The sequence below is a fragment of the Schistocerca serialis genome, chromosome 10, assembly GCF_023864345.2.
Source record: "Schistocerca serialis cubense isolate TAMUIC-IGC-003099 chromosome 10, iqSchSeri2.2, whole genome shotgun sequence".
NCBI lineage: Eukaryota > Metazoa > Arthropoda > Insecta > Orthoptera > Acrididae > Schistocerca > Schistocerca serialis.
Window position 1 is genome coordinate 63,043,345 of NC_064647.1, and position 285,304 is coordinate 63,328,648.

General features: G+C 41.5%; 3 protein-coding genes across 3 annotated transcripts in view; 2 read left to right on the forward strand and 1 right to left on the reverse strand.

The window, feature by feature from the left end:
- The first annotated feature begins 43,023 nt into the window (after positions 1 to 43,023).
- LOC126425067 (uncharacterized) lies at positions 43,024 to 143,802 on the forward strand. Its single transcript, XM_050087977.1, has 7 exons — positions 43,024 to 43,102; positions 77,716 to 77,779; positions 88,784 to 88,836; positions 95,473 to 95,508; positions 120,880 to 121,006; positions 134,828 to 134,910; positions 143,665 to 143,802. Exons 1-7 carry the CDS (start codon positions 43,046 to 43,048, stop codon positions 143,710 to 143,712), a joined length of 468 nt encoding a protein of 155 aa, XP_049943934.1. The 5' UTR covers positions 43,024 to 43,045; the 3' UTR covers positions 143,713 to 143,802.
- Positions 143,803 to 153,753: 9,951 nt separating this feature from the next.
- Positions 153,754 to 155,175, reverse strand: LOC126425255 (uncharacterized). The gene has a single exon (XM_050088226.1). The coding sequence runs from the start codon at positions 155,173 to 155,175 to the stop codon at positions 153,754 to 153,756; it is 1,422 nt and encodes a 473-aa protein (XP_049944183.1).
- A 107,190-nt stretch (positions 155,176 to 262,365) lies between these two features.
- LOC126425261 (arylalkylamine N-acetyltransferase 1-like) overlaps positions 262,366 to 285,304 on the forward strand; it is a 70,058-nt gene continuing 47,119 nt past the window's right edge. The window contains exon 1 of the mRNA XM_050088231.1: positions 262,366 to 262,498. The gene's annotated coding sequence lies outside the window, so the exon portion shown is untranslated. The remainder of the gene's footprint in view (positions 262,499 to 285,304) is intronic.

Here is a 285,304-nt window from a genome sequence, read left to right on the forward strand (position 1 = left end):
TGAAATGAACATTCCCAAGCGCATATTTAGATTTCTGTGATGACTCACGAAGAATTCCTCTCTCTCAGCTTCAACATACGTTGTGCTCTTTATGATTTTTAATATCCTACCACACAGAAATTAGCAATAACCGTTCCTTATACTTCACAATATGTATTCTCGATTACTCTTCCCCACATCATAATACATACGTCATCTCTTACTCTACTTCACTTCATCACACGTACCTCATCTTTTTACATGTATAAATACACCGAAACTCTTGCCTCATTTCTTCCGAAACAAAACATTCCAGCATCCTTAGCATTTTGACAATCAACTAGCATATTGAATAGATATGTAGCTTGAACTGGTGCTGTATATGTGGTGCACGGACTCTTTTTTGAAACAGCATCAAAAGTTTAGCACAAATTCCAAGGATAAATATCCATTACAAATCAAGATATTTTATATCTTGTACTGTAACACAAAATTAACAAATGATTTTAGAAGGGAAATATTGCAGCATAAGCATATTTTAATGACATTAACGTAAGAAAATCTAAAGTCACTAAACATTAAAAACTACTCACCATCACCAAACCCTTCTTTACTAAACATGTCTTATCTCTCTACAGGTTAGCATTACTATTTATTAAGCTTTACCTCATTTACATATACAAAGAACATCTTCGGAGGTGCTCCTGGTTGTGCCGAGTCTTGCCGGCCATACAACAGGGAGGAATTCTCAGCAGCTGAAACATCCGGTTGCGAAAGCCTTCATTGTATCACTATATTCTTTTTCCAGAGGTCTATATAACTTATTTCACATTTAGTTACTGTGTCTCGAGGAAATCATCCAAATGGTTTTACAAGCTGACTATCACAATTACCTTTATCTACAGATAGGAAAGAAGACGAGACTAGCAGGGTTTGAAATGAGAAATAAAATTGCACTCACTTGAGAGTGTACCATGTGCCATTATGATATAAAAACAAAAGAGCTATTGGATCCCCACGCCAAAGAGTGCAGCCTTTATTTTCACAAGCTGAGCACTACTTCCATGTGATACGAAATTTTATTTTCCTTAAAATTTACTTATTTCAGTAATTTGTAATCACCAATTTAATAAGATAGACTATTCACACTGCTGAACACAATGATCTGTCATCATTCCTGTACATGAAAGTCTACTCTCAAACTTGTTGTAAGCCTGACTCATTAACTCTCTAAACATATCCTCACTATGTTCATCGTTCAAGAGCAAAAAATGAAATTATAGCATGTAGTACTTTACATATCTACAGTCAGTACATTTTTTAAAATTATGACACAGTTGTACCAAGTTGGTAACTACTATCTGTAGCATTAGCTCTTTCTTATTTACTGTTTGATTGTCAGAAAAGTCCTCAAGAAACTGTGCTTGACATCTTAATTCCTAAATCACTGAATCTAGCTGATCCTCCTTTTCAAATAATAACACGTTATTGGTTTTCACAACAATGTCTATGACAGGATTAAACACATATTGCTACTTGTGGAAACACCAATTTATTACACTCTTTGGTTTCATCACGCACACACCATACACACACCCACACACACACACACACACACACACACACACACACACACACACACACACACACACACACACACACACACATAGCTTTCAAATGTAGATAGCCACTCTTCTTCATCACCCTACGACAAACTCCATCACCAGGCGGTAAAATTTTGAAAATACATGCTTTTTGTATGCTGTGAATTCCACAAATATGGAAACTGAGGGGGAAAATAACGAAATACGGAGAGTATGTGAAAAATCTTGGCACAAAATAGGAATACAGAATGTCTGTATTTGCTAAAGAAGAATGGCCATATGATGACATACCTGCAAAAAAAAAAAAAAAAAAAAAAGGTGGTTTCGAAGGTGTTTACTACAAGCACATGATACTTCAGACACGTGTTTTGGATATTCTCTATGATTGACGCTGCATTACAGATCCTATGGCTGACTTAGAAAAAATTTCATATAATTATGTATTCAGCCAATGAATGGGGCTGTATTATTTCTTAAAGTGACACATCACGCATCTACATTCTATATAGCGATAGATAATATCTAGATAGGCCAATTATTCATATGATTACATCATTATCTTAACACTACTTCTACGAAACGGGTCACCTTTAAGGAATAATGATTTTAGCGCTGTTGTTGTTGTTGTGGTCTTCAGTCCTGAGACTGGTTTGATGCAGCCCTCCATGCTACTCTATCCTGCGCAAGCTTTTTCATCTCCCAGTATCTACTGCAGCCTACATCCTTCTCAATCTGTTTAGTGTATTCATCTCTTGGTCTCCCTCTACGATTTTTATCCTCCACGCTGCCCTCCAATACTACATTGGTGATCCCTTGATGCCTCAGAACATGTCCTACCAACCGATCACTTCTAGTCAAATTGTGCCACAAACTCCTCTTCTCCCCAATTCTATTCAATACCTCCTCATTAGTTATATGATCTACCCGTCTAATCTTCAGCATTCTTCTGTAGCACCACATTTCGAAACCTTCTATTCGCTTCTTGTCCAAACTAGTTATCGTCCATGTTTCACTTTCATACATCGGTACACTCTATACGAATACTTTCAGAACCCACTTCCTGACACTTTATACTCGATGTTAACAAATTTCTCTTCTTCAGAAATGCTTTCCTTGCCATTGCCAGTCTACGTTTTATAGCCTCTCTACTTCAACCATCATCAGTTATTTTCCTCCCCAAATAGCAAAACTCCTTTACTACTTTAAGTGTCTCATTTCCTAATCTAATTCCTTCAGCATCACCCGACTTAATTCGACTACATTCCATTATCCTCGTTTTGCTTTTGTTGATGTTCATCTTATACCCTCCTTTCAAGACACTGTCCATTCCGTTCAACTGCTCTTCCAAGTCCTTTGCTGTCTCTTGACAGAATTACAATGTCATCGGCAAACCTCAAAGTTTTTATTTCTTCTCCATGGATTTTAATACGTACTCCGAATTTTTCTTTTGTTTCCTTCACTGCTTGCTCATTATACAGATTGAATAGCATCGGGGAGAGGCTACAACCCTGTCTCACGCCCTTCCCAACCACTGCTTCCCTTTCATATCCCTCGACTCTTATAACTGCCATCTGGTTTCTGTACAAATTGTAAATAGCTTTTCGCTCCCTATATTTTACCCCTGCCACCTTCAGAATTTGAAAGAGAGTATTCCAGTCAACATTGTCAAAAGCTTTCTCTAAGTCTACAAATGCTACAAACGTAGCTTTGCCTTTCCTTAATCTAGCTTCTAAGATAAGTCGTAGGGTCAGTATCGCCTCACGTGTTCCAACATTTCTACGGAATCCAAACTGATCTTCCCCGAGGTCGGCTTCTACTAGTTTTTCCATTCGTCTGTAAAGAATGCGCGTTAGTATTTTGCTGCCGTGACTTATTAAACTGATAGTTCGGGTATTTTCATATCTGTCAACACCTGCTTTCTTTGGGATTGGAACTATTATATTCTTCTTGAAGTCTGAGGGTATTTCGCCTGTCTCATACATCTTGCTCACCAGGTTGTAGAGTTTTGTCAGGACTGGCTCTCCCAAGGCCGTCAGTAGTTCTAATGGAATGTTGTCTACTCCCGGGGCCTTGTTTCGACTCAGGTCTTTCAGTGCTTTGTCAAACTCTTCACGCAGTATCATATCCCCCAGTTCATCTTCATCTACATCCTATTCCATTTCCATAATATTGTCCTCAAGTACATCGACCTTCTGTAGACCCTCTATATACTCCTTCCACCCTTCTGCTTCCCCTTCTTTGCTTAGAACTGTGTTTCCATCTGAGCTCTTGATATTCATACAAGTGGTTCTCTTTTCTCCAAAGGTCTCTTTAAGTTTCCTGTAGGCAGTATCTATCTTACCCCTAGTGAGATAAGCCTCTATATCCTTACATTTGTCCTCTAGCCATCCCTGCTTTGCCATTTTGCACTTCCTGTTGACCTCATTTTTGAGACGTTTGTATTCGTTTTTGCGTGCTTCATTTACTGCATTTTTATATTTTCTCCTTTCATCAATTAAATTCACTATATCTTCTGTTAACCAAGGATTTCTACTAGCCCTCGTCTTTTTTCCTACTTGATCCTCTGCTGCCTTCACTACTTCATCCCCCAAAGCTACCCATTCTTCTTCTACTGTATTTCTTTCCCCCCTCATTGTCAATTGTTCCCTTATGCTCTCCCTGAAGCTCTGTACAACCTCTGCTTTAGTCGGTTTATCCAGGTTCCATCTCCTTAAATTACCACCTTTTTGTAGTTTCTTCAGTTTTAATCTACAGTTCATAACCAATAGATTGTGGTCAGAATCCACATCTCCCCCTGGAAATGTCTTACAATTTAAAACCTGGTTCCTAAATCTCTGCCTTACCATTACATAATCCATCTGAAACCTGTCAGCCTGGAGATACTGGAGATAGTGACAGGAGTTTAGCGCTAAAACGTACAACTGACAGACAGTACCACTGTTTGTCAACATGGACGTCCTTCTGCATTTTATTCCTCACAGAGCGCTATCGGTAAAACGTACAGATCTGTGTCATTTGTCTGGAGTGATGTGGAGGGGGTGGGCGAAGCTATCATCTTGAGAACTTTCAGCCCAGGGTGGATCAGTTGGATGAATGGAGTGGCTGTGGGTAGTGCTTATAATGTCCTAGATGTGGTGCCTATTGCAGGAGAACATGAAAGAACTACTTTTATAAACAAGGGAGACTTTTGGATGGTGGCAATACTATGCAAATTCTTGTAGGGAAAGGACACACATTTCTTGTCATAATACACGCCACAGTTGGATTCAGCATCTATAGGAAGAATATAGTAGTGCTAGCAGATTGTAGTGAATTACAGACAGACTTGGTGTTGATGCTGGATGTAGCATATAAAGGGGAAGGAATCCAGCACCGTCCTACTACAGTGTTGACAGAAAGAGTACTTACCATAAAATACGTAGGAATAACCTATGTTAAGTGGAGAGAGTACATTTAGCACAAGTAGACGCTGGGCTGAGATAAATGTAATCTATCCACGAAATATGTGGCTTCCAAAACACAACTATTCATTAACATCATATTACATGATTGGTTGTGGTGACCAGGATTGTATCATGTAGATATACTCCAGTCTCTCTCCTGATTTATAGCTCTATGGTGATGGTAGTATGCATTTTCCACGCCAATAATAAGTATTGTGTGCCATGTTCTGTAATGCGCACAGAATACCGTATTATGCATCTAGAGGCTGGTGTAATGTATCCCGATCAAAAGGCAAAGATTTTGAAATTTAGACTGAAATGCTGATGTTGCATTCTTCCGCAGTCTGATTGTTCGGAGCCGGCCAGAGTGGCCGAGCAGTTCTAGGTGCTACAGTCTGGAACCGCGCGACCGCTACGGTCGCACGTTAGAATCCTGCCTCGGGCATGGATGTGTGTGATGTCCTTGCTTTAGTTAGGTTTAAGTAGTTCAAAGTTCTAGGGGACTGATGACCTCAGAAGTTGAGTCTCATAGTGCTCAGAGCCATTTGAACCTTTTTTTTTTTATTGTTCGGAAATATGGACAAAATTCCAACACCAACGTAGAAACAGAATATAGAATGCATAATTATAAAGTAATATCAGTATTGAATCATCTCTACTGTGAATAGTCACCTTAAGTTACTTGCGCCCACAGTTGTCAGTCCCAGAACCTTTTTGGCAAGCAGGTGATTTGATGCTGGCCGACCATATTTGTATGAAATATAACGCAGCAAAATAATTTTCGTCACAGTAGAAAACGTGAATCAGAAATTTAGAAACAGCAGGTATTGCCTGTTAGGAGAGCGACTGTTAAAATTAAGTTTTTCAAAACAGCCACAATACACTTTGTATTTTTCATTTGATCGGTTTAGCACTTGAGATGAATAATCTTAAGAACTGTCAGTCAAATTTAAAGACAGTATAATGCTGTCAGACAATTGTAAATTGCATTTTCTGATGACGCTCTTGTTCATTGGTAGAGCTATACGGGTCAACAAAAAATACGAAGTGGGACTTGTGGCCGATTTCAAAAACTTTGTGAATCAGAAATTCAGGCTGCAAGGTTCGACTTTTTCTGTGTCTTGCAAACCAGCACATAATGGCACGCGGATGACGCGGAGATCGACACATTACGATATTGATCCCCTTCCAACTTAATTAACTCTAAAATACAACAAAACTCTACATGTCACTTATGGAAGAGAGGTCGTAGTATTATTTCTCATAAATGAGACTTAGACTAAACCACAATTTCCAGTTATTATTTTCAATTTACTGCGAACAAGTAACATGAGATGCCTACACTCAAGAAAGCAGAAGAAGACAGATAGCCTCTCTTATATTTCAAGGTGTGCACTGAAAATAAGTAGCGACGATGACTGTAAGAATATAGGGTTGTGGTATTATACAATTCTATCTTCTGAAAGAGCGAAGTAATTAATTACAATTCCCTCTTTAAAGACTGTGAAACTATTGTTAACAATGTTAACAATGCTGGAAGAGCCATTCAGTTATTGCCTTTTGGGGTTTCTTTGACATGATTTGCTACACAATGGCATTTACACCATTACATTAGTTTAGATGAAAAGTCACATATTCGCTTTTGTTAGTCACGTTTCCGGAATAATTAATACAGATAATACGATATTCTTTCTGACACTTGTGCTCCAAGAAATGTATACAGTTAAGCATTTCGTCAACAACATATCGCGTGTCACGTATTTGCCTGAATTTCTGGAAATTCAATTATGCCCTGCACAGTTTAAGTGCACGTTCTCCTCTGGGCGTAATCGACAGGAAAATAGAGAAGGTTACGAGAGACTCTTCAATCGTTCATAGTGTATATTATAAGATTATATTATATCAGATATTATAAGAGTTTTTACCATGAGAGACTGAACTAACATAATATTTTCAAAACAGTTACTAAAAAAACATTTTAAATGGCTCTGAGCACTATGGGACTTAACATCTATGGTCATCAGTCCCCGAGAACTTAGAACTACTTAAACCTAACTAACCTAAGGAAAAACATTTTAACTCTTCTCGTAAATATTGAATCATCACGTTGTCACTACATATAAAAGGTTGCAATGACTAAATTTCGTTCTTGCTTCACAAGATTGAAGAGAGATTGTGTTACGTAAGTGGTTGAAGGTTGCAGCAGATGATGACCACGTGCGATGGACCGAAGGATCTCGTTCAGACGACGTCGTCAGCTGAGGTAGGACCGATGTCAAAGATCAGGTTCTCGACAGAAAAGATCATCATACGGGCAGTAGGTAAGGTATCTGCCCAGACATCTTTGTTTCTCAAGATTGTCTCATACCCAATCGCATCGTCAGATGACGTGAAGCAATGGTACAACTGAATTACTACTACGTACAGTGTGACCTACGCAGGTTATACTAAAATATATTTTTCTTAGGAAAAATTTGTGCCACACATTTTTTCTCTGCCAATTTCGGTTGAAAATACACCAAACTCTCGTTAATACGGCCCTAAGTAGTCCGGCCTCTCAGTAATCCTGCACACTTCCAGCTTCTAGTCGTTCAACCTGAAATGACGCCTCCAATAATGAAATTTCGTCTGCAACAATGTTGTTAGTTAACTATAATGTTCAACATTCCTGTAAACTTTGAAATTTCCTTACGAATCATTATCATGGCTTCTAAAGGGAAACACGTTATGTTAGGCATTAAGCAGAAACTCGAAATTAGATATAAACTGAAGTGAGGTTCTTCGCAGAAAACCATTGTTGCTGGCAGCAAAGTTGGACGAGCAATTATTTGTGACCAAACTTCAGCAGAAATGACATAATCATAAGCTCACAGGAAAGTTACGATGAAACTGATAAAGAAGAGGACGTAGGAGGAGAGAACGTGAGGATATCTTATCTCAGACTGCTCGTGCTGGAGCTGGAGACGTGTTCCTAGAGTACATTATGCAACAATTAGAAACATGGCAGGGCCTATGAAATGCTTGTAAAGCCGTTGTGTGATAAAGCATACTCCTGTCGTATATCATCGTGGAGACAACTACATCTTTGGGAGTAACGTAGAAGTAAATATCTTCGGAGTAGTGAAGCAACTGAAATCACTTAATAAAAGCAACCCTTCTGGTACAAAAATGGTTCTGAGCACTATGCGACTTAACTTCTGAGGTCATCAGTCGCCTAGAACTTAGAACTAATTAAACCTAACTAACGTAAGGGCATCACACACATCCATGTCCGAGGCAGGATTCGAACCTGCGACCGAAGCGGTCGCTCGGCTCCAGACTGTAGCGCCTAGAACCGCACGGCCACTCCGGCCGGCAACTCTTCTGGTCCAGACTGTATACCAATTAGGTTCCTTTCGGAGTATGCTGCTGCACTAGCTCCGTACTTAACAATCACATACAACCGTTCGCTCGACGAAAGATCCGTACCCAAAGACTGGAAAGTTTCACAGGTCACATCAATATTCAGGAAAGGTAGTACGAGTAATCCACTTAATTACAGACCCATATCGTTATCGTCGATATGCAGCAGGATTTTGGAACATATATTGTGTTCAAACAATATGGATTACCTAGAAGAAAACTGTCTATTGACACACAGTCAACATGAGTTTAGAAAACAATCGTTCCTGTGAAACACAACTGGCTCTTTATTCACTTGAAGTGTTGAGTACTATTGACAAGGGATTTCAGATCGATTCCGTATTTCTGGATTTCCGGAAGGCTTTTGACACTGTACCACACAAGTGACTTGTAGTGAAATGACGTGCTTGTGGAATATCGTCTCAGTTATATGACTGGATTTGTGGTTTCCTGCCAGAGAGGTCACAGTTCGTAGTAATTGACGGAAAGTCATCAAGTAAAACAGAAGTGATTTCTGGTATTACCCAAGGTAGTGTCATAGGCCCTTTGCTGTTCCTTATCTATATAAAAGATTTGGGAGACAGCCTGAGCAGCCGTCTTAGGTTGTTTGCAGATGACGCTGTCGTTTATCGACCAATAAAGTCATCAGAAGATCAAAAGAAACGGCAAAACTATTTAGAAAAGATATCTGAATGTTGCGAAAAGTGACAGTTGAACCTAAATAACGAAATGTGTGAGGTCATCCACATGAGTGCTAAAAGGAACTCAAACTTCGGTTACACGATAAATCAATCTAATCTAGAAGCCGTAAATTCAACTAAATACCTATTGTTGTTGTTGTTGTGGTCTTCAGTCCTGAGACTGGTTTGATGCAGCTCTCCATGCTACTCTATCCTGTGCAAGCTTCTTCATCTCCCAGTGCCTACTGCAACCTACATCCTTCTGAATCTGCTTAGTGTATTCATCTCTTGGTTTCCCTCTATGATTTTTACCCACCACGCTGTCCTCCAGTACTAAATTGGTGATTCCTTGATGCCTCAGAACATGTCCTACCAACCGACCCCTTCTTCTAGTCAAGTTGTGCCACAAACTCTTCTTCTCCCCTATTCTATTCAATACCTCCTCATTAGTTATGTGATCTACCCATCTAATCTTCAGCATTCTTCTGTAGCACCACATTTCGAAAGCTTCTATTCTCTTTGTGTCCAAACTATTTATCGCCCATAGTTAATAACTGGACATAACAAGGAATAAAGCATGTGTTAATATCAACTAGGCCTATACTGTTCATGTCACATAAATTTTTGAATGCCACTATCCCACAGTTATGTGAACTATCAGCTTCAAGGTGATCGAGAAGATCTGCTGCAAAGGACCAGCTACAAATTACAGCTCAGTTCCATTACAAAGTCCACAATGTTGTAATTAAGAAAAGCAAAAGCATATTAACATTTGCAGTGTAAATATTCTTAACAGCAACACACTGATTTCAGCAGATTATTAAGAGCACATTTGCAATGCATATACTGACAAGACAAAACATGTAGTAATTTTTGTTGTTGTGTTCTTCAGTCCAGAGACTGGTTTGATGCAGCTCTCCATGCTACTCTATCCTGTGCAAGTTTCTTAATCTCCCAGTATCTACTGCTACCTACATCGTCCTGAATCTGCATATTGTATTCATCTCTTGGTCTCCCTCTACGATTTTTACCCTCCATGCTGCCCTCCAATACTAAATTGGTGATCCCTTGATGCCTCAGAACATGTCCTACCAACCAATCCCTTCTTCTAGTCAAGGTGTGCCACAAACTTCTCTTCTCCCCAATCCTATTCAACACCTCCTCATTAGTTATGTGATTTACCCATCTAATCTTCAGCATTCTTCTGTAGCACCACATTTCGAATGCTTCTGTTCTCACTAAATACCTAGGTATTACAATTACGAACAACTTAAATTGGAAGGAACACATAAAAATGTTGTGGGGAAGGCTAACCAAAGATTGCGTTTTATTGGCAGGACAGAAAAGTAACACATCTACTAAAGAGACTGCCTACGCCACGCTTGTCCGTCCTCTTTTAGAATACAGCTGCGCAGTGTAGGATCCTTACCAGATAGGACTGACGGAGTACATCGAAAAAATTCAAAGAAAGGCAGCACGTTTTGTATTATCGCGAAATATGGGAGAGAGTGTCACAGAAATGATGCAGGATTTGAGCTGGACATCATTAAAAGAAAGTCGTTTTTCGTTGCGACGGATACTTCTCACGACGTTCCAATCACCAACTTTCTCCTCCGAATGCGAAAATATTTTGTTGACATCGACCTACGTAGGGAGGAACTATCACTATGATAAAGCAAGGGAAATCAGGGCTCGTACGTAAAGATATATGTGTTCTTTTTTTCCACGCGCTATACGATATTGGAATAATAGAGAATTGTGAAGGTGGTTCGATGAATCCTCTGCCAGGCACTTGAATGTGATTTACAGAGTATCCATGTAGATGTAGATGTAGATGGGACATGTTTCATAGAGAATGTCGAATGATACTAATATGCATGACACAGTCAAGGACTAAATTTTCTGTAAAAATCAATGTATCTTTTGATTTGATGAAATACAATCCCTAGATGTGTACACTAAATTTTAAACACTCTCAAAAATCCGGCACTTCCGCTAATCCAGCACCCATATGCGCTAGGAATGGCCGGTTTAGCAAGAGTCTAGTGTATGTGAAATTTGTTTTTGAACATTGTGGAACATTCCTGCTTCAGTCCCTATAGTATCTTCAAGTTCCGATGGATGAAGGCGTTAATACGTAGCCTTCACAATGGCGCCTGTAACTGAGGTACGTTTCAAGCAGAGACCTGCCATTGTGTTTGTTTCGGCGGACAAGCAGAAAGTTGCAGATATTCACAGACGCTTGCAGAATGATTACGGAGACCTGCCAGTGAACAAAAGCACGGTGAGTCGTTGGGCAAGGCGTGTGTCACAACTGAAACGAGGTCGCGCAAACCTTTTCGATCTCCCCCGCTTGACGGCCAGCCACACACTGCTGTGACTTCTGCATAGTATAACGATTCTCTTTTCTTTAACGTTACTACTGTTACCATAAAAAATGTGCCTCTGTGTAAGTTTCCGATCATATTAAAGAACATACTGCAACCGAAGGAAAAAAATAATGAAATATCATGTAGAACAGTCTTGATCGCATAAAAGCACTTTTGATCATAACTGGTGACTGGTTTCGACGCGGTGTGGATCATCTTCGTACTATACTTCAGTGATTAGTGTGAACATAATGGCATGGAACAGGAACTGTGGGTACCACACACTGATGAATAAAAGTGTTTTTACGTGATCAGAACCGATCTGTATAATACTTTATTACTGTTCATTATAAACACTGTTGTGACCAACATGTTTACAAAGATTAAAAGTGATGTTAAAAATGAATATATGCTGTGTCTCTGACATAGTAATCAAGAAAAAAATATTCTACAAAGAAAATGTCACCAAAGGGAATATTATGAATAAATGAAGATTTCTTTCTCTATTTCCCTGCTATTATTTGCAAAAAATAAAATTCAATATGTACCTGCATTCCTAAAAACCCGACCACGTTGGTAGTTGCAGCTGTACATAAATGTTAAAAGAAAGGAGTTGTATTGCATGTAAAGCAAGTTGTATGAAAAAAGATTGATAGATTTGAGACACAACATAAATGACGAGATGGTCTGATGGACCAAGGGACTGGTGTGGGAAAATCATTATTTTTGGGTAATAAATCACTATACGTAGCTATTAAATAATGGTGATAAAAGTGATAGGTTATTAGTAGTTATCATCAAAGTGACATGCCATTAATAATGGTGATAAAAGTGATGTGTCATAAATTAACCAATAAATAATGGTGATAAAAGCGATGATAGACTTTCCTGTGGGATAAGGAGATTAGGCCAAGCGGCTGACTTGTAAGGAATATTGGACCCCTGGTCCCAGGAGGATTTTGGCCAAGGAGGACTTTGACCTGTGATGTTGAAGGACAACTGCTTCAGGATGGTGACCTCTGACCTAGACCTTAGGTCGAAACAGATACAGCCCCCCCCCCCCCTTTCCAACACGCTCTCTTGCTGTATGGACTTCATTATCAATATCTTTCATAAGCTGTTTATCCTTCTATGATATCTAACTAGCAAATCCAACAGCAAACTGTTCTCTTTGTGATACAAATTGCTCGTTAACTATCTTCTCTTGCTCCAGAGATAAATCATTTACACGTTCGGACACCTTTCTAACTGTTTCAGATAGAGGCTCTTGCGTAATTCGTATTTCAGATACCTCGTCTGTCAGTTTACCCGTCGACTCAGGCAAGCCAGCATGAGTCTGTCTTAACTTATCTCATTAGCAATTTCCTTCGTCAGATTATTCGTTAACTCAGAAAAGTGCTTTGCTATCGTCTCCTTGACATCGGTAGTTCCCTTGGCTAAATTTCTTTGCGCCTCAGACACTTCTTTCAGCAATTTGGCTTGTATTAGGGAGATTTCCCCTTTTGTAGCCACAAACTCTGCTAACATATCCTTTCTGGGGATTATTTCTGGTAATGTATCTTTCGATTCACTACTTTGCACAGTTTGCTCCACATTTTCAGAATATGGTTGAATATTGCCGTGTTCGTTTACATCCATTTTATTTTTTTTTTATTCTTGACCATGACCTACAAAATTTCCCAAAAACTTTCAAAATTCCCTTATACTCTGTTACAACAACAATAATCAACCTTATTACACTCTTACATATACCGGGTGATCAAAAAGTCAGTATAAATTTGAAAACTGAATAAATCACGGAATAATGTAGATAGACAGGTACAAATTGACACACAGTCTTGGAATGACATGGGGTTTTATTAGACCCAAAAAAATACAAAAGCTCAAAAAGTCTCCGACAGATGGCGCTTTATCTGATCAGAATAGCAATAATGACCATAACAAAGTAAAACAAAGCAAAGATGATGTTCTTTACAGGAAATGCTCAAAATGTCCACCATCATTCCTCGACAATAGCTGTCGTCGAGGAATAATGTTGTGAACAGCACTGTAAAGCATGTCCGGAGTTATGGTGAGGCATTGGCGTCGGATGTTGTCTTTCAGCATCCCTAGAGATGTCGGTCGATCACGATACACTTGCGACTTCAGGTAACCCCAAAGCCAATAATCGCACGGACTGAGGTCTGGGGACCTGAGAGGCCAAGCATGACGAAAGTGGCGGCTGAGCACACGATCATCACCAAACGACGCATGCAAGAGTTTTTTTTTTTTTTTTGTTCTAATAAAACCCCATGTCATTCCAAGCATGTGTGTGTCAATTTTTACCTCTCTATCTACATTATTCCGTGGTTTATTAAGTTTTCAAATTTATACTGACTTTTTGATCACCAGGTACTTGAAATTAGCAGAATTAAGCTTCAATGCCACAAAAAAATTCTTGCAGCGCCTCGCGTTCTAGCTTACGTGACACGAAACTACTACGAAAATATTCTGTTTCTACAGTACCAAAGCAAATTGTTACTATACAAAAAAATTTCAAAAGTTCTTCAAGATAATCCTAATAAATCGTTAAAAAAAATTACTGAAAATGAATCAAAATTTATTGGGGGCGTCTTAGCTGTATAGAGGATACGACAACAGAGACATAGAACGAACTGTGAGGAACAGTGAAGACAAAACATACAAAGGAGCAGAAGAACCTCTTCCGGTAGCTCGCCTACCTGATGTGAGAGGCGTCAGAGACGGTGAGGGCAAGTTTGTGGCCCGCGCGGGAGCCAAGCCCGTATTTCAAAGTGGCTGTGAGACATGAGATCTTTGAAGCCCACTAAGGATCCAGTGACAGAGCACTGAAAGACCTGAGTCGAAACAAGGCCCCGGGAGTAGACAACATTCCATTAGAACTACTGACGGCCTTGGGAGAGCCAGCCCTGACAAAACTCTACCATCTGGTGAGCAAGATGTATGAGACAGGTGAAATTCCCTCAGACTTCAAGAAGAATATAATAATTCCAATCCCAAAGAAAACAGCTGTTGACAGATTTGAAAATTACCGAACTATCAGTTTAATAAGTCACAGCTGCAAAATACTAAAGCGAATTCTTTACAGACGAATGGAAAAACTGGTACAAGCCGACTTCAGGGAAGATCAGTTTGGATTCTGTAGAAATGTTGGAACACGTGGGGCAATACTGACCCTAAGACTTATCTTAGAAGAAAGATTAAGGAAAGGCAAACCTACGTTTCTAGCATTTGTAGACTTAGAGAAAGCTTTTGACAATGCTGACTGGAATACTCTCTTTCAAATTCTGAAGGTGGCAGGGGTAAAATACAGAGAGCGAAAGGCTATTTACAATTTGTACAGAAACCAGATGGCAGTTATATGAGTCGAGGGACATGAAAGGGAAGTAGCGGTTGGGAAGGGAGTGAGACAGGATTGTAGCCTCTCCCCGATGTTATTCAATCTGTATAATGGGTCAGCAGTAAAAGAAACCAAAGAAAAATTCGGAGTAGGAATAAAAATCCATGAAGAAGAAATAAAAACTCTGAGGTTCCCCGATGACATTGTAATTCTGTCAGAGACAGCAAAGGACTTGGAAGAGGAGCTGAACGGATTGGCTAGTGTCTTGAAAGGAGGATATAAGATGAACATCAACAAAAGCAAAACGAGGATAATGGAATGTAGTCGAATTAAGTCGGGTGGTGCTGAGGGAATTAGATTAGGATATGAGACACTTAAAGTAGTAAAGGGGTTTTCCTATTTGGGGAGCAAAATAACTAATGATGGTCGAAGTAGAGAGGATATAAAATGTAGACTGGCAATGGCAAGGAAAGCGTTTCTGAAGAAGAGGAATTTGTTAATGTCGAGTATAGATTTAAGTGTCAGGAAGTGGTTTCTGAAAGTATTTGTATGGAGTGTAGCCATGTATGGAAGTGAAACATGGACGATAAATAGTTTGGACACAAAGAGAATAGAAGCTTTCGAAATGTGGTGCTACAGAAGAATGCTGAAGATTAGATGGGTAGATCACATAACTAACGAGGAGGTATTGAATAGGATTGGGGCGAAGAGGAGTTTGTGGCACAACTTGACAAGAAGAAGGGACCGGTTGGTAGGACATGTTCTGAGGCATCAAGGGATCGCAAATTTAGCATTGGAGGGCAGCGCGGAGTGTAAAAATCGTAGAGGGAGACCAAGAGATGAATACACTAAGCAGATTCAGAAGGATGTGGGTTGCAGTAAGTACTGGGAGATGAAGAAGCTTGCACAGGATAGAGTAGCATGGAGAGCTGCATGAAACCAGTCTCAGGACTGAAGGCAACAACAACAACAAGGATCCAGTTGATGCTTACCACACCGCAGGCGTCAGCGAACTTGGACATGAAGGCGGTGAAGTCTATGTTGATGGAACTGAGAATCCATTAGAACTCGCGCCTCGAACCATGAACGCTACTCATGACTGGGACAGAACACCACAAAGAATGCCGCCGTTCTATCAGTTTTGTAAAACCTCGTGTGCTTGCTTGGCTGCCGTGAATGCAGCAGCGAGAAACAGACAAGCTATAGAAGTAATCAAACAGCCTAACAGGATGAACAGGGAGGATGGCTGCAAGGTACTTAAGGCCTGGCTGCCGGCGATTCCATACCACGTGTGTTCGCCAGCCAGCAGCACCACTCGACCCGGATTTAACAGCACAAACAGCGGCCGCGAGAGAACTGCCGTGCGGCCGTAGCACTTCACTGCAGGAGAACACTACTCCAGGTACGCAATCTTTCGATTTACTATTGCCTACCAGGCACCAACGAGAGTTGTCTACCAATCACTTATTACAGTGGTACAGACAATACCCTACCAGTCACCTACCAGAGTTGCCTTCCAGTCAGCCACCAGCGTAGAACAGTCAACAGCCCACCATACAGCCATTCCCCCTCCATAGCAACCTCTCTTCGAATTGGACAGTGTTTGAAGTGATCTCTATCTCAATCAGAAATCTATGGATACCACTCATTGAATAGACAGATATTCAGCGGTCATAGCCCTGCAGACCACGCGCTGCTTCCACAAACTGCCTCCATTCCTTCCTGTTTTGTGCCCGGTTCCTCCAGGTGTCTTCAATTCCCAGGGCTGCTAGGTCCTTCGCCAGGTCGTCCATCCAGCGCTGCCTTCGTCGTCCAATGGGGCGTTTGGTGTTTGGTTTCCCAGCTAGTGCCATCTTCGCCTGGCATACTGGTTACATGGCCCACCCATTGTATTCTTTCGCTCTTTATCTTCTGCAGGATAGTTGGTTGTCGCATCAGAAGGTAGATTTCCTCGTTTTTCCTCCTCCTCCATTTTCCGTTATCTAAAATTGGTCCCCATATCTTCCTCATTACTCTTCTTTCAAATACTGAAGCCTTCCCGTCTTCTCTATACCTCTTTTGTTAATGGTAACCTTCCCTTTTACAATAAACTATGAAACCTTTTCTTAGGATTTCTATCTCTTGCTTAATAATAGCAAATGAAATCTTCCCTTTGAAATTTATCCTCTTTCTCTATCTTCGCATACAAATTTAATTGCTGCTTATTAAAAGTGATTTTCTGATTATTTCGACGAAACATAGAATGTGTCGTCGTCGTGGCCCTCAGTCGTTATCTGCAATAACCCAAAACTGTTCCTTATCTTTTTACTGTTACTGGATCGCCATCTGACTGCTACATCTAACTGCGACATGAATATACTTACTCTGGTTTACTATACTCTATTAACTGCTGATGGGCTGTCATAATAAGTGGCTGTATTTATTACCAAAGCTGACGTTATTCTTTAATAGCAAAGCTGACGTTATTCTTTAATTAATTTCACTGAAGTTACGTAATTAATAGTTACACTTTTTCTTTACAACAATAATATTTTTGCAAAGTTTTATGTTGATGGTTTTTGGGATGGATTATAATCAGTAATGCAACATTGCTGGCAATAATTAATTATATTCTGAAAGCGCTCCAAGTATTTACTGTTGGTAATGAAATGATTTTACAAACGTTCAAATGGGACTTACTTTTTACAATAATCTTACAACTAGCATTGCGCAAACACACCTTCAGTTCTCTTGAGTTTCGCAAAGAAAATAATTCAATAATATTAGTTCCTCTTATGATAATAGTTAGTTGATGTCTCTGTACATGCGTTTCTAATCTCTTGTAAATCACAGCTGGTGGCTGGCAGGCATACTACTACTCTCAACCTCTCGCTTCAGACCTGCTACCAACTCGCTTCACATCTCGCTTACTACTGACTTCCTACGAACGCTAAAGAGCGGTCTCTCTGCCAACAATGCTTTCTGGTGCAGACAATCCCTGCTACCATTACAAAATGTATCAATGCGCGGTCTTTTCCACTCTTTCCTTAAAATGTATCCATAGGCGGTCTCTCCCGCCCTTTTTAAAATTGTATCAATGTGCAGTCTCTCTTGCCAACAATACTTTGGTGCAGACATTCCCTGCTACCACAATTATTTCCAACGTGACAAATATTAATTATTCCTACTTAATCCTATTAATAAAATATAAACATCTTTCATAAATTGTGATTTGACAATAAACAATAGAAATATACACGTCTTACAATATTAATAGTTATTCCCTTTCTCGCTTAGTCATGCTCCATGTTTCTGAACCTTACATTAGTGTTGGGCATATCACAGTGTTGTAGCTTTTCATCTTAGTGTTCACTGAGATCTATTTAGAGCCAAACGTCTCTCTAAGGAAATGCATGCATTTCGTTCCCTCTGCTATTCTTTCCTTGTTGTCCATTTTTATGTTGTTGTCCGCGGTAAACAAAGATCCTTTGACCCTTCCATACAATCTTGCACGTCTCACTAGCTTCTCAGGGATTCTGAAGTCCCACATTGCATTGTATAGGCTATTCCTGTGTATGCTGTCACATTCACGTTGAAAATCGACGAACAGGCTGTAGATATCTTTATCATATTCCCAATGTTTTCCAAACAATTGTCTTAGTGTGAAAATGTGATCTATTGTCGATCGGTTTAGTCGAAAGCCAGCTTTGTACTTTCTGAGGATAATGATGGACAGCACCTTATACGTTACAGTCAACAAGCTGATTCCTCTGCAGTTACCGCATTCCATTTTGCTTCCCTTCTTGCATATTGGGCCAATTTCCATTCATCTGGCAGTGTCTCCTTCTCCCATATCAAGTGGATCAGTTTATATATCTCTAAGTGTAAGCTCTCACCTCCCTCCTTGATTAATTCTGATGTTATTCTGTCCTTCCCTGGGGCTTTGTTATTTCTGAGTCCTTTGATTGCGATTTTCACGTCTTCTTCACCAACTTCCCATTCTTCTTCATCTTTCTTTTCCTCCGTAGAGTTTGCAGGTAATATCCCATCTTGGTCTGGGCGATTCAACATTTCTGAGAAGTATTCTTTCCATCTTTCTGCAGTTCTTTCCTTGTCATTTATCAAGTTGCCGTTCTTATCTCTAATGAAAAAAGTTGGGCTCTGAAATCCACGGTTGCGATTTTTTATGTATTGGAAGAACTGCCTTGAGTTCTTGTTTTGGCTCTCTGCCTCAACTTGTTCTAGCAAACTGGTTAGTCTCTGCTCTTAGGATTCGCTTTGTCTCCCTTCTGATGTTGATAAAATGTTCCCTTTTCTGCTCATTCTGCCTGTCAGCTAGCCACTTCTCTCTCATCTTCCTTCTCTTCTCTGTAGACTTCTGGCATGTCTCGTTGAACCACATCCTCTTCTTCATTATCTTCTTTCTTTCCAATATATCCTCTGGTACACTTACTACCGTGGACTTTATTTCTTTCCACCTTTCCTCCGCGTTCTCTCTTGGTTCTAGTGCCTCTAGGACCTCGGAACGGTTTTTGATTTCTATAGCATATTGTTTTTTAATGGCACTTTCTCGTAGTTTCTCAACATTCATAGCAGGTTCTAGTGTCCCCTTCTTCTTATATACACACCTGGAAATTGAAATAAGAACACCGTGAATTCATTGTCCCAGGAAGGGGAAACTTTATTGACACATTCCTGGGGTCAGATACATCACATGATCACACTGACAGAACCACAGGCACATAGACACAGGCAACAGAGCATGCACAATGTCGGCACTAGTACAGTGTATATCCACCTTTCGCAGCAATGCAGGCTGCTATTCTCCCATGGAGACGATCGTAGAGATGCTGGATGTAGTCCTGTGGAAAGGCTTGCCATGCCATTTCCACCTGGCGCCTCAGCTGGACCAGCGTTCGTGCTGGACGTGCAGACCGCGTGAGACGACGCTTCATCCAGTCCCAAACATGCTCAGTGTGGGACAGATCCGGAGATCTTGCTGGCCAGGGTAGTTGACTTACACCTTCTAGAGCACGTTGGGTGGCACGGGATACATGCGGACGTGCATTGTCCTGTTGGAACAGCAAGTTCCCTTGCCGGTCTAGGAATGGTAGAACGATGGGTTCGATGACGGTTTGGATGTACCGTGCACTATTCAGTGTCCCCTTGACGATCACCAGTGGTGTACGGCCAGTGTAGGAGATCCCTCCCCACACCATGATGCCGGGTGTTGGCCCTGTGTGCCTCGGTCGTATGCAGTCCTGATTGTGGCGCTCACTTGCACGGCGCCAAACACGCATACGACCATCATTGGCACAAAGGCAGAAGCGACTCTCATCGCTGAAGACGACACGTCTCCATTCGTCCCTCCATTCACGCCTGTCGCCACACCACTGGAGGCGGGCTGCACGATGTTGGGGCGAGAGCGGAAGACGGCCTAACGGTGTGCGGGACCGTAGCCCAGCTTCATGGAGACGGTTGCGAATGGTCCTCGCCGATACCCCAGGAGCAACAGTGTCCCTAATTTGCTGGGAAGTGGCGGTACGGTCCCCTACGGCACTGCGTAGGATCCTACGGTCTTGGCGTTCATCCGTGCGTCGCTGCGGTCCGGTCCCAGGTCGACGGGCACGTGCACCTTCCGCCGACCACTGGCGACAACATCGATGTACTGTGGAGACCTCACGCCCCACGTGTTGAGCAATTCGGTGGTACGTCCACCCGGCCTCTCGCATGCCCACTATACGCCCTCGCTCAAAGTCCGTCTACTGCACATACGGTTCACGTCCACGCTGTCGCGGCATGCTACCAGTGTTAAAGACTGCGATGGAGCTCCGTATGCCACGGCAAACTGGCTGACACTGACGGCGGCGGCGCACAAATGCTGCGCAGCTAGCGCCATTCGACGGCCAACACCGCGGTTCCTGGTGTGTCCGCTGTACCGTGCATGTGATCATTGCTTGTACAGCCCTCTCGCAGTGTCCGGAGCAAGTATGGTGGGTCTGACACACCGGTGTCAATGTGTTCTTTTTTCCATTTCCAGGAGTGTATGTAGGTGAACATGAGTTTAAGCCTGCACACAATGAGGAAGTGGTCTGACGTACAGTCGGCTCCTCTATACGATCTGACGTCCATGGCTCTATGGCTACGGCGCTGGTCCACCAAGATGTGATCTATGTGGTTGGTGGTTCTTCCATCTGGTGAACACCATGTTCCCTTATGTATTCTCTTGTGTTCGAAGTAAGTCGAACTTACTCTCAGGTTCTTTGAGATAGCTAAGTTGATCATCCTCTGACCATTCTCATTGGTCTCATCATGCAAACTGTGTCTTCCTATAGTTGGTATGTAGAATTCGTCTTTTCCTGCTTTCCCATTAAAATCTCCCAGCACTATCATCATATTTCTAGTTGGTGTGCTCTCAATTGTTTGTTCTAGTTAGTCATAGAACTCTTCCTTTTTCTCATCTGTTTTATCTTCAGTTGGGGCATGAACGTTGATGAATGCTGGCACCTATTTTGACTTGACCAATCTTCCTGGAAATCTTCCTACACGTCGACAAGGGAGTCTGCAGAAAGCGTAATAGATCGCCGAAACTGGTGGCCCAATAAATTAACAATCTGTAAACTTAGACAGCTAAAAGGTGTCTGGTTTGACATTCTGTACTGAACACCCAAGATTCTGCAACCATTTGTGACAAGATAGACATACAGAGTCTCTTCAAACGGTCCAATGACATCTCAGATATGTGACGTCGGCAGCCACCAGATAACTCAGATAGACAGTATATAAGGGAAGACATTCGACAGTCTCCAGCAGTTAACCGCCCTGAAGAGAATCGCAGCAAGTCAATCGAAACGTCGGCAATGTAGTTACTTTAGTATTTTGTTCAAAAAACATATATCTTTTGAATTCGCTGAACTAATTAGGAACCAATGCTTTAGATGGGGCTTTTTCTCCAGATACGAGACGATCTTCACATTGTTTAGATGTTAATAGCAATCTAAAATCGTAAAAAAAATCGTACCTCGACGATGTTCTCTAGCGAAATTCATTTATCGTCCACGCGAAATCTTTAAATGTTGATAACTACACTATATTGGAGGAAATCGAACAAACCACACACCAAACAACTAGCACAACACTGCAAAGTGACACATGAACAAATTTCATTTGTTTTTAGAACAATAACATTCCAAAAGTTTTCAAAGTGTCTCTCGTAAAATGCTTTCCGGAAGTCTAGTACCGTAGTAGCAATTGGTTGGCCGTTCTTTCCGGCACTCTGGGTATTACAGCTGAACAGAGTGAGATGATGGAAATCTTCTCGTATTTTTGGGTCACAATCGTGTGATAATGTTTGAATGATATTTCTGCCATTTCACTGTAAAAACTTCTATATTTTGTATTACTATAACACTTTCGGCCTTAAGGCATTATGAAGCAGAACAATGAAATAATATTTGTACAAATGCATGCACTAAAATTTAACATCTTTATACCATTCCAATGCCAGATTAAAAGCTATCGAAATAATTCTACTTACCTGTTGGGTATAATTAAACTTTGTTAAGTGAAGTAATCTTCAAGATCTATTTAACTGGATGTTTCACCATGAAGACAAGTATAAAATCACAAAGCTATATGAGAGACAGGTAGCAAACACGTTTTCCAACTATAGAACAATTGAGTCACAGAATAAACATTAATATAGACGTTACATGTGCAGTGACATTCTCCGAAAATAAACAATCAATGCTGCTCGTGTTCAGAGATGAATAGCGTAGGTCGTTACGTAAAGATCATAGGTACATAAAATGGAAACACATTTACACTTCTTTGAAAGAATAGCGTTATCTGTGAATGCATCCTTTGAAGGCCAGTGTTATCTGTGCATTCAAGGTGTTAACAATATGCTTGTAGTACGAAAATATGACATCATTCCTAAAGTAATACCGTACATCATATACTGATTTAGATGGGAAACACCCACACATCAGTGAACTGTAGAACAATTATAACTATGACAGAACAAAACAATCTACTGAATCTTATTACAAAGATGGTCTACGAGTCAATCATAAACATGGTACACAAAATTATGGAAGTTTGCCATAAACATATCATGTGATGTAACCAAAATGTTGCAGAAGAGATATAATGCACAAAATATAATCTATTAAATATACAATTCACATAGTGATCGAATAATTGTAAATATGGTTGTGATGAGGGGGGGGGGGGAGGGGGTGGAATGGAATAGGGAATAAAGCTTATGCATATGGTGCTAGTGGGAAAGTTGTCACTGAGGTGTACTATGAAAAGGGAAAGTTAAAGGTGGTGCGAATGTGGTGCCAATGACTTGGAACTAGGAATGAAATGGGTGGAGAAGATGGTAAGTGGTGAGAAAGATTTCAAGGAAATGGAAATGGGGGAGGTAGGTGGAAGGGTGTGTGTGATGAATGAGGGACAAAAGCACCGATTACAGAATTGTAAAGGGAAGTAGTAATTACAAGAGTTGAAACTATTTAAGTGCAACAGTCTGTTAGGAATTTAGAGTTAAAAGTCATTGTATAATGTAACAATAGAGATTGTGCCCTCTGCCACGTGGCAGTTGGTATATATTTGTTTGTACATAAGCACATTTGATACAGTCCTATGTTCCCTCCTTTACGTTTCTGCCGCCCTCCCCCACTTTCTTCCACCCACTTACATTGGCTGTTACTAATTGTACATCCCATTAGTTTCAGCTATTCTAATTACTACTTCTCTTTATAATCTTGTTGGCTCTCATTCATCACACACACCACTCCATCTTCCTCCCCCAGTAGTTAGTTTCCATTTCATTGACATTTTTCCACCACTTATGTGATCTCTTCCCCATCCATTTCGTCTCTGATTCCATGTCGTCCTCCTTCCTCCACTCCCTCTCAGACTTCCTCTTTCTCTTTTAATAGGTCTATCTTTATCTCATTGACAACGTCCCTACGACCTCCCTAGCACAATTCGCACACGTTTTATTCCCTATTCCATTCCACCTCCCCCGCATCCATCCCCCCCCCCCCAACATCTATATTTGGAAACATTCGATCATTGTATGAACTGTACATTTAATACCTTATATTTTGCGCATTATATCTCTTCTACAACATATTGGTAATAACATGAAAAGTACAAGCTTAGCGCCTGCTGCTTCGCTCGCATAGACTTTATGGCCTACAGGTTTTTTTTTTTTTAATTTTTATTTGATAGAATTTTTACGTTGTTCACAAATTACAACACCCTCTAAGCTTTTCATGCTAATTAAGGCCTTACAAGCATGGTCTTTTTCGGATGTACTTCTGACCAAAAAGCTATTCTGGTAGCTGGAGTCCGAAGTTTTTGTTAATCATGCCTTTTACGTTCGTGTGGAGATATGTCCACAGCACCTTTCGTACCCTAAAAAATATTTCTTTATATCTAATAGAAAAGTGAAATACCAATTTTCATAAATTTAGCTTAAAATTTTTTTTCATGTAACGAAATGTTTTCTTAAAAATTTTCATCCCCTAATGCACTGCGTTAGGCCTTGAATTTCCAAAACCACTGGACATTAATTTTTTGTTTCTATCTAGAAGTCAAATACCAATTGTCGTAGATTTAACTTTAAAAATCTTAGTAGTGAAAGGTGGCTACACTGAGTCACAGCGCCAGAGATTGCGGCAAAGAGTATTATTCAGCCGCCTCCACTGGCAGTGCTTGCTGAGAAGTCGTAGTGGAGAGTACCTGTCGAGAAGCCGTGGTGGAGAGTGCTTATTGAGAAGTGGGCAGTAGGAGTTCCGATGTAGCCGTGACTAATTGTGAGCATGTTGTATGCAGTTGTTCTGATGGGTTAAACAGCCGATGCTGTTCGATTGCGGATGTTGTAATGATCAGAGTGTATGTTTCGTCAATATATATGAAGGTAATAATTTTTTTTATTTTTATTTCAAATGTCTTAAACAATAATGCCTCTTGGTCACAGGTTCAGTCAACAAAGCATCTGGCTTGTGTTCATGTATTAGAGTGTAATTCTGGTTTCTATGTGCAAGTACAGTATTTCAGTTTTATTTAATTAATTCAGTGTAAATGGTATTTAAAATATCTTGTCTTTTTGAGGAAGAACCGTGCCAGATGTGTACGTTGAATCACACTTCCACACACAGAACAGCTACACTTGTGCCTTGTTGCTTCGTAGCTCTCATAGTTGCTGGGGACTTACTTAATTAATTGTGTTAACGGAAGTTTTCTTTCGTTCTTTGTTGTTATTCTATGCAGTCAGATTGCGTACTAATACCAGTCAGGGCCAACCGGTTACGAGACTTCGTAGCCGGACATACAACGACAAAACTTAAAATTATTTGAATTCTATATTTAATTAAGCCCCCATGCACGTGGCGACCGCTGCTTCGGATCGTCCTTTGGAATTCTTTTGATAGTAAAAATAGCAGACAGTAGTATTGTTAATTTGTAGGTTAGTAATTGTAGTCTATATTGCATGTGTAGATTTGGTAATTGAACATTTGTAGTTGTCTTGTCTTTCTTCTAATGGTATTTTTGCAGAATTTAATTTTTGATATCTTGTATACGGGTTTGACAATTTTGTGCAATTGTGAAGGTTTTAATTGTTCGTTAGGCGTGTTTGTCGGGAAGCATTTCGTGTGAATAGTATTGTTGGTGATAAAGTGTTATATTGTGTGTAATTTTGGTATAGTGACGAGTTTTGTACGTTTTTTAAATGATTACGCGATCGATGAAAAAGGCAAAAATGATGAATAGTGAGAATGACGAAATTGTTAACATGGAGAACTCGCCAACACAGGAGAATAGTATGATGAATAATGAAGTAGAAAGCAATTTAGTGAGTCGGGAAAATAGTCCGGAACCACTTCAAAATTTTTCACAATCAAAAAATTTTCAGAATATGAGATTAACGACAGAAGATTCTGGAATAGTATCGAACACAGATAGCTTTACAGCGATGACGAAGGAAGCTGGTTTTGCGGGAAATGTTAGGGGCGAAAAGAATTTCGAACCAGTTAATATGCAGCAGTTGATGGGTGCTATATTAAATTTGGGATCACAAATAGGAACAATTAAAGCAGAAATAGGAACAATTAAAACCAAGATGAAAGCAATGGCAACACTGTTAGGCTCACAAATAGGAACAATTAAAACCGAGATGGAAACAATGGAAACACAGTTGGGCTCACAAATAGGGACATGTTTCAAAAACATGAAAGATGAATCAAAGAAAGAAATTAGAGAAGAAGTACAACCGATTTTGAATGCTCACATATAATAGTTTAATTTCAATAGAAATTAGACAAGAGGAACAGGACAGAGAACAGGAAGAAAGAGATCGCGTGATAGTACAAAAATTTTCAGAGTTAAATTTACAACGTGCCCATGATAAGGAAGAAATATTTGAGAGAATCGACTCATCATACAAATGCCTAGGTGCACACTTATTTCAAGAGATAGAAGAAAACGGCGTTGTAGTACAGAAAACTGTTGCATTTGGAAGTCGTGTTCTCTCTAAATTAGAAAAGAATTATTCGATTACGGAACTTGAAGCCTTGGCTGTTGTATGGGCTTTCACAATATTTCGCATATTTTTGTTTGGCAGACATGTTAAGGTTTACACCGATCATCGAGCTCTGGAATTTCTTATGTCAACAAAATTAACACATGGAAGATTGTCACGATGGGCGCTGTATCTACAGGAATTTGACTTTAGTATTGTTTACATACAGGGTTCTTCAATTATTATTGCTGATGCTTTATCACATGCACCTATGGGTTTGAAACAAAGTGCTGAGGAGGACTGCAAGGAAAACAATTATTGTTTGATGTATATTCAAGGTGTTGCGTTTGAGAATTTTATTTCGTCTTCGCTCCAGGACATCGCTAAGGAGCAAAATAAGGATCCAATCTGGAAGGACATTAAGGAGAAGTGGAGGAGAAAGGAAAGCGTAGCGATTAGACAGTATTATTTACTTCGCAATGATATTCTTTTTAAACGAAAATCGGTCGACAACTCTGTTTGGTTAGTTTGTATTCCTGATGAGTGGGTTAATAAATTGATTTGGTATACACATTTCAGTTATGCACACTTTGGTCCCAGAAAATGCTTTCATAAATTACGAGAAAATTGCTACTTCAGTAATATGGAAAAACGTATTCGATCTGTTCTTGCCAAATGCAAATTATGTCAAAAGGCTAAGCCGCCAACTATTTCTCACAGAGCACCGTTGTTTCCTATCATTCCAGCAAAATTAAAGGACATGGCTGCAGTCGATTTGTTCGGTCCAGTGGTTCGTTCTACTAATGGTTTTGCGTACATTTTGGTAGCAGTGGAATTGACATCAAAATATGTGTGTTTTACACCTTTACGCAAAGCAACAGCTCGTTCAGTATCTAATACAGTCATCAAACATTTTCTTAAAGAAGTGGGTCGTGTTGATAAGGTTATATCAGATAATGGATCACAGTTTCGCTCTAAAATTTGGCTTCGTACTCTATGGCGTCATAAGATTAAACCAATTTTATTTCACTTTTTCACCCTCAATCTAACGCTTCAGAGAGATGGATGAAGGAAATCAATAAATTGTGTCCACTTTATTGTCATCAGAATCACAGAACTTGGGATCAGTATCTTCATATTTTTCAAAACATTCTGAATGAACACCCCAATGATTCAACTTCTTTACCGCCTATATCGATATTAAAAAATAAAGCACCGACAAATCGCATTTCTGAAATCGTTCCTTTTCCGCCTTCACGGAAACTGCGGCATTCTGAAGTTGTCAACCTGGCTCTACAAAATATTGCATCTGCGGCTGCTGGAAGAGAGAAATCAGCTAAACGTCCTGGTCGTTTAAAAACTTTGTCAGTTGGTCAAAAGGTGTTAATTAGGTCTCATCGTTTGTCTCACAAAGGAAAAGACTTGTGTCGCAAATTTTTTTTGCTTTATAACGGTCCATATAGAGTTCGCAAAATTATTCATGATAACACTGTCGAAGTAGAAACTCTTAAATCTCGGCGCTCTAAGGGAATACATCATATATCGAACGTTAAAATTTTTGTGAAATGACATACTTTTGAGAAACTAACAGTTATACGTAAACACACGGAGAGTACAAGGATACCGGGCCGTGTTCTGGCGGCGGCACACACTCAAAGCAACAGTCAAGTCCGCGCGCCGCACAAGGCAGTCGTTGACCGCGAACAATTACTTCCTACGTCACGTTCCTACAGCTGATCGAGCGCTCAGTGCGAATGCACTCACATCCGTAAACAAATACACAGTGTAATTTCTCCGAATAAATTCAGTATAAAGCTATAGTGATTTGATAAATTATGTTATTAACGTTCAGTATTTTTCAGGATACGGTTGTATAAAATATTTAAGAACTGCAGGTAAATGCTGTGTGTGTCCGACGTTAAGAGGACTTGCTATCGAGAAAATTTCAGGAAGAATGTCATTTCGAAGAAGAAAGTAATAAACTAAAAAGGTAACTATTAATTGAGTTTATTTTTCAGGTAACATATTTCCACTTAGGTACGTACTTTAGACGTAATTTGCTGCTCGCGATTACGTGATTTATACTTTGTGCTAAATTTCATGTTCTATGAATTTACTTGTGAAGCGACGTGCTTGCGTACATTTGCTGATTTTGACAATGTTTTATTAATGAACAGGGTTGTTACTTGTGTATATTATGCATCGCTTGGCTGCTATGCTTTTTCACTGATGTCACATTTTCTTTTTTTTATTATGTGCCTGCTGTGCTTATTTATTTAAATTATAATTGTCACCTGATTAATTGTGCTGACTGTGGTTATGTATGTAAGTTATACTTCGTGATTTATCTGCTTGCGCCTTCGTGTTTACTTATTAAGATTACATATGAACATTTATTTGCTTATGCTGATATGATGCTAATGACCTGTTTATTGTGTAAGATATATATTTGATGCTTTGCGTATGGATTGCATATTTATACATTTCTGTTTTGTTGTCATAACTACTCTTTAATTTGGTATATAGAAATGCTGATATGCGGTGTACGAACATGGAATTTGGGTCACACTATGGTATTAATTATAGATTGTTCGCTTGGCAGAGCCTCGTTGTAGGGATTGTGCTTGACATTCAGTTCTCTACTGGTATATTTACTCGCTATTGCATGTTTTACTTACGCTCAGTGCCTTATATTTTAAGATACGAAAATGAACTGCTATAATTCTACGAACGACATTGGTACAAGAAACTTCATTGAAGTCACATGAGCTGGAGGTTCTATGGAAGGTGTATACATTTATGCTAATAGGAAGGAAGCTAACGACATGACATACCAACACTAGGTTTAGACCATTGACAGTTATTACACTGCATTCTTCGTGAGCAATTGAAATAGCAAGTGACACTTGACGCAAGAAATACTCCACATGTTTGCTTCTGTTTTGCCATGATTCTTGAAGTGGTGTACATACTGTGAAATATTACGATCATTAAAACTCCGTACTCGTACTTACTTACTGAAAGTTATTCGAACTAAAGGCTGTTAGAGGTCATGTATGCATTTCTTTTATTTAATGATAGACAAGGTAACCAAAATGTATTTTACGATTCATAATGAGTAGTAGATTTGGCTCAGGTGGACTACACAGAGGTTGTGTGTGGACATTGTGTCTTCGGATTGTATGGGATGATGAATTGAAGTTTGCACTAGGATTTTATCTTTACTTGTTCGAGGAGACTGACTAGAGGAAAGGGTTGTTATGGAAGTGAAATGATATTGGTGATAAGGTTTATATGTATCAACGTATTGAAGAGGTATTATTGAGGTATTGAAATTGTGTGAAGTTGATGATTATTGGAGTTTTGGTGGACAAGAGGTAAGGTAAATGATATTGATGATAAGGTTTATATGTATCGACGTAAGAGGTATTATTGAAGTATTAAGATTATGTGATGCTGATGATTATTGGAGTTTTGGTGGATAAGAGGTAAAGTAAGTGAGGAGCATATTTTTTTTGTTGGTTTATATGGAACAAGGTGGATGAAGATGGTAGACTAGAACACTCAAGTGGAAAGAAGATTGTCTACACACACACTTTGTTAAATCAGTAAGCAGTATATACTTTTTTTTTTGGAGAGAGGAAGCATTTACATATCTTGGCACACTGACAGTTGTTCAGAAACCGTACATTTTAATTTGGCTTGGCAAACATTGGTCTTGACATGATGACTACGACGTTGACTAACTATTATTGACTGTTATACATTGCTGCCACTACTACTTGATACACAAATTGAACATAAAATTTTGGACAGAATTGCATTTACACAGTTAACACTATTCAATTACACAGTAGTACTTAAATGTGGATGAAAGATGAGTGAGTGTGTTTTGTGTGTTTTCCTTTCCTAATCCCAAATAATTGGTACCGACCTATCTCCTAAATATTATTTTACTTGTTTGTTGTGGCTTGCACTGACACCAATAATTATTATAGGTTTACTGGTATTTGTGTATTTGTAATAGTTAATATGACAATTATCTAATATCAATTGTGTGTTTATTATAATTTGTATGTTTAGTGTAAGAGCATTGATAATAATTTTGTAAAAGCAAGTGTGTGTGCATTCAAACTGTTGTTCGTGCTTGCACATGTTCAACATTGCTGGGTGCCACTAGGACATGTTTAATTTCTGCTGATGAACTCTGATGAACTGTCTGATTAGTGATAGTGAATATTATGGACTGTTACCTGCACCTGTCAACATTACTGGGTGCCACTGATGGAACTGCTTCTACTGAAATAATGTCACTTGTTGGTGTCTGCATCTGCTCAACATTGCTAGGTGCCACTGATGGACTGCTTCTACTGAAATGATGTCACTTGTTGATGTCTGCACATGTTCAACATTACTGGGTGCCACTGATGGACTGTTTCTACTAAAATGATGTCACTTGTTGGTGTCTGCACCTGTTCAACATTACTGGGTGCCACTGATGGACTGCTTCTACTGAAATAATGTCACTTGTTGGTGTCTGCACCTGCTCAACATTACTGGGTGCCACTGATGGACTGCTTCTACTGAAATGATGTCACTTGTTGATGTCTACACCTGCTCAAAATTACTGGGTGCCACTGATGGACTGCTTCTACTGAGATAATGTCACTTGTTGGTGTCTGCACCTATTCAACAATGCTGGGTGCCACTGGTGGAACTGCTTCTACTGAAATGATGTCACTTGTTGGTGTCTGCACCTGTTCAACATTACTGGGTGCCACTAATGGACTGTTTCTACTGAGATAATGTCACTTGTTGGTGTCTGCGCCTGCTCGCCATTTTTGGGTGCCACTGTTGAAGCTGTTTAAATACTGCTGATGAAATGTTATGAGACTGCTATTTGCACCTGTTGATCATTGCTGGGTGCTACTGTTGGAACTGTCAACTACTCTGAGGAGTTCTACTTGTTTATTGAACTATTGAAAGGATTTTATGTGAATATTTGTATAAACTGATTTTTTGTGTGTTTACTGTTTATGAGATGTTATGAGACTCTTACCTGCACCTATTCGTCATTGATGGTGCCATTGATTGAATTATACTTGTGTAAACTATTGTGTAAAATCACATGTATGAAAGCATTTGTATTCCCTATTGTATTTTATATATTAGGTTATTGAAGGGTCAGTGCAAAGCCAAAATTTATTTAGTTATGTGATATTTACTTATTAATATTACTTTTTAATTTTTGTCTGTATTTTTTGGACGAATTTGGTGGTATTTTCACCACCAATGCTGGCAAAAATACCATCAAATTCTAGCCCGTGGAGGAGGGGCATATGAAAGGTGGCTACACTGAGTCACAACGCCAGAGATTGCGGCAAAGAGTATTATTCAGCCGCCTCCACTGGCAGTGCTTGCTGAGATGTCGTAGTGGAGAGTACCTGTCGAGAAGTCGTGGTGGAGAGTGCTTATTGAGAAGTGGGCAGTAGGAGTTCCGATGTAGCCGTGACTAGTTGTGAGCATGTTGTATGCAGTTGTTCTGATGGGTTAAACAGCCGATGCTGTTCGATTGCGGATGTTGTAATGATCAGAGTGTATGTTTCGTCAATATATATTATGGTAATACATTTCTTTTATTTTTATTTCAAATGTCTTAAACAATAATGCCTCTTGGTCACAGGTTCAGTCAACAAAGCATCTGGCTTGTGTTCATGTATTAGAGTGTAATTCTGGTTTCTATGTGCAAGTACAGTATTTCAGTTTTATTTAATTAATTCAGTGTAAATGGTATTTAAAATATCTTGTCTTTTTGAGGAAGAACCGTGCCAGATGTGTACGTTGAATCACACTTCCACACACAGAACAGCTACACTTGTGCCTTGTTGCTTCGTAGCTTTCATAGCTGCTGGGGACGTAATTAATTGTGTTAACGGAAGTTTTCTTTCGTTCTTTGTTGTTATTCTATGCAGTCAGATTGCGTACTAATACCAGTCAGGGCCAACCGGTTACGAGACTTCGTAGCCGGACATACAACGACAAAAAATAAAATTATTTGCATTATATATAATTAAGCCCCCATGCAGTAGTTCTTTAGTAACTTTAGTAACTTTCACCTCCTGTTTTTCCCCTTAGTGGTTGAATTTCCAAAACCGCTGCAACACGTACTTTTTATTTTCTGTTTAAGAAGCCAAATACCAGTTTTCGTAGTTCCAGCTTCATAGTTGTCTTAATAGCGACATACTTTCCAGAAGTCTTTAATCCCATGTTTCTCCCCTTTACGAATGGAATTTCGGAAAATCCTTCCTTAAACGATTCCTACAGTATAAGATCCACATCCTCTCCAAACTTCAAGTTTCTATCCTTAGCGGTTTGTGCTGGGTGATGATCAGTCATCCAGGACACTGCCTTTTATCTATAGAGATTAATGGCAAGCTTCCGCAATTTTGCGTACCATGTTTATGTATGACACATAGGCCAACATCATAAGGCACACCGATTTTGATACAATGGAAGAAAGCTTGACATGCGATCTGTCTGCTCTGGCAGCATACTTCCGTAAATGGAGGCTTATGCCTAAAGCCACGAAGACAGAAGTAACTTGCTTCCACCTCAGTAACAGAGAAGCCGACAGAGCTCTGGAAGTATACCTTGACGTCACACACCTCAACCACAACAAGGAGCCAATGTACCTGGGGGTCACGTTAGACAGAACCTTGTGACTTAAATCACACCTTGCAAAAGCAGCTGCCAAGGTGAGAACAAGAAACGACCTCTTCCATAAACTCTGCGGAACTACCTGGGGATCAACGGCAGCATCTCTCGGGACGTCTGCGCTGAGCCTGGTATACTCTGCGGTGGAGCACTGTGCACCAGTATGGCTAAACAGTAGCCGTGTGAACAAAATCAATGTCGAACTTAACAACACGATGCGCATTATTTCAGAAACTGTTAGGTCTACACCTAACATATGGCTACCTGTCCTCAGTTATATACCACCCCCAAAAATATGACGAGAACCAGCCTTGGTCAGGGAATACAACAAGATCGAAGCAAACCCTGAACTACCGGTATACATCGACATACCTGATCTGTGCATCAAGAGGCTTCGTTCAAGACATCCTTCTCTTGATCTCGACAGCCTCACTGGGGTGACATCAACTCTTGGAGAAGAGAATGGCTCCAAAATGCCCCAACAACTTGCCACTAATACCTTGTATTACTGAGGCAGCTCCAGGGTTTGATCAGGCCCGCAAGATCTGGTCAACTCTGAACCCACTAAGAACTCGCCATGGAAGATGTGCTGACTCACTCTTAAAATGGGGACTGCTGTTGTCGCCAGCATGTGACTGTGGCGCGCCTAAGCAGACCATACAACATATCAGAGGAGAACGCAGTGCCAGAGCGTCCAGCCGGGACTTCGAAGAATTCCTCATGGCATCCGAAAAAATTCATTGAATATATACAAGGAATAGATGTTTGTCTGTGAATATATATAATGTTATGTAATGTAGAATAACATGATCCAATACTGAAATGTACTTAAATGCCATACGCTAAATAATAAATAAAAAGAGAATAACAAGGTTCGACAGACGGTTGTGTTTTGTCGCTGTTATAATTGTGCTACTCTGCACTGATGTATGGGTGTTTCTCATTTAAACCAATATATGAAATGGGCTATTCTTTTCGGATTAATGTCATATTTTCGTGTTATAAGCATACTGTTTACACCTTTTATGCACAGATAACATTCGTGTTCCAAATATGAATTCAAAAATAACACTGTTGCTCCAAATAAGTGCGAATGCATATCAATTTTATCTATGGTCTTTGCGTAAACATGGAATATGCAACACAGACTTACGATCGTGGAGATAAAAGGAGAAGCGAGATGGCGCTACAGACTTCGATTGTACATTGTTTTGAAGCCCGAGTGGGTGGCGCCTGCCGCCATTTTAAGTAACCTAAAACATTAGGAGACCACTGTTTACGATTGCTTCTTGCTAATTATTTCTGTCGTGTGTATGCAAGAGCTGTTTTAAATACCAAGAATTACAGTTCTTACATAAATAATATAGTGTCAGCAAAGAATTGCGAACGTTTTTCTGCTCCTGAATGCGTATTTGCTCTAGTGATACGACATATTTTGCCTCGTTAGCGTAACTCGTTTTTTGCTGCTATATTTTGGAACGAGAAGGAAGCTATGTGAAAAGCATGCTTTCGTAATCTATTTAATTCCACTTTTACTGTGCTTATATCGACAGCAAATGAAACTGGAACTCCAAAACAGAAGCTTGTTTGTTTACTGGTATCAGTATTGCTTCTTGTACGTCACATTTTCATCTTTCAAGTCATATGCACAACATTTTTAGCGTTCACATTTTCAAAAGACTTACATACTTGCTCTCTGCCGGCCCATGAACGTGAGCAACGAGAAGAGAAGCAAGGCCATGAAAAACGCAGCAAAGAAGAGAGAGAACGGACACTGAGTAACGTGAGACAAAACCTCAAGTCAAATGACAGAAATAAAACCACTACAGTAAAAGTAAAGAATACAACAATAATTCATGTATAGAAAAGAAAATATTGCTTGGACGGCTCCACTTCCGAATTAAATGTGATTGCTTTAAACTTTAGATTACGATCAGATCGATTAGTGCACCCGTAAACAACGAAAGCTGACATTTTTGGTGAAACGAGTATGTCTCTACACAACTAAAGCACCGCACACAGTCGAAACTGGGCACGAGCGTCTCAGAGTGTGTGAACCTAATATTTTGGACTATTTGAGATGGCGGACATCGGCTTCAAGTCTGTGACGTAATGACACCTCCCTTGTTTTTTCACCTTCATGCTTACGACCTGCCGGCCGAAGTGGCCGTGCGGTTAAAGACGCTGCAGTCTGGAACCGCAAGACCGCTACGGTCGCAGGTTCGAATCCTGCCTCGGGCATGGATGTTTGTGATGTCCTTAGGTTAGTTAGGTTTAACTAGTTCTAAGTTCTAGGGGACTAATGACCTCAGCAGTTGAGTCCCATAGTGCTCAGAGCCATTTGAACCATTTGAGCTTACGACCTTACATCTTTGACCATCAGTCAACCAGTAACTTCGACAATATATTTTCAGGCCATGTTCACTGCACACGTAACGACTGTATTGAAGTTTATTCTGTCGCTCAACTATCCTATATTTGGAAAATACACTGAAGAGCGAAAGAAACTGCTGGAGGGAAATGACACCATGAATACTGCAGGGCTGTTCATCCGCAAGAGTACGAGGGGGTGTAGATCTCTTCTGAACAACACTTTGCAAGGTATCGCAGATATGCTCGATAATGGTCGTGTCTGCGGAGTTTGGTGGCCATCGGAAGTGTTTAATCTCAGACAAGTGTCCTGGAGCCACACCGTAGCAATTCTGGACGTGTGGGGTATAGCATTGTCCTGCTGGATTTGCCCAACTCAATGAACATGAATGGATGCAGGTGATCAGACAGGACGCTTACGTACGTGTCACCTGTCAGAGCCGTATCTAGACATGTCAGCGGTCCTATATCACTCAAACTGGACACGCCCCACACCTTTACAGAGCCTCCACCAGCTTGAACAGTCCCCGGCTGACATTCAGGGTCCATGGATTTATGTCTCCATACCCATACACGTCCATCCGCTCGATACAATTTGAAACGAGACTCGTCCGACCAGGCAACATGTTTCCATTTATCAATAGTCTTGTGTCACTGTTGATGGGTCCAGGCGAGGCGTGATGCTTTGTTTCGCGCAGTCAGGGTACACGAGTGGGCCTTCGGCTCCGAAAGCCTATATCCATGATGTTTCGTTGAATGGTTCGCATGCAGACGCTTGTTGATGGCCCAGCATTGAAATCTGCAGCAGTTTGTGGAAGAGTTGAACTTCTGTCACGTTAAACGACTCTCTTCAGTCGTCGTCGGTCCCGTTCTTGCAGATTCTTTTTCCGGTCGCAGCGATGTGGGAGATTTGATGTTTCACCGGATTCCTGATGTTTCTCGGTACACTTGGTCGTACGAGAAAACCCCCACTTCAGCGCTACCTCGGAGTTGTTGGGCCCCATCGCTCGCGCGCCGACTATAACACCACGTTCAAACTCACTTGAGTGTTGATAGCCTCCTATTGTAGCAGCAGTAACCGATCTAACAACTGTTGTCTTATATAGGCGTTGCCGACCGCAGCGGCGTTTTCTGCCCGTTTAAATATCCCTGTATTTGATTACACATGCCTGTACCATTTCTTTGGTGCATCAGTGTACGTTTGCTACGTGTCTGCGATATATTTCGGTGACTTTGTACTTATGTACACGCTATAACGATATGTTTACGTAATGTGTATACATAAACATACAGTTATAAATCTCCCCGTTCGTAGTCGCTAATTATAACAAAAATGGTTCAAATGGCTCTGAGCACTATGGGACTTAACATCTGTGGTTATCAGTCCCCTAGAACTTAGAACTACTTAAACCTAACTAACCTAAGGACATCACACACATCCATGCCCGAAGCAGGATTCGAACCTGCGACCGTAGCGGTGACGCGGTTCCAGACTGTAGCGCCTAGAACACCGGCCGGCAATTATAATTATATGTTTACTTTTGTGTTGTAACATATAGCTATAATGAGCGGTGGAAATATATTTGCGAACGCTGACCGTGTGCGGCTGTTTCTTGTTGGATCGTCTGATTAGTCGGAAGTTGCATTGGAGAGGAGAGTAAATGCCTATTGCCGGCCGAAGTGGCCGTGCGGTTAAAGGCGCTGCAGTCTGGAACCGCAAGACCGCTACGGTCGCAGGTTCGAATCCTGCCTCGGGCATGGATGTTTGTGATGTCCTTAGGTTAGTTAGGTTTAACTAGTTCTAAGTTCTAGGGGACTAATGACCTCAGCAGTTGAGTCCCATAGTGCTCAGAGCCATTAAGTAAATGCCTATTCAAAATATAATTGTTTTTGGATAGCTCAACATGAATTTCCTAAGGGACCGTAGTTTATCATGCATTTACCAGTAGAATATGGCGCGGAGAAAATATTTCGCCACATGCAACTTCCGTCCGATTTCGACGAAAGAATTCGTGACTATGAGCTCTCTACTTGGCAGAAACATAAAGAAAATTAAATAACTTCATGAAGGAGTGAGACATAGATTCTATACTAAATAAATAGTCCATACACCAGTTCCATTTAACTCTGAATTTGTGGCAATTAATAGATGAACTTACACTGCAATGAAGGATTTAACATGGGTGCCGTTTAGACTGGCATTTCTCTTCTCGTCATGAAAATAATTCCTTTGACGTTTTCACATACACGTCGCACAATAAATCTACTGATATGCAGTATTGCATTTTTAGTACTGCACTTTAACTTTACACTGAAATAACATTATTTTTAACAATAATAATACGTCGGCAAGACAATCGCGTCCGACACAAGTTACAAGAGACAAGAGAAAATGAGTAACTGAGTAACTGTTCATCGAGAATATCTCGTACATCAAAAGAATGTGTAAAAGTGTTCTCCTCAGAATGAGATTTTCACTCTGCAGCGGAGTGTGCGTTGATATGAAACTTCCTGGTGGATTAAAACTGTGTGTCGGACCGAGACTCGAACTCGGGACCTTTGCCTTTCGCGGGCAAGTGCTCTACAAACCTTTTTCTTTTTTTCTTTTCTTTTTTTTAATTTTATTTTTTTGTCTTTCATTCTTTTTTGTTTTTTCTTTTTTAAATTTTTTCCCTTTTCTTAAAGCCCCTTAGGAAAATGGAACTAAAAAAACCATAAGTGCCACCGCCACTTTTCATCCTATAACAAAAAAATCTGGTCCACTTCAGGCGTTGGCTCCTTACTAAACCTACCCCAGAGAGCTGCCTGTATACCAGGGCAAATATGGGAAATCAAGGTTAGGGCTATCCTTACAAACAGAACTAAATCTTGCTTTTTCTGGATTTTTTTTTAGTTTTGTTGTGTACTTGATCAGAGGCCTTCTGTGCCCCGCTGGTAATATGTTGAGTCACGTCTTCTCGAAATTGATGTGTTCCGTTCAATAGTTCAGAAATGTTCATTGGTTCAAACAGGAAACCTTCTTCTCTCTTGGCTTAACACATTCCAGCTGCGAGGCGGGTCGTGGAAAGTACTCCCTAGGAATTTCGAGAAAAATTGTCTGTATTTTTGGTGACGGACAACGACATAATGACGGTCATTGAGGTATGTCCAAAAATCGAGTACAGAGTCTACAGTTTGTCCAAATAGGTAGTGAATGGCATGTCCGCGAATCCAATTCACAGCATTGGTCTTCGTCCGAGGAAAATAGTCACGTTCCGGAAATAATAATGAAAGGGGAATAATCCGATCCGAAATATTCCGCTTTAGGAAAGCCACAATACGTCGAACCAAGTGCCAAACCTCCGCCGCCGGTCCGCAAACAAACCGATGTTCGTCATTGTCTGGCACTCCACACGTGGAACATAGAGGCGATTGGGCGAGGTGGATACGATGAAGACGAAGTTGGTTGATTTGCTTACCATTGACAGTTAGGTACCAGACAGATTGAACTTTCGTGTCAAGGTAACAGGCGAACACCGCGCGCCATACATGACGCCAGTCAACCTGGGGAACTTTTGTTCAATCGGGTTAGGTGGACGACCTAATTGGAGTACATTGTATACTGCCTTTGTCTTGAGTAAAAGCTGTATTGGTAAGGTGAGGCATAGATAACTGAGTTCAAGAAAGAAGTATCGTATATAATGGAACTAGGCCCGGAACATCCGATATCATCACTGGGGCTGACAGTGAGACCGGCGAATATGCCGACTGGAGCAGACCAGTGAGGCTCGTCGGGCAACGGCTCCATACCGTCATCTGGGAGCTGACAAAAACCAGCTGAGCTACCCAAGCACGACTCACGCCCCGTCCTCACAGCTTTACTTCTGCCAGTATCTCGTCTCCTACCTTCCAAACTGCATACAAGCTCTCCTTCTTCTGTCTGTTTTTCGCTTCTGACGGCGCTTCGACAATAAACACGTTACGTCACAGGACGTTCGCCTTTTACATTCTCGCAACATTATTTGCTAACTGTAGCTGTTGCCGAGCGACTGCTCGATTAGTGAATGATTTAAAATGATAAGGCAATCACATAATGTTACAACGCTGAGACGCTCAGTTTAATAGATCTTAACGATTACTTCTCTTAACAAACTCTTATTATAACCAATATGTAAGTAGCATTACTTCGATAATTTTTACTGTGATACTGGAATGACTTAATAATCTACGGCCCTTCTCACTACTGAACATTTGTAGAATCGTGATAGTTATATAAAATAAAGTCATATGCACAGTAAAATGGCGGAAATATACTTCAAAGTGGGCTGAGTTTGACAAGACCTCTGCTCCATGTTGATTCCTGCAGAGGGGACGTTACTTTCTCCAAAATATTTCTGTTAGTTTCATGACTTTTCAGGGTCAATTCTAGTGCACGATACCACACGTCGGCTTTGACCAATGACGTAAGGTGTGATGTAAATTTTGTTTGTGCCGCAGATTGCTGTCGCTGAACGTTAAATTATTTCTATGGATTTACTCGTTACACGCGTATATTAAAAAATCGATGTAGATTGTTTTGTTTTCATCTCGTAATTTGTTTTCGACATCTTTTGTTAACGAATGTGGTCGTGATTTATAAGTAGTCGTGATTTATAAGGTCTTGATTTCTGACGCTGTTCCTTATGGATGAGTCAGTTGTTTTTACTGCGAAAATTCTGCTTCAGAAAATGAGTGACCGTAAATCAACTATAAAATTTTTGCAACCATTGGGCGTCATTGCTGAATTTTGCAAGTGTTGTGTCTGTGTAAATTTATGGTTTTGACGAAGGTTGCGTCATCACGAACTTCCGACGAATTCATGAGCAAAAAAATAACATATGGAGATCCATACGCAGGGGGACGTGTTTCGAAAGATCGAGGCTGAATTTAGAAGTAATTGTCATGCTAACCTACTATTTTTGCTATGAATATTCTTGCAAATATGTCATGCACGAAGCAGGGGTTTCGTGTGGCACTGTAGTCGACTGGTCTGCGGGGAATTTATAAAGTATTGGAGGGGGTTGGGGGGGGGGGGGGTGGTGGCAGGGGTTATAGTTGAAGTAGATGAGTCACATTTTGGAAAGAGAAAGTACGAAAGGGGTTACGAGGTTGTTGGGCTTTGGGTTTTTGGAGCAGTAGTTTCTGGAGGAGATTATGCTGATGTATTTAGGTTAGTACCAAATCGGACAAACGAAGTCTTGACATCTTTAATAGAAGAATATGTGGAAGAAGCTTCTGTAGTCATGTCGGATGGGTTTGCTTCGTACAAGGGGTTGGGTGAAAGGGGTTATCATAATTTGGTCGTGAATCACAATATTCAGTTTAAAGATTGCAAGACGGGGGCATGTACTAATACTATCGAGGGGTATTGGGGGGCTGTAAAATCTGTTGTCGGGCAGGGAAAGAGAAGTATTTCTGTGTTGCAAGGCCATTTAGATGAATACTGTTGAAGGAAGAGTATTCCTAAAGGTTATTGTTTATTTCTTGCATTTGTGAAAGTAGTCAGCAAAATGTACAAGCCTCGTTTTGTTAGTTAGGTATTGGTAGGTCTGATACTTTTTTCTTGTTTTACGTTGCGTTTTTTTATGTTACTATATTGTGCCAGTGCTACATTTTTGGTTTCTCTGCAGGGAGGTTTTTCTGTAGTTTTAATATTTTCTGGTTACAATGGTGGGCCGAGGGGTATTGTTGTGTCTTTGCCGGAGGGTTTATGTTACTGACTCGTCTTTTCATTTTTTTACTATTTTAAAATTTTGCGTCTGATTGAGGGCGGGTGTTAGGGAAGACCTGATTTGGGTGGTACCTCATTCGTGCTTGGCAGTTTGCGTTTCTTATTATTTTTTTCATTAGTTATTCTGGATTTTACTTCTTTCGTTACAGTTTGACCTTCTAACATTATTATTTCTTGTTACGTCCTTATCTCGTTCTTGTCAACCTCGATCGTTGACTCCTTTAGAAGTTCATATCCGGTAAGTTTCTTTTTATGTAGCCAGTTTTATCTACATCTACATTTATACTCCGCAAGCCACCCAACGGTGTGTGGCAGAGGGCACTTAACGTGTCACTGTCATTACCTCCCTTTCCTGTTCCAGTCGCATATGGTTCGCGGGAAAAACGACTGCCGGAAAGCCTCTGTGCGCGCTCGAATCTCTCTAATTTCACACTCGTGATCTCCTCGGGAGCTATAAGTAGGGGGAAACATATTCGATATCTCGTCCAGCAACGCACCCTCTCGAAACCTGGACAGCAAGCTACACCGCGATGCAGAGCGCCTCTTTTGCAGGGTCTGCCACTTGAGTTTGCTAAACATCTCCATAACGCTATCACTCTTACCATATAACCCTGTGAGGAAACACGCCTTATCGATGTTTCTGCTACACTTCTCTTATTTTTACTGTGAATAATGGCTCTGAGCACTATGGGGCTTAACATCTATGGTCATCAGTCCCCTAGAACTTAGAACTACTTAAACATAACTAACCTAAGGACAGCACACAACACCCAGCCATCACGAGGCAGAGAAAATCCCTGACCCCGCCGGGAATCGAACCCGGGAACCCGGGCGTGGGAAGCGAGAACACTACCGCACGACCACGAGATGCGGGCATTTTTACTGTGACTCCTGGTGCACGGATTTTACTGAGCGTTATTTGGAGCTACTGTATCTGGTGTGACTTTCGTGTAGCATAGTTATCGGTTGCAAGGTTTGGTCATTTTTGCGTTTTATTTCTTTACGTGTGCAGTAATGTGTGTAAAGATTTTCATTTCTTGAAAGTCTATTCGTATTCTGTAGTTCACTAGCAAGATCATTTTTTTAAGCACGTTTCTGATATGTTATAAGATTTTTGCGCAACAAACAGTAACACCAGAATCGGTAACTAGAAATGAGCTCCTACTTAGATTGTTTGTAGTTACCGATTCCAACTATTCGACGGTTCATTATTTAGATCGTTTTTGCAGTACGTGTGGAAAATATAATAATGCACTTGTAATTGCTCTCCTGTTATTATTTATTTCAGTCATCTTCAACTCTTTTAAATGAAATTCGCGAGTAAATAATAGCCGCGTTAAATGTATTATTTTATGGCATGTTGCATTCGTTTGTTTAAGAATATGATCCGTTCGACTCATAGATTGTCCATTGCACCATCTTTGCCTTACGTATCACGTCATTGGTCAAAGCCGACGGGTGGTATCGGACACTAGAATTTATCCACTTTTCAGGAAGGCACGCTCCGTTCACGTGATTTCATCTCAACAATAGCAAGCAGAGTGTGTAATTTTCTTTTTCGTTGCTGACCAGAGCCACTGACAGGCTGACAGCTCCGGAAACAACTTACTGCGACCGTCCCACAACAGGCGGTGAAAATAATAAAAAAATATGTGTCCAGACTGTCACGTCAGCTCGACAGCAGGAAGTGTACTGAACAAACTTTTGCGACAGGTGAGGGAACCGACTCGCTCCGCTCGTGCCAGCTGACAGTAATTTCTGTTTTGCCGCCACGTCACGCGGAATGAGACGGCGCGGGGACGGGGTATAAGTGAGGCTGCGTCCGCGCAGCCCGGCGTCACAGCCTCCCTCCGCCAGCCGCCATGAGGACGCTCCTGATCGCCGCAGTAAGCGCGCTGCTCTTCTCCGCCGCCTCTAAGGTAAGCCAGCGAGCTGCTCCTCCAGCTACAACTGCTGGAGGCTCCAAGCACCGTTTCCTTACTGCCTGGAGCCTTTCGCAAATACTTTACGAGTAAAGTCCGCGTATTCGTGTGCCGTCAGTTGTTGTTGTGGTCTTCGGTCCTATGGTTTGATGCAGCTCTCCATGCTACTCTATCCTGTGCAAGCTTTTTCATCTCCCAATACCTACTGCAAACTACATCCTTCTGAATCTGCTTGCTGTATTCATCTCTTGGTCTCCCCCTACGATTTTTACCCTCCACGCTGCCCTCCAATACTAACTTGGTGATCCCTTGATGCCTCAGAACATGTCCTACCAACCGATCCCTTCTTCTAGTTGTGCCACAAACTTCTCTTCTCCCCAATCCTATTCAACACCTCCTCATTAGTTATGTGATTTACCCATCTAATCTTCAGCATTCTTTTGTAGCACAACATTTCGAAAGCTTCTATTGCCTTCTTGTCTAAACTATTTATTGTCCATGTTTCACTTCCATACATGGCTACACTCCATACAAATACTTTCAGAAACGACTTCCTGACACTTTAATCTATACTCAATGTTAACAAATTTCTCTTCTTCAGAAACGCTTTCCTTGCCATTGCCAGTCTACATTTTATATCCTCTCTACTACGACCATCATCAGTTATTTTGCTCCCCAAATAGCAAAACTCTGTCTCTGACAGAATTACAATGTCATCGGCGAACCTCAAAGTTTTTATTTCTTCTCCATGGATTTTAATACCCACACCGAATTTTTCTTTTGTTTCCTTCACTGCTTGCTCAATATACAGATTGAATAACATCGGGGATAGGCTACAACCCGGTCTCACTCCTTTCCCAACCACTGCTTCCCTTTCATGCCCCTCAACTCTTATAACTGCCATTTCCTTTCTATACAAATTGTAAATAGCCTTTCGCTCCCTGTATTTTACCCTTCCAACCTTCAGAATTTGAAAGAGAGTATTCCAGTTAACATTGCAAAAAGCTTTCTCTAAGTCTACAAATGCTAGAAACGTAGGTTTGCCTTTCCTTAATCTAGCTTCTAAGATAAGCCGTAGGATCAGTATTGCCTCACGTGTTCCAATATTTCTACGGAATCCAAACTGATCTTCCCCAAGGTGCCTAAAGACAAACACACAGTTTCTAGTTAGTGAATGACGCAACCAGCCTCAGATACTTTCAGAATGTTTTATTTTAGTGCCATAACCGGGGTCAGGCTACTATGCTCATCTTCAGGTGGATAATATTTTTCGTTGCACAGATGTTTCGACTAACAGCATGTCGTCTGCTCCACACTGTACAAGAATATACACTACTGGCCATTAAAATGCAGATGATAAACTGGTATTCATTGGACAAACATATTATACTAGAACTGACATTTGATTACATTTTCACGCAACTTGGGTGCATACATCCTGAGAAATCAGTACCCGGAACAACCACCTCTGGCCGAAATAACGGCCTCGATACGCCTGGGCATTGAGTCAAACAGAGCTTGGACGGTATGTACAGGTACAGCTGCCCGTGCAGCTTCAACACGATATCACAGTTCAACAAGTGTAGTGGCTGGCGTATTGTGACGAGGCAGTTGCTCGGCCACCATTGACCAGACGTTTTCAATTGGTGAGAGATTTGGAGAATGTGGTAGCCAGGGCAGCAGTCGAACCTTTTCTGTATCCAGAAAGGCCCGTACAGGACTTGCAACGTGCGGTCGTGCATTATCCTGCTGACATGTAGGGTTTCGCAGGGATCGAACGAAGGGTAGAGCCACGGGTCGTAACACATATGAAATGTAACGTCCACTGTTCAAAGTGCAGTCAATGCGGTGACCTACACATGTAACCAATGGCACCCCATACCATCACGCCGGGTGATACGCCCGTATGGCGATGACGAATACACGCTTCCAGTGAGCGTCCACCGCGATGTCGCCAAAAACGGATGCGACCATTATGATGCTGTAAACAGAACCTAGAGTCATCCGAAAAATGACGTTTAGCAGGTTCGTCGTTGAGTGCACCATCGCAGGCGCTCCTGTCAAGGGTAACCGCAGCCGTGGTCTCCGAGCTGATAGTCCATGCTGCTCCAAACGTCGTCGAACTGTTCGTGCATATGGTTGTTCTCTTGCAAACGTCTCCATCTGTTGACTCACGGTTCGAGGCGTGTCTGCACGATCCGTTACAGCCATGCGGATAAGATGCCTTTCATCTCGACTGCTAGTGATACGAGGTCATTGGGATATGGCATGGCTCTCCGTTTTACCCTCCTGAACCCACCGATTTCATATTCTGCCAACAGTCATTGGATCTCGACCTACGCGAGCAGCAATGTCGCGATACGATAAACCCCAACCGCGATAGGCTACAATCCGACCTTTATCAAAGTCGGAAACGTGATAGTACGCATTTCTCCTCCTTACATCAGGCATCACAACAACGTTTCACCAGGCAACGCCGGTCAACTGCTGTTTGTGTATGACAAATCGGTTGGAAACTTTCCTCACGTTACCACGTTGTAAGTGTCGCAACCGGCGCAAACCTTGTGTGAATTCTCTGAAAAGCTACTCATTTGCATATCACAGCATCTTCTTCGTGGTGTAGCAAATTTAATGGCCAATAGTGTATATACACTATGTGATCAAAAACATCCGGACGCCCCCAAAATATATGATTTTCATATTAGGTGCATTGTGCTGCCAGCTACTGCCAGCTATTCCATATCAGCGTCCTCAGTAGTCATTAGACATCGTGAGAGGACAGAATGTGGCACTCCGCGGAATTCACGGACTTCGAACGTGGTTAAACACCCTCTTGCTTCCCACTGTTGAGGACAATTCGGGGATGACGATTGTATCTTCCAACACGATCGAGCTCCTGTTCATAACGCACGGCCTGTGGCGGAGTGGTTGTACGACAATGGCATTCCTGTAATGGACTGGCCGGCACAGAGTCCTGACGTGAATCCTGTAGAACACTTTTGGGATGTTTTGGAACGCCAAGTTGGTTCCCTGCTTTAGCGACCGATTTCGATATCTATCCTCAGTGCAGCACTCCGGAAAGAATGGACTGCCATTCCCCTTCCAGCACCTGATTGAACGTATGCCTCCGAGAGTGGAAGCTGTCACCAAGGCTAACGGTGGGCAAACACCATACTGAACTGCATTCCAGCATTACCGATGTAGGGCGCCACGAACGTGTACGTCATTTTCAGCCAGCTGTCCGGATACTTTTGATTATATATATATATATATATATATATATATATATATATATATATATATATATATTGAACTATATGAAATAAAATTACCATAACCTCTGAATGATTTCCATTGGGACACTCAAACTACACGGTTGGCCACGGGGCATGGCTGGAATTTGTATGCGCATGGGCGTAATTTGCTTTGACGACGAAGCCACTTTCATTTGTATGAGTTCGTCAGTAAACAAAATTGGTGTATTTGGGAGACTGAGAATCCGCATTTCGCTATCGAGAAGTCGTTTCGCCCTCAACAGGTGACTGTGTGGTGTGCAGTGTCCAATCACGGAACAATCGGTGCGATATTCCTTGATGGCACGGTGACTACCGAACGGTGCGTGAAGATTTTGGAAAATAATTTAATCGCCATTGTCCAAAGCGACCCTGATTTCCACAATAGGTGGCCCATGCAGGACGGAGCTCAACTCCATTGAAGCAGGAGAGTGTTTGATGTCCTGGAGGAGCGCTTTGGGGGCCGCATTCTGGCTCTGGGGTACCCAGAGGCCTCGAATGGCCGCCATATTCTCCGGATCTGAATTTGGTGTCATATTCTCTGAACACATGCGAGTTCTTTCTGTGGGGCTGTCATAAAGACAAGGTGTACAACAATAACCCCAAAACAATCGCTGAGCCTTTCAAGAGGTCATCGACTTCATCGATGTTCCGACACTTCAGCGGGTGATGCAGAAGTTCGCTGTTCGTCTGCGCCACATCATCGCCAATGATGACAGACATATCGAACATGTCATAATCATACAGTCTTTTCAATTTAAAGGAAAAAAATCAAGTGTATAATGCACGTGCGAGGCTCGACATGCATTTTAAGAATATTACGAAGTGAGCCACAGTGATTTATTTACAATACGTGTGCTATGGCGGAATTCAGGAACATATATATCGAGCTACAAAACCACATGTTCCACACCGATACAGATCGCCATCTCCTGGAACGTATTGTGGGCAGACTACATGCTGTTGATCAAAACATCTCCGTAATGAAAACTATTAACCGTCTGAAACTGGACATGGTAGCCCAAAATCGGTTATGGCGCTAAAATGAAACACTTGAAAAGTATTTGAGGCTGGTTGTGTCGTTCACCAACCATCATTAATGGGCGCGGAGTCCACAAGATCAAAAATGGTTCAAATGGTCCTCAGCACTATGGGACTTAACATCTGAGGCCATCAATCCCCTAGAAATTAGAACTACTTAAACCTAACTAACCTAAGAACAGCACATAAAGCCATGCCCGAGGCGTGAAGCGCCTAGAACCGCTCGGCCACAGCGGCCAGCTCATGAGTGTTTGAGGTTGTCGACATCACATAGTGGTGGTCACCAGGACATCTGTCTCTTTCGTATCAATGTATTTTTGAAGGGGAAAATGTAATGTTCTCGGCATTTTCAGATTGTTTTCACGTGTTATATAATTTTCTTAAATACGTCTTGGAAACTCCTCATATCACATTGTTCCGCACTCTGGAAAAATCATCTTAACCGATCAACTGTGTAAGATACTGAAGACACAGGAACAACTCATCGAGAAAGTAGAACCCTGTATAGAGTAACAACGTAAAAACGATTGGTTGTGTGAGGGAAAAATTTTAGCAGCAAAAATGTAGTTCAATGAACCAATTAGCGAATGTTCGGGGTGTTAGGGGTGTAAATGCAGACGTTTTTCTTAGTGACTGAGGACAGTGTACTGAACAACATTACATCAGTATTTACTTCATCTGCAGACTAATAATTGTAGCTATGTTTTAGGTTGGTTACTACCTCCAAGAATATGCAGCAAGAGGAAGCTATTAATTTTAATTTTCCTCTGGGTAGCTAGTCAGGTGGATACAGAACGGTTAGCCTATACAGAGAGGGGTAGTCTACTTAGTGGCGCAGTTAAGAACATATAGAAAACATCATATACTAAATTATTTGACATGCTTGTGGAAAAACTGTTAGACGCAGAGAAAAAACAGCATATTGAAACGTCCCCTTTGAACAATTATACACGACTGTGCTTAAACTGACACACAATATTTTGTTAGCGCAACGCAATCTGACTTTCAAAATTCCCTACAAAAGAATGGCCCTGACTAACATTAAACTATACCTTTCACAAATCACTTACCTCACAAAAATCTTTGCTGCTCAAGCTACTGCAATACAGCGAGCGCCACTACTGCCAGCTAAATAAAAGATTCAAACTATGGAAGGCACTAACTACTGATAGGGATAGTTAGCAAATGAAAGATATTAATAGAGAACAAACAATGTATTTACCTTGATATCATCATATATAAATATAGCGGTTCATGACAAATTTCAAAAATCCGCCATCTCTCTCCCCACATCCACCACTGCTGGCGGCTCACCTCCAACTGCGCAACGCTATGCGCTGTTCACAGCCAGCTGCCTAACACTACAATGGCGAGTATTACAACAATGCAAAGCAGCCACAGACTGCACACAGCACAGCCAGTGATTTTCATACAGAGGTGGCGTTACCAATAAAAAAACCTAAACAGCCTACTTACATAGAGAAAACATAAACAGCCTACTTACATAGAGAAAACATAAACAGCCTACTTACATAGAAACATAAACAGCCTCCTTACATAGAGAAAACATAAACAGCCTACTTACATAGAGAAAACATAAACAGCCTACTTACATAGAAACATAAACAGCCTACTTACATAGCCCCCATGCTCCCCACAAAAAATTTTACAAATTTTTTTTTGGGCAGTGGCCAATAATGATTTGATAAAATTTTTCATAATTACAATAACAAAGAAATCAAATGCACACACTTATTGATACAATGTTGGTCAAAAGCTAAAATTTTCTCACAGTCCATAAAGATAGTCCTGATCATTCATCATAACAGTAATTACAGGTTTTTTTTCACAAAGTCTCATTAGTAAAAGAAATTGCACACAGAAGTAGTGGATTTCCATGCAGTCTTGAAGAAGTAGTGTTGTCCTTCCAACGGAAAGACAGTGCTGACTCTTGACATGCATACAGGTAATGGGCCACAACAGAGCAAACCCACAGCAGAGTCATTCAAAGTTTGGAAGAATATTGGTAGGTAGGTCATCACAGAGCAGACCCACTGTAGTCCTGGTAGAGAGTATGGTATTGGTGGGCCACCAGAGGTGCAGACCCACTGCAGTCCTTGTAGAAATAATGGTATTGGTGAGTCATCAAAGGTGTAGACTCACTGTAGTCCTTGTAGAGACGGCCAGCAGCCATCCGTTGCGACTGTGCAGGTGCACAATCACCATCGAAGATTCTTGTGGAGAATATAGCAAGTCCATAAACCACCACTTGTGCACTCAGAAAGTTTTTCTTTTAATTGTCCTTAGAACCAGCAATGCTGTTATCCAGTCCCTTGCTGAATTACCAACACACGTGCAAACACTATCAGTCCCTACTTCTCACATATTGTCCATATACTATGACCAACAGAAACGTGTGCAGTGAAATGGAACTTACAAGTTACTTAATTTGATGAACTGGTGTCAAGTACAATTTTATAACGTGAGAATACAATAACAAAGGTACAAAATACATCATTAAAAACATAATAATACAGATAACATTTGCAGATAATAGGGGCTTTACAAAAGAATAGAAATAAACATATACATCAATGTTACAGGAATTATGACATGAGTACATACATAAAAGATCACAATAACCTTTGAAACATCAACTTCACGCATGAGCATTAAACAGAGCAGAATTAATAATGTCTAAACATCTTTACAAAGTAAATAACATATTATTAATGCCAATTATATTCGAGGATAACAGTATTCCTCATCATAGTGAATGTAGCTTAATATTAAAAGAAGAAAAAATTCTATGAAACTACACAGAGACAGGAAGAAAACAAATACACAAGGGTACACACACACATAGTGGGATAACACCAATAGGAAAGGACAGGGTTCGTTTTCAGTGTAACATTTGGTACTGCAGTCCAACCCAAAACTTCATATATCTTTCCTCTTATTTCATCCTTTGTTTCCACCAAAAAAAATTTTAACTAAGCATGCTTTCTGTGTTTATATGTTCACACATTTCTTACCTCAACATTTATTTCCAAGAAAATTCTACCTAAACCTGTTTTCTGTACTTTTTTTTGTATAACTTCTGAATGCATTTCTTCCTATTCATCGCAACTCATTCTCTTAGAGGCTACCCCCTCTTAAGCTAACTTAAATCTACTGAGCTCAGATGCTAAACTAAGGGACGAGGCAATGCAGCATCACATAACAAATTATCACAAACAGCAATGACAAAAAAATGCCAATTTGCAAAGCAAGCAGCAGCAAATCTAAATTAACAGATAAAATGCAAAATTACAACTAATATGAGCCAATGTGCAGCAACATGAAAAATAAATGGGTAGTAAAATTGGCTTAGCAGAGTAACACAAATTAAAGTTCAGTAGCACTATGCCTGGCAAACAGCAGCTTATATCTAAACATGACATAGCTCAAGAAGAAAAAATATTACAGTAAAAACAACAATGCAGATAAGGGAAATGTATATTCACATCTTAATATCTATGTAATTAAAGTGGTGCACCACAACAACTGATTGTAAAAAGAAATATTACCATGTACTTGAAAAGAAAATTACGTGTTACTGTTACTAGTTCCTTCTTATTGTTCTTTCCTTTCCAAGTGCACCTTTTTTGAAGAATGTGGATCACAAAATTATTATTTAATAGATCTGTTGACAGAAAGTGTTCACATTAGCAAATGCATTTAATTTTATTTTATGAAACCAATGCTGCAACACAGCTGGAAAACAGATGTCAAATGAAATAAGCAATTACGCAAACCAAAGCATAAAAATAACATTCAATAGTCATGTGACATTTCATAAGTTAGTAGAAATTCTCTCAACTCTCGTAGAAAGACGCTTGTCGTAATCAGGTGTGCAGATGTAAAAATATTTCTCGTCATTTCATTAGGCATTTCAGTAAATATCAGAAAGTACGATATGTTTCCAAGTAATCAGCGTGTCGGATTTGCGATGCTTTCTCTAAAGGAATGACAATGCCCAGGATAATGGCCTCCCTTTTTTTTTTCTTCCTGTGCTCTGAAAGGCATGCGCTAATGGCTTTTTCTCCAGGCGTCTGACACAGCTGGGTGCCCACGACGCATTACGTGCAGGTGGTCACTCAACTTTCTTACGGAAATATTTACCGCTACAGTGACAGTCTCATATAAAAATTTCACAGGTCGAAAATTTGCGTTACAAATGTGTAGAAACAAAATGCTATAGATATAACAGTGTCCAAAAAATTTTTTGTCGGCATTGTAATACATTCACACATGTACACACATTTCATAATTCTAAAGTACGATTCTTGGTTTCCAACATCCTGTTTCACAAGTCAAGAGTCCCTATCCACTATTCATTACTCCTTACCTTATTACACATATACGTATCCATCGACACTCGTCAATATTTCGTCATGATAAATATGAAGTATAATCAAATAACTCATATAGCCTCAGCCTATTAATCATAAACATACCTCAGCAGCATAATACACATCATCGTCGTAACAATAACATCATAACACCTCAGTCAAATCTCAAAATCGTAGTAGCTTCCTCCAATAATTAAAAAAATTCTCTGCTCATGTCAAAAGTGTCATCTGCCACAAACGTACTTTAAAATCATGCTCCCTTACCAAATACATCATTCAAAGCTCTCATAGTATCACAATGATTCCGAAAAAATATGAACAGTTTACAAAGTACAGACAAAATACAGTTTCATAAGTGTGAAGTTATCCAACGGTGTAATTACGTAAACATGTGTCACTGACGTAGTAAAAAAAATGTTTATCTCTCAGTTAAATGATCAGGTAGCTGTGTAATTCTGTGTTAGAGAAATATGGTACCGATGTGTAAAGTTGTATAAGCAAATACCATATTAGCTAGGGTTCCTTGTGGTTGCCACGCACATGGTACACAAAGTAACCGTGTACCCCCCTGAGGATTAATGTAATTATACCCTCAGGTGTTACAGATTACAGCAATGGAATGAAATGTATCACGGAAAACCTTTGTATTATTGTACTCCAAATATCTTTAAAAATAAATGTTTTAAGTACAAAATTAATCACTCAAATATGTGTCCTGTAGCGCTAAATGTGCGTCTTGTTGCAACATAATCTCTGTGGAAGTGTCGTAGTTATCGTCCTCCGAAAGCTAAGTTCTGCAGAAGTCAATGTACTTACCTCATAATACACAAAAGTGAAATGCTTTGCGTATAAATGTCTTAGTTATTACGCTTATTGCCGTGATGAGGAAAGTACTGTGCTGTAACGTATTGTTGTGCTACGGAAAAGGCAGTCTCATTGTAGCTATACCACAAAAGTTACTACTAAAACCTGTTTTACTTTCCAGAATAATTCAGAAAAACTGTGCAGATATAAAACAGATACACCGCAAAAGCAACATTGTAAATTGTCACTCATTAGTAGCGTCGTGATAAAAATCGTGTTGCTGTCACATAACTAACCTCTGTGTCATCTGGTATCTCTCAGAAAGCACATTAAATTCAGAATGTATTTTCAAATAAACCAAAATGTTGCATTAAAATCTCATTAGCAGTACTGGTAAATGTTCTAATCGTGCAACTAACAAGCAAGAATGTACACACACAATTACACTGTGACGTCTGTTCACTATAACAATGCATTCGTAATTTCTGTTTAAAAATGTTCCCTAGGTTCTAGACTGGATATTTAACTTCAAACATTGTTGCATGTTAACAGTTTCTTAAGTCTGACAAAGCATACTAGAAATGTGAAGTGAAAAGTTATATGGCAAAGACAAAGTTAAAAAGCAGATTATCTTTCAATAAACGGTTTTACATGTGAAATGTGGTGTAAACCTTTACTCTTCCTAGTGCACAGAGTTTCAACTTCAAAGAATTATCATGTTGTATACATCGGTAAAGAATGCTAAAATGTTTCTCAAGGCTAGTGTCTTATGTTATTTTTCTCGGAGCCAGCGGGCGCACGCGGCTGCCTGCTGTGCGAGTCATTGTCTGTCTCTTTGTTGGCGCGCGTTGTTATTGGGATTAGGAGACCTAACTTCTACGAATTCCCCTTGCCGAGAGGGCCCAGCTCTGTTAGAATCCCGCCAGTTCTGATGAAATTCACGTCTGTCGTTTTGTCGGTAGTTTACATAGTTTCTTTCTTGTCGGTTAAGTGGTGGAGAATTTCTCCCTGAATCGTAACTGCGCGCTGAACTGTTGCGTCTGAAGTTATTCTGTCTCCCTTGATAATAATTGTTTTGGTTCCCATATAGTCTGTTTCTCTGATTGTCTCTGCGATAGTCATTACTGCGGAGAGGTGATCTTTCCCTGTAATTATTACTACTCTGCCAACGGTTGTCATACGGGTGGTGTCTATTTTGGTCACGATTTGTGTGGTGAGAATAGCCTTGTCGCGTCCAGTTATCGTTTCTGTCGTCACGGAATTGTGACGGATGTGACCTGTAGTGATTGTTTTCCTGTTTTCGCATCCCGCGACTGTCTGTGTCAATTTCTAATTCTTGTAACAGTCCCTGAAAAGCTTCAATGTCGTCTTTGCAACGTCCTGCTAAAATAATATGTCGTAAATGTTCAGGCAGTTTGATTAAGCAAATGCGGATGAGTTCTGAGGGGCTGTATGGGTTTGACAGGTATTGATTCTTGTGCAACATGTCTTCAAAATATTTCACAAGACTGGAAAATTCAGATTGTTCGAAGTGTTTCATCATTATGATGTTATGTTTTACACGGTCTTGTGTAGCTTGAGACCAATACGCTGAGAGGAAGGCATGATAAAAATTTCCTTCACTGTGACAATCGTGAATGACCGATCGCATTCTTACACCTGGTTCATTCTCTAAGTAGCCACACATAAATTCTAACCTGTGCTCCAATGACCAGTTGGGAGGAAAACAATGCGAGAATTGATGGAGCCATGCTTGTGGATGAATGTCGTTGCCAGAATTTTTAAATGTTTTGAATTTACGTGTAGTAATGAACAGCTTATAGTCAAAATCATCATGTCGGCGAGTCGCATGTCGGTCATTGTTAGGTCGTGTCGGCCGTTCCATCTCAAAATTCGGTGCACATTGCCAATTTCTTTCATAACTTCCGAAATGCCCTGTGTTATTATTTTGCGGCTTTTCCGTATTTCTAAGTCCCTCTTCCCGTGTTGGAGCGCGAGTGTCCTCTGAAATACGTAATTCTTGTATTACCTGTGTCAGCTGATCTTGTACTTCCCGGATTTCTCTTTGGTGTTGCGTATTAATTTGATTCTGATTTTGTTTGAATTTCCTAATTTGTTCATACTCTTCTGTGTCAGTGAAGGCTACAGGTGTTGTGTCATTCAGATCATCATCTACCTTTGTAGATAAGTTAGTGAACTGATCTGAAAGTTCGGCTACTTTATCCGATAGTGTATTTATTTCCTCAGTGTGTTTTTCTGAACCAAGTTTCAGAGTATCTACTGTGTCCTTTAAGTTTTCCTGAGTTTTTGCAAGTTGCGTAACCGAATCGGTAGATGCAACTGAGTCAAATTTAGCTTGCAAGGTCTCATGATTTTCATGAACAATAGTTTGCAGTTCTTTTATGGCTGCTTCGTGATTCCGTAATGCATTTTCATGCCGCGAAAAAATAGGTTGAAAATGCTCACAAATTTGAGTTTTTACGTCATTACAGACTTTTTGACATTTCGATTCAATGTGATGTAACTCAGTAGTTAAATCCTCACGTGTTTGTTCAAGAGTTTGCTCCAATGAGACTAACTTTTGAAGATTTTGTTCCATTGCGTCAAACTTTTTAAGATTTTGTTCCATTGTGTCTAACTTTTGAAGCTTTTGCTGTGTTTGTCTCTGATTTTGTTCCATTGTGTCCAACTTTTGAAGCTTTTGCTGTGTTTGTCCCATTTGTTGTATTAATTGTAATAACAATGCATTGGTGTCTGAAACATGTTCCTCAGTGCTTTTCGGCAGTGAATTTGCACCGGAAACATTCACATTTTGACAAGCAGAAAATGTGTCTTGACTTATTTGAGAAAACGGTGAGGATCCAAATCCTGAATCTACAGTATTTGCGAGATCGTGTCGTGTCATTTCGGCTTCCTGAGGCGAGCTATTGCCGACTGATCGATCGATAATGCTTCCCTCTTCACTAATTGTTTCACTGTCCACGCCATTGTTTGACGCCTGCTCCATTTCCCTGTGCACAGTTACCAAATTACTACTTTGAACATCAGTTAATTCATTACTCGGTGGCGCTAACACACTGCTTTCATTTTCACTGTCATTTCTCAGTTTACTTTGGAGCCTAGTATTACGTTTTTCACACGCCATTATTGTCAAAATATTTCACACGACAACACAGAAAAACACAATTTGAAGATCAAAAATAAGAGAACACATTAAAATAGCACTGAAAATAATATCTAGTTAACTGCAGCTGCGAAATACTTGGTGCAAATCTACACGCATGCCACAACTGTTTTACTGTACAACAATGAAAGACTGCAACTACAAAGGAGATTTTCTCTACAATTACGAGCTAGCAATAAACAAAATCTACACTAATTACACAAACTACAACAAAAATCAGAAGATTCCAGTGAGGTATCCTCGGCTAAGGGTCGACATATGAAACGTCCCCTTTGAACAATTATACACGACTGTGCTTAAACTGACACACAATATTTTGTTAGCGCAACGCAATCTGACTTTCAAAATTCCCTACAAAAGAATGGCCCTGACTAACATTAAACTATACCTTTCACAAATCACTTACCTCACAAAAATCTTCGCTGCTCAAGCTACTGCAATACAGCGAGCGCCACTACTGCCAGCTAAATAAAAGATTCAAACTATGGAAGGCACTAACTACTGATAGGGATAGTTAGCAAATGAAAGATATTAATAGAGAACAAACAATGTATTTACCTTGATATCATCATATATAAATATAGCGGTTCATGACAAATTTCAAAAATCCGCCATCTCTCTCCCCACATCCACCACTGCTGGCGGCTCACCTCCAACTGCGCAACGCTACGCGCTGTTCACAGCCAGCTGCCTAACACTACAATGGCGAGTATTACAACAATGCAAAGCAGCCACAGACTGCACACAGCACAGCCAGTGATTTTCATACAGAGGTGGCGTTACCAATAAAAAAACCTAAACAGCCTACTTACATAGAGAAAACATAAACAGCCTACTTACATAGAGAAAACATAAACAGCCTACTTACATAGAAACATAAACAGCCTCCTTACATAGAGAAAACATAAACAGCCTACTTACATAGAGAAAACATAAACAGCCTACTTACATAGAAACATAAACAGCCTACTTACAATATTAAGGGAGGTTTACTATCTTTGGTCCGAAAAAAGACGTTCTTTGAGAGTTTTTTCCTCGAGATGTGTTATGGCTATCAATTTCAATTTGGTCAAAATGTTTATTGATATTTCCTCTACAAACTGGAATTTTTTCGACCGGAAATGTCGAAGAGCAAAGGCGAAAATGCCGTCGGAACGAAACAAAATTTCGATGTAGACTTGCACGCACAGTATGTGAAAGGTCAGCCGGCTGGTCTCAAATCAAAATTGAGTTGACGTTCGCGAAGTATATAAGATTCTTTAGGAGTTGTACTTCGCTTAAGTTATTTGGACCATAGGAAACAAAATGGCGGTCATTTGAAAAAATAGGGTTTTTTTCATCGATTTTTCGACTTCGTCGGCCAAGTAAAAATATTTATAGTTGATGGATCGGAATAAAAGTGGAAAAACTCCTAGACAATTTAGTTAGCTTCGTCGGAAACAAAGAATCATGTCAATCGGTTCAGTAAATTTGAAGTTACCATACCGCGCGATCAAAAAAAGTCCTTTCGAGAAAAACGCGTTTGAAGTTTTGACTACATATAAAAGCAATATTACGCAGCGTACGTTTAATCTGCTCTTCGGGGTCCATAAACTAGTTCTTCCGCTTTCTCCTAGAGGGCGTTCTGCTCGATCTGGGCCATCCTGCGCTACTCCAGAGCCGCTCGCACTGCTGGTGACAAGCTGTTTTCGGCCGCTTGAATCCGGTGGCCGTCCGAATGCTTGGCGAACTGCGTCGAATAGAGTCCCAGGGTGACGTCCATCGTTGTCATTGTCTTCAGAATTGCTGAATACCCTTGGTTGAAGCTGCTCACTGCCAGGAAAGTGGTAATCTCCACAGTCTTTGCACCAGAGTGCAAATGCTTCGGGGCTAACTTCCAAACACACGCGTTCAAACTTTCATTTGAATTTTGTGTGTTTCCTCCCAAGCACTGGTACAATAAGTCGTCCTCCGAAATAAAAAAAAAAACTGGTGCGTGAAAAATGCCGATTTCAGGGAGGTGCACTTTTTTTTCAACCGCGAATAACAAACATTTCCGTTCCGTTTACGGAAAAACCGTTTCAGGGGTTCAAAAATGTAATTTTAAAAAATCGAGTTTTGAAGCAAAAGGTAGTAAACCTTTCCTTAAGGCACCAGTGATCACAAAATCAGTACCTACACTGAAGTCTCTAAAATCATAGGGTACTTCCTAATATGGTGTCGGACCTGCTTTTGCCCGGTGTAATGCAGCAGTTCGACGTTGCATGGACTCAACAAGTCGCTGGAAGTCCCATGCAGAAATAATGAGCCATGCTGCCCCTATAGCCGTCCATAATTACGAATGTGTTCCCAGTACAAGAATTTGTGCACGAACTGACATATCGATTATGTCCCATAAATGTTCCATGGGATTCATGATGGGCGATCTGGGTGGCTAGATCATTCTGTCGACTTGTCCAGAATGTTCTCCAAACCAGTCCAAAAAGTTGGGGCCCGATGACATGGCGCGTTGCCATCCACAAAAATTGTATCATTGTTTGGGAACATTATTTCCATGAATGGATGCAGATGATCTCTAACTAACCGATCGTAACCATCTCCGGCCAGTGATCGGTTCACTTGGACCAGAGGACCCAGTACATTCCTCGTAAACACAGTCCTCACCATTATGGAGCCACCACCACTTTGCACAGTGCCTTGTTGACAACTTGGGTACATTGTTTCGTGAGGTCTGTGCTGTACTGGAATCCTATCAATCGGGACTCACTTGCCCAGACCACGGTTTTCCAGTTTTATAGAGCAGGGGTCTCCAAACCTTTTCGTCCGCGGGCCACATTGACTCCTCCACGAAGTCATAAGGGCCAAGATCTACCTAGTGGGATTGAAGCACCCTAGAACTCCACGATCACCGTAATGTAAGGCTAAAGGAAAGATAAAATCGTAAAAATCAAAGGTTGTGGGAATAGCTAGCACTGAAACGAACTACGATTTTTATTTAATTACATAATTTTGATTGGTGGACGTATCTGACCGCAATTCTGGCGTATTTTATTCTGGCGAATTTCACCGACGAAAAAGTATGTCACTGCACATTCTTCACGAAAGCGCCCTGCAAAGTTAACGAAATCCCAAAATCATTGTTAGCAACACAATTACAGCAAGACGTAATAACGGAGGTAGAGTATGTCAACGCATTGTTATTTCAAGCGGCGCAACAATAAGTGTAGTTATGTAGTCTTGTAGCGAATAGCAGAGCCAATGTCGCGGTGTATTGGTCGCGATAGGCCTCGAAACTCAGTTTTCGGCAGTACAGGCACCACCTCAAATATTTGGCGGGCCGCATACCGGGGGTGTCCGGCCAGCTAACGCGGGCCGGTTTGCCGGCTCCCGCGGGCCGTAGTTTAGAGACCCCTGGCCTAGAGTCCAACCAAAATGGTCACGAACCAAAGGCTCGCGCTGCAGGTGATATCGAGCTGTTAAGAAAGGCACTCGCGTCGGTCGTCTGCTGCCACGCCTATTAACGTCATGTTTCGGTCCGCTGTCCTAACGGATACATTCGTCATACATCCCACACCGATGTCTGCAGTTGTTTCGCGCATTGCTGCTTGACTATTAGCACTGACAACTCTATGCAAACGCCGCTGCGTTAAGTACAGGCCGTCGGCCACTGCTTTGCCGGTGGTGATATACCGGGTGATCAAAAAGTCAGTATAAATTTGAAAACTTAATAAACCATGGAATAATGTAGACAGAGAGGTAAAAATTGACACACATGCTTGGAATGACATGGGGTCTTATTAGAAACCAAAAAAAAAAAACAACGAAGTATTGCTAGACGCGTGAAAGATCTCTTGCGCGCGTCGTTTGGTGATGATCGTATGTTCAGCCGCTACTTTCGTCATGTTTGGTCTCCCAGGTCCCCAGACATCAGTCCGTGCGATTATTGGCTTTGGGGTTACCTGAAGTCGCAAGTGTATCGTGATCGACCGACATCTCTAGGGATGCTGAAAGACAGCATCCGACGCCAATGCCTCACCATGCTTTATAGTGCTGTTCACAACATTATTCCTCGACTACAGCTATGATGGTGGACATATTGAGCATTTCCTGTCTTACTTTGTTATGCTAATTATAGCTATTCTGATCAGATGAAGCACCATCTGTGGGTCATTTTTTGAACTTTTGTATTTTTTTGGTTCTAATGAAACCCCATGTCATTCCAAGCATGTGTGTCAGTTTGTACCTCTCTATCTACATTATTCCGTAATTTATTCAGTTTTCAAATTTATACGGACTTTTTGATAACCCTGTATAATGCCTGAAATTTGGTATTCTCGGCACACGCTTGACACTGGGGTGGTACTGGGAGTGGTGAATTCCCTAACGATTTCCGAAATGTGACGTCCTACGTGTCAAATTACAACCACCACTCCACTTTCAAATTCTGTTAATTTCCGTCGTGTGGAAACCTTTTCATACGAAGCACCCGAGTAGAAATAATAGCTCTGCCCCTGCACTGCCCCTTTACACCTCGTGGATGCGATACTGCAGGTATCTGCGTACGTTCAAATCTGTATCCCATGACTTTTGTCATCCCAATGTATACACCTAATACCATGTAGCATAAGGTGCGAGGTGAAAAAATATTTAAATCCATTGGTACAATGGTGAAGCAAGGAGAATGCGTAAACTTCCCAAAAGAATTCATAAATTCGTTGAATGGCCTTGGTATGCCATAGCAATAAAGCGTCTGAACAACGCCGTAGAAGCGGAAGAAAAAAGAAAGTCAATAATCATGCCACAAATTCCAATCAAGTCAATTAACTTAACATTCAGCCTTTAAGGCTCCAATTTCCGGTAAGGTTACCATATAGTATAGCTAACAATAAGGTACAAAGGGAGAGAATCCAATGTAGCCGAGTGAATTTAAAATAATCGTGTTTCTCGGACGGACAGTTATACGAGATGTGATTGGAAAGTTTTAAGAATGGGCTTATAATTGTACAATGGTGGCACTTAAATGGTACTGTGATGCATCTCCTTCAAAATACTCTACTGGCCATTAAAACTCCAACACCAAGAAGAAATGCAGATGATAAACGGGTATTCATTGGACAATTATATTATAAGAGAACTGACATTTGATTACATTTTCACGCAGTTTGGGTGCATAGATCCTGAGAAATCAGTAGCCAGACCAATCACCTCTGGCCGCAATAACGGCCTTGATACGCCTGGGCATTCAGTCAAACAGAGCTTGGATGACGTGTACAGGTACAGCTGCCCATGCAGCTTCAACACGATGCCACAGTTCATCAAGAGTAGTGACTGGCGTATTGTGACGAGCCAGTTGCTCGGTCACCATTGACCAGATGTTTTCAATTGGTGAGAGATCTGGAGAATGTGCTGGCCAGGGCAGCAGTCGAACATTTTCTGTATCCAGAAAGGCCCCTACAGGACCTGCAACATGCGGTCGTGCATTATCCTGCTGAAATGTGGGGTTTCGCAGGGATCGAATGAAGGGTAGAGCCACATCTGAAATGTAACGTCCGCTGTTCAAAAATGCCGTCAATGGGAACAAGAGGTGGCCGAGACGTGTAACCAATCGCACCCCATACCATCACGCCGGGTGATACGCCAGTATGGCGATAACGAATACACGCTTCCAATGTGCGTTACCGCGATGTCGCCAAATACGGATGCGACCATCATGATGCTGTAAACAGAACCTGGATTCATCCGAAAAAATGACGCTTTGCACCCAGGTTCGTTGTTGAGTACACCGTCGCAGGCGCTGTCTGCCTGTGATGCAGCGTCAAGGGTAACCGCAGCCATGGTCTCCGAGCTGATAGTCCATGCTGCTGCAAACGTCGTCGAACTGTTCGTGCAGATGGTTGTTGTCTTGCAAACGTCCCCATCTGTTGACTCAGGGATCGAGACGTGGCTGCACGATCCGTTACAGCCATGCTGATAAGATGCCTGTCATCTCGACTGCTAGTGGTACGAGGCCGTTGGTATCCAGCACGGCGTTCTTTATTGCCCTCCTGAACCCACCGTTTCCATATTCTGCTAACAGTCATTGGATATGGACCAATGCGAGCAGCAATGTCGCGATACGATAAACCGCAATCACTATAGGCTACAATCCGACCTTTATCAAAGTCGGAAACGTGATGGTACGCATTTCTCCTCTTTACATGAGGCATCACAACAACATTTCACCAGGCAACGCCGGTCAACTGCTGTTTGTGTTGAGAAATCGGTTGGAAACTTTCCTCATGTCAGGACGTTGTAGGTGTCGCCACCGGCGCCAACCTTGTGTGAATGCTCTGAAGAGCTAATCATTTGCATACCACAGCATCTTCTTCCTGTGGGTTAAATTTCGCGTCTGTAGCACGTCATCTTTGTGGTGCAGCAATTTTCATGGCCAGTAGTGTAGTCCCCTTCCGATTGAACACACCGACTCCAACGGTGTTTCCATTTTTGGAAACATTCCTGCAAATTTTTTTCCCGAAGTGTGTTAAGGATGCTCCCGGTATTTGCCTGGATGTCTCCAATCGTGTTAAATCGCTTCCTTTTCTGTGAAAATTTTAGTTTAGGAAACAGGTAGAAGTCCGCAGGGGTCAAATCAGGGGAATATGGCGGTTGTGGAAGCACAGGAATTTTGATTTTGGTCAAAAATTAAACGATGTAGAAGGCACGATGAGCCGGAGCATTGCCATGGTGTAGCACCCGACTCCTGTCTTCCCACAGTGCAGGCCTTCTCTTCCGCACCTTTTCGCGCAAACGCCCAAGGACACATTTGTAATATTCCTGGTTAATTGCCAGTTCTCCAGGGGTAAATTCATGATGAAGAATACCGGTAGAACGTAAAAGAAATCACCAACATTGTCTTCAGCTTCGACCGACTTTGCCGTGCTTTTTTCGGTCGTGGTGAACCTGGAGTCTTCCACTGTGAATACTGCACTTTGGTTTCAGGGTCATATCCACATGCCCACGATTCTTCACCTGCAATTACCCTATTTATCAAATCTGGGTCATTTGTAGTCGGATTAATCAGTTCTTGGCACACTTCAAGTCGGTATTGTCTCTGGTCGCTTGACAAGTTTCAGAAGCTGTTCTCCTGGTTTTAAAACAAAATTTCACACAAACTCGTTGCTCCATTTTTACGCCCATTTTCACGCAGACAGAATCCGGCAACAAGCCCTAAAAGACCCGCACTGATCCAGTTGCCGCAACAAATTGAATAAATGAAACACAGTTTCCTGTCAGAGGGCGTTTAAGGACAAGGCAATGACTCTCTCCCCACCCTCAGTGTACCCGCCCGCAAAACAACTAAGCAATAGCGGATCCATTCTTAAAATTTTCCAATCACACGACGTACAAAGCGCGTTCACGTGTCTTACAATCACAGAGCTTGTTCGTCTTTGCACCCAAAAGCAAAAAACCAAATGTTGGTTATAACAATAAACTGAGAATAAGTTAGGTGTTTGTGCTGGTCCGTGATCGATTGTCAAAGATCTGGAGCCACGCTACCAGAGTGGAGACTCGGCAGATATGGAGGAGCACGCACAGCCCAGCTCAGGGTCTGTGGTTCCCGCCTGCAAGCAGTGCTCTACGTGTCGCCGGATAAGTTGGCAGACCTGCAGCGACCAGTTTTCGTCCAAAGCGCGGGGTGAGTTCTTTCGTTTGTTCGGAAGGGGAGGCCGTCAAGAGTTTTCCACCTTTCGGCCGGTCAGTGATGATAGAATCGAGGCGCACGCCCTACAATCTTCCTCAAACGATTTTACAGAAATTATTAAGTAAAAGAAATGTCATTTTTGCTTTACTAAAAGCTTTATACCTCAGGTTCATGATGACGTCCCCATCATCACGTCAATGGTCATAGTTAATGTGAATTTACGTGGAAGTAAGACACTGCGCGAAATTCGGAAAAGTCTGCAATGAAAAATAGAGGTCGCTGTGATGTTGTGTTTGACGTATATTACACTACTGGCCATTAAAATTGCTACACCACGAAGATGACGTGCTACAGACGCGAAATTTAACCCACAGAAAGAAGATGCTGTGATATGCAAATGATTAGCTTTCGAGAGCATTCACACAAGGTTGGCGCCGGTGACAACACCTACAACACGCTGACATGAGGAAAGTTTCCAACCGATTTCTCATACACAAACAGCAGTTGTCCGACGTTTGCTGGTGAAACGTTGTTGTGATGCCTCGTGTAAGAAGGAGAAATGCGTACCATCACGTTTCCGACTTTGATCAACGTCGGATTGTAGCCTATCACGATTGCGGTTATTCGTATCGCGACATTGCTGCACTCGTTGGTCGAGATCCAATGACTGTTAGCAGAATATGGAATCGGTGCGTTCAGGAGGGTAATACGGGACTCCGTGCTGGATCCCAAGGGCCTCGTATCAGTAGCAGTCGAGATGACAGGCGTCTTATCCGCATGGCTGTGGTAACGGATCGTGCAGCTACGTCTCGAACCCTGGGGACGTTTGCAAGACATCAACCATCTGCACGAACAGTTCGACGACGTTTGCAGCAGCATGGACTATCAGCTCGGAGGCCGTGGCTGCGGTTACCCTTGACGCTGCATCACAGACAGGAGTGCCTGCGATGGTGTCATCGCCATACTGGCGTATAACCCGGCGTGATGGAATGGGGTGCCATTGGTTACACGCCTCGGTCACCTATTGTTCGCATTGACAGCACTTTGAACAGTGGGCGTTACATTTCAGATGTGTTACGACCCGTGGCTCTACCCTTCATTCGATCCCTGCGAAACCCTACATTTCAGCAGGATAATGCACGACCGCATGTTGCAGGTGCTCTACGGGCCTTTCTGGCTATAGAAAATGTTCGACTGCTGCCCTGGCCAGCAAATTCTTCAGATCTCTGACCAATTGAACACGTCTGGCCAATGGTGACCGAGCAACTGGCTCGTAACAATACGCCAGTCGCTACTCTTGATGAACCGTGGTATCGTGTTGATGCTGCGTGGGCAGATGTACCTGTACACGCCATCCAAGCTCTGTTTTACTCAATGCCCAGGCGTACCAACACCGTTATTACGGCCAGGGGTGGTTGTTCTGGGTACTGATTTTCCAGGATCCACGCACCCAAATTGCGTGAAAATGTAATCACGTATCGATTGTAGTATAATATATTTGTCCAATTAATACCCGTTTATCATCCGCATTTCTTCTTGCTGTAGCAATTTTAATGGCCAGTAGTGTACATAATGTTTTTGCGTGTGAAATTTATCTAACATATCGAATTCTTAAAAAAAATGGCTCTGAGCAGTACGGGACTCAACTTCCGAGGTCATTAATCCCCTAGAACTTAGAACTAACCTAAGGACATGACACACATCCATGCCCGAGGCAGGATTCGAACCTGCGACCGTAGCGGTCTCGCAGTTCCAGACTGCAGCGCCTAGAACCGCACGGCCACTTCGGCCGGCTTGAATTCTTCTTTAGACGGGTAGAGGCAGTGTTTTTTTTAAAAAAAAAAAGTTTGAGGGTTTTCCGACATTGGATATAATGCCGCGAAAATTACTTATAACTGAAGCATGGGACACCATCCGTCTGCTTTTAGCCATGACGTCATCAACATGTCGAACTTTAAAAAAAAAAAAAAAAAAAAAAAAAAAAAAAAAAAAAAAAAAAAAAGGAAGGAAGGTATCGGAGTCTTCAGTTGACTTAGCTCAAATGAAGCAGCCGATACCGAGAAACACCAAAACATAAAAGAGAATGTGGTATCGAACACTTCAGTTTACATCACCTCAAATGAAGCACGGTTTGTTAGTTTTCTGCTCATCTCTCACGTCCAACTTAATTTACAAGTTACAACGAAAGACAGGACACACTGTAAAACTTCGCACAACCGCCAAGAACGGAACGGCAAGCGCAAACGAGTAAAGAACAACAAAACAAAGACGGCAATGAATCGTGAAGGATCATGGTAGCGGGACCGTAGAGACATCTATCGCTAGCTCGACGTTTGAACGTACGCATATTCGTTTAGCACTACCATCGCCCACTACTAGCGGGCGAGGGCACTACACGCTTGTCGAACTGGCTGCCAGCGATTCAGTTATCGAGAACGGTTGCCGCAGCTCCGAAATGCTTGAAACAGTCAATGACATTGTTTTTCACACAAAAAACTGCACTGGTATCGTTCCGTGTTGCAATTACCAACACGAAAAAATGAAATAAAAAATTCACGTCCGTGAAATAAATCTTTGGCACCCTTCCAAGTTCTCAACATCGTAAAAACGTTTAGGGGTACGCATCCGCCAGCGTTCCCAGAAAAACAGCGCTGGGTAGAGGTATCTGTCTCGAGAAATTTGCTGCGCGGTTTGTGGCGCCATGTCACGGATTCTGCGGACCCTCCCACCGGAGCTTCAAGCCCTCCCTTGCGCGTGGGTGTGTGTGATGTTCTTAGCATAAGTTAGTTTAAGTTAGTCTAAGTAGTGTGTAAGTCTAGCGACCGATGACCTCAGCGGTATGGTCCCTTAGGAATTCACACATTTTTTTTCCTCGAGAAATTTGATCTTACGTAGCACACTCATTTGCGATAGCTGCGATAAAGCTATAGTGAAATATCCACAACATTCCTGATTATTCGTAAACGGTGTCAGATATGAAAATGAGATTTTGGCAAATGACAGCACTCAAACAGGAGAGTATTCTGACGTATCGTTATTACGTAAAACTTCATTATGTACTATGTTATTCCACTAATTAAAGACTTTTTCGATGAAACAATGTAATTTTTTAGGGGCGTCGATAGCTGGTGAATCGGGAAATGCTATATATTTTGGAACAGCTTTGAGTGAAGACATTACGCGTTTGTTTGTACCAAGGATGTGTTATTTCATAAGCTGCTGACTCTAGTTTTCTTTAGTTCCTCACTTAATAAACTCAATAAACCACTGTTTCAGAATTCTCTCACAATTGTGTCTGCACAAATGTTAGTGATGTGAGACCGTGTAAACTCCTCTATGTTTCGGCAAAAGACACAAAGTTTAACATGGTAACCAGGAAAATATGTAGGTTTTACACAATATTCGCCACTCATGATGCTTCTCAGAAAGTTACAAATGGTTAACATGTGAGTTGGAAATAAACTGCTACATTTTCGGCGGAATTCTTTTTACATACTAATCAAAGCAGAGGTGACAACAGTTCTAAAAAAAACTGATAAAAATGCTCTTAACGCCTTTTTAAGAGACAGTCTATACTCCTTCCGATCTGATCACGTAAGTGCAGAAAAGTTGTGGAATGTTTTCAAAGAGGTAGTATCAACAGCAATTGAGAGATATAGACCACATAAATTAATAAGTGTTGGTACTGATACCCCATGGTACACAAAACGGGTCAGATCGTTGTTGCAGAAGCAACGAAAAAAGCTTGCCAAATTTAAAAGAATGCAAAATCACTAAGATTTCCAAAGTTTTACAGAAGTTCGAAATATGGTGCGTACTTCAATGCTAGATCCTTTTAATAATTTCCACAACGAAATTCTGTCTCGAAATCTGGCAGAAAACCCAAAGACATTCTGGTCATAAAGCACACCAATGGCAAGACACAATCAATACCTTCACTGCGCGATAACAACTGTGAAGTCACTGATGCCACTAAAGCAGAGTTATTAAACACGGTCTTCCGAAATTCCTTCACCAAAGAAGACGAAGTAAATATTCCTGAATTCCAATCAAGAACAACTGCCAAGCTGAGAAACATAGCAGTAGATATCCTCGGTGTAACAAAGCAGCTTAATCACTTAATAAAGGCAAGCCATCCGGTCCAGATTGTGTACCAGTCAGGTTCCTCTCAGAGTATGCTGATAAAATAGCTCCATATTTAGCAGTTATATACAACCACTCGCTCACAGAAAGATCCGCACCTAAAGACTGGAAAATTGCTCAAGTTGCACCAATACCCAAAAAGAGGAATAGAAGTAATCCACTGAATTACAGACCAATATCACTAACGTCGATTTGCATTAGGGGTTTAGAACATATACTGTATTCGAACATTATGAAGCACCTTGAAGAAAACGATTTATTGACATCTAGTCAGCAAGGATTCAGAAAATATCATTCTTGTGAAACACAACTAGCTCTTTATACTCATGAAGTAATAAGTGCTATCGACAGGGGATGTCAAATTGATTCCATATTTTTAGATTTCCAGAAGGCTTTCGACACCGTTCCTCACAAGTGTCTTCTAATCAAACTGCATGCCTACTGACTATCGCCTCAGTTCTGGGACTGGATTCGTGATTTCCTGTCAGAAAGGTCACAGTTCGTAGTAATAGACGGAAAGTGATCGAGTAAAACAGAAGTAATATCCGGTGTTCCCCAAGGAAGTGTTATAGGCCCTCTATTGTTCCCGATCTATATCAACGACTTAGGAGACAATTTGAGTAGCCGTCTTGGATTGTTTGGAGATGATTCTGTCATTTACCGTCTTGCACAGTCATCATATGATCAAAATGACTTGCAAAATGATTTAGATAAAATATCTGTATGGTGCGAAAAGTGCCAATTGACCCTGAATAAAGAAAAGTGCGAAGTTATTCACATGAGTAATAAGAGAAATCAGCTAAATTTCGATTACACGATAAGTCACACAAATCTGAGGGCTGTAAATTCAACTAAATACTTAGGGATTACAATTACAAATAACCTAAATTGGAACGATCACATAAATAATACTGTGGGTACAGCAAACCAAAGACTGCGATTCACTGGCAGAACACTTAGAAGGTGGAACAGACCTTCCAAAGAGACTGCTTGCACTACGCTTGTCCGCCATATTCTTGAATACTGCTGTGCGGTGTGGGATCCGCATCAGGTGGGACTGACGGATGACATCGAAAAAGTACAAAGAAGGGCAGATCGTTTTGTATTATCGCGAAGTAAGGGAGAGAGTGCCACAGTCATGATACGTGAATTGCAGTGGCAATTGCGACCTTGTCTTCTCATGAAATTTCAATCAACAGTTTTCTCCTCCGATTGAGAAAACATTCTGTTGGCAACCACCTACATAGGGAGAAATGATCATCACGGTAAAATAAAAGAAATCAGGGCTCGCACGGAAAAATTTAAGTGCTCGTTTTTCCCGCGTGCCGTTCGAGAGTGGAACGGTAGAGAGACAGCATGAAGGTGGTTCATTGAACCCTATGTCAGGCACTTTATTGTGAATAGCAGAGTAACAATGTAGATGTAGATGTAGAGGTACATGTACATGTCTTTCCGAATGGTCACCATGCAAGTGTGGGCACTAAAGTTCCCCAGTTAACATTTACAGGGCAGTTTAGAACGGCACTTGCCATCCAGCGCTCGACATTTCTCCTACAACGCCTGCACATAAACCCCTCCACTACCGCTCTCCCTAAGTGTGCCTTACCGTCTGTTCCTCTGAGGTCCACAGCATTCTGTGCAGGCTACAGTGGCGGCACGCTGTGAGTTGCGAAATGAGCCTGAGAGCCCTTGTGCGAAGGCCTTCTGGTATTTGGATGCGTATTGTCGTTCCTTGGGCGACTTACTGCACTTTGCGGTGGAGTAACCGTGGTAGCCATAGGAGACTGTTACCAGATACGGCCTATTAATAGATGTGCTACACATCAGTGACCAGAAACACCAGACAGAGTTGTCAGCCACTCCACATATTAGTCGCCTGATATGGATGCTTCCCGAAACATGTTTGCTGTTGGAGTACAAAGCAGTACTTCAGATCATGGTGAGCATTACGTCTGGACTCAAATAGTGTTCTTGCTGTAATTACGACAAAAGCGTCACTTGTTTTCTGAAAGTTCGGGTGTAAGTCTGGGCTTTGATGTCCCTGAATTTGACTGGCCGTAAAGCTGTTGTTGGTTTAAGAATAGAGGTTAAACTGTTTAAAATTCATTATGTGTTTGTTGAGACAATACCTTTTAAATATTCTTATAATGTTTGCTCACTTAATTTAGTGCTTTTAAACGTTCTGTAGTTCATTTTGAATTGGAATGGTTATGACGCTTGAGGGGAGTTGTACTGATTGTATTGAACTGAAACTGAGTTTACACAAGTTAGACGCGTTGAAATTATAGCTTAAGATGTATTTTGTGCAAACATTTTTTTGCACTACTGGGCATAATCTTTGTAACGAATATTAAGTTTGATTTCTGTTTCTTAAACTCACCTAATTTAATTTGATTTCCACCCAAAGTCTGCCTACACAAGTGTCAAGCTGGTTTCCTTTTAATTATGTAGAATGAATATTCGTCAGTATATGTTTTGTAATTTTTTGACATAGGTGTGTCATTCTTTGAAGCCAGAGGTCAGCAAGCCAAAGTGGCTGTTTGTTTGGAAGGCTATGTATTCGATGTGTGCCAATGTCACTGTCAATCAAAAATTTTGTAAACTCTTCTGACTGTTATATGTCAGTAGTTTGTCGTGGAATAAATGTATGCAATTTATGCGTGTTTCTCTGGGTTTGTGCCCACGGTCCGTCCAAGACAAGATTGAGCGAGCTTATGTTTTTGTGTCATGTACTACGACTAGGACTGCTCAGTGTTGTGCAAATGAGATAACTAATTACACCGTTTTTTCAATTCAGAAATCAAATAACAACAGGTTCAACCAAAACAGGCCCTTTTAAGCTAGCTGAGTAATAATACACTGAAGCGCCAAAGAAACTGGTACAGACATGCGTTTTCAGATACAGATATACGAGGGTTGTCCAGAAAGTAAGTTCCAATCGGTCGCGAAATGGACACTACAGTGAAAACTCGATGAAGGTTTGCACAGATGTGTTGGGTAGCGTCTCTAGCATGACCATCGATCGCATCAAGAGGCTGTTTTCAGTTGTGAGTGCACTGTGAGAGAGTAAAGGTGCCTGGAACAACGGTGTCTCCCGCCGAGTAGGGGGGCCCGCTGAGAGGCTTCGCCTTAGTGAATGCAGCCCGCCTAAAGGCCGGTTCCCACTAGGGCTGCCGCGCGTCAAAACCGCGCGTCAGCGGCAAGGCGCGGCGGGCTCTGCGTCGCGGTTTGACCATGTCGAACCGCTTCCGCTGCCGCGTGCCGCGCTCCAGGTGCGCGCCGCCAATCACAGAACGCGCTGAGCGTGACGTCAGGTACGGCACCCCGGGCCACACGAACTTCCGCCGAAGCGCTGGCGCGGACGCGGCGGCAGCTATGAAATACTTATCATCCGATTCCAAGGAAACTATTCGGTAGAAAAATTTGATTCTTGGGCACGTTACAGCCTGATATCTTCTCTCGATAAAGGACCGAATTTCTTTTCGTTATTCGTCGTGGTTACTTGCTGTATCGCATTTACATAAACCTTTACACGAAATTTTAATGAGTGTGCAGAGGTAAAAACGCATTGCGTGGACTTTGCGTACAGTTCATTTTAGGTAATACATTATTGCGTATGAAATTTAGTCAACATATCGAAATTGTTTTTAAAGCTGAGAGCAGAACGATAGCTATCACCGTTCTCGAGATATTGAATGATATATCGGCGGACGGCCTATGCGGTGACCGCGCGCGGGTCGCTCGTGACGAGACCGATACTTCGTCTGCTCGTCGTAAACCATTTGGTTGTATCAACCGCAAATTTCGTAAACGGTTCAAGAAATCGAAACGCGTTTTTTTGCAAACGATAACTTGTAAAAAGTCATGTATTTCGTCACATGACAAATATCCAAAATCTGTTTATCTACCAAGATATGAAAGTAACCACAGTTTTTCAGAAGGGATAGATGAATTTTTTAAACAGCATTTAATAGCATGTGGAATGAGAAGTTAAACCGAGACTAATTTGCTGATATGTCATAAGATATAATTTACTAAGTATCCACAGCTATTGATTATTTCCTTTGGAAGTAGCAAACGTTTTTTTCTATATCCAGTGTACTTTATTGCTTCAAGATGCGTTTTGCCTTTTACTTTAAGGCATCTTCGGTGGAATCTAGAATGATTGTTTTGTTTTGATATGTGATGCTTGCAGATTATAAAACAGTTCACTTTTTTTTTTTTTACGTGAATAACTGATTACTTACAGTAAATCGAGTTTTTGGCGGACATCTACATTTCTCCTCACCTGGTCACATGCTGGGGGTTGAACTAAAACTTAGTTTGTGGAACATAAGCACATTTTCATGTTCTCTCTTTTTTCTTCTGTCACTAGCTGTAGACATTTTACCGAAAACACTGAATTGAAATCGTAACTAGTGTGTTCACCTTATGTCCGTTCCTGTTTGGTTTGTTTATGTACATGTTGCCAGCCTAAAGAATTATATGCTGAAAACTAATATTTGTTTATTTCTGTTCTCCTTATATCTGTATGTGTGTGTGGCTAGCCAGTGATAGTTATAGAAAGTTGAAAGTGAATGCAGTAGTTGTCAGACAGTGGTTGAAAGATATGGTGTTCAGCTGATTTCAGTTTTGGTTTAAATGTTTTGTGGAGGAGTGCATGGAAGAGTAAACTCACTGCTTACATTAATAGATAAAATAGTAGAATAGCATTTCAACAGATGATTATTAGCAGAATACTATCACCCAACCCCTTTGTCCCCATTCGTTGACGCCTCATAATATGTCCTGTCAACTTACCCCTCTTGTAGTCAAACTTGTGCCGTAATTTCCTCTTCCTCCTCTATTTAATTCCGTTCCTCTTCTTTAATTACACGATCCTCATATCTAATCTTCAGCATTCTTATTGATCATCACGTTTTGAAAGTGTCCATTGTCTTCTTGACAGAACTGTTCATCGCCCACATTTCACTTACATACAAGGCTGCATACCACACAAATACCTTTGTAAAATAGTACCCAATCATTAGAATTTATATTCGATGTGAACAAATTTTCTTTTTTAGAACGCTTTTCTTGCTATTCACTGACTTCATTTTATATCCTCTCTACTTCTGCCTTCTCAATTACTGCTTCCCTTTCACGTCATTGAAGTCTTAGAAATGCAGTTTGGTTTCAGTACAAGTTGTAGATAATCTTGTGGCCCTGTGTTTTATCGATGACATCTCCAGAGCTTCAAACAATGTTTTAATGAAGATTGTCAAAATCTCTCTCTTAACATGCAAACGCTATAAACACAGTTTCGCACTTCTTCAGTGTGTCTACTTAGCTAAGTGGTAGGATCAGTATTGCCTTGCGTGTTCAGACATCTCACAGGAATCTAACATTGTGCTTATGTTAGTTTGTACAACCTCTCCCCCTCTCCTCTCTGCATATTCCTTCCACTTTCTAGCCTTCTCTTATTTGCTTAGTTCTGACTTGCCAAATGAGTTCTTGACAGTTGCTTCTCCTTTGAGCAAAGTTTTCTTTGTTCTTTTTCAGTTTCACTCCCTTATGTTTTCCAAGTGCAAAATCGCGTTGCAATTTTGGACTTTCTGTCAACGCAATGTTTAGGCATTTCTATTTCCTATGGCCTACTTTATTTGCTGCATTTTTATATTTTTCCCTTGTATCAAATTTAATATATCACGTTTTATCTAACGATTTCTACTGTACCTTCTTCCCATTCACATACTCTGCTGCACTGACCACTTCTTCTCTCAAAGATATCCATTCGTATTCTAGCGGATTCCTTCCTCTGTTTCAGTCAGTCGTTGCATTACGGTAACTTTAAGATTATCGAATAACTGTGGGTCTTGACTTATTCAAGTTCCGTTTCCTTAATTTGCCACCGTTTACTGTCTCTTTAGTTGTAAACCACAGCTCGTAACCAATAAATAATTGTAGGTTTGCGTCTGCAGCAGGAAATGTCTTATAATTTAAAATCTGGTTTTTAAAACTTTGTTGCAAATATGTATTATTCTTTCATGATTCTTAAGCAAGGTGCTGGCGATGATTACATTATGCTCTGTGCGAAATTCTATCTGGTGGCTGCCACTTTCATCCCTTCCCCCCAAGCCTTTGTGTTCTTACTGTTTCCCTGTACCTGCTACCGTATCACATTTTAAATTTTTGTCTCGCTTAACTATCTGAATAATCTCTTTTGTCGTACATTGTTTCAATGTGTTAGGAGATAGTGAACAATCATGAACGGTAGTTATCAAATCTGTTTATGGTGAAATGAGAAAACATGAATAATGAAATATGTGAAAGAGTACATTTGTACAGAAAGTGAAAACATGGTATGTCTTCACCCAACTTCGTCTTTCCTTCATGTAGGTGTAAGATATAGTTAATCAAACGCACCGGGCGTTTCGGTGGGTCTCGCCCCGTACCTCAGTGGCTGCCCGTCATTGGCTACCGCTAGCATCTGCCGCTTCCAGATGGGAACGCCAATTCCGCGAGCCAGTCCGCAGCTCGTGGTCGTGCGGTAGCGTTCTCGCTTCCCGCGCCCGGGTTCCCGGGTTCGATTCCCGGCGGGGTCAGGGATTTTCTCTGCCTCGTGATGACTGGGTGTTGTGTGCTGTCCTTAGGTTAGTTAGGTTTAAGTAGTTCTACGTTCTAGGGGACTGATGACCATAGATGTTAAGTCCCATAGTGCTCAGAGCCATTTCAATTCCGCGAGCCGCCGCGTCAAAGCGGGAAACGCTTGCCGCTGCCGTTGCCGCACGACGCGCTGCCGCGCTCTAGTGGGAACCGGCCTTAACACAACTGCCACGCACTTCCTTCTTCATGGCAATTCTCAGCTGCACTCTGCAGGGGCAGTGAAGACGCTCCTGCAGCCTTTTTGATGGGAAGTGTTGGATCACCCACAACACAGCCCTAGCTGGCTCGTCCTGAGTATCACCTCTGTTCACATGAAACTCTGGATACGAAGACAACACTTGGGTGCAGGCTACGCGCTATAGACCAGCGCAGAGAATTATCGGGAAGCACACGTGGTTGTCTTCTATGACGATGGTGTTGGAAATTTGGTATAACGCTCCGTGGAGTGGCGACTATGTAAAGAAGTATCTGGAAAATGTAGCTAACTATTTCAAATAAAATGTTCCTTATTTTCACTGTGGTTTCCATTTAGCGACCGATCGAAACTTACTTTGTGGAAAACCCTCGTACGTAAACAGGCGGACTATGGCACTGCGGTCGGCAATGCTTATACAAGACAACAAGTGTCTGCTTCAGTTATTAGATCGATTACTGCTGCTACAATGCGAGGTTATCAAGATTTAAGTCAGTTTGAACGTGGCGTTATAGTTGGCGCAAGAGCGATGGGACACAGCATCTTCGAGGTAGCCATGAAATGGGGATTTTTCCACACGAGTATTTCACCAGTGTACCGTGAATATCATAAATCCGGTAAAATATCAAATCTCCGATATCTCTGAGGCCGGATAAAGATCCTGCAAGAACGGGACCAACGACGACTGAAGAGAATCGTTCAATGCGACAGAAGTGCAACCCTTCTGCAAATAACTGCAGATTTCAATGCTGGGTCATCAACAAGTGTCAGCATGTTAACCATTGAACCAAACATTATCGATATGGGCTTTAGGAGCTGAAGGACCACTCGTGCACTCGTGCACAAAGCTTTACGCCTCGCCTGGACCCCTCAACACTGACATTGAACTGTTGATGACTGGAAACATGTTGCCTGGTGGCACGAGTCTCATTTAAAATTATATCTAGTGGATGGACGTGTACGAGTATGGAGACAACCTCATCACGAACCCTGCATTTCGGCAGGGAACTGTTCGAGTTGGTGGAGGCTCTGTAATGGTATGGGCCATGTGAAAATGGTTCAAATGGCTCTGAGAACTATGAGATTTAACTTCTGAGGTCATCAGTCCCCTAGAACTACTTAAACATAGCTAACCAAAGGATATCACACAGCCATGCCCGAAACAGGATTCGAACCTGCAACCGTAGCGGTCTCGCGGTTCCAGACTGTAGCGCCTAGAACCGCTCAACCACACAGGCCGGCGGGGCCATGTGCAGCTGGAATAATATGGGACCCCTTATACGTCCGGTTACGACTCCGATAAGTGACACGTACGTAAACTTCCTGTCGATCACTTGCATCCATTGTGCCGGACTTGGCCAATTTCAGCAGGACAATGCGACACCTCACACGTCCAGAATTGCTACAGGGTGGCTCCAGCAAGTAGGAACACTCTTCTGAGATGAAGCACTTTCGCTGGCCATCATACCTTGCAACGTGCAGCTCAGAAGCGGTCTCCTCCCCCTCTTACTCATGGATTTACGGACAGCCCTGCAGGATTCAAGGTGTCAGTTCCCTCTAGCACTACTTCAGGCATTAGTCGGTCCAAGCCACGTGGTGTGGCAGCATTTCTGCATGCTTGCGGCGGCCCTACACGATGTTAGGCAGGTGTACCAGTTTCTTAGTTCTTCAGGGTAAATACACTCCTGGAAATGGAAAAAATAACACATTGACACCGGTGTGTCAGACCCACCATACTTGCTCCGGACACTGCGAGAGGGCTGTACAAGCAATGATCACACGCACGGCACAGCGGACACACCAGGAACCGCGGTGTTGGCCGTCGAATGGCGCTAGCTGCGCAGCATTTGTGCACCGCCGCCATCAGTGTCAGCCAGTTTGCCGTGACATACGGAGCTCCATCGCAGTCTTTAACACTGGTAGCATGCCGCGACAGCGTGGACGTGAACCGTATGTGCAGTTGACGGACTTTGAGCGAGGGCGTATAGTGGGCATGCGGGAGGCCGGGTGGACGTACCGCCGAATTGCTCAACACGTGGGGCGTGAGGTCTCCACAGTACATCGATGTTGTCGCCAGTGGTCGGCGGAAGGTGCACGTGCCCGTCGACCTGGGACCGGACCGCAGCGACGCACGGATGCACGCCAAGACCGTAGGATCCTACGCAGTGCCGTAGGGACCGCACCGCCACTTCCCAGCAAATTAGGGACACTGTTGCTCCTGGGGTATCGGCGAGGACCATTCGCAACCGTCTCCATGAAGCTGGGCTACTGTCCCGCACACCGTTAGGCCGTCTTCCGCTCACGCCCCAACAGCGTGCAGCCCGCCTCCAGTGGTGTCGCGACAGGCGTGAATGGAGGGACGAATGGAGACGTGTCGTCTTCAGCGATGAGAGTCCCTTCTGCCTTGGTGCCAATGATGGTCGTATGCGTGTTTGGCGCCGTGCAGGTGAGCGCCACAATCAGGACTGCATACGACCGAGGCACACAGGGCCAACACCCGGCATCATGGTGTGGGGAGCGATCTCCTACACTGGCCGTACACCACTGGTGATCGTCGAGGGGACACTGAATAGTGCACGGTACATCCAAACCGTCATCGAACCCATCGTTCTACCATTCCTAGACCGGCAAGGGAACTTGCTGTTCCAACAGGACAGTACACGTCCGCATGTATCCCGTGCCACCCAACGTGCTCTAGAAGGTGTAAGTCAACTACCCTGGCCAGCAAGATCTCCGGATCTGTCCCCCATTGAGCATGTTTGGGACTGGATGAAGCGTCGTCTCACGCGGTCTGCACGTCCAGCACGAACGCTGGTCCAACTGAGGCGCCAGGTGGAAATGGCATGGCAAGCCGTTCCACAGGACTACATCCAGCATCTCTACGATCGTCTCCATGGGAGAATAGCAGCCTGCATTGCTGCGAAAGGTGGATATACACTGTACTAGTGCCGACATTGTGCATGCTCTGTTGCCTGTGTCTATGTGCCTGTGGTTCTGTCAGTGTGATCATGTGATGTATCTGACCCCAGGAATGTGTCAATAAAGTTTCCCCTTCCTGGGACAATGAATTCACGGTGTTCTTATTTCAATTTCCAGGAGTGTAGTATAAGGCTGTTAAAGGTTCCAGCGGAGCCTTTTCCCTGATAACTTACACTCGCCTCCCCTGTTTCTTTCTGGTAAAACGGGATACCACTGCTTTACATTCAACCCATGGCAGCTCTCATACTAACGCTGTGTTTCTTTTCTTTTCTAGGCAGATGGCAACGACGCAAAAGTAATGAGCGAAATAAAAGCTTGCATGGCCTCCGAGAATCTAGGTAAGTCTAAATCTCATCCCATCGCACTGTTCGTGTGTTACGATGGCCAGAAAAGTCTCTGCATTCTTGAGGTGCAAGAGTGTGCAAGCATTTTGCAAATGCGTAAACAAATAGGAAACAAGACAAAATACATTATATGTCGAACTCTGAGTGTAGAAGAACCCAAGCTGACCAAGCCTGCGCTATTCTCACATTTCGTGAAAGCCATGGAACAGGCAGTCAGGTAACTGCAATGTTTCTTGACTTCCAAACAGTATTCGACTCGGTACTACACCTACATTTATTAACAAAGGTAAATTATACGGCCCATCAAGCAAAATTTGCGACTGAGTTGAGGATTTCTTGGTAGACAGGATGCATCACGTTATGTTGAATGCAGAGCTACCGACAAAAGTTGAAGGGCCTTCCCCAGGAAAACACTTGGGACTATTGTTGTTCATGTTGTACGGGGTGTTCCATAATGAAACAAAATGTGAAAAATTCAATTAGCCACTAATGCGTCTACGTCATGGGCTCGGACAATGGGCAGGAATGTACAGTCCACAAATGTAAATAAATTCACTTTCTAGACAAAGTTACATTAGTTTTTAATGGCACATGTAGAAAATATACCGAAATGAAAACTAGAGGCAGCATTAGTATTGGGAGATTTGGTTCCACTGCTCTGAGCCTTATACATTCTGGAATCCTTAGAATGTAAACAACGGAATCAGTGCCACATTTTGTGACATAATACTGCTATGTCAAAATGGCGGTTTGCTGCACTATCCTGAAGCCTGATATAGGAAAATCTTACTCCACGCATTACGGCAGAAGCTGTGGCGCCTTTTCTATCCACTCAGGTCTACGTACTTCGGGAGGCATGGTGTTTAAAGCCGTGAAAACAAGTGTGCCGTTAATAACTGTACCGTAATTTTACATTTCTGCAGAAAATAAGTAGATGTGCCATTTAAGAAAAACGTGACTTTTTGTTGAAAGTGATGTTTGTTTACATATATTGATTGCATATTCCTGCCCACCGTGTGAGCCCCTGACATACACTATGAGATCAAAAGTATCCGAACACCTGGCTGAAAACGACTTACGTGCAAGCCCCTTCCATGAAAAACACTACCACAACATAACACCACCGCCTACAAATTTTACTGTTGGCACTACACTCGCTGGGAGATGACGTTCATCGGGCATTCGACATACCCACACCCTGCCATCGGATCGCCACATTTTGTACCGTGATTCGTCACTCCACACAACGTTTTTCTACTGTTCAGTCGTCCAATGTTTACCCTCTTACACCAAGCGAGACGTCGTTTGGCATTTACCGGCGTGATGTGTGGCTTATGAGCAGCCGCTCAACCATGAAATCCAAGTTTTCTGACCTCCCGCCTATCTGTCATAGTACTTGCAGTGGATCCTGATGCAGTGTGGAATTCCTGTGTGGTGGTCTGGATATATGTCTGCCTCTTACACATTACGACCCTCTTCAACTGTCGGCGGTCTCTGTCAGTCAACAGACGAGGTCGGCCTCTACGCTTTTGTGCTCTACGTGTCCCTTCACGTTTACACTTCACTATCACATCGGAATCAGTGGACATAGGGATGTTCAGGAGTGTGGAAATCTCGCGTACAGACGTATGACACAAGTGACACCCAGTCACCTGACCACGGTCTAAGTACGTGAATTCCGCGGAGCGCCCCATTATGCTCTCTCACGATGTCTAATTGCTACTGAGGTCGCTGATATGGAGTACCTGGCAGTAGGTGGCAGCACAGTGCACGTAGTATGAAAAACGTATGTTTTTGTGTGTGTCCGGATACTTTCCATCATATAGCGTATCATGGTACCACATGTAATTCAGGACATATGACGAGATAAACGCTGAGATGCGTCAAAAACTGCCACATTGTCACTGATGTTTAAATTTGTTACTTCTTTGCTATCAATTCTGTTCACAACACATTCTGAAGTCAGTATCTACATATGCCGCTGAATGGATCTACACAAACATTTCGTTGTACGACACACAGTTCAAAAGATGATAAACACTATGATGTGAGAGAAAATATCGCATCATGCACGAAGTTTTAATACATTTGTTCTTTGCTAATAAGACACTCCTGCAGCCCAGTCCATTTACAGAAATCCCTGACACCTGGCACTGCATTTGGTAGCTTTCATCTGCGAAGCGCAAACGGCTACAGGCGAAAACAACTGCCGTGTATAGAATTACGAAAAGCGGCTGTCACAGAGAGGTTTACAAAATCGTGCTGTAGAGACTCGAAGCATCGCCCCTAGCATAGGAGAAACTTTAGTTTTCTGTTAGAAAATTGACATACTGAATGCCCGGGCAAAGCCGGATTTGTCAGCTAATTGTTCTATATTGTGCCTTATTCTGTATATGTTAAGAATAATTTCTATTAGAATATTCAAGCCCTACATAAGTATTTGGGCTACAGAGAATTATATTGTTGTACTCTTATTGATTTGGCACTTGTTACTTAAAAGTTTTTGTCTGCGCAACCCAGCCCGACTCCACTACACGTAAATCGCACGCTACACCAAGTCACTGATACTGTAGTCATGGCACGTTTTGTGTTGTCGTTTTCCGAAGCGCGTAATGTTTATTTGTCTAAATTTGATGCACATTGAAATCTTATCAACATCTAGTTAAATATTTCTGCAGCTTCATTCAGACGGAATTTCGTTACATGAAACTGTCTAGTCTGTGAAAAGTTTAAGGTTGATGTCAAGATTGTCTGCCATATCATTAAGATATAGGCTCTCCTATCTAACTCTGCCACCTCACATATTTCTGAAACGAAACAAAATGTGAAAAATGCAACTGGCCAGGAATGCAACTACACTATGTGATCAAACGTATCCGGACACACCCAAAAACCTACGTTTTTCATATTAGGTGCATTGTGCTGCCACCTACTTCCAGGTACTCCATATCAGCGACCTCAGTAGGAACGGGGCGCTCTGTGGAACTCACGGACTTCGAACGTGGTGAGGTGACTGGGTGTCACTTGTGTCATACATCTGTAAGCGAGATTTCTACACTCGTAACTGTTCCTAGGTCCACTATTTCCGATGTGATAGTGAAGCGGAAACGTGGAGGGACACGTACAGCACAAAAGCGCATAAGCCGAACTCGTCTGTTGACTGACAGAGACCGCAGACGGTTGAAGAGGGTCGTAATGTGTAACAGGCAGACATCTATCCAGACCATCACACAGGAATTCCACACTGCATCAGGATCCACTGCAAGTATTGTGACAGTTAGGCGGGAGGTGAGAAAACTAGGATTACATGGTCGAGCGGCTGCTCTTAAGCCACATATAAATGCCAAATGACGCCTCGCTTGTTGTAAGGAGAGTAAACATTGGAAGATTGAGCAGTGGATAAACGTTGTGTGGAGTGACGAATCACGGTACATGATGTTGCGATCCGATGGCAGGCTGTGCGTATGGCGAGTGCCCGATGAAAGTCATCTGCTAGCGTATGTAGTGTCAACGGCAAAATTCTGAGGCGGTGGTGTTACGGTATGGTCGTGTTTTTCATGGAGGGGGACTTGCAGCCCTTGTTGTTTTGGGTGGCACTATCACAGCACCGGCCTACGTTGATTTTTTAAGCACCATCTTGCTTCCCATTGTTGAGCAATTTGGGGGTTGGCGATTGCATGTATCAACACGATCGAGCACCTGTTCATAATGCACGGCCAGTGGTGGAGTGGTTACATGTCAATAACATCCCTGTAATGGACTGGCCTGCACACAGTCCTGACCTGAATTTTATAGAACACATTTGGGATGTTTTGGAAAGCCGACTTCGTGGCAGGCCTCACCGACCGACATCGATACCTCTCGTCAGTGCAGCACTCCGTGGAGAATGGGCTGCCACTCCCCAAGAAACCTTCCAGCACCTGGATGAACGTATGCCTGCGAGAGTAGAAGCTCTCCACAAGGCTAAGGGTGGGCCAACACCAAACTGAATTCCAGCATTACCGATGGATGGTGCCACGATCTTGTAAGTCATTTTCAGCCAGTTGTGCGGATACTTTTGATCACATAGGGCATAATTTGGCACGTGCATTTAACGTCATATGTGCATACGATCTGCGAAATTGATTGAGAATAGAGTTAGTTGCACGGAAGTAATAATTCTAAATGTCGCCCATGATGAGGCAGTTTTTCACGCATCTCATTGTTTATGACGTCTTATCGTCCGAACCGAGACGGACACGTGGTTCTTCCCCCAGCAGTGATTGTTGCTCAAAAGGAAAATGTGTACCAAGTTAGGTTGAAATTGGTCCAGTAATTTGGGAGGAGATGTGGAACGTACACATATAAACATACATATATACATACACTGATAAGCCAGAACATTATGACCACGGCCTACCGCAACGCTGGATACCGCCGGGAGGCGCGGCAACAAAAGTAGGCAAGTGGAGGAGACACGGACGGGACATCGCGCTCGCGAAGATGTGGGCTGAAAACGGCGAAATCCATTGAGATACACGACTCTGACGAGGGGCGGATTATTGCTACGCAGGGCTTGTGAACGAGTATGTTGAAAACGGCGGATGTGGTCGGCTGTCCACGTGCTGCTGTCGTGAGCATCTACAGAAAGAGGTGTAAGAGCGGTGAAACTACTACTAGACGCAAAATCGCTGAACGTCCACGACTCTACATAGAACGTGGGGTTCGAGGACTTGTCTGTTATGTGAAGTAGGATGGATGTGATCCGTCGCATCTCTGCCGAGAGAGTACTATGCTGGTGCACGCACAAGTGGTTCGGAGCACACGTTCGTCGTACATTGTTCAACATGGCGATCTGCAGCAGACAACGCCTACATGTTCACGTGTTGACCCAACCACATCATCAGTTACGATTGCAGTGATCACGGGTCCATCTGGATCCGAGCGTTAATCAACGGAAACGTGTCGGCTTTTGCGGGTGAATCACGTTTCCGCTACACTAGGTCTCCACAAATGCCGTCATCGAGGGGAATGGCGTCTCGAAACAAGCAGCGTATCACGGACGCAGGGTGGTGGGAGCAGTATAATGCTATGGGAGACATTCTGCTGCACTTGCATGGGATCTGTAGTAGTAATGCTATGAGAGACATTCTGCTGCACTTGCATGGGATCTGTAGTAGTAGTAATTGAAGACACACTGACAGATGCGAACGACCTGAATCCCTTCACGCTTGATGTCTTCCCGGACGACGATGTCATCTTTCAGCAGAATAATTATCCGTGTCTCGGAGCCAGAACCACGCTACAGTGATTTGAGAAGCATTGTAGTGAACCCGTGTTGATCACTCGGCTATCAAATTCGCCTGATGTATATCCTATGGAACCCATCTGGGTCCCTATCTGGCGTCATCACGGCTACGCAAATCACCGACCGGATATTTACGCGAATTACATGTACTACGTGTAGACACCTAATGCCACTTACCTCCACAAACTTGCCAACAAATTTGGATCCCGTATTCGCAAAACCTGTGATGTATTTCGTACTAAAGGCGGACAAAGACGCTATTAAGCACGTGGTCATAATGTTTTGGTTCATCAGTGTACATATATTATTATAACATATTAAATATGACGGAACGTGGGGTATCTAGGCAACAGCATAACAACTCAAAACATTACATTGTCCTCATAAGACAACTGTAAACCTACAAAGCCACATAATATTTATGGTTGGTTGGTTGGTTGTTTGGGGAAGGACACCAGACAGCGTGGTCATCGGTCTCTAATATTTATGATAATAACTATAACCTAGGCCGCCCAGAGTGGACCAGCGGTTCTAGGCGCTACAGTCTGGAACCGCGCGACCGCTACGGTCCCAGGTTCGAATCCTGCCTCGGGCATGGATGTGTGTGATGTCCTTAGATTAGTTAGGTGTAAGTAGTTCTAAGTTTTAAGGGACTGATGACTTCAGATGTTAATTCCCATAGGGCTCAGAGCCATTTGAACCATTTTTTTATAACCTCTAACTACACCTTGTTCTTCAAACACCAACAAATTGGATACCGTCTACCATCCATACCAGCAAGCTACCCACGCTAGCGTCTAAATAAATAGTTATCCAGTTACATGCATGACAATTCTTTCGTATAAGGCAATACATAACGAATCTTACTGCAGCTGAGTGAATCACAGGTCAACACATAAGAAAATAGCACAGGCTCAATTCTGAAAATCACTGACAATGTCTGATTCACTGTGACAGTGAAAAACACACATTTGGGGAACCAATATAGAATCAATACTAAAAATCACTGACAACAGTTTGACAGTCGTCGCAAAAGAATGTTATATGAGCGGAGTTCAATAATTAATGCAGCACTTATTTTTCTCGTAGAATTTTGGCTGAAAAGACGTCATTTTTGTGGCACATCGTGGAATACTCTCTCTTCAGCCCGTACAGTTTCATAAAGTTCCCATGGGTGGCAGCACTATACATAGCCTTCAAAATGCAAACGAAATTCTCCTTCTGCAGGACACCGCTAGAGCTTACGCAAGTTTTCACACCCGAGAGCAGCTAGCAAAACTTCAGTGAACTGTTCTTCCTCATCCACCCTACACCCTTGTTCTCGTACCTTTCGACTTCCACATGTTTGGCCCAAAGAAGGATGCACTGCGCGGGAAGCTTGGATGATGGGGCGATTACACAGTCCAACGAAAAATTTTTTTTGAAAAACTTCTGTACTTTGATAGCTGATCTTTATAGATTTTTAAGAGCTGAATCCAAATTTAGCCTAAGTTGTTTTGTATCACACATAGTTTTTGAGCAATATGCTTTTTATTATATAGTATAAAAATCCTATGCTATACGGTAAATGGGGAAATTAAAGAAACACTTCGTTACAACATAACCATGGTTTGTATTTACAGTAAGCTACTTAAAACAATGATAAGTGTTAATAGAGGTTTCAGTTGTCAGCTGGAATTGGTTTGTATTTTCTTTCTCTTTTTTCTCTGAACCTTCTTGTGTAGCTTACTCTACGGTGAGTCGCTTGCTGAACTTCTCGGTGAAGTGACCAACAGTAGTCCCCCATCATGCTGGTGTTACAGCGGTTTTGGTAGCATTTTTCCCTCATGTCCTGGTGAAAACTTCTTTAACATTGTAGCCGTAACAGAAACATATTCTGGGTCTTTTTCATGTCCTAAGAGCTTTGTGACGACGTACGTGAATGACACCCATTCTTCTTTTTGATTTAAGGTCATTGTGCATTCAAAGTTAACATCAAACATCAATTTTCTAACGTCAGGTCCGACAAAGCCGCCTTCTTTTAGTTTAGCTTCTGAAAGGTGTGGAAACTTTTGGCAGAGATACTTAAAACATGGTCCATCTTTCGGCAAAGCCTTTACAAACTGTTTCACTAGGCCTAACTTTACATGTAGAGGTGGTAGGAGTACGTTTTTTGGATCTACAATGTTTTTGCGTAGAATGTTCTTCTCACCAAGTTTTAGAGACACCCTCACAGGCCAGTTCTTTCTGCACCAGTATTGATCCCTAGTCCTACTGTCCCATTCACACAAGAAACGTGCAAATTTCGTAAAGCCACTTGCCGACCAAGGAACATGCATGTTACTTTTAGATCGCCACATATCATCCAACCATGAGCAGAACAGCATATTTTATTTAGCAATATTCCTAGGTTTTCCTAGCTTTCTTTCATATGTACAGCACATCCAAGAGGTATAGATGCATACATGTTACCGTTGTGTAATAAAACAACCTTCAAACTAATTTTGGATGAAACAATAAACAGCCTCCAGTCTTCCTTTTTGTCTTCAATACCAAACTCATTCATCAGACTAGGAATGTCTGAGCAGTACACTAAATCATCTTCTTGTTGAAAAACCTTGGAAAATTGCTACTCTGTCTTTCTATACTTGCATATGCTGCTTCCAACTGCCAATAAGTTCTTTTCTTTTAATATAGAGCCAAGTATTCAGCTTTTTCTTTCGTTAAACCAGATGCCTAACCAAATCGTTAAGCTCGGTTTGAGTAAACGATTTGGCCTCTAGGCTTTCTGTTGGAATTCATCATCATCTGCTTCATCTAAATCACACTGTAAATCAGAAAATACTTCTGTTGGAATAGAATTTAAATCATCTGGTAGTTCAGAAACCGAGAATCTACACCATGCCATACTGGTCAGATGGTGGATGGAAGACTAGGGTAGCTTATTACCTTCTTTTTTTGGAATTATGACCAGTAATATCAACACTGCAAAAGTACCAATCATCGGAATCATTTCTTCGCTCCCTCCATATCATAGGCTATTTTCTCCTTTTAGGATCATTTTCTCAGATGTTCAACACCCACACATAACATACCTTATGCGTCGCCCAAGATTTATCTTTATCTCCAAGTTTAGATTCAAAGTATGATAGATAAACCCATTTCACAAAGTCTGTAATGTTTCTTTGGTGTTTTTTAATCACAAATTCACTACAAATATAACAGGATCTCTCAGCAGAATTTTTACATCCATGATTAGACATTGTACTGATCACACGTACAGGAAACGGGAAATTGAGGTTAGGTTGACAGTAAACAAAACACAATCGGTTAACACAAAAATAGAATCGACCTTTTTTGCCAGCAAATGTTTTTCAGCAGTGCTACCAACATCATCTACATTCATTACACGTCATTTTTAAATTATTTTAACTATATAAAAGCCGTTAAATTCTTTAAAACGTCGCTTAAATTAATAAATTTAACTGTAAAATGCGAATAAATGGTGGGTATACAGTTTTTTAAGTATCGTATTTGAATTTACCACCATAAAAAACGTAAGAATAAGGTATTTACAGCAAAAAAAGTGTTTCCATCGTTGGCCTGCGTTATTGACGCAGCAAGACGTTGACTCTGGTGTCAACCAGTGGAGTGGTATAATGCGGTCAGCAGGCCCTCCCGTTAAGGTGGCGTAAGGCCGTCGTACTGAACGGAGATTATTTTGAAAAATACCCCCCATGAATCATGGACCTTGCCGTTGTGTAGGGGGACTTGCATGCCTCAGCCATACAGATAGCCGTACCGTAGGTACAACCACACAGGAGGGGTATCTGTTGAGAGGCCATACAAATGTGTGGTTCCTGAAGAGGGGCAGCAGCCTTTCCAGTAGTTGCAGGGGCAACAGTCTGGATGATTGACTGATCTGGCCTTGTAACACTAACAGCCTTGCTGTGCTGCTACTGCGAACGGCTGAAAGCAAGGGCAAACTACAGCCATAATTTTTCCCGAGGGCATGCAGCTTTACTGTATGGTTAAAGATAGGATACTGCGTGCAGAGTCTGACAGAGCATTGAAAGTCCCAAGTCGAAACAAGGCCCCGGGAATAGACAACATTCCATTAGAACTACTGACAGCCTTGGGAGAGCCAGGCCTAACAAAACTCTACCATCTGGTGAGCAAGATATATGAGACAGGCGAAATACCCTCAGACTTGAAGAAGAATGTAATAACTCCAATCGCAAAGAAAGCAGGTGTTGACAGATGTGAAAATCACCGAACTATCAGTTTAATAAGCCATAGCTGCAAAATACTAACACTAACTATGTACAGACGAATGGAAAAACTGGTAGAAGCCGACCTTGGGGAAGATCAGTTTGGATTCCGTAGAAATGTTGGAACACGTGAGGCAATACTGACCCTAGACTTATTTTAGAAGAAAGATTAAGGAAAGGTAAACCTACATTTCTAGCACTTGTAGACTTAGAGAAAGCTTTTGACAATGTTGACTGGAATACTCTCTTTCAAATTCTGAAGGTCGCAGGGGTAAAATACAGGGAACGAAAGGCTATTTGCAATTTGTACCGAAACCAGATGGCAGTTATAGGAGTCGAGGGGCATGAAAGGGAAGCATTGGTTGGGGAGGGAGTGAGACAGGGTTGTAGCCTATCCCCGATGATATTCAATCTGTATATTGAGCAAGCAGTAAAGGAAACAAAAGAAAAGTTCGGAGTGGGTATTGAAATCGACGGAGAAGAAGTAAAAACTTTGAGCTTCCCCGATGACATTGTAACTCTGTCAGACAGCAAAGGATCTGGAAGAGCAGCTGAACGGAATGGACAGTGTCTTGAAAGGAGGATATAAGATGAACATCAACAAAAGCAAGATGAGGATAATGGAATGTAGTCGAATTAAGTCGGGTGATGCTTCGGGAATTAGATTAGGAAATGAGACGCTTGAAGTTCTAAATCAGTTTTGCTATTTGGGGAGCAAAATAACTGATTATGGTCGAAGCAGAGAGGATATAAAATGTAGACTGGCAATGGCAAGGAAAGCGTTTCTGAAGAAGAGAAATTTGTTAACATAGAGTATAGATTTAAGTGTCAGGAAGTCGTTTCTGAAAGTATTTGTATGGAGTGTAGCCACCTATGGAAGTGAAACATGGACAATAAATAGTTTGGACAAGAAGAGAATAGAAGCTTTCGAAATGTGGTGCTACAGAAGAATGCTGAAGATTAGATGGATAGATCACATAACTAATGAAGAGGTATTGAATTGGGGAGAAGAGGAGCTTGTGGCACAACTTGACAAGAAGAAGGGACCGGTTGGTAGGCATCAGGGGATCACAAATTTAGCATTGTAGGCCAGCGTGGAGGGTAAAAATCGTAGGGGGAGACCAAGAGATGAATACACTAAACAGATTCAGAAGGATGTAGGGTGCAGTATGTACTGGGAGATGAAGAAGCTTGCATAGGATAGAGTAGCATGGAGAGGTGCATCAAACCAGTCTCTGGACTGAAGACCACAACAACAACAGGGTTTTGTAGCCTAGGGAATGGGGTGTTTTGTGGTGTACTGCAATTCTGAATAAAACCAACCTGTTTTCAGAAAAGAAAGTGTTGCATTGCAAAGCGAACGCCTCGCGCACTTGTTGCTCCTGAAACAACTGGGAGCTGTGTGGTGATGATTATTGGGAGATATCTGATGTCTCTGATTGGCGCCTTTCCTGTTCGCAGATAGTCTGGCTGCGCTCAGAACCAACAAGGAGGCCAGGACTGCAGAGGAGAAGGTGAGTCAGCTTCAACTATCAGGTTCAGGCTATCGGTATAACTGACTGATGATGATTGTGCGTTTAAAGGGGCTAAACTACTGGGAACTGACTGATGATACCGCTGCCTGTGTCTATATAGTGTGTCCCAGAAGGAATGGTCAGTATTCAGTTATATGAAAGGAACCATCGTTCGAAACAAAAAAGTCTAGTAAATAAGGGGCCTAAAATGCATACCTGTAGAGCTATCAGCATTACTTCATCTTCGATACTGTGAAACACATCCTCCCTCTACCGCAATCTGTTGGCTTTCCCTGTCGTGGGATGCGGTAATGTGAAGCAAAACAAAAAAAAAGTCGTATAAACATGGGCTCTAGAATACATAGAGTAAGAGCAATGAGCACTTGTTCATATTCGCTAGTGCAAAACACGTATCTTGTACAGCACAAGACATCGTAGCTCTGAAGGTATTCATTTTGGGGCCCGTGTTTACTAGAATTTGTATTTGTTTTTGTCCAGACTACCAGCTACCAAAATATTGAAAGCAGAGAGCATACAGTATCGAAGATAGACAAGTGCTGAAGGTTCTGAAGTTACGCATTTTAGACTCCATGTTTCCTAGATGTCTTTGCTCTGAATGATCGTCCTTCTCGTATCCCTGAATATTAAAAATTCCTCCCCGGGACACCTTGTATATCTACTTCCACACTCCATAAGCAAGCTTGTGATCTGTGGCAGGAGATACTTTGTGTTCCACTATCACTCCCCCACCCCCTTGTACTGGTGCCTTAATGTACTGGTTTTTGGGGCACCTATCTTAAAGAGGGAAAAATTATACAGAAAAGTACTGTAGTAAAATATGTGCCAGAGAAAAGGATATAATTCAAGTTAAAACGTGGGTCAATATATTGAAATCTGGAAATCTGCTATGATTCTTTAGATAAAATACTATTGTTTTAAATAACGGCACACAGCCTCGCTACGTATGCGTGGCGTGAGGCGTCTTGAAATAGTACACGTAAAATGTTTACGTGATGTGTCGAAAAGCTAAACATCACAGAGTATCCGTGATAAACTTAAACCTGAGAAAATATTCTTGGGTGTCGCGTGGTGGAATATTGTTTTCTCTTCGAAAGGAAACGTAAACTATTTATTACTTTTTACCTCAAAATATTGTCTTCGAAGTGGTAATCGATCGTCGTCAAGCGGCCAATTTGAATCTCTGAACTAATAATCCACAAATTACGATAAATACTGCAAATGGTTTAAGTTACTAATATATTCATGCAGGCCCTGTCAAAGAGAAATTATTTATACAGCTGTGAAAATATGCAAAACAAATGTTACGGCCGGTAATGGCGGCCAACAATGACTGTCATTAGCGCTAACTTCCTGCGTTGCTACAGTCACTGAAAATTATAAAAGTCACTACAACTTGCATGGGATAGGGCTGTCTACTTAAATGAAACAGTAATAACTCTCTATAACATATTTTAACAATTGTTAAGTTATTACAGACGTACTATATTCAATGGCCCACCGTTGCGCGCATTCCGGAAAAAGAGAACCGTAACAGTGAATTCCTTGTCATTGTGCAATAATTAACAAATAAAATCTTTTCATTCTATTTACAAAGAACAAAGAGTTTCTTTATTATTACACAATTGCTCCGCCAAATTTATAGACATTATTCTCAAATTAATTTTAGTTCCTTTTATCTTTAGCACGCCTCCATACAAATCTTTGCGTATGATCAAACATATTTCAGCACATAAAAATGTTCGCTTTATTTAATGTCATCAACAAGTATCGGTACAACCTATCCTGTTCCAGTTTCGAATGGTTCGCAGGAGAACAATTGCTGGTAAGCGTCCATGCAAGCTCGAATCTCTCTACCTTCACGGTCTTTTCGAGAAATAGGAGAAAGCAATGTATTGGTTGACTCATCTATATAAGTACATCCTAGGGAACAAAGAACCTCATCTTGATGCACAACACCTCTCTTTTTTTTAGCGTCTGCCACCGGAGTTGGATGAGCATATCCGTGAGGATTTGGCACTTACTAACCTACAACGAAATGTACTATTCTTCTTTGGCTCTTCTCTGTTTGCTTTATCAACACTGTCTTTGAGTACTTGCTAAATCTGAACGGTCTTGGAGATGAATATAATAGACTAAAGGAGGCAGAAGTACACTCTGCAGGGAACGCAACGAAAACATTCTCCGGACCGTAACCCTCCCCCCCTGTTTACCTTCAGACGTTTCACGCCGTGCACGCCAATGGTCTTCTGTCCATTGAAGCGTGAAACGTGATGGATGTGAGAAGGACACCTCTCGCCACTCAGTGGACCTCCGCTATGCAAATTCCAGCCTTCGTCGCCTGTGAGCAGCAGTCAGAATGGAAGGTGAACCGTAGTCTGGTGCGGAGGCCCATACGCAGCAACGCTCGCTGAATGGTCGTCGAGGAGAAACCGTTGGTGTCGGCAGCCCCTTGGTTCTTCTGGGCGTCAGTTTGTAACCTCCCCCTTGCCAATCGGCCTAGCTGCTTACGATATAAAATATGACCGTGGATCGCGTGTATGCTTAACGGATTTTTACTAATTGGATAAGGCTATCTTTGCCGAAGAAATAATACCGATAACTAGGAGGAAAGTATACAACAGACCCTTCAGATGGTAAAGTCTACTAAAAATAAAAAAGTAATTAAACCGAACAGTGCTATAATTTGGAAAAAATGGAAGTTATTTAGCGTATTCACTCACGAACAGCACTGGACAGAAAAGGGGTATCACTGATCATGAATCCAAAAGTTACACTAATGAACGAAAAGGAAATAATTAACGGTCACCAGCCCACTAGGGCAATTTACATCCTAAATCCTGTACAAGGTGATGGGGAAGAAAAACATGTAATATTAAACACTGATGTGGCAACTGAAGATTATCACGTTTTTTGACACTAATTTTAAGTGAGTATGTAATGATAAAAAACTGAGAAGTCACTCTTATGTTATGTTTGTCACTAAATTTTGAAAAAAAAAAAAACGAGAAATGATTTGAAAATATGCAAATTAAACTGTATGTTGGTACTGAACTTTGTTACATGAACAATGACTTTCAGTGACCTCAACGTAACTACATGAAAGACTTTTTTTTTAAATAAAAAGCAAGCACTTTTACTTTGCAGTTATTTATTTTGCAAATTGGATTTCAAGTTATTGACTGAACAACTGACTTGAACAAAAATAAATAACAGAATACGTACCAAACCAAACAGCGATGTGCTCCAAACCATATGTACAACAAATAAAACTTCCGCACTCTTAATTTGTGCATTTCTTTAGATTTGGATTCTTTCCAGTGATTGATTCTCAAACTTGAGAAATGAAATTGCATTAGTTTACACATATACTGAAGCCTCTGTTGTACAACAGTTAATTGAAAGTGGACTGAGGCTAAAATTCTTAAAAGTGAAATTATTCATTAATAAACTGGCTGTGACAATTCAATTAGTGTCTTATGACATTCGATTAGCTTACAAGAAAAAAAGGAACGAAGACCCTGCTTGGTAACAATGTCTCAGGACAATGAGGACACAATCGTCCTGAGTTTAACTGATTATTATTTAAATAAATTTTATCAATCAAATCACATTCAGTTGTGATGCTGTGTTAGCCGTTAATACACTCCTGGAAATGGAAAAAAGAACACATTGACACCGGTGTGTCAGACCCACCATACTGGCTCTGGACACTGCGAGAGGGCTGTACAAGCAATGATCACACGCACGGCACAGAGGACACACCAGGAACCGCGGTGTTGGCCGTCGAATGGCGCTAGCTGCGCAGCATTTGTGCACCGCCGCCGTCAGTGTCAACCAGTTTGCCGTGGCATACGGAGCTCCATCGCAGTCTTTAACACTGGTAGCATGCCGCGACAGCGTGGACGTGAACCGTATGTGCAGTTGACGGACTTTGAGCGAGGGCGCATACTGGGCATGCGGGAGGCCGGGTGGACGTACCGCCGAATTGCTCAACACGTGGGGCGTGAGGTCTCCACAGTACATCGATGTTGTCGCCAGTGGTCGGCGGAAGGTGCACGTGCCCGTCGACCTGGGACCGGACGGCAGCGACGCACGGATGCACGCCAAGACCGTAGGATCCTGCGCAGTGCCGTAGGGGACCGCACCGCCACTTCCCAGCAAATTAGGGACACTGTTGCTCCTGGGGTATCGGCGAGGACCATTCGCAACCGTCTCCATGAAGCTGGGCTACGGTCCCGCACACCGTTAGGCCGTCTTCCGCTCACGCCCCAACATCGTGCAGCCCGCCTCCAGTGGTGTCGCGACAGGCGTGAATGGAGGGACGAATGGAGACGTGTCGTCTTCAGCGATGAGAGTCGCTTCTGCCTTGGTGCCAATGATGGTCGTATGCGTGTTTGGCGCCGTGCAGGTGAGCGCCACAATCAGGACTGCATACGACCGAGGCACACAGGTCCAACACCCGGCATCATGGTGTGGGGAGCGATCTCCTACACTGGCCGTACACCACTAGTGATCGTCGAGGGGACACTGAATAGTGCACGGTACATCCAAACCGTCATCGAACCCATCGTTCTACCATTCCTAGACCGGCAAGGGAACTTGCCGTTCCAACAGGACAATGCACGTCCGCATGTATCCCGTGCCACCCAACGTGCTCTAGAAGGTGTAAGTCAATTACCCTGGCCAGCAAGATCTCCGGATCTGTCCCCCATTGAGCATGTTTGGGACTGGATGAAGCGTCGTCTCACGCGGTCTGCACGTCCAGCACGAACGCTGGTCCAACTGAGGCGCCAGGTGGAAATGGCATGGCAAGCCGTTCCACAGGACTACATCCAGCATCTCTACGATCGTCTCCATGGGAGAATAGCAGCCTGCATTGCTGTGAAAGGTGGATATACAATGTACTAGTGCCGACATTGTGCATGCTCTGTTGCCTGTGTCTATGTGCCTGTGGTTCTGTCAGTGTGATCATGTGATGTATCTGACCCCAGGAATGTGTCAATAAAGTTTCCCCTTTCTGGGACAATGAATTCACGGTGTTCTTATTTCAATTTCCAGGAGTGTACTTTCTACCAATGAACAGTCGTACTTCAGTGCTGTGCATACGACGAAACTCGGAGCCGACGACGAAACTGTGTTGCTGTAACTGCTGCTGTTGTTGAAGACGGTAGGATATTGTGGAGCACGGCTAATTATAGGAACGGGCAGTCGTAATTAATTAAGCCTCTTCCGCCCGTCCACTGTCCGTACTCCTGCTCTAGACATCTAGCCGGCGCGCGTATATTATGCCGCCGAAATTGGTACTCTCTACTGTGAGAGCGTTAACACCACACTTCCGCACACTACAAGCGCGGGAACCCGTCTACCCCTCCCCGCCCCCCCCCCCCCCGCCCCCCACCACAGCGCTCCGCGCAACAGCTGCCTATCCTACCCAAAGATTTTACAACGCACAAGCACTGCCGTTATCGTTGCTAGTCGATGCGAATAACAATTCTTTTGGCTTTTCCCCAGAGCTTAGACACAGATAAATACAATGAAATGTCAACAGACTTCTACCTAAATGTACACATACATTAAAGCAATGTTCTTACTTATTAAAAGAAAGCATTTAAATTACAAATATTTACATACAATTCAGCAAACAATTTTATATATCGGTGGCAGGTGCCATGCATCCTGCATTTTCGGTGTTACAAGTTGCTCAACAGTTACACGTCAATTCGCCTGCTCACATCTCTGCAGCCGTCATTCACCCCAGTGCTGCACCACGGTTGCCTCAGCACCTGTTTTGGAGAGCGCCGTTTAGCCACGCACGGTATACTTTAATCACAGTAGCATGCGAACAGTTTACACACTTAGCCGTTTCGGAAGTGTTTCCACCCTTAGTCCAAAAGTCAATGATCATGCTTGTTCTGGATGTTTCCCTAGTGCCCCCGACACTTTATATACCCCTCCACTGTCAGTGCTGCCATCTGCCATCTGTGACTGGTTATTACACGTCGACGTCGAACATAGGCAGTGATCACACCAATGTGACTGCACCGTGTATTTATCCCAACTACTGCAGTATGTCACACTGCAGTCATTGGCATTTCGTAACTCCACATGCGCATTAACTTGACGGGGAAGTTTCGATGTATTACGGAATGCTTTCCTCCACGTCAGTTTTCGCTATTATGATTCGACTACATTCCATTACTTTTGTTTTAATTCTGTAGATGAGCCTCTTATAGTCGTTCTTAAAGACACTATCCGTCCAGTTCAACTGGTCTTCAAGATCATTTGGCTTCCCTGACACACTCACAATGTCAGCAGGGAACATACGTAACTCGAAAGACAAGCATTCCGGAAAATATGTCCATGAATCGTATTTTGCCTCCCCAAGTCTGGAGGCTCCATCCGTTGAAAATTATCCTTGTGCATTATTGCATTATTTATTTCTTCTGTACTAAATATTTTGCGTAATATCTACGATCTACATTTTTTGCAAAACATTGATAGTATCACTATTAGTCGTAGAAATTCTGTAACAATGATACAGCATTTTTGTAGTTCGTAAGCTTGTAACTCTCTTGCGCAGTCAGTGTTAACTCTTATCGATGTTTTTGATTTCAGTGTTTCGTCGGCTGCATGATGAAGAACCTCCATGTGGTAAGTCATGCTGCAGTGCCCGCGGCAGGGACGGTAACGATTAAGTGCCGCACGCTGGGTTTAGTCAGTTAACTGGTTAGTTTAGCTCGCTGGCACTTTGAAACTGCTTCGTTGCAGCGTTAGTCACACAGTGCGGTGTGACGTGTAGTTCTGTTTGACGCATGCCAATTATTTTAGTACGTTGACAACTCGCAAGCATAGTTTGTCTTTTAATTCTTTGTTTCTCCCGCTGATTTTGACGATGGTTTTATCCTGTCATACCTGGATTGTCATGTGATGCCCAGGCTAGTCTTGTGACTGTGCTTTGGTGATGTATTGGTGATCATGCATTATTTGGATCGGATGCCCATCTGCCGTTTCATCCAAGGTTTTACCGAGCAGTGACATATTCTACGCCCAATTGTATCTTGGAATTCGTGGCACATTAAGTATTAGTTTCATGTGACCTGAAGATAGCAATGGAGATACTATCGAAGACACTGCTGCCAAAGCAGAGTTACTAAACACACCCTTCCGAAATGCCTTAACAAAAGAAGACGAAGCAAATATTCCAGAATTCGAATCGAGAACAGATGCCGACATGAGTAACGTAGAAATAAATATCCTCGGAGTAGTGAAGCAACTTAAATCACTTAATAAAAGCAAGTCTTCTGGTCCACACTGTATACCAATTAGGTTCCTTTCGGAGTAAGCTGATGTATTATCTCCATACTTAACAATCACATACAACCGTTAGCTCGACGAAAGATCCGTACCCAAAGAATGGAAAGTTACACAGGTCACACCAATATTTAAGAAAGGTAGTACGAGTAATCCACTAAATTACAGGCGCCTATCGTTAACGTCGATTTGCAGCAGGAGTTTTGCATATACATTGTGTTCAAACATTATGAATTACCTCGAAGAAAACTCTCTATTGACACACTGTCAACATGGGTTTAGAAAACATCGTTCCTGTGAAACACAACAGCTCTTTATTCACACAAAGTGTTGAGTGCTATTGACAAGATATTTCAAATCGATTCTGTATTTCTGCATTTCCGGAAGGCTTTTGACACTGTACCACACAAGCAGCCTGTAGCGAAATTGCGTGCTTGTGAAATATCGTCTCAGTTATGTGACTGGATTTGTGATTTCCTGTCAGAGAGGTCACAGTTCGTAGTAATTGACGTAAAGTCATCGAGTAAAACAGAAGTGATTTCAGGTGTTCCCCAAGGTAGTGTTATGGGCTCTTTGGTGTTCATTATCTCTCTAAACGATTTGGGAGACAATCTCAGCAACCGCCTTAGGTTGTTTGCAGATGACGCTGTCGTTTATCGACCAATGAAGTCATCAGAAGATAAAAACAAATTGCAAAACGGTTTAGAAAGGATATCTGAATGGTGCCAATATTGGCAATTGACCCTAAATAACGAAAAGTGTGAGGTCATCCACATGAGTGGTAAAAGGAATTCGTTAAACTTCCGTTACAGGATAAATCAGTCTAATCTAAAAACCGTAAATTCCACTAAATACCTAGGTATTACAACTACGAACAACTTAAATTGCAAGGAACACATAGAAAATGTTGTGGGGAAGGCTAACCAAAGACTGCGTTTTATTGTCAGGACACTTTGGAAATGTAACAGATCTACTAAGGAGACTCCCTACACTATTATTGTCCATCGTCTTTTAGAACACTGCTGCGCGGTATGGGATCTTTACCAGATAGGACTGACGGAGTACATCGAAAAAGTTCAAAGAAGGGCAGCACGTTTTGTATTGTCGCGAAATATGAGAGAGAGTGTCACAGAAATGATACAGGATTTGGGCTGGAAATCATTAAAAGGAAGGCGTTTTTCACTGCGACGGAACTTTGTGCTCCGAATGCGAAAATATTTTGTTGACGCCGACCTACACAGGGAGAAACGACCACCACGATACAATAATGGAAATCAGAGCTCGTACGGAGAGATATAGGTGTTCGTTCTTTCCGCGCGCTATACGACATTGTAATGACAGAGAATTCTGAAGGTGGGTCGATGAACCCTCTTCCAGGCACTTAAATGTGATTTGCAGAGTATCCATGTAGATGTAAATATAGATACACCTCCGAGATATGAAAGCGGTCGTCGTACAGTAAAAGCACAACAAACAGCTGTTGCGGATTTGGACTTCCAATTTTAATCTGTACTATTTTACTATCTCTTATTTCAAATTGTTTGATTGTCCTTCACATTATGTAAAAGTCTTTTAGCTGTGTCTTCCCAACCTATAAGGTTACTCGTATTTATTTGTATAGTTTGTAATGTATGTACGTTTCTTCTTTTGGTTTAATAATGCCGACAAAATGTTTCAGGTGTGAAAAGAAATAGTATTGCACTGAATGTGTGTTAAAGTAGCCAGCAACTCTACAAAATGAAATTTCATAACAGTGGTTAGAAAAACAAACAAAAAAAGGAAATTACACAGAGTGTTTAAAATTATTTGCGAGAAACACCTAGAGGTGACAGATCACGTCATGAGGAACAACTTTCCCAGCAAAGCCACTCGTTGTTTAAGACTGGTGATATCCCTGGGATGTGGTTCTGAGGGGTTCCTATGCCATATGTGTGACAAACGATTACAATATCAGGAAAACTGGGTGATTTATTCAAAAGAAAGAACTTCACGAACTGAGCAAGTCAATGACTTGTTGGTCCGCGTCTGGTCCTTATGTAAGTTGTTATTCAGCCTGGTATTGATTGAGAGAGTTGTTGGATGTGCTACTGAGGGGAACCGCGCCAAATTCTGCTCAGTTGGCGCATTAGACTATCAAATCCCGAGCTGGTTGGCGGGCCTTGTCTCTAACTCTCCAAACGTTGTCAATTGCGGTGAGATCAGGAGACCTTGCTGGTGAAGGTAGTGTTTGTCGAATACGAAGACAAGCGGCAGAAACTCTCCCGTGTGCAGGCGGGCATTATCTTGTTGAAATGTAAGTCCACGATGGCTTGCCATGATGAGCAACATAACGGAGCGAGGAACAGCGTCGAAATACCGCTGTCCTGGAAGGGTGATGCGGGTAACAACCAAAGGAATCCTGCTATGATACGAAATGGCACCCTAGACCATAACTCCTGGTTGTCAGGCCATGTGGAGGGCGACACACAGGATGTCATGAGCGTCTCCAGACGCGTCTTTGTCCTGGACTCTCACTGACTGGAGTAGAATTGTCTTCAGTGACGCTTGGAACTGAGCCCCAAATACCAGAGATGCAGAGATAATCCACAATGGCCTGGTCATGTTTGCGTTTCCCTGAGCTCAGACTGTGTATCCTCGGTGACAAATTCATCTGCACCCTGTTTGTAGGGAGATGCGACTGGTGTCCTGTAACAGGTCAGATGCAGAATGCAATTTGATCAGGTCTAACGGGAGTTAAAAGGTGGAAGAAATACACAGAGGAGCTATACGAGAAATCGTAACAATACTACTGTTTTTTGCACTTCTCTTCTCCAAAGAGCAGAGCGGACTTTTTTAGATACAGCCGAATTAAGTGTGGCTTTTCTTTCCAGTCAATTGTCCCAAAAGGATGGGAATGGCGCAGGGGGAATCCCAGTTCTAAATTAATGGGAGAGAATTTCCAGGTCCAGCATTTACCTATTAACCAAGGAAAACATGCTGAAAATCTAGGTCAGACTCGGAGACTGGGAAAATTTTACTTTATTTCTGTCCCAGACAAAGACTGAATTATTTTGATTGCGTGTGTGTGTATGTGTGTGTGTGTGTGTGTGTGTGTGTGTGTGTCAGCGAGATTGCGAGTGTCTGCACACGGAGTTGATTGACCAAAATGTAAATATCATTATGGAAGAGAAAGATAAAGTAGATGAAGATGGGATAGGCTATATGGCATTGCAGGAAGAGTTAGTCAGAACAGTAAAGACGTAATACATGGCCTCTGGGGCAGACGACAAGGTTCCACACCATTACTGAGATCCTTGTGAGGGCATACCAAGACAAAACTGTTCCACCTGGTATGCAAGAGGCGTGAGACTGGCGAAATACCATCAGACTTCAAGAAGAATGTGATGAATCCATTCCCGAAGCAGGTAGATGCTAACGGATTTGAATATTACCAAACCATTAGTTCGAACCATCAGTTTATTCAGTCATGTCTTAAAACTACTAGCACAAATTATTTACATAAAATTGGAAGAAATGATAAAAAATTACCTCGAGCAAGATCAGGTTAGGTCTCAGTGAAATGTGGGAACATGTGAGGGAACACTAATCCTACATCATATCTCAGATGATAGATTGAAGGAAAGATAAACTTAAGTTTGTAGCCTCTATTAGACAGGGGGCGACCAAGAATTCGGTTCACGGACTGTGCCCTAACTCTCATGCAGTAGCACTCAATCTGGCTGCACACTTTTCTGCCACGCCATACTGTTTGAGTGGGAGGAGGACTAAACTGCCAATGCGACGTACTTAGGTGGCAATGCAGTCACGCTGCAGATAACTTGCTTTCATATTTCTCAACAACATAGATCACAAACGAAACAAATTTTCAGTATCATTTAATTATTTTTGGCACACTTAAGACATTGTAATTTTTATCTCATGTAAATTTACCGACGGATGCGGGAAATTTCACAGATTTTTGTATCCACGTTGTTACGTAATCGTAAATTGTTTAGTTTTATAATCGTAAAAAGGTTACCTTCCATTAGGAATGTGGGTGCAAACAACGGCTGTGATATGACTTTCAAATGATATAACACAGCAATCAGTTGTCCTTTTCTTTCAGGTTTTATTATGCAGATCTAGATTTGTAGTCTTGAACGAACTGAAACAGGAGCCCGAACAACAGGAGACTGACGTAGTAGGACATGCATTGATACTATGAAATAGTCCTTTTATAATGGCTAGGCACTAGCCGAAATCTAGATTTGCCTAACAGAATCTGAAAGAAAAGGACGACCGATTGCTGTGCGCTGGCATTTGAAAACTGTATAAAGGCCTTTCACACATATATGTTCATCGAAATATTTTAGCACTTTTGCAAGCACATTATGGAGACGTGTAAACCCTACCTGAGGAGAACTACAGTTTTAACGTGAAAGAATTTGTCTGTAAGATGGGAAGTACAAAGCAGATCAGTCAGTTCCATCTGAATACGCACAGTGGCACTTTGAACTGAATCAGCAAATAGTCTTGAAAACAGCCTGACAACAGATTTGAAATTAGCAGCTTCTACAAAACGTTTAGAAAACTATCCTTGTGATTCTTTCAAGGCCACAATGAATTCTTAGGACTTCCCGTTTTATTTAACAATAGTGAGCTTGGGCAACTAGACTGTGTTCTTCCTCTCAATTTGTCCCTTCTACTATGTTCAAATGTGTGTGAATTCCTAAGGGACCAAACTGCTGAAGTCATCGGTCCCTACACTTACACACTACGTAAAGTAAGTTAAACTAACCTTTGCTAAGAACAACACACACTCCCATGCCCGAGGGAGGATTCCAACCTCCGGTGGGAGGGATCGCGCAATCCGTGACATGGCGCCTCAAATCACGCGGCCACTCCCCGCGGCTTTCTATAATGTGATTTTCTTTTTAAATAAATCCCCATCAGATCAGTGGTTCTCGTCTTGCAGTGTCTTACTGTGGACAGTAGACAGTCTGGTCCACTCAAGATGCAAGGGGTGCAACGCATTACGGATTTTCTAATTTTCGTTCCTGTACTCGATTCTGTATTCGATTTTAAGTATCTTGGAAGCTTGATAGACACCGACTGGAAGTGCACCACAGAAATTAAAACAAGGATAGCAATGGCAAAAGAGGCGTTTTATAAGAAAAGGAGAATCTTCTGCAGCGGTCTGGACAGAGAATTCAGAAAGAGACTCATAAAATGTTTTGTATGGAGTGTTCTTCTATATGGCGCTGAAACATGGACTATGAGGAAAAAAGACAGAGAAAGGCTGGAGGCTTTTGAGATCTGGACATGGCGGAAGATGGAAAGAATAAGCTGGATGGACAGAGTAAAAAATGAAGAGGTACTGAGAAGAGTAGGAGAGAAAAGACAGTTACTAGATGTAATAAAGAGAAGAAAAAGAAATTGGATTGGGCATACATTAAGAAAGAATGACGGACTGATAAAAACAGTTTTAGAAGGTTATGTAGAAGGGAAAAGGAAGCGAGGAAGGAAGAGATTCCAGATACTGAATGACATGATGGACGGTACAACATACAGCAGCCTTAAGAAGTAAGCAATGGATCGCAGAAAATGGAGAGGGAAAGGACCTGCTAATATAGCAGATAACTGATGAAGATGACTCGATTTTCCTTCATAAAATCGAGAATAGCGGATATTAAATCAAAAAATCGTTCCAGACATTAACCAACGTACTTTGCAGTAATACGAGTCCTGTCTAAAAAGTGTCCAACCTTTGGCCAGAAAAAATATTTCGAATACCTGGCGGGGCTGGGACCCTTAATCCCCTTCAAAGTAGGCCCCTTTTGCTTGCACACACAATTAGGTCACCGATCCTTCCACTGCGGGAAACACCTCTGGAAGTTCTAGTATGAAAGTTTAGCACAGCTTTGCCACAGAAACAGGAAAGCGGTCGAAGACGTTCGTCTTCTGGTCGGCTCCTGATCGTTGTCAGAAGGAGGCTAATTTTTTGACTACGCAAAGGCTTCTATTATTCGGAAAAGAACAACCCGGATTTCTTTACGTAATCAGTGTGAATTTTATAATTACCTAAGGGATCTTTAACAATGAACAATAAAAATTGCATTTGCACATGAAATCATTAATGAATGAGTTGTATAGAAGACAAGGAGCGGCCTTCTGTCTCCGACCAGGAAGCTGCAGTATTCCCTGCTGTAGTAAAGGCTGTTTGACATTTATAAAAATAATATGACAGGGAGGTAAAAAAAAATAAAGGAAAAGAATAGAATAAGAAATCTGGTAAACACTAAATATATTCAAACAATTCTCACATGCAATTAGGGCTTATTTATAAACAGCATAACTTAAATAAATACTTTTCTAACTGTATGGTGCGATCAGATTTCAGCCTGTCCTGTGCTAGCTCCTTGGTTCACGTTTTTATCACAAATTACAGTCATTACTTTTCTCCTTTCTTCAAGACAATTCTTGCACCGTTCAACACCTTCACAACAATAACTCGACGGTTTACAGTTTCGAACATAAATTAGTCGAATTTTATTAATTAATAATGTTGTCTGCACGCTGGCAAGACCGCTCACTTTTATGGCTTAAAGACGACCTTCTTTACGCTTTCACATTACAAGCAGAAGTACCATAAAATCTTGAAACGTCCCTTTAGAAAAATTATTGAATTACTGTGCTGATAAATCTCTTACATTATTTGATTTTCAAACAGCTGAGCAGAACTGAACGTAATCAGACATTTTGCTCTTTACCTATTCTGATCAACACTAAACTGACAGTCCGGAACCGCGCGACTGCTACGGTCGCAGGTTCGAATCCTGCCTCGGCCATGGATGTGTGTGATGTCCTTAGGTTAGTTAGGTTTAAGTAGTTCTAAGTTCTAGGGGACTGATGACCACAGATGTTAAGTCCCACAGTGCTCAGAGCCATTTTAACCATTTTTTTTAATAAAAAACAAATGTCTTTCAAAGAATAAGTCTCATCTCATAAGTTTATCATTTAATATAGAGATAGATGAATGCCTTTCCAAGGGTACTCACAGCTTTCATACGACGGAAATCCCAATAATATTACAAAGTCTTCTTTTGGAGTCGTGTTCAGCTCCGTCATCATGTTTCGCATTCTCTCTTCTGTGCTTTCAAAACGGGATCCTTTCAGTAGCGTCTTCAATTTTGGAAACAACCATAAGTTGCAAGAAGCCATGTCTGGAGAGTAGGGAGGTTGGTGAACGGCTGTAATTCCATGTTTGGCCAATAAATTTTGGATCAAGTGCTATGAATGTGCGGGGGCGTTGTCCTGCTGCAGTTGCCAGTTTTTCGCCGTCCACGTGTCTCGTCTTTTGCGCCGAACTGCGTCACGGAGTCGCCGGAGAACATCTTGTTAGTAGTCCTTTGTCAATGTTTGCCCTTACGGTGCGTATTCGTGATGCACAATTCCACAGACGTCAAAGAAGACAGTCAGCATCACCTTGAGTTTGCTTCGCACCTGCCACACTTTCTTCGGCCTTGTAGACTCGGGATGTTTCCATTGCGACGACTGTCTTTTTGTTTCTGAGTCGTACCCGTACACCCGTGACTCATCTCCAGTTATGACGGTGTTCAGAAACCCAGGATCAGTGTTCGTGGTGGCCAGAAGGTCATGTGCAACGTCAAAACTGAGGTCTTTTTGTTTCGGCGATAACAACCTGGGCACGAATTTTTCAGCCACTCGGTGCATGTTCAAATCATCACGCAAAATTGCATGTGCAGAATCTTTACTCACTCCAACCTCTCGGGCAATCTCCCAAATGGTCAAACGACGATCTGCCAGTACCAAATTTTGCACCCTCTCAACAACAACTGCACTCCGAGCAGTTTGGGCCCCCCATAACGCTGGTTACTTTCCGCTGATATGGGGCCATTTTCGAAACAGTTGAACCACACTTTAATTTGTGTTACACCCATCGCATCTTCTCCAAACACCTGCTGAATCTTACGAATTGTTTCGCTTTGAGAATCACCAAACTTCTGGCAAAATGTGATTCAGTACCTTTGCTCAACACGTTCAGTCATCTTGAAGGAACCGGTAATCCGACGAACGCGTTGTGTAGCACCCCACGCAGCGGCCGACAGACAGTGACGGACGCGCTGGAAGGCGAGGACAAAATTCATGCATGCGCACAAAGGTCTCTTCCTTTACTGAGGTACAGTGGCGCAGCGCTATCGTCTTTATTTTGCGCGGGAATATCAAAGGTCGGATACTTTTTAGGCAGGCCTCGTATATATAGTCAAAATTTCAAACTCAAAAGTTTGGTTCCGTTACAAGTGGCAGTAGGATAATGCTTGCGAATCCACGTTATTCCAGAATGAGATTTTCACTCTGCAGCGGAGTGTGCGCTGATATGAAACTTCCTGGCAGATTAAAACTGTGTGCCCGACCGAGACTCGAACTCGGGACCTTTGCTTTCGCGGCCAAGTGCTCTACCATCTTTTTTTTTTTTTTTTTTTTGTTTATTTTTTTTTAGGGCCTCCCATCTCCCCTTCTAGCCCTTCCATTCGCTCTCCATCATGCGCCTTCTTCGGCGAGCTTCAGTGCCCCACTTTTGATGTTGTTGTTGTTTTTAATGGTTTATGAAACTAAATTGCCTCTTGAAGACAATGTAAGAAAATTGTAAATAGTAATCCGAATTGATTACGGTGAAAATAACTCTCTCTATAATACTATTGACTGCATTAACAGAACGGAAAATATTCTTCCATTAGAATTTAAACAAAAGTGAGAGAGAAGCAAAAATAAAAAGTAAGATAGGAAATTAAACTTCTTCAGTGATGCACGTCTTTTGCATGAGAATAGTTTTTCCTTACTATTCTTGTGCTGTGGCATGACTCCTGTTACTTCGTGGGAAAACATGCTTTTTCGGGGTTCTGTTGAGGCCTTCACGGCTACCGTATCGGTCCCGGGGCACACGAAGTCCCCACCGTACTTCACCCTCAACAGCAATCCCCTACTTTCGCAGTCTGTCTTGTTCGGTCGATTTCATATTATTTAGGTATTAACCGATGCCTTGTTTCTGAAACAAAATTTGCATCATATTTCCGAACTTCTTTTTATGGTCTTTGTTCCGGTATATTTTGAAGTATTCGTCTTTCATATATTCTCGATATTCTCGTAGATTATCATTGCCTTTGTTGTTAACAACATAATTGACAAAATTTCCGAATAGCCACAAGATGACATTGTTTTTTTGTGGTGGAAAGGAAATTTCTTCTGGGAAGAGTATATCGTTTAATGTGATTTCTCTTCCATCGGTCCGTTTGAGAAAAGCGACTTGCAATACAATGTCATTCCAAATATTCTTGTATCCATTACAGATGAAGCGATGCTTTAAGGAGTCCAAATTGTGACATTTTGGGCACACATTGGTTGTTTGTAGTCCTATTGAATACAGTTTTTCATTGGTACTAATAATGTCGTTGACAACTTTGTACCATGACGCTTGCACTTCCGTAGTCAGTGTTTTGTTATTTATATTTGCCCATATTTTTTCCCAGTTTTTGTTTGGATACTTCAGCTCCATTTTATTTTGGTTTTCGCGTGATCGTAACTTCTCTACTATATATTTACTTGTCCTCTTATTTTTGTCTGTTAAAATGCATGTCAAGTAGCTTAATTCTACATAAAAATCCTTAATATGCCTCAGGTTGTAATTTATGTTGTGAACATCTACTGGCGGCTGCATGCTTCCGGGTTTGAGAAGGTCAAATAGAGCGGCAGTTATGCTGTTCGGCTGTGTTTCTATAAGTTTCAGCGTTCTTTTAATGAAGAGGGCAGTGTTTTTCCTCCGAAGGTCTGTCAGCCCTAGGCCTCCGTTTTCGGGTCTCGATGTAGTCGTTCCTACTGCTACTCTAAAAATATGGCCCTTCCATACGTATCGACAGATTGTGCTCATTATAGATTTCACTATGTCTGGAGGTGTGGGTAAGATCTGAGCGACATATGCAGCTTTCGAAAGAACTGCACAGTTGATTAGTTTAATTCTTTGCTTGATATTTAAGTCTCTCGTTTCATGCAGTATTAAGCTGCCTCTGATTTTTCCTAACACCTGTTTCCAATTAGCTGCCGTCGTTCTTAATGGGCAACTGTAAAAAGTTATGCCCAAAGCAGTGTGACGGTCCACCCTGCTTGCCCACGGTAGCTGCACATTGTCAAGACCATGTAAATTTAAAAAGGAACTTTTCGTTTCATTTATCCTCGCACCAGTTGCCGTGCAATAAAGCAATAACTTGTCTGTTAGCTGGGCACAGTCATCATCGTTCCTTACTAGAACCCCCACATCGTCAGCGTATGCATTTGTAACCGTCTTCAGCCCAGCTATTGTTATGCCTTCTAAGGTTGTGTTCAAAAGCCGTAAAAGGGGTTCCAGAGAAACCACATAAAACAACATGGACAAAGGACTTCCCTGAGGAACTCCACTAGATATCAATACTTCATTAGTATATTGTCCATTGATCGAGATTTTGGTTCGTATGCCTCTGACGATGTTCATTAAAACCGCTAAGTTGCCATCATTGAAACCTATGTGTTTCAAGATGCTGAACAGATATCCGTAGTTGACTCTGTCAAACGCTTTAGCAAAATCAATGAAGGCAATGCCTCCATCCGCTGACGATGATGAGAAAATAGAAATAATGTCTCGATATTCACATACAGACTTAAAAATGGTACGTCGAGGGAGACACGTCTGGTGGCATCCAATGACTGTTCCTAAAATCGGTACCATTCGTTCTTTAATTACACGCGCAACTACCTTGTAATCTGAGTTCATCAGACTGATCGGCCTCATTTTAGTAATATCTTTCGTGTCCGTACTCCTTCCCTTTGGAAGTAGTACAGTTACACTTTCCTTGAAAGCAGCAGGAATTGCCTCTCCCCTCAAGACGTCATTAACTACTTCCGTGAATTGGGAACCTATGAGGTGCCAAAAGGTCCTATAAAACTCCACAGGCAGACCGCCTGGGCCGGGAGACTTACATGAAGGTGAAGATTTGAGTATATCAAAAACCTCGTCATTCGTAATTTCTACAGTTAAACCTCTGTTCTCCTCCTCTGTAACAACTGCCTCTATTCCGGAGTTCTGTAAAAACTCTTGTACTGAGTTGTCGTCAGTAGCATTTCCAGAATATAATTGCTGAAAAAATCTATGTGCTTCAGTTAAGATATCCCTTTGTTCTGTCAGGACTCTGTTATCTTACGTTTTGAGGCTGGCAATAAAATTTCTTCTTCTGTTTTTTGTGTGTTGTATCAAGTGGTAGATGGAGGTGTTTTCTGCCTCCACCGTCGTCCTAGTGTGTGATTTGACTTGTAATCCCTCCAAATGTACCCTCTTGATACTTATAATTTTGGCTTTAACGTTTTTAATATTGATAAAGACGTCTTGAGACATTGGTTGGTCGTAAAGGTCTCTTAAGCAAGAGTAGTAAAACTCCATTGTGTGTCTTGACCACATTGCCCTTTCCTTGGCGTAAGATATCAGCGCTGCCCTTATCTTTTTCTTAGCGGCCATAGTCCACCATTCAATAGTTGTTCTATATTTAGTACGCATCCTTAACACAGACTGCCAAGTTTCTTGCATCTTGAAAGCTAGAGCGTTTTCAGAGAGGGTATTGATATTTAATTTCCATAGTGGCCGACCCCAATATGTCTTTTGCCTGGTTAATTTGATGCTGCACCTCACTCCGAGGTGGTCAGAGAAGGCAGCTGGTATCACCTCGATACTACTGACTTTAGTGCCTAAAGTGGGGGTGACATATATTCTGTCGATTCTGCTCTGTGTAGCACCAGTGATATATGTGAAGCGAACCAGCGTCGGATATTTTATTTCCCATGCGTCAATCCACTTCATGTTGGTGACCAAAGCCTGCAGTTCTTGCGAGAAGTTAAAAGTTGGTCGCTGATCCTTTTTATTTAAAACGCAATTAAAATCTCCACCAATGACAATTTCTGCAGGGTTTTCTTGGAGTAGAGATAAAATGTCACTTTTAAAAAAGGCTGCCCTCTCACGTCTCGCATTGTTGTCTGAAGGTGCGTATAGGTTTATAAAAGTGGTGTTAAAAATTTTGCAGCTAATTCCCCTCCCCGACTCTAAAAGGCACACGTTTGTCATCTCGATCCCTTCTTTAGCAAGGATGGCTGTTCCACACGCGTTTTCTGGTGCCACATTCAACACCTCTTTGTACCCTGAAACATACAATTCTTTGACATTAACTTCCTGCAGGAAGGCGACATCTGTATCTGACTGATACAGAAAGTCCTTCAGTGCAGCTACCTTTGCTTGACTCTGAATTTTATTTATGTTTAAGGTGGTCACGTTATATGTATGTTCCACTGTGAGACGCTACGAGACAGTAGACAGAGGACACGGTATTGGAACCGCGTACAATAACTTCAGGTTAGATATATATAGTGTTATTTTATTTTACTTTTATTCCATTGACGGTTTTCCTTCTTTTTTTCTTTTTTGTTTCTTTCTTCTTAGAGTTCGGTGTGGCAATTTTTAATAAAAAAATTCTTCCTCAAAATCCCCTTCCTCCCCCATTTCATCGGTCTGATCCTCCTTTTCGTCCGCCCAGTTAAATCGTGGCTCGGTGATGTCGTGTCCATGTCCTTGTCCAAGTCTGGTTTCATTGTCCATATCTGATGCCGTATTGTCATGCAAGGGTTCATATGTTCCGGGTGGCGTGTCAGCCCGTTCTGGTCCCTTGTTCCGATCCGAAGACTCGCCGACCACTTCCTTTTGTGTATCTTCGTCCTTTCTTTCGGTCTCCTGTATCTTCCTCAGCCGCTCTCTTAAAGGAGGGGCCAAATTCTCTGCAGCTTGATGTGCTCTGCGTCTCTTTTTATTTTTTGATGATTTCGGTGAAATCGTCGGTGAAACCTTTGGTGAACTTCCCGGCGACTCCATGGAAGGTCGAGGAGAAGTCACCTGTCCCGCCTTCGTGGTGGAAGATTTTTGAGCTCCGTTAATTTCGGAGTCGGCAGTTGCTGCTGTTTCTACGACGCGTGAGACGGGTGGTGTCATTGGTTCGTCTTCTTGCGCCCCTCCATTTCTTTTGACGTTTCCTGAACCTGTCCGTGGTGTCCTATCATCTGTGTGGTTGTCAGTTTTCTGTTGTATCACTGCCTCTTTATGTCCATCTACTGTAGTTCCCTCTGGGATGTTGGCCTTTTCGTGTGTAACTACCGCTTCGCACTCTGCCATATCTACATCAGGTATGATCGATGAAGTTGGTCGCTCGTTGGAAGAGTTGTCAGACTCAGAGGGCAAGCGCGGTGCGTCCTCAGTGACGTCATTACTGGCCAGATTCTGATTGTCATAGGTAGTCAACTCCGCGGTGCTTCCCGTTTCCGTGCGCGCGTCGGAAGGTCCCGCCTGCTCTGCCATATTCTGTTGATTGGGGGCCCGGCTAGCTGCCACGGCAGCGTACGTCACTTGCATGCTAACAACTTGTCCTGGGACAGCCGCCTCGTTAGTCGGTAACTGAGGAACACGCCTTCTACTGCACTCACTTCTGACGTGCCCTGGGGCGTTACATAACGCACAAGTCCGTGGCTGCCCATCATAAATTATGAGAGCGCGATGGCCACAAATATTCAAGTAAGATGGGATATGTCGTAAGAGCTCAATCTTAATCTGTCTAACTCCATTCAAAACCGGAAACATGTATTGCTCCGACCATTTTTCTGCAATATTAGATATAACCCTACCATAGGGCTGAAGAGCAGCATTGATTGCTCCGGCAGGGACCTCGAACGGCAGTTCGAAAACTCTCACTGTTCGAATACCTAGCCCAGCATGGGAAACAAGAACGTCACTAACGGTTCCGTCTGCATGATTAAATTTCATTTTGCCACCACACTTGTCAACTATCGAGGAGCACAAGTCAGAGGAAATCAATTTCAAAAAGACAGAATTGGAAACAAAAGAAAGATGAACGCCAATAATTTCGTCTCCCGTGATCTTAACTGTTTCTGAAAGCCATCTTTTGATCTCAAAGGCCTTTGGTCTTTTACAGGTCCAATCAAAAGCGAATCTAACCGTATCTCTTCTTTCACAGTTAATTTCGTTCATTTTGTCATTTTATATCACTGAAAGATGCAAAGTAAACAAGGAGCTCTACTGACCTTCGTAACAGCCACACAGCCGCTGTTTACGCCAGCCCTCCTAGCGCTGCCGCCACACGTCCGTCCGGCTCGGAGGCCGAGCAGCGAATTGCCATCTGAGCTACCGAAGCACGACTTACGGCCGGTCCTCACAGCTCTACTTCTGGGAGTATCTCGTCTCCTACCTTCCAAACTTTACAGAAGCTCTCTCTCGGTCGGGCACACAGTTTTAATCTGCCAGGAAGTTTCACGTTATTATTTGTACTATCAATTCCTGCACATTCTCCATGCCTGCACATTTACTGCAAAGTGCTTCTCGACGAGCCCCATCTGTCGATCGTTGTAATTTTGTACTCTTTCATTATCAACTAAATCTTTAAACACGTTCTACATGAAGTTGAAATGTCGTTTCATAGCAGATTAGAGGTACTGTCGATTATGCAATTGCATAATTGATATTGAGAATGTTTAGCCCTCTCTTCTGTCATTCCTATTCATTTTTGAGGGCTTCTCACGATAGACCGCTACAGTGCCTCTTTTTGTGCAGAAAGCCACTAGATTTGCATCTCCAGTTGAAACGACAGACCTGGACCCTGGACCCCTCCATGCGCTCATCGCCCACTCACGGACAGACCAGCTCAGCAGACGGGTCGGCAGACCGAGCAAATGTGAGACAGGCAGAGCCTCGGTCCCCACGTGACCTACGGTACACATAGGGCTCCCAGTCCTTTGTTAGACAAAGAATTTGACTGCATTGACTGGAATACATTCTTTGATATTCTAACCGTAGCAGAGATAATAATATAAAGGGATACAAAAGTTGTCTACACGTTCCACAGATATCAAACGGCTGTTACAAGCGCCGAAAGAGATCAGGAGGAATCGGTAGTTGAGATGGGAATGAGATGTAGCTGCAGCATATCTGTACACTGAGGAAACTAACAGGAAATTCGTAAAAAGGAATAAAATTTCTGGAAGAAGGTATAAAAACTTTGAGGCTGACGATGACACTGCAGTTCTGTCTGAGACGAAAAAGGACTTGGAAGATTAGCTGACTCCAGCAGGTGTCTGGCATAGTGGTTCTAAGAGGAACATCAATAAATGTAAAACGGGGGTAGACGAGTTGAATCCAGCAATGCTGGTTGAATTAGATTAGGAAATCAAACACCAAAAGTAGTTTATGAATTTTGCTATTTAGGCAGCAAGATAACTGAGGCCGGCCGAAGTAGAAAGGACATAACATACGACATTGTCGATAGCAAGGGAAGTATTTCAAGGAAAGAGAAATTTTTTAACACAGAAGATAAATTTAAGTGGTGCGAAGTCTTTTCTGAAAGTATTTGGTTGGAGTGAACCTTTATATCAAGGTCGTATGTCATCGATGAACAGGTAAGAATAGAATAGCAACTTTTCAAAATGTGATGCGACAGAAGAATGTTTAAGATATGATCAGTAGATGGGTTGCGTTATTGAATCTAAATGGGGAGGAAAGAAATTTATGGGACAACTTGACTGAAATTGAGGTCTGGTTTGTAGGACGCTTCCTGAGGCACCAACAATAATAAATTTGTGAATGGGGGGAGGTATGAGGCCGGGGGTGTGTGGGGGGAGGGGGCGGAGGGAGAGGGGGAAGGGATTCGAAGAGGTAAATCAAAGCTTGAGTACAGCAAACATCTGTAGATATGTGGAGACGAAGATACTTACACGAGACAGGCTAGTATGGAGAGCTGCATCAAACGACATTTCAGACTGAGTCCGACAACAACAGCAGCAGCATACAGACCTCGCAAGCGGACGCAGCTAACTGACGAGTAAGTTGGTGTTTCCGACTAATGCACTCCGTCCGGATATCTCCAAAATATGCGATGAGTAAACGGAAAAAAACGCTCAATTAACAGAAGACAGTGAAGCGACTTCCGCACTTTGTACGCCGCTATACGTTGCGTCTGCTTTATCTCTCAGAATATTACTGAGTCTGTGATCAGAAGATAAATTATATTTTCATACGCCGACGGAAAAAATTGAGAGTAATGAAATTTGGGGAATACATTTGTCCAGGTAACATATTGCAAGATCACAGGTTAGTGTTAGTACGAGGTAAGCTATTGCACTTGTGAAATGTTGGTACATTAATAACCGGTCTAGCATCCAGAATGTTGAATGTAAGCATGCCAACGTGCATACATTGTACTATACAGGTGCCAGATGTCAGTCTGAGGGTTGGAGTCCCATGCCTGTTGCGTTTGGTCGGCCAGTACAGAGACGGTTAATGCTGGCTGTCGATGACGCTGGAGTTGTAGTCCGACAATGTCCCATACGTGATCGATTGGACAGATCTGACGATCGAGCGGGCCACAAACCCTTGGAAAGAGTTGTTGTTGTTGTTGTTGTTGTGGTCTTCAGTCCTGAGACTGGTTTGATGCAGCTCTCCATGCTACTCTATCCTGTGCAGCTTCTTCATCTCCCAGTACCTACTGCAACCTACATCCTTCTGAATCTGCTTAGTGTATTCATCTCTTGGTCTCCCTCTACGATTTTTACCCTTCACGCTGCCCTCCAATACTAAATTGGTGATTCCTTGATGCCTCAGAACATGTCCTACCAACCGATCCCATCTTCTAGTCAAGTTGTGCCACAAACTTCTGTTCTCCCCAATCCTATTCAGTACCTCCTCATTAGTTACGTGATCTTCCCATCTAATCTTCAGCATTCTTCTGTAGCACCACATTTCGAAAGCTTCTATTCTCTTCTTGTCCAAACTATTTATCGTCCATGTTTCACTTACATGCATGGATACACTCCATACAAATACTTTCAGAAATGACTTCCTGACACTTAAATCTATACTCGATGTTAACAAATTTCTCTTCTTCAGAAACGCTTTCCTTGCCATTGCCAGTCTACATTTTATACCCTCTCTACTTCGACCATCATCAGTTATTTTGCTCCCCAAATAGCAAAACTCCTTCACTACTTTAAGTGTCTCATTTTCTAATCTGATTCCCTCAGCATCACTCGACTTAATTCGACTACATTCCATTATCCTCGTTTTGCTTTTGTTGCTGTTCATCTTATATCCTCCTTCCGAGACACTATTCATTCCGTTCAACTGCTCTTCCAAGTCCTTTGCTGTCTCTGACAGAATTACAATGTCATCGGCAAACCTCAAAGTTTTTATTTCTTCTCCATGGATTTTAATACCTACTCCGAATTTTTCTTTTGTTTCCTTTACTGCTTGCTCAATATACAGATTGAATAATATCGGGGAAGGGGTACAACCCTGTCTCACTCCCTTCGGAAAGAGTATTAATCGTAAAACATCTAGGAGTAACTATTTGGAGCGACCTTCAGTGGAATGACCATATAAAACAAATAGTGGGAAAGCAGATGCCAGACTCAGATTCATAGGAAGAATCTTAAGGAAATGTAACTCATCCACGAAGTTAATGGCTTATAAGGCGCTTGTTCGACTGACTCTTTTGTTCATATATCTATGATACCTACCAGACGGGACTGATAGAAGAGATAGAGAAGATCCAACGAAGCGCGGCACTTTTCCTCACGTGATCATTACGAAGATCCTCAATAAATTTCAATGGTAGACGTTACAAGAGCGGCGTTGTACATCACAGAGAGATTTACTATCGACATTTCAAGAGAGCACTTTAGCCGCCAGGGTAGCTGAGAGCACTAACGCGCTGCTTCCTGGACTCGGGTAGACACGCCGGCCCCGCTTCGAATCTGCCTGGCGGATTAACGACGAGGGCCAGTGTGCCGGTCAGCCTGAATGTGGTTTTTAGGCGGTTTTCTGCACCCCAATAGGTGAATACTGTGCTGGGCCCCACGTCTGCCTCAGTTACACGGCTCGCAGGCATCTGAACATATTCACACTATTCCATTGATTACACTAGACGCCGACAGATGGGGTACACTAATTCCTTCCCGGGGGGTATGGGGTGGCAACAAAAGGGCATCTGGCCACCCCTTAAAAATTAACATGCCACGTCTGATTAACCAGCAGACCCCGCAAGTCGGTATAAATTCTTGGAAAGAGAGAGAGATTTCAAGAGAGCACTTTAAGGGAAGAGTCGGAAAACATACTACTTCCCCTACATACTTCTCGCGTAATGATCACGAGGAGAAAATACGAAAAAGTGGAGCCAACGCAGAAGCTTACCAACAATCATTCTTCCCACCCACTATTCGCGAGTGGATTAGGGTTCGAGGGCTGGGTTATTGGCACAAGAAGTACCCTCCGTCACACACCATTAAGTAGCTTGCGGAGTATGATGTAGATGAAACTTCCTGGCAGATTAAAACTGTGTGCCCGACCGAGACTCGAACTCGGGAACTTTGCCTTTCGCGGGCAAGTGCTCTACCGTCTGAGCTACCGAAGCACGACCCCCGCCCGGTACTCAGCTTTACTTCTGCCAGTACCTCGTCTCCTACCTTCCAAACTTTGCAGAAGCTCTCCTGCGAAAATTGCAGAACCAGCAATCCTGAAAGAAAGGATACTGCGGAGACGGTAGCTCAGATGGTAGAGCACTTGCCCGCAAAAGGCAAAGGTCCCGAGTTCGAGTCTCGGTCGGGCACACAGTTTTAATCTGCCAGGAAGTTTCATATCAGCGCACACTCCGCTGCAGAGTGAAAATCTCACTATGATGTAGATGTTGCAACAGTAGTATGTGAACGAGATGTATAATTTTGTAGTCAGGGTGCGTAGGACAGCCATGAGAGTGCTCCTGCTGTCATACTAAATTGCACCCCAGACCATAACTACAGTTGTAGGTCCTGTGTGTCCAGTTCATAGACATGTTGGCTGCAGGCCCCCAACTGGCGCCATGCTGACCAACACACGGCCATTACTGACGCAGAGGCAGAATTAGCTTTTATAGGGAACACAACACACCTCCACCCTGCCCTCCAACGAGCTCCCACCTGACACCACTGAAGTCGCTGTCGGTGGTGGTTTGGCGTCAGGAGTGCAGACTACAGGGCGTCTGGGTCAAAGCTGTCCTTCAAATAACCGATCTGTGACAGCTCATCTATATCTACAACTACGAGGGCTATTCGGAAAGTAAGGAACGATAGGCCGTGAAATGGAAACCACAGTGAAAATCAAAACTGTTTTATTCGCAACGGCTAGCTACACCTTCCAGCTACTTCTGTACACAGTCGCCGCTCAGACTTAGACATCTGTGGTAGCGTTGTAAAAACTTTTCAATTCCATCGTTATATAAGACAGCCGCCAGTGCTTTTCACAATTTTCTGCTCTGGACTGCAGCTCGTTGTCTGTGTCAGTATATTATCTTCAACGCCAGTGGTTCACTTGAGCAGAGATGATCCTCAGGGTTCACTTGAGCAGAGATGATCCTCAGGGGTAGCCAATACGGGCTGTATTGTGGGTGATCGAACACTTACCGTCGAAAACGTGGCGAGAGCATCTTCATTGCCCCTGCAGAGTGCGGCCAAGCCGAGAATTGTCGTTTAGAGCGAACCGCGTTACGTGGATTGCATAGCTTCAGGCGAAATCTTTCGCCGGGCCCTCATGCCTGGTGGGAGACGCTAATTTCCAGCCGTCTTTACGTTCTCACTGAGAGCTCAGAACTGAAAAGAGCGACACGATGCGGTCGACGGGCGTACTAAACACAGTGCCCAACGCACCTGTGCAGAGCTTCATCAGATTTTCACTGTATTTTCCATTCTGCCGCCGATCGTTCCTTACTTTCCGAATAACCCTCGTACATCCACGTGACCGAGCGATCTTGGGCTCTGCAGTCCTGAACTGTGCGGCTGGTCCCGGCGGAGGTTCGAGTCCTCCCTCGGGCATGGGTGTGAGTGTTTGTCCTTAGGATAATTTAGGTTAAGTAGTGTGTAAGCTCAGGGACTGGTGATCTTAGCAGTTAAGTCCCATAAGGTTTCACACACATTTGAACATCCACGTGATTACTCTGTCACTCACAGTAAAGTGCCTGGCAGAGGATTCAATGTACCACCTTCAAACTGTTTCTGTACCGTTCCACTCTCGAACGGCGCGCAGGAAAAGCGAGCACTTAAATTTTCCTGTGCGAGCCCTGATTTCTCTTATTTTATCTTGAACATCATTTCTCCCTATGTAGGTGGGTGCCAACAGAACGGGTTCGCAATCGGAGGAGGAAACTTGTGGTTGAAATTTCATGAGAAGATCCCGTCGCAACGAAATACGCATTTGTTTTAATTTTTGCCACTCCAATTCACGTATCATGTCGTGGCACTATCTCCCCTATTTCACGATAATACAAAACGAGCTGCTCTTCTTTGTACTTTTTCGATGTCATCCGTCAGTCCCACCTGATGCGGATCCCACTCCGCACAGCAATACTCCACAGTAGGGTGGACAAGCGTGGTGTAAGCAGTCTCTTTGGTAGACCTATTGCACCTTCTAAGTGTTCTGCCAATGAATCGTAGTCTTTGGTTTACTCTGCCCACAATGTTATCTATGTGATCCTTCCAATTTAGGTTATTTATAATTGTATCCCTAAGTATTTAGTTGCATTTACAGCCTTCAAATTTGTGTGACTTATCGCGTAATAGAAATTTAGCGGATTTCTTTTGGCACTCATGTGAATAACTTAACACTTTTCTTTATTCAGGGCCAACTGCCACTTTTCGCACCATACAGCTATCTCATCTAAATCATTTTGCAATGTCTTTTGGTCATCTCATGACTTTACAAGACAGTAATTGAGAACATCATCTGCAAACAATCTATGACGGTTACTCAGATTGTCTCCTATATCATTAGTATGGGTCAGGAACAATAGAGGGCCTATAACACTTCCTTGGGAAACGCCGGGTATTACGAGTACTTCTGTTTTACTCGATGATTTTCCGTCTGTTATTACGAACTGTGACCTTTCTGGCAGGAAATCACGAATACAGTCGCAGTTTGGTTAGAACACGCTTGTGTGGAACGGTGTCGAAAGCCTTCCGGAAAACTAAAAATGCGGAATCAATCTGACGTCCCCTGTCAATAGCACTCATTACTTTATGAGTATAAAGAGCTAGTTGTGTTTCACAAGAACGATATTTTCTGAATTCATGCTGACTATGTGTCAATAAATCGTTTTCTTCGAGGTAATTCGTAACGTTCGAATACAGTATACATTCCAAAACCCTACTGCAAATCGATGTTGGTGATATGGGCCCGTAATTCAGTAGATTACTCCTATTTCCCTTTTTGGATATTGGTTCGACTTAAGCAATTTTCCAGTCTTTAGGTACTGATCTTTCTGTGAGCGAGCAGTCGTATATAATTGATAAATATGGAGCTATTGTATCAGCATACTCGGAAAGGAACCTGACTGGTGTATAATCTGAATCGGAGGTCTTGCTTTTATTAAGTGATTTAAGCAGCTTTGCTACACCGAGGATATCTACTTCTATGTTTCTCGTCTTGGCAGTTGTTCTTGACTGGAATTCAGCAATATTTACTTATTTTTCTTTGGTGAAGAAGTTTCGGAAGACCGTGTTTAGTAACTGTGCTTGAGTGACACTGTCATCAGTGACTTCACCGTTGCTATAGCACAGTCAAGGTATTGATTGCTTCTTGCCACTGGTGTGCTTTATGTATGACCAGAATCTCTTTGGGTTTCCTGCCAGATTCCGAGACAGAGTTTTGTTGTGGAAATTATTAAAAGCATCTCGCATTGAAGTGCGCGCTATATTTCGAACTTCTGTAAAACTTTGCCAGTCTTGGGAATTTTGCGTTCTTTTAAATTTTGCTTGCTTTTTTCGTTGCTTCTGCAATAGGGATCTGACCCGTTTTGTGTACCATGGGGGATCAGTACCATCACTTATTAATTTACGTGGTGTACATCTCTCAGTTGCTGTCGATACTACCTCTTTGAAATCATTCCAAATCTTTTCTACACTTACATGATCAGAACGGAAGGAGTGAAGACTGTCTCTTAAAAAGGATTGACTGGCGACTCCGTGGAATGTTCTGTGCACCACGATCAAATAGTGGATAGAATTGGAAGGAGAATCAGCATTGGTCGCTTTTTTGTTTTTGTTTTATTATCCGCAAAATCGATTTTCGGTCACTTAGTGACCATCCTAAGTGCTGTAATATACAATTAAAATTGGTAGGCACTGGTATCAACAAGCTTAGAGCGATCACATAAACGCTCTAAGCTTGTTGATACCAGTGCCTACCAATTTTAATTGTATATTACAGCACTTAGGATGGTCACTAAGTGACCGAAAATCGATTTTGCGGATAATAAAACAAAAACAAAAAAAATACGACCAATGCTGATTCTCCTTCCAATTCTATCTTAAAAAGGAGTGAGAGCGATCGTGTTGGTGTGGCGCCGACTGCTCCTGCACGGGCGGCGCGACGCGCCAGAGCCACACGCTGAATGCCGCGGTCTTCCCCGCCGGCAGTGCCCGGTCTTCCTGCGAGCGCACAGTGGCTCCTGTACAGTGGATACACTTCCGCCAAATCTTTCTGCGGTGTCGCAGGATGAACTCCCAGCTTCTTGTAGTCTTACTACACGGCCTCGTTCAAACTCAGTGACCTGTTGACAATGGCATCTTTGTCGCCTCAAAGGCTTCGACAACTCACCATGCCCAATCTCGAGGGTTAATAACGCTCACGATCATTACAGTGTATATTTAAAGCAAACATGATTTGCATCCTCATAGCGCCAGTGTTATGCGAGTTAGTTAGTTACGCGTTCCATTGATCAAAAGCACGGACAGCCATTATGATGTGGAACGTGTCCAATGCACAAGAAATGCGCACAGGAAACAAGTTTTTTTTCTTTTTTTATTTACATTATAGTGTTATGTCTAAATATTCCTATTATCTATCCCATTCCCTTAAATGGCACATAATGCATATATTATATCTCCAGATATATTTACTCATATTCAAGAACTCATCTATGCTATAGAAGGAGTTGTCAAGGAGGTATGATTTCAATTTGTTTTTGAAACTATTACTGCTGTCTGTCAGATATTTTATTTCATCTGGTAATTTATCAAAAAGTTTTATAGCAGCATATTTTACCCCTTTCTGTGCCAAAGATAGGTTAAGTAAAGGATAGTGTAGGTATTTATTTTTTCTGGTATTGTAATCATTAATGTCGCTGTTGATTTTAATCTGGTCCACGTTGTTGATGAGAAAAAATTTCATTACTGTGTAAATGTGCTCTGAAGCAGTTGTAAGAATTCCTAACCTTTTAAACAGATGCCTACAAGATGTGCGACTATGAACCCCACACATTATTCTAACTACTTTCTTCTGAGCAGTGAATATCTGGTGTACTCAACGACGAACCTGGGTGCACGAATGGCAAAACGTCATTTTTTCGGATGAATCCAGGTTCTGTTTACAGCATCACGATGGTCGCATTCGTGTTTGGCGACATCGCGGTGAACGCACATTGGAAGGGTGTATTCGTCATCGCTATACTGGCGTATCACCCGCGTGATGGTATGGGGTGCCATTGGTTACACGTCTCGGTCACCTCTTGTTCGCATTGACGGCACTTTGAACACTGGACGTTACATATCAGATGTATTACGACCCGCGATTCTACACTTCATTCGATCCCTGCGAAATCCTACATTTCAGCAGAATAATACACGACCGCATGTTGCAGGTCCTGTACGGGCTTTTCTGGACACGGAAAATATTCGACTGCTGCCCTGGCCAGCACATTCTCCAGACCTCTCACCAATTGAAAACGTCTCGTCAATGGTGGCCGAGCAACTGGCTCGTCACAATACGCCAGTCACTACTGTTGATGAACAGTAGTATCGTGTTGGAGCTGCATGGGCAGCTGTACCTGTACACGCCATCCAAGCTCTGCTTGACTCAATGCCGAGGCGTATCAAGGCCGTTATTACGGCCAGAGGTGGTTGTTGTGGGTACTGATTTCTCAGGATCTGTGCACCCAAATTGCGTGAAAATGTGATCACATGTCAGTTTTAGTATAATATATTTGTCCAATGAATACCCGTTTATCATCTGCATTTCTTGTTGGCGTAGCAGTTTTAATGGCCAGTAGTGTATATTTCTCTGGAACCCAAACTGGTCTTACCCGAGGTCGGCTTCTACCAGTTCTCTCATTTTCTGTAAATAATTCGTGTTACTATTTTGCAACCGTGACCTATGAAACTAATGATTCGGTAATATTCACTCCTTCCTGCGCCTCCCTTCGTTCTGGAAGGCTGAGGGTATTTCGTCATTCTGAAATATTTTGCATACAAAATGGAATAGTTTTGTCATGGTTGACTCACCTAAGGGTCTCAGTAATTCTGTGGAAACGTCGTCTACCCCAGCGGTCTTGCTTCGTCTCTCGAAATATCGTATCTCTCATGTCATCTTCAATTCTTCCTCTTCTCTTTTCATAATACTGTCTTCCTTTTCACCTTCCAGCCTTCTCATCTGTCTTCAGTACAGGCTCGCCATCCGAGCTCTTAATATTCATACATACAGTTCTCTTTTCTCCAAGTGTCTCTATGATTTTCCTACACGCTACGTTGCCACAGTTGCAACATTCTTTAAATTGTGTCGCTTTTCAGCTCAACTCTGACGGTCAGTACGACGCGGAGCTTTTCAAGGACCACATCAACCACTGTCCTGAACTGGACAAACAACCGCAGAAGAAGGCGGCTGCCATTGAAGTCGCCGACAGCTGCACTGGTAAAGGTGAGCACCACGTTTCATTCTTCATCAAAATATGTCACGCACCGTTCCCACCGGTGAGCTGTTTCACAAATCTCTGCCGTCTGCGCAAGGTATTTTACAATAATATTCTTGGTAAACGTAAAATGTGTGCTCGCAACGCTAAATAATCTGAATATCACAAGTTTTCTATCGTGGCTACAAGCAGTGACACATGATACGTCGCGTGAAACCTCCGTGAACACTGTTAGAGCTAAAAATCAAGACCGCAGATCGCGTAGCGTTGGCACGCCGTGCTCATTCTCCCACCTTCTCTTCCATTTCCTCCGGCGTGAGCGCTCATCTACGGGTACAAAATTAGGTTTTAACATCCGGCCAATATCGAGGCACAGGCAGCAGGCAGTTCCTTTTGAAAAGTAACTATATTTCCAGTTCATGACGTGACAGACACACGAGATGCACTTGAACTCAAGGACTTATTAAAGAAATACCAGAAGCAGCCGGAGTTGCCAAGATGTCCATTTATACGAATTCTGTTACCACAAGCAAAAAGGGCATTCCTGGCCCATAGAAGTCTACTAGTATCAAACAAAGATCTTACTCTGAAGAAGAAATTTTGTGGTGTCACCGCCAGACACCACACTTGCTAGGTGGTAGCCTTTAAATCGGCCGCGATCCGTTAGTATACGTCGGACCCACGCGTCGCCACTGTCAGTGATTGCAGACCGAGCGCCGCCACACGGCAGATCTAGTCGAGAGAAGCTCCCTAGCATTCGCCCCAATTGTACAGCCGACTTTGCTAGCGATGATTCACTGCCTACTTACGTTCTCATTTGCCGAGACGATAGTTTAGCATAGCCTTCAGCTACGTCATTTGCTACGACCTAGCAAGGCGCCATATTCAGTTACTACGTATCCTGAACAGATAATATTGTGAATCATGTTCCGTCAAGAGCGACGTTCATCATTAATGGATTAAAGTTAAGTATCAAACTAATTACGTCCGCTTTCTGAATTCTAATTCCTTGTCATGTTGCAGACCTCACGTCAGTATAGTTCTTCCCTCCTCACGCCAGCCTGCGTGAGCTAAAACGCGTGCAATTCGGTCTCCTCTAGTAACACGGTGTTGGCTCTTCTGCCAACACCATCAATTTCCGACAATGCACGTTTAGAGCACAGCATAGTATGGTAGTGAAACGTGAACTGTGGGAAAACCAGAAGAGAATTGAAGCACTTGAAATTGGTGCTGCAGACTAATAATGAAAATTAGGTGGACTGATAAGGTAAGGAATGAGAAGGTTGTACACAGAATCGGTGAGGAAAGGAGAGTATGGGAAACACTGACAAGAAGGATGGACAGGAGAGTATGGCATTAGTTAAGACCTCAGGAAGTTACTCCCATCATACTAGATGGAGCTGTAGATGGAAGAACCTGTAGAGGAAAATAGAGCTAGGAATACATCCAGCAAATAATTGAGGACTTAGGTTGCAAGTGCTATTCTGAGATGAAGGGGTTGGTACAGATGAGGAATTCATGGCGAGCCATATCAAGGCATTCAAAAGACTGATGAGTCACAAAAAAAGGCGTCCAGCTCCTCCTTTCCCCTCTCTAAGCCAACATCCTTTTCCCTCCTCTGTGTCCTTCTCCCGCTCTCATTGCCCACCTGCTTCAACCCACGCCATTCTCTATCCATCTCAGCCTGTCTCTTTCTGTCCGGCTGAAACTCAACCCCTCCTCTCTCTCTTTCCATCTGGTTCTCCCCCTCCCCCTGTCCCCTTGCTCCTTCCCCCTCCGTCCATCCCCTCCTTCCCATCCAGGTCTATATCCTCCTCTCCCATCCATCTCCTCCCCCATCTATAGCCTTCCCCCCCTATTTCTGTCCGTCTCCTCCTACCCCCTTCTCTCTGTCCATATCCTTTCCCCCTCTCTCTGTCCATCTCATCCTCCCCCATATCTGTTTTCATATCCTCCTTTCCGCTTCTCTGTTTATCACTTCCTCCCCAACTTCTCTCTCCTCATTACCGCCCAAACCACAATAAGAAGTTGTTGTTTGTTACCACTGCAGTATGGCTTTCCAGATAGTAAGTTATGTCTATGCTGGTGCTGGTTGAAATCTAACCAGGAGCTTAGAAGGAGCGTTTTGCCCGTGGTTTTGCCTGCACATTCACGTGTCATAAATATTTCACATGTACAAATATAGTCTCAGTATTTTGTAGCAGTGGTGCTGAGCATGTTGTGTTGAGACATAACTGTTAAGAAAAAATTCGGTAACTTGCACCATTTCCGGGTTAATCAACATTGAAGTTAGACAGTCAGGCCGTTGTGCACGCAGATTCAAGAGGCCCACCAGATACAATTAGCGTCAATTGTCCTCACAGCATAGATGATGATACCTAAAGAGACTGCTCAGCACTTTGTTCTGGTTCGAGCCTCGCTGCCATCCCGTGGCCAATTTTTGTGTTGCTCTCTTGATCATGTTTAGGAAAGAAAATGAAGAACATTTTTGGCGACATCCTCTCTGACATGCTGCTTGAACTGACACACTCAACGGCTTGACTGGCTGACTGCAATACTATTTAACTCGGAAATGACGCAGTGTATCGAATTTTTTCTCAGCAATTATTTCTCGCACATCCTACCCTGCAACACCCTCACAAGTTTTTCGAACTGTTTGTGACCACCCTGTATATGAATGCCAATCTCGTGAACTGCTGTAGGGTTATTAATTCTGTTTTTACTGGTAGGTGCACTGATTCCCGACGAAATTTGGTGTATATAATACGAGGGTAATTCAATAATTTAAGAGACAAATTGGTCTGGAGAAACATGCGTTTATTTTTACAAAACAATACTTCTCCTACTTTTCAACATAATCCCGTTGAACATTTATGCATTTGTTACAACGGGTTTCAAGCTTTTTTATTCCGGCTGCAAAGAACTGTTTATATTGATATTTGAACCAATTTCCCACAAAGTTTTGCACGTCCTCGTTGTCCTGGAACCTCTTCAAACGTAATGCCCCCTTCAGTGTACCAAAGAAATGGAAATCACTAGACTTAAGTCTGTAAGGGAGATGAGGCAGTACTTCCCAGCCCATTTTGTCGATGGTTTCGCGGGTTAGTTGGCCAATATGAGGACGTGCGTTGTCTTGCTGGAGAATTATACCTCTCCTCTCAGATCCACGAAGTCTCTCTCTCACTTTGTTTAAAAGCAAATCCGAGTGGTGTTAGCTGTTCATTGTACGCTGCTCTTCGAGATAATCACAAAAACAGACCCTTCTGCATCCCAAAACACCGTCAGCGTGAGTGTCCCCGCTGATGCTTAGGTTCTGAATTTTTTCTTGACAGGTCAGTAGGTATGCTTCCACTCCATACTTTGTCTTTTTGATTCTGGTTCATAATAGTGAACCCAAGTTTCATCACAAGTTAAGACTTTATTGAGTAAGCGCTCACCTTCTCTTGCATGACGTTTCTTTAGCTCTGTGCCCTCTCTCAACATTCTTTCCCTGTGTAGCCGCGTCAATTCCTTTGGGACCCATCTTGCACGTGTTTTGCGGTACTTCAGCTTGTTACAAATAGTGTTATAAACTGTAGCAGTACTAACTTGAAGCTTATCAACTATCATTTCCACAGTCACACGGCGGTCGGCAGGAATAATGTCATCAATTCGACTTCCTAGTGAGGGAGTTGAAACTGAAACAGGTCGGCCAGAACGGTGTTCGTCAGTCACGACCATTTTTGAGCTGCTCTACCCACTTGTAAAAATTTGCACGATTTATACAACCTTCACCATAAACTTTGTATTCTCGCCTTCAGCATGTAAAAAACGAATAACAGAACGTTGTTCAGCTAATGTGGACTTTCCAAGCGGACTCGCCATCTTGAAATGTATTTTTAGGCTATAAACAAAAGAATGTTGATACTGATTAGGACTCATCCCACTGATGCCAACTTAAAGCCATAAAAGTACCAAACTTGCCATACTAACTTTTTAAACCCAGACCAATTTGTTCCTTTAATTATTGAATGACCTTCGTATATGTTATAGGATCTCCATTGTTTACACTGTGTATAAACGATCTAGTAAAAGTCGTCAGGAACTCATTACGTAATATATGTTATAGGACCTTCATGTTTATAATATGTAGAAATGATCTAGTAGAAAGCGTCATCTGAGGCTCCCCCGCCAATGATACCGTTTATGAAGAGGTAACAACACAAGAAGGCTGCAGCGAATTGCAGGAAGACCGGCAGAGCATTGATGATTGGTGCAGGGACTGCATTAGATCCAGAATGTAAAAAAATGTAACGTATTGACACAAATAGGAAAACAAATCTAGTAGTGTATGTATAATACGATGACAGAACCGAGGCTCACGTTCTGCAATATTTCTCAAAAGATTTTACAAAAACTATTCGGTAAAAAATTTCATTTTTGCGTTGCTAATAGTCTTATATGTCAGCTCCATGATGACGTGCCCATAATTTTGATAATGGTCATAGTTATTGTGATATTTGCATTTAAGTAATACACTGCGCGAAATTCGAAAACGTTTACAATGGAAAACAGGAGTCACTATGATGCTGTATTTGGCGCATACTGCATAACATGTTGCTGCTTATGAAATTTAGCTGACATGCAGAATTTTTCTTTAAATTTCAGTGGAGGTCTCTGCCTGTCACCACCCCCAAGAAAACTGATCGAATGTAGTGCACTAATTTGCGATCACATTTTCCAGCTATAAATCTAGAATGAAATATCCATTCATAAATTATATGAGAAATCGAAACAAGATTGTGGCAAATGATAGCACGCAAAGAGGAGAGCGGTTTTCCGTATGGTTATTATGTGAAACTTCATTATCTAGCGTGCTAGTCCACTAAATATGTACTTTTTCCATGAAATGATGTAATTTTTTTAGGGCAATCGATATCTGGTGAAACACGAAATTTTATACATTTTGGAACGACATAACTGAATACATTACACGCTTATTTTTGTACAGAGGATGGTTTTCTTTATAAGCTACTGACCCTACATGTCCTCAGTCCCTCACTTAATAAACCACTGTCTCAGAATTATCTCGCAGTCGCGTCTACACAACATATTAGTGAGCAAAATTCGCCACTGATGAAACTTTTCTGAAAGTTACAAATGGTTTGTTGCATTTTCAACGGAACTTTTTTCAGCTACAAACCAAAGCAGATAACTGTGTATGCTCATCATCCAAGTGTGGAGATGGAGAGGCTCCACTTAGTACAAGTAATAATAGATGAAAGTCTAAGTTGGACTGAGCACGTAACTGTATTGTGCTAGAAGAGCATCTCTCGGTGCCCTACAAATACAAAACGCTCTTCCTACTTGATCTGAAAAAGAAACTTGTACAAACGCTTATACTCCCAGTTATTGGCCGGCCGGAGTGGCCGAGCTGTTCTAGGCGCTACAGTCTAGAACCGCGCGACCGCTACGGTCGGGCATGGATGTGTGTGATGTCCTTAGGTTACTTAGGATTAAGTAGTTCTAAGTTCTAGGGGACTGATGACCTCAGAAGTTAAATCCCTTAGCGCTCAGAGCCATTTGAACCATTTGAACCAATTATTGATTACAGCGATGTTATCCTGCAAGATCTTTCTCAGCACTGTGGCTGGAACTGGTTGTGAATGTCTTTGTTCGTTATGTCTGTGGTGTTCGACTCTTTGGTCACGTATCAATATCATATGCACGTGTATCGTCGCTGTGTACAGACAAGCGCAGAGCTTTCCATGACCTCTATCTTCTCTACTGTCTTATCAACGAACGCTGTCCCCCATATTCCTCCTCGACCTTAACGCTCTTGTTTGAACAATACGGCAGAAACACCAGTTCCCGTCAGAGCAAAATCCTTTCTGATACGCTCCTTTGTTCAGCTACTTTCCTGAAGTCCTTCTCAGTAGCAGAAAACCGACTCTGGAATGACACCCGCATAATATCAAACAAGTAAATAACACCTCTTGCTTCAAAAGACAGGTAATGGCATTTCTACTAAAGTAACAATAATTATTACTGTTGTCCCTGTGCGCACTGGTTACCGTTGTACATCTCTCTTTCCAACTAGATCTTCCTCAGTAGCAGTATTCTTAGCTGGTGTAATCTCCTTCAATTTCCTTTTCCCAGAACTCACTATATCAGAAAACATCTGTTTTGTAGACTTATAAATTCTTCTCATATCTGCCTCCATAGCTGTTGTTATTAATGCCACTATTACTGCCATTATTATTATTAGTACTATTACTGGCTGCAGCTGCACTAGTGCATGTAATTCCACTATTAACTTTCACAGTTCATAGCCCGTACAATTTACGCATAGCAATACATCTAAGCACCTAAATCACTTTAGTACTAGTTGTCATATTACATTTGTTATTTCTTGAGTAACTAACTGTAGCGTAAGTGTACCAAAGAGCTCGCAGTACCAAAGAGAGCGCAACTTGTGTTCCTGACAATTTTCTAAACTCAGCAGCTCGCCACTGACGTAGTTGTGTTCAGTGTGGTGTCAGAAAACCTCGTATGAGTCGTGTGGAGAAATCCTGTGTTGTGAAGCAAGTAAGAATCACTTTTAAGCTTTCTTGATGTAGTTCTCGTACTCTTTGCGTAAGTTATACACATAATGTACGAGCAACAGTCCGTAATTCTTGAGTGCATTTTGAGATACTGGCTTGCCTCCACATATTTTGAAAACGTGACGTGTGCTGCCACCTCTTGACTTCGCTTGGAATCATTGTTTCTGTACGAAAGAGCGCGCCATATGATCGCCCGAAAGGGTGGATGCGTTCTCTTTAGCTCAGAGCTGCAAAATTTGTACATTAAGTACCAAAATCGGCCAGGAAATTCATCTAAACTGAAGAACAACTGAATGACACCAGACAACGAATTTAAAATGGACAAAACAAACAATGGTTGCCACTGCTCTTGGTACGAAGGAGTCTGCGTCAAGGAAAAGACTGGTAGCTGTGAGTAGAGAACAAAGATTTTGACGTTTTCAGAGGACTGGAAGCAGTGCATTAAGCGTAGGAGCTGGTGGCACGAACAGTGCTCTTTATTTGCGGGTGACACTGCGTTCATTTATAACATATGCTAAATGCGTACTATTTGGGTATGTGTTGCGTACTCTTCAGCACAGATGAACGGAAGAGTTCGCATTTCTCGTTTTTTGTATTTTTGAAAAATTCAATAAAAGTATTACATCTCCGCTGCTGTAGTTTCCCGAACATGTAAATTTTTTGTTAATAAACGTAAACCTAAAATGATTTTGTTTTCCTATTGACAATAACCCAGCTATTTAAGGTTATTCCTTAACCGCACACTCTTAGGTATGGTTCCCCTGTATGTGAAGCCCTGATCCGATGTAAGAGAGGATCTGACCTCCCTAATCGTATCAGGTTAAGTAAAACAATAAATAATAAATACCAACCATTCGTGAACACGTGGTCCATGGAAGCAAACAGGTCCGCGGCACCGATGGCATCGAACACACTCGCGTTGCCACCTACTGGCCGACCCAACATACTTGATTGAAATTCTGGTGCCTGCTGGTGTAACCCCTTTTGTGTAGGCCGCACGCTCACCACAGGTGTAAGAGGAGTTGCAGAGCTGCCAGGCGAGCGGCTCTTACAGGGAGTTGTTGTTGTTGTTGTCGTCTTCAGTCCTGAGATTGGTTTGATGCAGCTCTCCATGCTACTCTATCCTGTGCAAGCTTCTTCATCTCCCAGTACCTACTGCAACCTATATCCTTCTGAATGTGCTTAGTGTATTCATCTCTTGGTCTCCCTCAACGATTTTTACCCTCCACGCTGCCCTCCAATGCTAAATTTGTGATCCCGTGATGCCTCAAAACGTGTCCTACCAACCGATCCCTTCTTCTAGTCAAGTTGTGCCACAAATTTCTCTTCTCCCCTATCCTATTCAATACCTCCTCATTAGTTACGTGATCTACCCACCTTATCTTCAGCATTCTTCTGTAGCACCACATTTCGAAAGCTTCTATTCTCTTCTTGTCCAAACTAGTTATCGTCCACGTTTCACTTCCATACATGGCTACACTCCATACAAATACTTTCAGAAACGACTTCCTGACACTTAAATCTATACTCGATGTTAACAAATTTCTCTTCTTCAGAAACGCTTTCCTTGCCATTGCCAGTCTACATTTTATATCCTCTCTACTTCGACCATCATCAGTTATTTTACTCCCTAAATAGCAAAACTCCTTTACTACTTTAAGTGTCTCATTTCCTAATCTAATTCCCTCAGCATCACCCGATTTAATTTGACTACATTCCATTATCCTCGTTTTGCTTTTGTTGATGTTCATCTTATATCATCCTTTCAAGACACTGTCCATTCCGTTCAACTGCTCTTCCAAGTCCTTTGCTGTCTCTGACAGAATTACAATGTCATCGGCGAATCTCAAAGTTTTTACTTCTTCTCTATGAATTTTAATACCTACTCCGAATTTTTCTTTTGTTTCCTTTACTGCTTGCTCAATATACAGATTGAATAACATCGGGGAGAGGCTACAACCCTGTCTCACTCCTTTCCCAACCACTGCTTCCCTTTCATGCCCCTCGACTCTTATAACTGCCATCTGGTTTCTGTACAAATTGTAAATAGCCTTTCGCTCCCTGTATTTCACCCTTCCCACCTTCAGAATTTGAAAGAGAGTATTCCAGTTAACATTGCCAAAAGCTTTCTCTAAGTCTACAAATGCTAGAAACGTAGGTTTGCCTTTTCTTAATCTTTCTTCTAGGATAAGTCGTAAGGTTAGTATTGCCTCACGTGTTCCAACATTTCTACGGAATCCAAACTGATCTTCCCCGAGGTCCGCTTCTACCAGTTTTTCCATTCGTCTGTAAAGAATTCGTGTTAGTATTTTGCAGCTGTGACTTATTAAACTGATAGTTCGGTAATTTTCACATCTGTCATCACCTGCTTTCTTTGGGATTGGAATTATTATATTCGTCTTGAAGTCTGAGGGTATTTCGCCTGTCTCATACATCTTGCTCACCAGATGGTAGAGTTTTGTCATGACTGGCTCTCCCAAGGCCATCAGTAGTTCTAATGAAATGTTGTCTACTCCCAGGGCCTTGTTTCGACTCAGGTCTTTCAGTGCTCTGTGAAACTCTTCACGCAGTATCTTATCTCCCATTTCGTCTTCATCTACATCCTCTTCCATTTCCATAATAATGTCCACAATTACATCGCCCTTGTATAAACCCTCTATATACTCCTTCCACCTTTCTGCCTTTCCTTCTTTGCTTAGAACTGGATTGCCATCTGAACTCTTGATATTCATACAAGTGGTTCTCTTCCCTCCAAAGGTCTCTTTAATTTTCCTGTGGGCAGTATCTATCTTACCCCTAAAGAGACAAGCCTCTACATCCTTACATTTGTCCTCTAGCCATCCCTGCTTAGCCATTTTGCACATCCTGTCGATCTCATTTTTGAGACGTTTGTATTCCTTTTTGCCTGCTTCATTTACTGCATTTTTATATTTTCTCCTTTCATCAATTAAATTCAATATTTCTTCTGTTACCCTAGGATTTCTACTAGCCCTCGTCTTTTTACCTACTTGATCGTTTGCTGCCTTCACTACTTCATCCCTCAGAGCTACCCATTCTTCTTCTACTGTATTTCTTTCCCCCATTCCTGTCAATTGTTCCCTTATGCTCTCCCTGAAACTCTCTACAACCTCTGGTTCTTTCAGTTTATGCAGGTCCCATCTCCTTAAATTCCCACCTTTTTGCAGCTTCTTCAGTTTCAATCTGCATTTCATAACCAATAGATTGTGGTCAGAATCCACATCTGCCCCTGGAAATGTCCTACAATTTAAAACCTGGTTCCTAAATCTCTGTCTTACCATTATATAATCTATCAGATACCTTTTAGTATCTCCAGGATTCTTCCATGTATACAACCTTCTTTCACGATTCTTGAACCAAGTGTTAGCTATGATTAAGTTATGCTCTGTGCAAAATTCTACCAGACGGCTTCCTCTTTCATTTCTTCCCCCCAGTCCATATTCAGCTACTATGTTTCCTTCTCTCCCTGACGAATTCCAGTCACCCATGACTATTAAATTTTCGTCTCCCTTCACTACCTGAATAATTTCTTTTATCTCGTCATACATTTCATCTATTTCTTCATCATCTGCAGAGCTAGTTGGCATATGAACTTGTACTACTGTAGGAGGCATGGGCTTTGTGTCTATCTTGGCCACAATAATGCTTTCACTATGCTGTTTGTAGTAGCTAACCCGCACTCCTATTTTTTATTCATTATTAAACCTACTCCTGCATTACCCCTATTTGATTTTGTATTTATAACCCTGTAATCACCTGACCAAAAGTCTTGTTCCTCCTGCCACCGAACTTCACTAATTCCCACTATATCTAACTTTAACCTATCCATTTCCCTTTTTAAATTTTCTAACCTACCTGCCCGATTAAGTGATCTGACATTCCACGCTCCGATCCGTAGAACGCCAGTTTTCTTTCTCTTGATAACGACGTCCTCTTGAGTAGTCCCCGCCCGGAGATCCGAAATGGGGACTATTTTACCTCCGGAATATTTTACCCAAGAGGACGCCATCATCATTTAATCATACAGTAAAGCTGCATGTCCTCGGGAAATATTACGGCTGTAGTTTCCCCTTGCTTTCAGCCGTTCGCAGTACCAGCACAGCAAGGCCGTTTTGGTTAATGTTACAAGGCCAGATCAGTCAATCATCCAGACTGTTGCCCCTGCAACTACTGAAAAGGCTGCTGCCCCTCTTCAGGAACCACATGTTTGTCTGGCCTCTCAACAGATACCCCTCCGTTGTGGTTGCACCTACGGTACGGCCATCTGTATCGCTGAGGCACGCAAGCCTCCCCACCAACGGCAAGGTCCATGGTTCATGGGGGAAGTAGGACGTCAAATGGGGCCATCTTGGAGCAGGAGAGGCACCGCAGGACATTTTAATCGCCACTTTCTATGCTTTTACAAATAAATTCATTAAACTTTGTCAGCACGACTAGGAAGGATTGAGGATTCACACTCATATCAGTGGAAATTAAAAAAACATAACAAAAGAAATTTTTTTACATGTGAAATTTCATCATTTTATCATTGGCTGCATTTGTTGCTATAGCTACCCTTTTGTTCATAAGTAAGAGAGATTCTTCGATGAATTTTGCACAGCATACAAACAATACTTACAGGTGTTTGTTACATTTTAAATTTCATGTTTAGAAAAAACTCGAATTTTACAGTTAATGATTTAAATTTTTACGACAGCTTTTAATAGATTTGGAAAATTGTAGAGTTTGTATGCTGTGCAGAATTCATCGAAGAATCTCTCTTATTTATGAAGGAAAGAGTACTTATAGCAACAAATGCAGCCAGTAGTAAGTGATAAATGATGAGATTTCGCATTTTAAAAAAAATTTTTGTTATGTTTTTGAATTTCCACTGCTTTGAGTGTGAATCCTAAATCCTTCCTGGTCATGCTGACGAAATTTTACGAATTTATTTGTAAAAATTATGTTGTTGTTGTTGTTGTGGTCTTCAGTCCTGAGACTGGTTTGATGCAGCTCTCCATGCCACTCTATCCTGTGCAAGCTTTTTCATCTCCCAGTACCTACTGCAACCTACATCCTTCTGAATCTGCTTAATGTATTCATCTCTTGGTCTCCCTCTACGATTTTTACCCTCCACGCTGCCCTCCAATACTAAATTGGTGATCCCTTGATCCCTCAGAACATGTCCTACCAACCGATCCCTTCTTCTGGTCAAGTTGTGCCACAAACTTCTCTTCTCCCCAATCCTATTCAATACTTCCTCATTAGTTATGTGATCTATCCATCTAATCTTCAGCATTCTTCTGTAGCACCACATTTCGAAAGCTTCTATTCTCTTCTTGTCCAAACTATTTATCGTCCATGTTTCACTTCCATACATGGCTACACTCCATACGAATACTTTCAGAAATGACTTCCTGACACTTAAATCAATACTGGATGTTAACAAATTTCTCTTCTTCAGAAACGCTTTCCTTGCCATTGCCAGCCTACATTTTATATCCTCTCTACTTCGACCATCATCAGTTATTTTGCTCCCCAAATAGCAAAACTCCTTTACTACTTTAAGTGCCTCATTTCCTAATCTAATTCCCTCAGCATCACCCGACTTAATTAGACTACATTCCATTACCCTTGTTTTGCTTTTGTTGATGTTCATCTTATATCCTCCTTTCAAGACACTGTCCATTCCATTTAACTGCCCTTCCAAGTCCTTTGCTGTCTCTGACAGAATTACAATGTCATCGGCGAACCTCAAAGTTTTTATTTCTTCTCCATGAATTTTAATACCTACTCCGAATTTTTCTTTTGTTTCCTTTACTGCTTGCTCAATATACAGATTGAACAACATCGGGGAGAGGCTACAACCCTGTCTTACTCCCTTCCCCACCACTGCTTCCCTTTCATGTCCCTCGACTCTTACAACTGCCATCGGGTTTCTGTACAAATTGTAAATAGCCTTTCGCTCCCTGTATTTTACCCCTGCCACCTTCAGAATTTGAAAGAGAGTATTCCAGTCAACATTGTCAAAAGCTTTCTCTAAGTCTACAAATGCTAGAAACGTAGGTTTGCCTTTCCTTAATCTTTCTTCTAAGATAAGTCGTAAGGTCAGTATTGCCTCACGTGTTCCAGTGTTTCTACGGAATCCAAACTGATCTTCCCCGAGGTTGGCTTCTACTAGTTTTTCCATTCGTCTGTAAAGAATTCGTGTTAGTATTTTGCAGCTGTGACTTATTAAGCTGATAGTTCGGTAATTTTCACATCTGTCAACACCTGCTTTCTTTGGGATTGGAATTATTATATTCTTCTTGAAGTCTGAGGGTATTTCGCCTGTCTCATACATCTTGCTCACCAGATGGTAGAGTTTTGTCAGGACTGGCTCTCCCACCGCCGTCAGTAGTTCCAATGGAATATTGTCTACTCCGGGGGCCTTGTTTCGACTCAGGTCTTTCAGTGCTCTGTCAAACTCTTCACGCAGTATCGTATATCCCATTTCATCTTCATCTACATCCTCTTCCATTTCCATAATATTGTCCTCAAGTACATCGTCCTTGTATAGACCCTCTATATACTCCTTCCACCTTTCTGCTTTCCCTTCTTTGCTTAGAACTGGGTTCTAAGTATAGACAGTGGAAATTAAAATGTCGTGTGGTGCCTCTCCCGCTCCAAGTCGGCCCGTTTGACGTCCAACCCCCCCCCCCCCCCCCCCGCCCTTAAGGCGCACAATTACTCGTTACAAGCGCCATTCACAAATGGAACGGGAAGGCAGAAAGGGATGAATGGTGGACGACAGATACCGTTCTCCAGACACTGTGGGATGGTTTGTGAAGTATAGACATAGATGTCTATATGAGTTCTGTTAAACTGATATATATATATATATATATATATATATATATATATATATATATATATATATATTCGTTCGTAGCGTTATTTAAGGATGTGTGGTCGGACTCTGTGGCCGAGCGGTTCTAGGTGCATCAATCCGCACCCGCGTTAGTGCTACGGTCGCAGGTTCGAATCCTGCCTCAGGCGTGGATGTATGTGAAGTCCTTATGTTAGTTAGATTTAAGTAGTTCTAAGTATAGGGGACTGATGACCTCAGATGTTAAGTCCCATAGTGCTTACAGCCATTTGAACAATTTGAGGGATGTGTGTGTTGAGAGCTAGACGGCAGTTAAATGGCGAGTTTATTTCGTCGCAAATATGCTAGAGTCGCTGACATTGTGCTTTTCTTTGTCACAGTTACTGCGTGCGGCGGCTACTGTGAATGCGGTATAGTCGCTGGAAACTGCCTATCCCAGGGAATGGAAACCAGGGGCCATGAGGTAAGCTTAATATGGTGGTATGAGGCGAATAATTATTATGTAGGTATAACCTGTAGGGAAAGAAGGACAGTAAACAATATTTACAAAAACCAAGAGAGTCACAACAAGAATGGCTCACGAGGAACTAATTGCTCGCGTTGGAAATTACTGTTCAATCTGTACATAGAAGTAGCAATTATAAGAGTTCGGGAGTGGGGTTTCAATTCAAGGTGAAAATATATCATATTTTAGGATCACCGGTAGTATAACTATCCCCAGTGGAAGTGAGGAAGCATCGCAGGACCTGTTGAATGGAATGAAAGTTCTAATCAGCACAGTAGATGGAGTGAGAGTAAACAGACGAAAGCAATGCGAATTATCAGAAATGTCGCTAGTGATAGTCTTAACGCCAGGGCCACGAAGCAGACGAAGTACAGGAATCTTGCAACCTTCGAAGCAACATAACATGTCACGGGTGAATCGAGGAGGACACAGAAAGCAGACTAGCGTAGGCAAAGGGGGTACTCGTGGCCAAAAAAATTTACCATTATCAAATATCGGTGTTAAACTGAGCGATAAATTTCGGAGAATGTGTGAGGGTTCCGACCAGGACGGTCAACAGTAGATCACATCTTCAGTCTCCGGCAGCTCATTGAGAAACTGCGTGAATATGGTAAAGATTTACATATTTCATTAGTTGATTTTAAGAAGGCCTATGATTGTATACATCGCAAGAGCCTGCTCAGCTGTTCTGTTTAAGGGAGTTTGGCATGGCAGAGAAACTCATCAATCTGATAAAGATCTGCCTTAGCGAAACACGTGAAAGGTGAAGATGGGAAATCGTGTAACTTAGGAATTTGAAATTGTGACAGGACTCAGGCAAGGAGATGGGTTGTCCCCCATCCTGTTCAACTTTGCTCTCGAGAAGATCGTACTCGAAACCTTTCAAGAGAATGGAGGGATTTAAATCGAAGGAAAGAGACTGGCCTATTTAGCCTATGCAGGCGACATCTGTTTACTCTCTAGGTCTGAAGAGGAGTTGGAGCAAATGGCCAGAGCAGTAAAGGAGGCTGCCAGCAAAATTTGGGTTAAACGTAAACGAAGCCAAGACAGAATACAGCGTTATGACGCGTGGTCAAAGTCAGACTGCTGGTCATCTACAATCACTGCAGGTTGGGGAGCAGTCCTACAAGAGAGTGCATGAATTCAAATACCTAGGGCTACTTTTCACTGAGAACTCGTCATGTGAAGCAGAGAACAATGCCAGAATAAAAGCAGGAAACCGATCTTACCACAGCCTAGCACAACTGCTTCGGTACAGATACCTCTCCAGACAGTTCAAGATTTGACTGTACAAAACCCTGATGCAGACCGTTGTTCTGTATGGCTGTGAGACATGGAGTATCCGGAAACAGTACTTCCATAAGCTCCTCGTTTTTGAGAGAGAAGTGCTTCGGAAAATACTCGGTCCGGTTCTGGATGCAGACACAGGGGAATAGAGGATCAGACACAACCAAGAGCTTGAAGACATATACCAGCAGCCCAACATATCAGAAATTGTGAAAGCCAAAAGAATGCAGTCGGTCGGCCATGTGGCCCGGATGGAAGATCACAGACGGCATCGAAAGCTCCTGGATTTCATACCTACAGGAAAGAGACCCCCAGGGAGAGACCCCCAGAGAAACCCAAGAAGCATTGGAGGGACGGCCTCCATGAAGATTTAAACCAAGCATCAATAGAACTGGACGGATGGGGGGGTAGCAGCAATGGACTGAATACAATAGAAACTTGTAGCAGTGTGCAGTCCACTGGGCCTGATCACGTAGAAGAAGAAGAAGAAGGAGAAGAAGAAGAAGTGAGAAAATCGAAAAAAGGAGAATTGAAGCGTTAGAGATATGGTGCTATAGAAGCATGCTGTAAGTCAGGTGGACTGGTAACTTAAGAAATGAAGTTCTCAGCAGAATTTCCCACAAGAGATACAAGTGGAAGAAGGGACAGGATGACAGGACATGTGTTAAGGCATCAGGGAATGACTTCCATGGCACTAGAGGAAACTGCAGAATGTAAAAATTTGTACAGGAAAGCAGAGATTGGAATACATACAAAAAATAATTCAGGATATTGGGTGCAGACGCTACTCAGAGATGAAGAGATTGGCACAGGAGAGCGACTCGTCGCTCCCCACGTAAAACTCTCCAGGAGGCTGCAGACAGAATACGTTCCACAGCCTCAGTACATGTCGATTTCCAACCTCTTTGAGATCCATTTCGAGAAGACAGATTCCGTTGGATCGCATCTCATAATAAGCTGAGCTCATCCACCTGTATTCCGTAGTTGTGTTCATAAAAGGCGCTTCACTATCAGCAAATTCATGTATCCTCAATTCCCTTGTTTATACAGTATTCGCCATTAAAATTGCTACACCACGAAGATGACGTGCTACAGACGCGAAATTTAACCGACACGAAGAAGATGCTGTGATATGCAAATGATTAGCTTTTCAAAGCATTCACACAAGATTGGCGCCGGTGCTGACATCAGGCAAGTTTCAAACCGATTTCTCATACACAAACAGCACTTTACCGGCGTTGCCTGATGAAACGTTGTTGTGATCCCTCGTGTAAGGAGGAAAAATGCGTACCATCACGTTTCCGACTTTGATAAAGGCCGGATTGTAGCCTATCCCGATTGCGGTTTATCGTATAGCGACATTGCTGCACGCGTTGGTCGAGATCCAATGACTGTTAGCAGAATATGGAATCGGTGGGTTCAGGAGGGTAATACGGAACGCCTTGCTGGTTCGCAACGGCCTCGTATCACTAGCAGTCGAGATGACAGGCATCTTATCCGCATGGCTGTAACGGATCGATTCCTGAGTCAACAGATGGGGACGTTTGCAAGACAACAACCATCTGCACGAATAGTTCGACGACGTTTGCAACAGCATGGACTATCATCTCGGAGGCCATGGCTGCAGTTATCCTTGACGCTGCATCACAGACAGGAGCACCTGCGATGGTGTACTCAACAACGAACCTGGGTGCTCGAATGGCTAAACGTCATTTTTTCGGATGAATCCAGGTTCTGTTTACAGCATCATGATGGTCGTATCCGTGTTTGGTGACATCGCGGTGAATACACATTGGAAGGGTGTATTAGTCATCGCCATACTGGCGTATCACCCGGCGTGATGGTATGGGGTGCCATTGGTTACACGTCTCGGTCACCTCTTGTTCGCATTGACGGCAATTTGAACAGTAGACGCTACATTTCAGATGTGTTACGACCCGTGGCTCTACCCTTCGTTCGATCCCTGCGAAACCCTACATTTGAGCAGGATGATGCACGACCGCATGTTGCAGGTCCTGTACGGGCCTTTCTGGATACAGAAAATGTTCGACTGCTGCCCTGGCCACCACATTCTCCAGATCTCTCACCAACTGAAACCGTCTGGTCAATGGTGGCCGAGCAACTGGCTCGTCATAATACGCCAGTCACTACTTTTGATGAACTGTGGTATCGTGTTGAAGCTGCTTGGGCAGCTGTACCTGTACACGCCATCCAAGCTCTGTTTGACTCATTGACCAGGCGTATCAAGGCCGTTATTACGGCCAGAGGAGGTTGTTCTGGGTACTGATTACTCAGGATCTATGCACCCAAATTGTGTGAAAATGTAATCACATGTCATTTCTAGTATAATATATTTGTCCAATAAATATCCGTTTATCATCTGCATTTCTTCTTGGTATAGCAATTTTAATGGCCAGTAGTGTAACACTTCAACTATTTTATTGGAGAAACGGGAAGATCCCCGTAACCACTGCTGTGAAGTTCTTACTCTCAATAATCCTCCGCTATCATAACTGTGATCACGCCCTGTTGTTAAATCGCCGTCGATTTCGTCTATTACTTGACCTATTATCACTGACATCTTACTCCATCCACCAACTAACGATTTCATCAATCCTAAGTCTGATTTCATCAGACTTTTTCATCAGGCTTAGGCTCGTTAAACCTCACACGTTCCTGCACACACTTTTTGTACTACACTGGAAAAAGAAGAAGAAGAAACAGCTTCGTAGTTCACGAGGAGCGCTTTTGGAGACCCCAACACGTGTCAGTAACACGTGCCAACAATAAACAAAGAAGGTAATAATGCAACTTACAACAAAACAATGTAGGGTAGGTGATTAAAAGAGGATAGGGAGGGTATACACGGTGATTCACGAAGATATGCAAATATCTTAATATGTTATTCTGCAAGTAAAACTGAAGAAAAAAATTCATATGAACGTAGATCCAAAAATGTTTAGTTGCGGAGTTAGGGCTAGTAAGATTTTGTCTGCAATTTTAGCAAGTTCGCTAGTATGCAGCCATCAAAAAACTGTACGAGGTTAAAGTAAAGCACAATTTCCGTTTATTTTGTTGTTATTGGTCTCGTGAATCAGTGATGCGCAACTTCCAGCAGTGATTTAGCATAAATGTGTCGTGTGGTATAATCAACACACTCTTTATTGGACCATTCATTTTCCCAGGACGTCTAACTGGCGAGACGTACTTACAATTCCTTCAAGAATAAATGCCCATTTGCTCGAAGATGTTCCACTTGCTACGCAATTGCAAATGTATTCTCAACATGACGGCGTGCATCTGCATTTCACCAACGCCGTTTCTATCGTACACATTTAAATGAACATTTTCCCCAGAAGTGGTTTGGTCGTGGTGCTACACGTCTGTGGCCACCCAGATCACCCGATTTAACACCAATGGATTTTTGTGTATGGGGATGGATGGAAGATATATTTTATAAGGACAAAGTCAATAAAGTTGAAGCATTACTTGCACGCATTATGAATGCGATAGACGAAATTAAGAACAACCCTGAAACTGAAACAAGCAACAAAATCTGTTCATACAAGTGCAGCTAAATGCATTGAACTCGGTGGAGACATTTTTTAAGATTTACTGTGAGTGTATTGTGAAATCGTGTCTTCACTCTATAACTTCCTTAACACTGAGCTTTGTTTTTTCCGGTCTAACATGAAATCACGTATGCTATAGTATTATTAAAAGTAGATTATCTGACACATCCATACAGTTTCAGTTAACGTTATTACCATCATTTTTATAAAATTAATTTCTCTACAACTTCTGTTGAAAACTTCGTTCAATTGTCTTGAATTTAAAAAGCAAATTGGGTCAAGTAGTTAATAAATTAAAAATTTTACGAAATTACATCTTTGCTTCTCTGGATGTTCTGGGAAACTACTGAAGGTACACGTCTGGGACATGTTTTATTAGATTCGCCAGACCAACAACAACAAAATAAATGGAAATAGTGCTTTAAGCTTATACAGTTTTGCGATGGCTTCATATTAGTGAAGTTGCTAAATTCCAGGCAAAATCTTTTATTAGCCGTAACTCCATAACTAAGCATTTGGGGACCTGTGTTTATATGAACTTTTTTCTTTAGTTTTATTTATATAATAACATATTAAAATATTTGCGAATCTTCGTGAATCATCCTGTATAAGCATTCCACCGGGACTGACCCCAGAGAGTGAGTACGAAAATTTTCACTAGGTCTGAGACACTGCACCTCGTGAGTTAAGGGATACTGAGAAAGCTGATAAATACAGTGAAGAAGATTGATATGGACAGGGATCGATAATCCAGTCAGTTTTGTGTAGTGCAAAAAAGTAACTAATATGTTACATCAGAAGCAACTTGTATGACTACAAGGGGAAATGTTAAATGAAATCATCTTCTTTTTACAAAAGGAACAGAGAACTCAATAAAACTATATTACAACCATCCCCCCCTCCCCCTGCTGTCTTGGAGCACTATAAATTACATGAATCCTGTGGACGTGAGATCTCTGAAACATGGAAGGAGGTCAAGAATGCAAATTTTCTGGAAGTGAATTGTAATGAAATGATTTCACTTTATGTATAGTTATACTGAAATTCCAGAGTGCTAACATAATTACATCATACGCCACAGGCATCCGAAATCAAGAGAGAGGGAGGAATAAGGGACAAGATTCCCCATTCCTTCAGTGTGAGGGTATAGATTATCTAGTCGTTACAAAATTCTCATGTTTTTCTAGCATCGATTCCCTGTAGATATTGCATTGCGAGCACGATAGAAACATTAGAGATTAAGCAGTCTCTGTTTCTCATCAGTCTAGGATCTGTTCCATGTACGACAGTTAGAGGAAATATAGAAGAAGCGTTTTTCGTCACAGGTTCATTTAGTAAGCTCGAAAGTGTCACGGATATGCCCAACCAACACTGATGGAATGCGCTAGATCTATGACGTCGAGTGTCACGGTGTAGTTTACTGCTAAAATTCTGAGAACGTGGCCTGAAAGTAGACGAGAGTCACCAAACTTATTGCTTACTCCCATGTACAATGATGTTCAAAATCAAAGCAACAAACGTAAATTTTGCAAGGCTGTGTTTATTACGCCACAAAACATTATAAACAGGTGATAGTAAAGTAGAAACAATGTAAACAATACAGAAAGTAAACAACTGTAATATGCGTAACGGTAGACAAAAATGTTTTTCGTTTTTTACTACTTAATGGACTGCGCACACATTCCTACAACTGGTTAATGTGCTCAGTATGGTGTGTGACCACCTCTGGCAGCAATACGAGTACAGGTCTGACAACGACGGGACATGCTGTGAATGATGTGGCCAGTCTCATATTGAGGCCATAACGCCCATTACTCCTGCAGAGCTGCTCGCAACTCTTGGAGAGTGGTTGGTGGATGCTGATGTGATGCAACGTGTCTCCCTAGTGCTCCCCAGACATGCTCTATGGGATGTAAATCGGGGGAGCGAGCAGGCCATGCCATGTGTGCAATATATTCCGTTTCCAAGGAAACATCAACCGCTCTTGCTTTGTGAGGTCGATCGTTATCGCCCATCAATACGAAGTCTGGGCCCGCACCACAACAACCCCACAAGTGGTCCAAAGATCTCGTCACGACACCTGACAGCAGTTATACCTTGCCAATTGACCCATACAATTTTGTGAGGAGGTGTTCATGTGATCAACGAAGTCAGTACCCACGACATTTGGCATCATCCTCGATATCGGTCTCTTTCCACAACGTTTGGGTTCCGGAAAACTGTCCCATGTTCCATCCAGGTGCGAATGTGTCGAGAATCACTCTCCAGACCACATCGGGCTCATCTGTGAAAAGAACATTAGCCAATTGTTCGACCTTCCAATGGCATGTTGACGACTACAATCTAGACGATCCCTTCTGCGAAGACGCATCAGAGGTACATGTAGACCTCCAACAATAGAAGCCACTCTGCTGTAGCCTTCTGTACACCTTTTGTTTCGATGCAATACGTCCAGTGGATGCTGCAACGTGAGATTCCAGGTGCCATGCAGCACTATTGTGTCCTTACATCCAAACAACTTTCCTCTCTTTCTGATATCACTCGCGATCAGCCCTGCCCTGGTCTCTTAGGTGCCGTTTCGGTCTCTGTAAATTGTTGCCACATCCGAGAAATAACAGAACAATTCATATTAAGCCATCGGGCTAGATCAGTTTGTGGCTGTCCTGCTTCCATTCTTCTTATGGCCCACCACTGCACTGAGTCCGGCGGGCATCATCTTTTTACCACAGTACACTGCCAGTGACTGTGCATGCAGAGACTGTGGACGTGAGACTACTCGCCAAACTCTACCCCTTTTGGTAGGTGCCATGACGTCATCACACATGTGCTAGTCCGTTGACTGAAATGCCATTTTTCGTGCAGAACACGATTGTACGGACATCCGTTGACAATTTGTATGATTATATGGTGAATTAGATACAAGACGGGGAAAAAGCAATTCGTTGCTTTAATTTTGGACACCAGTGAATATTTTAAGGGAAAGCCCATGAAGGTAAAATCACAGAGATACCGAGTTCATACGGTGGTGTATCAACAATCATTCTTGCCAACAGGAAAATGGAATGTGATAGTGATACACAAAGTACCCTCCACCACACACCATAAAGTGGCTTGCGGACGTGGAAGTATTTGCGCCAGTTCTTGGTAAACATATTCCTATTTCACAAACAACTAGTGTAAACCACGAACAGTACAGTAGCACCAAAAATTACAGCTACAAAGACTTCAAGGGTTTAATATTATTACACAAAGGCATTGTTTACAAGGGCCCACATGCGTTCAACAACTGACTCGAAGGCATTAAATGTCTTGTGGATAATGTGATGAAGGGTAAGACTGAATTACAGACAGTTCTATTTGACAACTTCATCTATTCCAGTGATAATTCCCCTCATTCTCAACTTAATATTTTCTTTTTTAATTATTATTAGCACTGTAGTCCAATAATAGCTCACAATGTTAAGTTATTTAATCGTGTTGTACTAAAATAAAAATCATCACTGATTTCACTGCACCTCTCGGAGACTCCTATCTGCAATGTTCTATTTAATTGTGAAATAAGCAGCTTTATTTTTCTCCACTATAGTTACAGCATGTTTCTATTTTCTGTTTCTGTTCATGCTACAACCATGAAAAACCTCACCAGATCACCAGTTTTTCTAAGCCTCTGTTTCTTTCAGAAATGATGTTGCAGTGTCTCCTCAAGACATGTAGTCTTGTTACTTGGTGACTACTGCAGACAAATATTTAATATGTTTTTCATTAGTATGTTAATAATATTGGAAGTGAGTAGACCCAAGCTTATAAAGGCGAACAGGATATGTTATGAATAAATTTGTTTGTGTTCTTTCAGACAATATATGGCTGGCTTGGAAAAATCGTTGACAAGATGGACCTCTAGATCAGGACAGAGTGAAGAAGTATGATGTTGATAATTTCCATCTACTGTTGTAGTTCAGACGCTAATAAAAAATAAAAGTGCTGATAATTGGCTAATTGTTTTATTTAGCAACTTATCCCATCAGTCCAAGAAGTTTTGAGGCTGAATTAGTAAAAAATAGATGAACACTAAAATGGTGGTTTTTTTATACTTCAGGTATTCTACATATACTCTTCCCACATGAGTATATAATCTCCCCTTATATATACTATTAATATTTCATTTATGCATTTTTACTGAACAATACTACTTTTGCAACATATGTTATACTATTACTTATCTTGTAAATGGCATCAGCTAAAGTGGTTGGTGTCCATTAAATATCTTGATTAAAGTATGAGTTGTCCAGATTTTTAGTATATTAAGACTGAAGCATAATGTTGACATTTAGTTTTGACCCTTTTTATTTTTATCTTCACTTATCTCAAGATTTTCGCAAACATCGTATATGGCATTACAGTGTAAACACTTTTATCATTTACATGCGCTCTTTCTCACAGTAATCGAACAGATAGTATATGTGCAATATTTAAACAGTCTAAGAACTCACAAGAGGTGTCTGCACTGTTTTGAGGAACTGAAGTGCCTCCTTCGGCGCAAATTTCGGGGTAATACTTTGATGCATAAGTTCGTAGCGTTTTTGTTTTGCATATTGGTATTCCGGTCACTGTGGGTTTATTTAGCTATTGTCATTTTGTGTTTGTAGTTCACTGCTGCTATTTAGGTTTACATTTTGTTATCTGGAGACAGTGAGTAGGGCTGCAGACGCTAGAAAATGGAGTGCCAATTTCCGACATATTCTGCTGTTTGAATTTAACACAGGAGACTCAGCCAGAAACATTTCCACCATGTTTGGGGACAATGACATTTGACAGAACATTCCAAGCAGGGGCGCCAACTTATAAAAAATATTGAGAGGGGGTCCATACTGGGGGTCTTGCCCCAGGAAGTTCTAAAGTCTTTTTTAAATATTTTAGAGTCATGTGATCAACATTACAACCCTGAACACTAGGCCTTCGATAACTCACTCAACACTCCATAAAACTCGATAAGCCTGACACATTTCCTGGCTTTGAAGAAAAAAAAAAAAAAGACAGAGAGAGAGAGAAAGAAAGAAAAACATAACCATGCATGGTATTTTCGTAAAAAGATAATTTAATTTACAGTAATAATTATGTTTAAAGACTCTTACAGAGCAGTGAATATATAACTCTGAAAAGACTGAAATTACATTTAAATAAATCCTAAATGGCAGTTATAAGAGTCGAGGGGCATGAAAGGGAAGCAGTGGTTGGGAAGGGAGTGAGACAGGGTTCTAGTCTCTCCCCGATGTTATTCAATCTGTATATTGAGCAAGCAGTGAAGGAAACAAAAGAAAAATTCGGAGTAGGTATTAAAATCCATGGAGAAGAAAGAAAAATGTTGAGGTTCGCCGATGACATTGTAATTCTGTCAGAGACAGCAAAGGACTTGGAAGAACAGTTGAACGGAATGGATAGTGTCTTGAAAGGAGGATATAAGATGAACATCAACAAAAGCAAAACGAGGATAATGGAATGTAGTCGAATTAAGTCAGGTAATGCTGAGGGAATTAGATTAGGAAAGGAGACACTTAATGTAGTAAAGGAGTTTTGCTATTTGGGGAGCAAAATAACTGATGATGGTCGAAGTAGAGAGGATATAAAATGTAGACTGGCAATGGCAAGGAAAGCGTTTCTGAAGAAGAGAAATTTGTTAACATTGAGTATAGATTTAAGTGTCAGGAAGTCGTTTCTGAAAGTATTTGTATGGAGTGTAGCCATGTATGGAAGTGAAACGTGGACGATAACTAGTTTGGACAAGAAGAGAATAGAAGCTGTCGAAATGTGGTGCTACAGAAGAATGCTGAAGATTACATGGGTAGATCACATAACTAATGAGGAAGTATTGAATAGGATTGGGAAGAAGAGGTTTGTGGCACAACTCGACCAGAAGAAGGGATCGGTTGGTAAGACATGTTCTGAGGCATCAAGGGATCACCAATTTAGTATTGGAGGGCAGCATGGAGGGTAAAATCGTAGAGGGAGACCAAGAGATGAATACACTAAGCAGATTCAGAAGGATGTAAGTTGCAGTAGGTACTGGGAGATGAGGAAGTTTGCACAGGATAGGGTGGCATGGAGAGCTGCATCAAACCAGTCTCAGGACTGAAGACTACAACAACAAGAACAAATCCTAAACTATCATCAAAAGAATAAAACATAAAATATTTCTGTCACACAGTAATAGCACTTAGATTAATAAGTGAAACAGCTAATTTAAGTTTACTTTGAATAAGGTTCAGGGTTCATTAAATAAAATCAGTAACTCAAAGTTAATACTTCAATAAAGTTAATAAAGTTAATACAGTGTGCCTGATACTTTCAGTCAAAACGTATGTAAATAGCAGGTTTTAATTGGGTCTTACACCCAAAAAATATTTAAGTATTTTAAAATAACTAATACAATACTAAAGTAATGCAGTAGTAAACTAGCACTAACATTCCAATATAAGTTTATGATTTTACAATGCATTATATAACTAATAATGTTCTCAAATTATTAGAGTGCTCCGCCCCCTCCCCATAAAAAAACTAATTCTTGAGTAGGCTCAGACCCCCTCAGGCCCCATGGAGTCGGCTCCTGTGATGCCAAGAGAATGGTTTCCTCGTTTTAGCAGAATAGTTTTACCATTACTCGCCACATTCAGGAAGACCTCTGTGGTTTGATGAGGATCGTTTAAACGCTTCAATTCACACTTATTCAAGTCAGGGAAGTCGATTTGATGAACTGTGATCATTCCACCATCGTGTGGCATTTGTGTGCAATGGAGGAGGTTCATAAATCGAGTGTTTGGGTGGTGCACGCTCTGAGCCAAAATCACAAAAATCAGCAGGTAATCTTATGTGCATCTCTGCTTGCTCGTGATCAACTGGCTCGTGAACAACACCAGCGATTCTTATTGTGTATTGTTACTGATGACAAGAAAAAGTGTCTTTATGCTAACGTAGGGGAAAGAAAGAAGTGCCTGAGGGCACCCATAGCAGCAGTTCCCTGTACAAAGACCTGCATGCAACCACAAAACATAATGTTATGCACCTGGTGGAGCGACGACAGTGTGGTGTGCTGCGAATTGATTCGGCGAGGTGTAACCATCACTGCTGATATGTATTACAAATAATTGAGAGATCTTGCACACGGGATTCAAGGAAGCTAAATTGGGATGAGAAGCTAGGAACTGTTCTGCATATAAGTTCATCTGTTCAGCTATTATCATGCACAAAGCATCATCCGCAAAACACATGAAAGAACTCATCACATCATATTGTTTTAGATGCACAACTGTGCCACTACTACCACTGAACAAATATTGATTACGAAATGAAGTAGCACGCACAAATGCACTAGATACTGTCTGCTGCAGTAGTGTCTCATCGTCAGATGTTTCTGAATCGAAGTCACTTTCACTAGGCTCAACACCCGTATCTTGAAAACTTTCAAAACTGTCACTGAAATTTTCATCACTTTCCAAAAGCAGCTACTCTATCTCCGAATCTGGTAAAAGACTTCTTTCACCATTGCAAAAGATCACTCACTAACGCGGTGGTAAACACGACGAAAAAGGTGCGCTTTTGCGGTTGCTTCACTGGACGCATACTATCGACGTCCGCTCGAGTGAACAATGTTATAACTAGCCTAGAACAAGCTGTGTTGCCTGACTAGAGCTACCATCTAGTGGACGAAGCTCAACTAATACCACAGTGTCAACGGCAGGCCGATAACACGTCATTCCACTAACTATTAGCCAATGAACGTAGTGGACGGATATATCCATCGAACCCACTATGAATTAACAGAGCGTGGGCGGATATATCCGTCATACCCACTTAAATGGTTAACCACACTGATTGTTGGGGCAGCATATCATGCCCTAAATTCCTCCTGCCAACAATTATTCATTGTTCATACTTGCTCCCTCTTTGAAAAAGGCTCTAGCTAGATAGGGTGACCAAATTATTTTCAGTGAAAACCGGGACACTTTCATCCGGGTCCCAATGGAAACCTCATTCCACATGTACCCAGGTTTATTAATTTTAAATATTAATGTCTTGTTGATACATTTTGTTAACCCGATTATTATAACTAATAAGAGGATACAAAAGATTGATATAATCTAGATTATCTGCATAATTAATGATATTTGATAAACGTGTACAGTAATAAAGAAATGTATTACGATTGTACAAAATTTTACAGCCATTCAACTTTTAATCAATTAATATTAACATGAGCTTAAATATTACTGAGCACTTGTAGATGGAATTGACTGTCCTTGGAGAAAAGGGTATTTTTCACTGCCTCCAGCCTTCTTGATCATGTCTTTGTTCTTTGAGGCACAGTGATAAAACTCGGCACAATCACTTTTGTAGTTGTACAGGATCTGCAGGATTGCTTCAAGAGAGCCCACCTCCATTCTGTTTCTTTCATCAGTCCACTGGATATTCATGAACGAAAATATTCTTTTCACATTGGCATTATTGGCTGGGATTGCAAATAAATACCTTGCAATTATTACCAACTCAGAGTAATGCTGAAGACTGGCACAGTTTTTTAAAAAAACTCACCCACTTCTCATGACATTCCAATGGTGTTTTTTTTTCCATCATTCCACTTGTGAAGAGTTTCTTCAACAAAATTTGTCAGTATACCGAACTGATCAAAGAGAATGGAATCATCGATTTCAACCTCTTTACTCTTCAAATAAGAAACTGTCTCTTCAACACTTTCCCATTTTGGCACTCTCTTGAGTGAGATCCAATCAAACACCGGCGATGAGGGTAAACATGAGGCGCTCCATTTGCTGAGATATTCTACACAAGTGTCATAAAACTTATAACTTCTTCTCTAAAACTCCTTTCCGCTGCATCTGATACTTATGCTCTTTTAAGGACAGATTTAACATTAAAAGAAATGAACTGCTGTTCTCTCCTCTTAGTAACAGTTTCCACAGTATTCTTCAAAACATCATTTACCTCTATTACACTTTTCGTGCTTCCCTCAATTTCCTTTATCCCATGCTGCAAAGTGCTAAGCTGACTGTGAATGAACCATAAGTAGGCTTCACTTAAAGGGTTACTGAAAAACTGAACCAATATTTTGGGGGCTTTGTCTTCATTTAGGACAAAATCTTTTAACGGTTCAAACAGGCGGATTACTCTTTCAACTGCTGGAAACAGTGATAACCAGCGAGTTTTCGAGTGACACATTACATTCATATATTCAGTTCCCACATAATCACATAACTCCTTAAGCCTCTCTGTTCTAACAGTATATATGTAAAAGTGTGAGTATACCTTCATGACGATAGTTTCAACATCACAGCTTAAACTGTCAGCAGATGTCTGCACGCTATTGTGTAAAACATGTGCAGGGCACCCTATGCCTTCAATATTTTCATGCAATGTTGCCTCTAATTTGGTAAATACGTTGCATTTGCCTTGTCTTTTTAAAACGCCAAAGTTTGTGTTGTCTCCACAAAATACCACACATTTATTTTTCTCAAGATCAAACATTTCGATAGTATTCATACAAAATCTTTAAATTTGGTCAGATGTTTCATTAGGTAGGGAACTCAACTTCAAAAGTTTAGTCTGAATTCCCTGATTAATATCGAAAAACTGAACAACAAACGGAAATATTTTAGTGGCCTTATGATATCCCTTAGAAAGAAATTTTTGATGTATTCAAGGCTTTCCTTTACACTCTGGGGAGCAATAACTCCTTTCACTAAGGCTGGCACTTAGTTCTTACTGAACTAAACTTTTTTGCAATGGAAGAATCATCAAACATAATGTGTTAAGCTTATTAGTACAATCACTAGATCTATAAGTTTGGTGATGTTTTACCGTGTGGTAGGCTAGTGTAAGCTCGGTTGCTCGAAATTGCGTCTCTTCGCTTGACTGATGTTTCACAAAATAATTTCGTAGAGTTTTACTGCAGCTCGGTGCACTGTATCTGTTAATGTGTTTCTTTGACCTGATGAGATCAACTATGTCGGAACGTCCACCATGGCTTATACTAATAAAACAGTTACATACGAAACACTCTGCTTCGTAATCAAAACGACCTTTCTTAATGAAATTCCATTCCTTGGAATATCAGTCACTGAACTTGCAGGCAAGTTTCGGCATTGCGTTTCACAGTACTGCAGCAATAATACCACTAATATGAGAAAAAACTATTGCAGTTTGTCTGACAAAACATCAACTACTACACTGTTCTGACAATCAGTGTGTAAGTGGCGCTACAATCGGACGGTTTCATAGCTCTGTTACAATAATACAACTTACTACTTGTTGGCCAAAGTACCGCTCAAAGTAAATTATTGCCTGAGTGTATCAATACTGATACTGTGATTACTAGTATGGGACAATGGAGGTTTTAGACAAATAAGATAAAATATATTAATTTCTTGTGTTGTATTTCCTTTAATATAGCGAAATACCAAAAATTTGAGAAAGTTTCACGAAATGTATTTAAAAACTGAATTCCAGGACTTTTGAGCGTCCCGAAACAAATTTTCGGGGTACTGGAATACAAGGATGAAAACCGGGACAATCCCGGTTTTCCGGGACGTTTGCTCATCCTAAGCTAGAACAACTGGAGACAGCAGTCGTGTGTGTGTGTGTGTGTGTGTGTGTGTGGTTTTCTTTTTTTTTTTTTGAAGAAGGCTTTGGCCGAAAACTGGTGTGAACATTGTTTTCATTGGACGTGCCTGTTGCTCGGTATGTGGGCAGTAATCTACAACTTCTCAATATTGTTATTCCTTCACGAAGTTTGTTGTAAATAATCCACTGCATTTCAACAGGAACAATGATGTACATAATTACAACAACAGAAGAAAAAAATTACATTCATTACGCTACGTTGAATTTGCTTGTGGCACAAACAGGGGTTCACAATGCTGCAGTCAAAAGTTTTGATCACTTACCCATTGATATAAAATGCCTGACAGACAACAAAATAAAATTTGAAACTAATGTGAAATCGTTTCTCTTTGGCAACTCCTCGTGTTCTACAGAAGACAATTATTGTGATGTGTAAATGATGATGGTAGGAATTATTAACATCTGTCTACCTTTAACTAAAAAACGAAAAAAATGCATGGAGGCATATTTACCAAACAAATTGTTCAAATAAAATTGCTCATTACACATCATCACGATTTATTGTGCAAATGATATAGAATATTAAACTACGTAATTAACTAACTAAATGTTGGTACATCACATGCCATGGTATAGGCTTATACAGGCCTACTATTAAAACCTCAAAATGGAATTTAAAAATGAAATCAAGCAGATGATCAAAGTAGATGTACATTGTAACATACTTGGTCATTTCTGAAAAACAGAGTTACTGGTAAGAAATATTCCGGGAAAAGAAACAAATACGTTATTGCTGGGAAGGTAAGCCTCCAAATTCAGTAACTAAAAAGAATGACTTACATACATGTTAAAGTAAAACATCCGTTTTACAGGGGTCTTATCACATTTATAGAATTTCACAATGCTGGAATATCTTTAAAAAATTATTTTGGTTTTTAACCCTGTAAACCGCTATTTTTGATCACACACTGACTGACGCACCAAGGTAAGATTTCAAACTGAGAAGGTACGTAAACTACGGTGAGATTAATGTACTGATAATCTAATAAAACAAGAACTGTGTTTTGCATGGAGCCATCCCTCTACGCAGTTCCGTTTTAATAATCGTTCGCTTTGTCGACATGCACAAGATACGATAGCATGCCTTACTTCATTACTCACTGCTCACTTTTATGGGTTCATGAAAAACATTTAGGTAAGTTTTTTGCAGAAGTCAACATTAAGAAAGTTGTAAATCGGGATAGACGGCTGAAAATGGTACCACATTGCTTTCGGACTTCCAGCTTCATTTGCTATCGGTACAAATACAATATATGTGGAATCGAATGTACTACGAACCTTTTCACATCACATCCTTCTCTTTTTAGTTATTCGAAATATGTCAACACAAAAAAAGTTACCTTAACGAGCCGAAATGTGTCGTATCGATAGAGCAAATACGCTTTTAAGAAGAGAAAAGCATACGAAATTGCTTTACTGACGCTGTGTTATTCATTTAAGCACTGTAATTTTTTGTAGTTAAGACATCTGTTGCCTGCAAACGAAAGAAATAATGAACAAGAAGCAATCGTAAAAAGTAGTCTGCTAGTGTTTGGGGCTATTTAAGATGGTGACAGGCCACACACACACACACACTGGCTTCAAAACAACGTACAACCACAGTCGCGACACTCTCGATGATTTTTGTTATACACCGCGACAACAGCTACGCTGCTGAATACGGTATTCAGTAAATGTAAGCAGTATCGTTTATATTCATTTTTAACATGGTTATTACGAAAGGCAGCGTGTGTAGCGCAATCAGTTGCAGTAATAATAGGAAGAAGACACCACATTTGTCATTCTTCAGGTTTCCTAAGGACCCTGAGAGGTACGAAACATCACATTAGAGCGCTATTTATTTACGATTTTTTTCTAAACTGTATTGAATTACTGAATTTGTTTTTCTGTTTTAGGAGGAAAAATGGTTAATAAATAGTAGAAAACAAGACCTGCTGCAAAAAGATGCCCTTTATTTGCACAATAACGTGGAGTTTTGTGCGTTATATTTCGTGCCAAACCAGTTCATGAGCGCGGAAAAGAAGAGATTGGTATGGAATGCAGTTCCTACGTTATTTGACGTTCCAAATAAGCCACAACTAGTGACGATGAAGAGAAAATGGCCATACAAAAGTGAAAGTGTTACTGCAAAAAACAATAAAACTGTCTCCTGACACAGAAGAAACAGCTACCACAAGTGTTCCTACACGAGAGACATATATAAAATCCCTACCAAAGGAATCTGCAACACAGACATCTTATGAAGATGAAATGCTTAGATTACATGAAATTATTCGCATGTTGGAAAATCGTGTGAAATGTAAAAACGTGCAAATCATTAGACTTCGTACAAAATTACTATGTGACGAGGAAAGTATCCATCGTACAAGTAAACTGCAACCACAACGTCACAGGACACAAGTACAAAAGGACAAGGTCATTTTAAAACGTATTGGTTCCAAGTACTTGAAAAAAGATGCTCTCGATTTATTGATAGGCCTAAGCCAAATCAGTACAGGGGTGAGTGGGGGAAATACACGCACCTAAGGAAAAATCGATGTGAACCATTCGTTACGTCATTAAAACCTACGAAAATAAGTACATACCATACACTGGACATTTCTCCACATATTCCAATCGTCTGTAAATTTTTATATACAGTACCTTAATTTTGAACATTAAAATAAAAAAAAGTGCAAATCCGTGGTATTCCCCACACCTGAGGGTAATGACACGCAAAGTACTGGTAATAACACGTAAAACAAACAGACCATAAAAATGTACAATAATTGCTATTTTTATTTGCTCATTACTTACTACAAATAGTAAACAGTATATTTAAGAACGAAATAATGTAATTCTACAAACATCTCTTATAATTTTCGTTTTTTACATTTTTATTGATGTGAAAAGAGTTCATTTTTCTCATACAGCAAAGATCGCACTTGTAACCTTTTGGAGTGTTCCAGCCACTACATTCTTCATGACTCCATCTGCTACAAGAAATATATCGATACCATAGTTCTCCATCGTTCTCAAACTCTCCGCAAACTAAACAGACATTTTCTGAAATCGCCAATGGATCAATATCGTCCATTTCATCGTCATCGCAAATGTTCTGTAAGTCCAGATTTAGGTCATCCTCGCTGCTACTTCCACTTTCTTGGTGGTGTTTCTTCTTACACAATGTCTGTTTCTTCTTCGAGACTTTTGTAACTTGCAGATTTCTGCTCTTATCTGCTTTATCCTTAATATTTCTTTTTTTGTTTCCTTCAGCTTACTTTTTCATGGCTTCTTTTCGTTTCTTTATTGATAACTCTGTTAGCAGTTTATTCTTCTCTGGAGTTGCTGTAAGGATAACTGACTTTCCCTTCGGCTTTCCCTTGGCTTGTTTCGTCTTAGGAAGAACTTGTTTTTGTTTTGGAACAGGAGATATGTCAAATACACTAACGTGCTTGACACATGCACTTTTAGTTGATGTTGTTGTGACCTCTTCTAGGCCTACTAGAAGTGGAACATCTTCTGCTGAAGATCCAGGAATCTGTTCTTGACTACTTTTGGGGATATGCGGCTCGTTTGTAGATGCAATCACTTCATTTCCATTTGTTGCATTCAGAACATCTTCATCTTCAAGGACAACATCTCTGAAGATCTCACATTGTTGTAAGTCGTCATGCTGAAATTTGTTTGGATTGAAAGGGCAAATCCCACATGCCTTAAACCCTGACTGCCCTTTGTCCATGGTAGCGACCTTAATATATGCCTTATTAAAAAGTTCTGCTAACTCATATGGTGTAATTTTTTGATACACCTGTGACTTCATATATATGTCACATTCACGATTGAAGGCTGATTTCAAAGAGGAAAAGAATGTTACATCTAGTGGTTGAAGCTTGTTAGAAGTGTGTGAAGGTATGGTTACCATTACAATAGAATGTTTTTTACAAAATTCAAAAATATCAAGTGGAATGTGGCTGCTGTGATTATCTAAAATCAGCAGCACGGGGTCATCAATAGTTGATTTTACATTGTTCTGAAAATGTTGGATCCATTCAAAAAACAATGACTCATTGGACCAGCCATTGACGGAACAACCATATATTGTTCCAACTGGTCCACCTTTACTTAAGAGATTTGACGTCCTCTTCCTGAGGAAGATAAACATAGGGGGGATGTAGGTACCAGCAGCACTGAAACAACATATCACAGTCACGTTTTTCCCCCTTTCCCAAGACGCGGCCCCACCTATTTGTTTAACACCTTTAGGAGCTAAAATTCTGTCAGGCTTTAGTACAGTATTTATGCCCGTTTCATCGACGTTGAACACTCGCCCCTCTTTAAATTTACATTTTTCAAAGACACGTTCCAAATTTTTAAAATATGCATTAACCTCTTCTTCATTAAATGCCTGTATTCTGTTAATGCTAGTTGCTTCAGGTTTTCTCATGCTAATACTTGGGTTTCTTTTTAAAAATAGAGCTAGCCAATCCTTTCCAGCTAACCTAGATGACTTATCAAAATTGTTTGCAATGTTGTTAGCCTCTGCATACTCAAATGCAATCTTTCGCAGCTGGATGCATGTAATGCCATAGAACAGCTTGGCCATTGTAATAATATGATCCCTAATCTCAATTTCCTGTTCTGTCGAAAATGTTGGGTTTCTTCCAAGTTTTGGACCGTCGGTATTTTTAACCTTCATTCTCGTTTGCAATGCAGCTTCATGAATCCCGAAAGCTCTTGATACTTCTCTTATTTTTCTTCCAGATTTGATGGCGTCAAGAGCCTTACAAAGTTCCTCTTGCGTCCATTTTGCTTTCTGGGTTTTTCTTTTATAATATCTACCCATCTGAAATTTAAAAAAAAACCTCGTTAGTATTGAAAATATAACCTGGAAGGGGGAATACCACGCACTTCAACAGCTGCGTGGCATTACCCCACCGTAAGTTCGATGACTAACCTAAGCATAACTCGGCACCTAATTCAAATAGTGGGACAAATCTAAGATATAATTAAAGGTTTCATCTAGGGTTAGTAGTTGATACACAAGAATTACATTAAAGCAACTTATAGTAGCACTTACCTTGCAAAATACAGCTGACCAAAATTACATCAGACACGCCGAAAATAAACAATACTTCACTGCTCCAACAATGGCACTGGAAAATGGCTGGCATAAGCTGCATAGCAGTTGTTACTCCTGCCGGCAGGGTGTAGCACCAACTGGGAACAGCTTGTGATATTCAAACTGCATAAATCAGCCTGCGTGGGAGTACCCACATGCGTCTAATTCCCCCACCTTCCCCTACCATTGAATGGAAAACGTGGTGCGAGATGGAAAGATGAAACTAAATTATTTGCACTTAATTTGTTTTATTGTAGTACTCAGGCATACAGTTTTTTATCACACTGCTTTAGCCTTCCATCAGTACGTACCTTACAAAGGTATGTCGAAGATATACAATTAAACTATGGGCTAAACAATAATATATTTCATCTTTTAAAGCAGAAAGTGCAGCAGTTACCAGAAGCTGATGTAATTGTTAATTTGTCTATGGATGAGATGTCACTAATGGAAAATTTGATATATGACAGCTCTAGAGATTGTGTTATTGGATTTGAAGACAAGGGTTTCATACGTACGTCTGTAGTTGCCAATACTGCATTAGTTGTAATGTTTAACAGCATCTTCTCAAATTTTAAACAGCCATTAGTATATTAATTCTTCAAAGGACCATTAGGAGCCACCCATCTGACGCGCATATTTTTTGAAGTTGTCAAAAACCTCACAGAGATTGGTTTGGACTAATATTCGTTTGATTTTATTTTCGGTAAATACACTCCTGGAAATGGAAAAACGAACACATTGACACCGGTGTGTCAGACCCACCATACTTGCTCCGGACACTGCGAGAGGGCTGTACAAGCAATGATCACACGCACGGCACAGCGGACACACCAGGAACCGCGGTGTTGGCCGTCGAATGGCGCTAGCTGCGCAGCATTTGTGCACCGCCGCCGTCAGTGTCAGCCAGTTTGCCGTGGCATACGGAGCTCCATCGCAGTCTTTAACACTGGTAGCATGCCGCGAGAGCGTGGACGTGAACCGTATGTGCAGTTGACGGACTTTGAGCGAGGGCGTATAGTGGGCATGCGGGAGGCCGGGTGGACGTACCGCCGAATTGCTCAACACGTGGGGCGTGAGGTCTCCAAAGTACATCGATGTTGTCGCCAGTGGTCGGCGGAAGGTGCACGTGCCCGTCGACCTGGGACCGGACCGCAGCGACGCACGGATGCACGCCAAGACCGTAGGATCCTACGCAGTGCCGTAGGGGACCGCACCGCCACTTCCCAGCAAATTAGGGACACTGTTGCTCCTGGGGTATCGGCGAGGACCATTCGCAACCATCTCCATGAAGCTGGGCTACGGTCCCGCACACCGTTAGGCCGTCTTCCGCTCACGCCCCAACATCGTGCAGCCTGCCTCCAGTGGTGTCGCGACAGGCGTGAATGGAGGGACGAATGGAGACGTGTCGTCTTCAGCGATGAGAGTCGCTTCTGCCTTGGTGCCAATGATGGTCGTATGCGTGTTTGGCGCCGTGCAGGTGAGCGCCACAATCAGGACTGCATACGACCGAGGCACACAGGGCCAACACCCGGCATCATGGTGTGGGGAGCGATCTTATACACTGGCCGTACACCACTGGTGATCGTCGAGGGGACACTGAATAGTGCACGGTACATCCAAACCGTCATCGAACCCATCGTTCTACCATTCCTAGACCGGCAAGGGAACTTGCTGTTCCAACAGGACAATGCACGTCCGCATGTATCCCGTGCCACCCAACGTGCTCTAGAAGGTGTAAGTCAACTACCCTGGCCAGCAAGATCTCCGGATCTGTCCCCCATTGAGCATGTTTGGGACTGGATGAAGCGTCGTCTCACGCGGTCTGCACGTCCAGCACGAACGCTGGTCCAACTGAGGCGCCAGGTGGAAATGGCATGGCAAGCCGTTCCACAGGACTACATCCAGCATCTCTACGATCGTCTCCATGGGAGAATAGCAGCCTGCATTGCTGCGAAAGGTGGATATACACTGTACTAGTGCCGACATTGTGCATGCTCTGTTGCCTGTGTCTATGTGCCTGTGGTTCTGTCAGTGTGATCATGTGATGTATCTGACCCCAGGAATGTGTCAATAAAGTTTCCCCTTCCTGGGACAATGAATTCACGGTGTTCTTATTTCAATTTCCAGGAGTGTATATCAATGGGATATAATAAAGTTTTAAAACAGTCATGCTTTTTATTGAGATAACCTAATAGCACAAAGAGTAAGATGGAAATTATATTTTTGGAAGCAGGCTTCCTGCAAAGCAGAACGTAATAAAAGGTCATGTGTTGCTTCATTTTTAAACAGGGAAGGGCATCTATATACTTCATATGTGGGGTATACAGTGTGTATTCTCTTACTTACAGTGGAATAAGTGCGATTGTATGCTACTTCTTAAGTATTTCTTCAAGAATATGTTGCAGCTTATGTCACTTCATTCAACAGTTCGTGTTCTGTTTACTTATATTTCATGATAATTTATGTCTGTCGCTGTTCTCCTAACACTTGTGACGCAAAAATATACTAACTATTTTGGGAGGGGCGCTAGTGTCACCTGAACTGTCAAATGGTAACAACTTTCACAGCAGTGAGTGTCGCGACTGTATATATTAGACTGTTGTACAACCACAGTCTAATGTTAGACTGTGGTATATATTGCCGCCTGCCCTTTTTTTTTTCCTCGATGGTGCCATCTCCTTTCTTCTTTTTATCTTTGTGGTCACAAATGGCAGTGGAGCAACATAGGCCTACCTGAATCAAATGTTCAACACATTCTCCAGAATGGTTTCAAGAAAAGAACAGTGAGTGCAAAGTTTGTTTCGCAGACTTTGACTCATAAACAAAAAAGATGACTCGTGGGCACTTGCTATGACTTGACTGAAATGCAAAATGCAGACAACTCTTTCCTGGAGAATATCACCTCGGTTGACAAGACTTGGTGTCATCAACATCAATTTGCCACAAAACTGAAGTGCATAAATTCAGATGAAGGGTCAACACTTCGACAGTACAACCGATATTCAGACCAGTGTGATGTGTCAGTTGAACATCATCCCAAAGATAGACTTTTCTGACAGTTTCGCATGGTTGTATGAATATTGTGTGCATTGTACTTGTAACAATCCAAGATTTATGGTAACTTCTCGAGGCAACCAGAATTTGCGATACCACATTATTTTCAGGAATGTTTATTCCGATTTTCGGCTGCAAGGTATGAGAGTCATGTTTCTCTCATAATTTCACAATACACTGACTCATTTACGAAATTCTATATCTGTCAAAAATTGTCTATTATGTAGCAACATTTAGCATGTTTCTGTGTGATAATGTTGTGTTATGATATTAGCTATTCTACTAATTTTATTTCCCTTTATAGTGAGCTAGATTTAAAATAAAGTGTGTACATACATGAAACACATTTTGGTTTTAATTTTTTCTTAATATCATTCATAAAAAATGCCACTTGTGTGTGATTATTTTCCACATTTAATTTATATGATGTAAAACAAAACTTTATTTCTCACTAAACAAAGAATTATTCTTATATTCCAGTGTTATAGTTAACTTCTTCAGAAATAACTTATGTTAATGTAAGAGTTAAATGTAAACAAACCTTTTGGCTTGGCATATAGTCATAATTAGTTAATTTATTTTCTTAACTATGCAAATATCATCTGTTTCTATTACATTTTTAGAATTTTGCATCCACAAATAAATAATTAATTTAAATTTGTCTCTATTATTAAGAGCAGAATTTACACGATTTATCAATTTCATTAACAGAAGTTTCTAGATGCATCCCCAAGGAATGCTGTTTTCGATGTACAGGTTGGTGCGTAAGTTCTGATACACAGAAGAAATTTTAGTCATCAATAATATATTCTGCTTCACTATTTACAGCAACCTGCTAATGCTGGGTTAACTTCTCGATTCTGCGACTGTAGAAATCACATGATTTTGAGATGAACTCATCGAGCCATGTTCGATGTGCATTTTTACCATCAAAGGAAGGAAGTTCCTTGAAGGTAGTAGAACAGAGGGTGGTAAGGTGAAAATCTGAGAGCATGAGATCAGGTGAATAATTTGGGCTCAGAATGACTTCTCAACCCAGCTCCTGTATAGTGTTTTTTGTCAATCTAGCTGAATGCAGACGCAGAATGCGATTGGCCATTATCGTGGGGTACCTTCACTTCACACAGGGTTCCTTGGATTGCACATGCAATCTTCAGTAATTCAGGATTTTCCATGACTGGTGCTGGGATGGAATGTTTATGGAGGTGTGAACTGTTTGAGTACTGCGCATTGCGTTAATTGCACCATGAATCAGTTCCAGGAGGGCAAAGGTGGTGTACTGGTTTTTCATTAGTTGACAGTCCGTGGAAGAAGGTAGCCCATACTGCCTGCTTCATTTTCAACAAATCCTAAGTATTATTTCTAATGGCTATCCCATAATACTGCTGAAGTTCATCATTTTGTCTGTCAGGCTGACTCTTATAGTTTTACCATCGGAAAGTGTCTGGTCTCTCAAACTTTGTTTCAACTTGCTCAACCTGGTGCCCATCCTCTTTTGGACATAGCCAACACATTCCAGTTTTGTGATAATCTTCTCACAATAAGGTTGATTGGTTACTACACTGTTATATGCTTCTGAGTCTCCATCACCTAAGAACTTAGTGCAACACACTCCCCTTTCATTCATGGATCAAATAAAAATTTCAGTGGGTGAAGAGGCCTCCATACCACCACTTATTCCTTCACAATTTCTATCACAGATATGACCTTCTTCATTCCCTGATTTACACTTATAAGAATGTTTGGTTAAAATCTGAAAATCTGTTACATTTCCAGTCTCCACACTGGTCACTGTAGCAACAGGATTCGTAGAACTGTAGCCTCACTTCTGCCAAGTGCCATCAAAAGCTACTGGTATGTCAGTCATGCCATGATTTATTTCAACAGCAACGTTTGCAGCACTCCCACAATAAATAAAAAAAATAGTAAGTTGAAATGATACTATTATTTGTAATCAATTTATATACAACAAAATAACCTGTCTGTACATAATGACAGTCTGAGGCAAAAGATGACAGGAAGAAGTCTTATCGTATCTCATTTCCTTTCAAATTATAAGATAAGCAAACTTTTATGAGCAGATGTTATTTTATGTCAAAGGAATAAGTTCTGCTATAAACTCATAATGATCTGATCGTTGACAATAAAAAACACTGATTTGCTATAACACTCTACAGTACACCAATCTACCTTTGCCTGGCATATGCCTTATCTATACCTGAGCCTGTGTGATCGTTTCCCTGCATATCTCTGTACACTGCTGTCCCCAAATATTTATATGTCATGATTGAAGCAAATTGTGACATGAAACATTTATTCAGAGGATATCACACTTTCACAAGGATCATTCAGAAACTAAACAGAAAAGGAGCTGTACAGCAAAAATGGTTTACTAGATATGTGCAATTTTTTGTCTATTCTCCAGGTAACCCCCATCATCTCTATGCACTTGTCCCATCCTTCTATGTGTTCTTACCCATATGCAAGCACTTCTTTACCTTTATCCCAGAATTTTTTCCATGATTATGAACATGCATAATACAGAAAATATGACACATATCTTTTATCTTGAAGGGAAGATAAGATATTCAAGTTTTTGTGTAGAGACACACAATTAATAAATTCAGAAATGTTTCCTTTCATTGGCCAAAGGATATCCAAGTGATAGTCCAATTCTATCAATATATTGGTCAGTATTTCACAAAGGATGGATGTTCTGACATCAGTAATTCTGTTCTGTAAGGCTGCGATGCCATTCGCTGGCCTTCATTCACTCACATGCAACAGATTCCACAGAAGCTCCAATAATTCCTGCATACTTCTCATTTTTAAAAGGTGGGTGTCGGACACATTGTTTCTGCTGCATTGTGTCCTTTGCCAATAGCTCTCAATCCATAAAATTACCTAAAATTTACTTCAAAATAATTATCTTTAAACACATCACTGTCATCATGTAAACTAACTGGCCCTCCACATATTTTACAACACACACACACACACATTCGCATAGCACCCTTGTTAGGATGTGTAAATCTATCAGAGTATAACCTGACCTACCATTTGCATCACTTTTGTTTTGAGAAAACTGTGTATCATAATGTTTTAATCTTCAAAGCACTAATGGATACTTCCTTAGATACTGACGAGTTTGCCAGTATTTCATTGTCTGTAACTTCACACGCCACATGTTGAACACAATGTTTCCCTTTATTCGAAAATCTATTAGCCTACCATGAAACCCACGTTTCTTAAAAACACTTTGTTTTGGCGTCATACTTTACTTTTTGAGAGATTTATCAATCTATTCGTCACTTTTCCTCGGAGAAACGTTATCACTTCGACGTACAACGCGTGTTTGTACTATGAAAAGGTACAATACTGTTTTTGACAGTGCTACCAATAGAAACACGTAATTTAACCTCTATAACACAGCAATCCACAACATTCTGTATTAAAAATTACCAATTTTAAATAAAAAACACATAAGTTAATGCAGAGTAGTAGAGAAAAAACTTTCAGTGTTTAAAAACAGTATTGGCGGACTGCTGCTTGACACAGTCACATCGATTTCTACATCTGCATCTACATCTATACTCCGCAACCCACCCAACGGTGTGTGGCGGAGTGCACTTTATGTGCCACTGTCATTACCTCCATTTTCTGTTCCAGTCGCGTATGGTTCGCGGGAAGAACGACTGTCTGAAAGCCTCCGTGCGCGCTCGAATCTCTCTAATTTTACATTCGTGATCTCATCGGGAGGTATAAGTAGGGGGAAGCAATATATTCGATACCTCAGCCAGAAACGCACCCTCTCGAAACCCGGCGAGCAAACTACACCGCGATGCAGAGCGCCTCTCTTACAGAGTCTGCCACTTGAGTTTGCTAAACATCTCCGTAACGCTATCACGGTTACCAAATAACCCTGTGACGAAACGCGCTGCACTTCTTTGGATCTTCTCTATCTCCTCTGTCAACCCGACCTGGTACGGATCCCACACTGATGAGCAATACTCAAGTATAGGTGGAACATGTGTTTTGTAAGTCACCTCCTTTGTTGATGAACTACATTTTCTAAGGACTCTCCCAATGAATCTCAACCTGGTACCTGCCTTACCAACAATTAATTTTATATGATCATTCCACTTAAAATCGTTCCGCACGCATACTCCCAGATATTTTACAGGAGTAACTGCTACCACTGTTTGTTCCGCTATCATATAATCTTACAATAAAGGATCCTTCTTTCTATGTATTCGCAATACATTACATTTGTCTATGTTAATGGTCAGTTGCCACTCCCGGCACCAAGTGCCTATCCGCTGCAGATCTTCCTGCATTTCGCTACAATTTTCTAATGCTGCAACTTTTCTGTATACTACAGCATCATCCGCGAACAAGCCGCATGGAACTTCCGACACTATCTACTAGGTCATTTATATATATTGTGAAAAGCAATGGTCCCATAACACTCCCCTGTGGCACGCCAGAGGTTACTTTAACGTCTGTAGACGTCTCTCCCTTGATAACAACATGCTGTGTTCTGTTTGCTAAAAACTCTTCAATTCGGCCACACAGCTGGTCTGATATTCCGTAGGCTCTTACTTTGTTTATCAGGCGACAGTGCGGAACTGTATCGAACGCCTTCTGGAAGTCAAGGAAAATAGCATCTACCTGGGAGCCTGTATCTAATATTTTCTGGGTCTCATGAACAAATAAAGCGAGTTGGGTCTCACACGATCGCTGTTTCCGGAATCCATGTTAATTCCTACATAGTAGATTCTGGGTTTCCAAAAACGACATGATACTCGAGCAAAAAACATGTTCTAAAATTCTACAACAGATCGACGTCAGAGATATAGGTCTATAGTTTTGCGCATCTGCTCGACGACCCTTCTTGAAGACTGGGACTACCTGTGCTCTTTTCCAATCATTTGGAACCTTCCGTTCCTCTAGAGACTTGCGGTTCACGGCTGTTAGAAAGGGGGCAAGTTCTTTCGCGTACTCTGTGTAGAATCGAATTGGTATCCCTTCAGGTCCAGTGGACCTTCCTCTGTTGGGTGATTCCAGTTGCTTTTCTATTCCTTGGACACTTATTTCGATGTCAGGCATTTTTTCGTTTGTGCGAGGATTTAGATAAGAAACTGCAGTGCGGTCTTCCTCTGTGAAACAGCTTTGGAAAAAGGTGTTTAGTATTTCAGCTTTACGCGTGTCATCCTCTGTTTCAGTGCCATCATCATCCCGAAGTGTCTGGATATGCTGTTTCGAGCCACTTACTGATTTAACGTAAGACCAGAACTTCCTAGGATTTTCTGTCAAGTCGGTACATAGAATTTTACTTTCGAATTCACTGAACGCTTCACGCATAGCCCTGCTTGCGCTAACTTTGACATCGTTTAGCTTCTGTTTGTCTGAGAGGTTTTGGCTGCGTTTACACTTGGAGTAAAGCTCTCTTTGCTTTCGCAGTAGTTTCCTAACTTTGTTGTTGAACCACGGTGGGTTTTTCCCATCCCTCACAGTTGTACTATGCACGTACCTGTCTAAAACGCATTTTACGATTGCATCGAACTTTTTCCATAAACACTCAACATTGTCAGTGTCGGAACAGAAATTTTAGTTTTGATCTGTTAGGTAGTCTGAAATCTGCCTTCTATTACTCTTGCTAAACAGATAAACCTTCCTCCCTTTTTTTATATTCCTATTAACTTCCATATTCAGGGATGCTGCAACATCCTTATGATCACTGATTCCCTGTTCTGCACTTACAGAGTCGAAAAGTTCGGGTCTGTTTGTTATCAGTAGGTCCAAGATGTTATCTCCACTAGTCGGTTCTCTGTTTAATTGCTCGAGGTAATTTTCGGATAGTGCACTCAGTATAATGTCACTCGATGCTCTGTCCCTACCACCGGTCCTAAACATCTGAGTGTCCCAGTCTATATCTGGTAAATTGAAATCTCCACCTAAGACTGTAACATGCTGAGAAAATATATGTGAAATGTATTCCAAATTATCTGTCAGTTGTTCTGCCACGAACGCTGCTGAGTCGGGAGGTCGGTAAAAGGAGCCAACTATTAACCTAGCTCGGTTGTTGAGTGTAACCTCCACCCATAATAATTCACAGGAACTATCCACTTCTACTTCATTAAAGGATAAACTACTACTAACAGCGACAAACACGCCACCACCGGTTGCATGCAATCTATCCTTTATAAACACCGTCTGTGCCTTTGTAAAAATTTCGGCAGAATTTATCTCTGGCTTCAGCCAGCTTTCTGTACCTATAACGATTTCAGCTTCGGTGCTTTCTATCAGCGCTTGAAGTTCCGGTACTTTACCAATGCAGCTTCGACAGTTTACAATTACAATACCGATTGCTGCTTGGCCCCTGCATGTCCTGACTTTGCTCCGCACCCTTTGAGGCTGCTGCCCTTTCTGTACTTGCCCGAGGCCATCTAACCTAAAAAACCGCCCAGTCGACGCCACACAACCCCTGCTACCCGTGTAGCCGCTTGCTGCGTGTAGTGGACTCCCGACCTATCCAGCGGAACCTGAAAACCTACCACCCTATGGCGCAAGTCAAGGAATCTGCAGCCCACACAGTCGCAGAACCGTCTCAGCCTCTGATTCAGACCCTCCACTCGGGTCTGTACCAAACGTCCGCAGTCAGTCCTGTCGACGATGCTGCAGATGGTGAGCTCTGCTTTCATCCCGCTAGCGAGACTGGCAGTCTTCACCAAATCAGACAGCCGCCAGAAGCCAGAGAGGATTTCCTCCAATCCATAGCGACACACATCATTGGTGCCGACATGAGCGACCACCTGCAGATGGGTGCACCCTGTACCCTTCATGGGACCTGGAAGGACCCTTTCCACATCTGGAATGACTCCCCCTGGTATGCACATGGAGTGCACATTGGTTTTCTTCCTCTCTCTTGCTGCCATATCCCTAAGAGTCCCCATTACGCGCCTGACGTTGGAGCTCCCAACTATCAGTAAGCCAACCCTCTGCGACCACCCAGATCTTGCAGACAGTCTTGCAGACTGGAACAGGACAAGCAGCCATGTCCGGCCGAAGATCAGTATCAGCCTGAGACAGAGATTTCATAACTATGCATAAAATTACAAAGCATTATGAAATGGATCATGTATGTAAGGTTGGCAGTAGTGAAGCAAATGGTAGACTTCGATTTACTGGGAGGATTTCAAGAAAGTTTAGCTCATCTATAAAGTAGGCCATTTATAGTACAATGGTGTGACCCAATCATGAGTACTGCTTGAGTTTTTGGGATACCCACCAGCCAGGTTAAAAGAAGACATCAAAGCAATTCAGCAGCTTGCTGCTAGGTTAGCTACTGGTAGGTCCAATCAACAGAATAGGTACCGGTATTAAAGAGGTCATCCATGAACTCAAATGGAAGTCCCTGGAGGAAATACGATGTTCTTTCTGCAAAATGCTATCGGGAAAAATTAGATAACTGGCATTTGCAGATGACTTCAGAACGATTCAACTGCCACCAAATTACATTTTGTGTAAGGACCACATGGACTAGATAAGAGACATTAGGGCTCATATAGAGGCATATACACAGCCTTTTATCCTGTTTCCATCTGCAAATGGAAGAGGAAATGTAGCAACTAGTAGTGGTACTGGGTATCCTCTACCATGCACTTTATAGTGGCTTGCAAAGTAGGCATGTAGATGTCCATGTGGATTCATCTCAGCTTAAACCAACAACATTTTAAATTCTCAACATTTTATGCCCAAGACAAATATGATGCCTGCCTATCGATGCACGTTGCTCCTCAGATCGGAGTAACTAGTCAAAGTTTGATTGTACACAACTGTTCACTTGCAAGCCTCTGGCTCCTGAATTTTTACATTTAAGTTCTGAATATATTGATTATGCAGAAAACAAGTTGCTTGATAGATAAATCATCATCTTTTCATTCTCATAAATGCTTCCAAAATACACAACATGTTCTGCCCACTGCGCAGTTTGTCAGGCTGAGACATGCATCCAATCACTGTGTGTCCAAACTACACTGTCACTCTGAATAAAGGACCTGAAGCTCGCCTAGGTTCACACAAACACAATTAAGAAGTTTCCAACAGGGGGCTGGTTATTCTGTAGGACTACAGATTGCCTTGTCCAGTCACAGAGTACAACACAAGACATCACTATGATTAGCAAACTGTAAAAGTGACTGAGATTACGAACAGCCACCCAAAAGTGTGTCTGTTGCCAACTTAACACACAGCTAATGATAAGATCAAAACAAATCAATATGGGCCAGCTCATGGCTGATAATTGCAAAGAAACTTAATCAAACACGTGATGCAGTCAACAACAAACAAAGCTGGCGTAATGACAAAGACAATGAAATATTTACAGATGTAGAATTAGTATAAGACCTAAATTCAGGTTAGAGATAACACCATAAATTGAGACTACAAGCTGTCGACATCTGGGAGGTCAATGTGAGCTTTAAATCAAAGACAACAACTGACTGAGAATGTAAATTCAAAACCATTGAAAACAATAATAATAAATATTACTGTACACAAAAACAATTAGAACCCAGAATATCAGAATATCAAGCACGATTCAGACCGAACAGATTGTGTCCGGAGAAAATTTTCAACCCCAAAATCATACTCAAAATGAGAGTTCTCAGACAAAAATCAGTTGTATGCACATTTTAAGATTTCAAAATAACGTACTATTCAATAGACAGGCCCTCACTATTCCAAATTTTAGAAGAGAGGGGATTAGATACCAAAATACGTGAAATCCTAAAACAAACACTAATTAGCACACAATCCAAAGTAAAATTTGTGGGGGAGATCTCAGAACCTTTCGACATTCAAACAGGTGTGAGATCAGAGGAACTGTCTCCTATTGTGGTCAATGTAGTCCCACACAAAGTTATGGAAGAATGGGAGAAAGAACTCAAGAAATGTTGGCTGTGGAACCCAGTCTGACTGGGCATTTCCAAAATCAACCTCTACATACCATATCTTGCATTTGCTGATGACCGGGCAGTACTAATTGCAGTCAAGCAGCTGGAAATACTCAAAGAACATGTGGAAAAAGTAGGTTCACAAATTTCATTTGAGAAAACCGAATTCTTTCGTTCAAAAACAAATTGCAAGCTTGAAAACAAAATACGGTAAAATTAACAAGGTCCCATACTTTAGACACCTTGGAGGATTCAGCGAACTGACACACTGAAAAAATATCACATTAGTTTTTTTTCTTTTTTTTCATCAGTCTACTGAGTGGTTTGATGCGGCCCACCACAAATTCCTTTCCTGTGCTAACCTCTTCATCTCAGAATAGCACTTGCAACCTACGTCCTCAATTATTTATTTGACGTATTCCAATCTCTGTCTTCCTCTACAGTTTTTACCCTCTACAGCTCCCTCTAGTACCATGGAAGTCATTCCCTCATGTCTTAGCAGATGTCCTATCATCCTGTCCCTTCTCCTTATCAGTGTTTTCCACATATTCCTTTCCTCTCCGATTCTGCGTAGAACCTCCTCATTCCTTACCTTATCAGTCCACCTAATTTTCAACATTCATCTATAGCACCACATCTCAAGTGCTTCGATTCTCTTCTGTTCCGGTTTTCCCACAGTCCATGTTTCACTACCATACAATGCTGTACTCCAGGCGTACATCCTCAGAAATTTCTTCCTCAAATTAAGGCCAGTATTTGATACTAGTAGACTTCTCTTGGCCAGAAATGCCTTTTTTGCCATAGCGAGTCTGCTTTTGATGTCCTCTTTGCTCCGTCCGTCATTGGTTATTTTACTGCCTAACTTAACTTCATTGACTTCGTGACCATCAATCCTGATGTTAAGTTTCTCGCTGTTCTCATTTCTACTACTTCTCATTACCTTCGTCTTTCTCCGATTTACTCTCAAACCATACTGTGTACTCATTAGACTTGTCATTCTGTTCAGCAGATCATTTAATTCTTCTTCACTTTCACTCAGGATAGCAATGTCATCAGTGAATCGTATCATTGACATCCTTTCACCTTGTATTTTAATTCCACTCCTGAACCTTTCTTTTATTTCCATCATTGCTTCCTCGATGTACAGATTGAAGAGTTGGGGCGAAAGGCTACAGCCTTGTCTTAAACCCTTCTTAATACGAGCACTTCGTTCTTGGTCGTCCACTCTTATTGTTCCCTCTTGGTCGATGTACATATTGTATATGACCCGTCTCTCCCTATAGCTTACCCCTACTTTTTCAGAATCTCGAACAGCTTGCACCATTTTATATTGTCGAACGCTTTTTCCAGGTCGACAAATCCTACGAAAGTGTCTTGATTTTTCTTTAGCCTTGCTTCCATTATTAGCCGTAACGTCAGAATTGCCTCTATCGTCCCTTTACTTTTCCTAAAGCCAAACTGATCGTCACCTAGCGCATTCTCAATTTTCTTTTCCATTCTTCTGTATAATATTCTTGTAAGCAGCTTCGATGCATGAGCTGTTAAGCTGATTGTGCGATAATTCTCGCACTTGTCAGCTCTTGCCGTCTTCGGAATTGTGTGGATGATGCTTTTCCGAAAGTCAGATGGTATACCGCCAGACTCATATATTCTACACACCAACGTGAATAGTCGTTTTGTGCCACTTCCCCCAATGATTTTAGAAATTCTAATGGAATGTTTTCTATCCCTTCTGCCTTATTTGACCGTAAGTCCTCCAAAGCTCTTTTAAATTCCGATTCTAATAATTGATCCCCTATCTCTTCTAAATCGACTCCTGTTTCTTCTTCTATCACATCAGACAAATCTTCACCCTCATAGAGGATTTCAATGTATTCTTTCCACCTATCTGCTCTCTCCTCTGCATTTAACAGTGGAATTCCCGTTGCACTCTTAATGTTACCACCGTTGCTTTTAATGTTACCAAAGGTTGTTTTGGCTTTCCTGTATGCTGAGTCTGTCCTTCCGACAATCATATCTTTTTCGATGTCCTCACATTTTCCCTGCAGCCATTTCGTCTTAGCTTCCCTGCACTTCCTATTTATTTCATTCCTCAGCGACTTGTATTTCTGTATTCCTGATTTTCCCGGAACATGTTTGCACTTCCTCCTTTCATCAATCAACTGAAGCATTTCTTCTGTTACCCATGGTTTCTTCGCAGTTACCTTCTTTGTACCTATGTTTTCCTTCCCAACTTCTGTGATGGCCCTTTTTAGAGATGTCCATTCCTCTTCAACTGTACTGCCTACTGCGCTATTCCTTATTGCTGTATCTATAGCGTTAGAGAACTTCAAACGTATCTCGTCATTCCTTAGTACTTCCGTATCCCACTTCTTTGCGTATGGATTCTTCCTGACTAATGTCTCGAACTTCAGCCTAATCTTCATCACTACTATATTGTGATCTGAGTCTATATCTGCTCCTGGGTACGCCTTACAATCCAGTATCTGATTTCGGAATCTCTGTCTGACCCTGATGTAATCTAATTGAAATCTTCCCGTATCTCCCGGCCTTTTCCAAGTATACCTCCTCCTCTTGTGATTCTTGAACAGGGTATTCGCTATTACTAGCTGAAACTTGTTACAGAACTCAATTAGTCTTTCTCCACTTTCATTCCTTGTCCCAAGCCCATATTCTCCTGTAACCTTTTCTTCTACTCCTTCCCCTACAACTGCATTCCAGTCGCCCATGACTATTAGATTTTCGTCCCCCTTTACATACTGCATTACCCTTTCAATATCCTCATACACTTTCTCTATCTGTTCATCTTCAGCTTGCGACGTCGGCATGTATACCTGAACTATCGTTGTCGTTGTTGGTCTGCTGTCGATTCTGATTAGAACAACCCGGTCACTGAACTGTTCACAGTAACACACCCTGTGCCCTACCTTCCTATTCATAATGAATCCTACACCTGTTATACCATTTTCTGCTGCTGTTGATATTACCCGATATTCATCTGACCAGAAATCCTTGTCTTCCTTCCACTTCACTTCACTGACCCCTACTATATCTAGATTGAGCCTTTGCATTTCCCTTTTCAGATTTTCTAGTTTTCCTACCACGTTCAAGCTTCTGACATTCCACGCCCCGACTCGTAGAACGTTATCCTTTCATAGATTATTCAATCTTTTTCTCATGGTAACCTCCCCCTTGGCAGTCCCCTCCCGGAGATCCGAATGGAGGACTATTCCGGAATCTTTAGCCAATGGAGAGATCATCATGACACTTCTTCAATTACAGGCCACATGTCCTGTGGATACACGTTACGTGTCTTTAATGCAGTGGTTTCCATTGCCTTCTGCATCCTCATGTCGTTGATAATTGCTGATTCTTCCGCCTTTAGGGGCAATTGCCTACCCCTAGGACAAGAGAGTGCCCTGAACCTCTATCCGCTCCTCTGCCCTCTTTGAAAAGGCCGTTGGAAAAATGAGGCTGACTTCTTATGCCGGAAGTCTTCGGCCGCCAATGCTGATTATTTATCAAAATTTAGGCCAGGGCTTAACAACTGGCCGGTTTTGAGCGCGAGTACTCGCGTCTGCTCAGGCACGTGCTCGCGAGCAGGTGCAAGGTCGTGGAGTAGGGAGGGAGGGAAGGGAGGGGAAATGCGCGCGCACGTTTGAATAGGGCCGCTGAGTGCCTATTGAATTCGCATCGACTGTGTAACGTTTAAAGTACTACGATCAGCTTTAACAGTCACTTCGCTGGTTAAGAATCATATCAAGTCGCCGTTGTGTAACCCCAACCATGCTTTCGCAGTTCAACCCCCATTGGGAGGAATTTTATCTGTTTACAGAAAAAGATGGTGTTGCAAAATGTTTAGTATGTCACAAAACGCTGAATTCTTTTACGAAATTTAATCTGCAGTGACATTATATGTCGTACCACTCGAAAGACTACGGAAGTGGAAAATGTGATGGACCAGATCGTGCACAGGAAGTTATTAAATTTAAAAGGAAGCTATCCAAAGAAGATCTGGACGACGAAGAAAAATCATCTGAGGCAGCTCTCAGAGTGAGTTACAAAATTGCTTTGCTTTTAGCAAAATCCCTGCGCCCCTTCACTGATGGTGATTTAATAAAAGAATGTTTGGTAGTTGCAGCGGAACATTTGTGTCCATCTCAAGTTGAACAGTTTCAGATTGTGCCATTATCAAACATGACCATTATGCGTCGCATACAGGACATGGCAGACGACATGCAGAGCCAGCTTGCAAATATCTGTAAAGATTTTATGGCGTATTCTCTAGCTCTGGACCAAAGTGTTGATATCACTGGAACAGCGCAGCTTGCCATATTTATTAGAGGTGTTAATAGAGATCTTCAGGTGAGGGAGGAGCTCCTCGATGTAGTAGCCATGAAGAACTCTACAACTGGAGGTGATATTTTAAGTAGTGTTGAAGAAAGTGTTGAAAATATAGGATTGTCTTGGAATTCTTTAGTTTCAGTGTCTACAGATGGTAGAGGCATACACTAAGCTAATAAAATTATGTGGTACGTGTACATTCTCCTTTATTTGTTTCATTTGTCGCAGCAATAATTCGTGAGTAATATCCCTGCAGGTAGTCGCGGATTTACATTGACTGGCGGCAGCTGTTGTGTACCCCAAATGACTCTCCCCACTCCCCACTCTGGTCCGATAGTGGGGGTAGCGTGCTCGCACTGCTCCATGCTCGCGCCTTGCTGCTCACAGCTTGCTCCGCGAGCACGTATGTTGTGAAGCCCTGATTTAGGCAGTGCCGGGGATCGAACCAGTGGCTGAAGATGTTTTGATTATGAATCAAAGACGCTACCCCTAGACCACGGGTACTACCTCACATTAGTATCACCTCCAAAAAATTAAAAAAAAAGGATTAGAGTTAACTCAAAACCTCTATGACAAAAAAATCAATGTCAAGAGGGACAAAAACTCAAATCTACAAAACTGTCATAAGGCCAGCAATCCTCTACACAAGTGAAACGCTAACCTTTAACAGAAAACGATGACATGAAGACATCAAAAAAGAAGAGAGAAAGATCATCAGGAAAATTTTAGGAGGAAGACATACCCACGACGGTTATAAGCTACATTCAATTAAGACAACAGAAATGTCTTCAAACACTGGAGCCGATGCTCAAAAAAGACAAATAAAATTCTATGGTCACCTCAGCTGACTTCCACAAAATCAATTGACTAAGAGAATAATGGATTATGTAACCTCACTTAAGAATTCCACACCTTGACTAGATGAAATTCGACCTAAATAATGCAAATATAAGACCAGCTGACATTCTAGAAAGAGACACCTTTAGACACAAAGTAGACAAAGTAGAGCAAACAAAAGAAAAACAGTATAGACCAAAATGATCAGATGAGCATAAACAAGCCTACTGGAAGAACAATAAAAACTCAAAGCAAAACTGATCGACTTATTTGCATACGGTCTTACATTTATGAGGAGAATTCGCTAATAATAATAATAATATTAATACACACAGTATCAAGGCATATAGAACATAAAGGCACTAACATTTAAGGAAAATTAAAGAGACCTTTGGAGAAAAGAGAACCACTTGTATGAATATCAAGAGCTCAGATGGAAACCCAGTTCTAAGCAAAGAAGGGAAAGCAGAAAGGTGGAAGGAGTATATAGAGGGACTATACAAGGGCAATGTACTTGAGGGCAATGTTATAGAAAGGGAAGAGGATGTAGATGAAGATGAAATGGGAGATATGATACTGCGTGAAGAATTTGATAGAGCATTGAAAGACCTGAGTCGAAACAAGGCTGCAGGAGTAGACAACATTCCATTAGCACTACTGACAACCCTGGGAGAGCCAGTCCTGACAAAACTCTACCATCTGGTGAGCAAAATGTATGAGACAGGCGAAATACCCTCAGACTTCAAGAAGAATATAATTATTCCAATCCCAAAGAAAGCAACTGTTGACAGATGTGAAAATTACCGAACTATCAGTTTAATAAGTCATGGCTGCAAAGTACTAACGCGAATTCTTTACAGACAAATGGAAAAACTGGTAGAAGCCGACCTCGGGGAAGATCAGTTTGGATTCCGTAGAAATGTTGGAACACGTGAGGCAATACTGACCCTATGGCTTATCTTAGAAGCTAGATTAAGAAAAAGCAAACCTACATTTCTAGCATTTGTAGGGCTGTGGTGAGGAGTAAAGGGGGAAGAGTAAAAAGGAAAGAAGTAGCGGAGGGTAAAAAGACTAGTGGGTGTGTTGGTGGAACAGAAGGCTGCATAGCACTGGGGCGAGGGCGGGGAAGGGGATATGGGAGTGAATGACAGAGACTAGTACTAGTCCCTATCCTGCTGCCTATCCCCTTGCTCCCATACCACTAAATATGGAGCAAAGTTTAAATATTTGGGAAAAGTGACCTACACCGTTTGAAAGTTAAGCATTCCCATCTTCTTGTGTAGTATTTGAAAATTACCTAAAACTTCATTACCTTCCAAAATAATTTAACTTGAATTTCTGGACCAGTACCATTTTCCACCACAGATTTCATCAAAACCAATGTTAGATTCCAGACTATTTGCTTTTGTTAGCTGAATTTTTCCATGCACAGTGACATATAGTATTAACTGATTAACTTAATAATTAATAATTTCACATAATCCACTAGGATTAGCAAAAAATGCCTCTAAGCACTATGGGACTTAAAATCTGAGGCTATCAGTCCCCTAGACTTAGAACTACTTAAACCTAACTAACCTAAGGACATCACACACATCCACGCCAGTGGCAGGATTCGAACCTGCGACTGTAGCAGCAGTGTGGTTCCGGACTGAAGCACCTAGAACCGCCTGGCCACAGCGACTGGCCTATGTACAGATTGAACAGCAAGAGCATAAGTCTACATCCCTATCTTATACCCTTTCCAATGCAAACACTTAGTTCTTGTGAGCCATTCTTATTGTGGCTCTCTTGGTTTTTGCAATATGGCATCTAGTCATCTAAATAAGGGATACCACAATGCAGAAGAAAAGCAGTGTCAAAGTATTTTTATAACTTATAACTGTTTTCCTGCAATCCAAAATTCTATTGATTCTTGTACTTCATCAAATACAGTAAATTCCAATTTAGCTATATTTCAAATCAGTGTTTAGTTTCCAGAGTAAGAGTTCGTCCTTACACCTGCCTATACAAAGTCAAGTGCCACCCAAAATAGTCAATCCAAGGCTATAAAGTGAACAAACACTTAACACCTGTGCCAAAAAAGCTTTCTTTATTTGATTCAGACCTGTATTATTTATATTCTGCACACAGGAATACAAGCACTGATTACTGTGTAGCTCAAAGCACTTTAATGTGTAAAAACTCTCTTGTTATTACTACACTTCTAATTAATAAAAATTTTCACTAAACTGTGTTGTGATTATCCAAATGAATTATGCAATTGTGATTGAAAGAACGTGGTACACCTCTTTGGGACTTACTTAATTGAACTACTACAGTATGATCTTCTTCATTAACGGTGTGCTGAAGGATTGTGCTAAATCTGAGGTGTATCACTTTTGGATAAATGTGTTAATCTCTTACCGCAATAGGATAAATTACTTGCCACTAAAATTACACATGCTGGCTTGTATAATTGTATAGTTGCTCCTACTGTATAAAATGACCACCATAGTTAATAACTGGACATAACAAGGAATAAAGCATGTGTTAATATCAACTAGGCCTATACTGTTCATGTCACATAAATTTTTGAATGCCACTATCCCACAGTTATGTGAACTATCAGCTTCAAGGTGATCAAGAAGATCTGCTGCAAAGGACCAGCTACAAATTACAGCTCAGTTCCATTACAAAGTCCACAATGTTGTAATTAAGAAAAGCAAAAGCATATTAACATTTGCAGTGTAAATATTCTTAACAGCAACACACTGATTTCAGCAGATTATTAAGAGCACATTTGCAATGCATATACTGACAAGACAAAACATGTAGTAATTTTTGTTGTTGTGTTCTTCAGTCCAGAGACTGGTTTGATGCAGCTCTACATGCTACTCTATCCTGTGCACGTTTCTTAATCTCCCAGTATCTACTGCTACCTACATCGTCCTGAATCTGCGTATTGTATTCATCTCTTGGTCTCCCTCTACGATTTTTACCCTCCATGCTGCCCTCCAATACTAAATTGGTGATCCCTTGATGCCTCAGAACATGTCCTACCAACCAATCCCTTCTTCTAGTCAAGGTGTGCCACAAATTTCTCTTCCCCCTAACTCTATCCAATACCTCCTCATTAGTTATGTGATCTACCCATCTAATCTTCAGCATACTTCTGTAGCACCACATTTTGAAAGCTTCTATTCTCTTCTTGTCCACACTATTTATTGTCCATGTTTCACTTCCATACATGGCTACACTCCATACAAATACTTTCAGAAAAGACTTCCTGACACTTAAATCTATACTCGATGTTAACAAATTTCTCTTCTTCAGAAATTCTTTCCTTGCCATTCCCAGTCTACATTTTATATCCTCTCTACTTTGACCATCATCAGTTATTTTGCTCCCCAAATAGCAAAACTCCTTTACTACTTTAAGCATCTCATTTCCTAATCTAATACCCTCAACATCACCCAATTTAATTCGACTACATTCCATGATCCTCGTTTTGATTTTGTTGATGTTCATCTCATACCCTCCTTTCAAGACACTGTCCATTCCATTCAACTGCTTTTGCAGGTCCTTTGCTGTCTCTAACAGAATTACGTCATTGGTGAACCTCAAAGTTTTAATTTATTCTCCATGGATTTTAATTCCTAATTCGAATTTTTGTTTTGTTTCCTTTACTGCTTGCTGTGTATACAGATTGAATAACATCGGGGAGAGGCTACAATCCTGTCTCACTCCCTTCCCAACCGCTACTTCCCTTTCATGTCCCTCGACTCATATAACTGCCATCTGGTTTCTGTACAAATTGTAAATAGCCTTTCGCTCCCATTAGTTTACCCCTGCCACCTTCAGAATTTGAAACAGAGTATTCCAGTCAATGTTGTCAAAAGCTTTCTCTAAGTCTACAAATGCTAGAAATGTAGGTTTGCCTTTCCTTAATTTATTTTCTAAGATAAGTTATAGGGTCAGTACTGCCCCACGTGTTCCAACTTTTCTACAGAATCCAAACTGATCTTCCCCAAGGTCGGCTTCTACCAGTTTTTCCATTCGTCTGTAAAGAATTTGTGTTAGTATTTTGCAGCTGTGGCTTATTAAACTGATCGTTCGGTAATTTTCACATCTGTCAACACCTGCTTTCTTTGGGATTGGAATTATTATATTATTCTTGAAGTCTGAGGTATTTCGCCTGTCTCATACATCTTGCTCACCAGATGGTAGAGATTTGTCAGGACTGGCTCTCCCAAGGCTGTCAGTAGTTCTAATGGAATGTTGTCTGCTCCCGGGGCCTTGTTTCAATTTAGGTCTTTCAGTGCTCTGTCAAACTCTTCACGCAGTATCATATCTCCCATTGCATCTTCATCTAGATCCTCTTCCATTTCCATAATATTGTCCTCAAGTACACCGCACTTTTATAGACCCTCCATATACTCCTTCCACCTTTCTGCTTTCTCTTCTTTGCTTAGAACTGGATTTCGATCTGAGCTCCTGATATTCATACAAGTGGTTCTCTTTTCTCCAGAAGTCTCTTTAATTTTCCTGTAGTTAGTATCTATCTTACTCCTAGTGAGATATACATCTACATCCTTACATTGGTCCTTTAGCCATTCCTGCTTAGCCCTTTTGCACTTCCTGTCTATCTCATTTTTGAGATGTTTGTATTCCTTTTTGCCTGCTTCATTTACTGCATGTAGTAATTATAGGACATCAATATCTTTAAAATGTTAACCTTTTATGTAAAGTTTTCACCCATGAATGAACAACAATGCAATCTGATTTCTGTAGATAAAATATTCAAAATAGGCAGAACTTTCATAGTATAAGGGGATCTTCAAATTTTTTCAAGCAAAGTAAAAACAATGTGTGTAAATATCTGAACCTGAAAGTGTAATGTATGAGGGCAGTTCAATAAGTAATGCAACACATTTTTTTTCTCGGCCAATTTTGGTTGAAAAAACCGGAAATTTCTTGTGGAATATTTTCAAACATTCGCGCTTCATCTCGTATAGTTTCATTGACTTCCGACAGGTGGCAGCATTGTACGGAGCTGTTAAAATGGCGTCTGTAACGAATGTGCATTGCAAACAATGGGCAGTGATCGAGTTTCTTTTGGCGGAAAACCAGGGCATCTCAGATATTCATAGGCGCTTGCAGAATGTCTACGGTGATCTGGCAGTGGACAAAAGCACGGTGAGTCATTGCGCAAAGCGTGTGTCATCATCGCCGCAAGGTCAAGCAAGACTGTCTGATCTCCTGCGTGCGGGCCGGCCGTGCACAGCTGGGACTCCTGCAATGGCGGAGCGTGCGAACACACTCGTTCGAGATGATCGATGGATCACCATCAAACAACTCAGTGCTCAACTTGACATCTCTGTTGGTAGTGCTGTCACAATTGTTCACCAGTTGGGATATTCAAAGGTTTGTTCCCGCTGGGTCCTTCGTTGTCTAACCAAACACCATAAAGAGCAAAGGAGAACCATCTGTGCGGAATTGCTTGCTCGTCATGTGGCTGAGGGTGACAATTTCTTGTCAAAGATTGTTACAGGCGATGAAACATGGGTTCATCACTTCGAACCTGAAACAAAACGGCAATCAATGGAGTGGTGCCACACCCACTCCCCTACCAAGAAAAAGTTTAAAGCCATACCCTCAGCCGGTAAAGTCATGGTTACAGTCTTCTGGGACGCTGAAGGGGTTATTCTGTTCGATGTCCTTCCCCATGGTCAAACGATCAATTCTGAAGTGTTTTGTGCTACTCTTCATAAATTGAAGAAACGACTTCAGCGTGTTCGTAGGCACAAAAATCTGAACGAACTTCTCCTTCTTCATGACAACGCAAGACCTCAAACAAGTCTTCACACCCGAGAGGAGCTCACAAAACTTCAGTGGACTGTTCTTCCTCATGCACCCTACAGCCCCGATCTCGCACCGTCGGATTTCCATATGTTTGGCCCAATGAAGGACGCAATCTGTGGGAGGCACTACGCGGATGATGAAGAAGTTATTGATGCAGTACGGCGTTGGCGTTGGCTCCGACATCGACCAGTGGAATGGTACTGTGCAGGCATACAGGCCCTCATTTCAAGGTGGCGTAAGGCCGTAGCATTGAATGGAGATTACGTTGAAAAATAGTGTTGTGTAGCTAAAAGATTGGGGAATAACCTGGTGTATTTCAATGCTGAATAAAACAACCCCTGTTTCAGAAAAAAAATGTGTTGCATTACTTATTGAACTGCCCTCGTATCCTCTTTCACATGTGCTGTGAAGCTGTGGACTCCATTTTGTATAGCCCAACACCCATTCGTAAAAAGCATGACTCACAGTAGCTACTCTCAATGTATTCAGGACCATCTTGAAGTTCTCAGCAGCTCAGACCTGCCTTGTACTTATTGTAACGTAAATGTAAAGAAATATGTATGTTGTCTGTCAATAAAAGTTTATCGGAATAATGATTCTGCTGAAGGCAGTATGCATTCCAGAAATTATGCTTGATTCAACTGTAAAGGTAGACAATGAGTGGAAAAGTGAGCACATGGAATTTATCGTGAAAATGTAATAAGTTATAAGTGGCTGTGGAATGAAAACTATTTGAAGAGAATTTGAAATAACTTTTGGTTATTATTAAACAAACAAGTATGAAAAGTTAGTACTGAAATTGTGTGCGTCTTTCATGGGGTACAAACCATATAATTTCTAATCCCCAAAGTGTAATTATACAGGAGGAGAAGTAATGTCAGCGCTTATTTACATCCACAGATAATTTAATGAAATACAGATATTTATCCTAGTGCATGGAACAGAGCCCCAAATGGAACAACACACTGAGATAACAAAGGTCATGGGATACCTCATATTGTGTTGGACCTCCTTTTGCCTGGCATAGTGCAGCATTTTGATGTGACATGGACTCAACAAGTCATTGGAAGTCCCCTTCAGGAATATTGAGCCATGCTGCCTCTATATCCATCCCTAATTGCAAAAGTGTTGACTGGGCAGGTTTTTGTGCACAAGATGACATCTCAGTCACATCCCATAAACATTCAGTGGCATTCATGCAGGGTGATCTGCATGGCTGAACCATTCAATGAAATTATCGAGAATGTTCTTCAAATGAATTGCGAAAAACTGTGACCTGGTGATGTGGTGCATTGTCGTCCACAAAAATTCCATTGTTGTTTGGGAATGTGAAGTCCATGAACGGTCTCCAAGAAGCCAGACATGCTCAGTCAGTGATCAGTTCATTTGGACCATAGGATTTTGTCCATTCCATCTAAATGAAAGTAAATCTAATCTAATCTAATCAAAACACAGCTCACTTCATTATGGAGCCACAACCAGCTTGCACAGTGCCTTATGGACAATTTGATTCCATGGCTTCATGGGGTCTACACTACACTCAAACACTACCATCAACTCTTACCAACTAAAATCAGAACTCATCTGATCAGACTATGGTTTTCCAGTCATCTAGGGTCCAAACGACATGGTCAAGAGCAGAGGAAAGATGCTGCAAGTGATGTCATGCTGTTAGCAAAGGCAATCGCATCGGTCTTCTACTGCCATAGACCATTAATGCCTAATTTTGGCATACTGTCCTAAAAGATATGTTTCTCAAACATACCCCACTGATTTCCGCATTTATTTCATGGAGTGTTGCTTCTATGTTGGCACTGACAAATCTAAGCAGACACCACTGCTCTCTATCATTACGTGATGCCTGTGTGTCACTGCATTGTCCATGGTGAGCAGTAATGCCTGAAATTTGATATTCTTGGCATGCTCTTGACACTGTGGTTCTTGCAATATTGAATTCTCTAATAATTTCTGAAATGGAATGTTCCATGTGTCTAGCTCCAGCTACCATACTACATTCAAAGTCTGTTAATTCCCATGGTGCAGCCATAATCACTTCAATACAAATGATAGCTCCTATAAAACTTGTCCTTTTATACCTTGCGTGTGTGGTATTACTGTCATCTGTATACAGGGTGGTCCATTGATAGCGACCAGGCCAAATATCTCACGAAGTAAGCATCAAACAAAAAAACTACGAAGAACAAAACTCATCTAGCTTGAAGGGGAAACCAGATGGCGCTATGGTTGGCCCGCTAGATGGTGCGGACATAGGTCAAACGGCTATCAGCTGCGTTTTTTTGAAATAGGAACCCCCATTTTTTTATTACATACTCATGTAGTATGTAAAGAAATATGAATGTTTCAGTTGGACCACTTTTTTTGCTTTGTGATAGATAGCACTATAATAGTCACAAATGTATAAGTACATGGTATCACATAACATTCCACAGTGCAGACAGTATTTGCTTCGTGACACATTACCTGTGTTAAAATGGACCGTTCACCAATTGCGGAAAAGGTTGTTATCATGTTGATATATGGCTATTGTGATCAAAATGCCCAACGGGCATGTGCTGTGTATGCTGCTCGGTATCCTGGATGACATCATCCCAGTGTCTAGACCATTCACCAGATAGTTATATTATTTAAGGAAACAGGAAGTGTCCAGCCACAAGTGAAACGTGAACCACGAACTGCAACAAATGATGATGCCCAAGTAGGTGTTTTAGCTGCTGTTGCAGCTAATCTGCACATCAGTAGCAGACAAATTGCACAAGAATTGGGAATCTCGAAAACGTCGATGTTGAGAATGCTACATCAACATTGATTGCACCCGTACCATATTTCTATGCACCAGGAATTGCATGACAACGACTTTGAATGTTGTGTAAAGTTCTGCCACTGGGCACAAGAGAAATTACGGGACGATGACAGATTTTTTGCACACATTCTATTTAGCGACGAGCATCATTCACCAACAGTGGGAACGTAAACTGGCATAACATGCACTATTGGGCAACGGAAAATCCAGAGTGGCTTCGACAAGTGGAACATCAGTGATCTTGGTGGGTTAATGAATGGTGCGGCATCATGCGAGGAAGGAAAAGTGACCCCCATTTTATCGATGGTAATCTAAATGGAGCAATGTATGCTGATTTCATATGTAACATTATACCGATGTTACTACAAGATGTTTCACTGCATAACAGAATGGCGATGTACTTCCAACATGATGGATGTCTGGCACATAGCTCACGTGTGGTTGAAGTGGTATTGAGTAGCATATTTCATGACAGATAGATTGGTCATCGAAGCACTATACCATGGCCTGCACGTTCACTGGATCTGATGTCCCTGGATTTCTTTCTGTGGGGAAAGTTGAAGGATATCAGAAATGATAAGTTCACAAAGGTACATGTATAACATTGGAACAACCGAAATAAAATGTTCAAATGTACCTATGTTCTGTATTTTAATTTAAAAAACTCTCCTGTTTCCAACTGTTCATCTGAAATTGTGAGCCATATGTTTGTGAGTATTACAGCGCCATCTATCACAAAGTGAAAAGTGGTCCAACTAAAACATTCATATTTCTTTATGTACTACGAATATGTATTAAAAAATGGGGGTTCCCATTTTAAAAAAACGCAGTTGATATCCATTTGACCTACGGCAGTGCCATCTAGCGGGCCAACCATAGTGCCATCTGGTTTCCCCCTTTAAGCTAGACAAGTTTCATTCTTTGTAGTTTTTTCATTTGACACTTATTTCATATTTGGCCTGATCATGATCAATGAACCACCCTGTATATGCATATCACTATCCTACGATTTTTGTAACCTCAGGGTATTTAACCTTTGGTCACAGAGAAAGCATAATTGCAAATCATGTTATACAATACCACACTAAAGCACTGCTGCAGGTATTGCTCTCGCTATGAAATCCTGTATACTGCCTCTTAGAACTGATCATCACAGTAAAACACAAGACAAAGGCATCTGATCTTAACAAAGAGAACCATACAACTAGGTCTAGCGATCAGCGGAAGAAGGATGACATATTGTCTGTACTCCACATCGCGAAGCTAACTCAAGCCTTAACCATTGAGTCATCTAACAGGACAGAAGGGCTCCACCACAAAGTATATCACACAGATGTCTTCTCACTATGCCACCAAATGTGTGACTTCCTTTTGTACTACCTCCCCAACTTGAATGGTAGTTATTTTAAGAAGAGAATGGTGTAGTAATACAATATATTAAAGAATTAATTGCAGATATTCCCAGTCATCTGAAAACTAGAAAGATTGTAAATCCATCAGCAGGCTCCACTTATAATCTTCATTCGTTTTTGGAAACTATTTATTTATTGTACATACTCAATCTCCATAACATAAATCCTAGTATAACAATTTCCTAATGTGATTGAATGTGATGTGAAACCAGTGGCCACTGGTAGAAGGGCAGTACTTCTTTGATGCTCTGCATGGCCAATCTAACACAAATATTAACCACTGAGTCACCTGACAGGTACCCTCTGCCACATACCATATGATGGTTTGCAGAGTATTTATGTAGATGTATATTTAAAACAGGCACAATGCCTCAGAGATCTTGAGAACAACAGAGTCTGACATATACAAATCTTATGTGCAGGTGAAACTTACTCAAAATGTGCCTTCATTCAGTAGACTGACTGGCAGCACGCTCCCATACAACCAAAATCATATCATAAATGCAGGAAATATAGTTGTATAAATTAGTCCTCCAATATTAACAGTTTATTGCAGGGTGTCCCAATATTTTTGTTGTGCCTATTGCGACTCAGCATCTCCACTATATGGTGAGTATCAACTTTCCTTCTCTGGTTTTGTTACATTCCATCCTGTATATTCCATTGTTTGGTTTTTCCTTCTTTGACATATTTCGATTTGCATCCATATTGGCAAGTATTGTTCACAACTGTTGTTACTTATGCATAAAGGTGTAAAAAAGGTGCTAATAAGTGTTACATTAAAGCTTCCAATGTGAGCTGCAACTGTGCATCAAAACAAATCACTATGGTTCTCCCCTTCTTCAGTACAGGACTTGATAGTTATAAGGCAAAATAAAAGGATACATTAATGTAAAAAAGGAAAGCAAGTAACAGAGCAACGTCCCTAATCAGAATAATGGACATACCCACAAGTAACAAGCCTCATTTGAAGCAATGTATTGTGCTCATTCTCCGCAGGGCTGGCTTGGTTTTCATGTTTGTGGTTCAAAGAAGAAGGTTGCTGGGCAGTAGTTTGAAAGTTTAAATACTGTTTATTTATTTATTTAGTGCCCATATTATCACATTCATGATATCGGACTTGTCAAAGTACAGAACACTATAAAATATTACATATGTACATCATATACAAAATCTTACCATTGGTATGAACACATCTTTTATAACAAAAACATTATTCTGCTTAATTAGATTATAAAATTATATACATACATACAGATAGAATAAAAGCTGGTGAAACCCCTTGGTTGATTTTACAAAAACTTAAATACCAGGCATTTAGTTAACTAGGTATAGTAACATACGGCACAAAAGCTTGGTGCATAATTAGAAACATACATGGATGAAAGAAGTTTGGCTTTATCTAGGAATGCTTGATAATTATGAATTTTTCTTTAGAATGAAGCAGACCTGTGGTGTCACAGCCTGACACCACACTTGTAGGTGGTAGCCTTTAAACCGGCCGCGGTCCGTTAGTATGCGTCGGACCCGCATGTCGCCACTATCAGTGATTGCAGACCGATCGCCGCCACACGGCAGGTCTAGAGAGACTTCCTAGCACTCGCCCAGTTGTACAACCAACTTTGATAGCGATGGTTCACTGACAAAATACGCTCTCATTTGCCGAGACGATAGTTAGCATAGCCTTCAGCTACGTCATTTGCTACGACCTAGCAAGGCGCCATTACCAGTTACTATTGAGATTATGAATAATGTACTGTCAAGAGCGATGTTCACCCTTTATAGATTAAAGTTAAGTATTCCACCAGCTACGTCCGTTTTTCTAAAGTCTAATTTCCTTGTCCTGTTCCAGACCTCACGCCAGCCTGCGTGAGCTAAAACGCGTGCCTTTCAACTCCCTCTAGTATACCGGGTTGGCTCTCCTATCAACCCACAACAAGACCTACAGATTTGAGCATAATTCCAGGTATCCATTAATGCTGTAGAAGCTGTTGTTTATTAGTAGATTTTTTAGTTCTTTTTTGAATGTATTAATGTAGGTGTTTTTTAAAGCTATCTTACAATGCACTGTACAGAATTTTTGGTTTGTAAACAGCACTGTCCTGATATATTGATTTTCTGTGCACACCACTATGATAGTCATCCCCATTCCTTGTTTGATAATTGTGGATCTCACTATTCAAAGCTGAAACTTGATGGCTTTCAATGAAGCAGATGCTTTCAAATATAAATATAGATGGTAAGGTCATTATTGTTAATTCCTTAAGGATACCTCTACATGGTGGTCTGTAAGCAACATCACTCATTAATCTCACATCTTTCTTTTTGAGCTTGAAAGACCGCTGTGCAAAAGAGGTAAAGAGGTATTTCCCCAGAAAACTATACCCTACTTCAGTAGACTATGCATGTATGCCTAATAAGCACTTAACAGTGTTTCGGTATTACAGCAATCTTTAAGTACTCTTAATATGTAACAGTACTTGCTCAATTTTTTGTTAAGCAATTCTACATGTTTTCCACATCTTAGATGCACATCAACTGTTAATCTGAAAAATTTTATGTAATTATTTTGCTGTATTTGGCTATTCGATAATGTGAATTTTACATTGCTTCTATTTTTGTTCCTTATTTAGTTTGAAGTTCATCCATACAGTTTTCTTATCATCGTCAACTAGACAGTTATCTTCAAACGATATTTCTTCCATTTCTGGTGTTTTGTTGATTTTTTGCTGCATCTCAATCATTCTTCCCTTTTACAGTGAAGCTGGTATATTCAGCAAATAATATGGTATCAGCTGTAGAAAACTGTTGTGGTAGGTCATTAATAAAAATCAACAATAACAATGGTCCCAATATTGAGCACTGGGGCGTTCCATGATTTACTCTTTTATATTCAAAATGGTACACATTTCCATCCTGCGAAACTTGTACTCATTGTTTCCTATCAGTTAAATATGACTTGAACCACTTATAGGGAATACCACGGACACCATAATTATATAGTTTTAAAAGTAGTAGATTTATTCATACTAATCATGTTGATCTATATCTAAAAACAAAGATGCTGTAAATTACCAAACAAAAGTGTTGGTATGTTGATAGAGACAATAAACACACAAACACACACACAAATTTCAAGGTTGCTTCATCATGAAATAGGGATCAGAAAGGTGAAAGGATGTGGGTATTAAGGGAGGTGTAAGGAGTCATTCCAATCCCGGGAGCAGAAAGACTTACCTTAGGGGGAAAAAAGGACAGGTATACACTCGCACACACACACATATCCATCTACACATATACAGACACTAGCAGACATATGTAAATGCAAAGAGGTTGGGCAGAGATGTCAGTTGAGGCGGAAGTACACAGGCAAAGATGTTGTTGAATGACAGGTGAGGTACGAGCAGCGGCAACTAGCAATTAGCGGAGGTTGACGCCTGGTGGGTAACGGGAAGAGAGAAAAGATTGAAGGGCAAGTTCCCATATCCGGAGTTCTGATAGGTTGGTGTCAGTGGGAAGTATCCAGATAATCCGGACAGTGTAACACTGCGCCAAGATGTGCTGGCCATTCACCAAGGCATGTTTAGTCACACAGTAAGAGCTTATGGAATATCAGACCAGCTGTGTGGATGGATTGAAGAGTTTTTAGCAAACAGAACACAGCATGTTGTTATCAATGGAGAGACGTCTACAGACGTTAAGGTAACCTCTGGCATGCCACAGGGGAGTGTTATGGGAGCATTGCTTCTCACAATATAAATGACCTAGCAGATAGTGTCGGAAGTTCCATGCGGCTTTTCGCGGATGATGCTGTAGTATAAAGAGAAGTTGCAGCATTAGAAAATTGTAGCAAAATGCAGGAAGATCTGCAGTGGATACGCACCTGGTGCAGGGAGTGGCAACTGACCATTAACATAGATAAATGTAATGTATTGTGAATACATAGAAAGAAGGATCCTTTATTGTATGATTATATGATAGTGGAACAAACACTGGTAGCAGTTACTTCTGTAAAATATCTGGGAGTATGCATGCGGAACGATTTGAAGTGGAATGATCACATAAAATTAATTGCTGGTAAGGTGGGTACCAGGTTGAGATTCATTGGGGGAGACCTTAGAAAATGTAGTCCATCAACAAAGGAGGTGGCTTACAAAACACATGTTCCACCTATACGTGAGTACTGCTCATCAGTGTGGGATCCGTACCATATCGGGTTGACGGAGGAGATAGAGAAGATCCAAAGAAGAGCAGCGCGTTTTGTCACAGGGTTATTTGATAACCATGATAGTGTTACGGAGATGTTTAGCAAACTCAAGTGGCAGACTCTGCAAGAGAGGCGCTCTGCATCGCGGTGTAGCTTGCTCGCCAGGTTTCAAGAGGGTGCATTTCTGGATGAGGTATCGAATATATTGCTTCCCCCTACTTATACCTCCCGAGGAGATCACGAATGTAAAATTAGAGAGATTCGAGCACGCACGGAGGCTTTCAGACAGTCGTTCTTCCCGTGAACCATACGCGACTGGAACAGAAAAGGGAGGTATGGACAGTGGCACATAAAGCGCCCTCTGCCACACACCATTGGGTGGCTTGCGGAGTGTAAATGTAGATGTAGATGTAGTAGTAGATAGTGATCCTCATTACCAACAAACACTGTCTGACTGTAAAGCTTTCAACATAGCTGCTAAGGTTCAGTGACCGTGTCAGAATTACATTGGAACAAATAAGCCCTTAGTCACAAAAATTAAGTCAAAATTGACCTGGTTTCGACGCTACTGACTCTGCTGTCCACTGAGCCACCTCCATACCACTTTCACCAGAAAAGTTTAGTGAGGAGGTTAATTTACTTAAAACCATAGGAGTCAATAATGAATATACCCCTAACATAGTGGATGATATCCTAAAAAAGAAAACTGCAAAAACTACCATGCTCAACACCTCATGCACTGAAATTAACCCCAAAAAAGTTTTTCTTTTCCTTTTGTAGGACCCATTTCCTATCAGATTCAGTGCATGCTTCGCAACAAATACAACTGCAATGTTGCCGTCTCTACTAATAATAATCTAAAGAGAAACTTCATTCATAATTTGAAATACATTCGCTCCCCTACAGAAAGTTCTGGCGTTTATAAGATCATCTGCAATACCTGCTCCTGCTATTACATAGGGCAAACAGGATGTGCTTTCACCATCAGATATAAAGAACATCTTTTGAGAAATAATGGCACCAGTCCCCTAAATTCATCCTTTGCTGATCATCTCTTAATTACTGGACACGTACCTAAAGCCATAGGTGATAACAATATTCTGCATACCGAAAAGAAGGGGCGTAGGTTAGATGTCTTAGAGGAATTGGAGATTTTCAAACATCTCACTCGTCATGATGGCCTCATTCTCAACTAACAGCCGCAACTGCAAAATAAAAACGTTTTTGACTGTATAAAGCCATTGCTTGATCTTTGATTCAGATTTCCTCATGCAGTTTACCAAAATGTTGTTTTCCTGTCACATCTTTGCTGTTTTCTTGTATGTCATAACTAATGTTTTTTACATTACAAAATGTATCTCTATTTAAAGCAGATAAATATGTAACTTCATCCTGTTATTATTAATGCTTACGTTATGCCTGAATCAGCTGCATCACAATTTCATGTGTCTAATTTTGAATGTACAGTACCCTAGTTGTTTCTGCGGCTACTAGATGGTGCTCATAGCAACACCATGATTACTTGCCCACACTTTCTAAAGTGGGCACATCAGTCTCGTTGCAACCCTTGTTCACAGTATGAGCAGCCCTTAGCCACTTGCCATCTCACAACTGTTCATGACGTTGCCTTTCCGGCTCAGATCTTTTTTTTTAATATGTGACTTGTAAGTACTGCATCTTTTCCAGACAGTACAAACTTTAATTTTATTAATGTACTATATGCCTAATATGTTTTAGAACAGTTAGTCTAATTCTGAAGAAGACGCTCATAGTAGTGTCGAAACCAGGTCAATTTTGACTTAATTTTTGTGACCGAGGGCTTATTTGTTCCAATATAATACTGTCTGACTGTGTCCGTTCATGCGAATGGACAGTTTGTTGCTGGTCATTCCCACATAGAAGGTTTCACAGTGTAGGCATGTCAGTTGGTAAATCACGTGGGTGCTTTCACATGTGGCTCTGCCTTTAATCATGTACACCTTCCGGGTTACAGGACTGGAGTAGGTGGTCGTGGGAGGGTGCATGGAACAGGTCTTACACCAGGGGCGGTTACGAGGGTAGGAGCCAGAGGGTAGGGAAGGTGGTTTGGGGATTTCATAGGGATGAACCAAGAGGTTATGAAGGTTAGGTGGATGGTGAAAAGACACTCTTGGTGGAGTGGGGAGGATTTCATGAAGGATGGATCTCATTTCAGGGCAGGATTTGAGGAAATCATATCCCTGCTGGAGAGCCACATTCAGAATCTGATCCAGTCCCGGAAAGTATCCTGTCACAAGTGGGGCACTTTTGGGGTTCTTCTGTCGGAGGTTCTGGGTTTGAGGGGATGAGGAAGTGGCTCTAGCTATTTGCTTCTGTACCAGGTCGAGAGGGTGGTGTTTGTTGGTAATGAGGATCACCCTGTGGCTAAACATGCCTTGGTGCACGGCCAGCACATCTTGGCCCAGTGTTACACTGTCCGGGTTATCTGGATACTGTCCACTGACACCAACCTATCAGAACTCGGGAGATGGGAACTTGTCCTTCAATATATTCTCTCTTCCCATTACCTACCAGGCCTCAACCTCCACTAATTTCTAGTTGCTGCTGCTCATACCTCATCTGTCATTCAACAACATCTTTGCCTCTGTACTTCCACCTTGACTGACATCTGTGCCCAACCTCTTTGCATTTACATATGTCTGCCTGTGTCTGTATATGTGCAGATGGATATGTGTGTGTGTGTGTGTGTGTGTGTGTGTGTGTGTGTGTGTGTGTGTGTGTGTGTGTGTGTGTGTGTAATTGTATACCTGTACTTTTTTCCCCCCTAAGGTAAGTCTTTCCGCTCCTCCGGGATTGGAATGACTCCTTACCCCTCCCTTAAAACCCACATCCTTTCGTCTTTCCCTCTTCTTCCCTCTTTCCTGATGAAGCAACCTTGGGTTGCGAAAGCTTGAAATTTGTATGTGTGTTTGTGTGTTTATTGTCTCTATCAACATACCAATGCTTTCATTTGGTAAGTTACAGCATCTTTGTTTTTAGATATATTTTTCCCACGTGGAATGTTTCCCTCTATTATATTCTAATCGTGTTGATCAATTGATTAAGCTTAATATTGCATTAATTTTGGTGTCTGTTACCACTTAATGACATATTGCTGGGTAATTATAATGTTATAATGTCTACATTGTTAATTTAAAAGCTGATTAAAAGACATTCTGTCTGGCTGCTAGATAGAAATAATATCTGTGACAATGATAAAAGACAATGAGGCCAGAGATGGTTATTAGTGAGCAATCCAGCATGCAGTAATTAATTAATGTCTTTCTGCCTGTGTTGCGATCTGCAAAAAACCAGACACATATGATGATTTGTCTAAAAATATATATGCATGCCAAGTATTATTAACCTTATGAATGTATTATGTAAAAAGTGTGTGTGAAAACATATTCAGGACAGTTTTGAAGAGTTGTTTGAATATTTATTTATTAGTCCATGAAAGCACTGTGTAATAAACATTTGGATGATTGTGAGGACCTACAAGGACACCAGTAATAATGGAGGAAAGTATCAAAGTGTCACTACAGTGCTGAACAAGTATAAGAAATCATTTGAAGAGGGGCAAGAGAATATTTTTATTTTTTATATCTATATATTGATAACAAAATTTTATTGTTCAATTTTTTCTTAATTAGCTACGGTGACTGTTCAGGTAGCCAAAACCCTTCCTTTACCCAATAATACCTTCCAGAATAATCTTAAAAAATCATTTAACCCTTTAAATAATATTTCCCTTATCATTTCCAAATCCTCTTCCCATAATTTTATGAGTTACAGACAATTTCTCATGGTCTTGGCTAATTACTTGATTGTATTAGCCATTTCCTGGTTTTGCATCCAAAATAAACTATTTGTGAATAGCAAAGAAGGGAAAGCAGAAAGGTGGAAGGAGTATATAGAGGGTCTATACAGGGGCGATGTTATTGAGGATAATATTATGGAAATGGAAGAGGATGTAGATGAAGAAGAAATGGGAGATATGATACTGCGTGAAGAATCTGACAGAGCACTGAAAGACCTGAGGCCCCTGGAGTAGACAACATTCCATTAGAACTACTGACGGCCTTGGGAGAGCCAGCCCTGACAAAACTCTACCATCTGGTGAGCAAGATGTATGAGACAGGTGAAGTACCCTCAGACTTAAAGAAGAATATAATAATTCCAATCCCAAAGAAAGCAGGTGTTGACAGATGTGAAAATTACTGAACTATCAGTTTAATAAGTCACAGCTGCAAAATACTAATGCGAATTCTTTACAGACGAATGGAAAAACTGGTAGAAGCCGACCTCGGGGAAGATCAGTTTGGATTCCGTAGAAATGTTGGAACACGTGAGGCAATACTGACCCTACGACTTATCTTAGAAGAAAGATTAAGGAAAGGCAAACCTACATTTCTAGCATTTGTAGACTTAGAGAAAGCTTTTGACAATGATGATTGGAATACTCTCTTTCAAATTCTGAAGGTGGCAGGAGTAAAATTCAGGGAGCAAAAGGCTATTTACAATTTGCACAGAAATCAGATGGCAGTTATAAGAGTCGAGGGGTATGAAAGGGAAGCAGTGGTTGGGAAGGGAGTGAGACAGGGTTGTAGCCTATCCTCGATGTTATTCAATCTGTATATTGAGCAAGCAGTAAAGGAAACAAAATAAAAGTTTGGAGTAGGTAATAAAATTCATGGAGAAGAAATAAAAACTTTGAGGTTCGCTGATAACATTGTAATTCTGTCAGAGACATCAAAGGACTTGGAAGAGCAGTTGAACAGAATGGACAGTGTCTTGAAAGGAGGGTATAAGATGAACATCAACAAAAGCAAAACGAGGATAATGGAATGTAGTCGAATTAAGTCGGGTGATGCTGAGGGAATTAGATTAGAAAATGAGACACTTAAAGTAGTAAAGTTGTTTTGCTATTTGGGGAGCAAAATAACTGATGATGGTTGAAGTAGAGAGGATATAAAACGTAGACTGGCAATGGCAAAGAAACCATTTCCGAAGGAGAAAAATTTGTTAACATTGAGTATAGATTTAAATGTCAGGAAGTCGTTTCTGAAAGTATTTGTATGGGTGTAGCCATGTATGGAAGTGAAACATGGACGATAAATAGTTTAGGCAAGAAGAGAATAGTAGCTTTCGAAATGTGGTGCTACAGAAGAATGCTGAAGATTAGATGGGTAGGTCACATAACTAATGAGGAGGTATTGAATAGGATTGGGGAGAACAGAAGTTTGTGGCACAACTTGACTAGAAGAGGGGACCGGTTGGTAGGACATGTTCTGAGGCATCAAGGGATCAACAATTTAATATTGGAGTGAGACCAAGAGATGAATACACTAAGCGGATTCAGAATGATGTAGGCTGCAGTACATACTGGGAGATGAAGAAGCTTGCACAGGATAGAGTAGCATGAAGAGCTGCATCATACCAGTCAGGACTGAAGACCAAAACGACAACAACAGAGTTCTGTGGAGTTAAATGTTCAAGGCAAAAGATTTTATTAGAAGTCTATTTGTAGCATTTTTGTGCTTTTCAGTATACACTGCCTGACAATAAAGTGAAGCATGCAGAAGGAGAGTGGGGAATGAAATGAAACTTCACTGCTGTAAACTTCGGAGAGTATGTGATGTTATTTCATATTATGGTAAGTTGGTAAGTTTTGCTTTTGGATCATTTAATTACAATTGAATGAAACACATTTATTGTGCCATACATCCATCTCTTTATTCTTTGCAAGGCATCTTCTTCAGTGGCATGTTTCATACAGTCATGACCTAAAGTCAACACCACACTGTCAGGAGTAACACTACTGCACCTTTCCAAAACATTAGAAGAATGTGACCTCTCTCCAGGTTGTCAAAATACTCACACCATGAACAATCACCCAGGGTAGTACCAATCTTTGATTCATTGATGAACACAATGGAACACTATTCACCATGCCTCTAGTCATGGCACCACTCCAAACACAGCCATTTATGATACAGTGCTATTGGCAGCCTAGGTGTGGAACGGCAGGTCCAGTTGCTGTTAGTGTTTGATCAGTAGTGCAAAATGACACACAGTGTAACAGGGAGTTCATTATGTGTTCTCCAATGGCAGTACTGATGTGAAGGGCTTACAATATGCCTTGGGCAGAATATGTTTTCACTTGGAGCCTCAAGAAAGAGCATGCCTGCCATTCTGTTGTCATGCACGCCAACACAGGGCCACTCTCTCTCATCCAAATGCCCCATATGTGTGGATATTGTGTGAGCTGATCAGCTGGCCAGATGGAGACTCACAATGAGTCCACTTTCAAATACTACTTATGTCCTCTCAAGGCATCATAAAAAAAGAAACAATCTAGTCTTTCAAACATAGCATCATATCATATCAAAATAATTTTAGCCAACAAGCATGGAATTCCTATTCTGCCAGTTTTTATTTATCACTGTGTGCTCTATCAAAGAATTCAAATTCATTCATCTTGGAGCCATAAAAGTGACCAGTTGGTGTGATGGTAACACACTGGACTCATATGTGAAAAAGTAGTGATTCAAATCCTCATCCAGCCATCCACACGTGGGTTTTCCATGGTTTTCCCAAATCACTTACGGCACATATGCAAAGTTTTCTTTTGAAGAGAAAGCATTAGATTTCCTTCCCCTTCTATCACTGTCCAAGCTTGTTCTTTGTCACCTAACAATTAGATATTATATCCTAATCTTTCTTCTGTTCTATTAAGCCAAAGAAAATGTTCGGCAGCATTGTCTTTGTAAATATCAAGGCTGCCCTTGAGGTGCGATAGGTTTTCATAAGATAATAAATATCAACATGCACATATAAACTCAGCAACCACAGTCAAGTGCATGGCAAACAGTACACCTCATTGTACGAGTTATTAAGGTTTCTTCCCATTCCACTCATGTAAGGAGCTTGGGAAGAATTATTGTTTGAATGCCTCTGTGCATGCAGTAATTCTTCTAATCTTATCCTCACAATATGTAGGGGGTTGTAATATATTCCTAGAGTAATCATTTAAATCTGGTTCTTGAAACTTCATTAATAGTGTTCCTCAGGATAGTTTAAGGGTCAAGAATGTTCTAGTTCAGTTCCTTCAGTATCTCTGTGACACTCTCCCACAGATCAAACAAACCTGTGACTATTCATGCTGCCTTTCTCTGTATACTTTCATAAACCCCTATTAGTCCTACCTGGTGCGGGTCCCACACACAGAAGCAATCACCAGTCACACAAGTTATTTGTAAGCAATCTCCTTTGTAGACTGACTGTACTTCCACACAATTCTACCAATAAATCAAAATCTACCACCTGCTCCAGCCACAACTGAACCAGCAGTATGTAATCATTCCATTTCATATTCCTACAGTGTTACACCCAGATATTTGTATGAGTTGGCCAATTCCAATAGTGACTCATTGTCATAGGATACCATGATTTTTCATTTTGTGAAATGCAAAATTTTACATTTCTGAACATTTAAAGCAAGTTGTCCATCCTGCACTATTTTGAAATTTTATCAAGATCTGACTGAATATTCATACAGCATCCCTCAGATAGTAACTCATTACAGACAACAGCATCATCTGCAAAAAGCCTGATTTTACTATTAATATCATCTGTAGGATCATTAATATAGAAAATTAAAAGCAAGGGTCCCAATGTACTTCCCTGGGGCACACCTGACGTTACTTCTACATCTGACGATGACTCTCCATCTGAGGTACTATGCTTTTTCCTCCCTACCAAAACGTCCTCAATGCAGTCAAAAATTTCGTTTCCTATCCGATATGATCATACTTTTAACAATAAGTGTAGGTGTGATATTGTGTCAAATGATTTTCATAAATTAATAAACACTAAATCTACCTGGTTGTCTTGATCCAAAGATTTAAGCATGTCATGTGAGAAAAGTGGGAGTTAGGTTTCACATGACTGACATTTTTGAAATTCATGCTGGTTGGCACTGAGAAGGTCATTCTGTCCAAGACAGATCATTATATTTGAGCTCAGAATATGTTCTAAGATTCTACAACTAATCGATATCAAGGATATTGGACAGTAGTTTAGTGGATCACTTCTTCTACTCTTTTAGTAGACTGGGTATCGAAGATAGTTCTGTGTACTTTCTTTGCATAAGGAATGCATTTTATCTCAAAGTAGATGTGTCCAAAGATGATATGCCACTGACAACTTGTTGCACTGTAACAATAACAGTAACATTGACAAACATATTGCTGCTGATCTATTTGCTATGGTTGATAAAATGGAAGAAGATTAGGGAATAATATCTTGTTGACAACAAAGTCATTAGAAACTGAGCAGAAGCTTGGGTAGGGACAAAATGGAAAATGAAACTTAATGTGTCCTGCTCAAAAGAACCATCTGAGAATTAGGGTCGCTTAAGTGATTTAGAAATGACCCATATGTTTACCTGATCTTCATCTCTGGGATGGAAACAAGGTGGTGGACCAAAAAGAGCCGTAATATCTGCCACCCACTTCTCAATACAAAAACTGAAGCTATTTTTGAATCATTGCTGCAGATTACAATTTTAAATTTTCTGTGGTTATTACATCTGATATTTCTATTTTTATTATTATCCCTGTTTTGCCCTTCTGTGAACAACATTTAACTTATGCATTTCTGATGTGTCAAATTATTTTAGCAAATCTTTAGATGCTGTATGTTTCCTGCAGAAAGCCATGACCATGTACAATTGACTAGTTGTGAATAAACCAGTTGATCTTTGCTTATTTCTCTACATGCAACACACATCAGGAGGTAATAGCAGTACCATTTTTCTGGCATCACACATAGTATTCAGATGATTATTATAAAAATGTTTCCTAAGTGAAGTACTGGAGTGAAGATTTTACAGTGTGGTAAATAAAATGCTTAATTTGATGTGGATGCTGAGTGCAAGCCATGCAGTTTCAATTTTTTTTTATTTTTGTAATGTCAGTGGTACAAATATGTTCCTTTATCTATAAATGGTGTTCCTTAGTAGAAGCTACTAGAGTCCTTACAGCAGTATTAGTCTGTTGGACATACGTCAGCTGGGAGACTGTAGTATGCAGTCGCAAAGAAATGTCTCTGTTACATTGTCAGTGTGCGGGTAATAACTGTGTTACTTTGTTTCCAAAAAATGAGCTCCTTTCCAACAATTATTTTCAAAAATATAAAAAAAAGTTTGTGTAAATACAAAGTACTTAATTTCCTTCAGTTAAACACAGAAATTCACAAATAATACTGGAAAAAAGTGCAAAATATTCCCACTTTCTCATTAAGGTAAAGTTAAACTATCTCATACTGTTACTAGAAATGTAATATGTAACAGTCAGACTCACTCTGTTTATTTCAATTATATTGTTACCATGAAATATTCTTAAGGTAATATCTTTCAAAAATCAGCAATCCCCCAGATGGTTAGAACTTAATGATCACCCACTTTTATTTATGTTCAGTTATGTGTTGCGTTTAACACATTAAATGACTTCCTGGGTTTATCCTCAGGTGTTATGTTTTTATGGTCACCTAAAATATTATACAGTATTCAGTACCTCACATAAATTATCCTAGAAAGTTCTCATTCCAATACTGTGTCCTAACAATAAAGTAACTAACAAAAATTCACTTACCACAGATAAGCCAGACCCTTTGCAAGCATCTCATAAAAATCATCAACTTAACCATAGATCAAAATTTTACTTCACCGATAGCATACAGTCACCCACAGCCGCCGACTCCATGGGGCCTGGGGGGCCCAAGTCCCCTCAAAAATTCATTTAGGAGGGCGAAGCCCCCCCCCCCCCCCCCAATAATTTGAGAAATTTATTAGTCATATTATGGTTTGTAAAATCACAAAATTATGTTGGAATTTTTTATTTTCCTTGTTTGACAATAGTTACCTTTTAAAATACAGTAGTAAGCAGGTTAACAGAAAATGAGTGGTGTGAATCATGTTAGTGTTACGGTGCTGCGGGCACACTTAGAATTTGTCCCGGTGTTAGGACCCTCGAGTAAAGTCTGGTGCTGTTATGCAAGCACTGTGGCCATGGCACATCAAAAGGACTGGAGCAGAAGTGCCTGGAACTCTCTGCCTCAGGTCGCCTTGACACTTCGAGACATTACGACGATGCGCCTATATAAAGCCTACCCTGCTGTCGCAGTCATTCAGTGTGGATAGTTTCATTCAGTGCATGCTGCACACATGTTTAGTGTTCCAACTTTAGTGTCTAGTGGACTATTTTATATGACTATATTTTCTTTGTTTACTTTAGTCTCTAAGTGTGTTGTGAACTAAGTTTGCAATGGATAAATTTGTTACCAAAAAGGTGCGCTTGGAAGTTGATGATACTGCAAGTCAACCTCCAACAATTATTGTGTCATCAATTGCTTCATCGTCTTCAGGCAAGAACTGTTCACAGCTGAAACCTGGAGAATCTGGTAAGGGAAAATCGTTTCAGAAGTCCTGGTTGATCGAATATACATGGCGAGGATATGAAGCATCTATCGAAAAAGTTTTTTGAAAAATCTGCAAAGAGGCAGATGCTAAATATCTATTACAATTTTCTTCAAAAAAAGAAGATGCACTTACTTCCATAGGGTTTTATAAGTGGAAAAAGGCTTTGGAAAACTCCGACTTCATGAAAATACGTTTACCCATAAAGGTGTTCTGAAACTAAATTCTATTACTGACAAGTATGGCCTTCCAACTGAATGAACAGTTAGATAGTGATGCAAAGAAAGGCCATTTAGCTCTTGAGACAGTTTTTACTACGATGCAATTTCTATGCTGACAAGGACTAGAAATTACAGGGCATGAAGATGTAAAATCAAATTTTTTTCAATTGTTGGAACTCTGAAAGAATGACATACCTGAGTTTAAAGATTGGTTAGGGTGTTTGGGCTATAAGTGAATGTCCCATGATACTCAAAATGAGATCACTGATCTACTAGGAAAGTCTGTGATGACAAAGGTATTGGCTTCAGACAAGAAGACTGAATATTTTTCTATTATGGTTGATGAAACAAGTGATTCTTTGATTCATGAACAAGTGTCATTTTGTATTCGAACTGTCAACAATTCCTTAATCATCAATGAAGACTTAATTGGCTTATGTGAGACTGCCAACACTGAATCAAAAACTCTGTTTAGTATTTTAAAAGTCATTTTTGCTCATCCTGATTTGTCAGCAGATAATTTAAAGAGGACAGTGCTATGATGGTGCCTCGAATATGAGAGGTAAGTTCAAAGAACTAAAAAAGTTAGTTTTAGATATACAATCAAAAGCATGTTAAGTGCACTGCACTGCTCACAGTTTAGACTTGGCAGTTGTAGACAGTCTCTGCCATCTTACATCTATGAGGGATATTATGGCTTTAGCCAAGGACTTAATAAACACCATAAGGGAATCCAACAAAATGATGGGACTTTTCAGAAACATACGCTGTGAGAGTGCCAATGACCAAGCTGGTCTATGACCCCTTTGCCTGACTCTATGGACTATGCGAGCTTCTAGTATCTTGAGAATATGGAAAAACCTTGAAGAACTTCTAGAGCTTTTGAAACATTTTCTGCAGAGGACAAAACAGAGGCAGGTTACAAATGTTACCTTGAGTCAATCTTACAATTGAAGACTTATTTCTTTTTATGTCTTTATTGCCATGCAATGAACCCAGTAGATGATGTCAATGAAAATATTTAGTGCCCTCATCTAAGTGTTGCTGATCTGGAAAAAAATATATGAGGGCTTGATTTGTATATTGAATGGAAGGTGTGATAGTTTTGAACACTTTTGGCAATTGTGTTTAAAAGAAAAACCTTCACAAGTTGATGATCTTTCAGTTCCTTGGAATTTAAGTATACCAAAGTATGAAAACAATGAATGCAGCTCACTGCACACTTTCAAAGCCCCAAAGGAATACTACAAAGCTATTTACATTGTAGTTTATGAAACAGTGCAATCTTACATTACTGAGTTGTTTGCTTCGAATGGACTCACACAGGTCACTGCAGTTGAATAAGAGTGTTTGCTTTTAGTAAACAGATGTCTAAACTCATAGCTCTGATCAGCAATGGGACAGAAGCGATTGAACAACTTGGCTGTTCTTCATGCCCACTGAGATGTTTTGGATGAACTGGCTATCCAACCAGTCATCAATGACTTCATATTCAGTAATCCAGTCAGACAGTCGACATTTTGCACATTTATAAAGACACTCTAGCCCTAATAACAACATTTAGAGCTACATTGAAAATCTTTATAAAATAGAGGATTAAATACATACATAATGATTTTCAAAAACTTAAATATTTTTATTTAATGAACCCTGAACATTATTCAAAGTAAGCTTAAATTAGCTATTTCACTTATCAAAGTGCTTTTACTGCATGACAGCAATATTTTATGTTTTATTCTTTTAATGGTAGTTTAGGATTTATTTAAATATAATTTCAGTCTTTTCAGAGCTATATATTCACACTTCTGTAATAGTCTATAAAAAATTAGCTTTTTACAAAAATATTGTGCGTGTTTATGTTTTGTTTCCTTTTTCACACAAATAAGATTAAAAGAAAGCATAACTAAGAACACCTGTAAGTCCCTAATGCATCAACACCTCTACATCATCGTAATCATTAGAAATGTTGCAGAATACATCGCAAAAACTTTATCACTATTATCTCCAATAAAATTTCATAAACTTGATAATTATATCCTAAATCTCACAAAATACTTCTCCATAGCTTCCACATAACCCTGTGGTGTGTAATGATATTGTGCCAAAATAACATTTCATACTACCTTACCATAATGATATACTTTATTTACTTCATGATCACCAAAAATAGCAACACAGATCAAAAGTAGACATCAAGTGAGTTCAAAGATTATCATAAAGAGAGATCTCACAGATCGATGTATCGAACCGCCACAGTCCTATAAATACCATAAAAGTGATTTGTAAGGTATCTCCTTTGTAGACTGATTGCGTTTCCCCACTATTCAACCAATGAATCGAAATATAGCACCTGCTTCATCCACAACTAAACATATGTAATCATTCCATTTCATATCCCTACAAAGTTTTACACTCAGATATTTGTTTAAGTTGACTGATTCCAGCAGTGACTCATATCTGCAAAATGATTTTTGTACAGGAAGAAGAAGACAAGTTGATAGTAGATGATCATTTTGAAAGGTTAAAAAGGTAAGACACACACCTAAGCAGAGTTTGTGATGGTCTGAGGACATTTTTACTAAAGATCTTCATCAGCCATTTTCTGGTCCCCATCTGTATCAAATATTGTCATTGTTTCAGCAACAAACCCCAGTTTTGCTAATTCTCTGTTCAGTACCTTCATCACATGTTGTGAATAATGAGACTCACACTTTATATTGGTTGTGTTTTATGTAAATCTGCACCATAACATGTTATTAGCAATACTAACATCATAAAAGCCTGCACAGTACAACTTGTCACTTCATCTGTTCATTACTAAGGACAAAATTCTCACAAAAATCTATCACAGGTGAATACTAATTATTGTGAATCTTTGTTAACATAAAACTACAATCATCACTTGTCCTACAAACTCTCTCTCAATATACATATACATTATTATGATTGGTGAGACTGTGCCAGCAAGAATACTACTAGTTGCCTCAACTGAATGCTCTTGAGCCACATGACAGACTTTACTGCTGCATAAAAATATTTTACTTCTGTAACTTGGCTGTTGATGAATTTACTTTGTTGACTGCAATTTTGTTTACTATTGAATATCATTTCTAGTTTCAGTTCCCCTAGTTGACTTAAAATTTCTCAACAATAAATTGTCTTGGCTTGGTTTCCTTTTATTTCCCGAATGGTCTGTATCTTGACTCATATCTGTTACATGACTCTCCTCCCCCCCCCCCCCCCCCCCCCCCACCCCTCACCCCCCCCCCTCCCGCCACTGCTTCATTCACAAGTTTTTTTTACTTTCACTATGTCTGATGCTTTCAAAAAACAGTAATTTTCTAATTTTTTTGAACTTATCTTGTCTCCTCGCTTGAAGCCCAGCCTGACAATCTCCTGTCTATATTTTAAGTCTCATTTACTAGTAATATTTCTGCAATACTCAAATTCTTGTCCAGCATTGTATTTCCTTCTATAGGTCTCATGAAAAATTATTTTAACAAAATAATATATTTCTGAAGAATGAAACTAGCATTAATTCATCAGTCAAAAAGTCTTCATGTCCCAGATGGAGCACTCACACATACACTGAGGTGACAAAAGTCATTGTGCATGTACAGACAGTGGTTGATATGAAGGTATGAAATGGAAATGCATTGGCAGAGCTGTTATTTGTACTCAGATGATTCGCGTGAAGAGGTTTCCGATATGATTGAACAGAGTGGTAATTAGATATATATGCATGGGACATCCCATTCCAGAAATTATTAGGGAATTCTGTATTCTGAGATCCACTGTGTCAAGAGTGTGCTGGTAATACCAAATTTTAGTCATTATCTCTCACCACAGCAATGAAGTGAGTTGTCAGTGTTAACAGACAAGTGACACTGTATAAAATAACTGCAGAAATCAGTGTGGGATGTACAATAAATGTTTCCATTAGGACAGTACAGTGAAATTCGGAATTAATGGGCTATGGTAGCAGGTGGCATCAGGAGTGCCTTTACTAACAGTGCAGTGTCACCTGCAGTGCCTGTCCTGGGATTGTGACCATGTCAGTTGGATTGTTGATTGTTGGAAAATCATCACCTGGTAAGATTAGTCACAATTTCAGTTGGTAAGAGCTGACAGTAGGGTTTGTGTGTGGTGAATACCCCATGAAGACACTGTGCAAGTTGGTGGTGGCTCCACAATGGTGCAGGCATCCAACTGCACTGATGATTGACTGGTAATGTTTACATTCATCTACTAGGAGACCATTTGCAGGCATTCCAGCACTTCATGTTCTCAAACAGGACGTCATGTCACTGGGCCATTGCTGTCCACAACTGATTTGGAGAACATTCTGAACAATTTGTGTGAATGATTTGACCACCCAGATCACCTTATGTGAATCCCACTGAACACTTGTGGGACATAATTGAGGGTTGGGTCATGCACAACATTTTCGTAGTTATGGACGGTTACAGAGACAGCACAGCTCAATACTCCTGCAGGAGACCTCCAATGGCTTGAGTCCGTGCCATGTCAAGCTGCTATACTATGCTGGCAAAAGGAGATCAGGGATGATATTAAGAGGTATCCCATCTATATCTACATCTGCATCTATACTCTGAAAACAACAATTAGATGCATGGCAGAGGATACATTCCATTGTACCAGTTATTAGGGTTTTTCCCTGTTCCATTCACATATGGAGTGTCAGAGGAATGAATGTCTTTGTGCAGGCAATAATTATTATAATCTTATCTTCATGACTCCTATGTGAGTGATATGTAGAAGTTGTAGTATATTCCTACAGCAATCATTTAAAGCCAGTTCTTGTAACTTTGTTAATAGACCTTCTTGGGATAGTTTACATCTATCATCAAGAATCTTCCAGTTCAGTTCCTTCAGTGCGTCTGTGATACTTTCCCAAGGCTTAAACAACCAGTGACCATTCATGCTGCTCATCTCTGTAAATGTAGATATCCCCTTTTAGACCTGTCTGGTGTGGGTCCCACACACTTAAACAACATTCTAGAACTGGTCACATGAGTGATTTATAAGCAGTCTCCTTTGTAGATTGATTGCACTTTCCCAGCATTCTATCTATAAACCACAGTCTAGCACCTGCTTTACTCATGACTGAACCCATATGATCATTCCAGTTCATATCCTTACAAAGTGCTACAGCCATGTATTTGTATGAATTGGCTGCAACAGTGACTCATTGATATAATAGTCATAGATACCACTCTATTTTGTTCTGCGAAGTGCAAAATTTTACGTTTCTGAACTTTTAATGCAAGTTGCCAATTGTGCATTACTTTGAAATCTTATCATGATCTGACTGAGTATTTATACAGCTTCTCTCAGATAGTACTTCATTATAGCTAACAGCATCATCTGCAAACAGTCTGATTTTACTATTAATATTGCCTGCAAGGCCATTAATATATAGAATTAACAAAAAGAGTCTTAACACACTTGGCCACACCTGAAGTTACTTCTACATCAGACGATAACTCAACATCCAAGATAACATGCTGTGTGCTCCATACCAAGAACTGCTCAGTCCAGTCACAAATTTCCTTTGATACACCATATGATTGCACTTTTGACAATAGGCATAGGTGTGATAGTGAGTCAAATGCTTTTTTGGAAATCAAGAAAGACAGCATCTACTTGACTGATTTGATCCAAAGCTTTTAGTAGGTCATCTGAGAAAAATGGGTTTTACAAGGTCAATGTTTTCCACATCCTGGTTGGTTGGCATCAAGGACTTCATTATTATGTCATCTCAGAGTAAAGTCCTCCTTAGAGGTATTATTAAACTCTTATTGTAGGCTAGTGTCACACATGAATTTTGCAATTTAAGTTGTATTGTTCTAAGGAAAGACATGATATTACTTCAACTTAACTTGAATATGGCTTCGGCATCCAAGCTTGGCTTCCATTTCAAAACCTGAATAAAACTACAATTAGTCCTTGTTGTTTTGTTTGATAAAATTGAAGATTAATGCCATATTCTTTATATGAACTGTTTTTATCTTCAATACACTCTTCATAAATTATATTTACAGATAACTCAGAAACATTTTCATGTACACTATATCGTAATGTTCAAACAAATACTAATTCCACAGTATCGGGGGGGGGGGGGGGGGGGGGGGGCGGGAGGTTGTTAGCAATTTCTAATTCCCTAGACTAAGATGCAAAGAGGCAAGGGGTTTTAAACAACAATTTATAATAGGTCATGTGGTTTCTATCGAATGATGCAGATTTTGCAGTCATTGAAAAAGTGCCCTGTCAACAGGAAATTGTTTCAATAATCTAGGTAGGACATTTTCAAATGACTTGCCTCCATCTGTTTCTGTACTTACACACTTCCTTCCATACCAGAACATCCCATGTATCTTATTTCCTTTTAAGATCTTCTTTAATTTGCTCCCACCATGTCTTTTTTGGATTTCCAACCGGTCTTTGTCCTGACATATTTCCATTCCAGGTACTGATGGTGAATCTGGTAAGCATGCATGTGATTAATGTGACCAATCCCATTTCAGTTTCACTACACTCAGCCTTTCCAGATTGTCCTTATATTCCTCTTTCTCATCATCTCCCCTTGTTGTCAGCAGAGCAGAGCTAAGTCCAAACTATAGGATATTATGAACAGAATGAAAGTTTTGAACTTAGTCTGTTTAGCTTTTACAGAAACATAACAGACATGTCTTCATACAAAATTAAAGATATTGGTTCCTATGATTACCCTACTCCAAACCTTTGCCTTGGCACTCCCATCACTTACTAAAACATTACAAAGAGACAGGTATTCACACTCTCCATCTTCTTCCTCTCCAAAAATAGATAATATGGAGTGGATGTTTGCAGTGCCACTGTCTTTTTTTTTTTTTTTTTTTTCCATTGGTAAACCAAACTCTTTGAACTCATGTACCTCTTTGTTGGTTTCATCAACATTTGCCGTGCATCTTTTTCTATTTCCTTTTGTAAGTATTTCTTTTTTTGAACTATCTCGAAGTCCTTCATTATTGTATCCTTGAGCATGATGTAGCATAATGAAGGAAGATAGTTGCATTATTGAACATCTCTCTTTGTTCCAAGCCTCTTTGTCTTTACAACACCTGAATTTAGGTAATTAGAGTGTTAGGAACTTCCAGTTTTTCCAAGCACTGCAACATTTCATATCTCATCACACTGTCAAATTATCTCTCCAATTTTAGGAACATTATAATAAGGTTTTTTTTCCTTTCTTTCACTTTTTTGTCATCATTTGCCTGAGTTCAAGAAAAGTTCAGTTTTTCCACTGTTAGTACTAAACTTATGCTGTTGTTATTCAAAGTGAGGTTCTAGGATAACTCTCAACTTCTTTCCTAGAATATTTTCCATGATCTTTAGGCAGTACAGTAATAAGGTGATCTGTCTATGATCAGGGCACCTTTATCTATTTCCTTTTTTAAGTATCAGTAAAATAATGTCCTTTTACCAGTCACTTGCTACCCCACTCTCTCTCCCTATATCTCCCAGAATTAGGTACAACTGTTTTTTTCCGTTTATCGCTCTGCTTTATCATACCTGCAGTTAACTGATCGTATTGAGGAGATATCCCTTTTTTCATTTGTTTAAAAGCCTTTTCTGTTCCCGTGCAGTTAATTGGCGGTTCTCTTTCTCAAGCAGATTGGTAACTCAGGGTTCATTATGTCCCTCTTTCCCCTCTTTTACAATTTTTCAAAATAAATCATCATCTCCAGAAGTTAGGAGTTGAGGCACTGGCAGAAGTAAAGCTGTGAAATGGGTCATGATTCATGTTTGGCATACTCAGGTGACAGAGCTCTTGGCTGTGAAAGGCAACAGTCCAAGCCCCAGTCCGGCACACAGTTTCAAGCTGAAGTTTGAAACCTCCCTCTCCCACTCCCACTCTTCTGCTCATATTTGGTTTTCATCTCGTCTTTTCCTGATTTCATATTTTTTAGTGAGCTAGAAAATATTTTTTGATGATCTCTGTCTAAAGTTTCTGAGTGAATTATCCCAATTTTTCTCTCCTCATGGCCCTTTTTACGTGACGTTTCTTTCCTCTGTATTTCTGCTGAAGTCTAGCTATAGTTATTCCGTCCTGTGGTGCAATAATTTATTTGACACTGGTTTTCTATTTTTTTCTTTGCTGTTTTTTGGTCCTTAATAACATTTTTTCCCCATCTCTTTTGTATTTTGCTTGGACAGATACGTCAATAGAACAACCTGCTATTGATGTTTTCATTAAATTTTATTCATATTTGACATCTGAAGAGTGATGTTTCAAAATGTGATAAGTCCATTCATGATCTACAATTAGTTTGAAGTGAATTTATACACTACAAAGCGTGCTACATCAAGCTATGGTGTTGTTTTCATTCAAAACAATATTTTTAACCATTTAAATAAGGTGCTAAATTTGAGTTAAGCCTATCAACGAGAATGGTTCAAATCATGGTAAGACCATTTACTGCTGATTGCTAATGAAAGTTTTTGCAGTAAGACAAATACAAGCTGTGGCTCCAAGATAGAATGTGTTTTGAAACTTCACTACACTGTATCTGCTGTATACCCATACCACTTATTGTTGTAGCCAGTGCATTGTCACATGAAACAGATTGGTTGGCCAGTATCTTGTTTGTGTGGGAGCTTGCTGTTCATGAAAAATATGACTGACATGGAAGGAGTTGTACTTGAAGGGGACCAGTCCTCTGGATCTAGGAAGCAGCAGAAGGACGTCGTGTAAAGGAAGATTGAGCAGATGGAGAGGTAAGATGTTTTAAAGGACAATTTTTTGAGAGACTGCCTACTAAACTGATTTTACTATACATACTAATTACGTGTTTCACTTTAATTTCTGTATAGGAATCCGCTTAAATTTGTACTATTTAACTCTTTCAGATACCATTATAAAGACCCTGAAATGCTGGAGTTTGATCTCCTTGTGGACACAAAGAGGGAAGATTCGAATGCTGTACCATCCCTGTATACCATCTAATGAGAAATAAGATGATGGTCTACAGACACTTAAACAAACTACAGAAGGACAGGATTCTGGCTTCATTTATGGCTGTCTCTAATCCAAAGCGATGACATCCTTGGAAAGAGGGTGGAAAACTGAAGACTCAAACTCCAAAGTTTCAGGTGGGAGTAGACAGCATGCAAGTTCCTGTGAGTATTAATTTTTTTAGAGCTCTGTTCGGTATAGGATCAACTCAACTTAATAATATTGCTTCCTCAGTAGTTGCTGATAATGTCATTTGTGAAAAATGGATAGGGGATTGTAGAACAAAACAGATCTATGCACAGAAAAATAGTGTGATACAATTCATCACAAATTTGGAGGCCAGGGAATGTCACTATAGCATACAAAAAAGTAAAAGGCAGTATTTATCTTCATACTGAAAGATCACAAAATTTTTTTAAAATGTATAATGAAAGTGTCCATCATTCATTAAAAGTAAAAAAGTGGTTCTTCAGCAACATATTCTCAAAAAAAATTTAATTTGGGGTTTGGTGATGCTGCAGTAGATGTTTGTAGTTACTGCTATAGGATGAACCACAAAGTAAAACTACATAACTAAAGAGTTGATCAAAAGATGAACAGTGCGAGCAGAGCTTGCTGCTTATAAAATGAAAGCTAAACAGTTTTACAAAATTATGAAAGAGAAACTGGCCAGCAGCTTGTCTTTACGTTTTGATCTGCAGCAAGTCCAACCCATGCCAAAACTCCCTATTGGTGAGGCTTATTATGCTCAGTAACCGTCATATTAAGCTTTCTGAATTATACATACTGACAATAAGTCTCCAAGCTTTTACTGCTGGACTGAAGACTGGGCTGGGAGAGGTTCAAATGAAGTAGCTTCAGCCTTAATAGACGCTCTGAGTGAGCATAAATATGAAGAAAATGCTTCAACAGTAACATTATTTTGTGATGCCTGTGCTGGACAACACAGGAATGCCCATATTGTTCATTCCCTCTACTGGTGGCTGTTAAAGTCTTCAGGCTCAGTAAAGGAGATAAAAATTACATTTCCAGTGGGTGGTCAATCCTACTTACCTGTAGATCAACATTTTGGTACTGTGGAAAAAAGCTTTCAGAAACAATCTGAACTACTAATTCCTGAACAATATCACAGGATTTATCAGCAAATTGGGACTGTTCAAAAACTAGGAATAGACTAGGATGTTCTGAACTTCAAGGACCTCTGCCAAAATTTGAGGAAGTCATTTGGGATAAGAGACATGAAATGGATTATACTCAAAGAGAAACATGAGGGGAAAAGAATCCGTGTTGTTTTTAGGATGGAGCCCTCGTATGGTTTGAATGATTCATTGAAAAGTTATATGACGTTGCTAACAAGAGGTGTAGCAACAGATCAGATCCATCACCTAAATGTTGTTAGTTCTGTACAGCCAACAAAATCAGAAAAAAAGAAGGATTTATTCTACCTTCTGAAACAACGATTTGGTAATAGTTGGAATAAAGATGATTCCTTAAAATTTTATGTTGATGTATACTTCAGACAGATTGTATGGTAGGCAGTGTGGAAGACAAAGCTGAAGATGTAGAGTGTGATTGCTTGGAGGAGGAACCAGGATATCAAATGCTTTGAAGAAAGTTTGAAAGAATAACACTCAGTAAATTTTGAACATTATTTTTTAATTAAAACATGGGAAAACTGAAATGACATTTTTGATAGTGAGCTCCAAAATAAAATTTTCTTTTCAGTATCTTATAACAATGAATTTTACAATTATTTTAAAATAATAAATAAACTAAGGTGTGAAAAGAATTATTAATAATTTCCATTTAACTGCTTACAAAAGTTTTAGATGATTTTGAAAAATAACATTGTGTATTATAATTTGCAAGTTCGTTAAAAATTACACCTGTACTCTTTAACAATGTTTGAAAATGACATGCTTAATTTTAATTTTGAGTGAGTGATAAAAGAATATAGAATTTATATATTTGCTACAAAAAGACAGTATGTAAACAGTTATAGTAAGCAACCATTCAATCAAATGACTAATTTTGATTATTTTCTTTCAACAACAACTGGACACTTGTTCCTGTTTCATTTGTGTTGTGTCTTATTGGTGTAAATGAAAGACAAAGATTGGATTCTTGTTTTTAATTATGTAAATTTGTTTCAAAACACGTTATGTCCATTTGGCTGATGCAAAATGAGAAACGTCCATGGATATCAAAAATTCAGTTGGCAACACTGCCTTTAAATAAAGAGTGAGATTTGTCTCACTCATTCCATTCTTCTTTCTTAAAGATTAATAAATTGTCATACACAACTCCTAATTTACTCCACAACTTTGCCTAATATTAGTCTTTCCTTCTTCTGTAAAATTTTTATTTGTGGACTAATCTTGTTTTGAAAAGTTACTCCAGATTTCCTGTTTATCTTTGACACTTAATGGCCTATTCAGTTTTGAAATGCTCTTCTGTTTGCATATTTTTTTCACTTCCACTCCAACATTATTAGCAATCTTATGATAAAATGATATTTCATGTATTTGCTTCGTATTATTTGTAATAAACAAAGAAAATTACATTAGTAGCTTCTTTTTTACTCAAGTGACCATGCAAAACAGTGTATGACATATGGGACTCAACGGACATTAACTCCAGCGTCATCCACAAATGGTATTAACCCCAATGAGATGTATTATGTGAGAAGAAACTACACAGTATTGATAATGAATTTTAATTGTAAATTCTGGTAATGTTCCATAGTTATGCAGACAGTATTTAAGATGCAGAAAATCTCACATGGATAAACACTGTGGAAAATTTTGATCTTCACATTTCTTTTTACCTCCAACAGGCTTCCAGGACATAAGTGTAAAGCAAATAATATGTATCCCACTGGCTCACAAATAAATTCAGAACCCTTTCATATAAACACAGATGATGTGACGTACCAAACGAAAGTGCTGGCTGGTCAAGAGACACACAAACAAACACATGAAATTCAAGCTTTCGCAACAAACTGTTGCCTCATCAGGAAAGAGGGAAGGAGAGGGAAAGACGAAAGGATGTGGGTTTTAAGGGAGAGGGTAAGGAGTCATTCCAATCCCGGGATTGGAAAGACTTACCTTAGGGGGAAAAAGGGACGGGTATACACTTGCACACACACACATATCCATCCACACATATACAGACACAAGCAGACATATTTAAAGACAAAGAGTTTGGGCAGAGATGTCAGTCGAGGCGGAAGTGCAGAGGCAAAGATGTTGTTGAATGAAAGGTGAGGTATGAGTGGCGGCAACTTGAAATTTATTGATAACATCTTCATGATCTGGACTCACAGTGAAGAGGAACTCCAGAATTTCCTCTCCAGCCTCAACTCCTTTGGTTCCATCAGATTCATCTGGTCCTACTCCAAATCCCATGCCACTTTCCTTGATGTTGACCTCCACCTGTCCAATGGCCAGCTTCACACGTCCGTCCACATCAAACCCACCAACAAGCAACAGTACCTCCATTACGACAGCTGCCACCAATTCCACATCAAACGGTCCCTTCCCTACAGCCTAGGTCTTCGTGGCAAACGAATCTGCTCCAGTCCGGAATCCCTGAACCATTACACCAACAACCTGACGACAGCTTTCGCATCCCGCAACTACCCTCCTGACCTGGTACAGAAGCAAATAACCAGAGCCACTTCCTCATCCCCTTAAACACAGAACCTCCCACAGAAGAAACACAAAAATGCCCCACTTGTGACAGGATACTTTCCGGGACTGGATCAGACTCTGAATGTGGCTCTCCAGCAGGGATACGACTTCCTCAAATCCTGCCCTGAAATGAGATCCATCCTTCATGAAATCCTCCCCACTCCACCAAGAGTGTCTTTTCGCTGTCCACCTAACCTTCGTAACCTCTTAGTTCATCCCTATGAAATCCTCAAACCGCCTTCCCTAGCCTCTGGCTCCTACCCTTGTAACCGCCCCCGGTGTAAACCTGTCCCATGCACCATCCCACCACCACTTACTCCAGTCCTGTAACCCGGAAGGTGTACACGATCAAAGGCAGAGCCACATTTGAAAGCACCCATGTGATTTACCAACTGACCTGCCTACACTGTGACGCATTCTATGTGGGAATGACCAGCAACAAACTGTCCATTCGCATGAATGGACACAGGCAGACAGTGTTTGTTGGTAATGAGGATCACCCTATGGCTAAACGTGCCTTGGTGCACGGCCAGCACATCTTGGCACAGTGTTACACCATCCGGGTTATCTGGATACTTCCCACTAACACCAACCTATCCGAACTCCGGAGATGGGAACTTGCTCTTCAATATATCCTCTCTTCCCGTTATCCACCAGGCCTCAATCTCCACTAATTTCAAGTTGCCGCCACTCATACCTCACCTTTCATTCAACAACATCTTTGCCTGTGCACTTCCGCCTCAACTGACATCTCTGCCCAAACTCTTTGTCTTTAAATATGTCTGCTTGTGTCTGTATATGTGTGGATGGATGTGTGTGTGTGTGTGTGTGTGTGTGTGTGTGTGTGTGTGTGTGTGTGTGTGTGTGTGTGTGTGTGTGTGTGTGTGTGTGTGTGTGTGTGTGTGTGTGTGCGCGCGGGTGTATACTTGTCCTTTTTTCCCCCTAAGGTAAGTCTTTCCGCTCCCGGGATTGGAATGACTCCTTACCCTCTCCCTTAAAATCCACATCCTTTCGTCTTTTCCTCTCCTTCCCTCTTTCCTGATGAGGCAACAGTTTGTTGCGAAAGCTTGAATTTTATGTGTATGTTTGTGTGTCTATCGACGTGCCAGCGCTTTTGTTTGGTAAGTCACATCATCTTTGTTTTATATATATATATATATATATATATATATATATATATATATATATATATATATATATATATATATATATATATATATATATATATATATATATATATATATAGTTATAATAGAGGGAAACATTCCACGTAGGAAATATATATCTAAAAACAAAGATGATGTGACTTACCAAATGAAAGTGCTGGCAGGTCGACAGACACACAAACAAACACAAACATACACACAAAATTCAAGCTTTCGCAACAAACTGTTGCCTCATCAGGAAAGAGGGAAGGAGAGGGAAAGATGAAAGGATGTGGGTTTTAAGGGAGAGGGTAAGGAGTCATTCCAATCCCGGGAGCGGAAAGACTTACCTTAGGGGGAAAAAAGGACGGGTATACACTCGCACACAAGCAGACATATGTCTGCTTGTGTCTGTATATGTGTGGATGGATATGTGTGTGTGTGCGAGTGTATACCCGTCCTTTTTTCCCCCTAAGGTAAGTCTTTCGCTCCCGGGATTGGAATGACTCCTTACCCTCTCCCTTAAAACCCACATCCTTTCGTCTTTCCCTCTCCTTCCCTCTTTCCTGATGAGGCAACAGTTTGTTGCGAAAGCTTGAATTTTGTGTGTATGTTTGTGTTTGTTTGTGTGTCGACCTGCCAGCACTTTCATTTGGTAAGTCACATCATCTTTATATATATATATATATATATATATATATATATATATAATATATATATATATATATAAAAACAAAGATGATGTGACTTACCAAACAAAAGCGCTGGCACGTCGATAGACACACAAACGTATAAAAAGCGCTGGCACGTCGATAGACGTCACATCATCTTTGTTTTATATATATATACAATGATGATGTGACTTACCAAACGAAAGTGCTGGCACGTCGATAGACACACAAACAAACACAAACATACACACAAAATTCAAGCTTTCGCAACAAACTGTAGCCTGATTGGTAAAGATGTTTGTTGTCTTATTTACACTGTTCGTTAAAAATATACAGATTTGTGCACATATTTATTGATAAAACACTTTTTAGTTCATTTCATGGTTTTCTCTAATGGCCAGTGCAAGGAAATTCTGTTCGTGCTTTTTGTTCATACTTACGTCTACAGTTTTACTTTTAAATATTTTATTTTATGCTGTAATCTTATTTTATTTCCCTTGATATGATATGAAACAGAAAACTCCACACGTTATTGCTTCAGTTTTTGTGACAAATGCTTACCTTTCCCTTTTCTAGACTGTTCGCCAGGTGCAAGTCTTTTGATTTGATGCCACTTAGGCGACTTGTGCATCGATGGGGATGAAATGATGATAATTAGGACAACACAACACCCACTCCCTGAGCGGAAAAAATCTCCGACCCAGCCGGGAATCGAACCGAGGCCCTTAGGACTGACAGTCTGTTGCACTGGCTACTCAGCTACCGGGGGTGGACTATTGCTCCCAGTTTAAAGCTGCCTTACAAGCAAGATGAAAAGAATGTTTGTTACATTTTCTTCCATTATTATAGTTCCACATTATGAAACTGTTTACTATTGCACCATCCAAAAGAAAATAAAAAAGGCAATGCCACCATCTGAGTGACTGCCTACCTATACGATATCTTTCCCTCTGCTGGTCGAACTGGTCTGCAGCTCTCACTAAAGCTGTGTATTCTGCTATGGATGCAGTGCAGGATATAGCTGAGGTTGTACAATCTCTATTTTTTACTGTGATGGATCTTATATCTATTGGGTGGTGAGCGGTTGACAAAACTGTAACTCACTTATTGTCTTGCCGTTCCACTTCAGATACACATCCCTTTGTGCCGATGATGATGTGCACTTACATGCAGTTTGAGAACATTTTTTAACAAGGAGCTCAAGAAGATGATGCAGACACTGTAGGACAAAAAAGAAGCAAGAGGTAAGGACTAATTTCATTGGTAACTACTAAAAAGTACCACTCTGTCTTAGGCCGTGTTTTGAAAAATGTGATAAAAGTGTTAAGCTGTGAATAAATCAATTTGTTTTACATAATAATAGTAGTTAATTTCTTCTTTTTACTGATCCTAATTCATATAAAAAAATTATTTTAAGTGGAACATACAAATTTAGGGAATGATTTATTCCTCCTACAGTCCACTGGACAATATACATCCTACAAAAAAAAAAAAAAAAAATCAGAAAGCTATGAACAACAATCAAAATTTAGAAACAGGACCTGACTCAATTTCCATTCCAAAAGCAGAAAACCAATTTTTGCAGTAATATGACAAATTTTAATTAATTGTATTGCTAAAGAGATAACAAATAACAATTTTTTACATATACGAGCTACAAAATGATGCACATAAATTGAAGGATATTATAAGGGAGTCAAAATATAATCACTTTGCAATAGGAATTTGTGCCCTTGAAAGAAATCTTGAGCCATCAAAAAATTTCTTATGTTAAGAACAATAGTCCTTAAGTCCAGCAAAGATAATATTCTGTTCACACAATAGTGTTGTACATTATAGAGTGTGTCCAATATAGCAGACACCACAGCCAATAAACACGACATGTTCATTATTGAAAATGTAGATGCACTCTGCAAAGTAGTGACCAGTGAACCTCAAATAGACACTGCAAGTATCCTGAACAGAAAAGTGTACAGATGCTCCGTCTAGTTGCATCGAACTGCGCATACACACAAACAGTACATTATCTTTACTGAAAGTGAGTGTGGATTGGTGGTCCTTGTTGATCCTGACATTCCAAAGTTTTCACTGGTTCAAGATTAGTTCCAAGAATGTAAGTTTCTGTTACAAAGTTGTATCTTCACTCACACATTGTTGTTGTCCTCAGTCTGAAGACTGGTTTGATGCAGCTCTCCATGCTACTCTATCCTGTGCAAGCCTCTTCAGCTCCAAGTAACTACTGCAACCTACATCCTTCTGAATTGGCTTATTGTACTCATCTCTTGGTCTCCCTCTACAATTTTAGCCCCCCACCCCACACCCCTCCCCACCCACACTTCCCTCCAGTACTAAATTGGTGATTCCTTGATGTCTCAGAATGTGTCCTAATAATCGATCCCTTCTTCTAGTCAGGTTGTGCCACAAATTCCTTTTCTCCCCAATTCAGTTCAGTAGCTCCTCATTAGTTACGTGATCCACCCATCTGATCTTCAGTGTTCTTCTGTAGCAACACATTTCAAAGGCTTCTATTCTCTTTTTGTGTAAGCTGTCTATTGTCCACGTTCCACTTTCATACATGGCTAAACTCCATACAAAGACTTCCTGACACACACATCTACACTCTATGTTAACAAATTTCTCTTACTACTTTAAGTGTCTCATTTCCTAATCTAACCCCCTCAGAATCACCTGATTTAATTCAACTACATTCCATTATCCTCGTTTTTCGTTTGTTGATGTTCATTTTATATCCCTCTTTCAAGACACTGTACATTCTATTCAGCTGCTCTTCCAAGTCCTTTGCTGTCTCTGTCTGACAGAATGATGAAGTTTGCCCAGAAAGTAATGCATTGCATTGTTTTTCTTCAGCAATTCTTTACTGAACATAATAAGAATTACACACACAAAAGAATGGTAGTGTTTTATCTATGCACCCTTTTTTTCCACGGAATCTCCATCCCGTCCTTTGGCCTTCCTCCAGTGTGAAACAAGGCGCATACACCCTGTTGGTACCAATCCTTATCCTGATGGCGGAGCCAGTGCTTCACTGTGTGAGTCACCTCTTCATCATCCTCAAAATGTCTCTCATGAATGGCATCCTTTAATGGTCCAAACAACTGGAAGTCTGAGGCGGTTAGGTCAGAGCTGTAGGGTGGATGGGGTAACACTGTCGAACACCCTGTTTTGCGATGTGATCAGAGTCCTCAGATTTGTGTAGGACCAAGCAGTATTGTGTTGTAGCAAAACACATCCTGGGTTGCTGTGGTGCTGAAGTCAATGGAAGGGCATCTTGAGTGTTGTTAATGTATTGACATATGCTTCTGAATTAATGGTACCATCTCTTACAATCAACATCAATGAAAATCATACCTTCACAGTCCCAGAAGACAGAGATCATGACCCTACTGGTGGAAGCAGTTGCTTTGAATATTTTCTTCTGTGGGGAGTGGGAATGGCATCATTCCATTGACTGTCATTCTGTTTCAGGCTCAAAATGGTGAACCTAGGTTTGATCACCTGTCATAATCCAGGACAAGAAGGCCTCTCCCTCGGCCTCAGAATGTTGCAACAAATCAAGACAAATGTTTTTATGTGTGATTTGTGATCCACCAGTAGCCATTGTGGGACCCATCCTGCAGACATTTTTGAACATCCAAGAATACAGATAATTGCATGCACACTTCCTTTGCTAATTGACACATGCAGTGCCAACTGCTGAGTCCTAATATGCCCATCCTCACAAATGACAACATCAGCTCGCTACAACATGTCAGGTGTGACAGCCGTGGATGGTCTCCCTGAGCACTGCAAATCGTGGAGCTTTGACAAACCGCCCTCTGATGACATTGCCCTCTGTAACTAGTGACTAACTGTATTTCTGTTGACAGCAGATGCTCCATAGACTTTGCACAAGTGTTTGTGAATATTGCTCACAGTTTCTTTCTCTGCAGTGAGGAATTCAATGGCATGTTGCTTATAATGAACATCACCTGTAGACACCATTTTGAAACTGCCTGCAGCTATGCTATCTCTCTGAAGTGACAGAAACTTGGCGTGCTCACTCAGGAGACTTCATACAATACAACCGTAGCATTTTGCATTTGTAGCATTGTTTTCGGCTGAGAAAAAAAAATGCAGTGCATTACTTTGTGGACAACACTCATACAATATTGTCAGCATACCTCAGTGTTTTTATTTCTTCTCCATGGACTTTAATTTCTATTCCAAATTTTTCTTTTACTTCCTTTATTTGTGTATTAGCTCCTTCCATTTTTGTGTGACCTTTTGAATCACTATATTTAATTAAGTTTGGACCCCTCATTTCATCATGCATGTGCATACTATCTTTCTTAAAAAACAGACTGCTTGCTTTGTAGTATTAGCACATGACTTTTTGGCTTTGAATTGTGTCCTTATGCAGCAACAACTCACTTCAAAATTGATCACATACATTCAGTGGTTATGCAGACATGTTCCTGCACTCCACTGGAAAATTTCATAGCTGAATTCTAACACAAAAGAAACAAGGCTGATGCTGCCAATTTATGTAATTAGGTAATATGTTCCTGTTAGTGGTGGTTGTCTTCAAACTAGGGCCCATTTGAGTCCAAAAATATCTGCATTCATTATTCATTCATTCAGCCATTCCACTGCTCGAAGCACAGTGGTCAAAATAAATGTCACAAATTGCTTTATTGTCAATACTGGACATAATAGGTTTTGTTGTGTCAGACACAGTTGCAAGAGAACAAAAATAACAAAGATAAACACATTTACACTTGATAAACTAAAACAATGTTATGGGAAACCTATAGAAACAATAAGACTGTTTATGTAGAACATCAATCATATCTGCCACAATGGTTTTTGAAGTGGCCATATTCACATTGATTTTGCTGATCTATTCTGGTTGGTGGTAGATCCACAATTACTTGAGTACATTTATCTGTTTTGTCTTCTACTTTTTGTGGACCACAATTCATGTCAGCTGATTCTCAACAGTCTTGTGACACCCACATCATCCACTGTGTGACTGCTACATCTGTTCACCCTCAGTCTAACAGTGAAGCTGAATTGTTCAAACATTCAAAATTTGCAAGGAGAAACTCTATTCCTCCCACAAATGGAAGCAAGCCTGCAAGATTCTTCTGTCCTCCTATCATTCCTAGCCACCTGACATGAAGTCATCAGCAGAGTTATTATATGGCTGTACATACCATAATCCATTGCAGCCCTGCGGCTGCTGCAGAAACATTTCATTCCACTTGATCAGACAAAGTTGCAGCCACAAGATGTAGTTGAACTGCTACCCCTGAAGAAAGTTATTACCGGCCAGTGTTCAACAGAAGATCCCAAAGAGGATGACAATAGATAATCACTTTAGAGTACATCATCAATTCTAAGGAAAACAGCACACCACTTCTGAGCTGTGGTTGCCTGACTGACGTATCTGAAGATTCCGGTGAAGATATCAAGAGAAGATACTGACAGGGTATAGGCTAACACCATAAATTGACGACACTACCCGACAAGAGTATCAAACAGATTTTCAAAGAATAGTGTCAATAGGCAATCACAACATACTACAATCTACCTTCTTAGTTGTGGAATCAGTAGAAACGATTAGCGGTGTTAAAATATATTGATGTTCAGTTGTGATTTCTCAAGATCAGTATCGTAAATCAATCCACAATATATAAGAAAACTTCTGAGTACACTACAGAGAATCTTTAGAGATGGATGCTCAAAACTAATGTATATTCTTTGGGCCTATACTTTGGTAACAACTACTTCCTTCAGTAATGTAACACCACAGTTTTATTTAGGCCGTTAGTGTTGAAAAGAGTAGGCAACCTGTACCTGTACACATTGGATGAAGAGTTTTTTTTTCTTTTCAGAAGATGTCCAGCTCCGCCTCAATTCAACACCCAACTAAAAACTCACAACGTTGTAATTCCAAGTCGGCAAATCACAAATTACTGCCCTACTTATAACTTCCGCCCAAATAAATGCCAGTATAGATACTAGTGGGACTCTCACTGCATAGACGCACAAAATGTTACGTACCCGAGTATTGCAATCTGTAAGTCATGTTTGCTTACGATAAAACAATCCTATGTCTGTGCCCTGTATTTGAAGAGGATTAATATAAAAAGGTATTTCTTTAGATAACAAAAGAAATCGTTATTTCCATCAGATTGTTAAATCAACATTAAAGAAAATTAACGACACAAAAACGCCTATTTGCGATCAGCTATCTGATAGACAAATGACTACTGTTTGCGTTTAGATGTGATAAAATATATCATTCCTACCAGAGGCAGTTAACCTCCCTGACAGCTTAAACTTTATATCGTAACTGTAATTTCAATCTTATGCTTTTCTTTTCACTTTAGAGAAAAAGTGACTAAATATTTCTCTTCAGAAGTATTTGTATTATTATTTCTGCATTTAAACTGCTCAGAGACATTGACACAAGAATATAACTAACTACACAACTACACAATAAGTTCGGACACCAGCGGAACTTTGATTTTAATTTAACGATGAACGTTAATTTTTTGTCCCTGTACGAAATAATTTACAAGACTCAACCTCTTCAGGCGTTTGACATTCGTGGTTACTAACCCTTTTTAAAATATCTTTTTCCCGCAATGTAGAATAAGAACTTTTTTTTTAGGATGCCCGGTAATTGTTCACTTCAGTTACTATCCAATAGTAATGTCATCACCGTAAGTGCTCACAGTTATTGAACTCGCAATTGCGTATTTCAGTATGAAATGGGAAGAACAACTATTACAATAGTATAAATTCTTTAGGTGAAATGACCAGGATTTAATCGCACAATCGTTTACACTCTCCCCAGGGGTAGTCACAACCACCAACAAATGTACCATACATATACCAACACCTGTCATAAAAATAAATCAGTATACGACAGAGGCTTCACTTAACGCTTGCCGTCACTTTCTCGTCAATTGATAGGTTCGCGTATTTTACAATACAGATCTACTACCCCAAAGACAACGAAAATTCAACCAAAATCACCTGCATCACTTTTCAACCCAAACAAAATTTATTCTGTAATTAGCTTCAGATACTACACTGAACCTCTGTTCAACGTTCTGGGACAGCTTAGTCCTTACTTTATAAACCATTTCAATCAGCATAAGAACTATCTCCGACCAAGAATTATTCCCTTTTTTACAACGAACTTTATATGGTTGTTCACTCACCTTAAGTGAAAACAGACTTATCTTCTTCAGAATTAAACGAAAACATGAGCCTTACGTTGTTTTTTTTTTTTGGTCATCAGTCTACTGACTGGTTTGATGCGGCCCTCCACGAATTCCTTTCCTGTGCTAACCTCTTCATCTCAGAGTAGCACTTGCAACCTACGTCCTCGATTATTTATTTGACGTATTCCAATCTCTGTCTTCCTCTACAGTTTTTGCCCTCTACAGCTCCCTCTAGTACCATGGAAGTCATTCCTCATGTCTTAGCAGATGTCCTATCATCCTGTCCCTTCTCCTTATCAGTGTTTTCCACATATTCCTTTCCTCTCCAATTCTGCGTAGAACCTCCTCATTCCTTACTTTATCAGTCCACCTAATTTTCAACATTCGTCTATAGCACCACATCTCAAATGCTTCGATTTTCTTCTGTCCCGGTTTTCCCACAGTCCATGTTTCACTACCATACAATTCTGTACTCCAGACGTACATCCTCAGAAATTTCTTCCTCAAATTAAGGCCGGTATTTGATATTAGTAGACTTCTCTTGGCCAGAAATGCCTTTTTTGCCAAAGGGAGTCTGCTTTTGATGTCCTCCTTGCTCCGTCCGTCATTGGTTATTTTACCGCCTAGGTAGCAGAATTCCTTAACTTCGTTGACTTCGTGACCATAAATCCTGATGTTAAGTTTCTCGCTGTTCTCATTTCTACTACTTCTCATTACCTTCGTCTTTCTCCGATTTACTCTCAAACCATACTGTGTACTCATTAGACTGTTAATTCCGTTCACCAGATCATTTAATTCTTCTTCACTTTCACTCAGGATAGCAATGTCATCAGCGAATCGTATCATTGATATCCTTTCACCTTGTATTTTAATTCCACTCCTGAACCTTTCTTTTATTTCCATCATTGCTTCCTCGATGTACAGATTGAAGAGTAGGGACGAAAGGCTACAGCCTTGTCTTACACCCTTCTTAATACGAGCACTTCATTCTTGATCGTCCACTCTTATTATTCCCTCTTGGTTGTTGTACATATTGTATATGACCCGTCTCTCCCTATAGCTTACCCCTACTTTTTTCAGAATCTCGAACAGCTTGCACCATTTTATATTGTCGAACGCTTTTTCCAGGTCGACAAATCCTATGAAAGTGTCTTGATTTTTCTTTAGCCTTGCTTCCATTATTAGCCGTAACGTCAGAATTGCCACTCTCGTCCCTTTACTTTTCCTAAAGCCAAACTGATCGTCACTTAGCGCATTCTCAATTTTCTTTTCCATTCTTCTGTATATTATTCTTGTAAGCAGCTTCGGTGCATGAGCTGTTAAGCTGATTGTGCGATAATTCTCGCACTTGTCAGCTCTTGCCGTCTTCGGAATTGTGTGGATGATGCTTTTCCGAAAGTCAGATGGTACATCGCCAGACTCATATATTCTACACACCAACGTGAATAGTCGTTTTGTTGCCACTTCCCCCAATGATTTTAGAAATTCTGATGGAATGTTATCTATCCCTTCTGCCTTATTTGACCGTAAGTCCTCCAAAGCTCTTTTAAATTCCGATTCTAATACTGGATCCCCTATCTCTTCTAAATCGACTCCTGTTTCTTCTTCTATCACATCAGACAAATCTTCACCCTCATAGACGCTTTCAATGTATTCTTTCCACCTATCTTCTCTCTCCTCTGAATTTAACAGTGGAATTCCCGTTGCACTCTTAATGTTACCACCGTTGCTTTTAATGTCACCAAAGGTTGTTTTGACTTTCCTGAATGCTGAGTCTGTCCTTCCGACAATCAGATCTTTTTCGATGTCTTCACATTTTCCCTGCAGCCATTTCGTCTTAGCTTCCCTGCACTTCCTATTTATTTCATTCCTCAGCGACTTGTATTTCTGCATTCCTGATTTTCCCGGAACATGTTTGTACTTCCTCCTTTCATCAATCAACTGAAGTATTTCTTCTGTTACCCATGGTTTCTTCGCAGCTACCTTCTTTGTACCTATGTTTTCCTTCCCAACTTCTGTGATGGCCCTTTTTAGAGATGTCCATTCCTCTTCAACTGTACTGCCTACTGCGCTATTCCTTATTGCTGTATCTATAGCGTTAGAGAAGTTCAAACGTATCTCGTCATTCCTTAGTACTTCCGTATCCCACTTCTTTGCGTATTGATTTTTCCTGACTAATGTCTTGAACTTCAGCCTACTCTTCATCACTACTATATTGTGATCTGAGTCTATATCTGCTCCTGGGTACGCCTTACAGTCCAGTATCTGATTTCGGAATCTCTGTCTGACCATGATGTAATCTAATTGAAATTTTCCCGTATCTCCCGGCCTTTTCCAAGTATACGTCCTCCTCTTGTGATTCTTGAACAGGGTATTCGCTATTACTAGCTGAAACTTGTTACAGAACTCAATTAGTCTTTCTCCTCTTTCATTCCTTGTCCCAAGCCCATATTCTCCTGTAACCTTTTCTTCTACTCCTTCCCCTACAACTGCATTCCAGTCACCCATGACTATTAGATTTTCGTCCCCCTTTACATACTGCATTACCCTTTCAACATCCTCATACACTTTCTCTATCTGTTCATCTTCAGCTTGCGACGTCGGCATGTATACCTGAACTATCGTTGTCGGTGTTGGTCTGCTGTCGATTCTGATTAGAGCAACCCGGTCACTGGACTGTTCACAGTAACATACCCTCTGCCTACCTTCCTATTCATAACGAGTCCTACACCTGTTATACCATCCAAGTGATAGCCAAGCCCGATATTGCTTAACTTCGGTGATCTGACGTGAACTGGTGTTACCATTGTGGCAAGGCCAATGGCAAAATGGGAAACTGAACATTTCTAAAATTTGGTTCCACTTCATTCCATTCTTATACCAAAATTCAATACAAATTCTCTGATCAAATTTTAAACAAAATAAATAACTGCCGATACTATCAAAACACATGTAACTTTCTCTACAGCTGACAACAGACTTTGAGCACGTGCTGAAAGTAATGGCTCTGACTTTTTAAAGTGAAGATTCTTAAAGTTTTTTAAATAAAATGAACATTATTAACATTCTAGATCTTTATTCTTCACGTCTACATATTTGAAGCGCTCTGCCACTTGAGGGCTTCGAATTGTAGTGCGTAACATAATTATGTTGGTGTGTAAGGAATAGCACGCTGTAATCGAGTTTCCACTTTGAAGAGTTCGTTCACACCTGTAACATCCCCTCCTTCACCATGACCATACCAGACCACACTCGAGCGTTGCGACATCTGCAACAATTCAGCAAATTTACTTCACTGTGATCTATCATCATCATCATCATCATCATCACCACCATAATCAAAATCATCATCATCTACACCTACATTTCTGAAATTTGGTCCGCCGGCCGGAGTGGCCAAGCGGTTCTAGGTGCTACAATCTGGAACCGCGCGACCGCTACGGTCGCAGGTTCGATTCCTGCCTCGGGAGTGGATGTGTGTGATGTCCTTAGGTTAGTTAGGTTTAAGTAGTTCTAAGTTCTAGGGGACTGATGACCTCAAATGTTAAGTCCCATAGTGCTCAGAGCCATTTTTTGAAATTTGGCCTATCCTCCATAAAATCCTGACTTGGTTCTATCCGATTTTCATCGTTTCCAAAACTTAAAGAGCACCTTCGAGGACTTCATTTTGATACTGATGAAGCAGTTCAAGCAGAGGCGAGGTAGTGGCTCCATCAACGAACTCACACATTCTACACCGACGATATCAACAAACTGGTCTCTCGTTGCGACAAATGTTTTCGCCGGTAGGGTGACTATACTGAGAAATAAATACGTAAATACGAAGAATGAAGATGCAGAATGTTAATAAAGCGTTTTATTTAAAAAGCTATAACAGTTTGCACATAAAAAATTCAGAGAAATTAGTTTTCAGCACGCCCTCTAAATATTCGCAGGCTTACAGTTATTACCTACACTGGAGGAAAAAAATCGCAACACCAAAAAACAATTGATGTAGAGTAATGAAATTTCGGGAATGCATTTGTCTAGGTAAAATACTTAAGTTATGAACATTGCAGGATCACAGGTTAATGTAAGCGCGATATAAGCCATTGCAAATGTGAAATGCTGGTACATTAATAAACGGTGTAAACGTCAGACTGTTGACATAAACATGCTGATGTGCAAGCATTGTGTTGTACAAGTGCTGGTTGTCAGTTTGTAGGAGGGAGTTTCATGCCTGTTGCACTTAGTACAGGGACGATTATCGCTGGTTGTGGATGACGATGGGGTTGTCTTCCGATGATACCCCACATGTGCTTCGATTGAAGACAGATCTGGTGATCGTGCAGGCCAAGACAACATATCGACACGGTGTAGAGCATGCTGGGTTACAACAGCAGTATGTGGGTAAGCGTTAGCCTGTTGGAAAACACTTCTTGGAAGGCTGATCTTGAATGGTGGCATGACAGGTCGAATCACCATAAAGACATACAAATTTGCAGTCAGGTTGCGTGACGTAACATAAGAGTGCTCCTGCTGTCACACAATATCGCACCCCAGACCAAAATTACAGGTGTGGGTGTACTGTGTCTAGCATGCAGACACGTTGGTTGCAGGCCCCCAACTGATTCCTTCCAACCAACACACGGGCATCACTGGCACCTAGGCGGAACCAGCTGCCACCTAGAAACACAACAGACCTCCACCTTGCCATCCAATGAGTTATCGCTTGACACCACAGAAGCCAAAAAGGGCGATGGTTTGGGTCAGTGGAACGCGCGCTACGAGGCATCTGGCTCGTACTTGTCCTTACAGGAATGGATTTGTACGTTTGTTGTATTACTGTGGTGTCAACTGCTGCTCAGATTATGCTGCAGGTGCAGCACTTTGTGCCAAAGCCATACGCCAAACAGGATGGTCTTTCCTCTCAGTAGTGGTCCGGAGCCCGGTCTTCTTGCGAGTGTACATTCTCGTGACGACCGCTCCCAGAAATCATGTAAACTGGCTACATTCTGCCGAGTCTTTTTGAAGTATCACGGAAGAAAGATCCAGTTTCTCCTACCTCTATTACACAACCACGATCAAGTTCAATGTGGTATTGATAACGGCGTCTTTGTCGCCTTGACGGCATTCTTGACAAACATTAACGCACCGTGTCCAATCTTAAACGTAACTAACACAACCGTTACAGCGAGTATTTAAAGCAAAACTGATTTGCATACTCTTAGTGACACTGTTAGCGCCACTCTTATGTGACTGGTGCGGCAAAACTGATTTGCATACTCTTAGTGACACTGTTAGCGCCACTTTTATGTGACTGGTGCGAAATTTGAATACCGGTACCGGTACACATAATCTTTCAGATACAGAAACACACCTACCAGCTTTCGTGAATGCCGCACAACTCCTTGGTGTTGCGGCTTTCTTTTTCTTTCTTTTTTCCTCAGTGTATATCTGGCGTTGCTATCAAACGTCATTACAAATCGGCGACTGCGAGTAATTTGAAAATAATGGTCTCACTTGGGTAGTCTTTCATATGCGGAACTTATTTCTCTTCATCACAAAAGCTGTTTAGGCCAAATCCATACCCAAGACCGTTATTAATCATTCTGATGTACATTCGCGTAAAGTCAAGTAAGCAGCTACGCAATCTTTGCAAAATCAGCAAAATGGCAGAGAGTGCAGCGTCAGCTGCCATCTTCAAATGTCATTTGATAGGAGGGTCTTGGTAGCTCCCAATCATGGGGATAAAAGCAACACGTGATGGCGCTTCAGGCTTAGGCTGTACGTTGTTTTGAAGCTGGCACCGCACTGTCATACGCTCCAAAACACCAGCAGGCTGTTGTCTACTTGGAGTCTGCTTACGATTGATTTTTGTTCGTAATATCTGCCGTGTGCTTACGACAGCTGTTCTAAGTAGTAAATATTACAGTTCTTACGCTGAAAACAGTGTCAGGAGGGCATTTTGAAACGTTTTTCTTGTCTTAAACGCGTATTTGATCCAGTTATACGAGCCATTAACCGTCGTAAATGTCACTTTCTTTTTTCTTATATATTTCAAATAACCAAGAAGAGAAGTTTGTGATCTGAAACAGATGCTTCTGTAATTCATTTAAATCCTCTTTTACTCTACTTGCTTCGATACGTAGAAGGTAGAACTTCGAAAACAATGCTTGTTTGCCTAAGGATACTAATTCTAACTTGTACATTTTCAACTTCCAAATGCACAACATGTTTAAGGTTCACGTTTGCAAAAAATTACGTAAGTTTTCTTTGTTAGCCCATAAACGTGTGCAATGACGAAAGAAGGAAGCAACACGTGCTATCATGACTTGCGGATATCAAAGCGAAAGATTGTTGAAATGTCGAAGGAACACCTCCATGCAGAAATGAGCTCAGAGCTCAGCTCAGAGCTCAGACTGTCAGTGCGCCAGCGTCATTGTAGTTTACATATCTACTAGCTTTGAATTCTTGCCTTTAATGTCATTCAGCCTGTGGCCAATGATATCAAAAAACGATGAATTCCTTTCTGAAAGCATGTTCCATTAATTTGCAATTCAATAAAAAGTCACCAGGAGGCAGTCCTGACTGTATTAATGAACATTTCAACCAATTAACTAGTAACTCCTATTTTAGTTGGTGCGAAAGACCGCACTGGCGGTAATGGAATGGTCTCAAGAGCTTAGACCCTGTATAATGGATATTTTGCTTCAACAAGTGTGTAACTCATCTTTTAGTTATGACAGCGTAACCTTTGTCATACTGTAAGTACAGGGTGTTTCAAAAATGACCAGTATATTTGAAACGGCAATAAAAACTAAACGAGCAGCGATAGAAATACACCGTTTGTTGCAATATGCTTGGGGCAACAGTACATTTTCAGGCAGACAAACTTTCGAAATTACAGTAGTTACAATTTTCAACAACAGATGGCGCTGCGGTCTGGGAAACTCTATAGTACGATATTTTCCACATATCCACCATATGTAGCAATAATATGGCGTAGTCTCTGAATGAAATTACCCGAAACCTTTGACAACGTGTCTGGCGGAATGGCTTCACATGCAGATGAGATGTACTGCTTCAGCTGTTCAATTGTTTCTGGATTCTGGCGGTACACCTGGTCTTTCAAGTGTCCCCACAGAAAGAAGTCACAGGGGTTCATGTCTGGCGAATAGGGAGGCCAATCCACGCCGCCTCCTGTATGTTTCGGATAGCCCAAAGCAATCACACGATCATCGAAATATTCATTCAGGAAATTAAAGACGTCGGCCGTGCGATGTGGCCGGGCACCATCTTGCATAAACCACGAGGTGTTCGCAGTGTCGTCTAAGGCAGTTTGTACCGCCACAAATTCACGAAGAATGTCCAGATAGCGCGATGCAGTAATCGTTTCGGATCTGAAAAATGGGCCAATGATTCCTTTGGAAGAAATGGCGGCCCAGACCAGTACTTTTTTGAGGATGCAGGGACGATGGGACTGCAACATGGGGCTTTTCGGTTCCCCATATGCGCCAGTTCTGTTTATTGACGAAGCCGTCCAGGTAAAAATAAGCTTCGTCAGTAAACCAAATGCTGCCCACATGCATATCGCCGTCATCAATCCTGTGCACTATATCATTAGCGAATGTCTCTCGTGCAGCAATGGTAGCGGCGCTGAGGGGTTGCCGCGTTTGAATTCTGTATGGATAGATGTGTAAACTCTGGCGCATGAGATGATACGTGGTCGTTGGCGTCATTTGGACCGCAGCTGCAACACGGCGAACGGAAACCCGAGGCCGCTGTTGGATCACTTGCTGCACTAGCTGCGCGTTGCCCTCTGTGGTTGCCGTACGCGGTCGCCCTACCTTTCCAGCACGTTCATCCGTCACGTTCCCAGTCCGTTGAAATTTTTCAAACAGATCCTTTATTGTATTGCTTTTCGGTCCTTTGGTTACATTAAACCTCCGTTGAAAACTTCGTCTTGTTGCAACAACACTGTGTTCTAGGCCGTGGAATTCCAACACCAGAAAAATCCTCTGTTCTAAGGAATAAACCATGTTGTCTACAGCACAGTTGCACGTTGTGAACAGCACACGCTTACAGCAGAAAGACGACGTACAGAATGGCACATCCACAGACTGCGTTGTCTTCTATATCTTTCACATCACTTGCAGCGCCATCTGTTTTTGAAAATTGTAACTACTGTAATTTCGAAAGTTTGTCTGCCTAAAAATGTACTGTTGTCCCAAGCATATTGCAACAAACGGTGTATTTCTATCGCTGCTTGTTTAGTTTTTATTGCAGTTTCAAATATACGAAACTAATAGTAAATGCATTATTGTAACCAAGATAGGCACGAAGCCCGTGCCTGCCACATTAGGACAAGTTTATATGCCAGATAGCTGAGCAGATGATGAAGTGATAGAAGAAGTGTATGATGTGATAAAAGAAATTACTCTGATAATTAAGAAAGACGAAAATTTAATAGTCATGGGAGACTAAAAAATCCCACAGTAGGGAAAGGAAGAGAAGGAAAAGTAGAACGTGAATATGGATTTTGTGTAAGGAATAAAAGAGGAAGCTGTTTGGTAGAATTTTGCGCAGACCATAACTTAACCATAGCTAATACTTGGTTTAAGAATTATGAAAGAAGGCTTTATACGTGGAAGAGGCCTGGAGACACTGGAAGATTTCAGATAGATTATCTAATGGTAAGACAGGAAACAGGTTTTAAATTATAAGACATTCCGAGGGATAATTGTGGACTCTGACCGCAATGTATTGGTTATGAGCTGTAGATTAAAACTGAAGAAACTGGAAAAAGGTATGAATTTAAGGAGATGGGGCCTGGAGAAACTGGAAGGACCAGTGGTTGTAGGGAGTTTCAGAGGGAGCGATAGGGAACGATCGACTAATACAGCGGAAAGAAATACAATAGAAGAAGGATGGGTGGCTTCGAGAGATGAAATAGTGAAGGCAGCAGAGGATGAAGTAGGTAAAAAGACGAGGGCTAGTAGAAATCCTGGGGTAACAGAAGAGATATTGAACTTAATTGATGATAGGAGAAAATATAAAAATGCAGTAAATCAAGCACGAATACAACCGTCTCAAAAATGAAAGTGACAAGAAATGAAAATGGCTAAGCAGGGATGGGTAAAAGAAAATGTAGAATGTAGAGGCATACATCACTAGGGATAAGATAGATACCGCCTACAGGAAAATTAAAGAGAACTTCCGTATGAATATGAAGAGCTCAGATGGAAAACCAGTCCTAAGCAAGGAAGGGAAAGCGGAAAGGTGCAAGGAGTATAGAGAGGGTCTATACAAGGGCGATGTATTTGAGGGCAATAGTATGGAAATGGAAGAGGACATAGATGAAGATGAAATGGGGTATATGATACTGCATGAAGAATTTGAAAGAGCACTGGAAGACCTGAGTTAAAGAAAGGCCTTGGGAGTAGACAACATTCCATTAGAGCTACTGGTGGGAGAGCCAGCCATGACAGAGCTCTATCATCTGGTGAGCAAGATGTATGAAACAGGCGAAATACCCTCAGACTTCAAGAAGAATATAATCATTCCAATCCTAAAGAAAGCATCTGTCGACAGGCGTGAAAATTACCAGACTGAGTTTAATAAGTCATTGCTGCAAAATACTAACACGAATTCTTTAAGACGAATGGAAAAACAGGTAACGTAGACCTCGGGGCAGATTAGGTTGGATTCCATAGATATGTTGGAACACACGAGGCAATACTGGCCCTACGACGTATCTTAGAAGATAGATTAACGAAAGGCAAACCTACGTTTCTGGCATTTGTAGACTTAGAGAAAGGTTTTGATACTGCTGACTGTAATATTCTTTTTAAAATTCTGAAGGTGGCAGGGGTAAAATACAGGGAGCGAAAGGCTATTTACAATTTGTACAGAAACCAGATAGCAGTTATAAGAGTCAAGGGGCAAGAAAGGGATGCAGTGGTTGAGAAGAGAGTAAGACAGGGATGTAGCCTATCCCCAATGTTATTCAATCTGTATATTGAGCAAGCAGTAAAGGAAACAAAAGAAAAATTTGGAGTAGGAATTAGAATCCATGGAGAAAAAATGAAAACTTTGAGGTTTGCCAATGACATTGTTATTCTGTCAGAGACAGCTAAGGACCTGGAAGAGCAGCTGAACGGAATCGACAGTGTCTTGAAACGAGGATATAAGATGAGCATCAACAAAACCAGAACGAGGATAATGGAATGTAGTCGAATTAAATCAGGCGATGCCAAAGGAATTAGATTAGGAATTGAGACACTTAAAGTAGTGAATGAGTTTTGCTATTTGGGGAGCAAAATAACATGATTGTCGAAGTAGAGAGGATATATATAACGTAGACTGGCTATGGCAAGTTAAGCTTTTCTGAAGAACAGAAATTTTTGACATGGAATATAGATTTAAGTGTCAGGAAATACTTTCTGAAAGTATTTGTATGGCGTATTTTGTATAGTCGAGTGTGGAAGTGAAACATGGACAAGAAGAGAATAGAAGCTTTCGAAATGCGGTGCTGCAGAAGAATGCTGAAGATTAGATGAGTAGATCACGATGTAATTAATGGCGAGGTATTGAATAGAATTGGGGAGAAGAGGATTAATATAAAGGGATCGGTTGGTGGGCATCACCAGTTTAGTATTAGAGGGAAGTGTGGAGGGTAAAAATCGTAGAGGGAGACCAAGAGATGAATACTCTGAGCAGATTCAGAAGGATGTGAGTTGCAGTAGTCACTCGGAGATGAAGAAGCTTGCACAGGATAGAGTAGCATGGAGAGCTGCATCAAACCAGTCTCTGGACTGAAGACCACAACAACGAAACAACATGTTTTTTGCTTCTTCTGAAAATTTTACTCTCTGTGATATCATGCGTTTTGAAATTTTTTTCCTCATATACAGCCAATGAGAAACCGCAAACCACATTATTGCACTCATAACAGCAGACGGTTGTATCTACCAGAGGAGCTTAATATTCTAAAGTTACACCTTTTATAAAAAGAGAAAAATCCTCCAAATGCTGTATCACAAACAATATCGACGCATTTTTGTGACAAACTATGGCGTAACTTTTAGGTAGCCTAGAATTGGCGCACATTCAGCGTGTGACAAATTCACAGCGACGCTTCTAATCTTGATTTACAGATGAACAATTAGAAAGATACAAGTCAGATACCAAGCTTGAATAAGCAGAAACAACATCTAACGACTTAAAATGAATAATGCAAGAGGAACGCATATAGGTGTATGAGATTAAACGTTCAGAACATTTGAAGGCCAGAAAATCTGTGATTAAGAAAGCAGTCTGTTTGGAATACCAGAAAAAGCTTCCGCTTCCGAATGTTTCAGTCAATGAAGCATATTACCGCAAACAGTTATCATTTGATCAATATTAATTTGCTTCCATCTGAGAAATTTGTATTTTGTACTTACGACGAAAGACTTTCCAACAAAGGGCTTACGACTACGACCAGAATGAGTAGTACATCAATAATCGACACAAGATGGCATTCTTGATCCAACAACTTTCATGACTCGAAAGAAAACAACTGAAAGTAATTTTTTAGGACAGCTTAGATGGCGGATCCTTCTAGTCCATTGACGAATTTCTCAGTAGAACCAACTGATTTTGTATGTATCTAACGTCTGCACCATTTCAGTGCAGTAGTGTGTTCATTGTAAATAAGTATTGTAGTAGTTCTATTATATGTTTATTACCTCATAAATAAAGAAAAACATTTTTTCAAGTTTAAACTCAGTGCATTAATGTGATCTTAGTAAATGAGTGTTTAAAATGATCTTTCCATTTAGTGTTCATTAAAAAAAATGATGATCATTCCACTTGGGACCTGTGGAAGGTACATTAGCTTATTTGTTTTAGTTGTAAATATTTCTCATGTATTATTGTTTTTCTGCATTGTTCTACATCCTGGAGGACCTCCTCCCTACGGATCAATTCGAATGAAAGTAAATCTAATCTATGAACTGCACTGACCAAACAAAGAAAAAGATGGGTCATAATGCCACAGAGAAAACTGGGCACCAGAACATGGCGCTCAGTTGTGTATTGCCAGTATATGTTAATAAAAGTAGTTAGAAAGATGAAACCAGTTGTATACTATTACTTTTCTTCCCCTAGTCGATAACTATACTGAAGCAGTTTGTCTCACAATTTTTCGATTCCTGATAAATTTTTGCAGTTTGCAGAGTGGAGAGGAATATTTATTGTGATGTATTTAAACGCCAGCCGCGGTGGCCGAGAGGTTCTAGGCGCTTCAGTCCGGAACCGCGCGACTGGTACGGTCGCAGGTTCGAATCCTGCCTCGGGCATGGATGTGTGCAATGTCATTAGGTTAGTTAGGTTTAAGTAGTTCTAAGTTCTACGGGACTGATGACATCAGCTATTAAGTCCCATAGTGTTCAGAGCCATTTTTGTATTTAAACGTCGTTGTTATAAACATACATATGCAAATTGAATAATACTTGAATCCATTTCTTATATAAGTATGGCAGGACAAGTGAGAATTCACATTTTTGTGTGGGATTTGTCATTGTGAGGGAACCTGCACAGGAAACATAACCTTCAAGGAATGAAGTTCCGAGGATAACTCAACAACCAATAAATTTGTGTCGCTGTAACATGAAACAATACTTTTTCCTCCTCTGCATAACAAAAATGCCGCATTTCTTAAACTACGTACTTATGGTTAAAAAATAAACATTACTTTTGCAAGTGTTTATATACAGGCAAAAACTAATAAGTATGCAAAGGCTATTATTGCGTACCGGTAATACCCATATTTGAAGACATTGGTACCGAGTTCTTAACTCATTACATTTAATATTTACAAACTACCATACAAGTTCCGAACCTTCATTTCTATAGCTGTGTAACATTACATTATTGCATTTCAGTTTTTCAGCTATATGAAAAGGACGTTCTAAACATCTTTACACATATTAATTACTGTTTGTTATACTTCATATAAGCAATAGCAAATGATTTGTAAGGATTATTGTAAAAATCTATGTGAATGTTACCCATCCAAAATGTAAACATTGTCAAATCCTCAGAGCTGGGGAAAACATGGAGGACGAGGATTTCTGAAAACCCCCAGGTTCACATAGACAAACGTCTTAATCTACCAGGTGTTAATGCTGGTGTGGTCCGTCATCACGCAGTTTGACTGGCCCATCCGTCTTTGAAGGTACAGTAACTGGTGAGGGTATCTTCATATGTTGCAAACATCTATTTCACCTCCCGTCAGAGAGGTGTTTGGAAATGAAAGATCTTACCTAGAACAAGACGGCGCTCTGCCTCACTAACATAGAGATGTCAGAGCCTACTTGGATGAAAATCTACCTGGAAGAACGAATAGGTTGAGAGGAGTTGTTGAATACCCTCCACGATGTCCACCTTACATATCTTGGTTTCTACCTGTAGGAGACCTTGAAAAATGAAGTTTATCCACAGAAGCCAGATACACTGGACGTGCTACTAGAAACTACTGATGCGTCCAATGCAGCAATCTCACCTGCAACACTGATAGCCGCATTTGGGTCAACAGTTCTGCAGCATTGGCGTTGTTAGGCTGCTGCTGATATGGGGTCACTTTGAACACACAAAATAACCTATCCCCCCCCCCCCCTCCCCCTTGCAAGAATTGTAACGGTAAGTCATTTTGTCCCATTAATATTGACTATCAAAGAGTGTCCAGATTTTTCTGGTCCCCTCTATAAAGAAGTCCAGACAACTCCACTAATTTTTACCCGCTTGGTTTCAACCGAAAGTAATTTCATATACTATGTTTATGAAAGAGAACAAATTGCTTCTCTGGTCTAGTACCACATGTCTGCGACGCCTGAGATGCGTCGTGGTTAAATTTAAATCTGTGTCATACTTTTACTCAGTCTAACACATACAGTCATTATACTCCTACTTGCTTTTGTCCACTCCAAGCGGACGGAAGCTACACTTCAGAATATGATATCGATGAGTGCATGTAGTATCATTTATATTGATTTATAACATAGTTTTTCACAACAGGGAGCCTTAAAATCGTCAACAAATAAAAGATGACACCACGTTGGTTTTTTAGTTTCCTAAACTCTCTGGGTGCTATGATACGGTAGAATCATTGCAGAACAATTTATTTTGGATTGTTTTGTAACTTACAGACATTTAATGAAGTATGTGTCTTTCTTTCAATAACAATAAAATGGCTAAAAAATCAGAAGACCTGACTTTTTGCAGAAAGACGTCGTATGTCTACACAACAATGTGAAGTTTTCTTCACTGCATTCAGTGAATACAGATTGTACGAATCTTTTATGATGTGCAATACTTACATTAAGTGTAAGAAATAAGCCACCACAACAGTAACCGAAAGGAAAGCCACACAGGCGAGATAATAAAACGTCAAAAGGAATAGAACTGTTTCGGAGCACAGAAGAAACCAGTTCCACAACTGCTGCCACATCTGAGGGACAAATGACAATAATCTGCAACACGTTACCCGATGAAACAACAGTAATTACATTTTCAAAAATATTTGTGTATTATAAAGTCGAGCGAAGTATAAGTATGTGCAAATCATTCTACTCCATATAAAATTGTTATGCGTGGAAGAAACTAATCATAATAAAAATTGAGAACAGAAATGTCTCTCTCGCGTGAAATATGTTCATATTCTATTGCTTTCAATGGAGCAGCTGCAGTTATACACCATTTGTAGTTTATGTCTCCGAAACAGTGAAATTCACCTTGTTTTACTTTTATTCCAAGCGAGTGGTCATTGGAGGGCAGGGTGGAAGTCTGCTGTGTTTTCTGATGAAAGCTGGATTTGCCTCTTGTGCCAGTGATGACCGCATGTTGCTTAGGAGCGAAGTGAAGTTTTCGTTCCACGTTTGTGGAACCAAGACCCATTGAGCAAATCGACGTCTCTTTCCATGAGCTGCAAGCTTCAACTCTTGTGTAAGTTTTGTACTCATGCATTTTCAGATCTTTTGAAAGAATTTCATACAGTGAATTTGATGATGAATTCAGTTGTTGAGCTCGTCGGCGATTCGATTTTCTGGGGCTTACGGTCACATTGTCACGCACGGCCGCAAGGTTTTCTTGTGTTCGAACAAAACGCGGTCGTCCTGTGTTCTTGACGTTTGATACACAATCCGTGCTCCCAAACTTCCGGAGCAACTTCCGAACTAATGATTTGGTTGGAGCAGCATTAGGTCCAAATATCACTAGCACTTCACTAACTGTTTCCGTGGGACTTTCACTGTTTTTGTAGTAACTTTTTTTCACTTGGATACATTGCTGAGTTGTCATCTGCTCCAGGACGAAAATAAACATCAAATAACAATGCTCACCACACCTAAGCTATCAGTCTACAAATGGGAAGGATCGCATGTAACAAACATGGAAAAACCACGGCTGCCAACCGTCATATGACAAAATGGCGCAAAATTCAAAATCATCCTTACTTCCCGGACACCCGTTAGTTCGTCGCTGAATATATATTATCGCCAATTTTCTGCATGTGATAGCTCCAAATTCCATGATTTTTCGAGACTCTACCGCTTTTCCGTACCGGAAGCCATTTCTCAAAGACTCTGTGGTATCCACGTTATATATATATATGCTAGCCCGCCTTCGAAGGCGCGCGCGTGCGTGTGTGTGTGTGTGTGTGTGTGTGTGTGTGTGTGTGTGTCCTCCTAAGCCACTGGAACGATTTCAACCGAACTTGGTACACATATTCTTACTTTGAGACAACTGGTGTTACCTATCAGAGTAATGTGTGTGTGTGGGAGGGGGAGGGGAGGAGGGGGGAGGGGGGCAGTTGGGGAAAGAAAAGAAGCTTAGCTATCAATGCGTGCGCTCCCAGCCTTTTTCACCCAGAATGAGAGCACCTAGCGACCTGCTACAAACTTTACCCAGAATTTCAAACCTTTCCGAAACTTTCTCTCGCTGACAACCCCTACATTTGACGAAAGGAAAAAAAGTTTATCGATTACTACTCTTTCGCAGTTCATGCAGTAGGAGTACTTCATAAGGCATGAATTTATAATTTCTTTACCACTAACTGTATTCGCGACACATTTTGCAGACAGTATACACACATAGCACTGAATGCAACTGCAAAATTAATCATTGTGCGACACGTAATTCAGGAGATATGACTTCATAAAACAATGAGATGAGTGGAAAACTGCAGCATCTTGCATGGGGTTTAAATTTATTTATTTTTTTACTAACTGTATTTGGAATAAATTTCGCAAACAGTGTCCACATATGTCGCTGAATGTAACTACAATGTTATATCATTGTACGACAGACAGTTCAAGTAGATATGATGTCATAAATACTGTACGAAGCAAACGGTCAGAAACTGCGTGGTTCGGGCATGGACGCACGGCTATAAATATTTGAACATTGCCGAGTTCCTGTGTTAGTAATTTATAAAAACAGGACTCAGAAAAGGACCAAATGGAGTCAAAACCTAAGAAACAATTCTCCTACGCCAAAAAAAGTTAGCGACATCCAAGCTGTGACATTCGTCGTAAACAATCGAAATTCCCTTGCATTCATCTCTTCGAATGTTTAAGCCATGTTCATGTTCACTCCAGATATCGAATGCAAATTTCTAAGATACCCATGAAATGAGTGTGTGAAATCCACAGTAGTTTTGGACCTGATCTATAGCGATGTAAAGACGTTGAAAATCTGCTTACGGGCCAACCTTACGCCGCAATATAGTCAGGTGGCATTTGGAGTGAATGTACGTAGCAGATAAACAGTCTACTCTGCATATCTGCACGCCCACTCCATAAATATTCGTAATCTGTGTAAGGCGCACGTCGGTTTATCTGTGGTTGCCACATTCATTTGTCAACTAACGAGGGTCTAAGCAGCTGAAACATAGTCTAGCACACACTGTTGCGAAGGAAACGTTAGCGACAGCCCCGGACATTTGCACAAGCCCCGCCCATTTACCCCATCCACATCTACCCCCCGCCACACCAAGCAAGACCTCATTAATGCGATCTTTGGTAGTCCTCGTCGCTGTCGTGTGTTTGTTCGTCGTTTTTTGTTTTACCGCAGTTGTTCATACTAGCAGTGTTGTGCTGTTAGTACTTCTTAGCAGTTTGTGTAATACTGTCAAAATGAAACAGATATTCACTCTCAGTAAAGTTATCATACACAAGGTACATAATCTTGACTGTTGTGGCCAACTGCTGTCAAAACTGATATCTAACAGACATTTAAGTACGATAAGATGTGTTGGAATGACACTGACGAAATTATGTACATATGTTTAACAATAGGCAGCTCTAAAGCTCTCAAACACTGAAGAAGAACTCAAAGTAATCTCGTGTCTGCTATAAGCAAGCAGTCATAAGAGGTCACAAGTAAAAATTCACCCATTACACAGGCAAATATTAATGAAGAATGTCACTGTATAAATATCTGACTGCTTGCATTACGCATTTCTACATTATCCCACTCTTATATTCTTTAGTCTTAATGAGGTAATCAGAAACAACCCAAGACATCGACTTTGCCTTGTTTATCCACAACATTGACTTTAGACAATCGAGATAATGGACAGCATCCTTGGCGATATTACCAATTAATATTTCCCAACAGAATTTCTTACACTACGCAAGGTGACGGAAATTGGCGGTCACTGCAGTTAACAAATATCAGATTTTTTGATATAGTGCAGATAAAAACTCATGAAATAAAAACGACAGTGTGGATACCATTTTTATTTTTCTTTCTTATTGATGATTTTTCAACTCGCATATTCAATGAACATATTTCTAATTCTTTTCACAGTGGTACCGGAAAAACTATTTCGTACTAGCTACTGATTTTCTCCCTTGTTATGACTGGCATATCTGTGATACGAACAACTTTGATGTTGGAACATGAGGCAGACTATGGGCAGAGCTTAGGATATGGATTGGTGTGGAGGGGGGTGATTGGGCGGGAGTTGTGCACCGCCCGGGGCTGTCGCTAACGTTACGTCTGTTGCGACAGCTCAACTGCTCTGCTCATTTCTCTTACACGCTGCGGCAGTGGCGCCCCAAGCGGACGGTAACCTGCACTGTTGAATAAGATATCAATAATATCGTTTATATAGTTTTTAATGTGGTTTGTCCAAAAGAACGTACCAGCGTGATAAATTATGGTAATAACAAAAATAAGACACCACGATTTCCATCTTGACGGTTTCCTAAAACTACAGGAACTGTACATAGTTCAAATTTTCTTGTGACTACAGACATTTACTGAAGATTATCGTTTGTTTTTAAGTGCAAGAAGTATCGGGTCCCGCTTTATAGTCAGGTGCCAACTAGACACAGGAAGTAGCTACATGGGTCGGAGAGAACTGGGCGGTTTTTTATGTTGGAGGGGGGGGGGGGGAAGTGGAAAGGGATTCAGTCCCAAAGCGTGCAGGTCAACCAAGGCAAGGGTAGACATAGGAACCACAGGTGTTACAGCAATAAATTTCGTAGCTGTAATGGGAAAGAGCCAGAGCTCCAAGCGCTTAATGAAAATGCTGTAAGTCGGCTAAAGCCATAGATAACCTCAGCCGAAATCTTTACATAGGACCTAACGGTGTTCAGTAAGGATAGATTAAATACACTTGGTGGCAGCGTGTGCGTTGCTATCAAAAGTAGTCTGCCAATTTTTTTTTCCTTTATTTATTTTCAATTTCCCCCGAAGGGGGCGGGCTGGCAGCAGCTTAGTACGCTGCTCTACAGCCTACAGACTTGTATTTTAAAAACGAAAGAAGAAAAAAAAACAAGAAAAACAGGCGATAAAACGGTGACATAAAGTGTAAAATGGCGGAAAAATGCGGAAAGTTAAAACAGAAAGCAAAAGGGGTTGGCAATGTTAATAAAAGGCACAGGAATCAGACAAGTAACATAGTACACACACAATTAAAAAAACACAGCGACAGTCTGGTTTCTGTTCGCAAGAGATAAAAAGCACACCCAGCGACATTATGATTGCCGTTTGCAACACTTCCCAAAAAAAACACAACACGGAACACTCACTGTAAAACACCGCACAAAAAGGGCGGCACAAAGATGACACTCCCGAGCCAAAGGCAGATGGGGGGGGGGGACCTGGAGGAGGGGGAAGAACAAGGAGGGAGGAAGGAAAAAAAACGAAAAGGGGGGGAACCAAGGAGGGAGAGGACTAATAAAAGGGGGGGAGGGGCAGGGCAGACGCGAGAGGGAATGAGAGGAGGCAGAGGAGGGAAATGCAAAAGGACTCAGGGGAGAGAAGGGGGCAGAGAGAGGGGAGGTGGGGAAAAAAGAGGATGGTAGGGGGGGAAGAGGGAGCCCTGGAAAAGGACAGAGGAGAGGAGGGGGAGTGAGGATCAGAGTTGATAGGAGGGATAAATGGAGGGAGAGAGGGCATCATCCAGGAGGGGGAGTTGATGGAAGCCACCTTGGGAAAGGAGATGAAGGGGGGACACAACAGTGAAGACGTGGCAGGGGGCGGGGATGGGAGAGGAGAGGAGCAACCAGGGGGTGAGGGGGATCAAGGTGGCGGGAGGTGTAGAGGATGTGGATATGTTCGAGGAATAGGAGCAGATGGGGGAAAGGAATGAGGTCATAGAAGATCCGCGTGGGGGACGGGAGGCGTATATGGAAGGCGAGGCGGAGTGCATGACACTCAAGGATCTGGAGAGACTTATAGAATTTGGGGGGCAGATATCCAGGCATGACTGCCATAACAGAGGATGGGCTGGATTAAGGATTTGTAGGTGTGGAGGATGGTAGAGGGGTGCAATCCCCACGTCCGGCCAGAGAGGAGTTTGAGGAGTCTGAGGCGGCTGTGGGCTTTGGGTTGGATGGAGCGGAGATGAGGGATCCAGGTGCGGTGATGGTCAATGGTGAGGTCAAGGTAGGTGAGGGTGGGGGTAAGGCGGACAGGATGGGTGCAGACAGTAAGGGCGAAATCCAGGAGCCAGAAGGAGCGAGTGGTGCGACCTACGATGATTGCCTGGGTCTCGGAAGGATTGATTATCAGGAGCCACTGGTTACACCATGCAGCAAAAAGGTCAAGGTGATTCTCGAGAAGGCATTGGGACCGTTGGAGGGTAGGAGCGAGGGCGAGGAATGCGGTGTCATCAGCATATTGCAAGAGGTGTACCGGAGTGGGGAGGGGGGGGGGGTTGGTGGGGCATATCTGCCGTGTACAGGAGGTAGAGGAGAGGGGAGAGGACAGAGCCCTGGGGCACACCTGCAGAGGGGTAGAAGGTGTGGGAATTGGCATTATGGATGGTAACATAGTAGGGGCGGGGGGGAGAGGAAGGAGGCCATCAGACAGATGTAGTTGACAGGAAGGGTGTAGGTTTGGAGTTTAAACAGGAGACCGGGATGCCAGACACGGTGGTAGGCCTTTTCGAGGTTGAGGGAGACAAAAATGGCGGAGCGACGGGAGTTAAGCTGGAGGGAGAGGAGATGAGTGAGGCGGAGGAGTTGGTCATCGGCAGAGAAGGAAGGTCGAAAGCCACATTTTGTATTGGGGAGGAGGTGGTTTTGGCAGAGGTGGTGATGGATGCGCCGGGAAAGGATGGATTCCAAGAGCTTGCTGAACATTGATGTGAGACAGATAGGACGATAGGAAGAGGCATCAGATGGAGGCTTGTTGGGTTTGGAGAACATCAGAATACGGGAGGTTTTCCACATGTCAGGATAGAAGCCAGTGGCAAGGATGACATTGTAGAGGGTGGCAGGGACTGAAAGGAAGGAGGGAGGGCAGTGTTTGAGGTGGCGGTAGGTAATGCAGTCGTGGACAGGAGCAGTGTTGCGTTTAGTGCGGAGTGTGAGCTGATGTCCTGTGTAGTGATGGGAGTGTGAAGTTCAGATGGTGGTGTGTGGCCCAATTACTGGAAGCTAGGAGCAAGGGTAGGAACGGAGGTATTCGTACGGTCCATGACGTCAGGGAAGAGGAAATAGTCTGCCAGTACCGTAATTGAAATATATAGTTCATACGAGTTATACTTGACAATGGGAGTAAATTAATAATTGGCTTCTTTTACCTACCCCATGACTCGGATGATACAGTTGCTAAATAGGAAACTTGAGCCTCATTTCAAATACACACATCAAAAAAAGTTTTTCATCACCCCAGTTCCCAGAACCCCAGAAGATAGACGTTGACTGTGGATATTTATCACAGACACAGTCCCTTTGACTGTTCAGAGATGTCACTAAAACCGCCCAAAGGTGTAAACAACCATGCTTGAGCATCACCTATTAAGGCCAGTCCACACGCAACGATCTGTCTGCGTAGATATCGGCGCAGATGCCCGTACATGCAAAAGATTGCTGCAAATGTCACATGACACAAACTCCAATCTACTACTCGCCTGCCATGTGTCAGTGTAGAAAAGAAATATCAGTGGCAAGCGACTACGCTCGCCGAAAACGTCAGAAGTTTAATTAATTTATTTTGAAATTTATAAATTGAAGAAATCCTGTTGTGGTCTGTGTTCGCAACTCGTGTTGCAAAAAACATTCACACAAAACGCAGGAAACAGAGACAGCGGTCAAAATGGTATACATAGTGGCTGCTAAAGCGAAAGCATTTTTCGCACGTACATTTACTGCGAGAGTTGCAGGGCCACCCCGACTGGCGTAATTATTTACAGATGGATGTCGAAACTTATAATTGTCGCTTAGAGCTCGTAACCTCTCACATTATAAGAAATAATACTTGAATAAGAAGAGCAATTTCTCTCCATGAACGGCTGACGTTGACATTAAGAGTCCTGGCAACAGGAACGAGCTATAAGGACTTTAAATTTTCAACTGCAATTTCTAAACAAGCATTGAGTGATATTATACCCTACACAAATGAAGCTATTTACGCTGTCCTGAAGGATGAGTTCATGAAGGCAAGTACATTAATTTTGTCAAGTTACAAATAATATTTTTGCTGATGAAGAATCACAATATAGTTGCTGTTTTAGACGTGTTTGAATCACAAAATACCACAAACTTGGCTGGTATATTTCATCCATTCCAACACCAGATCTTCGAGATTTTTGAACTTTTCATAATTATTTACAGTAAACAGTCCACAACGATTTTTATTATTACCGTTTCTCAGTTCGCCGGTGCGTCAACTTCTCGTAATTTTTCAATTAATGCATTGTATGCAGCTGTCTTTTTGTTCCTATCACTGTACTCTTTACTTTTAATCTTGCAAAAACATGGGTCATTTCTATAAAGTTCAATTAATTCACTGATAAACTGTCTAGAACACTGACGAGCGTCAGCTATTTTAATGCTCCGTGCGCACAAAGAGAAACACTAGACTGAACAAGTAGCTGTTTCGGGCCAGATTTGCGGCGATCTCCTGTCCACATGCTCCAACTTGTCTGCGCAGATATGGTTTGAATCCACAGATTTGAGATGATTCGCTCAAACCTCCAATTCCAACTTCCAGGTATGCACACACCTCATGCCGGTGCAAATCTCGTGTCCGTACGCAACGATCTGTCTGCGCAGATGTGATGTGCGCAGCAGACATTTGCGCAGACAGATCGTTGCGTGCGGATGGACCTTTAGACGGAGGGGGTCCGACAGCTGATCAGTTCCAGTCATTCCACCAGGAAGGAGATACGCGGCTCGTGTTTTCTGTAGTTCAACCATGCCGAGGTGTTACAACTCAAACTATGCGCAGTAGGCTGCATGATTCGCAACTTCACTCCCGACGCCCATGACGAGATCCGTCTTTGCAACCACGACACCAAGCAGCGTGGTACAGATGGGCCCAACAACGTGCCGAATGGACCGCTCAGGATTGGCACCACGTTCTCTTTACCGATGAGTGTCGCATATGCCTTCAACCAGACAGCCGTCATGGACGTGTTTGAAGGCTGATCGCCTTAGGCACACTGTCCACTGAGTGCAACAATGTGGAGATTCCCTTATGTTTACGGGTGGCATTATGCGGGGCCGACGTACGCCGCTGGTGGTCACAGAAGGTGCCATAGCGACTGTATGATACGTGAATGCCACCCTCTGACCGACAATGCAACCGTATCGGCAACATATTGGCGAGGCATTCGTCTTCAGGGACGACAATTCGCGCCCCCATCATGCACATCTTGTGAATGACTTCCTTCAGGATAACGAATCGTTCGACTAGAGCGGCCAGCATGATCTCCAGACATGAACCCTATCGAACATGGCTAGATAGATTTAAAAGGGCCGTTTATGGACGACGTGACCCACTAACCATCTGAGAGATCTACGCCGAATCGCCGTTGAGGAGTGGGACAATCTGAACCAACAGTGCCTTGATGAACTTGTGGATAATATGCCACGACGAATACAAGGTACCGGAGGAAATGATGTCTGTGTTGATCTCTATTCCAATTTTAAGCACAGGTTCCGGAAGTGTCGGATCCGATGTGTTGCAAAACTTTTTTTGATGTGTGTGTGTTTCCCACTCATGTTATTATAGTTGGTGTAGACTTCAATTACACCTCGATATGTTGACGAAAGTACATAATCAGGTGATGGACATAAAACGTCGTTCAAAACCGTACTGAATAATTTCTCAGAAATTCATGTTGAACAATTAGTTCTGGAGTCCACTCGAAATGCAAGTAGTTACGAAAACATACCCGACCTCTTAGCAGCAAACATTCCCGCTCAAATAGGGAGAATTATAACGGTTACAGGGGATAGTGAAGACAAGATCGCCGTAGTGAAGATAAACACCGCAACATCGAAACCCACCAGAAATAACGGCAAAGTATATCTGTTTAAAAAGGCACATAAAAATTCGCTTGACGCTTTCATAAGAGAGAGCCTCTGTTGCTTCCAAACTAACGATTTCATCGTAGACTAAATGTAGGTTGTATTCGAAGAAATAGTATTGGCAGTAATGGAGAAATTTATACCAAATCAATTAATAACAGACGGAACTGAACCCCCACTCAACCACCATGGTACATGAAACGGGTCATAACACTGTGGCAGCAGTAACGAAAAAACAAAAATACCCGGATTGGCGAAGTTTTACAGAAGCTCGAAATTTAGTTTGTGTTTGCAAAGCGAATGATGTCAGATATAGGGGATATAAATATAAAAAGACCTGGCATATGTTGCTTATTATCACTCCATTATGTCATAGGGTATCATATTTTGGGGTAACTCCACAAACCGAGAAAAAATTTTTAGGGTACAGAAGTGTTTAATAAGAGTAATGTGTAGTGTAGATCCAAGAACATCATGTCGAAACCTATTCAAAGAATTAGGCATACTAACCGCAGCTTCTCAGCATATTTCTTCCTTAATGAAGTTTGTTGTAAATAATACATCTCTTTTTCCAACTAACTGCGAAGTACACAGCATCAATACTAGGAATAAGAACTGTATACATAGAGATTTAAAATCACTTACTCTTACCGAGAAAGGAGTCCAGTATTCAGCAACGCAAATTTTCAATAAGTTACCAGCAACCATTAAGAGTTTAGTTTCAGACAAGGCACAATTTAAACATAATTTAAAACAATTTTTGGTAGCCAACTCTCTATTCCATCCATGAATTTCTCAACAAGTGCAGCAGACCATTTTAATGAAGATTTATTATACTTTAATTTTGGATAATTCTTGGTTGTAACAGCCAAGTAACTACCTACTGTGTGAATGATGGATGTATGGAAAGCAGATGTAAGTCCTAAGTATGTAAATAGTGGAAGTTTAATTTTAAATCTTGTACATAATATGACAGTTCTTAACTAAGAATCATTTAAATGAATAATTTACTTTATTTTTTGACAATACTTGCTTGTAACTAGCTACTATGTGAATGATGGATTTAGTGAAAGCAGATGTAAGTATTAAAACTGTAAATATTAATTCATATACGTAATTTTACTGTTTATTGACTGAGGATCATTAAAATTAATGAAACTCAAGTTTTTCTAATTTCGTTTTTGTAATGTGTTTATCTCACATGTTCCGCATACAGGAGGATCCCCTCTTTTGTGGGTCTATGGAATGAATAATTAATCTAATCTAATCTAGCGTGAAATTCAATGCCAGATGCTCTTAATAGTTTCCACAACGGAACTACAGTTTATCTTGAAATCTGACAGAAAATGCAAAGGTTCATAAGTGAAATACAGCAGCAGCAAGGCAAATTCTTTCACAGCTCGACAGCAATGGCAGTGTTACTGATGACATTACCATTAACGCGAATTTACGAAATACGGTTTCACGAAACTTCTTCACCAAAGGAGACAAAGTAAATATTTCGGAATTCGAATCGAGAATTACTCCAAAGGTGAGTAACTTAAAATTAGTTATCCTCGGTGTAGCAAAGCAGCCTAAATCACTTAATAAAGGCAAATCGTCAGGTCCAAACTGTATACAATTAGATTCCTTTCAGAGTATGCTGATGCAATACTTGCATCTCCGCACTTCCAGCTCGAGGAAAGGTTCGTACATAAGGACTGGGAAGTTACACCAGTCACACCGATGTCGATGTGCAGTAGGATCTTGCAGCACACACTCATGTTCAGGTAGAAACGAGTCCCTTGAACGACTAGAGACAGAACGTTCATATTCACAGGACATGTACGTTAGTACTTTCTAAAGACATGATTAACATTTCAGTCACCTCGGTTCCGCATTTGTCCTATTGCCTAGTAGCCACAGAGTCCGCCATGGGTCCTGATAACTTGTTCCATGTGTGATGGCATCGACGCGTGTGGGGGCACCAATGGCACCCATGCTGCATTCACCTGGTTCCAAAGTCCATCTGTGGTGGCTGGCACTGGGTCACAGCGGTGCACTTGTCGTTCCACCATAGCCCAGACGTTTACGACAAGTCTGGTGATCAGGGGGGGGGGGGGGGGGGGGGGTGTGTGAGGACAAAAGGTTCGTGCAGTAATGTGTGGTCGTACATTGTCTTGCTGAAAAATGGCTTTTGGGGTGTCACGCAGAAAGGACACGGCTATGGGCCCAGGATGTCACTCACGTGGACCATCCTGGTCACAGTGCCCTCAACACACACCAGCTGTGATTTGCGGTTGTACCCAATAGCACCCACACCATAAGATCTTGAGTTGGTGCTGTACATCTTGTGCAAATGCAGTCACTGTGATGCAGCTACCCCAATGGTATTCAGTGGTTCTGTATTAATTTTTTGCAAAATTTAATATTTTAAAAAAGTTATATTAATATATTACGAACCCATTACTTAATTCAGGAAAAGTCCTAATTTTTCATAATTTTTAGGAATAGGAAATAATGTATATTTTACAGAGAATTACGGCCTGGAGTAATTATAGACCCCAGGGTATTCGGAGGGTTAAGAGCAGAAATAGCCTTCTTGGTTGCGCTCACATGGACCTTTGCAAGCGCCGCCTGATCTCTCCCAAGTTGGTCATTTTTCACTGCATCTCGTGTGTCTGATCTGGCTGCCCTAGCCTGTCTGTAATCTATTGCTAGTTCTCGCGTCTCATCTGAAGTTTTCCTGTCTTCAACCTCTGCCTTTACACCTTGAACTACATTCCTGACCCAAATTACGTTTCCAACAAACTCATCAGTCCTCTTTTGAATTTTCGTAATTTCTTTCATTACTTCGTCCTGCCTCTTTTCCTCCTTGTCTTTTCAGCTTGCCTAATTTCATTAATGAGGATCTCCTGTTTCGGTCTCTTTCCTGTCGTCATCTATTCTCTGTGCCTTGCATAAACTGAATAATCGATTCTAACTGCTTACTTCCAGTAATGTAGCCTGGAGTAGATGCGCGCGACCCTGCTGTTCTGTGGCGCACTGGCCGCGAAGTCGGGCTGTTACTTTCCCCGACTGTACCTCTTTCCGTGTTTACAGAACCTACCTGACCTGCCGCCTCGGCGTCATTTTCACTTTCATTTCCTGAGTGAACTGAACCCTCATTATCGGAGCATTCTGCATTTGACAATTGCGCACCGTTTGCCCAGTGATTTAAATGAACTTCTTCCTCCGTCCTATCTTGTTCTGCCTCAGTGACTGGCTCGTGTTCCATTTTGGACGACAATAGCGCGCAGCCTTTCTCACTACAAACAGCTTTTGTTCTCACAAGCATTCAAATCGATTGCTACTTCCGTAAGCATCCGATTCCAATGCGTCACGCGCCACAACTCCACTCTGACCTTTTCTCAAATAATGCACAGATTTATGCCTAGGCCCATGAAACAAAACCTACTCTCAAATGTCGTACAGTTCCCCTGTGGTGTCACCGCCAGACACCACACTTGCTAGGTGGTAGATTAAATCGGCCGCGGTCCATTTAGTACATGTCGGACCCGCGTGTCGCCACTGTGTGATCGCAGACCTAGCGCCACCAGAAGGCAGGTCTCGATATACGATAGAGCACTCGCCCCAGTTGTACAGACGACATTGCTAGCGACAATACGGACGAAGCCTTCCTCTCATTTGCCGAGAGTCAGTTAGCATTTCTGCTAAGTCCATGGCTACGACCTAGCAAGGCGCCAATTGTAACAGTGCCTGTATCTTACGAGTCTCATTTGTATAGTCAAGAGAGATGTATCACAAGGAGTCATTAAAGTTAAGTGTAAAGCAGCTACGTACTTTTCTTGCTACCATTCAATAGTTATCCTGTTCCAGAATTCACGCCCGTCTGCGTTAGATAGCGTGCCTATCGGCCCCCTCAAAATAACACTGTGTCGGCACTTCTGTCGACACATCATCCCCATAAACAAATCTGCTCCACGAAAGCTTGCACAACGCAGTTAGAAACGACGCAAGGTCAGACAAGAAGTGCCTCAGAAGTCACAGACAAGACATGAGAAACAACAAATAGATGACGCAGCCAATACGTACACTGAAATAAAACCGACTACAACATATTTTAAATTACTGAGATACAGCGCTTAGCGCCAAAACCAGGTCTAAATGTCCGCAGCGCACAATAGTGTCACTTTTGGTTTTAAAAAAAGAAAAAACGCGCCTGTTCCGCAAGTTAACGCACTAACTACCTCAGAAAAGTGCCATGAATTGAGATCCTGGCCAGGGGCCGCCAACTGCAAGCGGTCGATTCCTTTATCGTCATTATATGTCCAAGTGATGCAAAATGTTATTACCTTTGCACAAAGAAAAGTATTATCTTCTCGACAATCTTCAAACCGTGAACTACATCCTTAATTTTTATATATGACAGTGAATTTACCAATGGCACTTTTGTTGCCTATGTCTGCAGTCACTTTCAGAAGTCGAATCCATAAACAAATTAACTATTTTAACACGACTGAATTTCGAATTGCTGGCTTATGCACCTGTCAGCACAATAAAATAAAAACACTCAATGTTTTGAGGAATATGAATGAGAACAATGGCGTATTTACGTTTAAAAAAATAATGACATGTTTTTATTCAACCTTTTATAATTACAATCTGAACCGTGAATTTACTTTCAAAATCTTTTCTTAAAGAATTTACTTTATTTACTAGCGATTCATCAAGAACATTAACACATTTAATCACACTAAGTGAGCGTGGAAGTAGTTGCCAGGAAGTAACTGATGGAAAATGAAATTACCTTTAACAAATGTGAATTTCATTCATAAAAGCCTTTTCAAAAACAGATTTAAAATTATAAGCAGAAAAGCACCCTCGAAATATTAAGTTACAATTTTATTTATAGACAGAAAGAGCAATATTAACAGTATGGGCCTTCGGGCTGAGAAGCTTACCTGCGCCCTTTCAATACGGCCGTAGTCATGACCGCTCAGAACGACCTCTGAAAGACTACACTGGTGCAAATCTGCAACACACCAGATTACTTTAAAATAAAAAAAATTTTTAACAACTCACACAAACACGTAAACTATGCACCTCCAAAGAGAGATGGAAATGGTACAAAACTCAAATTATTTGCCACCGAAAGTGCAATTTTTTATTTATTTTTATTTTTTTAGACTCTTACGGTGGAAGCGTGGCAACCTTATAACCAAAAATGACTATTTAAATAAAACTAATAAAATGCAGACTTACATAAAATGTACAACATGCTCTACATTACACATATACCACCTCGCAAGATGGTAGGCAAGATAAAAGCATATTTCAAGAATTCGGCCTTTAAGCAATAAATTCGTTAACACCGAGTCCGACAAACATGACAGAGGCAGCTATTAACGTACAGCAGACAGACAGACAGACAGACACTAAATGCCTAACAAATGTGGACGAGAGACTGACCAAGAAAACAAGTAGAATTTAACAAGTAAATGAATCAACATATCACGAATCACTTAACTTTCAATAAACTGCGATTTCTGGCGAAGACCTGGCGCAGCACCCCCAACGCTCTCCTGAACCGTTCGCTGCCAGCCGCTTCAACGGACGCAGGAAGGTGCGCCCATCTCCCGTCTCACGGCGTCGCAGCTCGCACCGGCCAGACCGATGTCGTGGGTTGACTCCTGTTGCTCTCGCGTCGACCGCTAAGCCACTACCCCTCCTCGCTATACGGCGCGGCCCACTGGACTCACGTGGCGACCTCACATGCGCCGACGCTCAAGGCGGACAAGTCATCTCGTGTCTCAGTGCGCGACCGATCAACCGATCGATCCAACCGCCAATGCCCATTGCCTGAGCCAACTCGAGCAGAATGGCGGCCTAACACATACTAGCACTCCGGACGACCGACAGACACTAACCGCCTCACCAATGCGGACGAGAGACAGACCCAGATTAGCTTGGCTGACCAACTGACCCGACTCGCCCTGACTGACAAACTGCCCTGGCTAACCACCTGTCTCCGGCTGACCGACTCAGACTGACCAACCGCCTAGCTCATTTTCCCACCAGAGAGAGACACCAAAGCCGCGATTGCCACCGCCAGAAACGGAAGGCGACTGCTTTACACAATGCGCTGAGACGCGCTCTTCAACACAGCAATTTTTACCACGGCTCACAATCGAGCTGATAAATAAAAAAGAGACAAACATAAATCAGAAAAAGGGATGGTGCTTGCTTGGCAAAGGATTTACTGGGGTGGAATCGATGCAGATCATTCCCTGAATTAATCCCTCTTACAATGCAATCCGTCTTTATTTCCACTGTGAGGCCCAATCCTATTCAAATGGAATCAACTACGACAAAGTGCAGCGACCATCTCCCTGTCCTCCTCACCATTTCAGACGGTCGTCGCCCCCGCCCCGACCATCGTAATGACCCTCCCCCAAAGTACGTCCATGACTATTGCCGTGCTGACTGGAATGCCTACCGGGATGCCCTCTCCACCCAGGTCGAAGGCCACCACTTCACGTACCACCACCCTGACGATGTTACCCATGCCGCCGCCTTTCTCCAGCAGACCTTGTCTGAGGCCATGGAGGCCCACGTCCCTATTGTCGCCATCCACCCCCACCGTCCTACCTTACTCCCCCAGGCCGTCCTCCTCCTCTGTGAATCCCGCCGTCTCTACCATGCCTTCCTCCACACGCGTGACCCGGACACACTACAACGCCACCGGCAACTCCAGCGACACATCCGAAACTTGCTCGCGGCTAAGAAACGCAGGGACTGGCGACAGACATGCACCTGTTTAAATGCTACCCTACCTATATACTCGTACAAGTTCTGGTCAGCCTTCCGTCGTCTTACCGGAACTAAACTCTCCCCCTACTATCCTCTTCTCCATGATGATCACCCCTTCCCTGACACCCTTAGTAAGGCCAATCACTTTGCCTCCTACCTTTCCGATGTCTTTTCCATCCCCGACGATCCCCAGTTCGATTACTCCCTCTTCCCGGATGTCCGCGATCGAACTGACCCCTCTGTCCCTCCCCTCGCTCCTGGTTTCCAGTACTTGGACAACATTGCCCACACGGAACTCAATGCCCCTATCACTACACAGGATCTCATTGCTACACTCCGCATGAAACGCAACACTGCTCCTGGTCACGATCGTGTCACCTACCGCCACCTTCGTGAAGCTCCTGTCTCTTTCCTCTCGACCCTGGCCAGGCTCTACAATGTAGTCCTGTCCACCGGCTACTACCCCAACCTGTGGAAAACCTCCCATATCCTGATGTTCCTTAAACCCGGTAAACCGCCGTCTGCCATCTGCTCCTACCGTCCCATCAGCCTTACCTCGGTATTCAGCAAGGTCCTGGAATCTATCCTCACCCGACGTATCCACCAGCATCTCCACCAGCACCGCCTCATTCCCGTTACCCAGTGTGGCTTCCGGCCGTCCTGCTCTTCCGATGATCTTCTCCTCCACCTCACTCATCTCATTTCCAAACAGTTTAATTCCCGTCGCTCTGCAATCTTTCTCTTCCTCGACCTCGAATGTGCCTATGACCGCATATGGCATTCCGGTCTCCTCTTCAAGCTCCAAACCTTCGCCCTTCCCATTAACTATGTCCGTCTCATTGGCTCCTTTCTCTCTCACCATCCTTCCTACTTCACCGTCCATAGCACGGATTCCTACATCTTTTTTCCCTCCGCCGGTGTGCCCCAAGGCTCCATCCTCTCCCCCCTTCTGTACCTTTTGTATACGGCGGACATGCCGCCGCCATCACTCCCGTCCACCTTCTCCAGTTTGCCGATGACATCGCTACGTGGACATTTGCGCGCCAGAGATCATCGCCATCAGTGTATCGTGTGTGCCTTCGTGTTTAGTGTTCAGTGTTCACCGTCGCACTCCATCGTTCACCTGTGCCATCGACATTTTCAGTGTTTGTGCGCCGTGTCAACAGTTTGTAGTGTGGATTATCGTCGAGTGTGAACGGCTCCGTGTTTGTCTTTATGTGTCTACTGTTTTATTACCCACTGTTATGTAACTTACGTGTATTCTTTCTTTTGTTTCTGTGTCTATTCTATGGCTGAAGAGCGGCGTAACATGCTGCTGATAGCCTGCCTGTTTGTACGGGTTTAAAAATAACAATAAAGAAAAAAAAAGACCAAGTGCTCCGCAAACTATGGTTCACGGAGAACGGGGAACCGTGAATATCATGTAACAAGTCCACGCTGGTGCAGCAATACTTCAGCCTTTCACCCAGGCTCAGTCGGCAGCAGAAAACGGCGCACCATTGGCGAGGAGCGGCGCGCTTCGGCAGCTGTGACGTTCTGACGCGTCCACGAAAACTTGCAAATTACGCCGTCTGGCGTTCTGATTATTAGAAAGCGGGAAACTTCCCTATCAGAGTCTTAAAATCCCGGCAGATTTCAGTGTGAGGTGCACTCGTTCGCTGGTCTGACCAACCAATTTGACTCGCAGGCAACAAGGCGTGTGCTGAAATTGTGAGGTTTCACATGGCCGATTCAGGACGAAAAAGTTCACCCTGATGACACACGATATGGCCAAGACGATATGCAGTTCCACTGACTGTACAGTTTGGATCTACCACTAGCTCTTAGTCTACCAAAGTTGCAGGCCACAAGTATGACCCACTAAGGAAAGACCTAAAGTTCTCCATCAGGAGATGACCAAAAGACGAAGAAATCACAATTATTTTCCACCGAGCCTCGGTACAGGAGCCGAATTAGTAGGAAAAAAAAACCGTCTCCACGTTGTACAAAGCAATCGAACTACCCTCTACCCATTGACTCTCTCCTCTCGATTATTCTACTGGCCTGGTAGACAATCCAGACACCCAGACACAGCACTGATTTTCCCATGCTGGAGGAGAAAGCTTCTGCTTTGCTTATTCTGAGAGGAGCCAATCAGTGACACCAAATCTCTCTTGTCTGAAAAAATAAGATTTTTAGACTAGATAGGTGTCATTTTTACGTTAAGAACGGCCACATTTCGGCAAAAAAATGTCTACCTAGATGGGTCGACAGTCCTTCATTTATGGAGAGATCTAACCTTTCCAACGGCCTTGCCGCAGTGTCTACACCGGTTCCCGTCAGATCATCGAAGCTAAGCGCTGTCGGGTATGGCTGACACTTGGATGGGTGACCATCCGGGCCGCCATGCGCTGCTGCCGTTTTCGGGGTGCACTCAGCCTCGTGATAACAATTGAGGAGTTACTCGACCGAATAGTAGCAGCTCCGGTCACAGAAAACCATCGTAATGACTAGGAGAACGGTGTGCTTACCACACGTACCTCCCATCCGCATCATCCGCTGAGGATGAAACGGCAGTCCAATGGTCCTGATCGGCCACTTGTGGCCTGAGGACACAGTGCTTTTATCTTTCCAGGCCAATCATTTCCAGTTTCTGAAAGAAGGCTATTAAGCTTCCCACAGAGTCGTGCACACGAAATATATTTTTCTGTTCACTAAAACAACCTGGTGACGTCCTGGCAACAGGGAGTTACAGTCTTGCGTCCACTTAGTATGTGCACCAGCCGCTCTGTTCATATAGTCCCAGCTTCTAACATGAGAACGCTTGTAGTTTTACGACTGTCCCACCATTTGCACAAAAGCTGAGAATACAGCAGTCTCACTTAAATGGCTCTCTTCACTCACCTTCCGCCAACTGGCCGTCTTCCCGATGGTCTCTCGCCTGGCTCACGTAAAATGTTTTGCAATCCGATGACCTCTTGCTCCAACCCTAAGTGGGAAGGGTTAAGTGACACAGCCCGAAGTCCCTCTGCAGGTACAGTTCACAGCGCGCTGCTTCCCAAAATCGCTGGACACAACATTTATGGCCCACAATCCATCTTTCCTCCTGTTCTCCTTCGCCCACACTATGGACTCTTAGAGTACAAGCTCTCTACAGCTACACATGCAGTTATATGAACATTTTGCCCACAATTTTCCCACGTAAAAAATCGTAAACCACACATACCAAATGTAGCACTGGGGAGCACGGAGATCATGGTGTAAAATACGAACATTAATCTGATGAACAGTGTCATTAAATTGAGAAAATGGCGTGCCACCTCTGAAGTTTAGTCATTTCATTTCCACTTTTATGTCTGTATACTTCACAACTCAATAGTCACGAGGCAATGTTTGTTGTAATTATTTTCGTGATGGATATGAAACAAAAGTAGAAACTAAAATAGTACGAAAATGTGAATGTAAGTGGTGCTACGTATTAAGATACTGTGCCAAAAGTTATCGATTTATTTATGTCTATGAATACTGAACCTGCTCATTTGAGACTGAGAGTTATGAATTTAAAATTAATTACTTTCTAACGTCTAACCGAGGAGATCTGGACTCTTTGTGATAACTACCGGCTTGCTGGTCCACTTTAATCACCCACTAGGTAAAACCGTACTTCTCAATGACATCAAAGGATGGTGAGTACATTTTACAGTCGGATAGTTACGGTGGAACAGGTATGCCTACACGCTGATTTGCTACCCGTGGAGCAAGTATGGGATATGATGTGAAGACGTATACTTTCACACGAGTCTCCAGGCATCAGATGTCATGAACTGACTGCATGTGTTTCAGGCATGGCAAATTGCTCAAGATCACATTTGGAGAGTTGTTTGCTTCCAGGCCACAATGAACGCATGGGAGGGGCACGACTCATACTGATGATGGACACAAGTTAGGAATGGAATTATATTTTCAAAACTGAGTACCCGTTATGTGATGAACATCTCCGCCAAGTCTCATGAATATCCGACTGGTGTCATCGTATCACACTCTCCACTTCCTTGAGCTCCTCAGTACAAATGATTTTATTAACTTCTTCCTGTCTGGATGATGTTGATTCCGCAACTTCTGTTCAGTTAATGAAAAGCGGCCCCAGATGCCTAATTAGAACTTTGTCAGGTCCACACACAACCGGTTTCGGCATTTGTATTCCATTGGTACGTAAGTTCGCAGCGTTTTTCCAATACTTTAATAAACAGAACATCGTGGATAATATATTTTTCTTCGCTATTTACAACAGTCTACCAACGCTGCGGTAACTCTTCGATTGCCCGACGGCAGAAATCCCGTGATTTTGAGGTGAAGAACTGGGAGAGCCACGTTCGGAGCGCATTTTCATCCGGAAAGGAAGTTGCTAAGGCTGTTCGGTAGAGAGCAGAAAAGGTGAAAATATGAGGGTGCAAGGTCATATAAATAAGGAGGGTGCGGAATGAGTTCCCAATCAAACTCCTACACAATGTTTTTAGTCAGTCTAGAAGTAGCAACATTCGCATTCGTGGGTTCCGTCTACAAGATGTCTCAGTTGTTGGCAATAAATGTCAGCAGTGGTTGTTGCATCTCGGGGAAGCGGTTCGTAGAGCATCACACCGCCGCTGTTCCACAGGACGCATAACATTATTTTTAGTGGATGCGCACAGGTCGTTGTAAGGGATGTTTCTCCTTTGTCTGGCCTCAACTACTCCTGTCTTTTTCTTATGTTAGCATATAGATGCTATTTTTCGTCACCGGTAACGAAACAGAGTAGGAATACTCGGTGTTGTTCAGGAGACAATTGATGGCGAGCTAGCGGAGACGCACATATGGCCAGTCACTGATTTTTCTGATTTTGGCTTAGAGCATGCAGTACCCACCCACCAGATTTTTGAACCTGCCCCGCTGCATGTAAATGTCGCACGATTTTAGAATGGTCATAGTTCATCACAGTTCCCAGTTCTAGAATACTCACCGATGTCGATCATTGTGGATTAATGCGTTTAAACGTTCTTCATCAAAGGCTGAAGGTCTTTCCTAACGTGTAGTCACTTACGTCAAAACGATACTCCTCAAATCGACACAAACATTTTGTTGCCGTGCTCTGTCGAATGGCGTTATCCCCATACATGGAGCGAATGTTTCTTGCTGCCTCCGCCGCTGTCATCCCTCTACTAAACTCAGACAGAAGAATATGTCGGAACTGTTCCGATTTCTCCACTTGGAATTCCATTTTCTAGCGTGTACAGCTTCACTTACTGTCTCCAAATAAAAAAAAATGACAATGTGTAAACTCAACCGGCAACAGTGAACTACAAATAAAAAGTGAAAAACGATAAATAAACCGATATCCGCCGGTAAACGAGAAAAAGTAACAGTCAAGTAGCTTTAAAAACTTTCGGGCTCCATGATGTCATCAATAAAATGGGCGTGTCGTAATTTCGAGAACTGTACAATCCGATACATTAAAACGTAAAAGCGCTTTAGCTTAAAAGACTTACATTATGACCCGTGGTCTAGGGGTAGCGTCTTTGATTCATAATCAAAACGTCTTCTGTCCCGGGTTCGAGCCCCGCCAATGCCTAAATTTTGATAAATAATCAGCATTGGCGGCCGAAGACTTCCGGCATAAGACGTCAGCCTCATTCTGCCAACGGCCTTGTCAAAGAGGGCGGAGGAGCGGATAGAGGTTCAGGGCACTCTCTTGTCCTAGGGGTGGGAAATTGCCCCTAAAGGCGGAAGCATCAGCAATGATCAACGACATGAGGATGCAGAAGGCAATGGAAACCACTGCATTAAAGACACGTGACGTGTATCAACAGGACATGTGGCCTGTAATTGAAGAAGTGTCATGATCTCTCCATTGGCAAAAGATTCCAGAATAGTCCCGCATTCGGATCTCCGGGAGGGGACTGCCAAGGGGGAGGTTACCATGAGAAAAAGATTGAATAATCAACGATAGGATAACGTTCTACGAGTCGGGGCGTGGAATGTCAGAAGCTTGAACGTGGTAGGGAAACTAGAAAATCTGAAAAGGGAAATGCAAAGGCTCAACCTAGATATAGTAGGGGTCAGTGAAGTGAAGTGGAAGGAAGACATGGATTTCTGGTCAGATGAGTATCGGGTAATATCAACAGCAGCAGAAAATGGTATAAGAGGTGTAGGATTTGTTATGAATAGGAAGGTAGGGCAGAGGGTGTGTTACTGTGAACAGTTCAGTGACCGGGTTGTTCTAATCAGAATCGACAGCAGACCAACACCGACAACGATAGTTCAGGTATACACTCCGACGTCGCAAGCTGAAGATTAACAGGTAGAGAAAGTGTGTGAGGATATTGAAAGGGTAATGCAGTATGTAAAGGGGGACGAAAATCTAATAGTCATGGGCGACTGGAATGCATGTTCTAGGAGAAGGAGTAGAAGAAAAGGTTAAAGGAGAATATGGGCTTGGGACGAGGAATGAAAGAGGAGAAAGACTAATTGAGTTCTGTAACAAGTTTCAGCTAGTAATAGCGAATATCCTGTTCGAGAAGCACAAGAGGAGGAGGTATACTTGGAAAAGTCTGGGAGATACGGGAAGATTTCAATTAGATTACATCAGGGTCAGACAGAGATTCCGAAATCAGATACTGGATTGTAAGGCGTACCCAGGAGCAGATATAGACTCAGATCACAATATAGTAGTGATGAAGAGTAGGCTGAAGTTCAAGACATTAGTCAGGAAGAATCAATACGCAAAGAAGTGGGATGCGGAAATACTAAGGAATGACGAGACACGTTTGAAGTTCTCTAACGGTATAGATACAGCAATCAGGAATAGCGCAGTAGGCAGTACAGTTGAAGAGGAATGGACATCTCTAAAAAGGGCAATCACAGAAGTTGGGAAGGAAAACATAGGTACAAAGAAGGTAACTGCGAAGAAATCATGGGTAACAGAGGAAATGCTTCAGTTGATTGATGAAAGGAGGAAGTACAAACATGTTCCGGGAAAATCAGGAATACAGAAATACAAGTCGGTGAGGAATGAAATAAATAGGAAGTGCAGGGAAGCTAAGACGAAATGGCTGCAGGGAAAATGTGAGGACATCGAAAAAGATATGACTGTCGGAAGAACGGACTCAGCATACAGGAAAGCCAAAACAACCTTTGGGGACATTAAAAGCAACGGTGGTAACATCAAGAGTGCAACGGGAATTCCACTGCTAAATGCAGAGGAGAGAGCAGATAGGTGAAAAGAATACATTGAAAGCCTCTATGAGGGTGAAGATTTGTCTGATGTGATAGAAGAAGAAATAGGAGTCGATTTAGAAGAGATAGGGGATCCAGTATTAGAATCGGTATTTAAAAGGGTTTTGGGGGAGTTACGGTCAAATAAGGCAGAAGGGATAGATAACATTCCATCAGAATTTCTAAAATCATTGGGGGAAGTGGCAACAAAACGACTATTTACGTTGGTGTGTAGAATATATGAGTCTGGCGATATACCATCTGACTTTCGGAAAAGCATCATCCACACAATTCCGAAGACGGCAAAAGTTGAGAAGTGCGAGAATTATCGCACAATCAGCTTAACAGCTCATGCATCGAAGCTGCTTACAAGAATAATATACAGAAGAATGGAAAAGAAAATTGAGAATGCGCTAGGTGACGATCAGTTTGGCTTTAGGAAAAGTAAAGGGACGAGAGAGGCAATTCTGACGTTACGGCTAATAATGGAAGCAGGGCTAAAGAAAAATCAAGACACTTTCATAGGATTTATCGACCTGGAAAAAGCGTTCGAGAATATAAAATGGTGCAAGCTGTTCGAGATTCTGAAAAAAGTAGGGGTAAGCTATAGGGAGAGACGGGTCATATACAATATGTACAACAACCAAGAGGGAATAATAAGAGTGGACGATCAAGAACGAAATGCTCGTATTAAGAAGGGTGTAAGACAAGGCTGTAGCCTTTCGCCCCTACTCTTCAATCTGTACATCGAGGAAGCAATGACGGAAATAAAAGAAAGGTTCAGGAGTGGAATTAAAATACAAGGTGAAAGGGTATCAATGATACGATTCGCTGATGACATTGCTATCCTGAGTGAAAGTGAAGAAGAATTAAATGATCTGCTGTACGGAATGAACAGTCCAATGAGTACACAGTATGGTTTGAGAGTAAATCGGAGAAAGACGAAGGTAATGAGAAGTAGTAGAAATGAGAACAGCGAGAATCTTAACATCAGGATTGAGGGTCACGAAGTCAATGAAGTTAAGGAATTCTCCTACCACTGAGACCCGTTGAGAGCTCTGTCGTGCCTAGGACGCATCGTCGATTGCTTACAAAATATGTTTACAAACAGCTAACTACAGTTTTGAATTTGCGGAATGTATTTAAAGGAAGTCATTAACTGGGCGGCAGATACCCAAGACACTGGTGCTGCTCCTTTATGTGAATTACTCACTAAATTTCTTTTCCTTGTTTTTTTTTTTCTTCAGGTGAGTGTAATTTTCAATCTCGTCATAAATGTCCAACAAGTAGCTCTTCGTCATTATATGAAGTATTACAAAGTTCAAAAATGTGTGTGTGTGTGTGTGAATTCCTAAGGGACCAAACTGCTGAGGTCATCGGTCCCAAGAGTTACACAGTACTTAAACTAACCTAAACTAATTTACGCTAAGGACAACACACACACGCTCCCATGCCCGAGGGAGGATTGAACCTCGGCGGGAGGGGATGCGCAATCCGTGGCAGGACGCCTCAAACCACGCGGACACTCCGCGTGACATTACAAAATTTATTTTCGATACTGTCTACCTTGCATAAGGTGAGCTGCGAATGTGTATTTACTTCTTATGTCTTTTTTCTTTTAATTTTCTGTGTTCCTCATACTCCGTATTAAAATCTCTTCCGGTTTACCCGATGTAGTTCGCCTTAGAGTCAGAACAGTGAATTTTATACATTCCAGTGTTTTGGTACACATTTTTAGAGTATATAATGTCGTGTTTTAAAAGGTATAAAAGTAAAGGTTGAGTTCGAGATGCGATCTGTACTGTATATTTTTTTAAAAATGTTATGTTGTATGCGATCTGACCCTTGAAAAGAAAAGAAACAAATTTTTATTACGTAGTACCTGTATCTCGTTTTGTGTCATTGATTCATTTTAGACTTCGTGAAAACTGTAAATTTCATCAGCAATATGCTATGATAACTGTCACTCCATGCTCTATTTCGTAATCAGCCAAGTTTCTCGTCAACTCCATTAGCCTGTAATGACAGTTTAAGTAGTCTGTTTATCACGGAACGGGAAAAGGCGTTTTTGTATTGTGCAGTAGGATGGCACGATGCGGTAGAAGTAATGACGTCGCAAGATGTTAGATACAGTTTGGTATCCAGAGTAACTCATCGGTCATGGCTTCAGAAAACCTAAATATTACTCTTCACCCTCCACCTTTAGTTAAAAGTATTTCATTAGAAAAGCAAAGAGTAAATTTTATTTAATATTATTTGTATCAGTTATTTTTATAGTGTATGACAAAGGTAAGAAAAAACCATAGTTCATGAGAGTATGAGTCGGTTCTATGTTATCAAAAGGACTTCAATATAACTTCAGAATACCCTTATATTCATCTGCAAATATTCCAGTGAAGTGTTTCCTCACTCTGTTATGTAAAGTAAAATTTTTCTCCACCGTCAGGACATAGGCTATTGAGTGCTCAGCTAGATGCATTTTGGAAAAGTAACAAAATTCTCACCGGCAAGGCAGCTGAAGCACAAGATTATATTGTATTGTATGCTAACTGGGGGACCAAGAAATCATGGAGAGGCTCCATCCCCACTGCAAGCCGCAGTGGTCCGCAACCCCACGACGACTACCGCAGTCCACTTCACCCCTCCGCCGCCCCACACCGAACCCAGGGTTATTGTGCGGTTCGGCCCCCGGTGGACCCCCCAGAGAACGCCTTACACCAGACGTTTGCGTGGTAGAGTACAGGTAGTGTACGCGTACGTGGAGAACTTGTTTGCGCAGCAATCGCCGACATAGTGTAGCTGAGGCAGAATAAGGGGAACCAGCCCGCATTCGCTGAGGCATAAACGACGACCTATAAGCTTAAGAAACTCATTTCAAATTCGAAGAAGAAAGACTACACATGGTGGTCGCGCACATCATCTAATAAATACAACAACAGATACATGAGAAATTAAGCATTTAGCAACTGTTAGAACCGTAAAATAAATAAATAAATAGGGGCTTGGATATAGACTGGACTTTTTTTAACAATTCTGTCAATGAAGCAAGTCAGTTTATTAATTTTTTTTTATAGTTATCAGTCTTCTGACTGGTCTGAAATGGCCTGACACGAATTTTTCTACTGTGCCAACCTGTCCATCTCAGAGTAGCACTTGCAATCTACGTCCTCAATTATTTACTGGATGTATTCCAGTCACTGTCTTCCTCTACAGTTTTCAGCCTCCAGAGCTCCCTCTAGCAGTATGGGCAGTATGGAAGTTATTCCTCATGTCTTAACAGATATCCTATTATCCTCTCCCTTCTTGTGTCAGTGTTTTCCCTATATGCCTTTCCTCTTCAATCCCGTGCACAATCTCCTCATTCCTTCCTTTATCACTCCACTTAATTTTCAACATTCATCTGTAGCATCACATCTCAAATGCTCCGATTTTCTTATGTTCCGGTTTTTCCACAGTCCATGTTTCATTACCACGTAATGCTGCGCTCCAAACGCACAGTCTCAGAAATTTCTTTCTCAGGTTACGGCCTGTGTTTGATATTAGTAGACTTCTCCTGGACAGGAACGCCATTTTTGCCAGTGCTAGTCTGCCTTTGATTTTCTCCTTACTAAGTAACTGAACTCCTTAACTTCGTCTACTTCGTGACCATCTATCGTGATCTGCTGAATGGAACGAACAGGCTAATGAGTACAGATCATGGGTTGAGAGTAAATCGAAGGAAGACGAAAGTAATGAAAACTAGCAGAAATGAAAACAGCGAGACACTTTCTGCCAGTTTTCATTACTTTCGTCTTTCTTCGATTTACTCTCAACCCATGTTCTATTAGATTGTTCGTTCCATTCAGCAGATTCTGTAATTCTTCACTTCCACTGAATACAGTGATGTCATCAGCGAATCTTACCATTTATATCCTTTCACCTCGACTTTTAATTCCACACTAGAGTCTTTTTTTTAATTTCCGTCATTGCTTCTTCGATGTATAGACTGAACAGCAGGGGTCAAATACTACGTGCCTGTCTTACGCCCTTTTTACTCCGAGCGATTTGTTCTTGGTGTTTCACTCTTATTGCCTTTTCGCTTTTGTACATATTGTATATTATACGTCTCCTCAGAATTTCGAACATGTTGCACCATTTTACACTGCCGAACGCCTTTTCCAGGTCGACGAATCCTATGAATGTGTCTTGAATTTTCTTTAGTTTTGCTTACGTTATCAACTGCAAAATCAGAATTGGCTCTCTGTCGCCTATACATTTTCTAAAGCCAAACTGATGGTCATCTAACACATCCTCAATTTTCTTTTCCATTCTTCTGTATATTATTCCTGTCAGCAACTTCAACGTATGAGCTGTTGAGCTGATTGTGCGATAATTCTCGCACTTGTCAGCTCTTAATGTCCATTAAATGTCGATATTTCGGCTTTTAGAGTTTATTTCCGATAAGTTTCGGAAAGAAAGCCTAAAAACATAAATACGGAAGGTCGACAGACTTTCATTCAATCTATATGCCAGACGAAACCATTATGGAGTGATTTAAAAAAAAATATATATGAAAATGTGCTTCATTTCTCTCATCTTTATTGGTATACTCCTAGCACGACGTGTCCCACAAACGTTTGCCGTCTTTAAATTTCTCTGAAACTCTGTCCTTAAAGTTTCTTCCGCCTCGCACATTGTCCTCTACATCAGAACAGCATTTAACCCCGTACACAGTGACATAGGAGGAACTTTTGTCGGGTGCTTGGCACGGCATTGCTGCACACGACACTATGTATTGGGTGGACTGATGGGTAGAGGGGAGGGTAGGATTTCGGCTGTCGGGTGGTTCTACCCGTCCGACATTCCGATAAGGAAAGTTCGATGGTCGGTCGGTCAAAACGCCTACACACGTCAAGCTTCTCGGTCCGGTCGGTCCGTTGGTATGTGTGCGTGTATGTGTAGAGCCCTTAAAAGCGACGTCGAAGGTCGAACAGGGCAGTCACGTGGAAGAGGTCGCTGAACTGTGAGAGGGTCATTACCGCGCGCGCCCCTGTCAGGCGGCTTAGCCGTGCGCGCAGCACACAGCCGAGGCGACCGCAGCAGCTCCGTGCTGCCTCTCTCGTCCGCCGCGTCGTACGACATCGGTGAGTACCCATCTCAAGCGCCTACAAGCTTGACAAGCGCCAAGCCTTTTGTTCTTGCATGCTGCACCGTCCGTGGGCTAATTCTGTGCAAACAAATGTAGGAGTCTTGTAGGTGATTAAAGGGGCCTCCACGCCTGCAGTTTAACTGTGCAGCTATCCATACTCGTAGAAATCTGTACACTTATCCGAAACAGTGTGCGTGCTTGGATTGGAATTGTGGTGTCACCGCCAGACACCACACTTGCTAGGTGGTAGCTTAAATCGGCCGCGGTCCATTTAGTACATGTCGGACCCGCGTGTCGCCACTGTGTAATCGCAGACCTAGCGCCACCACCAAGGCAGGTCTCGTGATACGAGAGAGCACTCGCCCCAGTTGTACGAGAACCTAGCTACCGACCAGATGTACGAAGCCTTTCTCTCTCATTAGCCGAGAGACAGAATAGCCATCAGCTAAGTTAATGGCTACGAACTAGCAAGGCGCCATTAGCCATACAGTGATTGTACTTAAAGTTTCCTGTGTATCGTCAAGATCGATGTACCACAATGATATTAAAGATAAGTATTAATCCTGCTCCGTACTTTTCTTCCTAACATTAATTACGTATCCTGTTCCAGTACATCACGCCCGTCTGCGTTAGTCTAGCTTGCCTTTTCAGCCATCTCAACTTCACGGTGTCGGCCCAGCTACCGACACAACAGGAATAACAAAGTGGTTCACAGACGGCGAAAGGACCGATTTTACTCGGTTAGCCTTTATTCGCACACCCAATAAGACCGCGAGGGAAACAGCGGTACAATGCGGTACCGAACTGTTTCGTACGAATTCCGTCATGTGCAGTACTGAAGTCGCTTTGCGGGATCGTAATAGCTTGAACACTTCGCTGCTAGCTTTCGCTATTAGCTACAGATATTCTTTTGAGTATTATGAAAAAACACAACACAAAAAAAAGTGCATGACGCAAACGGATCAAAACAACGTTCCGCTGCAGAGTGAAAATTTCATTCTGGAAACATCCAGGTTGTGGTGAAGCCATTTCTCCGCAATATCCTTTCTTCCAGGAGTGCTAGTTCTACAAGGTATGCAGGAGAGCTTCTGCGGAGTTTGGAAGGTAGGAGACGAGGTACTGGCTGAATTGAAGCTATGAGGACGATTCGTGAGTCGTGCTTGGGTAGCTCAGTTGGTTGCCCGCGAAAGGCAAAGGTCCCGAGTTCGAGTCTCGGTCCGGCACACAGCTTTAATCTGCCAGGAAGTTTCAACGTTCTGTTGTCGGTGCCCGTTGCGGCAGACCGTTTGTAGACCACCAGCTGCCATTCTCTTTATTATACTTGTCCGCATTGGGCTCTGTTCCTCTGCACTCTTCGCGACTTCCGTGCAATCTTCATGACCCTAATGTGACAATGAGTGACGAAAATGCCTCACTGTGTAGTTGCAGCTGCGTAGCTTCATTAATTTGTTCCGCAAATCGGGTAGCAGGTTCTTTATTTTTACACTACGCGTCACGTCAAGCTTTTAAACATATTACGCACCCGCTCTTTCGTTTTCTGAGGTTGGCTGGAGCTGCATATTCTATATCCCACAATTCAGAAAGATTCCGGTAGCCTTCAGTACAGTGTAAAAGTGCACCTTCGATCATGGAGGCGTTCTGCATCACGGACAGAGTTATTCTGAAATTCCACCTAAACTAAACACACACACACACACACACACACACACACACATGCCTCTTTAACGTTGGAATGTTCATTTCGTTTCAACTACGTTGTGCTGACAGACTGACGAGTACAACTTGGCCCTTTACTATTTTTTTAAAAAAAGTGTGCAAGGGAAGCAATATAGAGGGTGGTCCATTGATCTTGACCGGGCCAAATATCTCACGAAATAAGCGTCAAACGAAAAAATTACGAAGTACGAAACTTGTCTAGCTTGAAGGGGGAAACCAGATGGCTCTATGGTTGGCCCGCTACGTGGCGCTGCCATAGGTCAAACAGATATCAATTGCGTTTTTTTAAATAGGAACCCCCATTTTTATTACATATTCGTGTAGTACGTAAAGGAATATGAATGTTTTAGTTGGACCACTTTTTTCGCTTTGTGATAGATGGCGCTGTAATAGTCACAAACATATGGCTCACAATTTTAGACGATCAATTGGTAACAGATAGGTTTTTTAAATTAAAATACAGAATGTAGGTACATTTGAACTTTTTATTTCAGTTTTTCCAATGTGATACGTGTAAAAATGGTTCCAATGGCTCTAAGCACAATGGGACTTAACATCTGAGGTCATCAGTCCCCTAGAACTTAGAACCACTTAAACCTAACTAACCTAAGGACATCACACACATCCATTCCCGAGGCAGGATTCGAACCTGCTACCGTAGCAGTCGCGCGGTTCCGGGCTGAAGCGCCTAGAACCGCTCGGCCACATTGGCCGGCTGATACATGTACCTTTGTGAACTTATCATTTCTGAGAACGCATGCTGTTACAGCGTGATTACCTGTAAATACCACATTCATGCAATAAATGCTCAAAATGATGTCCGTCAACCTCAATGCATTTGGCAATACGTGTAACGACATTCCTCTCAACAGCGAGTAGTTCGCTTTCCGTAATGTTCGCACATGTATTGACAATGCGCTGACGCATGTTGTCAGGCGTTGTCGGTGGATCGCGATAGCAAATATCCTTCAACTTTCCCCACAGAAAGAAATTCGGGGACGTCAGATCCGGTGAACGTGCGGGCCATGGTTATGGTGCTTCGACGACCAATCCACCTGTCATGAAATATGCTATTCAATAGCGCTTCAACCGCACGCGAGCTATGTGCCGGACATCCATCATGTTGGAAGTACATCGCCATTCTGTCATGCAGTGAAACATCTTGTAGTAACATCGGTAGAACATTACGTAGGAAATCAGCAAACATCGCACCATTTAGATTGCGATCGATAAAATGGGAGCCAACTATGCTTCCTCCCACAATGCCGCACCATACATTAACCCACCAAGGTCGCTGATGTTCCACTTGTCGCAGCCATCGTGGATTTTCCGTTGCCCAATATGCCGGTTTACGTTACCGCTGTTGGTGAATGACGCTTCGTCGCTAAATAGAACGCGTGCAAAAAATCTGTCATCGTTATTTCTCTTGTGCCCAGTGGCAGAACTGTATACGACGTTCATAGTCGTCGTCATGCAATTCTTGGTGCATAGAAATATGGTACGAGTGCAATCGGTGTTGATGTAGCATTCTCCACACCGACATTTTTGTTTCTCGCGCAATTTGTCTGCTACTGATGTCGGATTAGCCGCGACAGCAGCTAAAACATCATCATTTGTTGCAGGTCGTGGTTGACGTTTCACATGTGGCTGAGCACTTCCCGTTTCCTTAAATGACGTAACTATCCGGCGAACGGTCCGGAAACTCGGATGATGTCGTCCAGGATACCGAGCAGCATACATAGCACACACCCGTTGGGCATTTTGATCACAATATACGTACATCAACACGATATCGACCTTTTCCCGCAATTGGTAAATGGTTCATTTTAACACGAGTTATGTATCACGAAGCAAATACAGTCCGCACTGGCGGAATGTTACGTGATACCACGTAGTTATACGTTTGTGACAATTACAGCGCCATCTATCACAAAGCGAAAGAAGTGGTCCAACTAAAACATTCATATTTCTTTAGGTACTACACGAATATGTAATAAAAAATGGGGGTTCCTATTTAAGAAAACCCAGTTGATATCCGTTTGACCTACGGCAGCGCCATCTATCGAGCCAACCATGGCGCCATCTGGTTTCCCCCTTGCAGCTTGACGAGTTTCGTTCTTTGTAGTTTTTTCGTTTGATGCTTATTTCCTGAGATATTTGGCCCGGTCACTATTAATGGACCACCATGTATAGCACAACGCACAGGAGAATACAATAAACATGTCCTTAAAACTTTCTCGCCACTTTCCAACTTCATATAAAACCAGCCCTTAGAAAATGATCTGCCGATGATGAAAAAATGCATCTCTATACTCTAGTTCAGTCGTCCCTCTTTCACAATCTCTTGTTCGAAATTTAGCTTGCATTTTCTGGCCACTAACCAATACTAGTGAAAACTTTCAAATCAGTCTGCTTTGAGATTGATTTTCTGCGAAGATGTTGGAGGACATTCAGGCAAAGCTTCTCTGCTTTCACTGTAGAGAGGAAACAACTTAAGGTTTCTGGATTACATGAACACGCAAATTCTAATGAACCTACAGACCCGGTGCTACCTGCAGTTTTTCATAATAGTTTAGCAAAATGTCCCTGTTTTATTTTTCATATTTTGCTGCACTGAGGACCAGAGGCTTGGGTTGTTTGGGGGAGGAGACCAGACAGCGAGATCATCGGTCTCATCGGATTAGGAAAGGACGGGGAACGAAGTCGGCCGTACCCTTAAAAGGAACCATCGCAGCATTTGCCTGGAGCGATTGAGGGAAATCAGATTTCATTCTTAATTCATTATTGATAAGTCCTAAAAAATATTAAATAACTGTAAAAATGGATATAAATTAATAAACACTAATAGCTGGCTAATTTGGAAACTTCATAGTCGATGTAGTATCACTAAATGCAACAAGATAATGCAGGCTACAATCGCTCACGTTACCTACGTAAAAGTCACGTCAGGAACGAGAAACAGAACAGGACTTGCAGAATACGCTGAGGTGAGAAGTCGTGGGATAGCAATATACACATACGCAGACGGTGGTAATATCTTTTACACAAGGTATAAAAGGGCGGTGAATTGGTGTAACTGTCATTTATACTCAGGTGATTCAGTTGAAAAAGTTTCCGAAGTGATTACGCCCACGCGACGGGAATTAATAGACTCTGAACACGGAATCGTAGCTGGAGCTACACACATGGAACATTCCATTCCAAAAATCGTTAGGGGATTCAAATTTCCGAGATACACAGAGTCAAGAGTGTGCCGAGAACAACAAATTTCAGGTATTACCTGTCAGCACGGGAAACTCAGTCACCGACGGTATTCACTTAAAGACCGAGAGCGGCGGTGTTTGCGTAGAGCTGTCAGTGCTAACAGACCAGCAGCGCTCCGTGAAACAGCCCCGGAAATCAATGTGAGACGTACGCCGAGCGTATCCGTTACAACAGTGCGACGAAATGGGCAATGGCAGCACATGACTGACGCCTTTGCTAACAGCACGAAATCGACTGCAGTGACTATACGAGTTGGACCCTATACGACTGAGCCGGCCGCAGTGGCCGAGCGGTTCTAGGCGCTTCAATCCGGAACCGTACTGCTGCTGCGGTCTCAGGTTCGAATCCTGCCTCGGGCATGGATGTGTGTGATGTCCGTAGGTTAGTTAGGTTTCAGTAGTTCTAAGTTCTAGGGGACTGATGACCTCAGAAGTTAAGTCGCATAGTGCTCAGAGCCATTTGAACCGTTTCATAGTAAATTGTCAATAAGGCACTGTGCTAGATGGTACTGGTTCCATGATGGTGTGGCAGTGTTTACATGGAATACACTGGGTCCTCTGGTCCAGTTGAACCGATCATTGACTGGAAATGGTTATTTTGGGCTACTTCGTGACAATTTTCCACAGCTATAGAAGCACCATGGATCAATATTTTTAGAGGGGACGTACTACGACTTGAGTCCATGCCACGTAGATTGGTGCACTACCCTGGGGAGGAGCAGCTCCGACGTGATATTAGGAGATATCCCATGACTTTTACCGAGCGAGGTGGCGCAGTGGTAGCATACTGGACTCGCATTCGGGAGGACGACGGTTCAATCCCGCGTCCGGCCATCCTGATTTCGGTTTTCCGTGATTTCCCTAAATCGCTCCAGGCAAATGCTGGGATGGTTCCTTCCCCATCCTTCCGTAATCCGATGAGACCGATGACCTCGCAGTTTGGACTCTTCCCCCAAAACAATCCAATCCCATGACTTTTATCGCTTCAGTGGAAGTCCGATAACTGGCAAGAAATCAGTGTTCAGAGGAGCACTGTGTGGGTATTCACGTTAAGGCAGATTATTTCTTCCCATAATTTATTTTTCCGGCACACTCTAAGTTTCAATCTTCTTTCCTCACTTGACAGACATTGCAGTGGAGAAATACAAAAGACTCATATTAGCGGATGATCAAAAAGTCAGTATAAATTTGAAAACTGAATAAATCACGGAATAATGTAGATACAGAGGTAAAAATTGAAACACATGTTTGGAATGACATGGGGTTTTATTAGAACCAAAAAAATACAAATGTTCAAAAAATGTCCTATATATGGCGCTTCATCTGATCAGAATAGCAATAATCAGCATAACGAAGTAAGACAAAGCAAAGGTGATGTACTTTACAGGAAATGCTCAATATGTCTGTGGTGTCACCGCCAGACACCACACTTGCTAGGTGGTAGCCTTTAAATCGGCCGCGGTCCGTTAGTATACGTCGGACCCGCGTGTCGCCACTGTCAGTGGTTGCAGACCGAGCGCCGTCACACGGCAGGTCTAGAGAGACGTCCTAGCACTCGCCCCAGTTGTACAGCCGACTTTGCTAGCGAGGGTTCACTGACAAATTACGCTCTCATTTGCCGAGACGATAGTTAGCATAGCCTTCAGCTACGTCATTTGCTACGACCTAGCAAGGTGCCATTATCATTTGCTATTTATCTTGTGATACATGTACCGTCAGACCGATGTTCACCAATTATGAATTAAAGTTAAGTATTCCAGCAGTTACTTACGTTCTTTGCTACTATAAATTCCCTTACCTGTTCCAGACCTCACGCCAGCCTGCGTGAGCTTAAACGCGTGCCGTTCGGCTTCCTCTCCTAGTGACTTGGCTGTCTTGCCAAGTCACAACAATGTCCACCATCATTCCTCAACAATAGCTGTAGTCGAGGAATAATGTTGTGAAAAGCACTGTAAAGCATGTCCGGAGTTATGGTGAGGCATTGGCGTCGGATGTTGTCTTTCAGCATCCCTAGAGATTTTGGGCGATCACAACACACTTGTGACTTCAGGTAACCCCAAAGCCAATAATCGCACGGACTGAGCTCTGGGGACCTGGGAGGCCAAGCATGACGAAAGTGGCGGCTGAGCACAAGATCGTCACCAAACGACGCGCGCAAGAGAGCTTTCACGTGTCTAGCAACACTTTTTTTTTGTTCTAATAAAACCCCATGTTATTCCAAGCGTGTGTGTCAATTTTTACGTCTCTATCTACATTATTCCGTGCTTTATTAAGCTTTCAAATTTATACTGACTTTTTGATCACCCGGTCTATCTATTATTACGAAGAGTGGAGTAGGTGCGCAAATTATTCTTCATGGTCCTTCAGTGTTCTGTGGATGCGTACTGAGTTTTACACTTAGTAATGCTGATGCTAGTGCGCACGGTAATATTTGGGTTACTGTGGCTCTAGTTCGTGGAGGTGAAGTGGAGACTATATTAGGGCTGGAGACTTTTAACAGCCGAGAAGTTATTGCTTATCGTACGTTTCACATATGTGAAGTGTATAACAGAGACCGTGGTTCATCTTACTATATGTCTACAATGCCGTTGGTTTTTAGGACAAGGAATCGTCGTAAAATAAACGAATCAGAGTCTATGTCCGTATGAGTTAAAGGTGCACTGAATTGTGCCAAGATTAAAATTGTTGGTGTTGTGACACATTACTATAGAAACTGAAATAAAGTTCCTGTACTTTACTTTAAACAGCCGAGAAGTTGAAACTTCCTGGCAGATTAAAACTGTGTGCCGGACCAAGACTCGAACTCGGGACCTTTGCCTTTCGCTGGCAAGTGCTCTACCAACTGAGCTACCCAAGCACGACTCACGCCTCGTCCTCACAGCTTTACTTCTGCCAGTACCTCGTCTCCTACCTTCCAAACTGCGCAGAAGCTCTCCTGCATACCTTGCAGAACTAACACTCCTGAATGAAAGGATATTGCGGAGAAATGGCTTAGCCACAACCTAGAGGATGTTTCTAGAATGAAATGTTCACTATACAGCGGAGTGTGAGCTGGAGAGCTTTTGTAAAGTTTGGAAGGTAGGAGACGAGGTACTGGCAGAAGTAAAGCTGTGAGGACGAGGCGTGAGTCGTGCTTGGGTAGCTCAGCTGGTAGAGCACTTGCCCGCGAAAGGCAAAGGTCCTGAGTTCGAGTCTTGGTCCGGCACACAGTTTTAATTTGCCAGGAAGTTTCATATCAGCGTACACTCCGCGGTAGAGTGAAAATTTCATTCCAGCCGAGAAGTTATTGTTTATCGTACGTCTCAGATATGTGAAGTGTATAACATAGATCGTGGTTCATTTTACTATATGTCTACAATGCCGTTGATTTTTACTACAAGGAATGCCAAAAATAATAAATTATAAACAAAAAACTTGCTTGGGTTAACTAAGACACCTCTCGGGTGCGCAAGGCTTAAGATCAACCCCAGTAACTACTGCCTGAAAGCGTTCATTAACAATTCTGTCAACAGCTGCAATTTTGACGTTGGCCTCTCAGTATATATATATATATATATATATATATATATATATATATATATATATATATATATATATATATATATATTCTTTGGTGCCGTTTCTTGTCAACAATATCAGCTTATTCCCAAGAATTAGCAGCTTTCACTGAGTTAATACTAGACAAAATTCCAATCTGCATTTGGATCACACGTCCATGACTCTTGTGCACGAAGGTGTGCAGTATACTGCTGCATCCATCTTCAGTAAGCTACCATAGGAATTCAAAAACCTTAGCTGTAATACGCTATCTTTGAAATCCACACTGAAGAGTTTCCTCATGGGTCACCCTTTCTATTCTGCCGAGGAGTTCCTTACAAAAATTAAGCAGATTCCTGTGTTATATTCTTGACTGCATTCATTTAAACGTATGGCTTGTCTTTCTTTGGGTTCATAAACATTTTATTCTATCTGTTATTACCTTTATGTTGTAATTTTATATACCGACACGTTCCATGACCTTGGACATTTGCTTCTCAATTTGGTCCTACGGAACTAGACGTGTAAAATAAAAAAAAAAATATTTTAGGCAACTAGTTTTCAAACCTGGCCTACTGAGGCTACGAAAAGCAGTATATATTTTTCAGTGAACGGTTATTACAACAAAAAGTTCAAATATGACAGATATTATATGAGTACAAATATACCTGTACTGACAGAGCCTGATCTTAATAGTAAACATCTAAGTGGCAACACGTACCTTATAAATGATAGCAGAATGAATGCCACAATCCATACGTGCCTCTTACAAAGTCAAAACCAAACAGAAAATCAACACAACTTACAGCAGCAGGAAACTCTCGATGGCGACAGCTAGCGTCGCGCCTCACGTAAAAGCGAACGTCCACAACAAATGGGCGTGTCGTGTTTTAGATGTGGATGCGTCTAAACCTGACATTGATACAGTGACCGACAACAACAAATGTTCAAGTATTACAAGAGTACAAATATTAGTGTCGCGTATACCCGTTACATATTTGAACATACGACAAGCGTTTCAGGTTCATGCGCGCGTCCACGGCTAATAGGAGGCATCGTAGCGCCTTTATTAACCAGTCACATTTAATATAAAAAACAGTGACACAAAACACATTTCTTCCTCCATTACGAATTTCGCGTTATACATACAGGTGATTTTCTTGCAAAAATCTACGTGTATAAATAGTTTACATACATAAAACATTTAAAAACAATACATATCGCTTAGCCTAAAAGTTTTGAAAAGAACGTAGTTACATAGTCCTACTAAAACAGAATCTTATGGATTTTATATTTATAAAGTGGTTCAAATGGCTGTAAGCACTATGGGTGCGGACTGAAGCGCCTAGAACCGCTCGGTCACGGCGGTCGGCTTTTTATGTTTATAGAAAATAATAGTGGCCCTATCACATTTCCTTGGGGAAATCATAACGATACCCTTGTCTCTGATGGACACTCGCCCTCGAAGATAATATACTGGGGTTTTCTACATACATACCTTTTTATAATAGTCTTACTTTTTTTGCGCTCCTGAAAACTTTGCTCCAGGACAGCCGCCCCATGGTAAACCACTGTTCTGCGTGACAGATTTCACAGTACTGTTTTCGTCTGCTCCTGTGTTGTCAACAATCTGGATTCTCAACGTCGAAGCTTGCGATTTGCTTAACACTTGATCTGGCTAATAGGGTCAGCTATAAGATTTTTCCTCTTGTCCGGACGACATGTTGATACAATTCTTAGTGTAATAATTACTCAGAAAATTACTCAAACACTAATACCAAATCGACAAAAGCGGATAATTCCAAGTTAAATCGCTTCTCGTTCAGACGCCACGTAACGGCCACGGTAACGGTGCAAAACGACGTCGTGTCGACGTGAGTCTGGCAGCTTCGCGCAGTGGAGGGAGGTGTGTGTGACTTGGGGATCTTATGGGCGCCCAACGGCGAGGTTACCAGCACCCTGAGAATGCTTAACGAATGTGGATAAGAACGAAAACTGCCGTACACGCATGCACACTGAAATGACCACAAAATTACTCTATCGCACAGGCACTCCCACTAAAACCAATAAGGAGGCTAAGATAGCTAATCAAGAAATTGAAACAGAGGGAAAACAAAACACAAAAGAGCTAAAAGGACAGCACAGGGAAATGTGACTGGCTGCCCACTTACAAAAAACTTGGGTGAGCCAGCCACCGCGATGACACATTAAAAACATCTCCCCAAAATCTTGTTAAAAACGTGGGACAATTCACGAAACTTTAAAACACGAACCACATTCGTTTGATCATTGCGTAAAATAGACTGCAGATCCGCCGGCAAATCCGTTGCAGTCCGCTAGTCAGCAAATAAAATGCAGTCCAATAAAATGTGGTGCACCGGATCTGCACGCCACAACACCACACATCGGAGGGTCCTCTCACCGGAGTAAAAATCCATGCGTCATAGGCCTGTGGCCGATGCGAAGACGAGTGAGGAGGACCTCGTTCCGTCGACGTGGCTGGAAGGAATTACGCCACGGCCGAGTTGTGGCCTTGACGACACGATGTACCCAGCGACACAGGACTTTATACCGCAAAAGCGAGGTGACGGCATGCAGTGGGACATCGCACTGAAAGACCCGGCGGTCACGACACGCCTCCATGGCTGCTCGATCAGCCCTTTCAAAAATGGTTCAAATGGCTCTGAGCACTATGGGACTTAACTTCTGAGGTCATCAGTCCCCTAGAACTTACAACTACTTAAACCTAACTAAACTAAGGACATCACACACATCCATGCCCGAGGCAGGATTCGAACCTGCGACCGTATCTGTAGCGCGGCTCCAGACTGTAGCGCCTAGAACCGCTCGGCCACTCCGGCTGGCGATCAGCCCTTTCATTCCCCAGAATTCCCGCGCGCCCTGTCACATAGCAGAAAGACATCTCCTTCCTCAGTCGCTGTAGTTGGAGGAGGGTGTCCTGGATAGTCTGGCTTACTTTATCTGCTGGGCACAAGCGCTGGGGAGAAAAAGGGCGCTCAAAGAGTCTGAACAGACGAGAAATCTAACGCTGGGAGAATGTGTCATCTGCTCCAGTGCCCCCAAGATTGCATATAATTCTGCGTCAAAGACGGTAAATTCGGGATGCAGTCTGACCTTGAGGACACTATCCGGGAAGACGATAGAGTAAACCTACATGAAAGCGCTTTGTTTTGGTGACATTCATGTCTCGTGTATTTTTATCCATTTTTTGCTGATGTACTCGTATTTTGTAAGCCTGAAAACTGTTTCCATTTCGTAACCTGTCTTTTCCAGGCCATTTTCCTGACTGGTTTCGGTTAAACTTTTGAACTAAGAAACTTTCACCGAAACGACAGACAGACTGTAAACACATCAAGGTGCGTGAGCACAGCACTGCCGTAGTGGGGTGAGCAATACGGGGAGCGCTCCCTCCGTTGCGAGTATAAGTCGTTAGTGTGTGTGGTCTTAAAATCTGTAAAGTTCCCCACGTTTGAAAGACTTTTTAATTATTTGCGTAAGCGTCAGTGTTCGTAAACACATTCAGCATTCACTGTATCTGCCACCAACCAATGGGTATTCTTTTTTATCCAATAGTATCACGTACGACTAAACGTGTTATGTCATCCTTCATGGATATAGCGAGCGAGGTCGATATATCCGTTTTGAGTCCACCCAAGAAGCGATCAAAGAAGAAATCATTAACACGTGGTTATTAATGTGTATGAAACGGAGCTCTTCTATCGAGAGCAGTCAGTGATTGACATTCTTTTGAAAACAGCTGCTTCCACAGGTGTTCGCCGTTCTTCATTGTATTGTGTTATATGAGTGCAAGACTAGACACTTTTTGAGGTCTCCCAAGAAAGTGCTGATGACTTCGTTAGAAATGCGATACGAAGGCACATGAGGCTTTTTTATATATATAACGAATTGCCAACAATTGACAAGGTGCTTGCTGCCGTGAAAGAAGATTCAAATTTGGGCAATTTTCGGGAAACAACATTCATAAATAATTGAAAAAATATATTTTAAATATATTCGGCGTAGACGCGATAGCTTGCTAACAGACAGGGATCGTATCGTTTTGTGCAGGTGGCGTTATCTAACGAACCATTAAATTGTTGAGAGAGAAGGCAGACCCATTTTCTATTTGAAACAGACATAGTTGAATCCAGGATATATCTGAAGTAACGTCTGGGTAGATAATGCCATAAAATCCTCTAAACAAGCGTTTCTGTCCACATTATCCACCGGAAACAATGACCCAACCGTTAAAGGTGACAGAAAAGCAGGTTTCGTCGAAGGCTGTAGATTTTCTAACCCAAGAAAATCATGAGGAAATGTACGCAGATGCGTTCGAGAAATGCTTAAAGGTGTCCTTCCTCGGTTTCAGAAAAACGCAGTTATTTTTCTTGATAACGCTCCGTACCATTCTCGTCGTAAAGAAAAAGCTCTTAATGCGGATTCCAAACAGCAAGATGTATCAGAATGATAAAATCTTAAAATATCGATTTTGAAGACAGTATGTCGAAGAAAGAACTACTAGAAATCGTTGAAGAAAACAGTGCCACACAACGAGTACGCAGCTGATGAAAGAGCCAACAATATAAGGAAAACTGTTCTTCCAATTCCTTCGTACTACTGCGAATTAAACGTCAATGAGTTGCTCTGGGCCACAGTCCAAGAGAGAGAGAGAGAGAGAGAGAGAGAGAGAGAGAGAGAACAAAAAAAAACAGTACATACAGAATGTCGGAAGTTAAAGTAATTAGAATAAGTAGTAAAAACAGTGACTGCAGAAAAGAGGAACAAATGTATCCTCTATGTGGTGGAAAAAAGTTGAGTCAAATCTGGAATTTAAACCTGAATGAAAATAGTTTGAGTTCGATAGAACGAAATTAGTTTCATCGTACATTTAACATCATTGCAAACTAGTATTGTTGTTAAAATGGCCTGTGTTTGCATCTGCTTTCCCGCCTGTTCGTGTTTTACGCTTTCTTTCATTACATTGTAGCCAAAGTTCACAACAAAGGGATTATAACGAGCAGATCATCTTTCAGTGTGACGTCTGCCAGGCGGTCACCTGCATAGCGTACACGAAATATTTTAGACACTCCTACTTTCACTGCAACGGGCGGTGGTCGTCCCAGCTCTCGGTGAATAGACCATAGTGTCCAGAATTTTGGGTGCCTGGTAGCAGCCCAGCACGTATTTAGCTTTTCCAGATGAGCTCTACTCTTCTGCTGTTCCTTTAAGAATTTGTATTTGTTTGTGCGCGGTTTCGTTGTTCTGAGATAGCACCAATGGGTCGTCTGCAAATCCGTTACCTTATGATATAACTGTCATATACTTGGCATCATGTAGCTGCAGTTCTGTATGTGCGCTCTGTTTTTGCCGATTCCACTCGACAATGGCCACTTGGCTGGGACTGCGGTAGTTAATTTTAAGAGTAAATAGATGTTAGTCAATGGCGACCCTGATATCTTTTTTAAAAGGTGTACAAAACTGTGAACTCTAGTTGTTGTTGTTGTTGTTGTTGTTGTTGTTGTGGTCTTCAGTCCTGACACTGGTTTGATGCAGCTCTCTATACTACTCTATCCTGTGCAAACTTCTTCATCTCCCAGTACCTACTGCAGCCTACATCCTTCTGAATCTGCTTAGTGTATTCATCTCTTGGTCTCCCTCTACGATTTTTACCCTCCACGCTGCCCTCCAATACTAAATTGGTGATCCCTCGATGACTCAGAACATGTCCTACCAACCGATCCCTTCTTCTTGTCAAGTTGTGCCACAAGCTCCTCTTCTCCCCAATTCTGTTCAATACCTCCTCATTAGTTATGTGATCTACCCATCTAATCTTCAGCATTCTTCTGTAGCACCACATTTCGAAAGCTTCTATTCTCTTCTTGTCTAAACTATTTATCGTCCACGTTTCACTTCCATACATGGCTACACTCCATACAAATACTTTCAGAAACGACTTCCTGACACTTAAATACACACTCGATGTTAACAAATTTTTCTTCTTCAGAAACGCTTTCCTTGCCATTGCCAGTCTACATTTTATATCCTCTCTACTTCGACCATCATCAGTTATTTTGCTCCCCAAATAGCAAAACTCCTTTACTACTTTAAGTGTCTCATTTCCTAATCTAATTCCCTCAGCCTCACCCGACTTAATTAGACTACATTCCATTATCCTAGTTTTGCTTTTGTTGATGTTCATCTTATACCCTCCTTTCAGGACACTGTCCATTCCGTTCAACTGCCCTTCCAAGTCCTTTGCTGTCTCTGACAGAATTACAATGTCATCGGCGAATCTCGAAGTTTTTATTTCTTTTCCATGGATTTTAATACCTACTCCGAACTTTTCTATTGTTTCCTTCGCTCAATATACAGATTCAATAACATCGGGGATAGGCTAGAACCCTGTCTCACTCCATTCCCAACCACTGCTTCCCTTTCATACCCCTCGACTCTTATAACTGCCATCTGCTTTCTGTACAAATTGTAAATAGCCTTTTGCTCCCTGTATTTTACCCCTGCCACCTTCAGAATTTGAAAGGGAGTATTCCAATCAACATTGTCAAAAGCTTTCTCTAAGTCTACAAATGCTAGAAACGTAGGTTTGCCTTTCCTTAATCTTTCTTCTAAGATAAGTCGTAGGGTCAGTATTGCCTCACGTGTTCCAGCATTTCTACGGAATCCAAACTGATCTTCCCCGAGGTCGGCTTCTATCAGTTTTTCCATTCGTCTGTAAAGTATTCGCGTTAGTATTTTGCAGCTGTGGCTTATTAAACTGATAGTCCGGTAATTTTCATATCTGTCAACACCTGCTTTCTTTGGGATTGGAATTATTATATTCTTCTTGAAGTCTGAGGGTATTTCGCCTGTCTCATACATCTTGCTCACCAGGTGGTAGAGTTTTGTCAGGACTGGCTCTCCCAAGGCTGTCAGTAGTTCTAATGGAATGTTGTCTAATCCGGGGGCCTTGTTTCGACTCAGGTCTTTCAGTGCTCTGTCAAACTCTTCACGCAGTATCGTATCTCCCATTTCATCTTCATCTACATCCTGTTTCATTTCCATAATATTGTCCTCAAGTACCTCGCCCTTGTATAGACCCTCTATACACTCCTTCCACCTTTCTCCTTACCCTTCTTTGCTTAGAACTGGGTTTCCATCTGAGCTCTTGATATTCATACAAGTCGTTCTCTTTTCTCCAAAGGTCTCTTTAATTTTCCTATACGCAGTATCTATCTTACCCCTAGTGAGATAAGCCTCTACATCCTTACATTTGTCCTCTAGCCATCCCTGCTTAGCCATTTTGCACTTCCTGTCAATCTCATATTTGAGACGTTTGCATTCCTTTTTGCCTGCTTCATTTACTGCATTTTTATATTTTCTCCTTTCATCAATTTAATTCAATATATCTTCTGTTACCCAGGGATTTCTACTAGCCCTCGTCTTTTTACCTACTTGTTCCTCTGCTGCCTTCACTACTTTATCCCTCAAAGCTACCCATTCTTCTTCTACTTTATTTCTTTCCCCCATTCCTGTCAACTGTTCCCTTATGCTGTCCCTGAAACTCTGTACAACCTCTGGTTTAGTCAGTTTATCCAGGTCCCATCTCCTTAAATTCCCACCTTTTTGCAGCTTCTTCAGTTTCAATCTGCAGTTCATAACCAATAGATTGTGGTCAGAATCCACATCTGCCCCTGGAAATGTCCTACAATTTAAAACCTGGTTCCTAAATCTCTGTCTTACCATTATATAATCTATCTGATACCTTGAATTCTAGTCACCCATGACTATTAAATTTTCGTCTCCCTTCACTATTTGAATATTTTCTTTTATCTCCTCATACATTTCATCAATTTCTTCGTCATCTGCAGAGCTAGTTGGCATATAAACTTGTACTACTGTAGTAGGCGTGGGCTTCGTGTCTATCTTCGCCACAATAATGCGTTCACTATGCTGTTTGTAGTAGCTTACCCGTACTGCTATTTTTTATTCATTATTAAACCTACTCCTGCATTACCCCTATTTGATTTTGTATTTATAAGCCTGTATTAACCTGACCAAAAGTCTTGTTCCTCCTGCCACCGAACTTCACTAATTCCCACTATATCTAACTTTAACCTATCCATTTCCCTTTTTAAATTTTCTAGCCTACCTGCCCGATTAAGGGATCTGACATTCCACGCTCCGATCCGTAGAACGCCAGTTTTCTTTCTCCTGATAACAACGTCCTCCTGAGTAGTCCCCGCCCGGAGATCCGAATGGGGGACTATTTTACCTCCGGAATATTTTACCCAAGAGGTCGCCATCATCATTTAATCATACAGTAAAGCTGCATGCCCTCGGGAAAAATTACGGCTGTAGTTTCCCCTTCCTTTCAGCCGTTCGCAGTACCAGAACAGTAAGGCTATTTTGGTTAGTGTTACAAGGCCAGATCAGTCAATCATCCAGACTGTTGCCCCTGCAACTACTGAAAAGGCTGCTGCCCCTCTTCAGGAACCACACGTTTGTCTGGCCTCTCAACAGATACCCCTCCGTTGTGGTTGCACCTACGGTACGGTAATAGCTGAAAATGCCCACTTCGCTTCGTCTTTATTTTCATTTGTTTTCTGAGAACATTCCAATTCACTTCAACATTCGAAAACACCAGAAAAATGAACCTCCAAAAAATCTAAAAAATGGTGCTTCAAGCTGAGAAATACTCTCGAATGCTCAAACGTTTATTAAATCCACTCAAGTATTCCACAAAAATCTAATTTCAGAAAGTTCTCTGTCACTAAGTCAGTAATCACTTTATGGAACACCCAGAACATTTCGAAAGATTAATAAATATTCGAGGACGTTAAAAATCTTTGGACTTTTATGAAACATTTTAGAACATTCAGAAACGTACAAGATCATTAAAGGAAATACAGTTCTCTCTGGGGTACTCTAGAACACTCTGGGCTAGTCTAGAAAAATCGAGAATATTTTAGAAAATTCGAAAACAAACGTTAATTCTAGAATATTGGTAAATGCACCAACATTGTAAATAAATCTCGAATTTTTTCCATTTAAATATACATTCCACGTCTACAGCTATGTGCCTACTCTGCAGTTCACACTTGAGTACTTGGCAGACGGTTCATTGAACCTTTTCACGTTATATCTCTGCAACTCCACTATTAAAGAGTGCATGGTAAAAATGAACACTTCAATCTGAAACGGGATCCGGAAGTGGTAAACTACTGAGACCAGAGTCAGCAGCAAAATTTAAAAAAATTATTTCAGTACCATACATTTACACTAAGCACACATTGCTAACCTGAACACTTTTATTAAAGTAATAAAATTACTGCACTGGAACACCCCCAAAGCCAAAAAATGAGAAAGGAGCCAGTAAGAAACGGTATGAAGGTATTATTTAAATGCGCCCAAAATCAGATTAGACCACTTAGCAGAAATTGTTTTAAAAATACGACTAAAGCAAAATAGTTTAATTTACAATCCGGGATTTAGCAGTGAAGAACACAAAAGGGTTCAGCCTGAATATTAGTTCAGAAGCTGATATTTACATTCGCCATTGGAAGCCTGAGGCAGTCCCCACTCATTCTGAACAGGTAGAATACAGTATAATCCAATTAGGTTTTGGAGCTTCTAACAACCCTACCACAACAAAGGTCAAAATTTTAATAACGAGTGTGGTGTTGCTCACGCTGCTAAATACTGCATTTTCGGGCAACATCAGTCATATTATGTGGCAGGTGTCATTAGAGCACAGTTAATACTAATTTCATGTAATAATGAAAAATTTAGGCACTCGTCTTTTTGTGTTTCCCACGCTGGTCTCGTCGTAAAATCATGGCTCAATCGTTGAAAATCTAGGTGGTTATGATTCCAAGCTCGGATGCAAAGAGGCCTAGGTTTTATCCTGCTATATTCAAAAGTTTTGTAGATGCGTTTCACAAACCATTCTTGGAGATTACACTTTTGTTGAAAACATCTTCCTCACAGTCACTGTTAAAGTTCACATTTTATAAGCTGACGACAATATTCGTCTTTCCAACATGTCCACGACTTGACATTCTCAAGGTCCGACTCTCTAACAACTCAACAACTTAACAACTAATCGCTTACGCGCCCAAAAATCAGAGTTACAAGTACGTCAAAGATCATAGTGACAAAAGAAAGAATACACATAAGAATAATATCATTGCAATATAAACATATCGATGTATCACAAATGAAATCAAATCTGAATGTTGTCTCGTAAATAGGTTAACTATTTTACAGAAACACAGTAGAATATTACTGGTATCGAGAGGTTCAGATGAGGTGCCGTAATGGTTACGTAATTCAAGTACCATTACAAGCTCTAAGAGAGGAAAACGACGACGTTAACATATTTACAATAGCGCCTTAAAATACACCCATAAATTTAAGCACCTTTCCTGACCCCTTTTCCTTTAATCATTTAAGAACGCAAATGTATTTACAAAACAGTACCAGTTCAGAGGATTAGGCAGCAAACCAGCCTAATGTAAGGTACCACCCAGACAGCGCGTATTTACTAGGAACACCTGTGGCACACACAAGCTGCCGCTACCAGTCCCTTTGGAAATTTTAGATAAAAGGAACAGTTGAATTCTGAGACAGTCGAACGTCTACGAGCACTATCAACATTCAATCATACCAAAATAAGTTCACTGATTTCGTCCTGCTCTAAGATGTAATACAGCAGATGAGAGTTCGCAATGGTCTCACAGCAAGTACAACTCAGTGAAGAACTTCTGTGGTGGAATTAGATGTAGCCTCCTCCATGGAAACGCTCCAAACCAACAAGTAAATGTGGCTGAGGAACTGACGAGTTCATATGTGGCCACCCACCACACAGCCACCTCCCAACAGGAAAACTCGCTGTTCTTACAAGGTAGAGTGGTAGAGTGTGCACAGAATAACGTGGTCGCTAGATACGCTCGTGGCAGGGCAAGTGTGTGGAGAGCAGTAGTGTTTGTGGTTGCGGCTGGAGCGTCAAAACGTGATGTAGGGGAAATGGCGAACACTGGAAGGCTTCCAAACTGAAGCCTACGCTCATACTTTTGTAAATATTAAGTGGAGCCCTTCCACATCGACACTGGAGGAAAAAAGTCGCAACGTTAAGAAGGAGTTGTGCGACATAAACGAAAGTTGGTAAGCATGTTACCACATCTGAAAGGTTATGTCAGTTCAAATTTAGCGCCAGTGGCATTATGGAAATGGAAATGAAGTCCCACGCTTCTTGACAGAGTGTAGGGGAGCGATGCAGGAGACACACACCGCCATACTAGGCAAGGTCCTAATGGAGGTGGTCTGTGCCGTTGCCTCCGACCGTAATGGGGATGAATGATGATGATGAAGACGACACAACAGCCAGTCATCTTGGGGCAGGTGAAAATGCCTGATCCCGCCGGGAATCGAAACCAGGAGCACATGCTCGGGAAGCGAGAACGCTACCGCAAGACCACGAGTTGCGGACTGTAATGGTACTTGAGTTACGTAACCATTACGGCATCTCACCTCAACCTCTCGATACCAGCAATATTCTACTGTGTTTCTGTAAAATAGTTAACGTATTCCTGTGACAACATTCAGATTTGATTTCATTAATGTAGAGGTACTTTGATACATCGATATGTTTATATTGCAATGATATTATTCTTATGTGTATTCTTTCTTTTGTCACAACGATCTTTGACGTACTTGTAACTCTGATTTTTGGGCGCGTAAGCGGTTATTAGAAAGTCAAGACTTGGTCTTCATGTTGAAACTACGCAAATTGTAGTCAGTTTATGAAATGTGAACTTTAACAGTGAGGAAGATATTTTCAAGTATGTTTTACATTGTGAAGTAATGGTGCAACAAAAGTAATAAAAAAGAAGTGTAACTTAAATTCGGAGTGCTGATTACTTTTTTACATCACCATTGTGCTAACTTGCGAAAGTTTAATCTTCAAGAATGGTTTATAAAACACATCTATAAAACTTTTGAATATCGCAGAATAACACCTAGGCCTCTTTGCATCCGAGCTTGGAATCAACACCACCTAGATTTTCGACGATTGAGCCATGAGTTCACAAAGAGATCAGCGTGGGAAACACGAAAAGATGAGTGCCTAGTTTATCCATTATTTCATGAAATGACTTTATGAACTGTGCTCTAATGACACCTGCCACATAATATAACTTTGTTGTTGCCCGAAAATGCAATATTTAGCAGCATGAGCAACACTACAATCATAATTAATTTTTGACCTGTGTTGTGGTGGGATTGTTAGAAGACCCAACCGCATAAGAGAGGCGCTAACAGCACCAGTGGGGGGATGCAAATCAGGTTTCCCTCAAATAAACGCTGTAACATACGTGATCGTTAGCTACCTTTGAAATTGGAAGTGTTGGGTTTATGTTAGTCAAGAATGCCTTTACGGCAACAAGGACGCCCTTATAAACATCTCACTGAGTTTGTACGAGATCGTGTAATGAGGCTACGAGAAGCTGAATTTTCCGCCTGTGATACTGCAGAGAAACTTGGCAGGAATGTAGCCACAGTACAAGATTGCTGGCAGCGATGATTACGGGAATGTACGGTCGCAAAAGACTGGGCTCTGGATGGCCACATGACACTACCGAGAGGCGAGAGGGAAGACTATAGTGTACGGCGTATGGCTCTGGCGCAGCGTGCTGCATATGCAGCAGCAATTTTGGCAGCAGTTGGCACCACAGTGACACAAGGAACTGTTATAAAGCGGTTACGTCAACGACAGTTTCGAGCCAGACTCCCTGGCTCAAATGGCTCTGAGCACTATGGGACTTAACATCTGAGGTCATCAGTCCCCTAGAACTTAGAACTACTTAAACCTAACTAACCTAAGGACATCACACACATCCATGCCCGAGGCAGGATTCGAACCTGCGACCGTAGCAGTCGCGCGGTTCCGGACTGAAGCGCCCACAGCGGCTCGGCCACCGCGGCCGGCCCAGACTCCCTGTACCGTGCATTCAACTCACCCAAAACGACAGCCATTTTCGATTTCAGTGGTGTTAATCGAGACCTCGTTGGAGGGCAGGCTGGAGGTCAGTTGCATTTTCTGATGAAAGCTGGTTCTGTCTCGGTGTCAGTGATGGCCGTGTGTCGTTTAGGAGGAGACCTGCTGAGTGACTGCAACCAATGTGTCTGCATGCTGGATGCGCTGGACCTACACGTGGAGTTACGGTGTGGGGCGCAATTACGTATGAGAGCAGGAACACTCTCCCCGGTTATTGCACGCACCCTGCCTGCAAATTTGTATGTCGGTCTGGTGATTCTACGTTTTTTGCCGCCATTCATGAACAGCATTCCAGGGGGTGTTTTCCAACAGTATAATGCTTGCCCACTTACCCAGCATGCCCTACAGTGTGTCGAGATGTTGCCTTGGCCTGCTCAATCACCAGATCTGTGTCCAGTCGAGCACATATAGGGCAACTGCAGCATCATCCACAAGCAGCATTAACACTTCCTGTACCGAACGAGCGCACCAAGCAAGGAACTGTATCCCCCACATTGACATTCAGCACCTGTACAACACAATGCATGCAGGTTTGCATGTTTGTATTCAACATTCTGGGCGCTACACCGGCTATTAGTGTACCAGCATGTCACATTTGCAATGGCTTATCTCGCAATTACATTAATCTCTGATCTTCCAACCTTAATCATTTACGTGTGTTACCTAGATAAATATATTTCCGAAATTTTGGTACTCTCTCTCTCTTTCTATGTATGTCTGTCTGTCTCTCTCTCTCTCTCTCTCCCTTTCTCTCTGTCTGTCTGTCTGTCTCTCTCTCTCTCTCCCCCTGCCTCTCTCTCTCCCCTTGTCTGTCTGTCTGTCTGTCTGTCTCTCTCTCTCTCTCTCTCTCTCTCTCTCTCTTTCTACATCTACATCTACATACGTACTCCGCAATCCACCATACGGTGCGTGGCGGAGGGTACCTCGTACTACAAGTAGCATCTTCTCTCCCTGTTCCACTCACAAACAGAACGAGGGAAAAATGACTGCCTATATGCCTCTGTACGAGCCCTAATCTCTCTTATCTTATCTTTGTGGTCTTTCTGCGAAATGTAAGTTGGCGGCGGTAAAATTGTACAGCAGTCAGCCTCAAATGCTGGTTCTCTTAATTTCCTCAATAGCGATTCACGAAAAGAACGCCTCCTTTCCTCCAGAGACTCCCACCAGAGTTCCTGAAGCATTTCCGTAACATTCACGTGATGATCAAACCTAC

Excerpts from the sequence above, each read along its gene's own strand:
- LOC126425067 (XM_050087977.1), top strand. The coding sequence starts at position 43,046 with ATGAGGACGCTCCTGATCGCCGCAGTAAGCGCGCTGCTCTTCTCCGCC. Across the intron at positions 43,103-77,715 it reads TCTTCTCCGCCGCCTCTAAG|GCAGATGGCAACGACGCAAA; the intron begins GTAAGCCAGCGA and ends TTTCTTTTCTAG. Across the intron at positions 121,007-134,827 it reads CGACAGCTGCACTGGTAAAG|TTACTGCGTGCGGCGGCTAC; the intron begins GTGAGCACCACG and ends TCTTTGTCACAG.
- LOC126425255 (XM_050088226.1), bottom strand. The coding sequence starts at position 155,175 with ATGAAGGTTAAAAATACCGACGGTCCAAAACTTGGAAGAAACCCAACA.